At 41.3% G+C, this 220,234-nt stretch overlaps 2 protein-coding genes, 1 non-coding gene and 1 pseudogene across 23 annotated transcripts; 2 read left to right on the top strand and 2 right to left on the bottom strand.

Moving 5' to 3' along the window:
* Positions 1-47,327: 47,327 nt before the first annotated feature.
* Map7d3 (MAP7 domain containing 3) lies at positions 47,328-113,953 on the top strand. 4 transcript variants are annotated; one of them, XM_087600225.1, is made up of 17 exons: positions 47,328-47,424; positions 64,904-65,019; positions 93,251-93,343; positions 93,428-93,511; positions 94,351-94,514; positions 96,144-96,252; positions 97,434-97,526; positions 101,393-102,060; positions 102,815-102,948; positions 103,187-103,359; positions 105,278-105,407; positions 106,903-107,047; positions 107,770-107,877; positions 110,484-110,571; positions 111,089-111,275; positions 112,486-112,865; positions 113,728-113,953. In XM_087600225.1, the coding sequence occupies exons 2-17, from the start codon at positions 65,010-65,012 to the stop codon at positions 113,733-113,735; spliced, it is 2,574 nt and encodes an 857-aa protein (XP_087456351.1). In that variant the 5' UTR covers positions 47,328-47,424; positions 64,904-65,009; the 3' UTR covers positions 113,736-113,953. The 4 variants fall into 4 exon arrangements, with proteins under 4 accessions (XP_087456351.1, XP_087456350.1, XP_087456349.1 ...); XM_087600223.1 differs by lacking the exons at positions 47,328-47,424; positions 64,904-65,019 and adding exons at positions 85,689-86,038; positions 108,763-108,816; XM_087600224.1 differs by lacking the exons at positions 47,328-47,424; positions 64,904-65,019 and adding an exon at positions 85,658-86,038.
* A 4,297-nt stretch (positions 113,954-118,250) lies between these two features.
* On the bottom strand, positions 118,251-177,695 carry Fhl1 (four and a half LIM domains 1). 18 transcript variants are annotated; one of them, XM_087599151.1, is made up of 8 exons: positions 177,312-177,695; positions 157,710-157,766; positions 123,431-123,612; positions 122,270-122,444; positions 121,542-121,711; positions 120,938-121,124; positions 120,154-120,353; positions 118,253-119,750 (listed from the first exon to the last, which is right to left on the bottom strand). In XM_087599151.1, the coding sequence occupies exons 3-8, from the start codon at positions 123,584-123,586 to the stop codon at positions 119,667-119,669; spliced, it is 972 nt and encodes a 323-aa protein (XP_087455277.1). In that variant the 5' UTR covers positions 123,587-123,612; positions 157,710-157,766; positions 177,312-177,695; the 3' UTR covers positions 118,253-119,666. The 18 variants fall into 18 exon arrangements, with proteins under 18 accessions (NP_001258128.1, NP_001029098.1, NP_001258129.1 ...); XM_087599152.1 differs by having other exon boundaries at positions 177,597-177,695; XM_087599150.1 differs by having other exon boundaries at positions 177,614-177,695.
* Positions 161,799-161,904, bottom strand: LOC120099414 (U6 spliceosomal RNA). The gene has a single exon (XR_015647272.1). It is a non-coding gene; the product is annotated as a U6 spliceosomal RNA (small nuclear RNA).
* Positions 177,696-194,652: 16,957 nt separating the features above from the next.
* Positions 194,653-195,127, top strand: Btf3-ps4 (basic transcription factor 3, pseudogene 4; annotated as a pseudogene).
* The last annotated feature ends 25,107 nt before the right edge of the window (positions 195,128-220,234 follow it).

Here is a 220,234-nt window from a genome sequence, read left to right as displayed (position 1 = left end):
AAGTCAGTCTTCTGCTAGCAGCCTTCAGATGAAGATGTAGAACTCTCAGCTCCTCCTGCCTCTCCTCCATGCCTGCCTGGATGCCACCATGTTCCCACCTTGATGATAATGGACTGAACCTCTGAACCTGTAAGCCAACCCCAGTTAATTGCTATCCTTTATAAGACTTACATTGGTCATGGTGTCTGTTCACAGCAGTAAAACCCTAACTAAGACAGAAGTTGATACCAGGGACTGGGGTATTTCTGTAATAGTCCTGACCATGCTTTTGTTTAGAAGAAGGTGAATTTGGGGATTTTGGATTTGGAAAGTCATGAGATGCTTTAAATGGGGTTTAATAGGCTATCGTAGTAGGAATATGGAAGACTTTGTTGCTGAAAGTAATTTGAACTGTGCAGACCAGGTCCAAGAGGTGACCGAAAAGAATTTCAGTGTGTGGTGTAGAGACTGTTCTTGTGGTATTTTGTGGAAGAACGTTGTCACGTTTTACCCTTGTCTGAAGACTTTACCTGAGGCTAAGGTAAAGAGATTTATATTAATTGCATTGACAAAGCAAGTCTCAAAAATGCCCAGCAGAGATTTTGTTCTCTGGTTAAGTCTCATAAAGAGCACTTTGAAGAAGCATAGCAAGCTTAGCAAGGAAAAAGATAAACTATACAGTTCGAGTATTAAACGGGCACCAGGAAGTGAAGTGAAGCAGAGTCCTGTGTTCTAGGAGAGAGGAGATTAAGAAAATGAGACTTTACTTCCGCTGTTTACCGGGAGTCCCAAACCCGTGGATCCCAGCCCACAGCAGCTCTCTGCTCCCAAACCCCGTGGGAGAGAGACCTCACTGCCTGGTCAGGTGGGCACTCCTGAGGCTGCAGAGCGGAAGAGACCACCAACACTGCCCACCCCTGCCCACATCCCCGGCCCAAGAGGAAACAGTATACGGCCTCTGGGTTCCCGTAGAAGAGGGCCCAAGAGCAGCAGGACCGCTGCGCCTGAGACACCGCCATAACCTGAAGAGAGCTACCAGATAAACAGTTCTCAGCACCCAAATCCCGTGGGAGGGAGAGCTAAACCTTCAGAGAGGCAGACACACATGGGAAACCAGAAGAGACTGCACTCTGCACACATCTCTGACGCCAGAGGAAAACACCCCACGAGCAAACTTGAGCCTCGGGACCACAGGTAAGACCAACTATTCTGCTGCAAGTGAGCTGCCTGGTGAACTCCAGACACAGGCCCACAGGAACAGCTGAAGACCTGTAGATAGGAAAAACTACACGCCTGAAAGCAGAACACTCTGTCCCCATAACTGGCTGAAAGAAAACAGGAAAACAGGTCTACAGCACTCCTGACACACAGGCTTCTAGGACAGTCTAGCCACTGTCAGAAATAGCAGAACAAAGTAACACTAGAGATAATCTGATGGCGAGAGGCAAGCGCAGGAACCCAAGCAACAGAAACCAAGACTACATGGCATCATCGGAGCCCAATTCTCCCACCAAAGCAAACACGGAATATCCAAACACACCAGAAAAGCAAGATCTAGTTTCAAAATCATATTTGATCATGATGCTGGAGTACTTCAAGAAAGACATGAAGAACTCCCTTAGAGAACAAGTAGAAGCCTACAGAGAGGAATCGCAAAAATCCCTGAAAGAATTCCAGGAAAACACAATCAAACAGTTGAAGGATTTAAAAATGGAAATAGAGACCGGATAAACAGTTCTCTACACCCAAATCCCGTGGGAGAGAGAGCTAAACCTTCAGAGAGGCAGACAAGCCTGGGAAACCAGAAGTGACTGCTCCCTGCACACACATCTCGGACGCCAGAGGAAAAAGCCAAAGACCATCTGGAACCCTGGTGCACTGAAGCTCCCGGAAGGGGCAGCACAGGTCTTCCTGGTTGCTGCCGCTGCAGAGAGCCCGTGGGGAGCACCCCACGAGCGAACCTGAGCCTCGGGACCACAGGTAAGACCAAATTTTCTGCTGCAAGAAAGCTGCCTGGTGGGCTTGGGACACAGGAAAGCAGAATTTCTCTAGGACCGGGCACGTTCTGTGTTTACCGGAAGTCCCACACCCGCGGATCCCGGCCCGCAGCAGCTCTCTGCTCCCAGACCCGGTGAGAGAGAGACCCAACCGCCTGGTCAGGTGGGCACTCCTGAGGCTGCAGAGCGGAAGAGACCACCAACTCTGCTCACCCCTGCCCACATCCCTGGCCCAAGAGGAAACTGTATAAGGCCTCTGGGCTCCCGTGGGGGAGGGCCCAGGAGCGGCAGGACCCCTGTGCCTGAGACACCACCGGAACCTGAAAGAAACAGACCGGATAAACAGTTCTCTGCACCCAAATCCCGTGGGAGGGAGAGCTAAACCTTCAGAGAGGCAGACAAGCCTGGGAAACCAGAAGTGACTGCTCCCTGCACACACATCTCGGACGCCAGAGGAAAAAGCCAAAGACCATCTGGAACCCTGGTGCACTGAAGTTCCTGGAAGGGGCGGCACAGGTCTTCCTGGTTGCTGCCGCTGCAGAGAGCCCGTGGGCAGCACCCCACAAGCGAACCTGAGCCTCGGGACCACAGGTAAGACCAAATTTTCTGCTGCAAGAAAGCTGCCTGGTGAACTCAAGACACAGGCCCACAGGAACAGCTGAAGACCTGTAGAGAGGAAAAACTACACGCCAGAAAGCAGAACACTCTGTCCCCATAACTGACTGAAAGAGAGGAAAACAGGTCTACAGCACTCCTGACACACAGGCTTATAGGACAGTCTAGCCACTGTCAGAAATAGCAGAACAAAGTAACACTAGAGATAATCTGATGGCGAGAGGCAAGCGCAGGAACCCAAGCAACAGAAACCAAGACTACATGGCACCATTGGAGCACAATTCTCCCATCAAAACAAACATGGAATATCCAAACACACCAGAAAAGCAAGATCTATTTTCAAAATCATATTTGATCATGATGCTGGAGGACTTCAAGAAAGACATGAAGAACTCCCTTAGGGAAACACAGGAAAACATTAATAAACAAGTAGAAGCCTACAGAGAGGAATCGCAAAAATCCCTGAAAGAATTCCAGGAAAACACAATCAAACAGTTGAAGGAATTAAAAATGGAAATAGAAGCAATCAAGAAAGAACACATGGAAACAACCCTGGATATAGAAAACCAAAAGAAGAGACAAGGAGCTGTAGATACAAGCCTCACCAACAGAATTCAAGAGATGGAAGAGAGAATCTCAGGAGCAGAAGATTCCATAGAAATCATTGACTCAACTGTCAAAGATAATGTAAAGCGGAAAAAGCTACTGGTCCAAAACATACAGGAAATCCAGGACTCAATGAAAAGATCAAACCTAAGGATAATAGGTATAGAAGAGAGTGAAGATTCCCAGCTCAAAGGACCAGTAAATATCTTCAACAAAATCATAGAAGAAAACTTCCTTAACCTAAAAAAAGAGATACCCATAGACATACAAGAAGCCTACAGAACTCCAAATAGATTGGACCAGAAAAGAAACACCTCCCGTCACATAATTGTCAAAACACCAAACGCACAAAATAAAGAAAGAATATTAAAAGCAGTAAGGGAAAAAGGTCAAGTAACATATAAAGGGAGACCTATCAGAATCACACCAGACTTCTCGCCAGAAACTATGAAGGCCAGAAGATCCTGGACTGATGTCATACAGACCCTAAGAGAACACAAATGCCAGCCCAGGTTACTGTATCCAGCAAAACTCTCAATTAACATTGATGGAGAAACCAAGATATTCCATGACAAAACCAAATTTATACAATATCTTTCTACAAATCCAGCACTACAAAGGATAATAAATGGTAAAGCCAACATAAGGAGGCAAGCTATACCCTAGAAGAAGCAAGAAACTAATCGTCTTGGCAACAAAACAAAGAGAATGAAAGCACACAAACATAACCTCACATCCAAATATGAATATAAAGGGAAGCAATAATCACTATTCCTTAATATCTCTCAATATCAATGGCCTCAACTCCCCAATAAAAAGACATAGATTAACAAACTGGATACGCAATGAGGACCCTGCATTCTGCTGCCTACAGGAAACACACCTCAGAGACAAAGACAGACACTACCTCAGAGTGAAAGGCTGGAAAACAACTTTCCAAGCAAATGGTCAGAAGAAGCAAGCTGGAGTAGCCATTCTAATATCAAATAAAATCAATTTCCAACTAAAAGTCATCAAAAAATATAAGGAAGGACACTTCATATTCATCAAAGGAAAAATCCACCAAGATGAACTCTCAATCCTAAATATCTATGCCCCAAATACAAGGGCACCTACATACGTAAAAGAAACCTTACTAAAGCTCAAAACACACATTGCACCTCACACAATAATAGTGGGAGACTTCAACACCCCACTCTCATCAATGGACAGATCATGGAAACAGAAATTAAACAGTGATGTCGACAGACTAAGAGAAGTCATGAGCCAAATGGACTTAACGGATATTTATAGAACATTCTATCCTAAAGCAAAAGGATATACCTTCTTCTCAGCTCCTCATGGTACTTTCTCCAAAATTGACCATATAATTGGTCAAAAAACGGGCCTCAACAGGTACAGAAAGATAGAGATAATCCCATGCGTGCTATCGGACCACCACGGCCTAAAACTGGTCTTCAATAACAATAAGGGAAGAATGCCCACATATACGTGGAAATTGAACAATGCTCTACTCAATGATAACCTGGTCAAGGAAGAAATAAAGAAAGAAATTAAAAACTTTTTAGAATTTAATGAAAATGAAGATACAACATACCCAAACTTATGGGACACAATGAAAGCTGTGCTAAGAGGAAAACTCATAGCGCTGAGTGCCTGCAGAAAGAAACAGGAAAGAGCATATGTCAGCAGCTTGACAGCACACCTAAAAGCTCTAGAACAAAAAGAAGCAAATACACCCAGGAGGAGTAGAAGGCAGGAAATAATCAAACTCAGAGCTGAAATCAACCAAGTAGAAACAAAAAGGACGATAGAAAGAATCAACAGAACCAAAAGTTGGTTCTTTGAGAAAATCAACAAGATAGATAAACCCTTAGCCAGACTAACGAGAGGACACAGAGAGTGCGTCCAAATTAACAAAATTAGAAATGAAAAGGGAGACATAACTACAGATTCAGAGGAAATTCAAAAAATCATCAGATCTTACTATAAAAACCTATATTCAACAAAATTTGAAAATCTTCAGGAAATGGACAAATTCCTAGACAGATACCAGGTATCGAAGTTAAATCAGGAACAGATAAACCAGTTAAACAACCCCATAACTCCTAAGGAAATAGAAGCAGTCATTAAAGGTCTCCCAACCAAAAAGAGCCCAGGTCCAGACGGGTTTAGTGCAGAATTCTATCAAACCTTCATAGAAGACCTCATACCAATATTATCCAAACTATTCCACAAAATTGAAACAGATGGAGCACTACCAAATTCCTTCTACGAAGCCACAATTACTCTTATACCTAAACCACACAAAGACACAACAAAGAAAGAGAACTTCAGACCAATTTCCCTTATGAATATCGATGCAAAAATACTCAATAAAATTCTGGCAAACCGAATTCAAGAGCACATCAAAACAATCATCCACCATGATCAAGTAGGCTTCATCCCAGGCATGCAGGGATGGTTTAATATACGGAAAACCATCAACGTGATCCATCATATAAACAAACTGAAAGAACAAAACCACACGATCATTTCATTAGATGCTGAGAAAGCATTTGACAAAATTCAACACCCCTTCATGATAAAAGTCCTGGAAAGAATAGGAATTCAAGGCCCATACCTAAACATAGTAAAAGCCATATACAGCAAACCAGTTGCTAACATTAAACTAAATGGAGAGAAACTTGAAGCAATCCCACTAAAATCAGGGACTAGACAAGGCTGCCCACTCTCTCCCTACTTATTCAATATAGTTCTTGAAGTTCTAGCCAGAGCAATCAGACAACAAAAGGAGGCCAGGGGGATACATATCGGAAAAGAAGAAGTCAAAATATCACTCTTTGCAGATGATATGATAGTATATTTAAGTGATCCCAAAAGTTCCACCAGAGAACTACTAAAGCTGATAAACAACTTCAGCAAAGTGGCTGGGTATAAAATTAACTCAAATAAATCAGTAGCCTTCCTCTACACAAAAGAGAAACAAGCCGAGAAAGAAATTAGGGAAACGACACCCTTCATAATAGACCCAAATAATATAAAGTACCTCGGTGTGACTTTAACCAAGCAAGTAAAAGATCTGTACAATAAGAACTTCAAGACACTGAGGAAAGAAATTGAAGAAGACCTCAGAAGATGGAAAGATCTCCCATGCTCATGGATTGGCAGGATTAATATAGTAAAAATGGCCATTTTACCAAAAGCAATCTACAGATTCAATGCAATCCCCATCAAAATACCAATCCAATTCTACAAAGAGTTAGACAGAACAATTTGCAAATTCATCTGGAATAACAAAAAACCCAGGATAGCTAAAGCTATCCTCAACAATAAAAGGACTTCAGGGGGAATCACTATCCCTGAACTCAAGCAGTATTACAGAGCAATAGTGATAAAAACTGCATGGTATTGGTACAGAGACAGACAGATAGACCAATGGAATAGAATTGAAGACCCAGAAATGAACCCACACACCTATGGTCACTTGATTTTTGACAAAGGAGCCAAAACCATCCAATGGAAAAAAGATAGCATTTTCAGCAAATGGTGCTGGTTCAACTGGAGGTCAACATGTAGAAGAATGCAGATCGATCCATGCTTATCACCCTGTACAAATCTTAAGTCCAAGTGGATCAAGGACCTCCACATCAAACCAGACACACTCAAACTAATAGAAGAAAAACTAGGGAAGCATCTGGAACACATGGGCACTGGAAAAAATTTCCTGAACAAAACACCAATGGCTTATGCTCTAAGATCAAGAATCGACAAATGGGATCTCATAAAGCTGCAAGGCTTCTGTAAGGCAAAGGACACGGTGGTTAGGACAAAACGGCAACCAACAGATTGGGAAAAGATCTTTACCTATCCTACAACAGATAGAGGCCTTATATCCAAAATATACAAAGAACTCAAGAAGTTAGACCGCAGGGAAACAAATAACCCTATTAAAAAATGGGGTTCAGAGCTAAACAAAGAATTCACAGCTGAGGAATGCCGAATGGCTGAGAAACACCTAAAGAAATGTTCAACATCTTTAGTCATAAGGGAAATGCAAAGCAAAACAACCCTGAGATTTCACCTCACACCAGTGAGAATGGCTAAGATCAAAAACTCAGGTGACAGCAGATGCTGGCGAGGATGTGGAGAAAGAGGAACACTCCTCCATTGTTGGTGGGATTGCAGACTGGTAAAACCATTCTGGAAATCAGTCTGGAGGTTCCTCAGAAAATTGGACATTGAACTGCCTGAGGATCCAGCTATACCTCTCTTGGGCATATACCCAAAAGATGCCTCAACATATAAAAGAGACACGTGCTCCACTATGTTCATCGCAGCCTTATTTATAATAGCCAGAAAATGGAAAGAACCCAGATGCCCTTCAACAGAGGAATGGATACAGAAACTGTGGTACATCTACACAATGGAATATTACTCAGCTATCAAAAACAACGAGTTTATGAAATTCGTAGGCAAATGGTTGGAACTGGAAAATATCATCCTGAGTGAGCTAACCCAATCACAGAAAGACATACATGGTATGCACTCATTGATAAGTGGCTATTAGCCCAAATGCTTGAATTACCCTAGATCCCTAGAACAAACGAAACTCAAGACGGATGATCAAAATGTGAATGGTTCACTCCTTCTTTAAAAGGGGAACAAGAATACCCTTGGCAGGGAAGAGAGAGGCAAAGAGTAAAACAGACACAGAAGGAACACCCATTCAGAGCCTGCCCCACATGTGGCCCATACATATACAGCCACCCAATTAGACAAGGTGGATGAAGCAAAAGAAGTGCAGGCCGACAGGAGCCGGATGTAGATCGCTCCCGAGAGACACAGCCAGAATACAGCAAACACAGAGGCGAATGCCAGCAGCAAACCACTGAACTGAGAATAGGTCCCCCATTGAAGGAATCAGAGAAAGAACTGGAAGAGCTTGAAGGGGCTCGAGACCCCAAAAGTACAACAATGCCAAGCAACCAGAGCTTCCAGGGACTAAGCCACTACCTAAAGGCTATACATGGACTGACCCTGGACTCTGACCCCATAGGTACCAATGAATATCCTAGTAAGAGCACCAGTGGAAGGGGAAGCCCTGGGTCCTGCTAAGACTGAACCCCCAGTGAACTAGACTGGTGGGGGGAGGGCGGCAATGGGGGGAGGATGGGGAGGGGGACACCCATTAGGAAGGGGAGGGGGGAGGGGGATGTTTGCCCGGAAACCGGGAAAGGGAATAACACTCGAAATGTATACAAGAAATACTCATGTTAATAAAAAAAAAGAAAGAAAGAAAATGAGACTTTGGAGAAAGATCCTACCCAGCTAAATTTAGATCCAGGCATGGTACACACATTTAATCCCAAGAGATAAAACCATACAGATCTCTGAGTACAAGGCCAGCCTGGGACAGAGCAAGTTCTTGGTGAAGAAAAGCTTAAATTCAGGCATGGAGGTACAGGAAACTGGCATGCAGATTTCTGAGTTCAAGGATTATCTACAAAACAAGATCTAGGACAGTCAAACTTAGGCAGTGAAGGAGTTGAAAACAGAAAGCTAGTGAAAATGTAATAGAATAAGGTGGCCATGTTACAGGTCCTGCAAACAACAGGACTCAGCAGCTTAGGCCATGTGACTCTCGCTTTGGAGTGAAATATAGAAAGGACTTCTGGGACCATTGAATCAGATTAGCTGGAGCTAAGAAATTATTGGTGATTAAGAAGAGACCAGCATCACTGAGGGGACTTCTGGGAAGTGTTTTCTGAAAGCACAAAGAAGTTGTGTTCCAGAGATAGCCAAGGTTGTACCTGGTGATGCAGCCATACTTGGTAATGTGTAAGGGTCACCTAGGTGGTACTAGATATGAAGGCATGAAAAGGTCATGAAGAGAAGCTAAGACTGGGCACTGTGAAAGACTATGGAAGGCCAATGGTGAAGGTGCAGCTTCAATTGTAGTTGATGGCCCAGGACTGAAGGGGTCTTGCAAAGGAGTTAAAGCTTGGCACCATGAAGAGAGCCTATGAGAGGGTATTGATGAAGCCTACTTGCAGCAGAAGACCTCAGTGTATTGGAGATGCCAGTACCATGGGATGATCACCAGTAGCAGCATCAGCAGTGGAGTGGATCAACCTTAGTTAGCTTAGAGTGCTACAGAGGGCACAGCCGGAGAAGTGATGCAAGCCCTTTGGTGGACCCCAGAAGATCATGTGTCAAACCCAGACACATGTCAATCACAGAAACAAGAAGCTATAACAGTGAAGTTGCATTGGAGACCCCAAGATGTTTGAGATGCCATAGCCATGGGTTATCTGCTGAGGAAAGCTGCTAACGGAGTGAAAACATCCCAGGAGAAAGATGTTTGCTGCAGTCAACAAAGATGAAAAAGGAGCTGGAGATCTGAAGACAGCTTTGCCATCAGTCATGGAGATGCAGAGTTTGGAGTTGGTCAGGTGGTTTCTCATCTTCTTTTGGAGATTACAGTTAAGTGATTGGATGAATCACAGAAAAGACTTTGAACATTGAACTTTTAGCATTGTTGATACTGCTACAGACTATGGGGACTTTTGAAGTTGGACTAAATGTATTATGCATTATGCTCTGTTTAGGTATGGCTCCCATTGACTCATGTTTGAACAAGCCTATGGGGCCAGGGAGTGGAATGTGAGAGTTTTATATGCTTGGCCCAGGGAGTGGCACTATTAGGAGTTATGGCCTTTTTGGAGTAGGTGTGTCACTATAGGCATGGGCTTAAGACCCTCCAAGTTACCTGGAAGTCAGTCTTCTGCTAGCAGCCTTTAGATGAAAATGTAGAACTCTCAGCTCCACCTGCACCATGTCTGCCTGGATGCCACCATGTTCCCACTTTGATGATAATGGACTGAACCTCTGAACCTGTAAGCCAGCCCCAGTTAAATGTTGTCCTTTATAAGACTTGCATTGGTCATGGTGTCTGTTCACAGCAGTAAAAGCCTAGGACACCAGTCTTCTGTAGGTCGACAGTGCCTCTCTGAGTTCATATGTGTGACATCCATGTCATGTCCAGAAGACAGTATTTCACAACATTCCTTTCCATCATTCTGTCTTTGCATTCTACCTCCTTTTCTACAATGTTCCCTGAGTCTGTTTCAAGCTGTGGCACATACTTCCACACATCCTCAAATTGCATGTATACACATATACACATTTTCATTTGCATGTGCACACACACAAACACACACACACACACACATACACACACTGTACACACATGCAGGATCTCCTATTGTTCCCAGCTATTCTGATCATATTATCCTATTATCACATGGCTAATAAATTATTAAAGCCACAAGATGAAAATTGCCATGAAGTCCAGGTATCAGTTATTATTAGTTAACATTGTTTTGTTGGTGACAGTGGTGGTTTTGCACAGCTCAATAAGATGATATCAAATCATTTAAGAATGCCATTTATGGTGGGCATAAATCTTTAGAGTTTACTTAGCCCTTTAAAAAGAATGTATCAGGGGTTAGGGGTTTAGCTCAGTGGTAAAATGTTTGCAGGCTCTGGGTTTGGTCTTCAACTCTGAGAAAATGAAAAGAGGTAAAAAGAATGTATAATAATCTTATAGGCTCTCTGGGCCTCTTCTCTCTTTAATTCACTAACGCATTCAGATATCAAGAGAAATGAACGATCAGCTTACAAAATCAGAAATATAAAGACCAACAGTATAAAAAAGGTATACATTTCATTATTTTCAAACATATTAAAAGAATGATGCATCATTTTTTAATAGACAAAAATTTTTATAACTAATTTTTTTAGTTAAGGTCTTAGTTTATAGCCCAAGCTGCCCAGGCTGGCCTCAAACTCATGGTCCTCTCATCTCTATCCTACCCCTCACTGTTCTGGGTATAGAAGTATATGCTTACCATGCCCTGCTCTAGACAAGTTAAAATTTTAACAAGTTGAGAATACCTAGTATTGACAAGCCTGTGGGGAAATGAGTCATTCTTACATGCTGCTAGTGGGAGGGCCAATTAAGAAGCATTTTGGAAGAGCAATTTGAGAATCCCTATGACAATTCTTATTGTGTATAATTGTACGTATACTTTTGACCTTGCAATTCCCGTTCTACTAGTTTATTCTAGACAAATATACATATACACAGAGAAAGACTCACAGAGATGCAGGTACAAGCATATATCGTTGTGGTCACGGATTTTTTTTTCAGTTTAAACAACTTCATACTCATATACAATACGCTATGATCACGATTCACCTCAGTATCCTGTCTCAATCCCTCCCCAATCCTGTCAACCCTCTTACCCTCTTCTTTCCAACTCATTCCCTTCCTACATTCTCATTCCTTCTTTCTTCCTCCTTTTTTTCATGCAGGCCATGTGCAGGTAGTCAGACCTGCTGTGTGGTCATGATTGTATGGTTCATGTCATATCGAAAAGCTTCACTCCTCTCCATCCTCTAGCTCCCAAAACATTTCCAATCTCTCATCCATGATGTTCCCTGGGATTTGGAAGGGGTGACACAAATACCCTATTTAGGGCTCAGCACCACTCAATGGTCGATTAGTCTCAACAGTTATTCAAATCTGCAAGGATATAGATTGAAGCATTGTTGCTAATGAAGAAAATTACCAATCTCTGGATATATCAATAAATGACTAGTAATGCGGCCTCTGCAACAGAGTATGAAAACACATGAGGTAGGCTTCTGTAGTCACATACTTTTCAATGCTGAACAGTTTGTGAGATGGGACTCAAGTGTGTATTTCATGGTGGCACATGCCTTTAATCCCAGCACTCAAGAGGCAGAACCAAGTGGTTCTCTGTAAATCAAGGCTGCTTTGATCTACATAGCAAGTTTCAAGCCCTCCAGAGTCACAGTGAGTCCCTGTCTCAACAAAAAGTATTAAAAGATCTGAAAGAACACACATTAATTTAAAAGTTTTTTTACCTAAGTTGAGATTCTGGGGGGTTTCATTTTCTATTCTACTTATTACATGAATGTCTTCATATTTTAAACAATATACAATTAATGATCACTTATAATCAGTAAAATAGAGATAAATGGCTGGTTTAATGAATGGATAGATACATACATGCATACATACATACGTACGTACGTCCATATATACATACATACAAAGATACATAGATATAGATAGATAGGTAGAGAGAGAGAGACAGAGACAGAGAGAGACAGAGACAGAGACAGAGACAGATCACTGTAGCTTTTCTTAGGATTCTGTAGACTTTACTTAAATGTAAGAATAGTGTGGTGTGCAGTCAAAAATGCTACACTGCATTGTAGTTCTTTCTTCTCCTAGCCCCTTGGGCAAGGGCAATTAGTGCATATAAAGCTTTCAGAGAAGTTTCTGGCAGATGAATGCTATAAAAATGTTAAACAAACAAATCCCTGTCACTTCTTTATGCTTCCTTTTACCATGGCAAGATGGGAATAGTAATTACCAGAGTCAGAAGGTGGGTGGGCATCATAAAATATGATGCAGTGCTAACATTTAGGTTATTGGTGTGATCATGTTCACAAACTGTGAAGCACTTTGTAAATGTCGACTGCGGTGTTTTCCCGTGTCCCTAGTAGAAGCCTCTTTCTTCTGTGACCTCATCTGCAGCCCTCTAAGCCCTCTTGCTACCTCCAGGCTTCTGGCAGGGCTCTGAGGAGGCAGGACTATGACAAAGTGAGCAAGACTTTGGCCCCTCTGTTTCACTAAGCAGGCGGCATTTTCCAGTGAGCCTCTCAAGGGCCTACTTTAAAGGCCCCTTGCGTCTTTGTATATGATTTTGCTGCCCATTGCCCATGTCTGCTTACATGCTGCCATCTGTTCCCTGGCGATTCTCCAGGCCACAGTGCATGATCACTCCCCAAAGTGTGTTCTCTCTTGATTTGCCTCTGCGTCCATTGACCTATACATATGCTTTCCATCCTCTCTAAACTCCATTTGTAGGTTTTCCTACATAAAGGGGGCGAGGTTGTTTCTATCATAATAGTGATATTTTGCTTTATTTTTACATGTGTGGGTTTTTTGCCTGTACATATATCCATAAACCAGGTGCATGCCTAGTACCTGCAGAGGTCAGAAGAGGGCGTCCAAACCCCTGCTACTGGAGATACAAATGGTTCTGTGTCAGCATGTCATCATGACATGAACCCAAGTCCTCTGGAAGAGCACCAAGTGCTCTTGGAACAACGAACTCTCTAGCCCTCTATTGGATGTTGGTTTAAAGGAATAGTGAAAATCATCTAAAAAGTAAAAGATAAGACCAAAGTCAGCTAGAGAACCCTGATAGCAAGAGACAGGTGCTGTTAATATGTTGGTACATTTTCTCTGACTTGATTTCTCTACGTGAGGGTTTTCCTTGTTTTTGGCTCCTTGCATTTTCACATACTATTATAGCATGAGCATGTTCTACTGTAAGAAAAACTCATCAGAAACTTGATTAGAATACCTATTGCTTTTGGCACAAGGAACACCAGGCATCATTTTATTTGTCCTGGAAGTTTCACCATTTTCAAGTGTAGAACTTCAATGGCATTTATCATGCTCACATTAGTATACAACCATCATCTAGTTATAGAATGTTTGCTTCAACACAAAAGAAAAATTGTACCCACTAAGCACTGGGTCTATGTACGTTTGCTCCTTCCCATACCCCTGGTAACTTCTAAGCCGATCTCTATGGATTTGCCTGTTCTGGGCAGTTCAGTTGGCTAGTTAGTATTAAACATCAACTTGACACAGCCTAAAATCACCTGGGAATACTCTCAATTAAGAAATCAACTAGCTGTTGGTTGACATAGGAAGAGTCAGCCTATTCCGGGCAGCACCACTCCCTGGACAGGGGAAAGCTAGCAGTAAGAAGTAGGCAGGTAGCACAGATGCATTCACTCCTGCTCTCCTACTGTGGGTGTGCTGTGACTGGCTGTTTCAGTTCCTGTCTTACTTCCCCAAAATGATGAACTATTTTGGAATTTGTGAGCCAAACAAACCCTTTCCTCCATTAAGTTGTGTTTTTCAGAGTGTTTTATCACAGTAACAGAAATGAAGTTACAATATGCAATTGTACAGTATGTGACTTCTTATGTCTAGCTTTCTTTATTTAATAGAGTGTAGCAGGTAGTAGTACGCTTCCTCCCCACTCCATATCTGAATGACATTCCATTACATGGATATTATATTTTCTTGACTAATTCATATTAGCTTTTTCATCTTCACCTATTACTAACATTTTAGGATGCTTATCAGTTATTTTGTTTCAATAAAATGTTTTTAATTCTTTCTGTGCCATTTGTTTTGCTGCAATTCATTCAATACTATTCAAAGTGAATGGTTTTGTTTTGAAAATTTTAGCTTTAATTTAGTTTGTTTTGAGACTGAATCTCCATATACAGCCTAGCGTGGCCTTGAACCCATGAACTTTCTGCCTCAGCTTCTCATATGCTGGAATTACAGGTATACACTAACAGCATGATTATTGTATGCCATTCATTTTGTTTCAGCATGTTTTTATTTCTTTTGGAATTACTGGTTAATATAGTAATTTTATGTTTAATTATGTTTAATATAAACAGCCAAATTAATATAAACAGTTAAACAGTAATTATATTTAATATAAACAGAGAAATTGTTATTTAGAATAACAATTTTCAAAAATGCATCATTTTACATTCCAACTAGCAAGGTATAGGGATTTCGATTTCTCCACACCCTCAGTAGCATTTGTTATTATTAATTTCAGAGGTATGAAAAAGTATCTCATTGTGGGTTTGCTTTGCATTTTGCTAATGATTAATGACACAGACTATTCATATTCTCCTGAGATAATTCCATATCTTCTTTGGAAAAATATCTATTAGTCCATTACCCATATTTAATTGAATAATGAATCTAAACTAAGCATTTTTTATGACTTATGAATACTAAGCCATTAACAGACATAAATTGCAGATATAGTCTTTCATTCTGATGGTTTTCCCAATAATGTTTTTGGATACATTTTTTTTCTCTTTGTATCTTTGGATACAGTTTAAAGTGTTGATTAACACTAACTTATCAATTTTGACTTTGTTATTGGTGTTTGTCATCTTGGTGTTCTTTCTAAAAATTCATTACCAAAGCTCACTCAGGCCCTGAAGATTTGCATCTAAAAGTGTTACATAGTTCTGGCATTTAACTCTTGTGTTCATTTTTGTGTCAATTGTACATTCTATGAGGTGTTAGGTTCCCACTTTGTTAGCACATAGAAGGATTTTTGTGTCTGTTTACCCCATATGTGGCTCTGTCCTATTTGAGGAGACAGAGTTACAGGTGGACAGGTAGGCGAGTGGAGAGCTGTTCATTATGCACCAATGTCAGGACGTAGACTTGGAATCCAGAAAATATGATCATAATGAACGTGTGCCTTCCCTGGGTTTTAGAGAACTTTTGGCAAAAGAACAGCAGAAAACTGCTTCTCCCTACCAGAATCTCAAAGGAAAATATATTAATTTTAAAATACATGAATAAAATGTTTAGGACTCTAAAATACAAACGATCTCAATAATGTACTTAATGTACTTAAGCTGAAAACAATAGTAAGTAATCATCAGAAGTAGTCTTGCTAACTTATGTCTTTTCCCTTGCAAACTTTTCTCTTGACATGTTCAAGTGGTAACTGGGGTTCCAGATGTACCAGCTAACATAATTTTAGAAGACAACAAACGGGGTTCTCCTATGATCAAGCATTGTGGGTATGGTCTGCTCATGGAGATCCATCCACGAAAGCATCTGCTTCCTTCTTTTTGACTGAAGACCTCTAAGCTAATCAGTCCAACAGAACATCAGTGCTTGTGTCAATTTGCCTAGGCTACTATAACAATAAACCACACAGTAGACATCTTAGAAAATTTAAATTTACTGTCAAAAATCTACTGTTTTTGTAGTCAAGGTCAAAGTGTTGGCAAATGTGATTCCATCTAGGGAATGTCCAGAAGAAATCTGTTCCATGGCTCTCTCTTAGTTTTTGGGCGTTTGTTGTTGTCTTAGTATTCGTGAACCAGTAGACAAATCCTCGGTGTATGACTTTAGTTGCACATAGCTTTTTCCCTGTGTGCATGTCCAGATCCAAATCTATTCTTTTAATAAAGATATTCACATTGCACTGGGAGCTAACTGTTCCAGTATGATGACGTCTTAACCAGTCACTTTTACAATAACTTTATTTCTAAACAATATCACAGGGTTGGGGATTTAGCTCAGTAGGGTTGGGGATTTAGCTCAGGTTTGGTCCCCAGCTCCAAAAAAAAAAACAAAAACAAAAAGAAAAAAAAACAAAAAACGATATCACATTCTGAGGTTAGGACTTCAACATATAGATTTGGGGAAGGCATGAATCAACTGACAACACTGTGAAGGGCTCAAAGCCCAGTATCTTGAATTCAATGACCATGTCTCACTCAATAAGTGTATGTCCTCACACATAAATCCAGAAGCTCTCTGAAAATGAGCATTGGAGTCAATGCTACAGCAACTGTAGAAATGTAACCCATCAGAGAGAGGAGAGAAGGGAGAGCAGTTCTGGGGAAAAGTCCATCCAAGGCCATGATAACACGTGTACTTTGGAAAGGTGTTAAAAATATAGCTTATTGCAAAAGGGTTCTCCCAGTGCACACAAAGCCTTGCTTTCAATTCCTAACCATGCAAAACAATGACAAAGAAAATGTTTCTATTGCTATAGTTAGAGAACCTGACCATTCGGCAAAGGGCACTCCATGCATGTCAAATGGCAATATCACTCATAAGGTAAGGGAAGAGCTTTTATTATCCTGAACCCTTGCTAATCAATATTGCAAAGCATTGAAAAGCAGTTGTAGACCAGATCTCTGCTTAGGAAGCCCATAACTTCTTGAGAAGCTGTATTATACAGGCGCCTGATAATGCGTGGGGATTTCATTATATGCATCACCATAGCCATAGTGTGAATAGCCACAGAGAACCAGAGTTGCTATCTGCCACCCACTAACAACACTTCCTGCTGGTCATCCCACAAAATAAATCACCTTACTCATAAACCCAGAACCCCTTTGGAAAATTAATTTGCTATGTGTCAGGATTAGAGCACAGTAATATAATGAATATGATACAAAAGGTCTCTGGCCTTGTTAGATTACATTGCAAGGATAGAGGCAGTCAATAAGAAAGTAAATAAAATAATTACCAATTGTGAGAAGTGCTCTGAGGGAAATTAACAGACTGATGAGCTAGATAATGGGAAAAATCAGAAACAAGAGGAATAGGAATGTCTGAGGTTGTCATGCTAGTTAAAAGCTTCTCTGGTGAAGCGCTGGTTTACTCCTCAGCAAACAAGGTTCACAGAGACATGGGATAAGTGGTAACCCAGATATGGGTAAAAGCATGCAGGAGAGTCTCTCAGTGGACTGTAGTTCTCATTTTCTTTTCTTTTCTTTTTTTTTTTCATTAACTTGAGTATTTCTTGTATACATTTCGAGTGTTATTCCCTTTCCCGGTATCCGGGCAAACATCCCCCTCCCCCCTCCCCTTCCTTATGGGTGTTCCCCTCCCAACCCTCCCTCCATTGCCGCCCTCCACCCACCAGTCTAGTTCACTGGGGGTTCAGTCTTAGCAGGACCCAGGGCTTCCCCTTCCACTGGTGCTCTTACTAGGATATTCATTGCTACCTACGAGGTCAGAGTCCAGGGTCAGTCCATGTATAGACTTTAGGTAGTGGCTTAGTCCCTGGAAGCTCTGGTTGCTTGACATTGTTGTACTTTTGGGGTCTCGAGCCCCTTCAAGCTCTTCCAGTTCTTTCTCTGATTCCTTCAACGGGGGTCCTATTCTCAGTTCAGTGGTTTGCTGCTGGCATTCGCCTCTGTATTTGCTGTATTCTGGCTGTGTCTCTCAGGAGAGATCTACATCCGGCTCCTGTCGGTCTGCACTTCTTTACTTCATCCATCTTGTCTAATTGTGTGGCTGTATATGTATGGGCCACATGTGGGGCACGCTCTGAATGGGTGTTCCTTCAGTCTCTGTTTTAATCTTTGCCTCTCTCTTCCCTGCCAAGGGTATTCTTGTTCCCCTTTTAAAGAAGGAGTGAAGCATTCACATTTTGATCATCCGTCTTGAGTTTCTTTTGTTCTAGGCATCTAGGGTAATTCAAGCATTTGGGCTAATAGCCACTTATCAATGAGTGCATACCATGTATGTCTTTCTGTGATTGGGTTAGCTCACTCAGGATGATATTTTCCAGTTCCAACCATTTGCCTACGAATTTCATAAAGTCGTTTTTGATAGCTGAGTAATATTCCATTGTGTAGATATACCACATTTTCTGTATCCATTTCTCTGTTGAAGGGCATCTGGGTTCTTTCCAGCTTCTGGCTATTATAAATAAGGCTGCAATGAACATAGTGGAGCACGTGTCTTTTTTATATGTTGGGGCATCTTTTGGGTATATGCCCAAGAGAGGTATAGCTGGATCCTCAGGCAGTTCAATGTCCAATTTTCTGAGGATTCTCCAGACTGATTTCCAGAATGGTTGTACCAGTATGCAATCCCACCAACAATGGAGGAGTGTTCCTCTTTCTCCACATCCTCGCCAGCATCTGCTGTCCCCTGAGTTTTTGATCTTAGCCATTCTCACTGGTGTGAGGTGAAATCTCAGGGTTGTTTTGATTTGCATTTTCCTTATGACTAAAGATGTTGAACATTTCTTTAGGTGTTTCTCAGCCATTCGGCATTCCTCAGCTGTGAATTCTTTGTTTAGCTCTGAACCCCATTTTTTTTCTTTTTTTTTTTTTTATTAACTTGAGTATTTCTTATATACATTTCGAGTGTTATTCCCTTTCCCGGTTTCCGGGCAAACATCCCCCTCCCCCCTCCCCTTCCTTATGGGTGTTCCCCTCCCAACCCTCCCCCCATTGCCGCCCTCCCCCCATAGACTAGTTCACTGGGGGTTCAGTCTTAGCAGGACCCAGAGCTTCCCCTTCCACTGGTGCTCTTACTAGGATATTCATTGCTACCTATGGGGTCAGAGTCCAGGGTCAGTCCATGTATAGTCTTTAGGTAGTGGCTTAGTCCCTGGAAGCTCTGGTTGCTTGGCATTGTTGTACTTTTGGGGTCTCGAGTCCCTTCAAGCTCTTCCAGTTCTTTCTCTGATTCCTTCAATAGGGGACCTATTCTCAGTTCAGTGGTTTGCTGCTGGCATTCGCCTCTATATTTGCTGTATTCTGGCTGTGTCTCTCAGGAGCGATCTACATCCGGCTCCTGTCGGTCTGCACTTCTTTGCTTCATCCATCTTGTCTAATTGGGTGGCTGTATATGTATGGGCCACATGTGGGGCAGGCTCTGAATGGGTGTTCGTTCAGTCTCTGTTTTAATCTTTGCCTCTCCCTTCCCTGCCAAGGGTATTCTTTTTCCTCATTTAAAGAAGGAGTGAAGCATTCACATTTTGATCATCCGTCTTGAGTTTCGTTTGTTCTAGGGATCTAGGGTAATTCAAGCATTTGGGCTAATAGCCACTTATCAATGAGTGCATACCATGTATGTCTTTCTGTGATTGGGTTAGCTCACTCAGGATGATATTTTCCAGTTCCAACCATTTGCCTACGAATTTCATAAACTCGTTGTTTTTGATAGCTGAGTAATATTCCATTGTGTAGATGTACCACATTTTCTGTATCCATTCCTCTGTTGAAGGGCATCTGGGTTCTTTCCATTTTCTGGCTATTATAAATAAGGCTGCGATGAACATAGTGGAGCACGTGTCTCTTTTATATGTTGAGGCATCTTTTGGGTATATGCCCAAGAGAGGTATAGCTGGATCCTCAGGCAGTTCAATGTCCAATTTTCTGACGAACCTCCAGACTGATTTCCAGAATGGTTTTACCAGTCTGCAATCCCACCAACAATGGAGGAGTGTTCCTCTTTCTCCACATCCTCGCCAGCATCTGCTGTCACCTGAGTTTTTGATCTTAGCCAATCGCACTGGTGTGAGGTGAAATCTCAGGGTTGTTTTGATTTGCATTTCCCTTATGACTAAAGATGTTGAACATTTCTTTAGGTGTTTCTCCGCCATTCGGCATTCCTCAGCTGTGAATTCTTTGTTTAGCTCTGAACCCCATTTTTTAATAGGGTTATTTGTTTCCCTGCGGTCTAACTTCTTGAGTTCTTTGTATATTTTGGATATAAGGCCTCTATCTGTTGTGGGATTGGTAAAGATCTTTTCCCAATCTGTTGTAGTTCTCATTTTCAAGGAACTCCAGGAAGCCACCATATCAGAGTAAGACAATGGAGAAGCATCGTGGAAAATGGGACCCAAGAGGCAGCTGGGCACCAGATCATGCCATGTCTCTTAGAGTTTGAATTGTAGTCTGTGGTAGGAGCTTCATGGACAGTTTTGAGTAAAAGAATTGCATGGTTTTTACTGATATTCTGAAAGGTTCTTCTGGCTGCTACAACGAGAAGTGATTGCAATAGGAATAGGGATTCCACTTGGGAGGCTACTGAAGTGAATTGAAAGGAGATATAGTAGTAGCCAGACCATGCTAGCACGGATGGAATACACACACACACACACACACACACACACACACAGAGAGAGAGAGAGAGAGAGAGAGAGAGAGAGAGAGAGAGAGAGAGAGAGAGAGATTTGGCATATAGAAGTGCATAAACTATAGTCAATGAATTAGATGTGGATGGAGAAAGAAAAGGAAAGAATTCAGCATGGGCAAATAGTATACATAGAACTAAAGGAAAATCATAAAGTTAGCTAACAGTAAAATTACTAGAACCTCATCAAGGTTTCTATGTCGTAAGAAGAACATATATAATAAAATTCTAGGCTGGATATCTTTCTCTATATACAAGGCAAACAAGGGGAAAGCCAGCATTTGAGATCTACTCTTCAAGCTATGCGTTTTCCCCGTTAATATTTTTACTGCTGGTAAATAAAAATTCTATTATCTATTTGCCTGAGGCAATACAAGGTTTTTAAACCACCTTCAATGTAATGCTCAGTCCCTCAAAAAATTGGCCTATGTTGGCCTTTCCTGTGTGTAATATGCTAGCTCCGAAAGCTCTATGACTATGCCAACTCAAGAAAACATATTATTTGAAAATTTTCAAAATAAAAATTATACACAGCAAAGTCTGAAAGGTCTAATTTTGCAGTCTGGGAGCTCTGACTATTGTCAGATGAAATGTCTGGGGCAGGCAAAAAGCTCAATGATAAAGCTCTTACTGGGTATGCACAAGGCCCTGGGTTCAATATCCAGAATCATAAAACAAATAAGCAAGGCAGCAAAAATGTCTGGTTAGTATAGTAGTATGTGATAGGCTCAGCACTCTGGGGGCTGGAGCAGGAAGATCACGATTCCTACATCAGCCTGGGCTGCACAGTGATTTGTAGGCCAGCCTGTAGTATAAAGCGAGACCATTTCCAAATAAATAAATCAAAATCATTTATTATAACACATGAAAGATGTTCTACATTATAGGAAAACACAAAACCACAGTAATATATCAGTTCGTACCACTAAGATGGCTATAATCAAAAGACAGACAGAAACGAGTATTGGAAAGCGTGGAGAGAAATCTGATTCTACCCGTACTGCTAGCAGCGATGTAAAAATGAAGCAGCTCCTTTGAAAAATAACCTGAAAGCTTCTTAAAATGTTGCTCATAAAGTTACCATATGAATCAGCAATTCCACTCCTGGACACACTTCCAAAAGGAATGAAAGCATATGTTCATTTAAGAAAAAAAAATGCTTGTGTACAAATGCTCTCAGCAGTATCATTCGCACTAGCCAAAAAGTGAAAACAAACTTAAATATGTATCAGCTGATGAACGGGAAACTTCAATGGATATCCATAAAAGTAAAGTCATGGCACATGGGTGAACCCTGGGGGAAATAAGTTAAACGATGGAAGCCAAACACAATAGGTCAAATACTCTGTGACTCTTAAATGGAATTCTCTTAAGAGACAAACTCATAGGAATAGAAGGCAGACCAATGCTTGCTAAGGTCTAACTTGGGGGAAAAGGATGAGCTTTCTTTTAAGGGTGATGAAAACTCTCTGAAATTAGATAATAGTGACAGGTACACAACTTTCTAAATACATCAAAAATCATTGAATTATATTTTAATAACCTATTTATTTTATGAACATTGGTGTTTTGACTGCATATATATCTGTGTGAGGGTGTCAGATCCCCTTGAACAGGAGTTGCAGACAGTTGTGAGCTGCCACGTGGGTGCTGGGAATTGAACCCAGGTCCTCTGGAACAGCAGCAGTTCCACTTAATCACTGAACCATCTCTTCAGCCCCCATAAGCTTGTGTTTTTTTGCCATCTGTCAAATGGCCAATTCTCACAACCTCCCAGAACAGCGGAGTTCTTTTTTGTGATGTCAGAAGTGTTCTTTATCATCACTGTCTATATAGTAGTAACTAATCACTTGTAGGAGCTCAGTGCTTAACATGTAGTTTGTGTTACTTTTATTTAAATTGACTGAGTTTAAGAGCTCTGTAGTGTAAGTATTCACCACATTGTACAGTTCAGCTCTGGAGTTTACAGAGGAATTTCCAATAGCTACTCAAACTTCATCCTTTTCGCCTTTCTCAGAAAATAAGCATGACTCAAAACAAACAAAACAAAATGGAGGGGTAACCTTTCCATGACTACACAAATATCTTTCAGATAAGGTTTCCTTACCTAACTCTTAACTACATCCTAATATTCTCTGACCAAGTAGATCTTGGCCAATTTTTTTGACATGGTTCTCGGGCCTTCCTACGCCAAATGAGCCCTGATCAAGTTGTCTCTCAATATGTGAGAACTTATTAAGAAATTTAATTCCAGACCAAATGAACTATTCAGGATCAGAGTAAAAGATTCAAAGGTATCAAATGTTGAGCTTGTTTTCAATGCCCTATGATTATGTAAAAAAAACCAGCAAACACCCCAGCTATCCTTCCACTCATGAAGACTGTTCTGAAACACATTATAAGGAAGGCACAGTGGTACATCCCTATAATCTTAGCACTTGAAAAGCCGAGGCAGGAAGAATATGAGTTTTAGGCCAGTGTGGACTACAATAACAAGACCCTGTCTACAAATAAATCTTAATTTATTCTTGTTTGTTTGTTTGTTTTGGCATTTTAGGTGTTTTATTGTCATTGCTGTTGTTTTGTGGTTGGTTTGTTTGTTTGTTTGTTTGTTTGTTCTTGAGACAGGATCTCTCTATGTAGTACTGAAACTCACTGGACCAGGCTGGCCTTAAACTCACAGAGATGCTCTTGCCTCCAGAGTGCTGGGATTAAAGGTGTGCACTGCCACACAGCACCTAGCCTCCTATAACACATTCTCCACAGCAAAACCTGCCCTGTTGCAGTTGACCTGTTCTCTCTCTCTCTCTCTCTCTCTCTCTCTCTCTCTCTCTCTCTCTCTCTCTCTCTCTCTCTTCCTCTTTCCCTCAATTTTGTGAGAACTTTGGGGAAAGGTTCATCTGAAAACCAGGAGAGCCTTCACCAGTCATGAAATTGGCTGACATTTGACCTTGAATCCCCCATTCTCTGCAACAGTGATAAACAAAGGCTTAAAACATCTCATCAGGGCAAACTTATATTTGGGGTCTTTTCTACCTGTTCTTGTGTGACCCTTTACCTCTTGCTACATCTTGCAAGTACTTGACCCCCAAGTCTACTGTTGGGCCCTTCCTGTCACCCCTGCTCTTCCCCGCTGGACTTTAGAACAGATGTTTTCTTCTTGCTGACCCTTGGGATTCTTCTATATGTGTAGTTTGCTGTACTGTCAACCTGTCCAGTTAAAGCGTCTCTGAATCACTCTCTGCTTGATCTGCCCTTAATCTCTCCCCAACAACTATCCTCACAGTTAGGAGGCTGGTGACTCGTCAAGAACCTGAAGGGAACTGAATCTTAGTTATATTATAATTTCAAGGACAAGAGATTTTTTTCCAGGAAGAAAGTAATGCATTGCTCACCAATGGAAGAACAATTTTACCTAATGATTTGATAACCACAAAGAATTACCACTTGGAGTCATAAACTCAAGATGTAAACATTTTGAAGAAACTTATAATGCTTAAAAGTGAGATCCATCCATTTAAAACCTTGTACATATCTCATAATTTTGACTAAGGACATTGCTCAAAAACATGATGCAGGCCTTTCCGTACCACGTCTCTTCTGTTTTTCATGACAACATTGAACTCATATACCACTGTTCATGCCATTCTGAGTCCTGTGTTCCATTACCCACAACTCAGTAAGGTTTGTGTAGCATTGCCACCAAACAGAGGTCTAAAGTTTTTAACATTAAACTGAGTTGATTTATAAAAATAAGTACATGTGTACTGTATACCAAGTGCCTAATGAGACCTGTGGTATAGATTTTGGATAAGAAAATAAAAGAAAAAAGTTTTTTGCCTTGAGGAAGCAGACCAGGGAAAGATAAATCAACATCTTAGCAGGTAGGTAATGCCAAGTGACAAAGTTGCCACTGTGCCCTGCAGGTCCCATTTCAAGCTTTATTATAAGAAATGCAGTTTCCCATCAGGCCCTGCATGCAGCAAGGAGCTAGTTGGTGTGTGCTATTGATGGTGATGATGATGTATTTTTCCAGAAATTAGCTCTGAACTCTGGGCATTGTTCAGATAAAACCCCAAGTTAGTGTCATGAGAAATTGTCACTCACTGGTACATATGACCTTTCAGCTAAGGGTTGATTGGCTAAATGAGCAATGTTATCTACTGAGTTCACTCTGTACAGATGAGATTGTTATATTTAAAGACAATCTTCTCCTTGATTCTTAAAATTACCGGCTACTTCGGTCAACTAACTGCCTGTCACCTATTTAACGCCAACATAGAAAGAAAGCTTCTATCTCCACTGCTCCTGTCAGAGAATGTAAGCTCAAACCCTTCTAGACATACACCTGTGTGTCACTGTCATTTAATAGATTCCTGAGCATACCTCAGTTTCCACATCTATATGCTACTAATTATCTCCATTAGCATATATAACAGACAAAAATAGTATCAGAATCCTCCAGGAAGTTTAAATAAAGCATTATGCATGGGAGGAAATAGTCCAAAAGAAAACCCAAATGTTTTATTAGGAATAAGATGGCTATCAAATGATATCTTTTTGTATAAGACCAGTTTACCTTCATTCCCATAAAATGCTGAATAAGTGCATTTGTACACTGACATTATAGCATGTCCTACAGCCAGATTGACCAACTAGGAGCAGCCAGAAAATCTTTAGCAGTACTATTTTCCAAATAGTTTATTTCTAGGACCTTCTATGTTCAAAGAAAGAATAAAAATATATTTATTGTCTTACCTGAGAGAAAGATAAAACTTGAAAGAAGAATCAATCCATAAAGCCTCTGATATGGCATGTGTTTTCCCATTGTCTACCCTGTGTTCGAAGAGTCAAAATATGCCTAGGTCAGATTCAAAAGCAACAATTTCTAAGTACGTATGATCACACTTTGACCTCACATTCTGCCGAAGGGATTCCCCTCTATTAGCCATTCTCAGTGGCTAGAACCATACTAACTGATTTTATTATACCCCTACTGTGTGTCACTTTGTTACTCACTGGGAATATAATGATAAAAAAAAAGAAGAAATACATTCCCAGAAGGCAATTAGCTCTGTGGAAAGGTCTATATAATAGTAGTAGTAGTAGTAGTAGTAGTAGTAGTAGTAGTAGTAGTAGTAGTAGTAGTAATAGTAATAGACCATAATCAGTGTGAAACTACTTGCTGTTTTAATGGTCATTAGATTTTAAGTGGGTTGTGTTTTCAGGTGTGTGTGTGTGTGTGTGTGTGTGTGTGTGTGTGTGTGTGTGCTTTTCAGTTAAGGCACAACTTACATATTTTTGTGGACTACACTGTGTTGCTGTGGCGCATGCATACTTTGTGTAATAATCATGGCAGGGTTGAAGGAACACCATGCAAGATGGCCTATTGACAAAAGTAACTCATCAACCAAGCCTTATCCTTGAAGCAGATCTGCATCTAGAAATCTGGCCTCCATCTCATTATTTTCACTCAGCTTCTCTAATTAATTGCAAGCGAAGTTTCTTATTTGGGAAATGTATTGAACGTCCTCATCCCTTTTCCCTAAGCACAATTGCGGCTTAAATATAAACTGTGCTTAAGACCACAAATTCTTACGGGAATTTATTACAGAAAGCTGGAAGAAGGCTGCTAACAGGCATTTTCTGATTCTGAGTGAAATGCACTCCTGAATGATTTGCTACTGATTTAGGCATTTTTTTCCTCCTATAGGGTAATGTAATATATTGTATTTCTTCACACTTCTATGTAGGGCTCGGAGTTAATAGATTCACTTTTACATTTAATATCAGTATAAAAGCCAATTAGGAAATCAGATGAATCTTGAGCTTGCTATGAGCACCAGCCATTAATCAGGCTTTTCATATTTACTGCATTGTACTGCCATTCTCATTAGAATAATGAGAGATTTGTATGACTTGGGTGGGTTTTCTCACATACACGCTTAGAAGTGAGAAGGTATCTAAATCTTTTGTGAATCCTGCGATAAAATGCAGCTTAAGTTTATGGTGTTATATGATGACTCTCCTGAGAATCTAGAAACTATCAGTGGGACCATACTTATTTCCATTCCTTAATTTTCCTGAGCCTCAGTTTCCTTATCTGTAAAAATGTTGATAATAATCTGCCTATTTCTCAGAGCTGCTATGAGAAAGAATCAATTAAGATGGTATTTCAAAGGTAATTTTCAAAATATAAAGTGTTATAAAAATGTGTATGATGGATTGCTATCTACAAAATGGAATTTTGGACAGCAAACCAGCCAATTTATATCTATTTTCCATTTCCTTTAAACTTTTATAAAATTATATTGAATAAATAAATCAGTGGCCATCCATTACAGAATACTATGCAGCTGCTAAAAGGAATAGAAAAGTCTACATGTCTGCTGAGGAAGGGAGGGTGCTCTAGAAGATTCCCCATATATCCAATAAAATTCTATATTACTTGCTTCTTTCATATTGACCATAAAGTGAATATATGATTTTTAAATGAAGGTAAAGATGAAAGAAAAAAGAAAGAGAGAGAGGGGAAGGAAAACAAAAGGATTAATGTTGGAAGAATGAAAAAATAAATGTATTTTTATACTATTTGTGATTCTGTGCTGTTTGGGTTTTTTTTTTCTTGTTGGTTTGTTGGTTTATTTGCTTTTTTCTTTCTTTCTTTCTTTTTTTTTTTTTTTTTGGCAACGTACCTGCAGCATCTTTACAATTTTTAGAACTAACAGGAAGAAAGAAAAGATTAAAAAATGGAAGAGAAGAGAACAAAATGGTGGAGATTGAGGATTTATTCTTTATGAGTAATAATTACTATGAAAGAAGAGAGAAAAATGAAAAAGAAAGAGAACCTGAGGAAAGGAAGAAGAAAAGAACGAGAGAAGGGAGGGAGAAAATCACTTACCTGGGAAGAGGATCTGTTTAACTTCCCACCCTGGTGGCCCTGGAGTTTCCAAAGGAAGAGTTTGCCTCACAAATGGTGAGATCTGGACTCCAAATTTCTACTTTAGGCATGAAGTGCAATGAGCAGAAATGAGAGATTTGTTGTCTGCTTGCCAGGCCTTGGGCCCCTTTTATTCTGGATGAAAACAGCCTTTCTGCTCCTAGCTTTATGAGGCATATTGGCCAGGGCAGATCCTCTTTTGTGGCCTGTAGCACGTCATGCAGCTTCTCTCCCATGCATAAAATCAGCCTGAGCAAAGTCCTCAGGTTATTACACACCTGCAATAACCCATTAATTTCAGGGCTCTTTCCCAATTTTCATTAAGGATTATCATCTGTCCCTGGTTAATTATTGCTTCAATTAAGTTGGATATATTAAACGGGTGCTTGCTCACTTACTTAAGGCTCATTTCACTTTATTGAGAAAATAGACCCTGAAGGGTAGTCAGAACTGAGTGAAAAGCAGAGGCCAAGAAGACATTAACACATTCACATCTTCCTTGGCGGTGAATAGGTTTTACTGAACCAATTCTTGAGACATTTTTTGGGTGCCAGGGGTCCAGTTTTTGTTTCAAAAGGCAGCAAGACAGTTTGGGGGCTATAATGAATATCATTGGCCATGAACATATCGCCAAATCCCATCAGAGATTCAGAAATGATCTGTACTTCACAGATGAGAACTCTAAGGTTCTCAAGAGTAGATTGACCTGCCCAGAGTCAGAGTTTGTGAGAGCAGAGCAGGAATTAGTGCTAAGATCAGACTCTCCAGAACCTGGCATTTTTGTCTCCATCTCATTTTTTAACTATCTATCTATCTATCTATCTATCTATCTATCTATCTATCTATCTATCTATCTATTTATTGTATGTGAGTACTGTAGCTGTCTTCAGACTCACCAGAAGAGGGCATCAGATCCCATTACACATGGTTGTGAGCCACCATGTGGTTGCTGCAAATTGAACTCAGGACCTTTGGAAGAACAGCCAGTGCTCTTAACTGCTGAGCCATCTTTCCAGCCCCTCCATGTCATTCTTTAAGTGGAAATTTTCAGTCTAATAGGATCAGTCTAACTGATCTGAAGGCCAGACATCTCCATGAGGAAAAAGAAACAATGTATAAGGATTATCTGTCACTAACTCCTGAGCACAGAAGTTGTGACTAATATAACAGAGAAGAGCCAAGGCTCAGTAGAAAGACAGTTGTGATTAGGACTCATCTATGTGACTTAAGGCTAGCTTCTTGACATCTAGGAAGCCCCAACACAAATAGTGGACTTCATGTATTATAAACGTTTCCTGAGCTACAATGTATAAAGGGGCTTAAATCATACCTCCAGTGCCACAGACCCTGCCTTGGACTTCAAGGCATCTTCCTTACACTAGGTATTTGGTAAATTTGTCAAAGAACATCATGGTACTTCTCTGATGTTTGCTGCTTCCCATCATGGTTGCTCATTGACCCCTCTACATACTGAGCTGTGGAAGGGCATGAATTTTATGTTATTCACAGGTTCACATATAACTAACATATATAACACATAAAACTGACAGAGGGTCCACAATCAATATTTTATATGTGAATGACAATATCTTTCTCCTTTACTATAGTGTAAATATCTTAGAAATGGAGACACATGTCTCTATTCTCTTTGTATCCTGACACAGGAGCTAACATAGTGCCTGAGATCAAAACTGCTTAATGAATATTTTCGGAACTGAAGGTTACCATGGTTTGAGTATGAATAATATTTCCAAAGTCCATATATAAAGGCGTGGGCCTCAGACTGGTACTATTAGCTCTGTGGAGCTTTAAGAGATAGAGCCTAGCATGCGATCTGTAGGTTACTGGGAGTAAACCCTTGAAGGAGACTGTGGAACCTCGGTTTCTCATTCTTTCACTTTTACCTTCCATAAAATATAAGTACTTGCTCTGATATAAGTTTCTACCTTGAAGCATTGTCCTATCAGAGCCTCAAAGAAATAATCTTGGGCTTAAATCTCCAAAACTGTAAGCTAAAATAAACGTTATTACTTCATAAGTAAGACAATTTATTATAGTAATAGAAAGCTTACTAATAGAAAGATGAAAATAATTTAGGGAGAATGTATTCAAACATATATCAGTCAAAATTGTCTGGAAGAAAATACTGGTGAGAATAGCTGCTGCTGGAGAGAAATACTGGGAGATCTTAGGTGAAAAGGAAGCTCAATTTTCTCTGCTCACAATTTTTAGAATGTTTGAATTTTAATCATTGGCTTGTGTGATTTTCAAAGAAAAACACTGCATTTTTTTCAAAGAAAATCCAACATAGTTCAATGAAATAACTAACTAGAGAGTGAAACTTTGCAAAAAATTCAAGCTAGAACTCTTTTGCCAGAAAAGAAGTGCCACCTGGGATGACTTCAGTGGGTCTCCTCCATTCAGTGGGAGGTTAGAAAGAGAAGGTTGACCTGGGATGGCTTCAGTGGGTCTCCTCCATTCAGTGGGAGGTTAGAAAGAGAAGATTGACCAGGGATGGCTTCAGTGGGTCTCCTCCATTCAGTGGGAGGTTAGAAAGAGAAGATTGACCTGGGATGGCTTCAGTGGGTCTCCTCCATTTAGTGGGAGGTTGGAAGGAGAAGGTTGACCTGGGATGGCTTCAGTGGGTCTCCTCCATTCAGTGGGAGGTTAGAAGGAGAAGGTTGACCATCTGTTCTCCATATCTACAGAGTAATAGGAAATGGGCTGAAATTGCAGTGGGAGATGAGGTTAGACATAAATAAGTCATTATTGACGACAGGGGTTGATAAATACCCGAAAAGGCTATCACAGGATGTTATGCACTCCCCATCCATGGAAACTCAAAGGTCTAGCGAGCCATATGGCTCTTGTTTGCCTTCTCACAGGCAAGGCTGACTCGAGTGACTTGAGAGTCTGTCTCCATTTCTAACACTAGAAAATGCTTTTACTTTGTGGCTATCTAAGCTGTCATCATCCTCCCTTCCTAGGTGGAAGCATTCTATCAAAGCATTTGGGAGAATGAAGATTTCCATACAATATAGTTCCAACTACCAGACAGCTGTTGAGTATGGGCTCAGCTGTTGAAGAAGGAAAAGGATCCATGATGGAGGAAAAATCATGTGATCATGTGTGTTGGTGATTTCCTAAGAGACCTTGAAAAAACAGTTTTGATTATATTTGATTGGTACCTTAAACACCACCATTAAACTAGTTGTCCTTGTCATTCTCGTGTGTTCTGTCATATTTTTGTTCTCTCTGTTAGCATCCTTTAACAACGCGTCCAATTTCTTTATATAATACTGCTGCTTGTTTCTATGATATAAATTTGTGTGCTTTTAATAAGTATGAGTACCATACCCAAAGAAAGGCAGCACAGCATAGAAGCTGGCAGAGTTTGAAACTAGACTGCTTGGGTTTCCTGATACCTTACTGCCTCACTGCAGAATGGAGATAATGATGCTGATAACATAATTGTAATGAGACCCACTTCTGACATTTTCGTATTGTAAATGGCATGCTATACATGGAGCACTTAAAATGTTGCCTATATATCACAAATTCTTTATAAGCATTCACTATCACTGCATATTCTTCCGCAGCTTATTTCTCCAGACCAACTGCGTTTATTTAGTCAATATTTGAGTGCTCACCACATAAGGTGTAAAACAGAGATGCTGGGATTTTGGAAGCAAACAAAGCTGGAACACTTTTGTCTTGCCTTATAAATTCTATGAGATCTTGTGGGACACTATGAGATCTTAGATGGACATGAAACAAAACAAATGAATAAAACATATAGCATATCAGATGATGATAAATACCATCGACTAAAAGCTTTCTAAAATGAAGATGGGGATGCCATTTCAAACAGAGAAACTAAGGGTATCCTCACACATACAGTGACCTTGAACCATAAAGGAAGTAAAGGAGTACTTTGTGGGCGTTTCCAAGGAAAGAGTGTGCTAGTCAAAGAACCATTAGGAATTCAGGTACGCTGACCTCAGTGTGAAGCCTTTCCAGGAGCCACACTGAGGTCAATGTGCCTAAACTGAAAGAAGAGAGGGAAAACAGCGAAGAGAAGAGAAATCATGCATGTCTGGATCACATGGGATCTTCTGGGCCATTCTAGGAACTTTGTTTTTGCTCTGGAGAAATGGAAAGACCATGCTAGATTTTAAAAACACACTTTACTTTGAAATAGCATCAAACTTTTAGAAAAGTTAATAGAAGAGAACAAAGAACTCTCCTCTCACCTTCATCAAGAACCTCCGAGTTTTGACATTTTGCCACTTTGCCCTTATCTCTCCTTATGCATATTTTTAGCAGTTGAGAATAAATTGGACACATCAGGCCCTTCACTCAAAATAATTCAGCAGGCATTTTCCTACCAACAATTCTCTAAGTGAGGAAGGTAGCATTGCTGTACTACTATCTCATACACAGACCCTGCTCGTGTTTAGCCAACTTTCTCACTAATGTTCTTTATTTCATTTCGCCCTTGATCCTGGATCCAGTCTAGGATCAGACATTGCTTTTAGTTGTCACGATTTTTCAGTCTCCTTTAATCTGGAAATGTTCCACAGTTTTCTTTGGCTTTGATGACATTGACATTTTGGAAGCATATAGACCAGCTATTTTATAGAATGTGCCTCAATTTGGGCTTGTCTAATCTTCATGATTCAGGTTGGGAATTTTCAACAGGAACAGCACAGCAATGATGTGGTGTCTTTCTCAGTGGATCACATTATCACACATATGTCAATTTGTCCCAGGACTGAGGATTGTAACCTGGATTACTTGATTGGGGTACTGTCTGCCAAATTCCTCTATTTCACCCATTTTTCTCACTTGTAATTTGTAAGTGAACTGTGCAAAAACACTTTCAGTCCATTCGAGTATTTTGTTCATACAAAAATCTTCAGCTCACTTGTTAATTTTTCTGTCTCCATCATTTTCTTAGCCAGCATTCTACTAAAAGGAAGAAAAGTTTGCCTTTCTCTCATATTTGCTCATCATATTAGTACAAGTTCATCGACTTTCCATTGGAATCAAAGAGTTATAGTCTATCATAAATATTAGGCTGTACCTTGGAGAAGTGGTTAAATGTTTGGGAGCATATAGTGCTCTTGCAGAGAACCTGGATTTGAATCCCAGCACCCAAATGACCACTTATAACCATCTCCAGTTCCACAGGATGCAATGACTACTTCTGACCTCCACAGTCATGATCCACATGATATTCATGCACAGATATACATGCAGACAAAACATGTATACACATACAACAAAATAAAAAATGAATGTATTATACGGATACTCAGATTGCCACACTTAGCCAGTGAATCTCCATTTTAGTTCATTTCATTTCATGTGAATGGGTATTTTGCTTGCACACACCTCATGCCTGCAGAAGCTAAAAGAGGATATTGGACCCCTGGAACTGGAATTATAGACTATTATGAACTTCTCTGTGGGTCCTGAGAATTGAACCCAAGTCCTCTGGAAGAGCAACCAGTAAACCATTTATTTAGCCAGAAAACCTTTTAAACTGGCTTCTGTCTCCTTTTGACATGGCCTCCATGTTCTTGGAGTACTTCTTTACTTTCTTGAACAAGATATTCCCGGTTTATTTTGCATTCTTCCTGGTCTTGAACCTAGAACTCACTGTTTCTCTAAGGATCCCTGCTTTCTTTTAGAGGAGAATGTTATCTAGAAACCAAGACCTTCTCAGCACCTACATGGAGGCTCACAAACATGTTTAAGAGCAATCACTGCTCTTACAGATGACTGAGGTTTAGTTCCCACCATCCATGGTTCACAACTGCCTGTAACACCAGGAGATCGGATGCCATCCTCTGGCCTCTCTGGGCACCTTATACTATGGCATGCACACACAGAAACATGTACACACATACAAATAAACAAAAATACAAATACACATTTTTGGGGAAAAAGCTTTCACTGAGTAGGAGAAGAGAGGACTATATATATGAAGTTATGCTATTAAGGCTGGCAGTGTTCCCCACAAGATCTGTAAGCTATCTAACAAAAACCCCAGTACCATACATGAGAAACTCCCTTTTGTTGGTCAAGGTAGTTCAAGGGACTCTTAAAACAATATAAGCTGTGTTGGTTCCATCAGTTGCTTCCTACAGGTTGAAAATAAGCTTCTATTGCTGAAGACACCACACACTTGGAAGCAGGACTTGTCCTACTTGTGGTCTACGTTCATAGTACCAGAAGATATATACAAACTGCCAAGTGAGTGAAGCAATCAATATTCCTACCCAGCTGTGAAGTTTGTGAACCATAAGGATGGCCAGCATGGCAAGGTGCCCCTAACAGTGCAATAGTGGCACGTATATCTTGCTGATCACCAATAGCTCTCTAATTGAACTCAAGGCCTGATCAACAGGATGTTAAATCATGAATGATTTCCATATATGTATGAATATGTGTATATGTATATGTATGTGTATGTGTAATATATAATCAAAGAAAACGAGATTATGAATTTGAAACTCAGAGATTTGAGAGAGGTTGGAGATGGATACAGGAGAGGTTGGAGAGAAGAAAGTAATGGGTGAGAGATACAACTGTATTTTATTTAAAAAACAAGGATGACACCAATGAATATCCCAAAAGAGATAGGGGGAAAGCCGACAAAGTTTCAAAACTACATAAAGAACTATAGGCAACAGACGAAAGCTGGGATCAAGGGAGGTGGTCTTCTCCAGGGAAGAGCACACAAATTGGTTGTCCAATGCCAAATGGTCAGCCCTGAAAACATAGATACAAATAATGTCACATGGATTGAACAGGTTATATTTAGGAATATACATGTATGTGTATATAATATATGCAATATACGCAATAACAATTAGTGAAAAAAGAAGCTATTCATTAGAAAGAAAATGGGAAGGGTATATGGGAGTATTTGGAGGGAGGAAAGAGAAGGGAGAAATGCTGCAATTAAATTATACTCTCAAAAATTAAATAATAATAAAAAGAAGAAGAGCACATACCCTCCAAATCTTATCAGAGCCTACTTATAGCCTTCTTCCTAATCTTCTGTGATTCCGGGCTAAGGCTATCCACATAAGTCATATTCTTTAAGCCAGTTGGGAAACTGTATAATGCCTTAAGTTTAATGGAAAAAAAATCTTCTTTTCTGAACCATTTCTTTCAGGGTCTTGGAAACAGGTTTCATTACCAGGTCTTATTAGCAACAATCAAAGCTTTAAAGTCTTTCACTCAGTTCTAAGCTATCATAGTGCTGGAAAGTATGATGCAGACTGCTGAGCTAGAAAAGACATCAATGGTCTTATCTAATATTCAACCCTGCAAGCTACAATACTAACCTAGCAGACAAGATGATCCATCTGATACAGTAATAGCGAGGCTGTTTGGGTAACTTTATTAGATTTGAGGCTCACTCCACAAGAGACAATTCATGGCTACTTCTATAAACATGGTCAAAACCCATGACTGGGGAAACCATAGGTCATAGATGAAAACTTATTGACGTTTTTTTTTCTAAATGGCTGTGTTATCCAACATCCTTTCATTTATTCATGTTTATATCCACAGATCTGTGCTGTTGTCCCTTGGTTAGAGAAACTTATCCCCACAGCAGGTAGTGGTTAGTCCAGAAACACAGTTCTGTTCAAAGTGCTGAGAATAAGCAAACTTAGCATCATCCCTCTAGGAAGACTCAGTGAACATTTAGGAAGTAGGGGAGGAAGGAATGCAAGAACTATAAGATGAGGATTTCTGTTTCCATCTGCACCCCAGAGCTAACCCTGTGCCACAGCTCTGCATATCTACCCAAGTCCTGCCCGGAGAGAGCTGGTCTCGCAGGAGTGCTGAGATCACAAGTTCACAGGCTCACAGGCTCACAAGAGGGATAAGCTCCAGGCAAAGACAACAAGGCCAGCTAACACCAGATATAACCAGATGGCGAGAGGCAAGCACAAGAAAATAAGCAACAGAAACCAATGCTACTTGGCATCATCAGAACTCAGTTCTCCCACTACAACAAGCCCTAAATACCCCATCACACCAGAAAAACAAGATTTGGATTTAAAATGACATAATGATGATAGAGGACTTTAAGAAGGACATAAATAACTCCCTTAAAGAAATACAGGACAACACAGATAAACAGATAGAAGTCCTTAAAGAGGAAACACATAAGTCCCCTAAAGAAACACAGGAAAACATAAACAAACAGGTGAAGGAATTGAATAAAACCATCCAGAATCTAAAAATGGAAATAGAAAAAAATAAACAAATCACAAAGGGAACTAACCCTGGACATAGAAAACCTAGGGAAGAGATCGGGAGTCATAAACGCAAGCATCAGCAACAAAATACAAGAGATAGAATAGAGAATCTCAGGGATAGAAGATACCATAGAAAACATTGACACAAGCATCAAAGAAAATGGAAAATGCAAAAAGCTCCTAACCCAAAATATCCAGGAAATCCAGGACACAATGTGAAGATCAAACCTATAGGTACAGAAGAAAGTGAAGACTCCCAATGTAAAGGGCCAGTAAATATCTTCAACGAAATTATAGAAGAAAACTTCCCTAACCTAAAGAAAGAGATGCCCATAAACATACAAGAAGCCTACAGAACACCAAATAGATTGGACCAGAAAAGAAGTTCCTCCTGTCACATAATAGTCAAAACACCAAACGCACAAAACAAAGAAAGAATATTAAAAGCAGTAAGGGAAAAAGGTCAAGTAACATATAAAGGCAGACCTATCAGAATTACACCAGACATACCAACAGAGAATCTAAAAGCCAGAAGATCCTGGGAAGATTTCAGATAGACCCTAAGAGAACACAAATGCCAGCCCAGGCTACTATATCCAGCAAAACTCTCAATCACCATAGATGGAGAAACCAAGATATTCCATGACAAAACCAAATTTACACAATATCTTTCCACAAATCCAGCCCTACAAGGATAATAGATGAAAAACTCCAACATAAGGAGGGAAACTACACCCTAGAAAAAGCAAGAAAGTAATCTTCTTTCAACAAACCCAAAAGAAGAGAGACACACAAACATAGTCCCACCTCTAACAACAAAAATAACAGGAAGCAACAGTCACTGGTCCTTAATACCTCTTAACATCAATGGACTCAATTCCCCAATAAAAAGACATAGATTAACTGACTGAATGCCTAAACAGGACCCAACATTTTGCTACATACAGGAAATGCACCTCAGTGACAAAGACAGAAACTACCTCAGAGTAAAAGGTTGGAAAACAATTTTCCAAGCAAATGGTCACAAGAATCAAGTTGTAGTATCCATTCTAATGACAAATAAAATTGACTTTCAACCAAAAGTTATCAAAAAGATAAGGAAGAAAGAAAAAATCATCATCAAAGAAAAAAATCTACCAAGATAAAATCTCAATTCTAAACATCTATGCCCCAAATGCAAGGGCACCCTCATTCAAAAAAACTTTACTAAAGCTCAAAGCACAAATTGCACTGCACTCAATAATAGTGGGAGACTTCAACACTCCACTCTCATCAATGGACAGATCATGGAAACAGAAACTAAATAGAGACACGGTGAAACTAACAGAAGTTATGAACCAAAGGAATTTAACATATCTACAGAACAATTCATCCTAAAACAAAAGAATGTACCTTCTTCTCAGCACCTCATGGTACCTTCTCAAAAACTGACCACATAATCTAGTCACAAAACAGGCCTCAACAGATATAAGAAGATTGAAATAATTCCATACATCCTATCAGATCACAACAGACTAAGGCTGATCTTTAAGAACAACAAAAATGACAGAAAGCCCACATACACATGGTAGCTGAGCAATGCTCTACTCAATTATAACTTGATCAGGGAAGAAATAAGAAAGAAATTAAAGACACTTTAGACTTTAATGAGAACAAAGGCACTACATACCCAAACTTATGGGACACAACGAAAGCAGTGCTAAGAGGAAAACTCATAGCTCTGAGTGCCTCCAAAAAGAAAGTGGAGAAAGCATACACTAGCAGCTTGAGAGTACATCTGAAAGCTCTAAAACAAAAACAAAAACAAAAAACCAAATACACTCAAGAGGAGTAGAAGGCAGGAAATAATCAGACTCAGGGCTGAAATCAACCAAGTAGAAAGAAAGAGAACTATACAAAGAATCAACAAAATCTGGATCTGGTTCTTTGAGAAGATCAACAAGACAGATAAACTCTTAGCCAGACTAACCGGAAGACACAGATACAGTGTCCAAATCCATCAACTTAATCCACTATGTAAACAAACTCAAAGGAAAAAAAACACATGATCATCTCATTAAATGTAGAGAAAGCATTTGACAAAATTCAATACCCCTTCTTCATGTTAAAGTCTTGGAAAGATCAGGAATTCAAGGCCCATACCTAAACATAATAAAAGCAATATACAGTAAACCAGTAGACAACATCAAACTAAATGAAGAGAAACTTGAAGCAATCCCACTAAAATCAGGGACTAGACAAGGCTGCCCACTCTCTCCCTACTTATTCAATAAAGTACTCGAAGTCCTAGCCAGAGCAATCAGACAACAAAAGGAGGTCAGAGGGATAAAAATTAGAAAGGAAGAAGTCAAAATAGCACTATTTGCAGATGATATGATAGTATACTTAAGTGACCTCAAAAATTCCACCAGAGAACTCCTAAACCTGATAAACGACTTCAGCAAAATGGCTGGATATAAAATTGATTCAAACAAATCAGTAGCCTTCCTCTACTCAAAGGATAAACAGGCTGAGAAAAAAATAGGGAAATAACACCCTTCACAATAGTTCCAAATAATATAAAATATCTTGGTGTAACTTTAACCAAGCAAGTGAAAGATCTGGATGACAAGAACTTCAAGTCTCTGAAGAAAGAAATTGAAGAAGATCTCAGAAGACGGAAAGACCTCCCATGCTCATGGATTGGCAGGATTAATATAGTAAAAATGGCTACCTTGCCAAAAGCAATCTACAGATTCAATGCAATCCCCATCAAAATTCCAACTCAATTCTTCATAGAGTTAGAAAGAACAATTTGCAAATTCATTGGGAATAACAAAAAACCCAGGATAGCAAGAAAACTATTCTCAACCATAAAAGAACTAAAGAACTTCTGGGGGAATCACCCTCCCTGACCTCAAGCTCTACTATAGAGCAATGGTGACAAAAAAAACTGTATGGTATTGGTACAGAGAAAGGCAGGTAGATAAATAGAATAGAATTGAAGACCCAGAAATGAACCCACACACCTATGGTCACTTGATCTTTGACAAAGGAGCTAAAATCATCCAATGGAAAAAAGATAGCACTTTCAACAAATGGTGCTGGTTCAACTGGAGGTCAGCATGTCGAAGAATGCAAATCCATCCATTCTTATTTCCTTGTACAAGGCTCAAGTCCTCCATAAGGATCAAGGACCTCCACATAAAACCAGATACACTGAATCTAATAGAAGAGAAAATGGGGAAGAGTCTCAAACACATGGACACAGGGGAAATTTTTGTGAACAGAACACCAATGGGCCATGCTTTAAGAGCAACAATAGATAAATGGGACCTCAAAAAACTGCAAAGCTTCTGTAAGACAAAGGACACTGTCAATAGGACAAAATGGCAACCAAGAGATTGGGAAAAGATCTTTACCAATCCTACATCTGATAAAGGGCTAAATCTAATATGTATAATACAAATAGCTCAAGACGTTAGACTCAGAGAACCAAATAACCCTATTAAAATGGGGTATAGAGCTAAACAGAGAATTCTCAACTGAGGAATATTGAATGGCTGAGAAGTACCCAACAAAATGTTCAACATCCTTGGTCTTTAGGGAAATAAATGCAAATCAAAACAATTCTGAGATTCTACCTCACACCAGTCAGAATGGCTAAGAACAAAAACTCAGGTGACAACAGATGCTGTCAAGGATGTGGAGAAAAAGGAGCACTCCTCCATTGTTGGTGGGACTGCAAGCTGTTACAGCCACTCTGGAAATCAGTATTGGGGTTCCACTATTTGAGGACTCAGCTATACCACTCCTGAGCATATACCCAAAAGATTCTCAAACATAAAACAAGGATACATGTTCCACTATGTTCATCGCAACCATATTTATAATAGCCAGAAGCTGGAAAGAACACAGATGCCCTTCAACAGAGGGATGGATACAGAAAATGTGGCACATCTGCACAATGGAGTACTACTCAGCTATCAAAAACAACATTTTCATGAAATTCACAGGCAAATGGACAGAACTACAAAATAGTACCCTGAGTGAGGTAACCCAGTAACAAAAGAACACACATGGTATGCTCTCACTGTTAAGTGGATCTTAGCCCTTTAAAAGCTCAAAATACCCATGATACAACTCACAGACCATATTTAGCTCAAGAAGAGGGAAGACCAAAGTGTGGGTGCTTCAGTCCTTCTTTGAAGGGGAACCAAAATGTTCACAGGAGATAGAAGGTAGAAAAGACTTGAGAGAAAGAGAGGAGGGGGAGGTAAAAAGGGAGCAGGATCAGGTATGAGAGTACACGGGAATGGTATACAGAGGGTCAGGAATTTGTGTGTATCAGTAGGGGAGGGAGATCTAGGGGTAGCCACCAGAAAGTCCCAGATGCCAGGAAAGCAAGAGGCTCCCAGGACCCAGTGGGGAGGACATTAGATGAAATTCCCAACAAAAGGGAAAGAGAACCTGTAGAAACTATATGCAGAGGTTAGGCAAGGTCCCAGTTTGGGGAATGGGGCCACCCACTCATCTTCACTTTTTTTTCTTATTTTTTTTATTAACTTGAGTATTTCTTATATACATTTTGAGTGTTATTCCCTTTCCCGGTTTCCGGGCAAACATCTCCCTCCCCTCTCCCCGCTCCCCTTCTTTATGGGTGTTCCCCTCCCCATCCTCCCCCCCTTGTCGCCCTTCCCCCAACAATCTAGTTAACTGGGAGTTCAGTCTTAGCAGGACCCAGGGCTTCCCCTTCCATTGGTGCTCTTACTAGGATATTCATTGCTACCTATGAGGTCAGAGTCCAGGGTCAGTCCATGTATAGTCTTTAGGTAGTGGCTTAGTCCCTGGAAGCTCTGGTTGCTTGGCATTGTTGTACATATGGGGTCTCGAGCCCCTTCAAGCTCTTCCAGTTCTTTCTCTGATTCCTTCAACGGGGGTCCTATTCTCAATTCAGTGGTTTGCTGCTGGCATACGCCTCTGTGTTTGCTGTATTATGGCTGTGTCTCTCGGGAGAGATCTACAAAGATTAAAACAGACACAGAAGGAACACCCATTCAGAGCCTGCCCCACATGTGGCCCAGGCATATACAGCCATCCAATTAGACAAGATGGATGAAGCAAAGAAGTGCAGGCCGACAGGAGCCGGATGTAGATCATCTTCACATTTTTAACCCAGAACTGCTCCTATCTAAAGGAAATGCAGGGACAAAGAGTGGAACAGAGACAGAAGGAAAGGCCATCAAGAGACTGGCCCACCTGGGGATCCAGCCCATATGCATACAGCCACCAAACCTAGACAACATTGATGAAGCCAAGAAATGCATACTGACAGGAGCCTGATATAGCTGTCTCCTGAGAGGTCTACCAGAGCCTGACAAATACATATGTGGGTGCTCACAGCCAACCATTGGACTGAGAGGGGGACCCCAATGGAGGAGTTAGAGAAAGGACTGACGGAGCTGAAAGGGTTTGCAACCCAATAGGAAGAACACCAATATCAATCAACCAGACCCCCCAAGAGCTCCCAGAGACTAAACCACCTACCAATATGTACACATGAGGGACCCATGGCTCCAGCCACATATGTAGCAGAGGGTGGCATTGTCTGGCATCAATAGGAAGAGAAGCCCTTGGTCTTATGAAAGCTGAATACCCCAGCATAAGGGAATGCCAGGGCAGGGAGGTGGGAATGGGGGGGTGGGGGAGTACCTTCATAGAAGCAGACTTATTACTGAATTTTTGGGCTTCATTAAATGAGTTGGAAAGCATTCATGTAAATGAGGCTTTACTTAATATTCTATCATTTGGCATTGTATGTGAGAATAAAGCTCTAGGTGGTATACAAGTAACAGTAAGAGTCACTCACAATAAGCAGGAGGGGGAAGTGGCTGGCATCCAGTAATCTGCACAGTGAGTAGTTCTGATGTTGTACATGGTTAGACAAAATTCTAAAACTCTGTTTTACTGTGTCATAATATTGAAGTGCCTTATCTGACACACTTCTTTGAGATTGTTCATATTTCACAGGCAAATTATACATGGCAGTTAAGACCATGAAGCTGGCTTCTGTCAACATTGAGGCCGGGCTGTAGGCATCAGACTTCTTACAAGATTGAAACATGGCTCCTCTGTGTCTCTTGTCAGAACAGGTAAAGTCAGATGGAAGGATGTTGTTCCCCCTCTCCATAGATGGTCAGAAGATGGCATTAGGTTTAATGTCTATGTTTAGACTGTGATGAATCTCTCCTATTTGTTACAGGAATATCTATGGTATAAAAATGGTCACATGGTAAGAATTCAATATAAAAGGACCCTATGAATATCATATAAACCAGCTATAATGCAAACAGCTATCAGAAAAGTCTATCAACAACAGTCTCAAAGTCACAAGAGTATGTTATGAAATTTAAATCCAATAGAGACTTTTAGATAAGTAGGAAGTCTTTTCTTTTAGCCTAATCACAAGTTACTGTGTTTTCACTGTAGTCTTTTAACAGATGTAACAAGGATTTATTCTCATCCGGCTCCAAGTTTAGCTGGCTGAGAGAAACAAGGACAATGGGACTATAGTGACCACACAACCTAAGGAGTCTATGTTAATTTTCTTGGACTTCAGAAGTAGACATGCTACCATGTATTACTTCTGACAGCATCAGAACCAAGTTTCAGACGGCCTTACTAGTATTATACCCACTATGGGAATTATAGCAAAGCATAAGAATAAAGAGGTAGACCTCCTTGAAGTTCTCCTTAATAACTTCCATTTGTCTCATTCTGGAGGCTTCTAAGTGTCCTTCTTAAAGAGATATGAACCACTAGAGGAAACGGTAGATTTAAAACCCTGAAACCAGGTCCGAGTATGTTGCTGAGATGGCTCTGCAGATAAAGGTGCTTTTCACCAAGCCCGAGAGCCTGAGTTCAATCCCTTTGATGTCTGCACATACACTGTGACTCGTGTGTACCCACAAACAGAACACATACACACAAAGAAAAAAGTAAATGAGTTTTTATTACAACTATCCAAGATACGGTAGTATGTGGCAGGAGACAAAGCCATATTGCAGAAGCAGTACCACAGTATAGATTGCATTAGGAATGCAACCATCACTTAATACATTAAGAATGATCCAATTATTAACCTGTATTTTCTAATTTTTTCAACATATTGTCTAGTGTCAAGAATATTTATTTCAAGTTTTATTATTTTATAAAAAAAGAATATTGATTTGAGGAGGCATCATAAATATTGCCCCTTTTATGAGGATGTGGTAGTTGCTGCAAAGGAGAAGTTACAGATGCTATGTTCAATATAAAATAGAAAATATAATAATATTTGAAATTAAAAATTAAAGAATGATCTGATTAGTGTCTCTTATGATGGACAAATCCCTTTAGGAGGGTTAAACCCTTCCTGCAAAGGTTAAAGAGAGAGAACTGATCTCTGTAATCAAGCTCCCCTTCCAATGAGTGTCCATTCCTAATTGACTGGATCTTTGTGATACGGTCATTATGAAGACCTCAAGTACAAGCATTTTGTTGATGTGAGGTCAAGATCAAAGTTTTACCAGATAAAAGGTTGGTTGGGCTGAATGCTGTGAGGGAAACAAGCGCCAGAAGAGACCTGTAAAAGGGAATCTACCTCCTGAAGTGTTTAGGGAACAGCTATTACATTTTTGTCAGCAGTGTTAGGCAGGGGGTGACATATGTGGCACTCAGCTAACTGCAGAGCTGTGGTTACTGGAAAAACATGTAAGAGTTTTGTTTCTTTTCTTAGGTGGTACATAGCGAGGCAAAAATAATAGGATGGAGATAAGGAGTGTCACATTAGCATTCCAGAAAGCATCTAAGTGGAATAATAAGTGAGATTGGTGGAAGTGTAAAGACAGAAAAGGGTGTTGCAGAATCCAAAAATTAATCTCCTTTCAACTAGGGTGGAAACTGTCCATCTCTGAAGTTTGTGGAGGATTCCTCAGACTCTGAAACTGAAGGTCATCTGATAGACCTGATGTGCATAATGAAAATGAACTTATGTATTTCTTTTGAGTTGGGAAACATGGATCCAAGCATCAGCACTTTGGTATTATAAGACTATATCAGCTGATACTCGTATCTGATAAGGTCCTTTTCAACTAGGCTTGATGGCTGTTTTTCTTTGGTATATTATCCATAAGAATAAACCTGCAAGCTAAAGATCATCCAGAAGCTGTTAAGACGGATGTTTTTGAAATACAGGTTGTGTCTCCTGATGACTGAAGTTGAAGATGCTTATGAGCTTCTTGCATTAATTGATTATATGTTCGCAATAAGGTAGAGTCCAAGGTGAGAGTGAAATGTCCGGGCACTTGGGGTGGCTTACCACTGACTCCAAAGATAATTCAAGACTCCCAGAAAAAAACTGATCTTGTAAATAATAAAGTGACTCATCCTATTTTAGACCATGAGATTTCCTGGCTGCAGCTTCCTCAAGCTCCTGCTGTCACATATCCCCAAACTGTGGGCCCAAATCAATCTTTCATCCTTTAAGTGACTTTTCTCTAGTATTTTGTTAAAGCAGCAAGAAAAGTCCTGAAGGGATGGGCCTGTAGCACATTGGAAGTCCCTGTCTAACATGCCCAGGGCCCTAAATTCAATCCACAGTACTAGGAACAGACTTGAGTTTGTCTTTATAATACTTCATTTTGAAATTAAAATAAAGAAACGTAACAAATATAGTATCTCCAAAAGGCGAGCGAACAACAACAAAGCCCAAGAGATGATAGCCATCTTCAAGCCAAGGAGGGAGGGTCCAGAACAGATCCTTAATTCCATGTCCCTCAAAAAGGGCCAGCTCTGCTGATATCTCCATTTACGAATTGGGGCAACAAATGTTTGTTTGCCACTTGACCACTGTTGGGGAAACTAAATTATAGCATCTCAAGGAAACAAATACAGGGCTATAGCTAACCAGGAAAGTCAAAGAATTAAAAGTTAAAAGTTAAGCCATCTTGGAAATGAACAATCGTAAGATGTATTTTTAGCCTATTGAAGCATGAAGCACATTTCCAAGATTTCAAAGGGTCCTCAAGGATTTGACTCTGGTATGTGAGCCACCTTTCCAGTTACCCACAATTGTGTTCTTAGCAAGTAGAACGTGTTTGGGAAACATGCCTAAAATAACTTTAAAATTGTCCCCATCAATATTCATTTAATATCTTGGCCAATCTATCTCCTTTCTTATGGGTAATATCATGAAGAATATTTTAATTTCATTTTTAAAATTTGGCACTTTTCAGTCAGCCATTCTAGCAGTGGTAAATGTTATTTCTATGCAAGAGAGTCTTGAAATTTTTCCCAGTATATTTTTTCCCAATTAGAGGCTTGTGTTTGATGGTGAACAATAATATCGTTTAATTCCTCTAAGGATTCTCCTTTGTGAATGATTACAGAAGCAATTACCTTGGTTTAAGCTGCTCGTTTAGTCTGGTTGTTAGTTAAAGCGTGTGATTCTGGTTCCTTCTCCTTTGAATGATGCTCATATATAAAAGTTCTTTACTTTTTCCATTTCTACAGGTATTTCAGTTGAGGTGAGAAAATCTCCGTTTCAAAATAATTTGAGGTCAAACTAACCTAACACCATATAACTATTCCTATAACTATTACTGTATTTTGTGCTGCTTGTTAATTCCAAACAATGACAATCAATGAAGCTGTCAGAATAGATTTCATAACTTTATCTTCTGTAAATGTATCTATATGATAGCATACCCTATGTACCAGGATCTAGGTTTTGTGAGTTTGGGATGTTTGTTGTTGTTTGTTTTTGTTTTCTGATGTGAGAGTGTGGTTGTTTTGTTATGTTATGTTTTGTTTTGTTTTGTTTTGTCTGGTTGGTTGGTTGGTTGTGGGGTTTTTGGTTTTGTTTTTTCTCTGTGTAGTCCTGGCTGTGCTGGAACTCACTCTGTAGACCAGGCTGGCCTCACATTCAGAGATCCGCCTGCCTCTGCCTTCCAAGTGCTGGGATTAAAGGTGTACATGTGCCACCAACACCTGACTCTAGTTTTACTTCTTTGTTTGTTTGTTTGTTTGTTTGTTTTGTTTTGTTTCATTTTTTGAGACAGGATCTCACTATGTATCCCTGACTGACCTAGAATAAGCTATATAGACAAGGCTGGCCATGAACTCACAGAAACAGTTAAGAAGGTCTATACAGATCTGTTTGTTGTTTCACCTGTTAGTAAGTAAAGTGTTCTCCTTTTCAGATAAAAAGGAGCAATAATCTTATATCCTATAATTCACAAAAGACAGAGCAACAATGTTTTACAGAAGTCCAGACAGCAAACTAAACAGGACTTAAGTGAGCTTCTGCTTGGTGGTGTGTGGTGGTGTTAGGTGATGAAGTTTGAGCCCAGGGCCTGATTTCTTAATCCCATGCTCTATCATTAAGCTTCACTTCCAGCAAGTGTTTTTTAATACAATGGTTTTTATTTGTTTGTGGAGTACTTTTTTACAGTTCAGAAAAGAATTAAACTCTTCATGTAAGTTACTATTACTATTTTTAATTTTATTTTTATCATCTTTTTTTTTAATTTTTTTTAAGATTTATTTACTTATTAGTACACTGTAGCTGTCTTCAGACACACCAGTAGAAGGCATCTGATTACAGATGGTTGTGAGCCACCATGTGGTTGCTGGGATTTGAACTCAGGACCTCTGGAAGAGCAGCTAGTGCTCTTAACCTCTGAGCCATCTCTCCAGCCCTATTTTTATCATCTTATTATGATCATGTATGAGTGCTTATGTGAGTATGTGCACATGAATTCAGGTACCCACAAAGACAAGAGGCATTGGATCCACTGCAGCTGACATTACGGGTGATTGTGAGCTGCCTAATATAGGTCCTCTGGAAGACCTGTATGTGCTCTGAACCACTAAACCATCTCTCCAGCCTTACTATTACTACTCTACCTCTGAAATAAATGACTAGGCCTTGGCCACTGTCCTAATAAGAGACCCAATAGACAAGCTGCTGCTGATACCCATGGCATATCAATACTACTTTTTGAATGAAAAGGCCAATGGGATTGTGGATACAAAATGTTAGGAAATGTTTGTGATAAACAGTTATTACACCCATTTTTGTGCTTATAGATAAGTATTCTTTACCTTGAAAAGTATTTATGCATTGACATATACTCATATGTAACCTAACCTTGGCCTACTTACATCATACCTCAGGCTATGTCATAATAGCTTGCTTAGGACACAATAAGGCCTAGTGGGTGGGATCAAGATATAAATACAGGGTCACTCCCTGGGGCACCTCAGTCCCTAGAGAAGAGCCAGAAAGAACACATCAAGACACATCTTTGTGAAGAGGCTCATTTAGAGAATTAACAACATTCTTCCACCAACCAGGTAAGCAGTTACATTTGACATTAATTAAGGCGCAAAGAATGAAGCAGACCAAGCTGACAGGACGTAGGAGGGAATGGGAGGTTCAGTGGGTGGAATACATGCAAGCAATAGTAAAGTGGAGTCGCCAAGCCAGGATTTAGGGGGTGAACTCTCCCACAAAAATTTTCTTTATGTATTATTCATGTGTTGGTTGATTGCTTTTCCTCCAAAGGGAATTGGAGACAACTGGAAAGGATCCATTCAATATAAACATGTTTGAGATAAAGTAAGAAATAGAAGGTAAAGGGATAGAAGGTAAAGGGATAGAAGGTAAAGGTACTAAGCAGGCATCATGGCCCATAAGTGAGGCAAAGATTGAGTTCTAGGGTCTTAATCCACTCTAGAAGCAAAAGGAAGAATTTAAACTAAGGGCTGGAAGAAGGCTTCAAAGGGGATTGTAGAGCAGGACTTGGAAAGGTAAGGACCTTTCCTTGGGTGACAATGAAGTAAATATCATTTTAGGTAGAAGGAGGGTAGTAGTTCCTACACTGGGACCTAAGTGTCTGCAACAGAGATGGTGGAGAGGAGCCATGGGAGACGGATACAACTGAGGGTAGGAACAAGTGACAAGTGATGCAGGGTGCTCAGTGGTTGCTAAGGTTCTGGAAGTGAGCTCCTTTCCAATCACTCAGCACCTCCCCAAAGGTGCTAAGGAACACAAAGCTTAATTTGAAAGATTTAGAGAAAATGCTGGATAACAGGGCAAGTGGTATATTTTAATGTGGCCATACAGTAACAGAATTTACTGAATTTTCTTTTTTTTTAAAGATTATTTATTATATATAAGTACACCGTAGCTGTCTTCAGACACACCAGAAGAGGGCATCGGATCTCTTTACAGATGGTTGTGAGCCACCATGTGGTTGCTGGGAATTGAACTCAGGACCTCTGGAAGAGCAGTTGGGTGCTCTTAACCGCTGAGCCATCTCTCCAGCCCCTTACTGAATTTTCAACATGCACAGACACTAAAACACAATGTACAGTCTTCCATAAGTCACCATTTCCAAAATTAATATCACATTTAGTAAAAAAAAACCTACACATTTCTCTAGATGTTGCAGCTCAAGTTTTATCACAGGGACATATGGAATATGAATCTATGATATCACAATGTTAGCAGGGAATCTGGGTGGAGACAGTTGAAGATAAGAGAGAAATACGACCAAGAGATACTTCAAGGACTTCCTAGTAAAATAGTTATCTATGGGAACATTCCTTTCCTAAAGGAAGCAGATCACGAGGTGAGGCTCACATTCTCTAACATTATAACCATGTTACCAGAAAGTACTTTTATCATCACTAAAGGAGCCATGCTGCCTCTGGGACCCTGATGACCCTTGTAGCAAAAGATCATTAGTGGAAGGGAAGGCAGGCCAATGGACACTCCAAGACAATGTGCTTGATTACCATGACAATATCTAATAGTTGGTGATTATGTCATTTAAAATAAAATGTTCCAAGAGAGTAATTTTCCCTCCAAATCACTACAAGCACCATAAATACACCATACTTTAGCAAAGAGAATGAATTGAATCTGATGCTGTTATACATGTTGTTAATAAATTATTCATATTTTAGGAAAAGATAACCATACACTGCCTGAAAAAAGCCATAGGAGGGAGGAGTCCTGGAATCTCCAAAGTGAGGTGTTGAAAGCCTCTCTGTTAGGGTCTCTCACTGGGAGAGTGCAGCCAGTGACAGTATTACTCCCTAATCAACACTTCCTAAGTAGCCAATATTCTTCACAAAATGCCAATTCACAGGACAACAACAGAGAAAGCAAGAGGTTTATTCCCTGAGCATAACACTGCCTCACTGAAATTTCAACATGCACAGACACTAAAAGAAAATTTATAGTCTTCCATCAGTCACCATTTCCAAAATTAATATCATATTTAGTAAAAAAAATACCCTACATATTACTATTGATGTTGCAGCTCAAGTTTTATCACAGGGACATATGGAAGGGAAGGGTCATGATGCTTAAGTATGGGAAATATGTCTTCATTACCCAAATATTCTCATTGGTAGAGGGTAAGCCAATAGCTAAGTTCAAAATGACATCACCTGTTACCACCAGCAGCTGTAAAGTTTCATAATTACATCACTTGTTACCACCAATAGCTGTTTATATTTCTAATGGCATCACCCGATACCACCAATAGCTGTCTAGTTTCATAATGCCATCACCTAGCTTACTACCATAGATCCCCAAAACCATAAGATCTTCATGAAGACTCTGTAGGCATGCTTTGAAAGTGTAATGTTTGCAGTTATTAGGCCTCCATAAAAGCATATGAATCTCCATCTGTGCAATTAAAGGCTTAATGAATTCATGTTTTACATGACTCTTGATATACCTAAGTACAAGATGCCCTGTCAGTAGCTGGACACACTTAAAAAAAAAGAAAAGAAGACACAAAACTTCCATTGTGAGGCATGTATAGCCTATGTACTGAGGCTTCCCATTAGAAGAATGTGGTTGTCCCCTGCTTAATCAAAACCATTGATTCAAAGACTACCCACTGTATTTTCCCATGAAAAAGACCAGACTTACAAGTTTAATCATTAAGATGAGTAGGAGAATGTGAGTAATGTCCTTTTCATGACATCTGTATGTTACATAAGACATACTCTAATCTATGGTACAAAATTCTGAGTGCCACAGATGTCATCAAACCTATACCAAATCCAGTGTGGAAATATTGCCTACATTTTATAATTCAGTTTTTGAAATTAGTTCCTATGCAGTATGCTACACCCTTCTCAATATAAAATATGCAACCATAGAGTTAGTACAGAGAAAATTGGTGGGGACAGACCAGGAGTTAATGTGTCCTTTAGAGCTTCTACACTATACACATGCCACAACACCTAAGGACAGAAGTTGAAGATTACATATTTTATTACTTCCATAACTAATCCAGATTTCTAAAAGTTCTCTCTGTGTTGTTATTCGAATTTCAGTATGAGGAATTTGATGATACTGAGTAAATCCATGGGAGGGCGAGACAAAAGGACTGAGGGAGGGAAGGAGGGAGGAAGGGAGGGAGGGGGCGTGCAGGTGAAAAGCAGAAAGGAAGGCAGAAGGGAGGGAAGAACCATGTTGCCTCATTTCCAAGTTAGGGGGAGGCACTCCTTATTGAAGCTTTCTCATTGGTGAAAAGTGAGCCAATGGCTGCACTTCTTCACAATGATGTCATCTCTTACCATGATAAATACGGTATTAAGACTTGATAGGTACCATCCTAGAACATAGTATTTTCCACATAAAACACAATACCCATACCATGTGCTCTAGCATGGGAAATAAGGATAGACGATTACAAGAATCATCTCTGGAACTGTTTTTCAGGTGTAGTCACAGTGTACATTCAGAGTATTTAAAGAAGCCATGTGAGGCATAGATGGCTTCTTCACTAAGGTTTCCCACTGGGAGCTGCTCTCTGCTCTCCTCAATCAGGGCCACGCTTCAGTTAACCACTGTGTTTACTTCTCAGAACAAAACACAGACTCTAAAACCATGAAAAATAGTCATATTAGTCTTAGTGACTGATTAGTCCCATGACCTTGGTACCTCACTAGCACACTCAGTTAAGGGAGTTACAAACGTCATCACTTCTACAGCCAATGTTTAAAAATTACTTGCATATTAAAATTCACTTTTGAACACAGGACGCTGAAATGCTAAGGTCACAAGAACCATTGCAACCACCTTTGGAAGCATGAACACTTTAAACGTTCCCATTGGTGGAAAATAAACCAATAGCTACCTGCCTTTGTGATGATATCATCTGTTACCATAGTTAGAAGCCAAGTTAATAGGGCAGCAGGTAAGGTTGCAGCCTTTAATCCTAGCACTAAGGAGCCAGAGGCAGAAGGATTTCTGAGTTTGCTTCTAGCCTGGTCAACAAATCAAGTTCCAGAGCAGCCAGGGTTGCTACACAGAGAAACCCTGTCTCAAAACAACAACAACAATAAGAACAACAACAAAGAATTGTGATTCTAATGTAGGAGTGGGCAGTGGTGGCCAACACCTTTAATTCCAGCACTTGGGAGGCAGAGGCAGGCAGATCTCTGATTTCGAGGTCTGCCTAGTCTACAGAATGAGTTCCAAGAAAGCCAGGGCTACACAGAGATACTGTCTCAAAAATATGAAAAGAAAAACCTGAGGGGGTGGTTTGAAATATGGTAAGAGTCAGAGGACCAGGAAGTCTGCTGTGAGATTGTCTCTTCTAGAAATGACAGGAAAACTTCAGCCGTGATACCCTAACAATATGGCTGCCTAAGCAAGGACCTCATCAATAAACATGCTAATATGGAAGGGGTAAATCTCATGTGTTCCTATCTCTAGATAAAATATCTAAAAGCTACTAAGGAAAGATGAGAATGGGCCAATAGTTTTTCCCAGGGATGAGGTCCCTAATTGGTTACCTAATAGCAAGTGGTCAAGCCTGAAATCAAACAAACAAGTAACACTTGTTATTGTTACTATTTAATGGTTGTGTGTGTGTGTGTGTGTGTGTGTGTGTGTGTGCGCGCGCGCGTGTATATGTGTATCTCCAATTTAAATTTCATCATTTCTTCTCTTCCCCCTCCTTCCTCTAATCCCTTTCATGCACTCCTCTGCCATATATATATTTGAAGATGGCATTAGTCATCCTTGACACTACTCTTCTCATGTACGCACAGGATGCTCTCTATCTGGCTGAAGAGACCACCAGCAGCAGGAAGAAAACATGATGCCTCAGTGTGAGGCATTGATGATCTCACCATTAAGGTTACTCATTTGAGGGAAATGGCTTGGAGATGTCCTCCTTACTCAAAGGCTCTCCTGGACTCATATTTTGATCACTTCTCACCACAAAACTCAAATCATGGGTTTGAACTGCAAGTAGTGATCTAAATAGTCCTGACAAATAGTGCTGCCTTCATGACCTCCTCTCCGTCACAGAGTAATTCATCCTGGAAGACCCAACTGAGAGGGTTATCGTCACTTGTAGATTGAATCCTATTTTGAAGCTTCACCTATACATTAGTAGTCACATATCAGCACAGGCATATTTCAGAGACTAAGAGGATCCGTGGAAGGAAGACCCTTTTACCTCCTCTGGGAGACATCATATTCTCTTTCTGGAGATATTATATTGGTGAAACATGAGCCAATGGCTGCCTTTCTTCATAGTGACAGCAAGTGATATAATCTTTTGCCACTCTATCACTTCATATCATATAGTTTACCACTAAGACCTATAACGGTAATCTTATTTTCTTTTTTTTTTATTAACTTGAGTATTTCTTATATACATTTCGAGTGTTATTCCCTTTCCCAGTTTCCGGGCAAACATCCCCCTCCCCCCTCCCCTTTCTTATCGGTGTTCCCCTCCCCACCCTCCCCCCATTGTCCCCCTCCCCCCAACAGTCTAGTTCACTGGGGGTTCAGTCTTAGCAGGACCCAGGGCTTCCCCTTCCACTGGTGCTCTTACTAGGATATTCATTGCTACCTATGAGGTCAGAGTCCAGGGTCAGTCCATGTATAGTCTTTAGGTAGTGGCTTAGTCCCTGAAAGCTCTGGTTGCTTGGCATTGTTGTTCATAAGGGGTCTTGAGCCCCTTCAAGCTCTTCCAGTTCTTTCTCTGATTCCTTCAACGGGGGACCTATTCTCAGTTCAGTGGTTTGCTGCTGGCATTCGCCTCTGTATTTGCTGTATTCTGGCTGTGTCTCTCAGGAGCGATCTACATCCGGCTCCTGTCGGTCTGCACTTCTTTGCTTCATCCATCTTGTCTAATTGGATGGCTGTATATGCATGGGCCACATGTGGGGCAGACTCTGAATGGGTGTTCCTTCAGTCTCTGTTTTAATCTTTGCCTCTCTCTTCCCTGCCAAGGGTATTCTTGTTCCCCTTTTAAAGAAGGAGTGAACCATTCACATTTTGATCATCTGTCTTGAGTTTCATTTGTTCTAGGCATTTAGGGTAATTCAAGCATTTGGGCTAATAGCCACTTATCAGTGAGTGCATACCATGTATGTCTTTCTGTGTTTGGGTTAGCTCACTCAGGATGATATTTTCCAGTTCCAGCCATTTGCCTACGAATTTCATAAAGTCGTTGTTTTTGATAGCTGAGTAATATTCCATTGTGTAGATGTACCACATTTTCTGTATCCATTCCTCTGTTGAAGGGCATCTGGGTTCTTTCCAGCTTCTGGCTATTATAAATAAGGCTGCAATGAACATAGTGGAGCACGTGTCTTTTTTATATGTTGGGGCATCTTTTGGGTATATGCCCAAGAGAGGTATAGCTGGATCCTCAGGCAGTTCAATGTCCAATTTTCTGAGGATCCTCCAGACTGATTTCCAGAATGGTTGTACCAGTTTGCAATCCCACCAACAATGGAGGAGTGTTCCTCTTTCTCCACATCCTCGCCAGCATCTGTTGTCCCCTGAGTTTTTGATCTTAGCCATTCTCACTGGTGTGAGGTGAAATCTCAGGGTTGTTTTGATTTGCAGGTAATCTTATTTTCTAAGACCGCCCATGTCACTCTTTGTGGCAGTGAAGTTCCCAGAAAGTCCTAGCCTCTATGGCATCTGAACTTTCAGGGAATCCAACTAAAACAAATAATTTAGAGTGGTGTAAATGCTATCACTTCCATAAATAATATGAATATTCCTAAGAATGCTTCAGTGTGTTCATCTCAGTGGCTGGGAATCTGTGAGAGATCATGGACTTTTTACAAAAATGCTAGATTTTTTTTCTGTGTGTATATGTGTGCATCACATGCAGGAATGCTTGTGAAGATCCATGGAGGGATTCCAGGGGCTTGTGAATCCTCTGAACTGGATGGAAGAATGGTTATTAGCCACAAAGTGTGTGCCAGGAACTGAACCCAGGTCCTCTGCAAGAGCAGTAAATGCTATAACTACAAAGATATCATTCCAGCCCCACCCCATGCTTTCCCAGTGGTGGAAGGTGGGTCAAAGGCTGTCTTGTTGACCCCACATGTTGCCACACTCAAATGTATCCTTTCCATAAGATTGAGATCGTGTTGGTACTACAAATTTCAATTAATTTCAATACAAGGATGCATGAGATGATAAGGAAGTGGGCAAGGAGCTTCTTTTGGTATCATAAAGTCTCCATTTAATCTTTCTTACTGCAGAAAATTAGGCAAATGGCTGCCCTATTTCATAATTGTTTCATTATTTGTCATTGTAATCAATAGGTCAATTCAATACTACTGAATTCCACATCATAAAATGTGTCATTGCCTGAATAATCAAATGTTATTTGAAAACCTCATCCTTCCTAAAAATAATCTCTATTTAGAACTCCTAGATTTAAGACTAGCAGGTAGGCTGGAGAGATGGCTCAGCGGTTAAGAGCACTGATTGCTCTTTCGGAGGTCCTGAGTTCAATTCCCAGCAACCACATGGTGGCTCACAACCATCTGTAATAGGATCTGATACCCTCTTCTAGTGTGTCTGAAACAGCTACAGTGTACTCATATACATTAAATAAATAAATCTTTAAAAATATTTTAAAAAATAAGTCTACCAGTTGAGTTTGGAAAAATGGATTCTCCCAAATTACAGTTATGCATTCATATCCTACATACCCAAGAATTAATGAAGGATTTAAGAAATTGCATCTGATGTTACTCTTAGCACAGGTCTTTCGCATGCAAGACAACTGTCCTGACATTGAGCTATATCCCACCCCAGATAGCAACCCTGTTGCCTCTTTGATGTTCTAGTGAACTCTCCACTAACTTTTCCCATTAGAAAAGAGAGCAAATGTTTTCTTTGTTGTTACCATTAGGCAAGGCCATTGCACGACTCACTGATGTGTTCACACTCATGCCAGAATGTCTCACGTGTTTGTTCCCTGAATGGTCATGAGAATGATTTTAGTGTGTATTGTCTTCTGAGGAGATTTATACCTGCACCCAGGTTATCTTCTATAAGAATAGAATTCGGAAGGCTCCTTCTTCCATTACTAAGACTATTTAAAAACATTACCTATGTATTGCTATTCACATTTCTGCAGGAATATTTTTCAGAGCATTGAAGACCCAAGGAGGGAGCATCCATGGTGCTTTGATAATGCACTCATTAGTCTTGCTATCCCATAGGTAGAAGCTGGCCCACTGCTTGCACTGGTTCATGATGCCATAATCTGTTGCCAGAAACAGGATGCTAGTTTAACATCACAAAACTTAAAAACCACAGGCTCTAACCACTTGAAAAAAACTAATGTGGCTGGACGTGGTGGCACATGCCTTTAATTCTCACACTCAAAAGGCATAGGTGGGCAGATTTATGAGTTTGAAGCTACCCTGATCTACAGAAAGAGTTATAGGATGCCAGGAGTATTCAGAGAAACCCTGTCTTGAAAGAAAAAGGAAAAAGGAAAACTAATGTTCCCTACATTATTATACCTCCCTACCTTTACCCAGTTTTCTGCTAGGAAAATGTCATTATAGTTTCAGAAGTCAAATTTAACTTTCTATTTTTTCATGTTTTCTTGGATATTTTTTTATTTACATTTCAAATGTTATCCCCTTTCCCGGTTTCCCATCCATAAACCCCCTATGTAATCCCCGCTCCCCCTTCTTCTCCGACCCTGTCCTGCCTCCCTGCCCTAACAATCCCCTACACTATGGGGTCCAGCCTTGGCAGAATCAAGGGCTTCTTCTCCCATTGGTTCCCAAAAAGGCCATCCTCTGCTACATACGCAGCTGCAGCCATGGGTCTGTCCATGTGTACGCTTTGGATGGTGGTTTAGTCCCTGGGAGCTCTGATTGGTGGTATTGTTGTTCTTATGGGGTTGCAAACCCCTTCAACTCCTTCAATCCTTTCTCCAACTCCTGCATTTGGGGACCCCGTTCTCAGTTCAATGGTTGGCTGTGAGCATTCACCTCTGTATTTGTCATGCTCCGGCAGAGCCACTCAGGAGACAGCTATATCAGGCTCCTGTCAGCATGCACTTCTTGGCTTCATCAATACTGTTTGGGTTTGGTGGCTGTATATGGGCTCAATCCTCAGGTGCAGCAGTCTCTGGATGGCCTTTCCTTCAGTCTCTGCTCCAAACTTTGTCTCTTTATCTCCTCCTATGAATATTTCTGTCCCCCCTTCTAAGAAGGACTGAAGCATCCACACATTGGTCATTCTTCTATTTGAGCTTTATGTGGTCTGTGGATTGTATCTTGGGTAGTCCAAGCTTTTGGACTAAAAGCCACTTATCAGTGAGTGCACACTATGTGTGTTCTTTTGTGACTGAGTTACCTCACTCAGGATGATATTTTCTAGTTCCATCCATTTGCCTAAGAATTTTATGAAGTCTTTAGTTTTAATAGCTTAGTAGTACTCCATTGTGTAAATGTACCACATTTTCTGTATCTATTCCTCTTTTGAGGGAGATCTGGGTTCTTTCCAGCTTCTAGCTATTATAAATAAGACTGCTATGAACATAGCAGATCATGTGTCTTTGTTAAATGTTGGAACATCTTTTGAGCATAAGCCCAGGAAAGGTAGAACTGTGTCCTCAGGTAGTAACTACTATGTCCAATTTTCTGAGGAATCTCCAGACTGATTTCTAGAGTGGTTGTACCAGTTTGCAATCCCACCAACAATGGAGGAGTGTCCTCTTTCTCCACATCCAGCATAACCTGTCACCTGATTTTTTTTTATTAACTTGAGCATTTCTTATATACATTTCGAGTGTTATTCCCTTTCCCGGTTTCCGGGCAAACATCCCCCTCCCCCCTCCCCTTCTTTATGGGTGTTCCCCTCCCCATCCTCCCCCCCTTGCCGCCCTACCCCCAACAATCTAGTTCACTGGGGGTTCAGTCTTAGCAGGAACAAGGGCTTCCCCTTCCACTGGTGCTCTTACTAGGATATTCATTGCTACCTATGAGGTCAGAGTCCAGGGTCAGTCCATGTATAGTCTTTAGGTAGTGGCTTAATCCCTGGAAGCTCTGGTTGCTTGGCATTGTTGTACATATGGGGTCTCGAGCCCCTTCAAGCTCTTCCAGTTCTTTCTCTTCTTCCTTCAACGGGAGTCCTGTTCTCAGTTTAGTGGTTTGCTGCTGGCATTCGCCTCTGTATTTGCTGTATTCTGGCTGTGTCTCTCAGGAGAGATCTACATCCGGCTCCTGTCTGCCTGCACTTCTTTGCTTCATCCATCTTGTCTAATTGGGTGGCTGTATATGTATGGGCCACATGTGGGGCAGGCTCTGAATGGGTGTTCCTTCTGTCTCTGTTTTAATCTTTGCCTCTCTATTCCCTGCCAAGGGTATTCTTGTTCCCCTTTTAAAGAAGGAGTGAAGCATTCACATTTTGATCTTCCGTCTTGAGTTTCATGTGTTCTATGCATCTAGGGTAATTCAAGCTCTTGGGCTAATAGCCACTTATCAATGAGTGCATACCATGTGTGTTTTTCTGTGACTGGGTTACCTTACTCAGGATGATATTTTCGAGTTCCAACCATTTGCCTATGAATTTCATAAGGGCATTGTTTTTGATAGCTGAGTAATATTCCATTGTGTAGATGTACCACATTTTCTGTATCCATTCCTCTGTTGAAGGGCATCTGGGTTCTTTCCAGCTTCTGGCTATTATAAATAAGGCTGCTATGAACATAGTGGAGCACGTGTCTTTTTTATATGTTGGGGCATCTTTTGGGTATATGCCCAAGAGAGGTATAGCTGGATCCTCAGGCAGTTGAATGTCCAATTTTCTGAGGAACCTCCAGACTGATTTCCAGAATGGTTGTACCAGTCTGCAACCCCACTAACAATGGAGGAGTGTTCCTCTTTCTCCGCATCCTTGCCAGCATCTGCTGTCACCTGAGTTTTTGATCTTAGCCATTCACACTGGTGTGAGGTGAAATCTCAGGGTTGTTTTGATTTGCATTTCCCTTATGACTAAAGATGTTGAACATTTCTTTAGGTGTTTCTCGGCCATTCGGCATTCCTCAGCTGTGAATTCTTTGTTTAGCTCTGAACCCCATTTTTTAATTCACCTGATGTTTTTAACTTAGCCATTCTGACTGGTATGAGATAGAATCTCAGTGTTGTTTTGATTTGCATTTTCCTAAGGACTGAGGATATTGAACATTTCTTTAGTTGTTTCTCAGCAATTCCATATTTTTCAGTTGAGAATTCTTTGTTTAGCCCTGTACCCCATCTTTAATTAATTTTTTATTTCATTCTCTAGAGTCTAACTTCTTGAGTTCTTTGTATATGTTGGATATTAGCCTTCTATTGGATGTAAGATTTGTAAAGATCATTCCCATCTGTTGTTTGCCATTTTGTTCAAATGAAGTGTCCTTTGCCTTACAGAAGTTTTGCAATTTTATAAAGTCCCATTTGCCGATTATTGTTCTCAGTGCATAAGCCATGGGTGTTTTGTTCAGGAAATTTTCCCAAATGCCCATGTGTTGGACATTTTTCTTCTATTAGTTTGAGTGTATCTGGTTTTATGTGGAGGTCCTTGATCCATGTGGACTTGAGCTTGATCCAGGGCACTAAAAATGGGTCGATTTGCATTCTTCTACATGCTGACCTCCAGTTGAACCAGCACCATTTGTTGAAAATGCTACCTTTTTTCCACTGGATGGTTTTAGCTCCTTTATCAAAGATCAAGTGACCATAGGTGTGTGGGTTCATTTCTGGGTCTTCAATTCTATTCCATTTATCTACCTGTCTGTCTCTGTACCAATACCATACAGTGTTTTTTATCACCATTGCTCTATAATAGAGCTTGAGGTCAGGGAAAGTTATTCTCCCAGAAGTTCTTTTATGGTTGAGAATAGTTTTCATGCTATCCTGGGTGTTTTGTTATTTCCAATGAATTTGCAAATTGCTCTTTCTAACTCTATGAAGAATTGAGTTGGAATTTTGATGGGGATTGCATTGAATCTGTAGATCGCTTTTGGCAATGTGGCCATTTTTACTATATTAATCCTGCCAATCCATGAGCATGAGAGATCTTTCCATCTTCTGAGATCTTCTTCAATTTCTTTCTTCAGAGACTTGAAGTTCTTGTCATACATATTTTTCACTTGCTTGGTTAGAGTCACACCAAGGTATTTTATGTTATTTGGGACTATTGTGAAGGGTATCATTTCCCTATTTTCTTTCTCAGCCTGTTTATCCTTTGAATAGAGTAAGGCTCCTGAATTGTTTGAGTTAATTTTATATCCAGCCACTTTGCTGAAGGTGTTTATCAGGTTTAGTAGTTCTCTAGTGAAACTTTTGGGATCACTTAAGTACACTATCATATCATTTGCAAATAGTGATATTTTGACTTCTTCCTTTCCCATCTGTATCCCTTTGATCTCCTTTTGTTGTCTGATTGCTCTGACTAGGATTAGAGTACTATATTGAATAAGTAGGGAGAGAGTTGGAAGCCTTGTCTGTCCCTGATTTCAGTGATTGCTTCAAGTTTCTTTCCATTTAGTTTGATATTGGCTACTGGTTTGCTGTATATGGCTTTTTACTCTGTTTAGGTATGGGCCTTGAATTCTTGATCTTTCCAAGACTTTTAACATGAAGAAGGGATGTTGAATTTTGTCAAATGCTTTCTCAGCAACTACTGAGATTATCATGTGGTTTTTTTTCTTTGAGTTTGTTTACAAAGTGTATTATGGTGATGGATTTTCATACGTTGAAACATTTTTTGCATTCCTGTGATAAAGCCTACTTGATCATGATGGATGATCATTCTGATATGTTCTTGGATTCAGTTTGCAAGAGTTTATTGAATAATTTTGCATCAATATCCATAAGGGAAATTGGTCTGAAGTTTTCTTTCCTTGTTGGGTCTTTGTGTGGTTTAAGTATAAGCATAATTGTGACTTCATAGAATGAATTGGGTAGTTTTCCTTCTGTTTCTCTTTTGTGGAATAGTTCGGAGAGTATTGGCATTAGGTCTTCTATGAAGGTCTGATAGAATTCTCCACTACACCCATCTGGTTCTGAGCTTTTTTTTTTTTTTTTTTTTTTTTTTTTTTGGTTGAGAGATTTTTTATGACAGCTTCTATTTCTTTAGGAGTTATGGGACTGTTTAGATGGTTCACCTGATTCTGACTTAACTTTGGTACCTGATATCTGTCTAGAAAATTGTCCATTTTATCCAGATTTTCCAGTTTTTTGAGTATAGACTTCTGTAGTAGGCCTGATGATTTTTTGAATTCCTCACATTCTGTTATGTCTCCCTTTTCATTTCTGATTTTATTATTTGGATACTCTCTATTCTCTCTAGTTAATCTGGCTTAGGGTTTATCTATTGTGGTGATTTTCTCAAAGAACCAGCTTTTGGTTCTATTGATTCTTTGTATAGTCCTTTTTGTTTCTACTTGGTTGATTTCAGGCATGAACTTGATTATTTCCTGCCATCTCTTGGGTGTCTTTGCTTCTCTTTGTTCTGGAGATTTTAGGTGTGCTTTCAAGCTTCTAGTATATGCTCTCTTCAGTTTCTTTTTGGAGGCACTCAGAGCTATGAGGTTTTCCTCTTAGCATTACTTTCATTGTGTCCTGTAAGTTTGGGTGTGTTGTGTCTTTATTTTCATTAAATTCTAAAAAGTCTCTAATTTCTTTCTTTCTTTCTCCCTTGACCAAGTTATAATTGAGTAGAGCATTGTTCAGCTTCCATGTGTATGTGGGCTTTCTTTCATTTTTGTTATTGAAGATCAGCCTCCATCCGTAGTGATCTGATAGGATGCATGGGATTATTTCAATCTTCTTGTATCTGTTGAGGCCTGTTTTGTGACTGATTATGTGGTCAGTTCTGAAGAAGGTACCATGAGGCACTGAGAAGAAGGAATATTCTTTTGTTTTGGAATGAAATGTTCTATAGATATCTGTTAAATCCATTTGGTTCATAACTTCTGTTAGTTTCTCTGTGTCTCTGTTTAGTTTCTGTTTTCATGATCTGTCCATTGACGAGAGTGGAGTGTTGAAGTTTCTCACTATTATTGTGTGAGCTACAATGTATGCTTTGAGCTTTAGTAAGGTTTCTTTTATGTATGTAGGTGCCCTAGCATTTGGAGCATAGATATTCGGGATTGAGAGTTCATCTTGGTGGATTTTTCCTTTGATGAATATGAAGTGTCCTTCCTTGTATTTTTTCATAATTATTGGTTGAAATTTGATTTTATTACATATCAGAATGGCTATTCCAGCTTGTTTCATGGGACTATTTGCTTGGAAAATTGTTTTCCAGCCTTTTACTCTGAGGTAGTGTCTGTCTTTGTCACTGAGGTGTGTTTCCTATATGCAGAAAAAGTGCTGGGTCCTCTTTTTGTATACAGTCTGTTAGTCTATGACTCTTTACTGAGTAATTGAGTCCATTAATGTTGAGAGATATTAGAAACCAATGATTGTTGTTTCCTGTTATTTTTGTTATTAGAGGTGATATTATGTATGTGTGACTATCTTCTTTCAGGTTAGTAGAAAGAAGATTACTTTCTTGATTTTTCTAGGGTGTAGTTTCCCTCCTTGTGTTGGAATTTTCCACCTATTTTCCTTTGTAGAGCTGGATTTGTGGAAAGATATTGTGTAAATTTGATTTTGTCATGGAATATCTTGGTCTCTCCATCTATGGTAATTAAGAGTTTTGTTGGATATAGTAACCTGGGCTGGCATTTGTTTTCTCCTAAGGTCTTTATGACATCTGCCCAGGATCTTCTAACTTTCATAGTCTCTGGCGAGAAGTCTGGTGTGATTCTGATAGGTCTGCCTTTATATGTTACTTGACTTTTTCCCTTACCTTGTTTTGTGCATTTGGTGTTTCGACTATTATGTGATGGGAAGAATTTCTTTTCTGGCCCAATCTATTTGGGGTTCTGTAGGCTTCTTGTATGTTTATGGGCATCTCTTTCTTTAGGTTAGGGAAGTTTTCTTCTATCATTTTGTTGGAAATATTTACTGGCCCTTTAAGTTGGGCATTTTCGCTCTCTTCTATACCTGTTATTCTTAGGTTTGATATTTTCATTGTGTCCTGGATTTCCTGGGTGTTTTGGGTTAGGAGTTTTTTGTGTTTTGAATTTTCTTTGATGGTTGTGTCAGTGTTTTCTATGGTATCTTCTGCCCCTGAGATTCTCTCTTCTATCTCTTGTATTCTGTCTGTGTCTATGACTCCTGAACTCTTTCCTAGGTTTTCTTTCTCAAGGATTGTTTCCCTTTGTCATTTCTTTATTGTTTCTATTTCATTTTTTGATCCTGGATGGTTTTGTTCAATTCCTTCACCTGTCTGGTTGATTTTTGTGTTTCCTCTTTAAGGGTTGCTACCTGTTTGCCTGTGTTGTCCTATATTTCTTTAAGGTAGTTATTTATGTCCTTCTTAAAGTCCTCTAACATCTTCATGAGTTGTGATTTTAAATCAAAATATTGGTTTTCCAATGTGTTGAGGTATGCAGGGCTTGCTGTGCTGGGGTAACTGAGTTCTGATGATGCCAAGTAGCATTGGTTTCTGTTGCTTAGGTTCTTGCCTTTGCCTCCTGCCATCTGCTTATCTCTGCTGTTAGCTAGTTTTGCTGTCTTTGACAGTGGCTTGACTCCCCTGTAAGACTATGTGTCAGCACTACTGGAAGACCAGCTCTTTCTCAGGGGGATCTGGGTACAGAGAGCTGTGGAACAGGGTCAACTCAGGGTTCAGGCAGAAACCGGAAGGATCCTGTCCCCTCAGGCTTCTCCTCTGTTCCTGTGTCTTGAGGGCTCCAGATGGGTTCCTCTTGGGCCAGTAATGTGAGCAGGAATAGTGGTCTCACCTGTGCTCTTGGGTGTGTCAGCACTTCTGAGAATCCAGCTCTCTCCCAGTGGGATCTGGGTTCCGAGAGCTGTGGCACAGGGTCAGTTCCGGGCACAGGCGGAAACTGGAAGTATCCTGTCCCAGAATGCTCCTTGATTCCTGTGTCCAGAGGGCTCTGTGAGGGTTCCTCTTGGGCCAAATCTAACTTTCTTCTTCATACTCCTACATAAACTATTCTCTGAGTTTATGGATATTTTGCAGGAAGAAGCTGTGATATCTCCATTGTGAAGTATTGGTGGAAACTGACCATATTTTCCTAAGGTCCCAGTATCATCAAACCATCATTGTATTTGACTCCTAACCCAGTACCTCTTACCATATACTCCGTTAACTCTGGATGCTTTAACCCTCCCCTTACCAGTTTTCCCTTAAGTATAGTGCTTCCAACAAGAGGGAGTTCATTGGGTTGCAAAAGCCACCTCTGGGGAAACTACCAACATATTTGGCCAATACTGTGTCTAAGGTACCCATGGATTAGAAAAGCCATAATGTTTACATGGTGTTGAGAGGCCTGTAAATCTACAGATTCCCATTGATGGAATCTGAGCCAATGGGTAGCCTCTTATCTAAGAATAGTCTTCTCCCTCTGCCAACCACAGGTGGGCTTTGTGTCAGATATAAAGGTAAAAAGGTTTCTCTCCCATTACCACTCTCCTGAGTATAGAAAAAGCATATAAGGGGTTTTTTTTGGAAGAAACCATTTAAAAGCTCATAGTCTTGAGACATTAAGTGCAAAATGTCACTGAGAGTTTGTGGAATAGGATACTTATTGTGAAAAATCATAAAGATGTTAAAAAAATCTCTGGGTATAATTATATATATAAATGTATATATAATATGCTACCTATATAATTTGCATATTTCATGAACATATAATATTAATTAATGGTGGCAGTGTCAATCAGAATATGCACGGGCCTTTTCCTGGCCCCATTGGGATCTTTTGAAACTGACTTTAATTTGCTTTCGGTATATATATGAATTGGGCCACCGTTGCTATGGAGACGTTAAAGCTCATCCAAACTTCTGTGTGGTTATGTCTGAAATTATGTCTTTGGGGAGATTCACATTATGAGAATGAGGACTGTGGGTGTCTGCCTCTCAAGGTTCCACTTGTTACCAGCTGCCATCATCTACTAAACTAGAAAGACTCATAGATTCCCAAGCCTAATAGATGATTATATTTCATAGTAGATCTTTTATCCTGTCAACCATCCTGAATAACATACCAAATTAATTTGGGGGCATAAATGGATGTGCTTTTTAGGAGAATTTGGCTCTATTTTCAGCTGTGAATTATGCATTAGTAGGAATTATTTGGACAGCATTCATCATCATTTCCGAAGTTAATGAAATTCCATTACACTTTGGTACATTTTCATTTCACCCTGTGGTAAATTAATTCTTCCTTATTCTCCCTATCTGTCTCTGTCTCCAATTCTCCTTTTGCATCATTTACAACAGTTACAAACACAGAGGAGCTTCCTAGTTCAGAGAAGTTAAATAAGGATCAGGAAAAACAGATGTTACTGATTCCATCTATGATGATTTATTCTGTGACCCAGTGCCAAGATGACTGCGGAAGACTGCTTGTTTTCTCAAATGCTACCGTTGTTTGTCCTACTCTAGAAGTCAGAGCTGGGCAAGACTGGAGCTGAAGGACTGGGCTGCTACTTAGAAGACTGGAACCCCGACTTGACACCATTCACACCTGCCACCTCAGCAGCAGCAGCACATGTCTCCAGGTGGGATGCAGAATGACTTACTTGACTGGAGGGGGTGGGGAGATCCACTGGCTAATGAAAAGGCCAGCCACAGAAGAAGCAAACCTGTAGCTGTCCTTGGTGATGAGTGTCTCTGGTTATTATCAGTCTAGTCCTTCCTGGCCCCATCCTGTTTCCAAACCTAATATTGATTGCCTGGATCCTGCTCTCACAGGTCCCCTGCCCAATAAGTAAACAAATGTCTTTTGTCTAACTCCTTAGGAACAGACCAAAGTGCATCCAGGAAGTTGGTGCAGTACTGCTCTTATAGATGGCTCTGTACAACTCTAGACTCTTTTTTTCAGATAATAGGTTAGTCACTGAAAAGGAGTTCTGCCTCTGAACACAAAAAGCACCAGTGTTTGAGTGCTTTGGAGTATCTTTGGGAACATTGCCGAGTTCTGTACCAAACTCATCAGTAGTTTCCACAGCATCAATGGAAATAATGTCCCTCACACAGACATAGCATGAGGAAGAAATGAAATAAGGCATAGGGAAGTATCAAGCACTGGGGCTAATACTTGGTAAATGGCAGTCATTATGACCATTACTGGCTCATTCTAATGTTTCCTGACCACCTCCTGAGTCTTTGCTCCTTTTGTCCTCTGTTTGCTATTATGCTTGCTTGCTTCCCATTCGTCCTCCACGGGGCTTAGAGAGGTAATGGTGGCCACCAGAACAGGACACATCCGGCCCCAACCACTATATGAAAAGTTCAAGAAATACAGAACTTCTTTCTGCAGTCTTTAATACCCAACACTGAGTTCTGTGGGAAGGTGGATAGATAGATGGAAAGACAGAGACGGGAGGCAGAGAGAGATGCTGGAAGATGCTGAGAGTCATGGAGTAGTATAGGTGGAGAGGGATAAAGATCTAAAGTCCCGCCCAAGATGAAAAACTGCAGGAAAAGGGGGGAGATAATCTTCAGTGTTTAACGATTCTGTCACACATGTAATAACTGACATAGTATACTTTCTTTGCCTCCAGAAAAATTTGTTTTATTTATGAATGAGGATTTGAATCCTTTTCAGAAATGTCTTCTAAATTCTTCCCTATTAAAACCATATACAAAAGCCATTTGACTTCCATAGATGAAAAAAATGTTCAATCAATTCGGTTGGAACAATTAGAAATTATCACAGTTGCAAATACTTCGGGTTGATGGCATTTGGTCAAACGACCCAGAATGAAATCAGCCAGATGGCAATGGCATTGATTATACACACACTGGGATTTTCCAGTTTAAAAAAATGGCTTCCCAGTGAACAATTCAGACAAGCAATAACATCACAGAATCCTGCTTACATAGAGTGGTCAACACTTTTGATTATTTTTCATCTTACTGTGCAATACATGTGTGTTTGTTCAGACTCTTCAATGATCTCTATTTCAATTAAGTCCAGACACGTCCCCTTCTGAAGTAAAAAAGAGACAGCATAGATTTATTTTCCTGTATCAGCCAGCCTGACAGATACTCAGGTAAACATAGTCATAGCAACATCTGTACAGTAAGCTGCTTGGAGCTCTTAAGCCAGGCAAGTGATTGGAGTCAGGTAAAGATAAGAGGGACCTTGATGGTAATTTATAGTTGTTGGGGAAAGGACAGAGCTAGGGAGGTACCCTATTCTTGATGAATGCAGAGACCATTAATGAGGGGAAGTAATCAATATTGATTGATTGTGGAGGGTACACTAAATCCTGTGATGACATGCCTCTCTTTATCAGTGGTTCTGCGAGAGCCACTGATCCTGGGAAGCTTTATAGAAACATCCCAACTTTAAAAGGCAGTATGGTATACAGACAGTGAAGCCTTTTCTCCAGCAATATTTCATTTAAATAACAATCATAGCAGATATACTCTCCTTTTTGACCAAACTTCATGTTAAGATCATAAACTTGAGTCTTCTCTTCACAGACCAAATTAGTACACATTCCACTGGCAATACATAAGAGGTTCACGTTCTCTGTATCCTGCTCAGCTTTGGATACTAAAGCTTTTTGGTTTTGGTTAAGCCATCCAGATAGGTACACAATGGCATCTTAGTATGGCTTGAATCAGCATTTCTCTGATGACTCACAGGGTTGAGAACCTTTCCATCGGCCTGTTTGCTAGCACTCTACTTGGTATATGGTAAGTGCTCCTACCCAGGATTTCACATCATTCCCTCCTGCTTCTTCCCCTAGTGCATAATTTCAACAGAGGCTACCTGCTTCCAATTTAAAGTAGCAGTTACAAGCTTGGAGACATAGCACTGTGGAGCAAGGGGGGGAAAGGAGATATTTGGGGGGAACTACTCACATACCATATCACAGAAGTGACCACTGACATCTCAGAGGAGGAACTGACCTAATTCTGAAAAAAAAACAATAAAAAATTCATGTGGGGTTGGGGATTTAGCTCAGTGGTAGAGCGCTTGCCTAGCAATTGCAAGGCTCTGGGTTTGGTCCTCAGCTCCAGAAAAAAAAGAAAGAAAGAAAAAATTCAGCACTAGCTCCTTTGTGCTATTCACACAACATATACACAGGTTCTTAACTAGAATGTTTTATAGTAAAATGTATACCATAGATAGATAGATTTACTTGTTATATATATATATATATGTGTGTGTGTGTGTGTGTATACATACATATATATACATATATATATATATATATTGTATATGAGATCTTCAAAGGAAGTGGGGATGAAATATGTAATAATTTGGTTTGTGAAGAGTAGACATAAGTTCCTGGTCAAAACCTGAGTTTGGTGAAAGAGTTTTTCTGTCATATACATATGTGCACAGTATATATTATGCCTTGGGTCTCAAGTGGTCAGAAGAGGACATTGGAGTCACTGGAACTAGGGCTACAGAAGGGTTTGAGTCACTGTGTGTGTACTAAAAATTGAACCTAGGTCCTCTAAAACAAGTGCTCTTAATTACTGAGCCATCTCAACAATCCTAGGTAGATAGATTGAAGGAGGTCTATAAGAAGTCATTGAGGAAGCAGGATGGTGGTAGTACACACTTTAGTCCCAACACTTGGGAGGCAGAGGCAGGTGGATCTCTGTGAGTTCAAGGCCAGTCAGGTCTACACATCATTATTATGTGCAAGCACATCTAATGCATACAAAATGAAATGAGAACTCTTACTATCATTATGATCTTCCCTTGGCACTCAGTAATGAAGTCTCTGATGTTTACTTCTTTTTCACTTTAAACACACGCACACATTCGACTCTTGATGCCTAGGATGTGAATACAAAGTTCCTTTTGCTTTACAAAGTTGCCTGGAACATAGCCAACAACAGACAATATACAACACAAGGGAATCTCATGACATAGGAGGCCTACTCTGGCTCCTGGAAAGGAGCTCATGGTCTTCCTGTCTTCTATCCAAGGCTGACTTTAGAAAACAACCGCAGCTTCTGTTTGTTATCCTTATACTCACCTTGGTGCTCTGAGTCTGGCCTGCATGTGTTATATGCACCCCATGTGTGCCCACAGAGGTCAGAAGAGCACATCACATCCCTTGAAACTGGAACCACAGACAGTTCGTTAACTGCTACGTGGATGTTGGAAATCCAATCCAGGTCCCCTGGAAGAACACCAAATGCTGTTAACTACTGAGCCCTTACTCCAAATTCTTCTCAATTGGCTGTTTCCCTTGATGACCCTCACTGAACGCAAAGATTTTGATTTTGAATTCACTTCCTCTTTCTTCCTATTTCCTGTTCACATATTTTAAATGTCCCTGGTTTATTATTCTCTGCTTTTAAAAAAGCTACAGAGAAATAAAATGATAAATTGATGTTAAACTATACTCCTGTCCAGGCTACCAACAAATGTCAAAGGAGGTGTAGAGCAAGAGAGAGATTATTGTGGTACATATTCTGCTAGGAATATAGAGATATGTGCTAGACAGGTGATGGCTGGCTGGAGGGGGTATAAAAGGGTACTCAATGATCCTCTTCACCTAATCATTAACTCGAGGAGACAGAAGGAATAGTTAACAACAAACATTAGTAGGAGGTGGATTCCTTTCTGAGACTAATTCTGTAAACACTTGTTTATTCCTGATTAGATTTTTGCCTGTGAAAGAGAAAGGTTTGAACATCTTCGCTGCAATTAATTCTTCAGTTGTCCATGTTAATGGACAGAGGCAATTGCTCTGAAAATCTCAAACAATGGTAGCTACTGCAGTGTTCTCCCCATCCGTCATATGTCTTCCTACAACCAGTCTCCTCCACCCACAGCTAGCAAGCAATTGTTTGTGCAGTCGGTGAAATGTTTTCCTGGGGTAATCTCTCCCCCTACAGGCCAATTGATTATTTCTCAAAGTATGCCAGGAAAGGAAGCTCTGCAGAGGACCATCCGCCTTGGGAGCTAAAGTGCATGCTAGCCACCTTTTTCCTGGTATTAGTGAATCGGAGAAGGCTGATTGGGAACTCAAATCATCAGGAGAAGCTATGGGATTTTAAGTAAACTGCTCTCTGAGCCTCAGCTTATTCAACTGTAAAATGGGACCATAAAACACACGGTACAATGGTTATCCTTGTTAATATCAGCAGTCATTACTACTGGTATTGTTATTAAGGTTGCTGGCTACCAAAAGCCTGGACATAAGTGAATTGTTTCAACAAGAGGATTCGAATTTGCCATACTTAAGGAGAATAAAAGCTATTATTTTTGAAAGAAAAGGCATTCTAAGCTGGGCCTGGTGACACAGACCCATAATCGCAATGTCTGTGGAGGCTGACGTAGGAGAAACTCAAAGGCTGGATCTCGAGAGTGAGTTCAGGGACAGGCTGAGTAACTTAGTGAGACACTATCACAACATAAATGGTGGGAAGAGTTGGGAGGGCAAGGGTTGACGATGCAGTTCAGCAGCCCAGCTCTCCTCTAATATGCTCAGCATCCTAGAACCAATCCCTGGCTCCGCAAAACAAACACCTAACAGATTCTTGCAGGGACTTCTGCTCTGTAGCTTCACTTGCTATTGCCTTTCCTAATGGTGGGAACAAAGGTAAGGCTCTGCCTGGCACACTACAAGCCCATGATAGGACTTCTGTCTAATGAGGTTTGTCATCCACTACAGTGGGGACATTTCCTGCAGCCCAGGTTTTGGTGAAAGTCCCACCAAGAGATCCCCGCCATGTCCCCCCATCCCAGCCTAGCAGAGAGTACCTCTTGATGCTTGAAACTTTCTGAGTTTCTGTTTCCTCAGAATCCCTCCCAGCCAGAGTGACTTGGATTCCTTTAAGTATATCCCCAGCATTAATACCTCTAGTAGACCCAGGAGCTCTATTTTCTTCCAAAGGTGCCTTGACAGATATCCACTCTCATTCAATCAGACCTGCTTCTCCTACATCAACTATGTGTGTCCTTGGTCAAATCAGTTTTCCTCTTCGGCTTCTACTACAGGGCTCTAAAAGCGAGGACTGATCTCTCCTTTCAGATGTTCTAAGGTCCTACGAATTTAGGTAGGACACGGGAAGAACACAGTATAAGTGGATGCTTGGGAGTCTAGCTTCCTCTGACAGCCTCTGAGCATAAGATCTATAAGTCAAGCAGGCTAACTACTTAACCAGGGACCAGAGTAGGTCTCCTCCCAACCCATTATGCTCAAATACAAACATGTTGGCTTGAAGATAATGAAGGAGCGCTGGAGGGATGGCTCAATAGTTAAGAGCACTTACCGCTCTTGGCACAGGACCCAGCTTCGTTCCCAGCACCTACATCAGGTAGCTCACAACTGCCTAGAACTTCAGTTCTAGGAGATGAGATACCCTCTTCCAACCTCTGCCAGCACTAGGCACACACACAGACACAGACACAGACACACACACAGACACACACACACACACACACACACACACACACACACTTAAAGCACAAATAAATAAATGGATAAATCCTTTTTTAAAAAAATTAAAAAAGAGCGGTTTGGTGGATCGTGCCTTTAATGTCAGCACTTGGGAGGCAGAGACAGCTGGTTCTCTGGGTTCAAAGCCAGCCTGGTCTACAGAGTGAGTTCCAAGACAGCCAGTGCTCTACAGAGAAACACACAGGCTTCAAGAAACCCTGTTTTGAAAAAAACAAAAATTAATTTAAAGAAGATAAGGTAACAGTTGATGTCTAATATACCAGTGGAATCCCTAAGTTAACTTCTCAACAGACTGATGGTGTTTTTCTGTGGGTCTACCGGGCTTGACTTTGTGTGCATGCCATGTTACATTTTACCCACTAGGTGGCAGCAAAACTCAGCTTTACTGAAGAGCAGAGCCTGATACTTTTTTGGGGGGAGAAGGGGCATTTTTATGATGACCTCTATTACACACATTCAGGTTTTAAGTATCTGTTTTATTTTCTGAACAGCCAAACGTGTTTGGCTCCAATGAACAGTAGTCACAAACAAATTGCAGATCTCAGAACGGGGCATCAAACTTGATAAACTTCCTGGCACCATGTAGACGGATGGTGTGCCAGCTCAAATCCTAAAGGTATCAGTAGTTCAACAAGGAACAGATCCTCTGGATTCAACTGTAATGATTCATTTCCATTGTCAACTTGTCACAATCATAGAGAAGTGTATCAACAAGGAACTATCTAGATGAAGTAGGTATGTAGGTATGCCTATGGAGAGGTGTCTTGATTTCATTAATTGATGTTCAAAGACATGGCCACTATAGGCAACAACATTCCCTAGGTCTGTGTTCTGCGCTGTGTAAGAATAGAGAAAGGTATTTAAGTACTAGTAATAATGTACGTATTCATATCTCTCTGCTCTTGATTGAATATGGTGTGTACTCCTGGTTCAAGTTACAACTGTCTTGACTTTCATGGTACAATGGACTGTGACCTGGAATTGTGAGCTAAAATAAACCTTTTTTCTTCCCTATGAAAAAAAAGAAAGGGGCATCAAGCATAAAGCTAGGAAAGACTGAGAATAATCACTGGGGGTGATCTCATGAATCCGCATAGGTGGAAGAAAGTTGGAGTGGCTCGCCTGATGTAGTTAATGGCTCAGGTCTCCTTACCTTCAATGTCAGTCCCTTACCCTTTCCATCTCTTACCCTTTCCATCAGAATTAAGTGAGATAGCAAGACACATCGTACTCATGAAGAGGTTACACACAAGTAGGCATTTCTTGCACTGGAAGGGACAATCCACACAGTTAAGTATGTCCCATGCCAGGACGTTTGGTTGATTTCCTGTGACAAAGCCTGATACCACATACTCCATATGGTTCCTCTCCACAATATTGGACAGGATATGCATTTTCAAAAAAATAGTGATGATTTAAAGAAATAAAAAATGTCAACCTACGTAAGGCCTTTCCCAGTGTGAAGGGTATCTGATTTGAGTTATGAAGGTTCCATGGGTCTGTCTAATCCTGGCTCTCTCCCTTAGGAGAAGAATGGACAGAGGATAGTGACTTCTTCAAGCCTATCCTATTCCATCAGTTACTCACAAAGACAGGAGGTAAACGAGACTTTTCCCTGAAAGTTTTTGGATTCAACATCTGCAACACCTAATCTCTTTAAAGATATGAATAAGAAATTCTTGTGTAAAAATACTGGTGAGTACCATACAGGCGCACACTCTGGCAAATAACAACCTCTAGCAGGACGGATCGCCAGGGCCATGCCCCTCAAAATATATTTTTCAGGACAGAAACCACTAAGCCCATCCCACCTCATGGCTATTAGGCCAAGTTATGTGGCTAATGGAAACCTATAGAATCACTGTAGCTAAATTAGGGACTGGACAGAGGCCTCGGTAGTTAAGAACACTGGCTAATATTAAAATGAGAAGGGTTTGGATCTCAGCATCCTCTAATGCCCAAGACTCCAGGACTAGGGGACTCAACACCCTCTTCTGGCCTCTACAGACACCAGGTATGTGCATGATACACATCCCTACAAGCACTCACACATGCATGTAAAATCATTTTTTTCTTGAAGTTTGGGACAGGCATCATGGCACATATCTTTAATCCCAGCATTTGGGAAGCAGACACAGGCAGCTGTCTGTGAGTTTGGAACCTAAGTGGCTTAGAACAGCTCCAGACCAGCGAAGGAGATATAGGAAGACCCACTCTGAAAGAAAGAATTGCTAATCAGTGCAGCTAAAGTAAAGCCAAGTGCTAGTAGAACCTTACATTTACAAAGTGACCACCCATTTTTGGGCACGGCTTGTTTACACTTTATGAGGCACCTTGGCGTCTTTATTTCTATTTCATTTGATACTTAAAACACTATGCAGACAGTATGATGAGTAGTCAGGCATATGTGTGCAATCCCATGCCCCAAGAGGCAGAGACAGAAGGATCATGTGAGCCTAAGAGTTTGGAGCCAAACTAAACGACATGTGGAGGATGCTATGACCCAAAAAACAAAAACAAAAACAAAAACAAAAACACCAGAGGGAACAAATGTTCTAGAATCAGGCAAATTTGAATTCGTATCATAGAAGGCATATTTGAGCAATGTGACTCTAGGCATGTCAATTTCCTTCCTTTCTCACTTTTAATTTTTCTTTTATTTGGTAATATCCCAGGAGGGCATGCATGTATGTGTGCACTCACACAGGTGGGGAATGTCATGGCTTCAGCATAGAGGTCAGAGAAGTATGTTCAGGAGTCTATTCTGTTTTTCTACTGTGCATTCCAGACAATGGACTCATTTTAAGGTTGGCAAGGCAGGCACTTTTACCAATTAGCTGGTCTAAGTTAAATATTGTGCTAAGCCTCAGTTTGTTTCCTGTTCCATAAAAATGGGATGAAGCATTCATCCTAAGGTTTGTTATGAGGAGCAAGAAGTCATAGACTACACTCTCAGACACATCACTTATTAAATGATGAATGATTTGTAAGTGATCAAAGATTATACCCCAGGGTACATGGATCCAGATAGAATCTCATAAAAGGGGGCAGGGGGTGTGTAGTCCATGGGTATGAACACATACCATGAATCCCAGCACTGAGGCAGAGCTGAGACAGGATTACCATGAGTTTGAGCGAGTATAAAGTACACAGTGAGTACCAAGCCAACCAGGGTTACATGGGAAGACTCTCTTTCAAAAGAACCAAGCCAAAAAGGCTACAGGAGGGCCAGGGAAGTTTAATTATCAGCTGATATTTGGAACCTAAATCACCAGTTTATGTAATTGAAGATGTAAGCAAGTCTCTAGCATCCGGTTCTATAAAGCACTCTTCCTACTGTGGCTTTCACAAGTGCTTTGGTATCCATTCCCTTCTGCAGAAGCAAGGTTGTTTCTGATTCTACACACAAGAGGAAGTCACAAAAAGGCCAGCAAAGGGCTGGAGAGATGGCTCAGCGGTTAAGAGCACCCGACTGCTCTTCCAGAGGTCATGAGTTCAATTCCCAGCAACCACATGGTGGCTCACAACCATCTGTAAAGAGATCTGATGCCCTCTTCTGGTGTATCTGAAGACAGCTACAGTGTACTTATATATAATAAATAAATAAATCTTTAAAAAAAATCAATTAAAAAAAAAAAGGCCAGCAAAATACTCACTGTGGGAGGGTTAGAGAGAAGAAAGTATAAGCGGAGATCCCTCAAGTTCCTTTCTAGGCCTAAAGATAGCATTCACCCCTTCTCCCCAATGATCTAGTCTCCCCATCCCTGTTGCTACACAGATATGACACACAGATATGACAAACTGATGGAGGGTGATTTGGTTTGAAAGCTCTTCATACACATCCTCCACGCCCTCAGCCTCCTTTTCCCAAGACCATACTCTAAAGAAGCGATCTCAAATAAAACAGACGGTAGGAGAGTGGGAAAATTGCCAGGCCAATTCAAAGTTCACTGTTTTTAATGATGGAAATCCTGGAAGAAGGAATAAAGAACCAGTCCTGAAGTTCATCAAAAGTAATCTAAAGGGGTTGGGGATTTAGCTCAGTGGTAGAGCGCTTGCCTAGCAAGCGCAAGGCCCTGGGTTCGGTCCTCAGCGCAAAAAAAAAAAAAAAAAATCTAAAAGCAGATAACCTATTTAACCAAACGAAATGCTATTTAGGCGTTAGGTAGTAAGTATGTGGACTGGATTAAGTGAGAAATGTTGATAGCAACACTATGTAGATGGCAACATTACATCTAAGTCTGGCTAAAATATATGGCCATTGATACAAAGAAAAACTGTAGTAGATAAATCATCTTCACACTGATTTGGTTTAGCTACTGTGCATGACATTTAAAAACACAATCTCCAGGCTGGAGAGATGGCTCAGTGGTTAAGAGCACTGACTGCTCTTTCAGAGGTCCTGAGTTCAATTCGCAGCAACCACATCTGTAATGGGATCTGATGACCTCTTTTGGTGTGTCTGAAGACAGCTACAGTGTACTTATACACATAAAATAAATGTCAAAAACACACACAATCTCCTTTAAGCCTCAGGATAGCATGCTTTTTTGATAATTTCTATATTCATAGATTCTTCTTGAACTATAATTTGTATTGCATATTATAACTGCTGCAGCATTTAGAAAATGCAAATTTCGAATGAATGGTCTTGCCATTTACTAGCTGTTAGATCTTGAGCAAAACACTACGCCTCAGTTACTTCTTTTGTCAAATAAGGGAGAGGCTAAATCTTAGTGTCTTTGAGTTGTCGGAAAACCAGACTTTTGGTTTTCCTTCCTTATGTGGTCCTGGGAATGCCAGCTCAAAAAGCATCCATTAATGGAATTTGAAATATATGGTGAAAAAATGCTTGGTGGTGTGGGCCTTTAATCCTCACACTTGGGGGTCAGGGTCAAGTGAATCTGTGAGTTCAAGGCTACCCAGACCTACATGGTGAGTCCTAGAGACAGTCAGGGCTATATAATGAGATCCTGTGCAAAGAAAAAGAAGAAAGAAAGAAGAAAGAAACAAAAGAAAAGAAGAAAAGAAAAGAGAAAAAAGGAAAACAAGAACATTGGTAACTACTCTGGAGAACAGTGTCACTGATCTTCCTGTTATGAAGCAATTCTCAACACAAAATCTTCTATTAAAATTATTGCTATTTCTGTGAATTTTGGAGACCATGCTCAAGGTGCTTCCTTTCCACCACATCCTCAGAATTGGCAGTAGTGTAGGTGAAGGGAGAGGAATCCAGGGTCTAGATAGCTGAAGTTGACTGGTTCTACTGTGGTATCTCCAAGGCTGAAGGAAAGCTTGATACCCCATTGTTTTCCATTAGCTTTCAAGTAACCTAGTCTTCTAGGTACCACAGAAGAGCTTTCCTGAAGGAGCATGTGCTGCTACATGCTTGCCCTACCACTGTCTCTGTCCTTCAACAAAGCCTGTATGTCTTCCTCTGCCAGAAACCACCAAGGCCGAGGACCTATGGCTCACATTCTGCACTGCATACACTCTCTTGAGAGATGCTTTCTCCTCTTTCTGTGAGATTGACTTTCCAGTAAGCCTGTCTCAGTGTGTAACAAGTGAAGGGAAGGTTCAAATGCCACGGTGACAGTCATGCTAGCAGAGAGCCATCTGTTTAGAATATGTTTGCTCTCTCTGACTTCTGGCTTCTCCACAAGACCAGCCTGGGGCAGGTCTGACTGGGCCTGAGACTCCCCACAGTGATTTGCAGTCACCCCTTGTCAACAGACTCTACCTTGTCCTCTTACTGAAGGAGGCTTTATCTTCCCCAGTCGCTGAGGGAAGTGCTGGCTCTCAGGGAAGTTCCAGGTTTGTTTGTTTTGTTTTGTTTTTGTTTTTGTTTTTTGTTTTTTTTTTTTTTTGGTTCTTTTTTTCGGAGCTGGGGACCGAACCCAGGGCCTTGCACTTCCTAGGTAAGCGCTCTACCACTGAGCTAAATCCCCAGCCCCCCAGGTTTGTTTTCTTAAAAGAAAGATTCCAGCATGGGAATGACTTATTTACAACCCCTCCCAAAGCAAGCCTGTTTGTTAGAGAGTTACCCACACTTATTATTCTTTGCCTGAAAACTTGATTCCTGTCTCCAACTGCAAAAGCTCTCAGCCACCATTTGCATTATAAATGCTTGCTCTCTAGGCCTTCTCTGTCTGCCTAGCTGATCTCCAGGTGGAACATCTGCCGGACTCAAGCCCCACAGGAAGACTTAAGGCACTGCCGGTGAAGGGCCACAGGGGACTTTTTCTTTTCTTTCTAAAAACTCCTACCGGGGTAGGGTTAAGCGGCAGAATTACCTATTTCAATCTGAGCTCTATAACTCTGTAAATTCAAGACCAAACTCATCTACATAGAGTTCCAGGCTAGTCATGGAAACGTAATGAGACCCTGGCTCAAATAATAGTGATAGGGGATACTTCTCATACTATTACTGTCAAGGACAGGTGAAGTGGTGTAAATGAAGTGTGCAATTCACATACTGCCTTCTAGTAGAAACTGTTATTACAACCAGCCACTTTCATGAATCCTGATATTTTACATCAACTCGTTAGAATCTCAGTGAAACAGTTATAAGCAGCGGTCAATACTCGTCATTTTGCAGATGAGGAAACTGAGGCTGAAGGCCACATTGTCCTTGGATGGCTCCACTGGGTCCTGGACCCAGGCTGTTAGGTTCTAAGCCCACAGGCTTTTCAGCACCCTGCCATGGCGGGGGGGGGGGGGGGTTGCTGCCTGTACCAGTCAGCCAATCAGTTATTGCCCTGCTAGTCCGTTACTCACATTTGAATGCTTATATAATGACAGCATTTCTCCCTGAACCAATTTCCTCCAAATGTCATTTCCTCCTTCTATAAACAGACTGAACACATCCCTGACTCCCAGTTGAACAAAGCCATTTCACATTTCAGATTTTCTTAACCCCCGCAGTAAGCCCTATAGCAATTCCACAGGTCCATGGCTAAATTCCAGCTCACTGTGGAAGATGTGGGAATAATGGAGGCTAAGAAAAGAGCAAGAGAGCAAAGAGAGGTGCCTTAAGTGCTGCCTTACCCAACTATTTCCCAGCAGCCTACGGACTAAGACCCAAATGAAACATATGGAGATGGAAAAAACATATGTTGTGCATACCGGGGTCCATGTTCCTATTAAATATACAAACTGGGTCATTTCAAATCACGAGAACATGAAGTAAGCTACCGAAATATGTCCACAGAGTCCAATTGAAGTCACTGCTTTACTTCTCATACCTTTCTTCTTGAAGAGACACATATCAGCAGGAAACCAGGACACACAAATCTAGAAAAGCCAAAACCGGGTCTGCCCATCCTCACCCCCACACCAAGCAAAGAGGAATTGACTGTTAGTGCCAAAAGACTGATTTACATGGACTTAATTATCCCCAGGCAGAATAGCAAATTTCATCATCATCATCCACAAAACTTTACTGAATGTGAACCATACAGAAAACATGGTACTGGCCACTATGAAAAACTCATACAAGAGCTTGCCATTCCAAGTCTGTTAAACGCAGAAGTGCTATTTCTTCCCCAAAGTCTCTCAGGTATGCTGGGGCCTGGCTGTCTCCCCCTTCCCATCGTGGATTACAGATTTAGTAGTTCATTTAGCCTTTGGTTTAGCCTGCCAGACACTGTTTTCAGTGCCCCTCTTCCTCTTCCTCAACCTACTGAAAAAAGAAAGTCCTGAGTTTTAGGAGTCAAATTATCCTGATTTTGAACCCTGACTGAGAGGTGGGGGGAGGGATAGGATCAGGATGCAAAAGCCTTCAAACCAAGATGAATAATGCCTGGGAGGACGGAGTGAGAAACGAATCTGGAACAGCAAGGGCCAAGCCCAAGGAACCTTTACAAAAAGGCTCGATGGACAGCCAGAAGTGCGTCTTCCAAACTTTACAGCACCTCCTTGCATTTCCCTCTGAACTCTTCTCAGTTTCCTTCGGTGAATATTAGTCAAACTCCAGCTGCGTTGCCTAACCGGTCCTGCCCAGTACCAGAGCAAGCAAACTGTAATGCTCATTTTACATTTCTTTCAAAAGATAATTTGGATAGCCCTTCACATGTGAATAGAAGGCAGCATTAGAAAGAGTGTCGCGAGAGCCAGGTTTCATCTATAGGAGCTGGAGTTAAGTCCTGTCCCTGAGTCCAAAAGAAAATGTAAGGACTAAATTAGTAATGCTAATACTCTTTCCTACCTGTGGCATTCTGGGATCAGTCTTTCCCAGTAGCAGTAACAGCTGGAACTCAAAGCAGAGCATTCCCTGAGAACAAAGACATTGAGCTTGTTTGTCTACTAACTCATACACAACCTTAACTTTTCCCTCTTTTCCTCCTTCTTCTGCCTTTGCAGTCTTGACTGTGAGGCCAACTTGAACCTTAGAAGGATTACTCCATTGTTGTTGTTGTTGTTGTTGTTGTTGTTGTTGTTGTTGTTGTTGTCCTTTACCCCAGCTACACACAAAGACCAAGGGAACCCATTAATGAAACCTGCTTCTGGTCTTAGGTGCTCACATGTACATGTAGGTCTCAAGCTGCCCCCACAAAAATACTGTGCTTTCCAGTGAATCCCTGTGTAAGATGTGAATATTCTTCCATTCCCTAATGTTCATTTAGATAGCTCACTTGAAAATGTAGATAGCATGGACCAGCACATGTGGTGGGCAAAATAGGGAAGTGGGCATGCTGTGTGTGTTACGTCAGACTCTTCCTCTTCCACAGTGATCGAAAATATTAAGGTATCTAGTGCTATGACGCAATGGACCCTAAACATTATTCAGTACCCTTCTTTAGGAATATATGTTATATAAATAACATTTACAACACCAGCAACTATAAGCATAGGACCAAGCAATCTTCTTTTAAAGATTTACTTATTATATATGAGTACACTGTCCTGTCTTCAGACACACCAGAAGAGGGCATCAGATCTCATTACAGATGGTTGTGAGCCACCATGTGGTTGCTGGGAATTGAACTCAGGACCTCTGGAAGAGCAGTCAGTGCTCTTAACCGCTGAGCCATGTCTCCAGCCCCGCAATCTGTATCGTAACAAAGCCTCCTGATTCTTCATTCCCTTCCATCTGTATCTTGCAGAGTTTTAAATCCTGACGTTCCTTTAAAGGGCACGCCTTGCCGTTTTATGCTTCTTGGCATCCTATGAACCTTCCTTTACATTTCAGGACTGTTTTTAGAATAACGGTGTTTATTCTACTTTATTTGAAGTCAAGGGGAAAAAGACATCTTCTTGCCCCTTAATAATTTTAAGTCTAGACCTTTTCAACACCCCAAGAGGCCATTGCAAATATTTTCATGCCTTTCTCGTTTGGTATCCGAGGAGGTTTTTAGTACTTTCTTTCATTTATTTTGCAAATATTCCTTGAAGGATAAACAGTGTGATAAATGTGCTAATTTTCCTTCACACACATATTTTGAAATGAGGCCCAGTGTTAGAGCCAACCCTTTCTAGAAGGGAGTTCTTTAAGAGTCAAATCCATCTCTATTGCAGGCTATGTTAAACCCTTGTTTTTAAGGACTTCCTAGTCAATGAATGTTAGGACTAGGTCAAGACAAAAAGTGAAGCAAGTGTACCTTGGGGCTTATCAACTGAGCAATCAGGAGGTATGCTGAGAGGAGCACTAGCCCTAGAAACAGAGATCTCAATCCCGACCCTGTGGCTGTAGTGCTAATTTGGGCAGGTTAGCTGCCCTTCTGTGTCTGTGTGTGAGGCCTGGAGGGTAATGGAAGCTAGCTCACCAAGTTGTGGTAAAGACTATGAGAAATAATCCATGCGAGACCTGTAGCACTCTGCTTACCCTTGAGTGTTCATCCAATGACAACATTTGCTATCTCCTGGAAAGTACGAAAGCTTTACCTGAAGCTCCAGCCGCTCTTTGCCGAGGCCACGCCCTTCCTCTCTGAGCTCCGTCCAGTTTGTCCTTGATGGTACTGATGACTTCTTTTTCCCCTTCTCCTTATTTCACTTTTCCCACCCTGATGAGCTCAGGTGATGAAAATCAGCCCTTCATTTCAGGTAAGAGCTTCACTCTGTAAATTGCAATGGCACAGAAGCAGAGGCCCCTGAAATGGGAAAGCAAGGCCCGTCAGGTAGTCTAGGAAGAGAAGGCTCTGAAGTGTCATTTGGAGATATGGAGGGAGGGTGAGGACAGAATGAAATAGCATTTCCTGTGCATTGAATTCAGGGCAAGAGTCAGAGAAGAAAGGGAGGAAAGGGCAAAAGTAGAAGCTGGTCCCAACTCTGGATGTGATAGATGAAGCTGACACATAGTTAGGATGACTACAAAGTGCCACCACATGGCTTAACAGTCCTGGAACACGACCGCTATTGTGGCTGCTTCAAGGCAAATGTGTCTGAGTCAGTAAATTCTTCTGGATGTTTATTCAATATGAAGTCAATTTTTTAAGGTATACACACACACACACACACACACACACACACACACACATACACACACACACATACACACACACACACACTGTCACTGCTTCAGACACACCAGAAGAGGGTATCAGACCCCATTACAGATGGCTGTGAGCCACCATGTAGTTACTGAGAATTGAACCCAGGTCCTCTGGAAGAGCAGCCAGTGCTTTTAACCACTCAGCCATCTCTCCAGTCCTGAAGTCAAATTTTTAAAACTTCATCTTTAATTGAGGCAAAATAACAATTCTTAGGCGTATCATGGATATGATTTCTGAATATATTTCCTGCTAATGCAAGATTGGAGGGGAAGGAACAGTCAAATGAGATACCAAAAACTCAGCAGGATTCCAGTTCTCTTCTGCTCACAAGGGAATCTACACTTTCCAAATTCAGGGAGGAGAGAAGAGGCCCTTCCAGGTTTCTTTGCCAGTTCTGAGTCTGTTTTGGCTCCCAAATAAACTTTGCTCTCCGTAAGCTGGCAGCCTTCCACTCCAATCTTTTTCTGAGAAATGTAGAACATAGTTGGGGCTCCATAGGGAACTGTTGCAGCCTCAAGGAAGCAGTGTAAGTGTCCTCTGGAATCAATCAAGCTTAGAGTCAGCTTGAGATTTGCAGACCCTGGAAGGAAGGACTTCATTCCTTGCCTCTAGGAAGGACTTCATTCCTCTGCCTCTGTTAGAGGCACAATAGGTGGTCAGTAAAAGTACAATTGAATGCCTTGCCTCACTGCATGAAAACTAAGTTTCACTGCAGTGTATCAAAGATGTTAGAGCAAAAGGCTAGCTATAGATTAGACAGGTATTTTAAGGCCCCTCAATGCTGGGCACAGGGGCACACAACTGTAGTCCTAGGAATGAATAGGCTGAACCAGGAGGGTCACATGTTTAAGGCCAACTCGAACTTCGGAGTAAAACATTATTTGAAGATATAATAAAGGGGCATCTCAAGTAAGGAAACAAAAGGACCCTGGTTGGATTTCTGTCCAGTCATTAAATAATGGAACAATTGGAAATTCTGAAAACAAGTTATGATATTAGATAACTTTATGTACTCTGTAGTTTTTAAAAAAAAAAAAAAACTTAAGTGTTATCGTTTTAAAAGACATTTGGGGGCTGGCTGGAGAGCACCGTTGCTTTTCCAGAGGACCCGGGTTTAATTCTCAGCATCCGTGTGGTGGATGACTCACCAACTGTCTTTAACTCCAGCCTTAAGGACTCAATATCCTCGTCTGTCCTTTGTAGGTACTGCATATACATAGTGCACAGACAAACTCAGGTAAAACTCTCATGCATATAAAAGTAAACATACTTTAATTAATTAATTCATTAATAATAAACAAGAGGGTTTTTTTAGTTAAAATACAGATTCCTTAGATGAGTTTGGAAAACAGATGAAGCCATGTCTTGTTCAGCTACCATAGTCTGAAATGAACGAAGACACGCTTACCCTGCATCTTAATCTCAAGACAAAAGTGCTGTTTTTTTTTTCCTAAAGCCCTCTTTGGTCACTCCAAGCACAAGTGATTTCTAATTCCTCTGGCCTCTTAGAATAATTTTACTCATCCATCCAGCCCTTCACACATTGTCAGCTTTTGGTTCTTTGCAAATGTCTTAGCTTTTCTTCCTTTCCAATATCCTGGCTAGTTTAAGGCCTTAAAAGTGTATAACAGACTGATGGTGGTAACATAGGCCTTTAATCCTAGCACTAGGGAGGCAGAGACAGGTAGATCTCAAGTTCGACGTTAGCCTGGTCTACAGAGTGAGTTCTAGGACAGCCAGGGCTACAAAAAGAAATCCTATCTCAAAAACAACAAAAGAGGCTATAAATACTATAAGAATATGTATTTTGCTGTCTCGCATGTAATTCACAAATTCAAAGGGTTGATATGTAAAATTAAACTGAAGATAAAATTTCTAGATTAAAAAAAAATGAAAACATGGCCTTGAGAGTTGGCCCAGTAGTTAAGAGCACTTGTTGCTCTTGCAGAGGACCCGGGTTCAATTCTCAACACCTAGCCATCTGTATGACAGTCATCTGTAACCCCAGTGACCACTATGGTCATCAGAGATGCATGTGTTGCACATACATATATGCATGCAAATGACCTGAACATAAAATAATGAAATAAGCAAATCTTTTAAAAAGAAAGAAGCTAAGCAAACCTGTAGAAGAAGTCAAAGAATGGGAAAAGTAAACTGTGTACATCTATCTAGAGGTTTGGGGAGGAGTTGTTTTTATGTTTGTTTGTTATACATTTTAGAGTGTTTGTCATTGTGTTTTTTCCCCTAAATACTTACCAATATGTTTTTGATATTGAACTGTCACTCCTAATTTTTTTAGCATTTATTTATTTATTTATTTAATTTATTTTATGTATGTAAGTATACTGTCACTGTCTTCAGACACAACAGAAGAGGGCATCAGATCTCATTACAAACAGTTGTGAGCCACCATGTGGTTGCTGGGAATTGAACTCAGGACCTCTGGAAGAGAGCAGTCAGTGCTCTTAACCACTGAGCCATCTCTCCAGCCCTTAGCATTTCTTTCTTAAGGGGGCATTTTTCTATGTGCGTACATGATTTTCACAACCAAGGAACTTGTCCTTGGTACAGTGCTATTTACTGTGCTGTTCATACTCAAATGTTTCCAATGTCTCCACCATGAGCACCTTTTTCTAGTCCCAGCTGGGAATTGAGCCTTCATGAATGTTAAGCCAGAACCCTACCACAAAGTTGTATCTCCAGCCTTTGAGTGAAAGATTGTTGTTGTTATTATTATTATTATTATTATTATTATTATTATTATTATTATTATTATTTTGAGACAGGGTTTTTCTGTGTATGCCTGGCTGTCCTGGAACTCACTCTGTAGACCAGACTGGCCTCAGACTCACAGAGATCTGCCTGCCTCTCCCTCCTGAGTGCTGAGCTTGTGCCAGCAAACCTGGACTGAAATCAAGGTGCTCAGCAGTGTTTCTAGACTGTCCTTGGTCTGTTGAGGCTCTTGTGATCTAAAGTAACTCCTCAATTGTACAGTCTTTCATAAAATTGGCATTTTATGTCACCCTAAATTTGTCTGAATGTTCCTTCATTTCTAGATTTGGGCTGGACCTTTTAAAAGTAAGAAACGACAGGGATGTTTATGTGTTTTGCCAGATTGTCTATCTGTGATGTCTGTGTTTTGCATGTGTGGGCTTTACTAATGTCCTAAGCATAACTGTGCCATAGGAGCAATCGTGGCTACCGTCCTGGTTCTACTGCAAGATGCTGTACTGTACTCGCTGAGAAGCAGGGCTTTGATGCTCTAACTGATTTTGTTCCCCTCAATACTTTCTGTCCACTTTAAACTTGTGCCAGAGCTAGAGAGGTGCTTTGTTTTGTGCTAACTTTCATTTGTGTCGAGTGCTGAAGGGTTTGAGCTGTTGTTTTAAAAATTTAGTGACCATTTGTGTTTTCTGTCCTTTGAAGAGGTCTGTTTATGCCTCTTGACCACATTGGAAGATCATCTTATATCCTTTCATATGTTTGCACGTTGTAAGTTACACCATTTATCTTCTATTCTAAAAGGTTTCACCTTTATTTTTAAGTTGGGTGTATGGGGCGGAGTATGTGAGTGCAAGTGCTCCTGTAGGCCAAGGGCATCGGGTTACCCTGGAGTGGAATTGGGAGCCATCTGACTTGGGTCCTCTGAGGGAGCAGTATTTATTCTTATACACTGAACCTTCACTACAGATCCCGTTTCTCTTCACTTTCATGAGATTTCCTTACATGAGATGAAATACATGCGTACTCTTGGTACTTGGGGTCCAAATTCGAACACTGTCACTTACTGTGTGACCCTAGACAAATGATTTTAATTTTGTTTAGTTTCCTTGCCTGTAAGTTGGGGGTAGTAGTGGTACATACTTTCCAGGAAGTAGGGGGCTGATAAGTTTATGTATTACTGCAAGTGCTAAGTGTCATGGTACACAGTAAGGGGTGGGTTGTCAGTCGCTGTCACTGCAGTTAAGAGCTCCCATATCACCTGAAGACTCAGGTGGGGTTGATGAAGACTCAGAGCTTTGTCCTATAAAGAGACGCCTGTACTTTCCTCAACCATAACTGCCTTCCCATAACCTTGTGTTAACATACACACTAATAAGAGAGGTGACACACCATCTATTCCCCTCTCACATCCTCCACCCCCAAACTGAGCTTATCATGTAGTGCTTCAAAGTACAGGAAGATCCTTAGCAAATGGGTGTTACCTGAACTTATGGATGGGGAGCTATGGAATGTTGCAGCATTCCTAAGTAGAGGTGATAAAGGGAAAAGAACTTTCAATGGCTAAGTGGGCAGCAGATTGGCTGGTGCCCAGAACGCATCGCGATAGAGCCTCTAATATAAGAAAAAATTTCCTCAGACAAAGTTAATAGCTTTCCAGCCTGTGTAGCGACCTGGCACGTGAAAGCTAATGCTACCTATATTGAAGGTCTGTGGGAAGAGCGGGGACTACCCGAGCCCGGCCCCGCCCCGCCCCCCGGGGTCCCTGCCCAGGCGGAGGCCAAGGCAGAAGCGGCGGCGCCTGCGCTCTGCCGCCCAAGAACCTCCAGTGGTTCTCAACTTCTCTCTGAAGATGGCGGACCCCACTTTTGCTGGTACCACTAATGGCACATCTTTGCGGGGTCTACGTGAACGATTGGGTGAGTGCGATGGAGCAGGCAGTGGGGTTGATGTAGCCCCAGGAACCAGTAGAGTAGCGTGGCTCCGCAACTTTTCTGTGGGGAATTCCCTTGTCTTGCCTGGTCTAGGATCCCCCTCATCTCTCTGAACACCTTATGGCTGGGGCAAGAGAGATCAGAGAACCGGAGCATGAAGGAGAAAACATTGGCCAGCGCTGTCAACAGTCCAAAGACCACTGCTGGGCGGGCGGGCGGGCGGGCGGGCGCCACCAAACCCCTGCTCCAGCCGGGGCTGCATCGGGGACCAGTGACGCCGGAGCAACTGAGGGAAAGCTCAGAAGTGAGTGGGCGCTGGTCCGTGCTGGGCACATCCACACTTTGGGCTGGCCCTGCCAGGATCCGAAAGTTTGGGTTTTCCCTGCATCCCAAGGTGTTGGCTTTTTCAAGGTCAAGATCAAGGGAGGAATGAGCTGGTGCTTAGGGCTAACAAAGTTGCAAAGAGACTTGACTCTGTAAAGTTGGCCTCGTGATTTCATCGCTAGACTGAACTGAATGAGAATCCTCACCTACCAATACTTTTTCCTCAACAGGTCTTATAATCAAAACTTTTACTGTCTGGGGAGAAAAAAAAAGGTTGGTGGTGTGTGTGAATCTTAACAATTTAGCAGCACCTATTTAATTCAGGAAATTGTGTGAGGAGGTAATATTTCTTGCTGCTTGCTTTCTGCTTGCTGACAAAGCTAGTTTGCTCAGAAACGCCTGTGAATAAAATTATTTTGATTGCTATGAAAATCCTTAGGGAGTTTTACATTGTAATTAGATGTGTGTGTGTGTGTGTGTGTGTGTGTGTGTGTGTGTGCGCGCGCGCGCGTGTATTCACTTAATGGGTTTATGCATTTTAGTATGCTAATACTAAAGAAATATATTTTTAAAATCACATTTTATATTTTCTGCACATTGTTTTAAATTAAAACCGTTCAGCCAGTTGAGCTTTAAAAACCGTGTAACTTGTCGCTTCTCTCTCCTTGTTTGTTTAAATTCGCACATGATTTCTCCGTTTAGAACACCTTACTCAAAGACTGGGACTTAGAAATGCAGTCAAAGCTACTAAGACCGAGACCCAGATTATCAGCGTTTTAGTGCCGGAGAAACCTTAAAGTTGGTCGAGCAGCCAGAATCCCAGACTCAGAAATCTCGAGCAGCTTCCACAGCTTGAAGGTGTGCTGTCTTGGGCAGCCCGCTATTTGTGTTACTGTTTAGAAGAGTGCAGTCCGCTGAGAGGAGTGCTCTGCTCTAACAATGGCTGCTGGACACAAAGGTTTCAGCAGTTTCCCACCAGCCTTCATCTTTCAGTAGCTATTTGTTCTGCTGTCAGTTGTTTCCTGAGCAGAGAAAAAAAATTTAAAAACGATTCTTTTTTAGAGAGCAGATTCAAAAGAATGTGTGCGATTATGCCATTCAGAAGTAATGTGTGCCACAAAAATACCAGTAGTAAAACAGGGACTGAGACAGAAGAATCTACTCTTCAAATTTAACCAACTTGTACTTTATCTGAGCTGTTAGCTCCCTAAGACTTACAGGCAAATCTGTTTTCTTTCCTGAAATGGTAAGACCTCTACGCCAGCAATTGCAGGGGCACGTTCAAGATTACCCCTTAAAAAGAGTCCCAGGTAGCCCTTCCCCCATGCAAACCAACATCCCAAATCCCATTCATTCTGTGAGCACTAGGGCTGTCCCTTTAGTTTCTTAATTATTTGAACTATCTGTCTTGAACTGTTACGCCTTGGTAGTTAATAACCATACTTCTGTGATATGACCTAGGGAAATATTCGCTGCGCTTTGGCACAAAGGTAAGAACAGTGTTCTCCAAGCCCTTGCCCAGGATTGTGGGGAATTTGAGATACAACCGTCCATGGAGTTCAAGGTTCCGGAGTCCTCTATAACCCATCTTAATGCACATAGTCTCATTGTTTCTTTCCCTCAATTTGCATGCCATCGTACTGATGCTTGCTTCTCACCTTCCTACACGTTGACAGAAGACATGTCTTTGGTACAGTTTATATTTATTTGCCTTAATTTAAAAAAAAGTAAACACTGGCTCTCCTAGCATCTTCCTAATGCATCAGAATAGAGCCTTGGGGGTGCTGAGGGCATGGAGGTGTGGTTCCAGGGGGGAAGGGCACATTGCTTAGCATAATAGAGGCCCTGAGTTCAATCCCAATCACCATACAAGAAAGACAATGAGCTACTTTTTAAAACCTTGCCTGAGCCTCACATCCAGAGGAAAGGTTCTTCTGGCTTGTCCTGAAAGTGGCTTAGGCAGTTAGTGTATAACCAGCCTAGAAAGTACCTGATATGGGTAACTTATAAATATCTTGTTATATTGAACTCAATCTCTCAGTATCTGCCTGTTAATACTTTGCTTCTAGATTTGGGTCTATAAATTCTTGATTTTTTAAAGATTTATTTATTTATTTATTTATTTATTTATTTATTTATTTATTTCATGTATGTGAGTACACTGTCACTGCTTCAGACACACCAGAAGAGGGCATCAGATCCCATTACAGATGGTTGTGAGCCACCATGTGGTTGCTGGGAATTGAACTCAGGACCTCTGGATGAGCAGTCAGTGCTCTTAACCACTGAGCCATCTCTCCAGCCCCCAAATTCTTGATTTTTAAACGACTTTTATTTTGTATGTATGAATGTTTCTGCCTGCATGTAAGAACACCATCAACATGCAGTGCCTGTGGAGGCCAAAAGAAGGCAGTAGGACCCCCGGAACTGTTAGTCCACTCCCAGTCTATACAGAAAACTGAGCCTGAGTCCACTTCACCAGGAGTGAGTGCCCATACCCAAGTCACCTCTCCAGCCCAAATACTTAATTTTTTACCTTGACAAAACGTTTTTCCCTCAATTTCATACAAACTCTTTGAAGAAAATACTTGGTTTATAGTATCTTGTCTGTCATTTTATGTTTTCATTTTCTTTACTTTTTTTATTGGATATTTTTTATTTACATTTCAAATGTTATTCCCTTTCCCAGTTTCCCTGGATATAATCCCCCAAGTCCCCTCCCCTTCTATAAGGGTGTTCCCCCTCCCTTCCCGTCCTCCCAAAATTCCCTTACACTGGGGGGTCCAGCCTTGGCAGGACCAAGGGCTTCTCTGCTACATATGCAGCTGGAGCCATGGGTCTGTCCATACGTACTCTTTGGATGGTGGTTTAGTCCCTGGGAGCTCTGGTTGGTTGGTATTGTTGTTCTTATGGTGTTGCAAGCCCCTTCAGCTCTTTCAATCCTTTCTCTAACTCCTCCAACGGGGACCCTGTTCTCAGTTCAATGGTTGGCTGCTGGCATTCAGATTTTTTATTTGTCACACTCAGAAGACAGCTATATCAGGCTCCTGTCAGGATATACTTCTTGACGCCAGCAATATTGTCTGGGTTTGGTGGCTGTATGTATATGGGCTGGATCCCCAGGTGGGGCAGGCTCTGAATGGCCTTTCCTTCTGTCTCTGCTCCAAACTTTGTCTCCATATCTCTTCCTATGAATATTTTTGTCGTCCCCCTACCCCTCCACCTTTATGAAGGACTGAAGCATACGCACTTTGGTCTTCCTTCTTCTTAAGCTTCACATGGTCTGTGGATTGTATCTTGGGTAATCTGAGCTTTTTGGGTGAATATCCACTTATCACTGAATGCATACCATGTTTGACTTTTTTTGTGACTGGGTTACCTCACTCAGGATGATATTTTCTAGTCCATCCATTTGCCTAAGAATTTCATGAAGTCATAGCTAAGTAGTACTCCATTGTGTAAATGTACAACATTTTCTGTATCCATTCCTCTGTTGAAGGGCATCTGGGTTCACTCTAGCTTCTGGCTATTATAAATAAGGCTGCGATGAACATAGTGGAGCACGTGTCTTTGTTATACGTTGGGGCATCTTTTGGGTATAGGCCCAAGAGAGGTATAACTGGGTCCTCAGGTAGCTCAATGTCCAGTTTTCTGAGGAACCTCCAGACTGATTTCCAGAGTGGTTGTACCAGTCTGCAAGACCACCAACAATGAAGGAGTGTTCCTCTTTCTCCACATCCTCGCCAGCATTTGCTGTCACCTGAGTTTTTGATCTTAGCCATTCTCACTGGCATGAGGTAGAATCTCAGGGTTGTTTTGATTTGCATTTCCCTTATGACTAAAGATGTTGAACATTTCTTTAGGTGCTTCTCAGCCATTTGGCATTCCTCAGCTGTGAATTCTTTGTTTAGATCTGAACCCCATTTTTAATAGGGTTATTTGTCTCCCTGCGGTCTAACTTCTTGAGTTCTTTGTATATGCTAGGTATTAGTCCTTTATCAGATGTAGGATTGGTAACATTCTTTTCTCAATCTGTTGGTTGTCCTAATGACAGTGTCCTTTGCTTTACAGAAGCTTTGAAATTTTATGAAGTCCCATTTGTCGATTCTTGTTCTTAGAGCACAAGCCATGGGAATTTTCCCCTATGTCCATGTGTTTGAGGATCTTCCCCACTTTTTCTTCTATTAGAGTGAATCTGGTTTGATGTGGAGGTCCTTGATCCACTTGGACTTAAGCTTTGTACAGGGTGATAAGCATGGATCGATCTGCATTCTTCTACATGTTGACCTCCAGTTGAACCAGCACCATTTGCTGAAAATGCTATCTTTTTTCCATTGGATGGTCTTGGCTCCTTTGTCAAAAATCAAGTGCCCATAGGTGTGTGGGTTCATTTCTGGGTCTTCAATTCTGTTCCATTGGTCTATCTGTCTGTCTCTGTACCAATACCATGCAGTTTTTATCACTATCGCTCTGTAATACTGCTTGAGTTCAGGGATAGTTATTCCCCCTGAAATCTTTTTATTGTTGAGGATAGTTTTTGCTATCCTGGGATTTTTGTTATTCCAAATGAATTTGAAAATTGCTCTTTCTAACTCTATGAAGAATTGGATTGGAATTTTGATGGGGATTGCATTGAATCTGCAGATCACTTTTGGTAAAATGGCCATTTTTACTACATTAATCCTGCCAATCCATGAGCATGGGAGGTCTTTCCATTTTCTGAGGACTTCTTCAATTTCTTTCCTCAGAGTCTTGAAGTTCTTGTCATACAGAACTTTCACTTGCTTGGTTAAAGTCACACCGAGGTATTTTTTGAAGGGTGTCATTTCCCTAATTTCCTCTCAGCCTGTTTATACTTTGAGTAGAGGAAGGCTACTGATTTATTTGAGTTAATTTTATACCCAGCCACTTTGCTGAAGTTGTTTATCAGCTTTAGTAGTTCTCTGGTGGAACTTTAGGGCTCACTTAAATGTACTGTCATATCATCTGCAAATAGTGATATTTTGACCTCTTCTTTTCCAATCTGTATCCCCTTGATCTCCTTTTGTTGTCTGATTGCTCTGGCTAGAACTTCAAGAACTATATTGAATAAGTAGGGAGAGAGTGGGCAGCCTTGTCTAGTCCCTGATTTTAGTGGGGTTGTTTCAAGTTTCTCTCCATTTATGTTTTGGTGTGCAAGACAAGGTTTCTCTGTGTAACAGCCCTGGCCATCCTGGAACTTGCTCTGTAGACCCAGGGTGGCCTTGAACTCAGATATCTGCCAGCCTCTGCCTCCCAAGTGCTGGGATTAAAGGTGTGCACCACCACCGCCTGCATCTGATGTACTTTAAAAAGCCATACATCACTAAGTTAACTTCTTTACGTGTTTTTGTGCTGCCATTGCTAGTCACAACTGGAATTATCTTTTTTTTTTCTTTTTTAAGGGCGATATAACAACAGAATCTGAGGAAATTCAAAAAGTCATCAAATCCTGCTACAAAATCCTACATTCAACAAAACTGGAAAATTTGAATGAAATGGACAATTTTTTTTGTTTCTACTTCTTTTTTTATTAATTTTTTTTTCGGAGCTGGGGACCGAACCCAGGGCCTTGCGCTTGCTAGGCAAGCGCTCTACCACTGAGCTAAATCCCCAACCATTAATTTTTTTATTAACTTGAGTATTTCTTATTTACATTTTGATTGTTATTCCCCCTAACCCCCCCTCCCCTTCTTTATGGGTGTTCCCCATCCTCCCCCCATTGCCACCCTCCCCGCATAGTCTAGTTCACTGGGGGTTCAGTCTTAGCAGGACCCAGGGCTTCCCCTTCCACTGGTGCTCTTACTAGGATATTCATTGCTACCTATGGGGTCAGAGTCCAGGGTCAGTCCATGTATAGTCTTTAGGTAGTGGCTTAGTCCCTGGAAGCTCTGGTTGCTTGACATTGTTGTACATATGGGGTCTCGAGCCCCTTCAAGCTCTTCCAGTTCTTTCTCTGATTCCTTCAACGGGGGTCCCGTTCTCATTTCAGTGGTTTGCTGCTGGCATTCGCCTCTGTATTTGCTGTATTCTGGCTGTGTCTCTCAGGAGCGATCTACATCCGGCTCCTGTCGGTCTGCACTTCTTTGCTTCATCCATCTTGTCTAATTGGGTGGCTGTATATGTATGGGCCACATGTGGGGCAGGCTCTGAATGGGTGTTCCTTCAGTCTCTGTTTTAATCTTTGCCTCTCTATTCCCTGCCAAGGGTATTCTTGTTCCCCTTTTAAAGAAGGAGTGAAGCATTCACATTTTGATCATCCGTCTTGAGTTTCATTTGTTCTAGGCATCTAGGGTAATTCAAGCATTTGGGCTAATAGCCACTTATCAATGAGTGCATACCATGTGTGTTTTTCTGTGATTGGGTTACCTCACTCAGGATGATATTTTCCAGTTCCAACCATTTGCCTATGAATTTCATAAAGTCATTGTTTTTGATAGCTGGGTAATATTCCTTATGTCAACAAACGCCATAAACTTTTTAAAGATGTATTTATTATGTATACAGTGTTCCACCTGCATGTACACGTGCAGGCCAGAAGAGGGCACCAGATCTCATTATAGATGGTTGTGAGCCACTATGTGGTTGCTGGCTCATGACCTCTGGATGAGCAGACAGTGCTCTTAACCTCTGAGCCATCTCTCCAGCCCCATAAACTTTTAAGTCTTTGTTGAATTGTTGTTGAACATAAATAAGTTCTTAGCCCATCTTTTCGTGATTGACGAAGATCAAGCAGTAATGTTTTACTTCATAGAAAAGATCCAATCTTTCCCCATCAATGACAAATGGTTATGGATTTCTGTTCTTCTATAGGCTGCTAATGTCTCAGGCTTTTTCCTTATCCTTGTGTTTTAGTTGCCGTAGCTCAAGAACTAGCTGAAGAAAGGAGACGTAAACGTGGTCTTGAGTCTTCTGCAGTTTCACTTAAGAAATCGTCATGTACACCTGGTATACTCTCAGTGATATTCTGATATATCAGTGCTGTAGCTTTGACATTTGATAACATACTAATGGGTAATTCCTCTTTTGTAGTTTTAGATGGTTCTGTCCTTAAAAATGATGTCAAACAGCAGCTAGCCAAGGAACGCAGAGAAGAACAGAAACGTCAGCAAGAGGGTATGCATAGTGGACAGTGCTATCTATGCACAGCTCATGTTTTCCTCACTAGGCTTTAGTCACTTCGCTTCATCTACTTACATGACAAATTATAATTTTATTACATAAAATATTACATTTAATTAAGTCCATTTACTAACCAACACCACAGAGGCCCCTGAAGAATCTGGGACCGATTTATTTCATTGTTGAAGGAGGGGTTTAAGTTAGCTTCGGTCATTGAAAATTGAAGTCTGGGACTCTCTTTGACATTGTGAAAGTAAGCAGAATGGGATGTCAGTAAAAATGGGACTTGGTATAAATGAAAACTTTCTCCAACTTGGGTGCATGCTATAAAACTGCATGTTCTTCTTTGATCCAAATCAGCTGACAAATGTTCCGATTTATTCAAGTGGAATATTATAAGTGATTTTTTTCATGGTAGTAGGAGAGAGTAGTGTGTTAGGGAGAACATTTTATGACTGGACAGGTATGAATTCTCTGGTTGCAGTCAGAAAATAATGACTAGTAAAACAAGCTCTTACATCATGGGGTAGACTTTGAAGTCTATTCATGTAACACAAGAAAACATGTCTTCCTTCTTTGGAATTTTAGTTTGGCTAGGCCAAGAGTCATCTGGCTTAAGCATGCCAATTCTTGCCAGTTCAGTGAACACCTTGTGAAAAGTGGTTCTTTAATGCCTACATTTATTTATACACTGTGCATGTTATTTACTAGACCAGGTTATGTTGTCTTAAGACTGATAAGGAGACAAGGTAACATTTTTTCCTTCTATGTATGTAATGTGGAAAACTTTTCTTGGCTTTAACACTATGAAAATATTGCTTGGAACATTTCAGCCAACAAGGAAAAACAACTGCTTGAGAAAGAACAGAAGGCGAAGCTGCAGTACGAAAAACAGTTGGAAGAAAAACACCGCAAGCTGAAGGAACAAAAGGAAAAGGACGAACGACGACGAGCATCTGCAGAAGAAAAAAGGAAACAGAAGCAGGCAGAAGACAAAGTATGGCACATTAAAGTCTGTCTGTTTACTGTGGGCATCATGTACACTTGAGATTGCTGACTCTGTAGAAAGGAAGGGAATCTCACCTTTTACTATTTTCTTCCGTTTTCCTTAACCTCAGCCCAAGTCCTTAAACACTAACTTCAGGAGGAAAGAGGAAGCTTGAAGGTGCAGACACTGAACCCCTTTGGCTTTCAGAAGGCAATCTCAGTGTATCTTGGTTTGGGTTTACTCAGAACTATTCTCTACGATCTGTATAAAGACTCCAACCCCAGCACACCACCTCTCTGACAGGTCTCATATGCAGGGTGATTTCTCCAAACTTACCTGGTCTTGTCACTCCCTGAGAAAGTATGAACCATTATAGACAGTTTGAAAAGCAACAATCATAAATTAGAAAACAATACAGAGTGATTAAGAATCCCTGGTGGACAACTTCAGTCCGAGACAGTTCCAGAATAGTAAAAGAGGAAGTTTAGAGAGAAACAAAGAACACAACAGAAGCAAATGTCAGTGTAGACAAAAAAGGAACCAGAGACGTGGCAAGAAAAAGAAAGGCTAAAGGAATTCAACACCAAAGAACTAGTGGGGGAGAGGCACAGGCAAAGCCGAGTATACTGACATTGTTAAAAAAAAAAAAAAGTATTATGTTTCCCTTTAGCCTAAGAGGAGCAGGGCAGGCTCTGTAACGATGTTATGTAACAGTTGCTGTTAGGCTAGAGAGGTGGCTCAGTGGTTAAGAGCACTCACTGCTCTTTCAGGGGTCCCAAGTTCAAATCCCAGCAACCACATGGTGACTCACAACCATCTGTAATGGGATCTGATACCCTCTTCTGGTGTGTCTGAGGACAGCTACAGTGTACTTATATATAATAAAAACAGTTGCTGTTAGGAAGCAGAATACCCCTGGCCCTAAAGATTTTTTCACTGGAACATAGTCCATGGTACGTTATAGTATAGGGATGATACACCCCTGAACAAAGAACTCATTTCTAAGCATGCACTTGTTCTACCACACCATGACATGTGATTTGTGTGACTGTTATCCTCACCAGTTCAGGTTGCAGGAGAGGTCAATAGAAACATATTGCTTGCCTTAAAAACAATTCTTACTTAGCACCAGGATTTAAGTTTTAACAGACAGGAACATAATAGATGAATAACTTTGACTTCTGGACATGTCACCATTTTCTCTTTTCACAAAAGATACAATACTTAGAAAATATCATCCATCCAACATGATAAAATGAATGATTGAGGGAATCAAGCAGAAGTGAGAACTGAGGGAGGCAAACAGCAATGTAAAGCACTGATTACTTGGCAGGACAGGACACTCCAGTCTTTGTCCAGTGGCTTTAGAACTTTGGCTCCATGCTTTCTAATGATAAAAGTGAGAAAAGAAGCATGGTCAATTCCTCAGCATAGCAGTCAGAAAAGAAAAACAAGTTACTCAGTGATAGCATGGAGATTCATTAATGAAATTGAAACATGTCTCCAAGTATTTTAAACTTTTATCCACTTAAAAAAGAAATGTAGCGATGGAGTTAGTTTTGGAAACAACTTAAACCTTGGCTTTAGATTATGGTAATCTAATAACCATATAAAATGGTCTGGATTTTTTTTAAATAGGAAAAATTTAAGGCTGTTGTGTCTCGTACAATGGAGCGATGCAATCTCATTGATAAACGTCAGAAAAGGTGGTCGTGGGAGGGTAGTGTGATGAATACTGACAAATCTGGTAAGTAATCTAGTTGTTAAATTTCAGTTTCTTAGTGTCCATTTTCACTGTCAGTTATTGGTAGAAGGCTGCATGCAGCACGAGCTGTTCTTTATGTCCTAAACGAAAATGTGATACAGAGTAAACTTCTATCACCTGCCAAAGCAGAACCAATAAGATTTTATAATGGATTTTAATTCAGAATATGCTCAACTTTATTTAAATTTACATTAAGCACAAGAATGATGAATATGTAAATATTTTTTTATAAACTAAGTCCAAGGCTGGAGAAATAGCTCAGTCATTTTAAAGCATTTGCCTTGCAAGCTATAGGACCTGAGGTTGCTCTCCAGAATCCACTTAAAAATAAATTATGTGTAGTAATATAAACTCCCAGTTGTAGCACTGCAAAGGTAGTGGCTGATTTGTAATAGCTCTTGACGCTACTTTATGATTTCTTGAAGTATGCTGATGAAAGAATTACAGGACTTAGGCTTACACCTGACGTCATCACATTATCAATCCAAAGAATTTTCATTTGACATAATAGTGTTAATATTTATTTTATAAGACTAAAAGAAAAAGAAATCTTGTTTAAAAGATGACCCTTCAGTATCCTAAGCTAGAATATTTCAGACAAAATGGGAAGTATTCACACAAAGCCAACTGTTTTATAGTTTTGTTACTTTGTGACATCTATAGCAAATATAATTTTTTTTTGGTTTAAAAACAGTCATAATTAAATTACCCATTATTGTTAGACATTACCATGGATGGTTTTATTAAAGGTTATATGTTTCAATTTAGGAAGATTGCTGTTGTCAAAATTAGATATTTTCCATATTAAATTTTATCATTTTGGGTTTTTTTTTTTTGAGACAGGATTTTACTGTGTAGCCTTGACTGTCCTGGAACTCGGTCTATAGACCAAGTTGTCCTCAAACTCACAGAGATCCTCCTGCCTCTTGAGTAACCCCTGACACCACCTGGCATCATTTTCTAAGTAACTCTGTTCTCACTTCAATAAGATAATGAGCAAATAATTTTAAACTTTGTGGCTGTAGACTATATAATATTTGAAATTAAATAAATTCTTTGAAGCAAGATTTGAAAAGATATTTAAACTGCCTAATACACCAAGTGAGTCACTCCTGAGTTCCTAAGTAGTTTCTAGAAAAGTGATCTTTGCACTTGACGTTTAGGAAAACCGGAAAATAAACGAAGCTCCTCTATGAGTAGAAAAGAAAACCAATTGCAGACCAGTGGTGATTTGCAACATGTGAACAACAGACCAAGTGAGTGCTTATTTCTAAGTAGAAATCTTAAATTCTGGTTTAAAGAAGTGTTTAGCTCAGCTTTGTGTTGCTTAGAAAGTTGTTCAAGAGAGGCTGGAAAGCTGGTTCAGTGGTTAAGAGAACTTCCAGAGGTCCTGAGTTCAATTCCCAGCAACCACATGGTGGCTCTCAACCATCTGTAATGAGACTTGATGCCCTCTTCTGGTGTGTTTGAAAACAGCTACAGTGTACTTACATATAGTAAATAAGTCTTTTAAAAAAGGAAAATTGTTCAAGGAAACATGCTTATGTATGTGTGGCCCAAAAAGTAGTCAAAAGTGAGCTCATGGATCTGAAAAAGAACAAGTAAAGGGAGGGGTGTATGGGAAGGTTTGGAGGGAGGAGAGGGGAGGAAGAAATTATATAATTATGTTATGGTCTCAAAAATGAAAAAACACTTTTTGAAAAACATCATTCAAGAAAGTGCCAGGAGTTAGGAAAGTGCAAGAGTAAATAATCTGGCCTTTCTTTCCCATGTGCTGCAAACTTCCTGGCATATGCGCATATGACAGGGAGTCTAGAGTGAAGCTGAAGCAATCAATCAGACGATGTGAGTGTAAAGAGATTTGTATTGCAGGACTACTGTTCTCGATTCACTTTAAACATTCCATGAGTTCTCATTGGGGAATTATAAATTACTGGCTCCATTTTAAACAAAGCTTTACTCTGTCGCCTTCATGGTTTTCCTGCTGATTTTTCTTTTTACAAGAATCACAATTATTACTGAAATATTTCTTTAAGTTCTCTTTAATTTTATGTTTATTTAGTGATTGCATGCATGCATGTATCCATGTGTGTGGAGGCCAGAGGAGAATTTGTGTCAGTCAGTTCTGTCTGCCGTGTGAGTTCCGGGAATGAAAACAAGACCTTAGGCTGCATAGTGGCACAGTCTCCCATTACCCATCTTCGTCTCTCTGTCTCTGTTCTTAGTGTTGTTTTTTTGTTTATGACAGGATCTCACACTGTAGCCCTGACATAGTCCAGGATGGCTTTAACTTCATAGCAATTCTTCTGTCTCAGCCCTCCTCAGAGCTGACACAGCAGGCATCAGCTCCTTGCCTAATTTTCAAGTGATTTCTTTCTGACAGTTTTTCTCCCCTACCATGTCCCTTCTTGTATTGTGTTATCCTATTCAACTTTGCTCCTCTGATACTATGATAAAACACTGGCCAAAGGCATCTTAGGGAAGAAAGGGTTTGTTTGACTTACAGCTTGGACTCCGATTGCTCAAGGAAGCCAGGGCAGGAACTCAAACAGGAGGTTGAAGCAGAAACTGTAAAGAAATACTGCTTCCTGGCTTCTTCCCCTCTGGCTTGCTCACATACATTTCTTTTTTTTTTCACATACATTTCTTATGGGGATCAAAGCCTACATCAGTCTGCCATGAAGAAAATGTCCCACAGTCATGCATGGCCACAGGCTAGTCTGATGGAGGCAATTATTTAATGGAAGGTTCTTCAGTTTCAGTCATGTTGACAATGAAAGGTAACCAGTATACACGGTTCACCCTACTACAGAAGACTTTAGCAAACTGAATCAGGTTAAATCCTTTGGAAAGAAATGCAATTTGTGCTAGGGATCTTTATAAACATAAAGACTGTTAGAGCAAAATACTTATGTAAAAACATCACTTTTGGCAAGAGAGTTTTATTCAGTCCCAGGTTGCATTTGGTAGTGAATTTTTGTCAGTGGTCATAGCCAATATATCTGTCTTATCTGTAGGAATCACTGTGAAGGTTGATTTGCTAGAGATAATCGTTTTCTTCATGTGTAAGTTCTATTATAGAGACATAGGGTGGGAAATAGTTCCGATATATCCTGCCTGCCTGCCTGCCTGCCTGCCTTCCTTCCTTCTTTCCATCCTTCCTTCATTCCTTCCTTGCAAGTTATTGTATTATGTGGTGGCCTGTCCCCCTTCTTCAGCTATCCAACAGGTTAGTGCAGTCATATGACAGTTCTATTATTAGTGATAATTCTTGCATTTGTGTGCGAAACTTCCAAATGAATGTTTGTATTTGGATTCATCATGTCCTGCTTTAATGCAGTTTTTAGTAGGAATGAGAAAATATTCTTTGTTAATTCTATTCTAAAACAGCCAAGTATGCAGTGCTTTACATATTCATCTGAAATATCTAGACCTAGCTTAGCACTTAACATTTTGCAGAGGACACAGGTTAGGTTCCCATCGCCCACATGGCAGTTCACAACTGTCTATAACTCCATTTCCAGGGACTCTAACATCCTCTTCTGGCCTTTGAGGGTACCAGGCATGCATGTACACACACACACACGGGGGGGGGGAGCAGAAGAGGAGAGGAGAGGAGAGGAGAGGAGAGGAGAGGAGAGGAGAGGAGAGGAGAGGGCAAACACTCACGTGTAAAAGTATCTTTTATTTGCCTGAAGTAATTATTGTCTCTGAGGTTTAGTGCCTCATTCTGCTAACAGTCTGCTCACTGCCTACTCCAGGTAGCTTCTAGCCTCCATACAATCTCATCTAGGTCCAGAATGTTTTCACCCTCTGAGACTTGCTGCTCAATAAGCTCACCCCTTCCTAGTTCTTTCTGAGCTCTGGCTGGTTCAACTCAAGTGTTCTTCTGGCTTAAACTGTCTCCAAGCTGACTGATTTAATCTGGCTTCTCTCTCTCAGCCTCTCCTGAATTGCTCTGCTTGGCCTCATACTAACATTAGCAATCTGCTCTTTTTTTTTTTTTTAAGTTTTACTTATTTATTATATGTAAGTACACTGTAGCTGTCTTCAGACACACCACAAGAGGGCATCAGATCTCATTACAGATGGTTGTGAGCCACCATGTGCTTCTGGGATTTGAACTCAGGACCTCTGGAAGGGCGGTCAGTGCTCTTAACCGCTGACCCATCAATCCAGCCCTAGCCATCTGTTCTAATCTTCTGTCTTTTCATTATCTGGCTCACTCTGTCTTCACCTATGTCTAGCTTGCGCTCTCTCTCTCTCTCTCTCTCTCTCTCTCTCTCCATCTAAACCAGTAAAACTGCCTGCTTCCTCTCTCTCTGCATTGCTCTCTAGCTTCCCTTTCCTCTTTCATGAGAGTTGGACACATCATATTTTGTCAAATCTTTCTCTGATTTGTCACTTTGTCTGCCACTCAATTGGATATCACCTTCAAACTTTGGTATTCTTTCTACAAACTAACTTTACCTTCATTGTTTGGGATTAAAGGTAAGTACTAAAGGCATCCCTATATTCTGGTCAGAAGGATTAAAGGTATGGGTTGAGGGCTGGTCAGAATGAGCCAGATAATGAAGAGACAGAAGGTTAGAACAGGTTGCTAATGTTAGTATGAGGTCAAGCAGAGCAATTCCAGAGAGGCTGAGAGAGAGAAGCCAGATTAAATCAGTCAGCTTGGAGAGAGTTTAAGTCAGAAGAACACCACAACTAGAAACAATCTCTGTGTTCACAGTGTGGTCAAATACTCATGCCCATAACAACACTTGTGCACATAAAATAAAAGTAAATCTTTTTAAAATGTGGCAGGGATTTTGAAATGCAGTATGATAAGAATAGAAATGTTTTGCTGCAAGTGTCCACTTTATAGGCCAGCTCATTTTCATGTGTAGTAAACCACTGATATTACAGAATTCTGTTGATGTTGCTTCTGTAATACTAAATTTTTGATGTTCCAGTCTATGTCTATGATACATTTCACTTAACAATTCCTATTTTCTGTGAAATTTCTATAATTTCCTATTAAAAAGCCTCTTTTCTCTGTTCATACTGTGTTCATACTGTGTACACAGTAGTCAAATTACTACCTTTATATGGAATTTACTGTGTTCTCATTCACTTATAGGCATGACCAAATATGTTTTCCGCTATGTTACTGTACCAATGTTTACTAGTGAAGAGCTAAAGTCTTCTGCTATGTTCTGTAAACCATCAGCAAAAGCACCAGTTACAGCAAAATTAGAAGTAACACCCATAAAGAAAGTAGAAACTCCTCTCAAGGGAGATGTGGAAGGACCAGCAAAGGTGGTGAATCTAGAAATCCCACCCAAAATAACAATTGAAGTACCCTCTCCAACGAACTTGGAAGAACCATCTGAAGGTGATGTGGAAGTAAAACTCCAAAACATGGAGGACATCTCTAAAGTTAAAGTGGAAATTTCTCCAGAGGCAGATGTCAAAGTATCTATTGATGAGAACATAGCAAGATACCCTAAACCAAATGTTGAAGAACTCCCCTCAGTGAGTATGGATGCCTCTTCAAGTATTGAACCATCCTCCACGGTGAGTGAGGACTCATTCCCCTCCCCGAGTACAGCATCATCCTCCTTTGTGAGTGTGGAAATATCTCCTGTTGTCAGCTTGGATGCCTCACCTGAAACAAGCATAGATGCCTCACCTGAATCAAGTATGGACTCAGGGAGTATGGAAGTGGCCTTAGGAAACAATCTAGAAGCACCTCTTCAGGCCAGTGAGGAATCATACTTTGATGAGAGTGTGCAAGAACAACCTCAGGTAAATGTTGCAGGATCACCAAAGGTGAGTGTGTAAGCACAGCCTAAGCGAGGGGAGTGTGTAAGCACAGCCTAAGCGAGGGGAGTGTATGAAGCACAGCCTAGGCAAACATTAAGGCATTGCCCACGGTGACTGTGGTAGCACTTTTGAGGGAGTGGTGGAAGTTTCACCATAGGCAAGTGGGAAAATGCCTTCTAAGATGTGCAAACATCTCCCAAAGCTAAAGGGACTCCAGAGGTTTGTTAGTCCGTTAATGTGAGATGCTTCCATACTTTGAGGAAAAAAACATTTTTGAAGAATATTCTGGATTGTTCAGTGAGGTTTTAAAATTGAATTTGAATTATTAAAATAGAAGTTTTTTTAAGATATATTTTTATTTATTTTTCATTATACTGCTGCTGTCTATAGACACACCAGAAGAGGACACCAAGATCCCATTACAGATGGTTGTGAGCCACCATGTGGTTGCTGGGAATTGAACTCAGGACCTCTGGAAGAGCAGTCAGTGCTCTTAACTGCTGAGCCATGTCTCCAGCCCCCGAAGTAGATTTTAAAAATGTATTTCTATGATACACTTGCATTGTGTAATCTCTTAGTTGAGAGAAAAAAAGTATCTAATTTTCATGAATTAAAAGAAAATTAGAGACTTCAAGAACCATGACACTATTTTATTCAGAGTATTTTCTTATGAAAAGATAGATATAGTATAACAATTGCTAGCAATTTTTTTATCTTATTGAATTGGTATGTTCAGAACCCAGAAATGGACAAAAGGAACGTAAACCTAAACCTTACCACCAAGAAACAAGCACCATGCCACATACCATGTTACCGATGGCCATCATCTCCTGCCCTTGGGTGGCGCCCACCTTCTCCCTTAAAGGCTCTGTAAGTAACCTATTTGCAGTTCCTCCTTATGTGAATTTTACTGAAACAAAGGTATGTCCAACATGAAATAATATAGTATGTAAGGTAAATAATTGCATGTGGGAAAAATGAAGTAGCTTTACTTTGCCCATTATGAAAATCTCCAGTTTAAAATGTCCTTGTAGTGTCACTGTATTGCATTGTATAAAATCATATACTGAGAAGTAATCCATACACACTTGTTACTTTTTCATGGCAGGCAGAGTCGAAAGATACGACCTCCGTCTCCCCTACCAGTCTCATCAAGATTATCAACGAAGACTTCTTTGTCATATAGAATAACCCCAGTTCAGAATATCCTATATGTGCCAAATGCATTAGGTATAATAGCAGCAAAGAAAGACAACATCCAAAAGCACATGATCCAAAAAGGTAACTTCTTTCTCTAAGGAATTTATTGTAGCATCACAGAAAAGCTTGAAGTACTTGAATCGTCATAATTGTATTCCTAGTTAACAGGACTTTGGGGAGTGGTCTTTGGTTTAATGAGAATTAACCAAGCACTGGTCTCTGGAATGCTTCTTCTCTGCTGGCTTATCCACTCCTCTGTTTGGAAATTTTATTTTTGGAACAGTTGTTAAAAGCATAATTTAATTGAGAGGGTTGATATATTATTCTTGTGGGCCCTTACAGTTCAGATATTGGTTTGATTTCGGTGGGTTCACTTAGCTACCGGTGGATGAATACATTTCATCAGATGTAGGCCAGTTTCCATGTACATACATGACATGTGCTAACTTGTGCTGTATCCATTTTCTTTAAAGTGCACCCTGTTATTTTCCCTATCACATGAATTTTTATAGATGTCAGTGCTACTCTGTCTCAAACATAATAGAGAATTTGGTTCTTATAAGAAATTCCAGTGAATTCTCTGTATCAAATTATCTTTTATTGTGAATTAGTTATTCTTGATATCTTAAAATTTTCATTTCTATGTAGTAGTTTATCTAATACAACAGAATTGGTTGTATCAACTAAATATTAGAATATACATCTCTGTGTTGAGCCAGGCATGATGGCACATGGCTTTAATTCCAGAACTCAGGAGGCAGAGGCAGGTGGAATCTATGAATCTGTGACTGCCTAATCTACAGAGTTAGTTCTAGTATAGCCAGAACAAAGCATATAGTGAGACTCTGTCTGAAACTATATATACATATATATATATATGTTTGAGATATATATTTTGAGATATATAGATGTATTTAATATATTTAATATATGCCTGATTTTACAGATAGTCTTGGCTTCTTTTGTCACCTGCAGCTATATACATGTGGTTATCAAAGAGTGGCTAACTATAGGAAACAAAAGTTGTCAAAGTTTAGGCAAACAGCAATAAAAATAATGTGCAAATTCCACATATATGCAGATATGATCTGTTTGGTTGGGTATTTAAGGGTTTTTTTTAAACATTTATTTATTTATGTATAGTGTTTTGCCTGCATATATGCTTATACACCAGAAGAGGGAGCCAAGATCTCATCACAGATGGATGTGGTTGGTGGGATTTGAACTCGGGACCTCTGGAAGAACAGTCAGTGCTCTTAAGCGCTGAGTCATTTCTCCAGCCCTGAGTATTTAAGATTTTTACTCCTCATTTGGATCAGGCATAAACTTGACTTCAGCATATTTTACTCTTTCCTCATAAAGTCCTTGATTGACCTGTCTTACATAGTTAAACCAAAGCAGAAACACACCATTGCATTTTTAGTATTTGAATATGTGCTTATTTGAAAGAGACAACTTGCTAATTTTGTTGTTTGAGAATTGGGGTTTGAACAATTTCCCTAATTAGCATTTGATTTATTTTGATCTGTGTGATGGTTTGAATAAGCTTGACCCATAGGAAATGGCACTATTAGGAGGTGTGGCCTCCTTGGAGTAGGTGTGGCCTTGTTGGAGAAGTGTGTCACTGTGTAGGTGGGACTTGAGGTCCTATGTTCAGGCTCCACTCAGTGAGGAAGAGAACCTCCTCCTAGCTGCCCATGAGAAAGCCTCCTGGCTGCAGTGAGATCAAGGTGTAGAACTCTCAGCTCCTCCTGCACCATGCCTAACTACACATCACCATGCTTCCGCCATGAACCTCCTGAGCCTGTAAGCCCCAATTAAATGTTGTCCTGTTAAGAGCTGCCTTGGTCATGGTGTCTGTCACAGCAGTAAAAACCCTAACTAAGACATTCTGTGTTCATATACTTTTTAATGTTGGGGGGGTATCTCATTTACTTCTTTGTGGGGTTGAAAGGAAGTTGGTCCTCTAATCAATGTTTCACATGTTTCTTTAAACTAGAATCTGGTTATAAAAGTATGCCAAGTGGTGAAGTTGCCAAGAAAGCTTTGGTACAGGTGCAGCATGCTGCTTATGAACAAAAAGGCAAAAAGGAGAAAGAAAGAGTCCAGAAAGAAGAGATAAAGCAAAGGTCAGCACACAATAATCCTTTTTAGCCTAGCACCTTGGGTCTCAGTTCAAACTTTGAAATTTTGCCCTCAAATTCTAAGTTTCAAAAATGATAATTTATTTTTTTCTTCAGTGAGGAAAAGTCTGTCATTGGCTTATAATCAAGTAAAGGAGTGTGTGTGTGTGTGTGTGTGTGTGTGTGAGAGAGAGAGAGAGAGAGAGAGACAGAGACAGAGACAGAGACAGAGACAGAGAAACAGAGACGGGGGGAGGTGGGGAGAAAAGAAAGAAGAAAGAGACAAGGTGGTGGTGGTACACGCCTTTAATCCCAGCACTCAGTAGTCAGAGTTTGAGGTCAGCCTGGTCTATATAGTGAATTCCAGGACAGCCAGGGCTACACAGAAAAACAAAAAAACAAAATCGTGGGTTTGGGGGCTGGAGAGAGTAGAAGAGGAGGAGGAGGAGGAGGAGGAGGAGGAGGAGGAGGAGGAGGAGGAGGAGGAGGAGGAGGAGGAAGAGGAGGAGGAGGAGGTGGAGGAGGAGGAGGAGGAGGAGGCAGCGGCGGTGGCGAGGAAAGAGAAAGGACAAATGAAAACCACTTAGCACTTAGAAAGTTCCCAGACTGTAGAGAAACACATCCTTGTCAGTCTCCATACATCCTGCACCACTAAGATGTGGTAGGACAGTGTAAAAAGAAACCAAAATCACGTCCAGGATTCCCTGTCAGCAGCAGCACTAGAGCACCCAGCATTTCCGTTTACCTTTATGGGAAGGACAAAAAGACATGGATGGGGTCGGGTGAGGAGACAGACAGAAAGATACAAACAGATATTGAGAAAGGACTGAGATTGATCTTCGTCTCCAGGGTCTCATTTAACCAGTGAGTTACTCCTAGAAGACTGTAGTTCAGCTGTGTTCACTTGAACGTGAATTTTCTTGCTCTTCCACCTTTTATGTTGTATCTTGTAATGCAAATTCCTGTCCACAGAGTGTACAAAATATCTATAGTACCGACTTTATTTCTGAGTTACAATTTTTAAAGTACCGTCGCTTAGAAAAAAGATACTTTGAACAGCAAGAAATTTATAACCTGAAAGTTATTATTCCTTGTCTTATGCAAACAGAGATAATCTAGCACTCGAAAGCACTGAATACTGACACACAGTTAGACCCTCCTCCAGATTACCTGTCATCCCTAGGTGACATCGGTGTGTTCATAGCTAAAGAAGACGTTAAAGAGTCTGTCTAAAATAATTAAAGACTGACTATTTTTCTCTTGCATTTGTGTCTAAAGTGGTCGTACTTATTGGAACTCCTTCTGCATGCCCAAAGGTCTGCTTCCCTCATTTAAAAAGGGTCAGATTATATACATCTTGGATAGTAAGAACTCAGAAAATATAGCAAATCTGCCATATATGTAAATTGTATTACTATAATACACTATAAATGCTTCAATAGTCCTGCAAGCTACATACACTAGCAGCTAAAAAATACTAAAGTTGTTTTAATATCCTCAGCATTGCTAGGAAATCAGAAGTTATGGAGAAGAAACTGAATGAAGTCCCAGCAGGAGAATCCTCACCACGCAAAGATGAGCAACGAGAAAAAGATCCAACAAAGCCACTTCTTGAGTTACCAGAAGACCAGAAAGAACAGCTACAGGTTTGTGACATTGGCACGGGGAACCAGTTTAGAAAGTGCATTTGCAATAGATAGTAGCAGTCTGGACCACTGAGCAGACACAGCGTTCTCTGGCTGCAGTTTTACATTATGGTCTCCAAAAAAAAGACATTGCCATAGCCTACCTTATCTTTTTAGCTTTAGTGTATCATTCATCAGAATGATTTGCATGTAAGTTCCTTAAAAACTTGTATACCTTGGCAGGAAACTTGGATACATTTTTCCCCATAGCTTTTAAGAAATGGAAGAAAGTTACCTCCTTGCCACATTAATAACTTGAAAACAGGTACTTTTAAAGCAGTGGTTCTTAACCTGTGGGTTCTGACCTCTTGGAAGGACAGAATGACCCTTCCACGGGGGTTATATATCAGATATTCTGCATGTAAGGTATTTACAGTTCACAACAGTAGCAAAATTATAGTTAGGAAGTAGCAATGAAGTAATTTGATGGTTGGGGTTAACATAACCGGAGGAACTGTATTAAAGGTCACAGCATTAGAGAGGTTAAGAACCACTGCTTTATAGTAAGATGGACAGATATTCAGAAGGGTCATTTTCATGCCTGAAACATTTCAGATCACATTAATCTCAATCTGTGCTTTTTAACAAGACTTTGAATATGGATAATAAATGCGCGCCAAACTAAAATTTTCTTGTTATTCAGATATAGTGAAACTAGTAATATTTTTGCACAAATTTCCTAGAAAGGGGACAGCGCCATGATGAACCCTCACGACAGTGCTGAACAGAGAAAGAAGGAACAGGAAAGAATTATGCTACAAAATTGGCAAGAAAGATTAGAAAGGAAAAAGGTAATTTTCTGTTATATGTGTTTTGTGTTAATTAATGTTGAAAATCCTGAATCAGGTATGTGTTAGCCCTCAGCTGTGTCCCCACTGTGGCTGTTTACCCAAAGGAGCTGACTTCTGTACAAAAGGCTGTCCTTTTATTGGTGGTCCTGGACCTCAGGGCTGGCAGTATAGCAATGTCTCAATGTACCAAACCTGTAGGATCAATGTTCTTTTTAACAGGATGATTCTAGGCTGACAGAGGTTAGTGGAAGTTAGAGTTTCTAAATTGGGCTGGCTTTGCAGTACATATGGTGGGAAGAAGTGGAGGCCTCTTTGAAAGCCCATGGTTTGGAAAGTTTGTGAGGTAGGGCCTCATTTTATGCAACTCTATGCAGTGCTTGGGGTGGGGTACTACAAGGTCTCTGTCAGTCCAAGGCAGCGAGCAAACTAAAACTCTCCTCACCTTATGCACTTGAGAGAATTCCTACCCCTCCCTAGAGAGCATCCTTCTCTGGTTTAGGAAGGAGACCTCAGGGAGCCACAGCATCATTAAAGTGCACTGTCTTCATTAATGTTCGATGCAGTCATGGTCTAAGAGTTCTGAGTAGTTTGCAACGATATGTGTTTAGTCTAACATGAATTTCCCTGCGTGTGAAAGGGGGAACGTGGGATTGCCATTGGTGTGTTCATGTTGTGACAGTAAGAGCAACTGCTGCCACTCACAGCGTTTTATAGATGAACCAAGAACCAGAAGAAGAACACAGCTGCCCTGAGACTTTTGTTAAATCTGTGGTTTTGAGACAGTCATGGGCATTGCCTGCTATACAGTGGGGTACTCAACAGCTTCAAGGACACTGTCTTTTTTAAAAATCTTTCACATTTACATTTTTCTTTCCCTTTAAATAGAGGGTTGAGGAAATAATGAAGTGGACAAGGAAGACAGATGAGAATACCTCTAAGGTAGTCTCCGCCCACACCCAAGTGTATATGACTTCCTCTTCCTTCCTGCTCTTGGTATCTCTTCATTTTTATCAGTCTGCTGGTAATGAAATACAATGTCACATATGTATGTCGCTGGTCCTTAAGGACCTAGAGCTTGCTTTTCTAACTCTAGTTTGATTTCATGTTCTCTTGTGTAAAATGCTTGCTTAGGTCTTCTTGCCTAAAACTTTGGATCAGTTTGTCTTTTTCTTATTTTTTAATAGTTCCTTGAATAGTCTAGATCCCACTTTTGTGGTTGCTGCTGTCGCTGTGCTGTTATATGTTTGAGGCTGTCTTCTTGCAATCTGTGCCTTGTCTTACTATCATTTTCTGTTAGGGAGAAGCGCCTAATGTTAATGTTGATTTTATAAATATCGTCTGATAACTTAAATGCTTTTTATATACTTCCTGAACACTCAGACATCCACTTTGATGAGCCTTTGCCCATCATGTGTCTAGCTGCCGATTCTGTCACCCGCATTTCTTACTGATTTGCAGGGCTTTTTACCTACTCTAAGTAGAAGTTCTTCGGAGGTATGTGTTTCTATCTTTTAATATCTTTTTGTGAAATTATTTAGCCCGTTCCCCTGTCTGGGGATGGTTGCTTGCATGTGTTTTCTCCTGACAAGCCTTTTGAATGGAGCACATGCCCTTGAGACTTATTTTTCTCTACATTCTGGCCCATTTACCTTTGGTTACAAGCTGTTCTTTATACCTGGTCCTAGTTATCCCCGCAATAAAAGTACATGACAAATGTCTTATGGAAATGTTGTTTCTAAGAAGTGTAGAGTGTTGTTTTGATACCACAGTTTAAGCTCCAGGTGTAGCTTGCCACTACCAGCCCTCATTCAGATTCCCTTGGACCTACAGATAAAAAGCAACAACAATAACAACAACAACAACAACAACAACAACAACACACACACACACACACACACACACACACACACACACACACTAGTTAATCTTAAAATGCCTTTGCTATCTCAGAGTCTGGGTACTCCTAAACCTCTCCTGTCACCCCAGTCATAAGTGGATAGAGTGGCCATTGGCCACTCCAAACAAAACCTTGCATGGCTAGTTAGCTTTATCTTCTGTTGCTACTGTCTCTTCCCCCCTCTCCCCTTCTCATTCTCCCTGCATCCTCCTGTGCTACTCTGAGTGTTCCACCCCATCCTCAGACATTGGTCAGTGGGATCTTTATTGATCAATCAAGAACCAATTGGGGAACAGAACCACCCCCTACAGAGAAGTGCTTTGAGTCACTACCTCAAAGCTCGTTCAACTCATTGACCCAAGAGCTTTTACAACAGTACTTGCTCCTGTGTTCATCTTGCTTTTGCTTACTGTTCTCACCCTGGCTTCACTAGCATTCTAAGCAGAGGATGAATATGAGGTGAGGGCTTGGAGGCCTTGCCTGCACTCTTGTTCAAGGGAATGGTTCATTTTCAAGTGTTGCCCTAGCTGACAAAATTAAGGTCACCTGCCTGTCATGAGGGCAGTTAAGGAGATCGATTCTTTTTTTTTTTAACCTTTTATTCGAAATGCCAAAAATTGTCCAACCATGTAATCTTTACTTCTTTGAGATTCTAGACCAGGATGGTCAAATACATATAATCATAACTTTCTCTGCTAACCATACATAGGCTTCAGAAATATCTTCTTCATCTGAGGATGACGCTGATGATGAAGACGAAACAGGAAGTGAAGACTCTGTTGAGATGCTTCCATCAGGTTTGCTTGGCCCTCGTGGTGGCATATACGAGCGGTGCTACTACCGGAAATGGATTGGCTTTAAGAAGCCTGCTGAAAATGCAGACAGAGCACAGTGGGTCTGCTTTTGAATGAGAGGAGAGCTGAAAGCAATAAGGAGCATGTGAAGTCAAACCAGATTCAAGGGCAGAATCAGCTAGTTGGGAGATTGAGGGGTCAGGGGTAGGAAACAAAACCAACCTTTGACACATCAGTCCTTACTAGCAAAGAAAAGATGGAGTTCTTTAAAGATGTGTTCCCTATCATCACCAGGGAATTAAGAGCCAGACAAATGAACGCACATGCGGGGCAGTTCTCAGCTGGCCTGCCATGTTGAGGCTGCTCAGGCTAAGGCTGGGTCTCTTTGCCCAGACTAATGCCTGTCTGGCTCTCACTCCCATGGGTAGGGACTCCCATTCTATCACACTAGGATCAGAGGTTTTGATTTCTCTTGTCTATGTTGTTGAAGTTTCAGCTTTCGTGGTCTTCTCTCCTCTAGGAAGAAAAATGTCCATGAAACACAAAAAGTTTCACAAATATGCCAAGATGAAGCCTCAAAAGTTGGTGTTTTTGCAAGCGGGAACTGGTGAGGTTGATACTGAGAAAAATGTATATTTTAATGGGGACGTGAAAGATGCCAAACAAAAAGATCCCAAATACTCTACAATTCAAGCAAAAGTCTCAAAGTAAGTCTCTTAGCACTTTAGTCATCCAAGTAAATATGGATGTGGGGAAGTATGAATGGCATTCTTAGAATCCGGAATAATATTTATTATGATTGAGCACTTAGTTTGCATATACCAAACATGTCAGGCCCCAACTTAATGGAAATAAAACAATGTCTACAGCAGTCTCTGGGCCAAGATCATCATCCCCATCTCTTACAGACAATGAAACTGAGATAGATACACGAAGACTTTAGACATTAAGTGCGAAATTCAAACTCAGATTAATCCGACATCAAGTTGCTTGTGTTTTCATGATAACTGTGGATTCATTTATTGAGTGTATAAAACAGGCACTACCTGTCTTCATTTTCACTGCTACTCGGAGATTGATAAGCATATGCTTCTTTCACATAATGTAAGCAGGCTCAGAGGTTAAGTGGGCAGAGTAGGACTTGGTTGTTAAAAATGAACACTGCCCAGATGATAGCCTGAACAATTATAAAGCTCTTCGGCCCACTAGAGTATATAAATGTCTGCTAAGGGGCTAGGTTCTGGTAACAGCAGCAAAGGGCTACCACACTGAACTCTTAAACCAGTTCTTTAGTTGCCTCTTCCCATCTGTGTCCTTGACTGACGTTAAGAAAGGCAACGGGAAGCTAGAAAGATGACTGGGTGGGTAAAAACACTTACCATATAAGCTTAAAGACCTGAGTTCAAATCCAAGCATCCACACAAAAAGCCAGGTGTGACCACGTGCCCCAACCTGTAGCCCTACTTATGGGATTGGGGAAATAGAGATAGGAGGGTCCCTAAGGCTTTCCAGCTACCAATTTAGCTTCAGGTTCAGTGAGAAGAGAGAGCCTGTTTGAAAGGAATGAGGTAGAAAGTGATAGAGCAGAGCATCAAGTATCCCCTTTGGCATCTTTAGCATATGCGTGTGATAGCGCACGCACATACAACACACACACACACACACACACACACACACACACACACACACACACACACGGTTCCTGGGTTCGGATGTGCCCTGGTGTCTCCAGGATATCTAGGATATAATTTGAATGACACTGTGCTCTGTAATCTACATGGTTCCTTCTGGCCCTTCTCATTCTAATATGTGGAAAGGTGATTTATTATATCCAAGGCACCCCTTAGAATTTAAATGATACATCTCCTTTCATGGTTTTGGAATAACCAGGATTCTAACTACAATATTTCATTCCAGGATATCAACTAAAAGACCACCTACCCGCCCAATAAGAAGCAGAAAAATAAAGGAAGGTGGCACCACCATCCGTCCTACTCAAAGTGTCACTACCAGTCACCAGTGGTTTTGTGATAAGCTTATAGACCTTAGTCACACCACTGAATCACCTGTCGTAAAGACCACTCCTGGTAACAACAAACAAAGTTCAACTGATCCTAAGATATCTCACCAAGGTCCTCAGGCACCTGCGGACCACAAGAAAAGAGTCAAAGCTGTCTCTGCCCCTTTAACCGAGGTTTTCTCCCACCTCCACATAGCTGGAAGAGCAACTAATCTTGAACATCCCTTTGCTTCCAGCTATTCCAGACTGGCATTTGGAGGAGAGGTAGAAGACAGTGGTGAGTTCGTAGGAATGATCTTCACTAAGTTAGATTTGAGAGAATCTATGACTTTATACTGCATCTCCTGCCACATATAAAATAAGTCCTTTTCAGGATCTGGCTTTCTCTGAGCTCTTGCTCCTGACTCCCAGATAAGTACAGTGGAGAGCAGGGAGAAATCTTTACACTTTATCTTTCATCCTGCACTTCCAAACCAAAGGGCTATTGTGTTTCTCTTTAAGAGTTTGTCAGCCAGGTGGTGGTGGTACACATCTTTAATCCCAGCACTCAGGAGGCAGAGGCAGGTGGATCCCTGAATTCAAGTCCAGCCTTGTCTACAGATAAAGTTCTAGGACAGCCAGGGCTATGGGGAGAAACCCTGCCTCAATAAAAAAAAAAAAGTTGTCAGGATTAGGATAGTGATCATCAGGCAAGCTTTAGGGCCGGAGTTTGATCTCCAGCAGTCATGTCAAAAGCCAGGTGTATTCTAGGCACTGGGGAAGCAGAGACAGGAGGATCTAGGGTTTGCCAATGTAAGCTGAGTCAGTCTGGGATTCAGTGAGGACTTTATTTTTTTTAAAAAAAAGAGCCAATAGTAAGTAGAAGGCATTGGACAGCTAACTCTGGCCTCCAAATTCATCAAGACAGCATGCATATCCACCTAACCCCTCCCCAACAAAACCCTTCCTCTTGTCAAAAGCAGTGTGGGCTCTTTGGGCATTGGTGAGGTGGGCATTTAGAAAAGAACACCAGGGTGTCAGAATGTGCTAAGGGCTTGGCCCAATAGTCAGTCACTCCGAGGGGACACCGAGGGTGAGTTCCCATGACAATATAAGCACCTAATCTACTCTTTTTTCTTATACTTTTCTTCCCTGGTTAGATGTGTAAATCCTGTGGGGCCTTGAAGATTGATCGTCTTCAGTCTATTAAAACTCCCAAGGCCAAGACTCAAAATTGTCTCCTTTATACTTGAACCTAGCAAAAGAAATACCTGTCCAAGAAAAAAAGGAAAACAACAAACAAAAACCCATCTGACGGTCACCGTGAGAAAATGTTAATATCACTAGAGTTTTAATTAAAAAAAAAGTTTCTGTTTTCCTTGAAAACATCTCTGTTGTCTCTTTCTTAGGTGTTCTATCCAGGAGTGTGTGCTTCAAGGGGATTCTTCAATGAGTGTCTCTATGACAGGATCTATTTGAAATCCTAAAATAGTTTATTTCATGGGGACACTACTTCAACAACTAGAAACATTGATCATGTAGAGTACATAAGAGATTCCTGAGGAGTATGGAGTGTTCACAAGACTTGTGTCAGACAATTCCTAATACACACCAAAGGTTATGGGACACCACACTGCCTGTGCACATGTGCCTCTTACAATTCCGCTCTGATCCCTGTCCAGTGCTGATGCTTCCAAAAGCCAGGATCTGAAAAATAGAAGCTTAGAACCATCAATGTCTTTCATGCTTTCATCAGTGTTTTGTGTTGAAGCACATAACAGGGCTTAGCCACAGCGTGTATTATAATGTCACATACATATAGCAGTACTTGGCTCTTGTCTCATGGAGTCTGATTAACTCCCTTAAAGATTGTATACTTCTATCTTCATCCTGAGGCCTGTCCTTCAGTATATACCCCTATCTAGGCGCTTGTGACACATGAAGAGAAAAGCCGAGCTATTCTTCAGTTCCAATGCAGGTGCACAGATGTATACCTATGCACGTTCACACATGTGTACACACACACATGCATGCATGCGCACACGCAATGTGACTCCATAAACCTAGGACAAATATTCCTTGTCCTGACACCAATGACCTTCAGTGTTGAATCACAAATGGTTTAAAGCAGGGCAATGTTGCTTTGGCCATTAAGAATTTGCAAAAGAAGACAATTACATTTTCCGATCCTTGGTCCTTGCTTATGTATTATTGCAGGATGCATTGAGTTTAAAGGATATTTTTAGATACTGGTCCTTACATGTAGACAGCAAAAGGTGATTGTCCTGAAAGACAATCTTCTGATATTTCTCTACATGTGCTGAATCACTTTAAGTAAGTGCCGTATGACATTAATGTCTCAGATAACACAAGCTTTGTTTTCATTACGATAATAGAAATGCAGTGATGGTTATATGAAGGGGATACCAAGTGTCAAGCAAGACATGAATACGGGGTCCTGGCAAGTGCAACAAACAATAAAATCTTCATTCTCTGTTCATCTAGATGGTGGTTATGCAGACTTCCAGGTTTAGAACAGGAAATCCGTGTGTCTTCAAACCCTGTTCTTCTTTGTTGTTTTAGTTTACTTTTGTTTTTCTGATAGGGTTTTACTGTATAGCCCTGGCTGTCCTGGAACTTGATCTGTAGACCAGGCTGGCCTTGAACTCAGAGATTCCCCCAGCCTCTGCCTCCCAAGTGTTGGGGTTAAAGGTGTGTGCCACCATTTACTGCCGAGCAGAAAGTTTGGTATTTATTTCCTGATTGACCTATTATAGCTAAGACCCATTTTAAAGTAGGTTTTGATAATGTTTTGTTTTTACTATGGTGAAATTCATGTAATCTCCCCTCCCTCACTCCTTCCCTCATTCCCTTTTCATTATTTGTTAAGTCTGGATCTTGCTGTGTTGCCAAGTCTGGTTGGAAACTTAAAATTTCAAGCTGCCTTCTGACTCATGTGGCTCCCATGTAGTGACAGGTATAAGCCGCTTCACCATTAGAAATGACCATTTTTACCCACATATGTACTTTTTGAGGCTGTGCGATCCCCTTTTAACCCTTCGATTTGTATCTTCCTTTGATAAGGAAAACATTACAGAGTGTGTGTGTGTGTGTGTGTGTGTGTAAATGTATGAAAGGCTTACATCAGTCTTGTGTCATCTTTCAGGAGCCACTTTGGCTTTTGAGACAAGGTCTCTCCCTGAGGCCTACTTACTAGGTTGGTCTGCCTGTTTCTACCTCCCTGGCACTGTGGTTACAAGCATGAGGCCCCCACACCTCAAGGTTTTAGGTGGGTGCTGGGAATCAAACTCAGGTCATAACGCTTAAGAGACAAGCACTTTACCAACTGAGCTACCTCTCCAACATGAAACTTTTTAAAAACTGCTTTATAAGTCTATGCTGACTGTTGGTATGTTCTTACGTTACACATTTCTTCATGGGCTAAGTGAACCATGTCACTGGCCCAAGGTTTGAATCTTAAAATGTGGTTTGTCCAGGCACTGTAGCACTGTGCCTGTAATCCTAGCACTCTGGGAGACGCTAGCATGATTATTGGAAGTTCCACTGACTGCACAAATCAATTCAATCTGTTACTCATGCTTTACCACAGTAAGTTTTGCTTTTTCTACAGTTGGCCCCTTTATCCCTAATCTTTGTGAACTGGTGCTTATAAGGCTGTGGCAGCCATGGTTCACTGTGGCCTGTAGAGTAGGTGGAGACACCAAAGCAGTTTGTCTGGTGCTGACGACAGAAGTCTCGCTAACACTGTTTGCATAGTCCCCGGATACCAGTTACCCACTAAATTCTCCTGTGACTGTGCCATATGCACACAATTTTGAAATGAGCCATTCTTTCTTTAATGAGTACACTGTGGCTGTCTTCAGACACACCAGAAGAGGGCATCAGATCCCATTACAGATGGTTGTGAGCCACCATGTGGTTGCTGGGATTTGAACTCAGGACCTCCGGAAGAGCAGTCAGTGCTCTTAACCACTGAGCCATCTCTTCATTTTTAAAAAGAAGAAACAAGCTTGGTGAATTGTCTCCTGCCCAGGATGTGAACCCAGGCAATCCTGCATCGGTCCTCACCCTGATAGATGCAAGTTATGTTCTTGTCTTGATGAATGCTTCTCTGCTTATGGTGTAGTTACTAGCTATGTAACCCCCATTTCTCCTGAACTCAGTCATGCCATAAATAGGTGTCTTCTATAGTGGATATCCTGATGACTTTCCTTACTGGGATGTCCATTTCTGTGACAGTGCACTGTCATAATTGACATATTAATAATACACTCAATATGACTGCTCTCCTATGAGCTGTGTAACAAGCTCATAGCAAGCTTAATCTCTCTGAACTTGTATTTTTGCTATCTGGAAAATGGGCCTAGCATTTGTTGTGAGATTAGACCCAGTGTGTAGGAAGTGTTTGATCTTACACTGTTGTAAGTTCAGTGTTAGGGGTAAGCAACTGCAGAGACAAATGCCTGGTGGGTCTGTTTCTTGGGTATGGAAGGATGTTTTGTTGCAGACGTGGACCAAGTGGTAGAGGTGGTTTTGGGTATTTTAGGCAGTGTAGCTTAAAAAAAAAAAACATTTTATGTCTGAGTACACACCAGAAGAGGGCATCAAATCTCATTACAGATGGTTGTGAGCCACCGTGTAGTTGCAGGGAATTGAACTCAGGACCTCTGGAAAAACATCCAGTGCTCTCAACAAGTGTAGCTTTTCTTTAGCTGGTGTGGCGCAGAGGCATGGCCTCAGAAACCTGTATCCTAGGTGCTTTTCACTGGTTTAAAGCTGTTTCCACAGTTAATTTCTCTAAAAAGAGACATACCCAGAGGGGATGGTCCACATTCTTAACTGTCAATCTCTAGCACAACAGAAAAAAAAAAGGCTTGAAGTGGATTCTGACAAGTTTCAACCCTCTTCTCAGATGGCAGATGCTTCAGCAGAACAAGAGACCACTCTGACCCCATTGATTCTCAAGATTGTGACATTCACCAAAAAGATCATTTTTAAAATTTTTGCCAGGGCAGGGCTTGTGGAAGCCTAACACGTTGCCACCCCTACACTCCACCTTTAGCTGCAATGTAGCTTATCAAAGTGCCCGAGGCTTCTGGAACCTCCTATAGGAGGAAGCGCTGGGCACAGAAAGTGAGCACAATGGGCACACATTGCTCTTGGCCTCCTGAGCTCTCTTAACCCCTGGGGCAGAGAAAGGGTGGGTGGGTGGGTAAGAATGTGAGCTCCAGGAGTTCCAACTGCATGGGTTGCACAGTATCCCAGGCCAGCCTGCTCTTCCCTATCTCTCAACAGAAGACGTGGGCTCAAAGCACAAGCTGGGTAAAGGTAGGAAGGACAGTGGGTGAGGATACAACAGCACAGGGTCCTGGGCTCTGGAGAGCCAACCAGAAAGGAAAGAGGGAGGTCTCATTTGGGATTCCCTTCCTGCCTGTCCTGCCCAAACAAGAAGTGTCAATTCTTGCCTTTCGTGGGATGTGGAAATCCAGGAAGCACCATGAGGTGGTTTTTGTTTTGAAAACTGGACCAGAGTGGCCCTACAGGTTTGTGCATCGCAATGAACTCTTTCCTTGAAGTCAGGAGCAAGGTCCCCCAAGTCTCTGGGGTAACAGTATATTACATTCTCGTGTTTCCTTTGGGCAGAATAAAAAGGCAGGAGGCGTGTTCTTTCTATGCTGCTTTATTTTTGTAAGGATACATTGAAACATTCGATGGAAACAGCTAATGACAAATATGGAAATGAGGTGTGGGCATCTAGAAGCACTCCTACAGTAATATATGAGTGTATTTTCATTACATCTTTACTTTGATATTGGCTCGTTATACATGTGGTATAATGGAGAGTACGATCAGGGAGGCAATCCTGCATTTCAGAGGAGGAGGAAACCCAGCCCTGCCTGTAAAGGGTGAGGGCTACCCTGACAGCCCCAGAGATCTAACTCAACTCTGCAGGGAAAGTTCTCTAGGAATCACAAGGAAAGGGACTCTGCACTCTTCCTGAACGCAGACAAAGAGCAGACAATGGTTATGCTACAAGGACTTCACCTTGTCACTACTTTGAAACGTATTCTTGTTGATGACAGCCCTGTGCCTGCTCAGCTGCCACTCTAGAGCTTTTGTCACTTCTACAGGATCAATCGCAAAACTGCAGGAACGTTTGAGGAGGCTCATATATTGTCATGCAAGTTTCCAACTCCATAAACTATTTTACTACTCATTAAAACAAAATTTTTAAAAAAAATGAAAAAGGACAGGAGAGTTAGTCTTGTTAAGCTTCCAGAAGTAGTCACCGTGGCGAGTTTGTTCTGAAACAGGCTTGTTTGCTCAGATCTGCTTAGGTGCTCCAAATCACCTGTGTTCCATGGTTTAAAGTAGGAACGCTCAGAGAACACGCCACATAGGGGAGTCAAACATTAGTAGGGGGGGAAAGTCACTTGAGAATTACAGCAAAGTTCAAAATGTTAGTTCTCTGGAAATCTGTGTTAGTCGTGTGAAAGCACAAAAGAACAGAAGGGAGGTCAGAGTTTTGATAAGGAAGTTAAACCATGCATTCTGGCAAGTTCTTAAAAAGGCGAGGAGGGAGTTGGAGCAGCCGCTGCAACTCCTGCACAGCAGTCACGTGACCGCACAGTGCGTCCCGACTGAGCCCCAAAGGCATCTCAGTGGGAACTTTGTCGCCTATGCTTTTTGCTTGCATCATGAAGTGGCTACATGGTTAGCACTTTTCTGCTCTATGGGAAACATGCAGAAGAGTCAGTCTACGTTTTTGTTTTGCCATTGCAGCAACAGAGAAATTATTTTTGCTGCGAGGTTGCTCTTTTCTAAATTCTAATATGATCACTGTGTGTCCTCGGTTGATTAATACTGTAAAATGAGAGCAAAGACAGAAAGAGCAATTTGAAAGAGGTGAAAGCCCACTCTTGCCCTATGGATGGTGCAGAGAGAGTGAGCAAAGGACACAAAGTATGCTTCAAATGCCATTTTACAGGACAGGAGCCCCTGTCAAGTTACAGCTTTTTGGCACAGTCAGGACAATACACCTGCTCATTATGAAAGACAAAGCGCTTGTTGGCCAGATTCACGGAGCATTTTTTGCAGTGGAAGCAGTAGTCGTGCCAGGATTGTCCTTCATAGGCCACCACACTGGAGCCTTTACCAAACCCTGTGGAAAAACACAAGAAAACAGAGAGAGCTGAATGAAGACTGATGAGGAAGCCAGGAGTCAGAGATAAAATGACAACTTGCCCGTTCATAGAGCCGACAGGCACACAGTCAGTGTCTGCCTGGCTCTCTGCTCCCCTCTACTCGACCGCGCATTGTCCCCCGCGCCGCCACTGTCCCCCGCGCCGCCGCAACCCTTCTATGGCTGTCAAGGACCTGAAAAGATGCCAGAGCTCAGCTAATGGCTTCCTTGATTTAAAGAACCCCTGTTCCCATACCACCACCACTATAGCTCTGTGACGAACACCGACCTCCCAGCATAACAAGTCTTTTTAAGTCAGGGCCATGACATCAAAGTGGCCACCAGGAGGCAACCTTGGGCTGTTTGTAGGGTGTACACTTACCGGGCCTCGAGGAGCTGCTAAGCTTCGATTTTTTCTATAAAGAACCACCACCCACGAGGGACAAGTCCTCTCTCCACCCGGATGCCTGCCCCGGAGGTTGGCGCTGGGAAACAGGGTGAGAGGCAAGCGTTTCCCGTGGCACACTGGGGACTTCCTAGCTTTAGAGACTGGGTGGCTCACTCTTGACACAGTCCTTTTCCCTGAGGATGGCAAAAGTCTTCTCAAATGTACATTTCAAGGCTCCCCCGGGAGATGGGAAAATTGGGAAAGGGCCCAGGGCACGTGGATCGCGGCCGCGAGATGAGGAATGAAGTGATTAGCTTTGCTTCTGATCACAAGAAGGTTAAAATTAAATAACAATGACCCTGCTAGCAGACCCTACTGAACTAGCCTTCTACTCTGGGGTGGTATAAAGCCCGGTGAAAGCTTTCCATCCTCCCTAACCCTCCCCTTTCCCTCTCTTTACCCCTGGCCTCCCACTAGCTCCTCCCACCTGTTTCCTCTTGCCCTGTACCCTTCAGGCCGGGGCACTGCCTTGCTTTCAGGCTTGCCTAGCATGGTTAGTTGGTCAACAGTAGTCAGGAAGGGCTGTGCATTCCTTGCAAGGATTAACCTGGCCTGGGAGACAATCCAAAGTATTTGGAGGGGCCTTTAGGGCCACAATGGTAGGGGTAGAAGAATGTTGTCTAAGGGCCTTTTGTGGATGGAACCGACGCCAGGAAAATGAGATGGTTACCATGCCAAAACCTAGCGTGGCAGACTTAGCAAGGACTCTTTAGCCTACCAGTGATGGGGTTCTTGCATCCAGCACACTTCTTGGCCACAAAGTTCTTGTAGCAATCCACGCAGTAATACTGGTCCTCCACAGCGGTGAAACGCTGCCCCGCCAGCTTCTTAGAGCAGGTAACACACACAAAGCACTCGGCATGCCAGGGCTGATCCTGGTAAGTGATTCCTCCAGATGTGATGGCCTAGACCAGGGAGTGTAGCACCGGGATTCAGATTCAACAACCAGGCACTGTGCTGGGTGCTTTGGGATACAGTATCTCATTTCATTACCACTACAGCCATGGGAGGAAGGTGCTATTATTATCCCCAATTTACAGATGAGGAGACCAAGGCCTAGACAAGGTGCGCCTCTTTGGAAGGTAATAAAGTGGAGGAGTCAGGCCTCCAGAGCCAGGGCTGCCGGCTCAGAATAGAGGGGCACAGACAATCAGCTGTGGCACTGCTTTCTAAGCCTTGGCTCCTCGTCTGTAAAATGGGCACAATAATTCCTACGTCACAGGGCTATCATGAAGATGGAATGAGATAATGTGCGTGCAAGTGCTCTGCAAACTGCCAAACTCCAGGGAAACAGCACTTGATGCAAAACTACCACAACATACCTTGTTGCATTTCACGCAATGCTTGGCAAACTTGGTCTCATGGCAAGTCACACAGTAGAAGTCCTCCCCTTTCGGGAAGAAGCTTCCGGTCCCAATGACTTGCTTGCAGTTGCTGCAGGTGAAGCAGTCTTTATGCCAGATGGTGCCCTTGTACTCCACATTCTGGTCTCCTGCAGGGGGAAATGATTGGATAGCCCCACTGACAGGCTCTGCAGGGAGCCGCATCCACTCAGCTCCCCAGCCCACCCCCAGAGGTGAGGGGATGCAGGCCCTGCAGTCAGTGGCCTCCCTCAATCTATCTGAGTGCTACCAGCAGTCATGCCAACCCAGGGTTGTGTCACGGGTGGGGATCCTGGCTGGACCATTTAGGAGGGGTACCTGAATCCCCACTCCCCACCTCCAGCGCTGCAATGACTTAATAGCTCCACTAGGGGTCTGCCTAACCCAAAAATGCCCGAGGAAGCATGCATGGATCACTTACTACACCCAAAAGAGGAAATGCTACATACTTTTCACTTCATTCTCTTGCCACAGACTGTTCTCTCCAGTGTTCGTTAGTCTCCGAGTGTGTGCTTGTGTGTGAGCATATATATGTACGCATATATATACACGTATGTATATGGGTACATATATATGCTAAAATCTCAAAGCAGCTCACAGCAAAGTTAGCCCCAACATGACAAGCAAGCACACAGCATGTCTGCCCTCAGGGTGGGAGGGGCCAGTACCTGCCACAATGGCCTTGAAGCACCCTTTGCACCTGGGGGAGTCCTCCCGAGTGGCGCACTTGTTGCACAGGATCTTGCCATCCTTGGACACAAAGGTCTCACTGGCCAAGGGGTGAAGGCACTTGGCACAGCGGAAGCAGGTGTCGTGCCAGTAGCGATTCTTATAGTGCACCTCCTGGACATCAAGCAGAGCAGGGTGGCCACTGTGAGGGGCACTGGGACCAGTGGCCGCAGCCTTACCATTAGATACGAGGTTCTCCAGGGCCAGGTAACTACTCACGCCAATGTCAGCCCCCTCCATGCGGGGATGCCCTGTGGTGAGTGCTTTTAGGAGTAACAGGAAGAGTAGTACTGTAGTGAAGACGAAAGCCTCCCAGTTCCCAAAGCACATAAGAGTAGTGGGGGGAAAGCCCCCATCACAAATCTGCAATCCAAAAGGCTCCGGAATCTCAAGCGCTTTAAGGGTTAACAGACAGATCTCAGAAGGAGAAAAGGACACATCTGGTCTCACGGGCCAGGGCACAGTCACAGTGTCAAAGCACAACACACAGTTTATTCTGTGTCCCTGGGGAAAGTAAGACCCTCCAGTCTATTCAGCTGCAGTGCATAAATGCCATTCCACAGACAACAAAAGGAGGCCAGAGAGGATGAATTCGAGAGGAAGCATGCAGGAGCTGGGCAATGCTCAAAAGGGGTGGGAGGGAGAAAAGGGAAAGGGGGGAAATGACAGAATTATATTAATTTAAAAAACACTGTATAACATCACCTTCAGGCTATGTACATAGAGTACATATGTACATTTACAAATGTAAATGAATTTTGGGTTTAGACTTGAGTATCATTATCAAGAGCCTTCATTAAATATGGAGAAGTATTATAAAATAAGAAATCCAAAAAAAAAAAAAAAAAGCGCCAAACACTTCTCTTGCTAGCCATTTCAGATAAAGGCTATCAAACCTATACTCGCAGTGCCTTAACAGACCATCGCGTCCAAAGACCATATCATATATATTTTAAGCTAGGGACATGAGAAACACCTGCCTCAAGTAGTCAAGGCTGCTGTGAGGAGAATTCAAAATGGCAGCGCTGCTGGCAAGGCTACAGGAAAACACCTGAAGCCCACCCAGCCTGCCCCGTTGCCCCATCAGCTACAACAGTTACCTTAGCATCAGCGCTTATGGGCTTGCGGCATTCCACGCAGGTGTTGGCGCAGAACTTGTCAAAGCACTTCAGGCAGCAGTGACGGCCATCCTTCTGCACATACTTCTTCCCCTGCAAGGGGTCCCTGCAGTAGTGACAGTCGAACTTCTCAGACATGGTGCCCACCTTATAGCTGGAGGGACCTATAGGGGCAAAGAAGTAGAACAAATGAGTAAGGAGACCACAAAGATGCTCAGCCATACGAGGCCCTGGAGGTCCCAGTGCACTACTGCGCATGTACCTAGGAAAACCGAGTCCTCAGGGTGGAGCTTCCACTTAAGCCTGGCTAATTACCAAGTGTCACAGCAACAGATGCTTCACTATGGCTCCCAGGAAGAAAACGCTTCTGATTCGAACTCTTAAGTGTCACACACAAAGGGCCAGTAACTCCCTGGGGACATGTCAGAAATCACTGTGCTGACTCAGAGGAGAGCAAGTGGGCCAGACCTTATGCTGGCTAAGGTCACCACACAGGAGGATTCTGGGAGATTCACACATTGTTGAAAAGTAACCAAGAATGGAAAGGGGAATGGGAGGGTAAGGTAGAGCAGAAAAAATAAAAGACTATTGGGCAAGGCAGGTGTACTGTGTGCACCACAGCACTGGTCCACAAGATGTCTTACTCGCTTGCACAGACAGTTCAAAAGAATGGGGCAGAGCAGGGCATGGAACCACTGCTCCCACGGCTGCCCACCACACAGCAAGCCAGAAGCCTTCCTGCCAGCTCTGACGCCATATTCTGTCACCTTTTAGGGTGGGGGCAAATATTTTCAGGTGGTCTCACTTCCCTCCTGTCTATACAGTTCTATTAATCCAAACAGAAACTTAACAGCTAAGTCATATTCCCCACCCACCCACCCACCCACCCAGGCACACATGCAGCCCTCATGAACTTGTTTCAAATGTTTTACTCCTTGAAAAGATCCCAGAGAGTTTTGTCCCAGATAGTTTCCTAGTGGCTGAGGTCTGGGCATTCTCGCCTGGCCTGGGCACACTCTGCAATTATGAATGATTTGTCACAGTGAAGTATGGTTTGGGGACACATTAAAGTCAAATCTCTCTCGGGTCCAGACAGTGAGGGCTGGCCTATCCGAGCAAGTATTACTTTTTGGTATAGCCGCTGTTCCCCACAGCAGAAGTTTTAAGTATAATGTGGAAATCCGACTTTTGCAAAGGGCTAATCCAATCATTCCGAGAACGTCGTCCTCCCTCCACTCCCTTCACTGTCCACCAGCACCCCAGCTGTGTTCCTAGGCAACCCTAAGTAACAAGCCTACAGAAGCCCAGAGCCCCGCTAAGGTCCTCTGCTGTCGGTCCCTTTGCCAAGTCATTTTTCTAGAGAATCCTGCCACCAGGAAGGGTTTCTATTAGTCCCACTTTCTTTACACATATGCTAATTTTCTTCTCCCATTAAAAAAGGAATTTGCATAAGTAAATAGACAGTAATTATTTAATTTGTGTTAGAACCACAAGAACTGAGACCATTTGAACTGAAACTATTCATCCTGCGTGTACTTGAGAGAAAGAATGGAGAAAGAAATGAGCAGTTGCCTGCTACTCACCGCAGCTCTTCCACCAACTGAATGGCCCCAAACTCCTGCTCTGGGTTCTATTCCCAGGTTTTTTTTTTTAAAAGCAACCACATGTCCAAGTTGTTTGGATTCTGCTGCCATGGGCAACCAAATAGCAGAGTGAGCTAAGGAAACCACACCCTTTGTCTGGGAACGCGCTTGGGCCGAGGCTGGTGAACTCTCATTTGGACTGTCACTCTCTTATGTCAGGCTCTCTCCACAAGGGAAAGTAGGGCCATGGAACATACACAACGTCCACTGACAGACACATCCACCACCCAGGCCCTCATGTCAGAGAACTGACACAGGAAGTACATGAGTGACATTTCTGTAAAATGACCTTTGCTTGGCACAGTTATATCACTGTCAAGTCAATAGAGAAAATGAGAAACTAGCCCTTGCCCGTGCTTTTCTCTAAGAACCCTATGCAATGTTGTCTTGTGTATCTAGGTAGACACAAACTACACACACACAAGGAAGCCTGCCCGATCTCCTTGAGTCACCCAGTTACTTTGAGGCATCTGTTGCAACTTCTTGTGGCCTACAGGTACAAGTACCTGTCGCCATGACAGCCTGTGGAAAAACCCTTTCCATCTACCTGGTCTCTCCCATTTGTTTGCTCTGCCATGTGGAAATTGTGTAACAATTGGTTGTAGACCTCAACATAGATGGGCTTTCCTGCTAAGAGTTGATTTGAAAACCCAACTGGTTCTTTAGATACCAGGTAGTTGCCAGGTCAGTCTGCTGGTACAGACCTGCACTCCCTGCTCCTCAGGGGAATTAGACAGAAGGATCCCAGGTTCAAGGCCTATCTGCTCTATAGAGGGAATTCAAAGAGCAACTGAATGAAACTGCCACCTCATGATTTTTTTTCTTTTTTTTAAGTTTTAAAAGGCTCAGGATAAAAGGGCACGATCCCTGTCTAACATGCATGAGTCCCTGGTTTTAATCCTTTAATCCTTTAAACCATAAACTAAGTCAAATCAAAGAGTAAGTACAAGGAACTCAAAGGATCAATGGCTCTAAGTGCCAATGGCAAGGGAGCAGATTTTGTACAGCACAGCAATCCTATCGTCCATATTTGAAAAGCAGTCATTCTCCCTTACTGGCTTGTCTATTTCTTGTTTACCCTCACTCTCTCAATGTCTAGAAAGGCACTAATGGATTCTAAATACTTAAGAACTGAACTGATTCCCACCTAAAAGGGGTCCTACCTTTTGGTGTTGCTGAGCCCTTCCTTTATGGTTAAAATAAGTGCTGGCATCACACAAAAGGAAATAAAATGCTAGAAAACACAGCAAATTTCATTTATAGGCACCTAGGAGTTTTGTCTTGGCTTTACTTTTAGACAAAGACTAATGCTGTAGCCAAGACTGGTCGTGATCTTGTAGTAAACCTTATACTTTGACCTCTTAAATGTTGAGATTTTTACAGGCATACTGTGGCACCTCGAGGTTCTCAAGAGAAAGCTAGTTACACCAGGGTTCAGAGTACCAGACAAGATATCTGCCAAGCTTTCCTTCTTTTAAAAGCACATATTTTCAGAGACAATCCCAGGAGCAAGGTTTCAGCCTTTTGACAGTGTGACATGTGCCGATTCACACTTATAGCCGTCCTAGGATGCATGGAGTCTGCAGGCTGAAGGCTGGATATGTCTATAGCAAAGTGTATTAGAAATATTCATCAATGAAAATATACACACCTCCACTTCATTCCTTTAACACAGGCTCCTAAAACACACCAAAGAGACAGTAAATGGGTCAACTCCAAGTTAATGGTACTGGTTTAAAAAAAGTCCTCAAGACTCAATGCTTTAAGTTTTAGCTTTTGGCAGGACGTCTCTTTAGGTTGTCTGTCTGTCTGTCTGTTTGTCTGTTCTTGTTGTTGTTGTTGCTGCTGCGGAGACAGGATTTACAACCTTGGCTGCCTTGGAACTTGCTCTGGAGACCAGGTTGCCTCGAACTTGAGATCCACCTGCGTCTGCCTCCAGAGTGCTGGGATTAAAGGTGTGTGCTATGGCTGCCACCACCCTACTTATATTTTTTCTATTTTAAAAGCAGGAAAAATCAGGATCACCTCAGATTCCTCCCCACAATATACTTAAGGCCAGATTCTGTATGCAGCTGGAGAAGACAGATTTCAAAGGGTCTATTTTAGGACTGATTTTTAACAGTTGACTCAAGTCACTTCTATGTGTGGAAACAACTATTAATCAAGATAAAATAGGCAAGTCTAGGAATGTTGGATTTCTCATCTAATGCAAAAACAATTTGGAAATACTTAAAGTATGTAGTAATGTCAAATACATTAACTTTATTTATTTATTTAGCAAAAGTCTAAGTGAAACTTTGAGCAACCTGAATTATTTAACCTCTCATTTTTTTTCTAACTATATTAGTTAGTATAAAACTATTTCAAGCCCTTATAGCATATGCTTTACTACAAAGCTGGAGTAATATATTCCTACTGGTGAGACAGTCGCTACACCAAAACCTCACATAAAATATGCATAATACTTTAGGGACAAAACCATTCCCAGGAATTAACATCAGGTGCTAAGGACAAACAACAATGCTGGCACAAAGGTCCTTAAGGAGGATACATGTCCTAAGTGGCGGGTGCCAAGGAAGATGGAACCACATTTCAGAATCCGTTGCGGGGAGGTGAAGCTGGCAGTTTACCCCTCGCCTTCATTACAAATCAGCAGACAAGAAAGGAAAAGGGACCGCCTTTGTGGGGCTCTCTCTGCTGAGTCTCACATGCTTCCGCATTTATCTCTTTAGAGATAATTCTATCCCCTTAGCCATTTCTAAGTACATGAAATGTTCAACCTTTTACACCCTACAAACTTCTAGACACATTTGCTTTGACCTACAGTGGTTTTAACTTGGAAAGGTCACCTATCATTAAATGAAAATATTGCTACATGCACTGACAATGCTGCTTCCCTTGTTGCTTCTTCTGGACACTGTGTCCTAGGGTATCCTCTCGGATGAATTTTAATCTCGGAGTGGCCTTCATTTGTACATGGAAGTGATGTTTCTGCCAGTATAATAGCAGCCGAGGGACCTAGTTCAGGACCTTATATATAGAAATTATTCACTGTGCTCTACTGGCAGACAGATGGGAAAAGGTCACCACTGTTGACCTTCTAAAACTTCAGTGTGTGAACAAGCACTCAAAATGGATGCTGATCCAATGATCCGAGCCGCTATTTCTAGGCAATATTGACTTTTCTTTTGGGAGAATTTTTTTCTTTTATGAACCAAATTCTCTTCTACATTTATGGGTAAATGAACCTGATATGGTGCAAAATCCTATGTCCTGATTTTAAAGCTCAACTCCCATTATCCTAAGGTCCTCACATTTAAACAACACCTCTCAGTCATGTAAATTGTCATCTGATTTTTCCAAGATATCTTTGGTATAAATGTGTTTAAGGAAAGCAATTCTGGATGCTTCACTTAAGACAGATAGAAATAGGGCTGGAGAGATGGCTCAGTGGTTAAGAGCACCGACTGCTCTTCCAGAGGTTCTGAGTTCAATTCCCAGCAACCACATGGTGGCTCACAACCATCTGTAATGGGGTTGGGTGTGTCTGAAGACAGCAACAGTGTGCTTATATACATTAAGTAAATAAATAAATCTTAAAAAAGACAGAGAAATATAGCTAAGTGATGAAATGTTACCTCTCCATTCTAAGGTGTCAGCCTGACTTTCTTTCTATGCCTGCTTCAAAAGACACATTATTCTTCATTTAATAAGCATGCTTCCTCTTTCAGGAAAAAAAAATGAAAAACTTGATTTATATCCAACATGCCAGGAGGTGCCTACAGAAACATAAGTATCTTAACCAAAGAATTTAGAGACTAGAGAAGTGCATCTATCAGTTAAATGCTTGTGTGAGCAGGAGGAACTGACTTTGGCTTCCCTGCACCCACATGAAAAGGTAGGTACACTGGTGTGTGCCTGAGGGACTAGGAACAGGACAATCCCTGAAGCTTGTCCTGGCCAGCCATCATAGCTGAACTGATCAGCTCCAGTTTCAGTGACAGACCCTGCCTCCAAAAATAAATAACTAAAAACACCCAACACTGACCACTGGCCTTTCTACAAGCACGCATATGAACGTATGGGGATACAGATGTGTACACACACACACACACACACACACACACACACACACACACTTAAGCAGCCTCACACAGATGTGTACACACACAAGAGAAAAATGACCTAGCTTCACATAGAATCATACACATATCCACCGAACACTTAGAAGCAAAGAACCAATGTGTATCTATTAATTAAAGCAGGGAACCCCACTGTAACACTTCTTAGTGTCTACCTGTTAGAGAAGATTTGTATTGCACAAAATCTTGCTTGGGGTTTCATATACTTTCTAAAGTCTTTCTTATTAATGCTCATTTGTCCCTCAAACCAAGTGGTTCAAATGAATATTTCAGGAGAAAGTGGGTGTTCCGTGGAGGCACCCTTCTTTCTCTGTATGCTTTGCCTGACTGCTCTAACCAAGCAAACAGTGAACACCACCCAGAGGGAAAACAAAAGCCAGCTCATTGCTTAGTGTGGCAAGTCGGTGTCATAGCAATAAATGTTGGCTTCCAGAGAAAAGGACAGAGTGCACTCCTCGGGACATTCAACAAATGGAAGGAAGCCTCGGCTGATGAATAGGACACTTGTGTGACACCTGGAGGTGTTGTCAGACGCTTGGGAATAAACACCTAAATAGTCTCGAGGAGATGGAACTTATGAGTCATAGGTGAAAAGCAGTCTCTCATCAAATTTTGTAGAAAATTCAGCAAAAGTTTATTATTGTTGCTTAAAAATACAACATGAACATAATGATTCAGTGTTATGCGTAACCTCTAGAATGCCACATTTGATTCAAAAAATTAAGAGCTCTTTTGCGTCACTGATGTACAGATACCACCATTTTAGTTCTGTGTGGTCTAAGAAGGGTTGGATATCAATTATTAAATGAAACTGTATCTGTGTTTATTCTTCCATCACACAAACCTGGGACTTACAGACTCTGTCTTGGGTTTTAAGAAAGCACTTCTTCCAATTCCTCTCTTCTTCCCCCAACTCTCAATTTCCAGTTTTAGCATTAAAAGGGGAGGGGCAGTGGGCACTTGGCAGGCAGAGGCAGGTGGATCCCTGAATCCCAGGACAGCCTGGTCCACAAAGTGAGTTCCAGGACAGCCAGGACTACACAGTAAAATGCTGTCTCACAAACAAAAGGCGGTGGGTGCTGGCAGGTGTCTGAAGTAGTTTGTTGACTTGTGAAAAAAACTAGTAACTGCAGGATATAAAAAATAATCTGAATTCTCTCTACACCCTATCCATGGACCTTGACTCAAAAAGCCAAAGAGTAACAGGAATTAAATTGATGGGGTTTTTCTTTTCAGACAAAAATGTCCACTGCTGAAAGTATACAACTTTGTCCTTCAAATGTCCTACTTGTATGGATGGCCATTAAAAATGAGTCCAAAACCAAAGATCTGAGCCTTCCTGTTGCTTTCAAAGCCCAGTCGTCTCCTTCTGTGAGGGCTTCTCTCTCCTCTATGAAAGTAGTTACTCTCTGCTTCTGTGAACCAAAGACCTTCCCACAATGCAGACTGTTAGTCCTTAATTTGTAAAATCATATAATAACAATTTTGGTATTATTTATTATTTTGTAGTTACCACCTAAGAATTTAAGTAATATTTTTTAGGCAGTCCAATTGTAACTAATCTACCAGTTGATGTGGAATCAAGGTCTATTAGGAAAACTAGTCCAGCTAGTGGGTTGGTAGAAAATCACCACTTCAGACATGTGGTACCAATCCATGTTGGTAAAACAATCTCTGAGGGTTATAGAAAAATCATCAAACAGCCTTTAAACACATGATAACAAAGCGGAAAGTATGTATTAATGTGAGGAACTTCAGTGCAGTATATGTGCTTGGAAATACTGAAAAAAGGAATTTCTTCAAAAACTGTTGCCATTGTCAAAAATATCAACAGGCAATCCCAAGTTTCAACCATAAAACTTCCAAACATAAAAATAAAAAAAGTAAAGAGACTACCATCAATAGTCCCTTAACCTGAAAGTTGGGAGACAGGACCAAGTGTTTGGTTTTTGCCCAACGAGCTTCATCAGCTCCAAGCAGGGGAGCTGTTACTTGGGCAGAGGGCAGCAAAGCAACAGCTACATTCTTGGCTTTAGGGAGTGACAGAGGCAGCAGATAATTTCTCAGGACCTGGCTTCCACCCACCAGCCCCTATTTCACAGGCCAAAAGGCTCCCTAATGCCAGGCTCTAAAACTTGAGGAAACCCTCACTCATGGTCCGTAAGGAATAGAAAAGTTTTTCAGCTAAGAATAACAAATACCATGTTTCCCATAACAAAGAGACCTTTAACTGATTCTTTAGAAAAATTAAGAATATTGTTCAAAAAAAGGAAAGATGTCTTAAGTCATTTATGGATACTTTGTTACAGATAAAATCCTCCTTCCATCTCCAGACTCAATTTCCCTTTCCCTAAATACCTAGAGTACTGTAGAGATGAATGACCCAAAATTCCTAAAACCCAGGCCAAACAACAACAAAATCAAAGTTCTTTCCTCATATCATATCTTAGTTTCACACAAGGCATCCTGAAATGTAAAATAAAGTAAAAAACAAATCTAACAAAAAAAATCAATCAAGCATCTAAGCTAATTTGAGGAAGAAGGCTTTCATCTTTAAAACAGAACGAACAGCAGCCAGGATTTACTTACCATTTACACAGCACTAAAATCATTCAATTCAAAATTATCGTTTAGACCAGTGACAGATTCATTGGCCTGAAACAACTATCCTCTGGATCAGAGAAAGAACGGGGAGATTTTTTTTTACCTGAGTGTCTTTGAGAAGCCATGGCTCAGAGGCCAAGTTCAGGAGCGGCACCTACACCCGTCTTCTCTCAAGCCCAGATGATGAGGCTCATTTGTGAACATACATTTAAGGGGAAGCAGCTCACACAAAAATAACCAAGAGCAGATGTCCCACCCTCCCCTGAGATCACAACCTTAATCCCACTAGAAAATTCTTAACCATTTTAGGTGATCCAAGGGAGAAGAATAGGACCCAGTAAAAATACCAAACGCTACATATAAATACCTGCGAGGCTACTCAGCATCCAAATTTGCTTCCGAGCCAGAAAGGCCACATAGAAAGTCATCCCTGGACCGGGATAAAATTGGACTCAGCTCTGACATAGCTTAATGCTGAGCCAACCTTATTAATTTACTTTCTATGCCACAGGAGCTTGCCTTTGGTCCTATAAATAATGCATATTTGTTCCGCTAATGATGAAAGTAACAATAGGAGATGGACTTTTGCTACCAGTGTAATTAAAGGAAGACACCACAATGAGAGGGCTTAAGAGCATTATAGACATTTACTGTCTTCCTGGATATGGACCAGCAAGTAGCAGATCAGTGTGACAGGGAACAATTGTAAGCGCCCTAAGTCCAGCATCAAACAGAACAGTATGGTACGGATCCCACACGCACGCACGCACTCTTTGCTACATCTACCATAGAGACAGTCTACCTGACATTTTTCCTGTTACAGATAATGATAAAAACAAGAATAAAATATCAACCATCATACATATAGTAGTTCCATGAGATAACATTGGCTGGACACTGGTGATTGTGAACAGGTTCTAAGAAAAGCCTCAAAGTCTGTCTAGGAGGACCTTTCCTTTGCCCTGGCTCCCACCTCACTGGCTTCCTTGCTGTCTCCTGTACCTCTCAGCCCAAAGCCTCTCCCAGCTGTTCTTCTCCCCATGTCAAGTCTTCACTCCAAGCCACTCCAAGAATAAAGTCTCCAACCACACAGTTCTAACTGGGCGCTCCCATCCTCGCCCTGCTACTATCCCCAATCCAGTGTTCCTTCAGTTCCACCGCCCTTCTAAAAGCAGACATCAAAGTGACTTCTTGTTTGTGTTTGTGTTTTTCTCATTCTTTCTTCTGCTCCGTGTTAGCGGCTTCATTTAGAATATAACTGAGCTCCCAGGAAGTACTCAAAAGCTATGTGTTCGAGGAATATATTAAGACAAGCCAAATGTGTCAATTAATCCTCCAAAACACAGTCCCATCTAGACTCTAAAAAGTGACTTTGGTTATACACTCCAGGAAAGGGAGCAGACTTTCACTGAGGGACAGGCCCTGGGCTAGATACTTAGCAACCACTATCTTGTCTGATTGGAGTAGGCACATGTGGTGTGGCGAGATGGATAAATGAGTTTCCCAGTTATTTTGGTCTTCAAGCTTTCGAGGAGAAATTTCTCAAAAAGATAGCTGAAATTTCTGCTTACTTACTCTTGCTTATCTGGAAACTGACATAAGAATAAAATTCAGGATATTCAGTTGAAAAAAAAAACAAGCCTAGGAAAATAAAATACATGACATTGTGCTCACTTCCACACCTTCCTCGATTCTTGTTTTTATCATTTAACATTTCCTTGTTCAGGATGATAAACTTATAACAGGCTGACTACTTACAACAATACCACACCCTTAAAATCAATGTACACTGTTCACCTAGGGTAAATGCTCTTACTTTCTTAGATAATTAACCTTACAGATCTTTAGTAAGGCATTCTTTTCAGTAGGCCTGTGTATTTTTAAATGCCTAACAGTGCTGTGGACAATAACCTTTGTATAGCTAATGCTGTCTCAGAGGACATCAGTTCTCGTTTCAAGTTTGACACTGGGGTGGCAGTTCATTTAGGTGTTAGCTCATTTTGAAAAGCAAACACAGATTATGGACATATGGCTTCATGAAGTTGGCAAATACACTTGGGTCTATTTTGCCTCAAATATAAGAGAACATATAATAAAGATAAGAGAACTATTTTGTGATCGCTAGTCAATGACAACAAGCCAGTGTGATCTGAGTCCTCAATCTACTACTGCATTTATTCCACTTGCGACAAACACCAACCATATACCTTGGCTTAACTAAGTAAGAGACTTTATAAGGCATAACTGCCATCTTCTTGGACATTGGCTCTGAATGTTATTATCATCTCTCACAAAATTAGACTTTTCACCAAACTAAAAACATTATGGGATATTTTTGATGATATTGTTGGTTACCTTATGGAACTTGATGGGAAGACCCTCTTGAAGAAGATACTACATATGGAGTCTTAGAACATTGAGAAATCAAGCTAGTATTCATCTTTAAGCTTCCTTCCTACTGGGTAGCTTTCACAGTGCTGGAAGGTACTATATACAGTACCAGAAGAGAAGAGTAATCATTGTCTTACCCAGCTATGAACCATGCAAGTTACAAGAACAACTGGACTGATAAGATCAGCCTGGTGGGGCAAGAGTGGCATGAATGTTATGAGAGTAACCAACCACTTTATGATTATATTTAAGTCCCACCTTACAAGATGAACACCACATCCGGTGCCATTATTAGAGCTAAGAACTGATGGCTGGACAGGTCATAGACTATAAGAGAGGGCATACTACAGTTACTCTGCTATACGGGCATAGTATTACCTGACTTCTAATGAATTACTATTATAGCCACGAATTAGTGCATATCTCAACTCTCATCAGAGTCTTCTTTTTGTAGTAGACGACAATTAACAGAAAAATGCCATAATTGGTCAAAGCATAAAGGCTAATACTGAAGAATGTTCAATCCTAAATAGGACTTCTATTCTACATCCCCTTTCCCAAGGTTTATAGGTGTTTGTGGAAGAGGAAAAAGAAAGAATGTAAGAGCCAGGTGTCATGGGTGACCACAAGGAAATAGTGTTTTCCAGCCACAACAGGGCCTTTGCACATATGAATTCATAGCAATCATGATACTATGTACAAAACCTTCACAGCGCTAGCCAGACAAAATCCCAGTTTAGAGGGTGGATACCAAGTACAACCTCTAGCTGAGTAGCTATTGCCAACTGATAGCTGCTGGGAGAGAAAGAATCCTTTTTCTTTAAGGCTGTGGGCCCTGGAAGGGTGACCAGGCTTCAGTGGAAGGCCACATACCTAAGAGTATAGGAGTCACACAAACTGTACTTGATTGGTTCAAAAAACAGACAACACGGGGCCACGGGAGTTGAATGTGGTAGAATGTTAGAGACAGACGTGAATATGATCAAGATATATTGTATGAAATTTTCAAAGAACTAATTAAATTTGAGGATAAAATGGAAATAAATTAAAACGTTAAAAATATTTTATATGAGTAAAATCATTTCTCAGTAACAACAGATAATGGTTCAAACAGCTTAGTGGCTTCTTAGCAGATACCCAAACAGTCATTAACTTCATTGGCATTTGAGCTAATGTTGTTATACATCAACAGTATGATGTTTAACAATCTCTTTGATAATCATTGTACTGTTTACAAAAATGTACTGTTTACACTACTGTCGGGGAAGTTGGCTGGCAGTCAGTCAACAATTCTCTTTGGCACCTATCCTGTGCTAGCCAGATCAGGATGAATTTTTATTGAGTGCTAGGCACCAAATCTCTTCAGTCCCCTCTAGCATGTGATCCTCTCAAGGTCATTTATATCAGTTTATCTACTCAGTCGTGTCCTCTAACTATTCATGGATACATTCTATCTTCTCAATGGGATCTAGCCATGATTATACTACCCCATACATTCATCTTTCTTATATGAAAACCACTTCTTAAATATTACTACTATGTGCTGCAAAGTGATTTTCTAGACAGGAAAAATAAAGTGTAATCCTTACTGTGAAGTATTATGTGGATAAATATACAAATTATTTTTGTGGAAGGCAGAGCATGATATTACAGGAAAGACATATAATGTTAACACTATTTATCATTGGCAGAAATTATGTCAAGATCAGGACCAGAAAACAATTGATAGAGATCATGGCACCTATGCCATGACTTATTCGTGAATAGTGAAGACTGTACTGGGCAAAGAAGGTGGAAAGGCCATTCAAGAAGAAAATAGAATGTGGGTCAAGTTTTGAGAGGAATACGAAGCCCACTCAAGAAGCAGGATCAAGTGTTGTTGGGAGAAGTCTATTACAAGCAGAGTGGCAAGGAAGTAATGCAACCAAGACTAGAGGCAGGAAAGCCAAAGCACATAGGGCTTAGTTTTCGATTGGTGCACAGGAAGAGTATGACCTTAGCAATATAGGCAGTGATAAGGGTAGCTATCAGAGGAAGAGCCTAAAGGCTGGGAAGCGGCCTTGAAGGGTACTGCATTTGACCAGATATTATAGGACTAAAAGAATGTGAGATGCTGGCAATGGGGACAGAAAGGAAGGACTAGGTAGAGGGGATATTATAGGACAGGAAAATGGGGGTTACTGGTTGCAAAGGAGGGGATACAGACAACAAGCCACCTGCAGTTGAGATTCTAGGTGAGCAGGAAAATACGGAAAGGAGTGGCACTTCATTCAGTCCTCTACAGTAACATTCTTCTGTAACAGCAACAGCAAACACACTTTAATGGGATCTAGACCTTTTAAAGCCAAGAAAGACTGAATGTGAGATAACAATGGACTCTCACCTGTGAGAATTCTCATGCTGCAATTAATCCTAAACTCTATCTCTCGACTGCCACTGTGTGGATCACACTACTGAGTTCAAATGGGTGAAAACAAGAGTCAAACAGCAAATTCAGTGACCCATTTGGTGCACGTATATCTCAGGAGCTCCTCCTCATTCACAGTGACTTCTGGTCAGCCTTTGGTCTCACTCTATTTTCTTTTGACTCAAGACATTTTCCAAATTACTGAAAACTTAAACAATTAACTACCACTAGTCGTGGCCAAAATCAAGAGCCTGATCATAATCCCGAATGGAGTCTTGGTGGTTTCATCATGAACTTTTATATATTATTTTATTCTTGCCTACTACTAATAAATTAATACACTGTATGTTTCCCTCAGTATAATTTTGTCAGACTAAAAGTCCCTCCACCACCATTTCTCCCGAGTGAGTCTAAACACAAGATTAACGCATCTCGTCATGTACTATGATATGATGTGATTCAGTGTTGACCTGTCCAGAGTATTTTTCACCCTGTGTACTCCTGCCAGAAATAAGTCCAGAGCAGCCTCAGCCATCTCGAGTTCCTGGCACTCTCTAAGGCTGGAAGAGCCCTATTGCCAACTGACATGTCCAATTTTGCAATGTCACTTCTTAAATGTCACAATTCCCAGCATACCCATGAAAGAGCAAAATGAAGGAACACTCTGGGACCACACGAGTGCCATATCATAACACAAGAGGCAAATGAAAGCCCAAAAGTCTGCTTGCTCCCAAGGTCTCAGAATCTCAGAGAAAAAACAAGACTGGCTATGGAGAGGGAAATACCCACTACAAATGGCAGAAGACACACAAAACAAAGACTACAAATAGCAAGGCGAATTGAAAATGCCACATAAGTGTAGGGAAGATAATTCACATTGCAATTCACCATGGCCCAGGGTTTCTTTATAATACTCACATGGGGTTACGAAGGAAGTACGTGCCATGCTCCCTTTCCTTTGATTTTAAAAAATGTCATTCCATGATTAGCAATAATTTTAAAGTCTCTTGTCCCTCAAGTCTATCCTTTCCCAAATTTTTAAAGACCCTCATCAAAAATACAGAAACTATCACAACCATATCCAATAGATGTTTCTCATGAGACTCTGACCAGAAGTCACCATTAATGTAATTAACACTGAAGGTATGGCTACTAAAGTAAGGCTTTATAATGGCCTCAGGTATTAAAACAAATGAACAACAACAACAAAAACCAGAGGTGGTACTTAAAAGAGAAAGAGAAAATTGGAACAAGGAAATAAGAAAACTTTTAGAAGAAAACATATAATGTAAATATAGACTCTCAGATAAAGAGAAAATAAATGTCTTATGAATCTGAGATGCTACTGGTAGAGATAAATCTTTGTCATATTTTAGGTGTTAAAATTCTCTCCTAGTCTATTTCTACCAGTCACTTGTGATCTATTTTATTTCTCTGTTGCCATGTGCCATGATTCAAAACACCCTTTCAAGCATCTCCAGTCCTGGCATTCACCAAGTCCACCTGTTATGGGCCTTTCAAGCCTCAGAGAGATGTTAGAGGGCTAAGCATTCCATGGCGCTATTCTATCATTTACCCAGCTATCCTCAAAGGGAAGAACAAGCCAAATAAAGTACCCATGCCTTTAGTCTTTCTTTGGTAGTGGGGCTGGAATCCAGGGCCTTGAACATGCTGGGCAAGCACTCTATTATTGAGCTACAACCCTCCCCCTTGTATCTTTATCCTTAGTGCTGACAACTTTGATTGACTGCCTTGATTAGAAAGAGTCCATAGTTCTTCACAAACCCTCCTCCTTCCTTGTATGAAATACTCAGACTGGTGGCATATAAGCTGTCTTCTTCTTACCAAAGGACTAGGGTGGCTATTTTACACTATTATGCATTCCTCTCCTCAAACTATAACCAGAGCATAGCTCTTGAACTGAAGCTTTGTGGTTGAAGAAACTCAGGAGTGATTGAGTGGGGTTTGCTCAAAACAGAGTCAGAAAATGTGGTGGAATGTAAGGGTGACAGGAAAAAAGAGTCCAAGAAGTGCCTGGATGCCACCAGGAAGCCCCTACTTTGTTAGGTGCTGGAGGTAACCATTGGAGGAGCCAATCTGGATTTGGGGCAAACTGAAAAAAAAATCAAACGACTAAAGCTCACTTGGCTTCTATCTGTCTCTGTTTGCCCCACAAATGTCTCAATCTAGACTCCACCCAAGAGTACTTACAAGCACATCCAAGAGAGTGGCAGCCCACAGTGACTCATGTTGAGGGCAAACAAGAACAACTTTCTGTGGAAAGAGCTATTCTGCTGTGCCATGCCAGGCACTATTTTGTGAAAACTGACCTGGTAATCTTGGTGTGTGGTCTACCAATAGAATATAGCTCCAATGGGTAGCTTGTCTTCCCTGACAGTCAGTCTATAGATGATGAGAACAGAGATTCTAGAAGGAGCAGAATACATTACAGGTCAAGTCTGGGGTATTCTCATTTGCATAGACTATTTCATAGTCATGCTGAAAATAATTTCCAACTCAAAGACACTGTTCCTCATATACAGTCAAACTGATTCCAATAAGGGGTCTTTAGTCATTATAGCACAAAACCTGGGAATGAGGCTTATGATAAATGATGATTGTGGTTCCTCATCTTTCATAATTATCAACAGAGACTAACTTGATTCACTAACTCTGAGATTTGGGACAATTATGAGAGCTGGAAATAAAACATAGTGGATTCTCTCATGTGACACTAAGAATCTAGTCAACAAGACTATAAACTCTGGCTAACTTCAAAGTGACACCGAGCTGTAACACAGAAAGACTAGGTTGAAGGGATCCACCAGAACAGCTGACGCTTCAGAAAAAGAGTGAGCAGTTTCAGATCTCCGCGAGCGGAACAATATGTTCTCTACGGTAGTCGGCAAGCACACTGAACACAATGAGAACACAAGGACAAGCAAACGGGCCTCACGGAAAGGAGTGCGGTAGGGTTGTGGATAGCACACAGTAGGAGAGCACAGGCTTACACACAGGCAAGGCCCTGGATACAGTCCATTAGCATACCTCAAAAAGGATCTTAACTAGGTCTAAGGTGGCAGAAGCTAGTAAAAGACATACTTGGAAAGACTGTCCCATTAACCTTAATTTCAGCCCATCTTGTTCTCTAAAGTTTTAGCATTATGTATATACATGGTTTTCTTGCACATATATTTGTCTACCATGTGCATGGCTGGTACTTGTGGAGGTCAGAACAGGGCATCGAAACCCCTAGAACTAGCATTTTAGACAGTTGAGAATCACATGTGGATGCTAGGAATGAAAAACAAGTCTTCTGCAAGAATACCAAGTGCTTGTAACTCATGAGTCATCTCTCCAGCCTCATTCTCACTTATTTTTGAGCAGTGGAACAATCAAAAAGAACAAATATGGGGAGTGTGCACCTCTTGTACATGAAGCCAGATTACTTCAGGTATGAAAAATGAGACAGAGTAATTAATTATTCTACTGCATTCAGGGACTTTCAAACTGTGAATTGAACAGAACTTTTCAAATTCTCCCGTAGAAGAAATTTAAGCCTTACTTTTACATGAGATTAGTTCAACAATCATCATCTTAAAGTAAAAGAAATTGTGACTTTCCTCCAAATTTAATATGGGTATATGTTTTATAAATATGAAGTTCAGGTAAAATAATGTATTGGCTGATGCAATGCAGTCTGGAGCCATGTCTAGATGGAGAGTCTACCTTTAACACTTCTTTAGCGTATGACATAAGAAAATTTTATTTAACTTCTCTGATATTCAACCTGCTCATCTATAGAATGGAAATAATGATGGGACCTATGTGATACTATTCTTATGAAAAATTAAAGCATATTTGTAATTCAGCACAATGAGTGACACACAGCAATCACTACATATTATTTATATAACAACACTGCAAAAAATGTAGTTGTCCCAAACACCAGCTTCCTGCAAGTAGAATTTATTAAGTTCACCAGTTCACAGGAGGTATGTGGAAAGGAGATAAGAACTTGGGACCTTGGCCAAGAGTCTGGTTTTAAAGACCATGGGCCTGAGAATAACTAGAGAACTTGGAGCAAAGTTCAAAGTCCTCAGGACTCAGAGGAATGAAGGCTGGCACCAGAAAAGCCCATAGGCAAGGGCTGCATATCCAAACACGAATAAGAATGGTTTCTGAACAAACAAGAGAGACCAAGCGACAACAAAGCTCTCTGGATTCTCAAGGGCATGGCTAGGTAGATGGAGGGCACCTGCCTAGTCTTGGGGTGACTACAGGTCTTTCCTATATCCTTCCTACAAAGAAAGAACCCAATTAACAAAGTGATGAGAAGGCCTTTTTTGACCAGAGTTTACAGACATTTCAACATGACTTCTGAGTATGAATAAATAAGGAAGATTAACTTTGGCTCACCTGCATCTCAGAACTTAAGTTGATTCTCAGCATCACCAACAAAAAGAGGCTGCTTATAGCTAGGAACCAGCTCTGGGATGCGGACCACAATTGCATTCTATAAGCCAATTTTCAGTGAATGCCAGGGGAATGTATATCAAAGAGATATTTGATTAAGTCATGTATAGGACAGACTCAGCAGTTCAAGTGAATTTGCCAGTGTTGGATCATAGCTTGAGGAAGTATGGGAAAGGCCTAAGGTCTCAAGTGTTAGATATAAGGCACTGTTTGCTCTGCACACGATCAAACACACACCAAAGTCATCCTCACATGTCTATGCCAAGATGAATTCCAGGTTAAAAATCAAAAAGAATAATTTTCTAACCAACCTGTGGGCAGGACAAATGTAATGGCAGCAACTGGCCCTCTACACATAGCAATTCACAATGAGCCAGTCCCTAGGAAAGAATGTGACTATGGAAAAAAAAGCTCTATTGTCAGGTATACAGAGATCACCAAGACTCCTAAAGTTTATCTCCTCCTTAAACCGTATGACTCAACTCACTCCAAGAGAACAAATGGAAAGAAACAGGAGCAATGTAAAACTCCTGGGAAGTAATAAGACAAGAGCTGCGGAGAGCTGTGGGGTCAGCTTGGAGGAAAGGGCAGACTGCTCTCATGTCTTCCCTAGACTTCTGTGCAAACTCCCCTCTAGTGGCAGAGCCTAGGGAAGGCCCACAGTCATAATGTCTCAACCCCATGCCATTAAAAATTAATTTTACTCACACTTCTAGCAATCAGGGATTCATCTGCCTTAACAGTATTCCTCTACAAAATAAAGATTGTTGGTGAAATGGTAGTAAAAGAAGCCAAAAGGCATCAAGTCTTCTGGAGTTACCAGCAATGGTATGTAAAAATATTTCAGAATGACAGTATTTCTTATGTAGAAAACTCAAGAAAGCTGTGCATGGCTTTACATGTTCACAATGATCATTAAAGCTTCCAAGTTCTAGACTTCACCAAGTTGTAGTAGAGATAAAATACACGACAAAAATAACACAGCATAAGAACCCACCCTTTTAATGCACATACTTCAATATGTCTAGCACATTCATATAGTTAAATAACCATCCATACTATCTAACTCCAGAACACGGTTACCACTCCCAAAGAAGCCTGGCCTTCTTAGCAGTCACTTTCTTCTTCCATACCCAGTCCTTTCAATCTACTTTCTGTCTCTATGGAGTTGCCACTTCAGCGCATGTTATATTATAGAAATGGGATCGTACAACATGTAGTGCCCTGGCTAACTAGGAATTTATATCAACATGACACAAGCTAATCATCTGACAGGAGGGAACCCAAATTGAGAAAACACATCCATAAGATCTGACGCTAAGGTATTTTCTTAATTAGTAATTGATAAGGGAGGGCCCAGCCCATTGTAGATGATGTCATCCCTGGGCTGGTGGTCCTGGGTTCCATATGAAAGCAAGCTGAGCAAGCCATGAGAAGGAAGTCAGTAAGCAGCACCCTTCCATGGCCTCTGCATCAGCTCCTGCTTCCAGATTCCTGCCCTGTTTGAGTTGCTGTGATGACTTCCTTCTATAATGAGCATTGCTTCTGGAAGTATAATCCAAATAGACCCTTTCCTCCCCAAGTTGTTTTTGTTCATGGTGTTTCATCACAGCACTAGTAACCCAACTAAGACAATTGGCATTCCATGTCCAATCTCTTTCACTAATTTTATTTCATTATTCCATAGCTGAATGATATTCTAATATATAGATGCACAATATATTCTTCATTCATGTATTAGCTGACACATTTGGAATGTCTCTACTTTTTTTTTTTAAAGTTGTTACTAATGTGTTTTATTTATGAGACAGGCTTCTGTTAGAGGTAAAATTGGAAAGATAAATTACACAAAATCAGAATTCAGAGAATTCTGGAATCTATTCTCAACATGGACTATTTATATTTAGTTCAAAAGCATGTCTCTACTTTTTGAATAGAATAAGTAATGCTACTAGAAGTATCTTTTTGTGAGAGGATTTTTTAAATATGTGCTTTTACATTTTCTTACATTTATTTATTTAGTGGGTTGTGTGTACACATTCAGAGCTCAAAAGACAACTTGAGGGAGTTGGTTCTCATCATATTGGTTCCAGGAATTGAACTCAGGTATCCTGGCTTGGCAGCAAGCCCCTTTACCTGTTAAGCCATTTCACCAGTCCTTAAACATATATTTGCACACCTTTAATCCCAGCACTTGGGAGTCAGAGGCAGGCAGATTCTATGAGTTGGAGGTCAGCCTGGCTTACAGAGTGAGTCCCAGGACAGCCATACATAGTTAGAGCCTGTCTCAAAAATAACAAAAGTACAAGAGTATATACTGAAACGCTATTCTCCCATTGCCTGTCACCACCTATCCACTTCTTCCTGTGAATTCATGCTCATTGGTATGTTTGAGACAGATTCACATCAGGTACCCCAGGCTAGCCTTAACCTTGTGCTCCTCCTACCTCAGCCTCCATTGTCTTCTGAGGTTTCCAGAGACACTGGGGATCTAGGAAGCTAAGTATTCCTTATCTTTTTCACTCTTTTATAACAACACAAATTAAACAGGAAGAGGCTGTGAATATGAGAGGGAGTCTGGGGGTATCAATATGGGAAGGGCTGCAAGCGAGAGAGGGAGAGATTATATATCTTAATCTCTTTATAAGTCTGGGGATATTTTATTATATATTCAGTTCTTTACCTTGCTTTTTTCTGTTTATTCCGTTGCAATTTCTATTTCTATTTAGATATGCGCCCATGCCAGTACATAATGGGCTTCCATCATTTAACATGTAGACAGTATGCAATTGCATGGATACAGCACAACTGAGTAGGTAACTCCACTGTTTCCAGATCTCAACTTCTACTGTTTTCTCTTGATAAACAGTGCTGTGAAAACATGTTTTTAAAAGATGGGATGCACAAAAAAAAAAATGTAGCAAGTCAAGAAGACTCAGTCACACTGAAGGGATGGGAGTTTTAACTACAGAGAAAAGAAAAGAGAAAAGCAAATGGATATAAGATCTCAAGAGGATCAGGTAGCACTCAAAGCCCAGTGAGATGGCAGGTTATTTCCGTGCACAAAGAGAAGATGCCATCTAGAAATCTCATGCCAACTGTGCTAAGATAACCTTTAGTTAATAAGCCGCCCAGAGAAGAAATAGCTTTTGATTCCAAGTGTACACTCTTTACACCAAATCAAAGGACCTTGCCTTTGATTTTAAGTAACTTTAAAACATCCAACTTAGTAAAAAGCTTATATGTATCTTGTATACACCACACACTCATGCAGAACAATACCAAGAGGTATTAGTGTCAATACAGGACCTACTCCTCAATTAAGGGGGCAGGGCTTGGTGTTCACTAAGACTTTATGCTGAAAAACATTAAAGTACATGGCGATCAAGTGTTCATGTTGTCTTCTTTATCTATCTAAAAAAAGGAAAGGTAGCCTCCCAACTAGGGATTACGATGGGAGCAACTTGAGCTGGGCAAAGCCCTTCTGGATGCTGAGACTGGAGACGTACCACTGATGCATACCACCAAGAAAGTGCACAGCTCTGAGTCACAGGTCTGACCTTAAAACTGCATGCTGGGAAAACAGAGCAACAGCCCTGTTCATTATGTAAGCCTACCATGGAATCTTCAATTATATCTCCATCAGAAAAATGTAGATTCGGCCTGTAGATGTTCCCACTTCAAAGCCAAGAAGGCCCTGCTGCTCAGAGCCTCACAGCTCAGTCGTTTCTGAAATGGGCACTTGCTTTTTAAAGGTCATAAAAGTAACCAAAAGAAGGGACAAAGGGTCCTTGACTATTTCTCACTGATTAAACAATTTCTGCAGTTACACAAATTAAATATCACCAGTACCATTACTCCAATTTCACATTGAGCATTTTTAAAAAAAAATTAGCTGTGGTTTGCAAGAGAAGGGTTGATGTTTATAAATCGTAACGAAATGGAATTTTTTTAAACCAAACACCTTACCCTTAAGGTTCAGGGATCTATGAGGAAGAAGAGATGGAAAGATTGTAAAAACCAGAGGTGGTGGGTATTCTGAGGGAACTGTGTTTAAAAAGTACACAGCTAGATGTTAATGTGAAGTGTTGCAGCAAAACAGAAGTATATAAGGATAAACAAATCTACTCTTATTTCCCTTCAAACTATCTCTCCATTTAATGTCACAAATACATACTTACACTTATATGAATTACCATATTGGATCGGGGATGATACACAGACGACATGAATTCAGGAATATAAAACACGAAATTTAATTATCAATATTTGAACAAATTCAAATACCATTTCAACAAGGACTAGTAGTATATATGTGTAATCCTAGCACTTTCGAGCCAGAGGTGGGAGTATTACCACAATTTCCAGGTCACCCTAATCTATACAGCAAGTAATGGGCAAGCTTAGACAATCTCCCAAGACTGTCTCAAAGAACAAACAAAACCCTCGGTTAAAATGTTAGTACAATCATTGAGATAAAAATATTGAACTTAAATTCATTTTAAGTCTTTTATTTAGCAAGATTGAGAGCAGTGAGTACTTTGTTCTGGGTTTAGTGTTGTACCTAGAGGAGGGCCGCCACGCCTGGAACCCATTTCTCCACCAGTGTGACAGTTGGACTGCTGAGTTGTTTACCAGAAAATTAATTTGTGTGTTCCTCAATGAAACAGGGATATCAATAGCTGTCCTGCTTTCCCTATAGAATTTCCATAAATGTTATGTGGTCAAAATATTATATGTCTCATATTGATCCATAAATAAATCAGGCTTGGTTCTATGTAGATGTCCTCAGTTTTCACCTGACTCCTATGTCTCACGGCATAAAACTTTGAGGCAGACTACTATGAAAAGACCAAGAATCTCTGTGATTAGAAGCCTCTCTCTCGGGTTGGGGATTTAGCTCAGTGGTAGAGTGCTTGCCTAGCAAGCGCAAGGCCCTGGGTTCAGTCCCCAGCTCCAGAAAAAAAGAAAAGAAAAAAAAAAAAGAAGCCTCTCTCTCACCTTGGCACAAACTTTCAAGTACATTGGATTTAGAAAACAGTAATATAGGTTTTTCAATTTCACAGAGTTGAACTATTTCAATCCTCTTATACTTCGATAACATCCAAGCGTTTGCAAAGACACTAGTAGCTGGAACAAATGCATAAAAGGCAAGCTCACATAATTTTGGTTTTTTGCTTTGATGTATAAATCAAAAGCATTCGCTCTCCTCTACGTACTTGCATCGGGTATTTTTAGCCACTTTAAGTAATTGACATGGTTCATCCTTCATTCTTTACAAAGCAAATAACTTGATCAGACTTCAACAAGTGGAGAAGTATAAGGACAGTTAGTTGTAAGGATTTTATTTTGTAAAAGAGGCAATAAAAGAAGGAACACTTCTGTTCTCTTGTTTAAAGGGCTAGAGCTTTAGCAACGACTTGAAGAAGTGATTAATCCCTCTGTAACACAGCCAGGACAGGGTTTATTTTCCTACTGTTATGATGGTAACTTAGAACACACAGAACAACAATATCAAATATCAATTCCCTCCAGAGCCGTAACTTTCTAAATGTAGTCATTAGTAATTTGTCAAGATTGTCATTAGCCACACAAACAGATGCTCACTACTCAGCAATCTGAACTTCTGTGCCACCTTCTATCCTCAAATGCTAGTAAATGTAAACCAGGTCCCTTTTTAGTGGAACAGCATTACAGATGCTATAGATAGACAAACCAAGACATCAGACTAATACCTTACCGTAAGAAGGGAGGGCAAACTAAGACTAGAAGCTCATATAACTGTCACCTGTTATACTCGTAAATGCGGAGAACTTTCCCCCTGCTGACTAGCCAAAATCTCACAGAACAGTCAAATTTTAAATATTTTAAACATATGCCTTATAGTTAATATCATTAATCTCACCTCGTTTATGGAAATATCACTGAATTGGTGGTACTATATAAATGACCTACAGAATATGAAGTATTCCTAAATTTTATTGGTGAAAATAAATCTGATTTGAAAGCTTAATGTGCATACGTAAATTCTAATAAAGTCTTTTATACATCTGACCTGTAACAGAAACTGGATATAGCTTAAAACTCACCTCATATATATATATATATATATATATATATATATATATATATATATATATAAATCAGTTTTATTATGGTGGTTATGAAGCTATCACAGGACAAGTCAGTCACATGCTCAGATCAAAGGGCAAGTCAGTGGTAGATGAATCAAAAACTTTGCAACCTAATAGTCTCTCTCAAGACCATGGTGCACATTATCCCACCATGCCAATGAGTTTTTATAGGCAGTTAATGGGTCATGTGTCTGTACGAAGCAGTTGGTCAAGTTTATATAGGTCTTTAGTATAATTCTTTGCGATTCTCTCTCTCCTAACAACAGAAGTCTATTTCCCAACCCAAGCAAGAGCAGCTGAAAACCTAAATGGACCACAGAGGATTAGTCCCTGCAGGAGTATGGAAAACTTTTAAGGGCCTTCCTGGTGGCTACCTCAAGAGTACTGGTGAGTGCTTCCAAAAGGAAACATGTCCAGTCATCCCCATAGCCAAGGAAGTGTTGGGATCCAATCTGGGGGACAGAATGAAAGGACCGACAGAGCTTTAGAAGACCAGAGGGAGAGCTTTCTGCAGAAGCAGGGACAACAAGCCATGCCCTGGAACCTTTCATGTCCATCCCCACATGCTCTATTTGGTGTATCGAGTGTTGATTTAATAATTCGCACTTAACACTTTGACTTTAAGACCAGGGCTTGGGACTGAATCCAGCACAGACCAATTTAGACTTCAGTTAGCTGCTCTCCTGCCTTCTAAATGCAACAGAGAAGATGGCAAAGACCAACATTAGATGAGAACAACTCTTTTAAGGACGATCCCAATTCTATAGGAAGTTATTTGGCTTCTAAATGGTGAAAATAAAATTTGTAAGTATACCCTCATTTAATGAGAAGTCGGCAGAGCCCAGGTCACAGAAAGAGTTTAAAATTTAAAATAAACCACTGGTTGTTTTTTTTTCCCAACTCTATGCTGGAATTCCAGAAATACTATTACTTTTGAAAGTACAGTTGAAGAATTTATTTTACATCTTTCATTGCATGCATGCTATGCCAAGTTAGCCACAATTGTGCAGTGTTCAAAAAGCTAGACTTTGAGCATATAAAATATATAAAGTTAACTGCTGAAGAAATCTGCTAGCTTTTCACTGAAATACATCTCCAGGTTAAAAATACACTGGCCTGCAGAGAGATACAACATAAACAAGCAGAACAGAATGTAGTTACAGGCAGAGTACAGAAGAGAAGCACACAACTAGGTAGGTGGTCACTGAAAAAAGTCAGCTTTGAAGATCTTCATAATCAAATGTTGGTAGAGGTTTATGGGTATATTGCTCTCAGGATGCAGCTGGTAGAGTACTTGCCTCCCATGCAAATGATCCTGGATTCAAACCCTAGCAAGGCAAAAACTCTAAGTGTTGGCACACATCTACGTGTAAACCAAGCACTAGGCAGGTAAAGGCAGGAAAACCAGAAGTTCAAGGTCACCCTTAGCCTTTAACTGAACAGTTAAGATGAAAGCAAGATTAAGCTATGAGATCTGTCTTGAGAGAGAGAGAGAGAGAGAGAGAGAGAGAGAGAGAGAGAGAGAGAGAGGAAGAAGAAGGAGGAGGAGGAGGAGGAAAAAGAAGGAGGAGGAGGAAGAGGAGAGAGGAGGGGGGGAGAGAGATGGGGAGGGAGAGAGAAAGAATGGGGAAGTAAAATATGGATATGGAAAAATGTGAAAACTTGAACACAAGCCTGCACAAGCTGTGGCCTCCAAAAGGTATTAAAGACCATGGGCAGAGAGAGCAATACCATCTGGCATGGAAGGAGGCAGAGCAAGTGCCACTACCTCCAAATGAAAGGACTGTGCCAAACTCATTTGAAGGCTTTACTGGCATAGAGAGTCCTTAAAACTCTCATACGGAACAGCTATGTTACATACATGCATTTTCAGACTTTTAATAAAGTTTCCTAATCCATTCACAGTCCCTTCTGAGCGATGATGCTGGATCTATCAGCCTCCAACTTCTTAACTGTATATCCCCCTTTATGGCTGTTTTAAATTTAAAGTGTATACTCATCCATTCCCAGATTCCTGAAGGCACTAGAAAAACCTAAATATAACAGATGGGTAAGTGCTCACCGTAACTGGAAACCCAAATGTAACACCAGCTCTCACAGGCCAATACCTTAACACCAATGGCTTTAGTGTAATGGCCTTTCTGAAGACCTTTTGTCTCTAGTCTCCCAACAGAAATGCTACACTGACATTGATGGATGACTGATAAGTGCTAGTCAAATTTTTATTTTAAGTTGACATTAATAACCTTTACTTATTTTAAAGTCAAACAGTAAGAGTTCCTGCAGAATGCTGAAACGTACTAGAAAACACAATTATATGTGTCTGCTGGTTTAAGTTTTTAAAAATAGTATAATAAAAATTTTAATGTAAGTAAAATATTGCTACACCCTCTGAAACACTTTGGAAAATCCCAGAAATCTATGAACCATAATGTAAAAGTCATCAGGCTGAAATTACTTTTTTTGTACTCTTAGTACTTATTATTAAATTATTATTAAATTTCTGGACCTTAGACATCATAGGAAAAGTGAAGCTACATTGGTAAACAACTAGCTACCTGTGACTTCTCACCTGGCTATCTAATGATATTGTAGAACTAACATTTTGTGTTACTGTCCTCCATCCCAGCTATCTGGTGTTATTCATATGCAAAGAGCCCCTAGCTATATTTCCTAGGCCAGTCTTCTAAGACTTATTAGTGCAAATAATATGATCATGAAATGTGGTGAGCAAAGAATATAGTATATGTGTTTGAGTACTTATTGATAGAAATAAAATCCCTAGACTCTGAGCATATTTCACACTCGAGTTAGCATCCCTTCCTAGATACCACCAAAATAAATGTCAATATCTCACCGAGTCTGATAATGCATTAAAAATGTCAAAATTAAAGCCATGGAGTGAAATATATTCCAGATTGTTACAGGTTAAATAATCTATAGTAAAAGATTTAATTACAGGATCCAGATGACATGGTTAGAATTCTCTGAAAAAACAACAACTAATAAATAGATGGAGCAGTGCTGCAAAGGACGCCATTGAAAGGGAAGCTGAAGAGATGGCTCTGCAGTTAAGAGACACAAGACCTGAGTCAAAATTCCTAGCATCCACATGGCTCCTCCCACCTGACTGTAACTCCAGTCTCAGGGAATCTATTGCCCTCTTCTGGCCTCTGTAGGCACAGGTACAAAGACTTACACACAGGCAAAATACCACAACTAAGAATAGCCATCACACTCAATTCACATGAAAAAATTTTTAAGCTAAAATGTGTTATGAATCTCCTAGCCAGCATACACTAACAACTGTCTATGACAGTGCTCACTGTCAAATCTCTACTAGTCCTAGGCAAGAAACACATGGGATACCTTCAGTGAATTATTTTTCAGAATCTTCAACAATGTATAGAAATTATATCACACATACAACTCTCATGGTTTAGAAGACGCTCACAAACTCAATGAAGAACACAAATTAACACAAAACTCCTATGTTCCATAGCTTTTCTTTTCAGATTAAGAACAGTCTAGTAAGAAATCAGCAATCTAAGAGTTTGAGATGATGAGAGATGGTCTATGGGGTGTGAAGGTTACCTATCTGGCTGACAGGACAAGAGAATGTGGCCACTATTCAACAGCCATTCTATAGAGTTCATCCACTTCTCTTCAAATTGGCTTCATTCTTAGTGCTGTCTTAAGTAGAGCAATTGGAACAATTATCAACGCATCACATTGGGCTTTCAACATGTGACATAAAGTGGATAGAACAATAATAAGGACAGCAGCTGTATTGTTCAGCCTTGGTGTTATTGGGGGCTTTCAGCCTTAATCTGTGATTTGCCTAAAAGCTTTGGCCTCAGACATTCTTCTCACGGTGGTCAGAACAAGATTTATAAGATGTACCTATGAACTTGACCTAATACATTTTCTAAGATATGTGAGTCAAGGTTTCCATTCTAGAAACTGAAGAGTAGCCAGCACTCATCTCACAAGTGTGGATGGTTCACAAGTGAGCATCTGTTACTGCTTCTCAAGTCTTGGACCTATTAATAGAAGAGGTGATGAGAGACAAGACTGTGAAACAACCTCCATGTCTATGAAGACTTGGTGCTATCTCACAAAAGGTGTCTGATTTTACCAATTTGTATTGGACCTGAGTTGAACTTGATGCTTGCAGAAGAAGGTCAGAAGGTCCCTTGCCACAGCCTTTGCTGTAAGCCTTATTTAAGGTTAAGGGAAATTTACACGTGAGTTTGTTCTTAGAGAAGGTGACAGAACTTAGAGATACACTTTTCTTGAGTACACTAATGCACTATGCACTAGACTTAAATACAGTAATCCACTCTGGCTTCACTTTGGATAAATTGCCTTTCCTGAAACTGTAATGTCTCTGTAAATGTCCTCCAACCATACAGCAGGGACTGCTAAGTGCTGTATGAGCATTTAAACCAGCTTAGGTCCAGCATGGCTTGACTCTAGCTACCTCAGACAGATACTCTGTCTTTATGCACATGAGGCAGGTATAGATGAAATGCTTCATTTGCAGTATCCAAAGCCGACTTCTAGGGAAATTCTGGTCAAACTAAAACTTTCTCATGCACTTCTATGGTGCTGTTTAACAATTTAAACTCTGCAACAGTCTAAACATTTGTGAGCATGTAAATTTATAACTATAATGGATAATCTTTAAATAAATAATAAATATTAAAATTTGTAACCAATGCTCTTTGATTTAATATTCTACAATAAACTCTTATAATATGTTCACAAAGACACACACAATGACTAAACAGTACTTTAGCTCACCAAAAAGAACATCATTGTTCAGATACCAATAATGCTACATACGTATATGTGTTGTTAAGTATGATGTATACTCTGAACACTGAAGATTACAAAAATCAAAGATTCTGGGAAGTGTGAGAGACAACTCAGCAGCTAAAAGCACTGGCTGATCTTAAGGACCTGAGTTCGGATCCCAGCATCCACACAGCAACCTGAAGTCTGTAACTCTAGTTCCAGAGGATCGGATTCTCTCTTCTGGTTTCTGAGGGCACCAAGAAAACTCACGGTACACACACACACACACACACACACACACACACACACACACACACACACACACTGGGGTGGGGACACTCATCCACCTGAAACTCTTAACACACACACATACACATACATACATAAACACACACACATACACACACACACACACACACACACACACACACACACTGGGGTGGGGACACTCATCCACATGAAACTCTTAACACACATACACATACATACACACACACATACACGCACACATACACATACATACATACACATACACATACACACACACACACACACACACACTGGGGTGGGGATACCTATCCACGTGAAAGTCTTAACACACACATGTACACACACACACACACATACACACACACACACACACACACACACACACACACACACACATACACTGGGGTGGAGATACCCATCCACCTGAAACTCTTTTTAAATACAATTTTAAGTTGAAAAAATCCACAGCCTCTACAGAGACCACCTTTGAGAGCCTGAATAGGACTCTTTCTGTAAGTGACGTGTATTTCTTTCCTCAAGTGAAAATGAATTCCTTTTCAGTAAAAGGCTGGGAAAAGTTAAGAGATGTTACAGAAGGTCAAAGTTAAGTCCATTAAATCCCAGACTCAGATTGAGTTGCCATAGAGATAGGGGAGATAAATAAACCAGTAACCTTAACAAATGTGCTGCACCTCTGCCAGACATATCTGTGACTTACCATTATTTTTCCTTAAGTATCTTTTAGTCCAAACATAGCAGACTGTGAAGACTCCAAACCCAAACAGAACTAGACCCAAAAGAAATATGAGTTGCTCATTCAAGCAAAGGGCAAGCAAGGGAGTGAAGACTTCCCCCTCCTGCAATGTGCTCTCCCTTCCCCTTGAAAAATGACTACAACGTGAAGCTCTAGAGGCAATGACATATGGGGAAAATATGTGCTGCCAAAGCCAGAGCAAACCATGTCAGGAAAGAAAAACAGACATGAAGTACCTGACCTAATTAAAAGAGACACAAGTACATCTGAAAGAAAGATGAAGGGAAGGGGCACTGGGCAAGGACCATTACCCTGAAAGGAACTTTTGTAGGCTTCTGCAAAGGCCTGGAGATGATGGGCGTGATGCTGCCCTCCAGTGAGAACATGATTACAATCCTTCTCCAGGGTACACTAGGCCTTTAGACATGAAGAATCAGCCCACATCAAGAAGCCCCAAAAGAAAATAGATATTCTTTGTCATGGGAGTCACCAAGAACACAGGAAAGAATGAGACACAGGAATCTGAGCTGCTACAAAATACACAAGAAAGAACTGTACCATTGGAATGCCACATTTAAGTTCTGGCCAGGACCAAAGGGTATTATATAGCTCATGGTTATTTACTTCCTGTGTGATAAACAGGGATATTCCGTGATGCGTAAAGTAGTTAAAAGCTCTCAGCCTTTCAGTACGACGCACTTATGTTAAAATGGATATGCATCATGAAATCTCAAATAAAGTGCTACTTACATTCATCCACGTGCCACCCAGTTCCTGTCCATACATCCATATCACCTTGCATGGGTATAACCACGATATATATATATACAATTTTGTAGTCTTCACTGTAGTGTTTGCTAGCTATATTCCTTTGCATTAATAAGCACACATCAGAATTCAGATGTTTAACTAATTCAGGCCATTCCGCCATAGAGCTATCGAAATTGACCTAGGCAGAAGTATGTCTTGAGCCTTATGTCTGAAATCCCAAGTTCTTAGGAGAATACAGCACGGGGATCCTAAGTTCAAGTCCTGCCTAGCTCCAGAGTGAGTTCTGAGACCAACGTGGGCAAACATGTTGAAGTAAACACGTCACAAGTAAAAAGCAAGCTGGGGATGTTGCTCCCTTGTAGGATGCTTGCTTAGCATGCAGGAGGCCCTAGGCTCAATGACTAATACTGAATAAGATAGTACCTGTTGAATAAATAAAGTAGTTTTTTTCTAATGCTGGACACTTCATTCTTACAAGTAGCACTATGATGAATACCTAAAATATAGGTCATTTTTCTCTTCTTGGGACAATGTGTCTTAGGGCACATTTCCCCAAACAGGATTACAAAACTTGAAGGTATACACATGTGACTTCTGCCACAATCTACAAGCTAATTCACATCACTCAAGGAAGGTGGCCATCTTAGCACTGCACTCCATTTTGTTTCTCTTGTTTTAAGGGCGAAGATAGCCTTAATCTATGTTTCAACTGTTCGTCTTTAAACACCACTAAGGCTAATGGCTTCATGCATCTGCTCACTTTGTGACATACTGTGACTATCTTTTATCCATGGACCTCCCAAAGAGTTTGTTCATCCAATGGGTCTGGAACATCTACCTCATGCCAGGCCTATGCGTATATTCTTACAATTTGCATGATATCTGTATATAATGCCAAAATTATCTTTTTATGTGTGTGGCAAATTTTCTGGGCATGGTTTCCTTTTGTTTATAATTACCCTTTTCACGGTAGAGTTAGAGAAAGACTATCTTCTTTTCTGACTTTTCCACCTTATTACAACTTACATGGTTATTTCACACCTATGGATTTGATAATTAGCCTATTTTCTGCAGTCTTACATCAATGTATCCTAATATGTTGTTCTCTGAAAATTAAATGTAAAGTTCTTGTCCATAATTCATAATTCTTGGGCCTCTAACATAAATAATATTTTTCTAGAAGCATATAATTTAGAATAAAATCTCACACAAGTTTTCTTTATCCTCTACATGTGGTATGTTACATTAGAACTGGTTGTGTTTTTTAGCTACCTTGCTGCAATCAGAAGGGAACTGAGGTGTACTGGAGCAAGACTGACCCAAGCAAGCCTTTGTAAGAAGAGACTGCTCAAATATCTTTCTTCTTCATCAGTACCATCAGTAAGTGTCCTTCCCCTATTAGGGTTCACCTGCCACCTTAAAGTGAATCTTAAGCACGCCCTTAAAATGAACGTGGTTCAGCCCAGAAAAATAAACCTAGTGATCCGCAAGACGACAGGGTAATCTGAACTTTGCACCCAATCTTATCTTGAATTGAGACTGAAAAGCCAAGTGCCTATGTGAGCACAGTGTTCTAGTAATGGCAACAGGCTCCCACCCTCTGTGTCAAGAAGACTGCAGGGAGGGCTGGAGCCGGTGGCAAATCTCTCCCAGCCTGTGCTCTCTGCAAAAGAACAGCGGCAATTTGGCGGCAGCCTGTAATAGCCGAATGGGAACACAGGGTTTGTGGTGCCAAATCTTCTGTATCTCAAGACATGGGAAATGTGGATGTTTAAGGGTGTGAAATCTCTCAATTTTCAAGGCTGGCAACTTACTAGCATTTTAAAACAACATCTCTGTTTGCCAGATCCAGCTTACCAGCTTCAGACCATAGCTCTAGACTCAAGAGTTCTAAACTCTTTAAGTCTGCGAAATCCATCTGTGCTGATTTGCATGCTGACTACTTGGGTTCCAAGAAGAGAGATCACATCAATATACATGACACACATCAAATCATTGTGACTACTATCTTTGAGGATTTTGTTTGGTGAATATAAAAAAAAAAAACCTGCCAGTTCAATAATGAAAAAAACCATATGGCAGTTACACAAATATTTCCGAAATGTAAAAGTGTATTCAATCCATTAACAATACTATCATTTCTACAGTACAAATCAGAGTACTCATTTTACCCAGCTCACGTGTCTGCTAACAATTATGTTGTGAGGGCTGGAAAGAGGCCCCAGGTTTGAGGAGCACCCACGTGGCAGCTCACAAGAGACTGTAAATCCAGTTACAGGGAATCTAGTGCCCCCTTCTGGTTTCCTCAGGGACTGGACAGACACATATACAGGCAAACTACCTATACACAGAAAATAGGTCTTTAATGGTTTTTATTAAAGGATCAGGTTGTGCTCAACTGTGCTAATAATTTTATAAACTGAAGGCAGTCAAATGGAATAATATCAATTCCTACAATTATAAACTTTGTGGAAGATAAATTCTCTATAAAGTTTAAAAGGGACACATCATTTTAAATTTTCAACCATCCTCCTGCAGAAATTGCACACTCCATTTTCCTGAATGGTTTAATTAGATCCCAAATAACTTTCAAAATAGGGTGTGAAATGCAGGGCTTCCATTTCTTCTCATTTAGGGGCTTTCGGTCCGAGACAGCTGTTGCTCCAACCATTACCACCTACTTTCTTGTTCATACCTGCTTATTGTAGAGGAAGCGGAAGTTGCAGGCTCAAGGATCAGAGCATAAGTGAGACCTTGATGGCTTTCTTAATATTATTACAAGGTAATATTTTAGAGAGCAATGCTCAGTCTCCTTATCTGGTAAAGAGAAAATTATCTAGGGCTGCCGTATATCTGAGGAGCATCGAATCCAAAGTACCTGAATTTCGTCCTAACACTCCTGCCTTGATACACAATGGGGCTCAGTGGACTAAAGGAAGAAATTACGTAAGATTCAGCAGTATAACTCTGTGTGTTTCTGTAATGATTGATTCAAAAGAATTTAGCAGATTTACCTAGGTAGAGAAGGTACCAACACCGCAAATTTCTCATGTATGAAACTGGAAACCTCAACAGGTACAGTGCTCCTAAATATCATGTCCCTTGAATAAGTACAGAGGCTGGGGGACATTTCTACATTGTACCCAGAGTAGACCTCCCTTAGATGTCTCCAGTTATTTTTATAGATAGATGTCCCTCTCTCAAGGAGAAATAAGGAAGCCTGGATCATCACAGGACATAAGTTAGCCCCAGTTGAAGGAAGCAGAGGATGGCTAGCCAATGTGTATAGTAAATGAATGTCCAGGCAGTAGTGGCTCCATGCACCAATACAGCATGGCTGCTTCTGAACTTGAAGGCAAATCCAAAAAGAAAATTAAATTAAAAGGGAAGCATGTTGGCTCAGACTATTGTGACCCAGAAGAAACACTCTATGGTGTTCCTACCACCAGGTTTGACAGTGGCCTGACACTTTTCACCCAGAACAGGGAGTGTCTTTGGGTTTGCTGCCCTTGGTTGGCACCAATTTCTCCAGTCACCATGAGGAGCCCCCATTCATAGCAGTGGCTGTCCCACGCAGCTTTTCTGCTCCCACTGCAGACTGAGCTGCTCTTTCATCCCGTGCAAATCTTCCCACAGCCCCATGGCACCTGCCACTTTCACTGTCATGCTCCCAAATTCAAAGCAAGTGAGATTTGTGCTCGAAAAGGCATTCCCCAGAGAGCTAATATTTAGGATAAGCAGTGATATTGGTCGGGCCAATTAAAATAAATCTTCTTAAACTTGTCAAAGAAATAAAACTCTTTGTACAATGCGAGAAATTGGAAAGTCAGGGATCAGCATAAGATTCCATAGCAATTAATAATTCTCACCTCACACAGGGTGTGTTCCGGGAGGGCTGGGCACAGCTAAGAACAGCTACCAGTTGCCTAAATTGGAGAAAAAAACAGCAAAATTACCTTTGTAGAAGCAAAGTCATAAATTAAAACATTATTTTCCTTTGAAAAGACTCATAGCAACACATTCCCCTTTGTATTTACAACTAGAAGAGTTAACAGAACAGCCAAGATGTTCTGCATATTTCTCCAAATGTCTGTTTATCATATAACATTAGCCCTGGCAGTGGATCTGGCTCCCTCATTATCAAGCTGTAATAGCTCAGACTCTCAGCATTGTTAGGGAAGTGAGCTCATGGCCTATTTCAGTTTTAAATTAACACTTGGCAATCACTCTGGTAATCAAAACAAATGATTCAGTCATTTAGAATAGATTTATTAGTTGAACCTTTCTTCCTTTCTCTTTTAGCATCTTTAGAATATTCTGCCACAGGAGAGCTCTGATCCATCCAGAGTGTAGACCACAAGTCACCAGAGGAATGGTTAGCTGTTGCCATGGAGATGAGGTTATCTCCCACCCACAACAGGATTAGGAGGCAGGCTAGTTTGCACGCTCTTCCCTGCATGGATGGTGCTGTGGTACTAGGAAACAGGTGTCCCCTGGCTGCTACTATCCATGACACGAATGCACCCCAGTGTCCTCCCCACACACAGGCAGATGCCCCATGAGCCTATACACATCCCCATTTTCTACCTTGTATCACTTGTAAAGGGAACCTGGTAGAATGACAACTCCCCAAGGAGGTCCGTACTTAGGTTTTGTTTATTTGAGAAAGGATCTCACCATGTGACCCATGCTAGCTTCAAATTGCGGATCCCCTGCTTCCACCTCCCCCACTGTTGGCATCACAGGTATGTGTCACCACAATCGGCTGCCAACTGTTTTGTTCCCACACCCAGAACAGGCTGTCGGGGACTTTCAATGGGAATAGGACAAACATAAATCAAGGCTTGCAACCAGGCTCGGAATCCCTCCTGTACCCCCACAACCACTTCCAGACTGGTTCTCAGCAGGCAGTGACTACAGACTGAATTGTGTATGTGCTAGACAGGAGCTGGTGGAGTTCATCTTACACACCAACAGAGTCATCTGTTTATAAAAGCTTAACGATGATGTTCTTAGATCAGGACAACTATTTTGAAGTCCAAATGGACAAATTGTTGACTAAAAGGATAGAATTCTTCAACCTGGGCTCATATGGGGATGAATTAACAACCAAAGACTGAATTAACAACCAGGGAGCCTGTATGGCTCTGACCTAGGTGCTCTGCACTGATGTTACAGTTGTGCATCAAAGTGTTCTTGTGGGATTCCCAACAGTGGGAACAGGGTCTATCTGTGACTCTTTTACAGGGATCCTTTCCTCCTACTGGGTTGCCTTGTCCAGCATTAATAGGACAAAAAGTGCCTAGTCTCATTGCAACTTGATACACCATGTTTGGTTGATATCCATGGGAGGCCTGTTGTTTTCTAAAGAGAAATGGAGGAAGAATGGATAAGAAGGGCAGAGGAGAGGTGGGGAAAGGGAATGAGGAAAGAGGAGGGAAGGGTAACGGAGGTTGGGATGTAAAAAAAATAAATAAATGTATTTATATACAAAAGTTAAAAGTAAGAGATCAAAGTATTTTGGAAATTAAAAAATAAATAGTAACTAAAAAAAGAGGGCTTTCTGTTGTTGGCCACATCAATCTGTGTCAGTGGGAAAGACACTTGTTTAGTTAGAAGCACTCCCAAAGGACTATCTTTTGCTCCCTTTCCCACCTACGCAGGAGGAAATATTCTCCAATACTACAAAATCATTGTTATTGATTTCATGTTACATTTTGTTCGTGCTAGAGAATGTTAAAATGTTTCATGATGGCAAACGCAAAACCCTTCTTTCCTATTTCTAGGTAGGCTGCATGGCATACAGATACAAAAATCCCATCTCCCACCCTCAGCCACTCATATGGAACTTGCTGCCACACCCTTTCATGCAGCTGTGAAAGAACACAGCATGTTACAGCTGGTCTGCACACACGCTGCCAGATTCTCACAGGGTGGGGTGAAACACTGGCTCCACCTCATTACATTAGCTGCCCAACCTCCCCTCCCTGAACTTCCTAACAGTAACCAACCCACAAAGGCAAAGAATCAAAATGCATATAAAATGCATGGCTGTTACTCGAAGAATATTAGATACACAACCACCACTTCTTACAGCAGACAAGCAGTTAAAATGCTATCAACATGATAACTATTTATACTCCCACGGATACTGGATGCCAAATATATTCATTAGACCCAAACCAACTTTAATCTCAAACTTCATTTCCTCACACTCTAGCTTCCATATCCCATTTCATCTTCCCCTTCCAGAACTCATTATTCCTGGAGAGAGATGCAATTTATACTGGGTTCTACTCAAAAGGAATTTGGTTCTCTAGTTGAAACGCCAGGTAGCTTCCCTCCTAAGATCTTGGCCCTACAAATGTCTTCTCTGCCTGCTCACTACCTATACAACTTCTTGCTGGGTAGGGAGAAGTTACCAGTTCAAAGATGCTAGCAGACCAGGATACTGGCTACTCATTTCAGAAGTCCTTGCACATCATATCTAATGTTCTCTGACACCCTCCAGAGGGCAGAAGAGAGAAAGACTCAGACTGAGGAGGCAAAATTCACAGACTGAGGTCCAACTGAGACCGATGGAGCTATTTTGCCTTCCATAATTCAGAGTTTCCTCACCAGTGACCAGGAGAAAATCTACTGTGAGACTTGAACTGCATCTGCGTCTTCATTTCACTTTCTTCTCTGTACTAGTGTGTCCTACTTAACATCATTTGGGGTCTTACCTGTGTGCACTTTTCAATATGTACACTATAACTGTGGCTTTGACCTGATATAATGTACAATATTGGGTCAACAATATTTGCAAAAAAAAACCAACAAAAAACAAAACAAAAAACCCCAAAATACAGGAGGACAGCCAAACACTGAGTAAATGTGATAATGCCAAAGTAATCTAAAACAAGATTGGAATATTTTAGGGTATATGCTTTCAAATAAATCATGCTAATCTGATCCTGTTCTGACAAATTAGTGAGTCAAATTAGAAATGTCATTTTGTTATTCTGGAATGAGCCAGACATGTCATTTAGTAATGTTTAAGACACTGGGGTTTAACAAAAGTATTGTAGCCATAGACACTGATGACTCTGTCATTATTTTCAGCCAAGCTTAAAGGATCCCCAAATTGCTAACCAATTTGGTGAATTACATGAAAAAATAAAATAAAAATGCAGAGACAACGGCTGTTGAAATGAACATAAATGACCAGCTCAATCAATCAAAATGGATGATCTCCATGGATTCACTGTTTCCTTTCCCATGCTTTGGATATGATTGTCATGGCAACCATCCCTTAATCCTGTTCTTCAGGATATTCTCTTCCACCTAAGAAATCGAAGAGGAGGGGACCCAAGTATCCCCTTAATTTGACATTATTTGTGATGGTAACCGGTACGCTCAGACTTCCCATTCACCCTTCTGTTACCTAGTTCCCTACTTGTGTTGATGTGGGAGTCTGAAAGACTGGCATATGTGCCATTCAAAACACACTTTCAATGTTGCCATAAACTGCAATAATAAATGTAGCTGAAATGTCTGCTGGTTCCTTCTAGAAGAACTGAAAAGAATTAAGAATAAATGATTCAGATAAGAGATGCCTTATTTCAATGATTTCAACATAAGACCTCCAGCGGAACCAGTTATTCAGTAAGCATTAATACAGTAAGCAAGGCAACTTTTAAGTATGTTGCAGTCATATAAATGTACCACAGCCCAAGTTGTGTTATTCAAAGATTAGGTATATAGTAGATATGATAATATGCACTTTTACTCTAAAAATAATTACATACAATTTTCTACATTTATTTATGTATTTATCCATGCCTTTAATCCCAGCACTCAGGAGGCAGAGGCAGACGGATCTCTATGAGTTCGAGGCTGACCGGGTCTGCAGAGCTAGTTCTAAGACAGGCAAGGCTTCGCAAAGACTCTGTCTAGAAACCCTGACCTCCACACCAAAAAATATGGAATACTTCATAAATTTGCATATCATCATTGTGTATGGTCATGCTAATCCCCTCTGTATTGTCTCAGTTTTACTATACATGGCATTTCATTGAGCATTTCTTTTAGTTTGGGGTGTGAGGAGATGCGCCTACTTATGAGTATGCACACGGAAGTCACTCTCTGCTTTCATCTTTGAGACAGAGTCTCTCACTGAACTCAGAGCTCACCAATTGGCTAGACTGGCTAGTCAGCAAGTCCAGGGATCCCCCTGTCTCCATTCTCCCTAGTACTGGGATTACAGACTTGTAGCCCTGCCTAGATTTTTAAAATGGGCTCCAGGGATCCAAACTTGGGTCAGCATGCTAGTGTGGCAAGCACTTTATCCACTGAACTATCTCCTCAATCCTTCTACATTATTTAACTACTCTTCACAATTTAGAGATAACTATCACCATTACACAGTTTTGGGAAAAAATCAGCTCTCTTCTTCAAAGGCATCTGCTGTATGTGCTACATATTTAAAGCTGCAATCAGTCCAGATTTTTCCACAGATTTGATTTCATTCAGAACCTAAAAAGTGCACAGATTTCCCAAAGTTGGAGCAGTGAGCATTTTTACGCTTTCCATTGGAATAAGTGGGAACCTGTTTTAATAGGTTTTCAATGCAGTTTAGAGATGTGTCTTTCCTCTAAACCAGCAAACTGTGGAGGAGGGAAAGAAGACCCTTGCCATCCGGATTCCAAGACTAAAGATGGAGACGCTCTTTCCACACCCATGGCTTCACACAAGTTCCAGGGACCTCTGGCCAAAAGAGAGATTAAGAAAATATATGTGTCCCCTTTGATTGCGATGCAAAAATATGAATAATATTCACAAATTCCAAGAGTCATTAAAATAGACAACAGGAAACTAGACCTATTAGACACTGGCAAAAGAATGCATACGGAGGCACGTGTCGTATGGCAAAATCAGCAAGAAAAATGGAGTGACAGATATGTGCTGAAGTCAAAAGGTAAAACCTCGACATTCTTGTCCTCTGCCCTAATGTTCGATGATATTTTTGTTGTGTTTTAAAAATAAGAAGATAGATGTTCTTTCAATGACCACTACAGTGGCTCCCAAATAAAACAAATGATAAAATAAAAATTCACTTAATTGACTGAGAGGCTTGAATTAGTCATTGCCAAGTTTACAACTTTCCCATAACTCCAAGCATTCTTTCATTTAAAAAAAAAGCAGCATTTTTCCACTCTGTCATGATGACTATGGGTAGCTTTTTAGGCACATATAATTTCTATTTTTATATAAGTCTCTGTAGACCCCTCTGCAATTATAGAGCTAAGTGAAACCCCCTGAAGGACAGAGGACTGTCTAGAGTCCATGTGACAATTTTGACAGCTGTACCAGAGCACTGGTCCTCCTGGATGCCTAAGCACAACTAGCCCTAGACCCTGCCCATTCTTCACCAACAAATGTTCACACTCTTTCTTCCTTATCATCTCCACAGTCCAAGCTGTCTGTTAACTGCAGACCGATTACATCATCCGACTTTTAACCTTTTTAAAAACTTTATGTGTCTCTGTTTTGTCTGTGCACGTACCCAATGACCCTCAAAACTGGCTACACTTGGGGAACCAGAGAGATCAGTGACATATGGGTACTGTTACAGTTTGAATGCGCCCCCTCCAAAATTCAGATGTGAAACTTAATGGCCAGTGTGACATTTATCACTTGGTAGACCCTTTAAGGGATCAGAGCACCAAGGCTCCTCCCTCTTGAATGAAATTAAGGACCTCACAAAAGACGTTCCAGAGCGTTGAGCCCTTTAGCCTGTCTGCCTTTCTCCTCATGTGGGGCCTTTGCCAGGCAGCACACCCTTCCAGTGCTATAAACAGGCCATGACCTTCCCTTCCTCTCTTTCCTCTACCACCTCTCCTGGCCTTCCTTGGTGCACAAATGTGATTATTTCCATATTCTCTAAAGTTCATTTTTAAGCATAAACAAGGCAACATTAAGACACAGGTTAAGTCCTTAGGTGGCTTAATCATGGAGTATGAAACCTTGGTGACTCAGATTCAGGTCTCTTACAAAATGGCTGACAGAATTCACCTCTAGGCCTTCCTCTAGGCACTTCATTCCACAGGGTGCAGCATTAGGGCACCAAGTTGTAAGTGGAAAACAGTCCTCACCAGACAATAAATCTGCTGCCACTTTCATTATGGACTGCTCAGGCTCCAGAATGGTGAGAAATAAACTTCTGTCCTTTTAAGTCACTCAGTCTTGGGTATTCTCTTATAGCAATACAGAACGGTACAGCGCATCAGACAACGTTACCCGAGATGAATCTTAGCTGTAGAAAAAGTTGAAAATCACTGTCCCAACTTCAGACAGCACATAGTAGTTCCATAGTAGTGGAGATCAGACTACCTAATGTGGGCCCTCTTCCTAACACAGGGCAGAGCCCCATCCCCAGCACTTCTGACTCAGCCAGCTTGGGGAGAGCTCATGAACTTTCTAACAAGGTTCTAGGACATAGAATCTAGGTGGTGCTCTGTGCTCCGGGTCCAAGGATCTCACACAGAGAGGTGCCAGTGTGTAGTTATAATCAGTACAACTATATGATATAAATAGATATACCATACAACAAATAGTAATTAAAAACAAATAAGTTATATAACTACAGATTCTCTGAAAAAAATTTTTTTCAGCAGGGTCTGTCTGTGTAGCCTTGACTGTCCTGAACTCACTGTGTAGACCAGAGGTAGATCGGCCAACCTCTAGCTCCCTAGTGCTTGGGGAAAAAAGCACAGGCCATCACATCCAGGCCCTTTCCTAAAATCTTAAACTATGGGTATTTCAGATTTAGGGTTTTCCCCTACATTCTGTAATATTTGTTAGACTTTATCACATAAAACTCCCTAATCTGAAATATGAAATGCCCCAATACTGGAACATTTAAGGATATTTATCCTTGTGCATCTCATTTAGACAGAACGAATGGAGCATCCTCTGAAATATCCACACTTGGTTGAGACAATCCAGTAAATTGACTTTCTATAAAGCAAAGTCTCCGTGCAGGAATTATCGTCCCAGAGAATCAAATGATCCTCAGGGTAGGGTTCACAGTTCCTCGCTCTCCCCACTCCCTGTCCAGCCCCGCCCAGTTCAATACTCTTTCTACCACATCCGTGCTGAATTGCTAACAGCATCTCCAATTATAGTAACCACTCCTTGCCTAGAGATTGATTTACTGGTCCATAGCATGTAGCCCACCCGTGTGTATGTGTCTGAGGTTAAGCACTGACTACCATTTGCTGGTTTCCCTTTCTGTACTCAGCCCCTTCAGAGCCTTTGTATCTGCCACTATATGCTATAGAAACAATGGCAAACATATAAAGAAAATGAACATGGGTCTGAAACATGGCAGGGCTGATAACCAAGGTTACAAGGTGACACAATTTCTGCTTTCACATTCCCTGTCAGAAAACCTTGAGTCCTGTTTTATTCTGAAGAAACTACTACAGCAATAAAGTTCTGAGTGTAAGAAAATTATATAAAGAACAGTGCGCTGATAGCTATGGTCTGCTGGCCTATCTTTTTGTCATGCAGGGGTCTTCCTTCTTCTTTAAAAGATAATCCCAAAATGATCACACTAAGGATAAGGAGGAAATTAAAGGAAGGGGAAAGGAGAGATGGCAAGAAGCCAGAAAGTGACCTTCAAGGGGACTAGAAGGTACCATCACACACCTGCCCTGTAACCAGTGCCATTACCTTCTCCAATGGTACCAGGTACAGTCAACGCTCCATATCCACAGGTTGCACATACACCGATTCAACCAACTTTGTATGGAAAATGTTCCGGAGAGAATATTGCATGCATGTGGAATATGTACATTTTCTTCCTATAATTATCCCAAATATTGTAACGATGGGTACAGAGCATTTATACTACCTTAGGGATTGTGAAGAATGTGGTTTAAAATTTCCAGAAGGACATGCATAAGTAATATGCATACATACATTCTAGGAGTAGGGTTCCTGCTTTGTGCCATGCATTTTGTAGGCTTTGACAAATGTTGGCGATAGATACTATCTTTCCAGTGCACTCTGAAGAACACTAAATGCATATACCTTGAGCGTTAACTGCTTAAGCATTGTTAAAGGAAGCATCACAGGAATATCATAAACCCTTTCTTTAGTTTTACTGATTCATTGTTCAAAGACTGTTGTATAAAGTAGCCCAGGAAATACATTGTTTTCGTTCTCTAAATACCAGCCTTTCACGACTCCCCAGCCTCCAGCGTGGCTCCAAACTTGAAAGGAGTCTCAAAGTTTTATTGGATCACGAAATGAAAAGTCGGAAACACTGGCCCAGAGATGCTCAAATTCCTGTTTGCTGACCACTCTATCTGAAGACATTTACCAAATGGCTTTTTTAAGAGACAGCAGAGGCAGTGCAGAAGTAGTAGCATGAGGAGACAGGAAAGACACATAAAGAGAAAACCAGGAAGGAAGACAGAGAGGGCAGCCACAGGGCAAAACAGGAGTGGCAGGGGAACGGGCACAGACCAGGGTCACAACTATCAATGGAGTGGCAGCAAAACACTTCCTGACTTTTGAATTTTTCTGACAGTAAAAGAGAAAGGGATGGATTGCAGCTGGCTACAGTAACCCCCAACTTCCCCAAAGAATTACTCATTTAATTCAGTAATACAAGTGAGAAATGACAATATACCAGAAGCCTGTTCTACACATAAGTGTTAAACATGGTACGTAGTCTATACACAAAAAGCCCCAAATCAGCCCCAAATCTGTTGGAAGGTTCATGGGTTATTCCTATTAACTGACTTTGTGTGTCTATCTGTGTGTACCTGAAGATACAGATGTCTCTACCACGCAGCATGTCACATCTCCACCAATGACATCATGATTCTAACCCTGATTATCACTGAGCTGAAAAGAAACTCCTCAGACTGAATTTCTCTGTACTCTGGGTGTATGTATGAGAGCAGAGAACATGCAGCTCAGTGATTCAGCTAGACTGCATGGCCAGCAAGCCCTAGGGACTGGCCTGTCTTACCTCCTTCCCCTGATCCTAGTGGTGCTGGAATTGTAAGTGTGTGTCCCCACACTTGGCTTTTTTAATAAAAAAAAATTAGCTGTTGGCTATCCAAACTCCGATCTTCATGCTGAACATCATGTTACCAACTAAACTACCTATCTCCCCAGCCCCTTCTGTACCTTTTCTATTCAGACAGACAAGTAGCTATCATTTCCTTTCAATTGCCTCCAATATTCAGTATAAGATTCTCTATGGCTATTAGCTATTAAAGTTATTAGTTATTAACAATATGCTGTTCCATACACTGTAGATGTCTAGTAGGCCACACTATCTAGCTTTGTACAAGTATATTCTCATGTTTGTACAGTAAAAAAAATCTCCTGACAAGTCTCTCATTTAGTAACATAACTGTATATAAATAAGCATCTTTTCCCTTTTTTATTTCACCATTAATTTTTAGGCAAAATTTCAACAGTTTCATTTCCTGGGGTTTTTGTTTGTTTCTGTTTGGCAGTGCTGGGGATTGAACTGGATGCTTTGTTAATCTAAAGTACTCGCTCTCCCACTGAGCTCCAGCCCTAGCCCACTTTTCCTGTTCTTGAGCATTTGACTTTTCAGGAGATTTGTGTAAGAAAATACACTGCTCTAGTTAACACAATTGCTTCTCGCTTGGCTGTAATTTGCCTTCAGTCCAAATAGGTAATGAAACTATGTGCTAAGTAGTTTACTGAGGTGACCAGGAAAATGTTTCAAAAAAGCCACATATTATTCCTCTGTAATATTACTTTGCTTTAAATACAGAAAACAAGACTGCATCTTGGATACAAATCCAGGTTTGGTTTGGTTTGGTTTGGTTTTATAGAGGAGGATCTACAAACTTAAAAAGCTAGTTTGGCAAGGGGTTCTTGTACAAAAGGTTATACAGTATATAACAGTAGTTTCATGGCTATACGCGTTTGTCACAACTCATCAAATTGGAGCTTTTCAATGGCTATCATTGGTCATATATAAATGATGCTCCCTAAAGTAAGCATTTAAGCAGTCCAGCTGCTTTATTTTCACATACAGGTATAAACATGCACCACCTCCTTTTAATGTGCGGACTTGATTTCTTGTTTCCCTTTCTAGATTTGGTTTTGTTGAGACTGTGTATCCCAATTTGGTCTCAAACCTATGTTCCTCACCAACACACCCATTAGAGTTTGTTTCCTTAGTGTGATTTATTTGCTACATTCGAAAATATCTTCTCAGTTCTTCCTCTCAGAGTCTAAATCTCTTGTGGCACAGAAGAAACGTCTCTGAACAGGGTGATGTGTATGTGTGTGTGTGTGTGTGTGTGTGTGTGTTTATGTATATATATGTATGTGTGTATATATATATACACACACATTTTGTTAATTCAAAATCATGAACTTTATAATTTACATTCCTCTCCCCTATTTTTCTCCCTTCTCTTCTTCTCCCCCTTCTCTCCAGGTTTCTGGCAAGCCTGGAGAGAAACTCACTCCGGTAGCCCCTCCCCAGCCACATGAAAGTGGTTGCACTTACAGCCAGATGCCAGCTAACAGGTCCACAAACAGGAATGGTGCAGAGAACCAGTGAAGTTAGTTGGCTTAAAGTCTTCCTAACAAACTGTACCTCTCCCACTGAACAGGAGCCAACCGCCGTAACCATACTCTAAAGCCAGAGTGAATGACAACTCTGAGGCACGCAGTTAGTTTTACACCTCTTCATCAAAGTCATTCTTTCAACAAAACTGCTGTATATCCAGCTACTGTCTCTGGAGTACGAAAAAATACATTGAAAACCATGTGGCTCCAGGTAGCTTACGCTCAACTTCCCAACAACAGGGAAGCTGAGGCAAAAGGACTGCAGTGACTACAGGGCCAGCCTGTCTAAGAAAACCAACATAAAAATACAACCTCGTGGATACTACAAATCCCTTTTATTACAATCCCTTAGGAACATTTGGATCTTAGAATATATATGCCATATTTTACATGGGCAAATAAAACATAACTTTGACAAGCAGTGAAGAGATGGAGATTTATTTTGATTGCTGCCTTTTTATTTAGGCTGCACTGCATTTTTAAAAAGTCCTCATGAGTCTTCCATCTGTACATGTTCTATCTACCCTAGTTCAAACGACAGTATGTCTCCACAGTTTAAATCGGAAGGAAAATCCACTCTCAGATGACAGACTCGTTGTACTTTCAAACCCTACAAGTTGCTGATCACTGGCTGGTGATGGACCGCATTCACTACACGGCACGTGATGAGCCAGAGCAAAGGCTACCTCTAGTCACAGGGACAATTTCCTCCTTTGTTCCACTCAGTCATTAGCAGTAAGGATTCACGTGCATCATTGCACACCCTGGTACCCTAGTTATAAAGAAAAATTACTTTGCATTCCCACGTTGACATATATATGTATCTCTCCTTTTTCCGTTTATTCTATTATGTCACTGGGATTTCTTTATTTGCTGACACCACATCGTCTCACCTTACCACTTCTCTGAAAATCATCCAAAGTGGAGAAACAGACCCAGCCCAGTCTATTTACTATATGTACAACTGTGGCAAATATGGATAAGAAAAAGGCGGAAACAGTGGCTGGCAAATGTGCCACAGGAATGATCCTGAGGAAAAGGAAGTGGGCACAGTGAGATAGGCTGACAAGTCACCCTGAGGGTAAAAAGACGTGCAGTGGGCATACAGACAGGGGGATCCACATAGCTACAGAAAAAAGTCTTCCTCTAGGAGAAATGCAAGGAACCCTAAAGAACTTGTTTTTAAGATTCATTCTGTCTCTGTCTCTGTGTCATTCTCTCTCACTCCCTCTCAGTGTGTGTCTCTGTGTGTGTGGGGGGTGTGCAAATGAATTTGACTGTGGGTGCCCACAGATCCCAGAGTATCTATTTTTGAACGGTTTGAATCCCATGGAGCTGGAATTAGAGGTGGTTATAAGTCAGCTGCTTGCCATAGGTGCTGGGAATTAAACCTAGATCTGCTGGGAAAAAAAAAAACAAACTACAAGTGCTCTTAACTGCTGAACCATCTTTCCAGACCCAAAAACTTATTTTTAATAAGATTAATTTTTTATTTCATGTATGACTGTTTCACCTGAGTGTATACGTACTACATAAGTGCCTTGTGCCTGAGGAGGCCAGAAGAGGGCATCTAATCCCCACCGACTGCAATTAGAGATAATTATCAGTGACCATATCGTTGCCTGGAACCTATCCCAGGTCCTCTGCAAGAGCAGCAAATGTTCTTATCCACTGAGCCCTCTTTCCAGACCCACCCTCAGGAACTTTTTTTGAGTGTCAGATTAAAATAAAAGTGTTTACAACTATCCATTTATGACTATAGTGCCAGAATCTACTATAACTTAATTTCCTACCTGGATCTAAACAGTTATAAAATTTCAAATATCCTAAAATTATAACAGATGTCTCGTTTTATAAAGGAAAAACATTTTCCATGGAGAAGCCTTCATTGTGGTATTCTAGACTACCCCATCCAAAGAGTCTTTAAGTTGCCTTTCATTTTTATACTTACTGTCCCTTGGGTCCTCCTCCTAGAGGTTGGGACTACCAACATATCCTCAGAGCTGGGATAAGCATGCTTACTGAAGACTGAATTTAGCAACTCGAGCTTACATAGCAAGCCCTTTACCATAAAGCCATCTCACCTGCCCCAAAACCTGACATGTGCAGGTATAGGCCACCAAAAAGTTTAATTCAATTTAGAAAAACAAGAATCTAAGCCAGAATTTTGTCATTAACTAAGCCTCCTTTTCCTCATCTGTAAAAGGAAGGGAGGGATGAATTTCTGATATTGAAATCCTTACGAATCAAGCAGATGGGAGAGAAACATGGGTGCGTCATTCTTACCTTCTTATACAGGAGCAGGCCACATGACAGGTCCAATTCCCTCCTCACCTGCAATACGGCTGTGACTGGCTAGCTGGGCAGCTCGAACTCCATCTTTTGAGGGTTTAGAAAACCTGAGAGTAGTTTCAAATTTGCAACTTTGCAATGGACTTGAGTCCACCAAGAAAAATTGGCTGCATTTTTAAAAGACTCATAGTTAGTTGTCACTAACTTCTACATCAGCAACTCTCGGTCTGTGTGTCACAATCCCTGTGAGGATTGCAAATCACATAATTTCCATCGTAATTCATAGCAATAGCAAAATTAGTTATGGTAGTTATGAAATAATGTTATGGTTGGGGATCACAACACGAGAAACTGCTTTAAAGGGTCCCAGCATTGGGCAGGTTGAGAACCACTGGTCTAGGTGGTAGATCATAGGTGCTTTCCATTTGCTTCTCAAGGCCTGTCTGTAGTACAGAGTCCTAATCCTCTCATCGAAAGATCTAAGTTACAGAACATATTCTGCATTCTTACAAGTTTTACCAGATTTCCCATCTATCTGAACTTAGTGGGGTGAGTCTGGGGAATGTAGGTCCATAGCAGTGCACTAGTCTAGCATGCCCAAAGCCCATTTCCATACCCCACACAACAAAGACTAAACCAAATCACAATCAGGGGGGTGGGAGCAAAACCAGGCAGTACCACCCTGCATGCCTGTATGCAGTGGGTGATTAGCACTTGGCTGATTGCTGTGGTCAGAATCAGGACATTATTATCATAATCACAATCTATGGCTGAAAAAAATATATATATATATAAATCTATATAGAAATCACAACACGCATTTTATCTCAATAACTCTTCCCCCCGCCCCAGCACCCTCGCCCTGGAGAATCATGGTTAAAATTCCTTTCCAACTTAAAATAAATGAAGTGAAAGTCGAGGACCCTTTTCTGCACACCCCCCCGTCTCTCTGTCTCTGTCTCTGTTTCTCTGTCTCTGTCTCTGTCTGTCTCTCTCTCTCTCTCTCTCTCTCTCTCTCTCTCTCTCACACACACACACACACACACACACTCACTCACAAAACTGCTTTCCAGACAAAATATGATTGTTACTGGGTTGGTTTTTAAAAAATCTTTCCTCTTTGGGCTCTAAAACAAAATACATCAAAAGTAAAGATAAATATTTGGCTCTCAAAACAGAACACCCCCAAATGGAAAACACAAATATGAATCTAATGTTTATTATAAAAACAACTTCCATAGCAAGTGTGAGTGTTCAAATGTATAAAAAGAGAAGACTACATGCTGTCATTAGTCCTATAAGGCAGTTATAAAGAAGGGAAAGTGCCTGGCTGGATGGCAGAAAGAGCATGCCCAGGTTTGTGATTATCTTCCTTAACATTTCAGGAAGTAAAGAAAATAAAGTTCTCCAAAATTAACACAGCTCCTTTGGAGAAGAAACAAAATCCACATTAAATTCAATTCTCATCAGTTGAAGAAAGAACAGATATTCACCTCCTCATTCTCAACATCAGTACAGCAAACTCCATTGGCAACACACACTTTCTCTAAAATTACTTTTTATCCAGGACCAACTGACTCCCCCCTCTGCCCCCCGTATGTCAGCTCTACACCAGTCTTGACAGGGGAAGTGGCTTAGCCATGGGACCTCCGACTCAAATCCTAACTGTCTTTTATCAGTTGTTCAGTCTAGAAACTCTTTTTTATTGTGCTTTGTTTTTTTTTTGTGTTTATTGTTTTTTGTGTTTTTAGTGTTGTCAAGACAAGTTTTCTCTACGTAGCCCTGATGAGGCTAGCCTGAAACTCTGAGTTCTGCCTGCCTCTGCCGCATAAGTACAACCCCAGGCCTGGCCCCAAACTCAGACTAGGAAACATGCATGACTCTGTAGAACTAAGTAAGAGGATCAATCCAGATTGGGTGTGTCAACCCAACTAGCACACTTCTTGAAACGAGGTAGAAATCATTAAAGTTAGCTCCCTATTCCCGGTTCTCTCTTCCCTTACTACTTACTCCAAGCCTGGCCAAATTTATCATTCCTGGCTTTAATTAATGTCCAGCAAACTCAATGGTACTTAGAACATACAGCAAATTTCATTTTTTCAGTACCATTTTTATTATAAAGAACTTGCTAATAAGAAAGCCTATATATACTAAAGAACTTGAATAGCATTTAAAAATTGTGTCAGTTAATATTTTTAAATGATGCCCTCCACAAAAGAGACCATAAATTTCAGAACATTTTTGTCTTTACTTCCAAGGCTAACAGCAGTGAGACCCAAGGCAGTTCCCTGTCTGAACCCAGTTCCTCATTTACCAAATAAGAGAAATATGTAATGTATGCAAGTACCTGGAACCGAGGGCCATAAACACAAGCTGTTATTCTAATTATTCAGTTTGGTGGGCAGGAACTAGCCACTTTGAAGTCTAATCAAATGAGCTCAGCCAAGTACTCTACAGGGTCACATGAACACACTGCTATTGTCCTTTCCTCTCCTGGAATTATGTGTTCCTGGGTTTGCAGAGGAAATTACATCAGCATCAGCATTACTGAGACTTCAGGCTGGACTCATCTAGGCTGGGGTTGCTGCCCTGCAAGTGCTAGGATATTTAAGCAACATCTAGTGACTAGATTCCAGGAAGTGCATCTGGGGAAAAAAAAAAAAACCTCCTGGGCATTGTCCAGTGACCCCTGTGTGGCAAACTCCCTGGGGATGAAGAGCACATTCCACAAACATAAGAATCCTCCAAGGTCTCAGAGGGAACCCAGAAAAAGATCAAATGTTTATCAAGCTGCTATTAAATACTAGACCTCTTCTGGGCTCCATCACCCATGACCAATTAGAATTCAAAACTGATCAAAGGAAAGTGGTTGGGGGCCCTCAATGTCACCAGAAAATATTTTAAATCTAAATCACAGGAAGGGAGGCTGGTCATTCACTTTTAATACTCTATACAATAATGGAAAGATAAATTTAGCCACGCCTTTAATCCCAGCACTCAAGAGGCAGAGGCAGGTGGATCTCTGTGTGTTTGGGCCAGTCGGACTACACAGCGAGCTCCAAGACAGCCACGGCTACATAGTGAGAACCTGTCTCAAGAAAAGAAAATAAGAAAGGTAAATTTAAACACCTATAAAGCCTACCTTACATTTAACTTATAGAAAATATCTTCACACATTGCATATATATGTATCAATGATCCATGCTGTGCCCCATAAATACATACAATTATAGTGACTAAATAAAAAAGAGAAAAACAGGCCGTTTGGGATGGCACATGCCTGTATTCTCGGCAATAAGGAGGCAGAAGCAAGAGAATTGAGAGTTGGGAGATGGGTTCCATTACCTACCTATAGATAGCGAAAGTCACAGGTGAGCAAGTCTTCTCTATAAAATGACACAGTATTCACATATAACCTACACATACTATACCATATACTTTACATCATCTCAAATTACTTATAATATTCAAAATCATGTGAATGCTATATAGTTTCCATACACCAAAATGAAGTCTATAAATGTTTACTAAAGCTATCAAATTTGCAATTCTCAATAAGATTCATTGAATCCCAATCTATATTACCCAAAATGAAAAGGTATGCCACAAACGAAGTCACCACAAAGAAATGACACTGTGTGCAGGACTGAAAAATGTTTAATGTATTCACAGTTGCTATGTGGATATTTAAAAGACTCCAGACATCTCTCTTAATTATTCACAACAGATTAACTGACTAATCTTTACTTTTCTATGATCATAGCAGAAAGGCAGGAGCCGTTTCTTATATACTCAGTATCTGGGTAGCAGATACAAGAACCTCCAGCACAGTGACTGTAAATGTTCGTTGGAGAAAGGAATGGTCATATATTTTGCTTAATTACGCACTGTCCTGGCAGAGGGGTGGAGGCAGAGAGGGGTGCAGAGGCAGAAAGAGAAGGGGGCAGGGAGAGAGAGGGAGGGAAACCTTTTCTTTTCTTTTTTTTTTTTTTGTTCTGTTCAACAGGAGCTGAAAGAAAAGAAATTCTTAAGGAAAAATAATTACAATATTCTCCCTTTTATCCCAAATCCAAACAACTGGGTAGTTCAGTTAACAAAAAAAAAAAATGTGCAGACAAAAGTTAAGGAAAGCAGCCAACGAGATAAGGACTAAAGTTCAAGCAAGCAGGAACATTTGTTCAACTCCCACAAGGTTATAAAAGCCAATGTTGCTGGCACCAGGGGGTGGGGGTAGAAGGAGGGGTGAGGGGACGAAGAGAACCAGGAGGAAGAGATTAGGAAAACAGGGCAAAGCTTCAGGAGATTAGCTGCTGTGCCTTCAACAAATTATTTGTTTTTAATGGCTAAACTTAGGCTAGGGATATAGCCCCATGCTAAAGACAACTGCTCCACACGTGAGGCCCTGGGTTCCATCTCCAAGACTACAGCAAATGAATAAATAAATCTTCAAACTGAAGGTGCGATGGTGAGTCTCTCACGCAGAAGTTCAATTTACAAGTTACTTTAAAAATAGATAATGAGTGAAATCTCTAAGATTTAGAACAATTACTTCACCACACTGTTAGTTTCTGAAAGTTCATCTCTTTTGCCTCCCATCTTACAACAGGTTCTCCAAAAGCCAAGTAAAAGACTCCCTTTGCTTCGTCTGCTGATGCTCTTTTTCACTACTGCACGGGGACAGAACACACACCATGGAAAGGTAGAATGGGATACACGACAGCATAAGCAAATGCACTTTTGTGAATCCTGTAGACCCATTTAAGTACTGCTAGTTTTAACATTGGCAATAAGCAAGTCAATCTCTCATTCAGGTAACCCATTCATTTACTATATATTAAATTATCTCCAAAAAACTCATAAAAGAGGTATTTTATCAATCTGCATATTACACTTTTTATTTCATCCCCCAATCTCAACTTGCATAAAAAATGTTTTCCTTCTCCAAAAAAAATTAAATAATAGAATGGAAGGCTAGTATTTAGAAAGCCATGTATGGTTACAGACTCTATGGTACTAGTAGAGCGCACACTTACTAACTTACTATATGGTGGTTTGTACAAATCATGGCCTAGCTAACAAATTTCCCGTTGCATGAAGATTCTATTTGCCCTTAAAAAAATGTTAAATACATGTTTTCAAAGACTGAAGGTGGACCAACCAAAACAGGGAAGCAATATTCTCTTAGCACATTTAAGGCCCATAGCTTTTTAATGCATATTCTTCTTAAGCAAATATGGGCATGCATTTCCAAAGACAAAATTACCAACCCCAATCCCTTTTCAAGTGTCTGGAATGAGGAGTAGCCTGTTCCTGGGGATGGGCAAGGGTGAGAACTCCTTACCCAATTCCACGTGGCCCATCATTTAAACTTACACTACTCTGTGAACACTCCCATTCCCAAGGAACATTATATTTATATTTAAACGGCCTTAATCAAGATAACAAAAATAGTCCCAGTATTCTATAAACTCGCAATACATTGGATAACATGGAGAATTACAAGCAATTACAAAATGATAGCTCCAATTAGCAAAACTGGATCTATTCCAAATCCAAATCAAAAGAGGCTCAGATAGTCCCAATGGCATAATTTAAATGAAGAGAACAGAGGATTTCCAGCAAAGACATGTGTTCCTCTCTTGCTGTGTTTCTACCACAGAACTCTTGCCCTTCAGGAAATTCAAAAACCAAATCTGAAATCACATTCATACACTTTGTCTCCTGGTCCCAATGTGCCACCCTAGTTGTGTGTGTTAAGGGGGGGGGGAGGTTATTAGAATGAATCTAAGAATCTCGAACGGTCCAAATGCAGAAAATACACAGTACATTCTGTGTTTCCCTTAGTCTTTCTGATTCAAACCTCTACCTAGTTGTGGAAGACTAAGCAATGGAAACTTCAGAAGCAGAAACCTCTTCCCCAGAGTCCAGGACAGCATCTAGTGGGAATTTTATGCTTTCTGAAATTGAAAGGTCACACCCAGCGGTCTCCCTAACCCACTTAGCCAAGGCTCAACCAAGGCTCAACCTAAGTGCTAGAACCTTCCTCTTGCATCCATGCTGAAGCTGAAATCCAGTCGCCTCTCCCCACCCCCAATCCCCATATCACTGCCATTCCCCTCGGAGAGCAGAACCACGACCAGCCTTCTCCCTCCCTTACGATTCTTCTTGCACTCCCCTCCTTCCACCACCCCCCAGCATCCCCAAAGGGAATACAGCAGCTCCCAGAACGTCTCCACGAACCAAGGCAGGTTCCACCTTCCTCCCCTGCCCAACAGGCGCCATCCTTAATGTAAAAACCAATGAAGCCCCCCCTCCATCGTCGTCATCATCATCCCCTGCTCTTCTCAACTGCTGCTAGCTATCCTTTAAAAAGAAAAAACCCAAAGGTGCCCCCACCTCGCCCAACCCCCACTGCCCGCCGTCCTGGGTGAAAAAAACCAAAAACCCCCTCTTTTTACTCCCACCCTCCATCCTTGCAGAGGAAACACCCAGAGCCGACCCCCCTGCACCCCGGCCCCCCAGGGGAGCGAAAGCCCTGGGGAGGAGGCTTAGGCACGCACCCTAAGGGACCTTGGAGCCCCAGGTTCCGCAGCCCCCAACGTGGGCGAGGCAGCGGAGGCCGGAGGCCGCAGGTACCCAAGCCCTGCAGGTCGGCGCTGCCCCGGAGTGGCGGCCGCGGAGCACGAGCTGCGGCTCCCCAGGGACGCGGGAGGCGCGGGCGCGCGCGCGCGCGCACACACACACACACACACACACACACACACACACACACACACACACACACTCTCACTCACTCACACACTCACTCACACACTCACACGCGTGCGGAGGGAAAGCGGGCTTACTGTCTGGGGATGCTCACCCGCGCAGCTGTCTAGGCGGCACCGGCGGCCGCTGCCAGCTCAGAGAGCAAAGCGCGGCAGGGACAGCGGCGGCAGCGGACTGAGCCCCCTCGGCCGGGCGGTTGATGTAGGGCGCGGGAGGGGCGCACGGGGAGGGGCGCACGAGGGTGGGAGGGAGGGAGAGAGGGAGGGAGCACGCGCGGGGGCGGGAGCGGGGGCGGGAGCGGGGGCGGGCGCAGCCCACTCGGGGCGGGGCGGGGTAGGGCGGAGCGCGCGTCCGCCTGGGCTCTGCCCGTGGCGCGAGGGGCTGTGGTGCGGGGGAATCGCGCTCGCGCGCGGGAGCCCAGTCGGGCAAGCGCGGGAAGGGGGCGCGGCTGCGTGGGCCCCGCCTCAGGAGAGGCCGAGCTGCCGGCTAGGCGTGCACGATGCGCGCCAGAGGTGGCCGCGAGCCCGCGGTGGCGCGGCTTCCCGGAGCACCCTCTGTGAGCGTCCGAAGGGCACGCGGAGGGCGGGCCAGGGGCGCCCACCGCCCCCTCCCTCACGGACTCAGGCCTTCACCGGCTGCTGGGGAGTCACGAGTCACTGCAGGCAGCGGCGGCCAGAGCCCGGGAGGTGGGAGCAACAAAGAGAGGCAGTCAAGGTGGCCTCTAGCCTCTCCAAGGGCCTCGCTGACCTGCATGGCCCAGTACAACCAAAGATTGCAGATCTCTTGGTTCCCACCACGCTGAAAGACCCACCGACGACCTCTCCCCTTAATAACATGCTGGACAGAACGAAAAGCGCCTTTATTCAGAGGGCTTTCCATCATTCCTAAACCCCTCACAGCAGAGCCTCACATAGTGACTCCTTCGTTCTTTCACTAGTTGAGTTCAGTGAGCTTTCAGCATGTGCCCAGTACTGTGCCACATGCTGTAGATACAGCGCAGTTGTGCACACACTGCTTTATTGGTGGAGGAGGACAGATTATGAGCAAATGAGAAAAGAATCACAGTTGGATAAACTGCAGGATAAAGGGGACATAAATAATTCGAGAAAGAAGGTGGTGTTTAATCTAAGCCTTGCATGGTATGAAAGCAATGGGTATAAAGGGCCAAGGGTGACCTTTCCAGACAGAAGGAGCAGAGGCAAGGAAGCCAGAAGCATTCCACCGTGTTAGTGGGGGGAAGTAGAAGGACTTGGTAGAAGAAGGTTGAAGGAATTGCAGGTGAACTAGAGAAATTTTCTTTTTTCCTTTTATAGAGGACCTGAAAAGGAACTGACCAGGAGACATGAGTAGTGTCAAGGAAAACTTTGAAAGGTGGGGATAGTCAGTACTTAGAATGTCTGGTGAGGCAGGAGAGAGGGCCATTAAAGGAACCCAAAGTCTTGATTTTAAAAAGCGAAGGCCAGATAGGAGAGGATCAGTCCTTCATGCAGAAGCAGATGTTGCAAAGAGGTGGAGCAGCTGTGTATTTAAACCAAACAAAAGATCTCAACACTGTTGTTTGCCCCCAAGCTTCGAAATCCAGGTGATGGCCTCTTTTACCAGACCCAATAGTTATTTGCGAAATTCCTTTCTCTACCTTGCTACCCAGAGCCTGGGTCTCTTTTCTCATTCTGAGCCCTTAGGCTCACTGAGGTTTGGTATTTCTGGATTAGTGAAAAAGTCTCACCACACATTTCTTAGGAAAAGAGGCTGAGCTGCCCTGGGCCTGGAACAATTAGCACCACTTCAAGCTGCTCCCTGCATACCATCCCTGGGCTCAACCAGAAAGAAATAGCCAAGATCACTCAATGAAAGCCCTGGGTGGCTCTGGACAGAGAGCCTGTGACTGGAGATTTTCAGATGAAAGCCTGGGTTCTGGCAGTCCTAACAAGGTCAGCTCCACCACCTGTCTCTGCTAGGCCAACTAAAGGCACAAGCGTTAGTAAAAAGTGGAGAGAGATTTACTCTACAGAGCCACATTGAGAAGGGGAACGAAGAAAGGTCTAGTGACTCCCAAGTTCTTCTACCGTGAGGATTAGGATTGACTAGAGCCAGAAGTATGTGGAGCGGAGCAGCGCTGTGTGTGATCTGGAAGTTGACACACCACTAGACTCCAATCCACCCCACCAGGCAGTCTGAGTGTAAGTTGCCAATGCTGTGTAATCTCTTCTTGGAAAGCAGGTTCCCCCTTCAATCTTTCCCTTTACCCAGCAGGAGATTCCTGTGACAATTGGGATTATTTCATTAATCAGCCAGCCAAAGGGAGGAGCACAAGTATCTTTAGAGTCGGTCTTCTAACAGGAAACTACAGACACTTTCTTAAGGGACCTCCTATTTCCCAATTTGTATAAATTGTCCCTTTCTTTCCTTTCACCTCTTTGCCCTTCCTTCTTCCCTTTCCTCCTTCAACCCCCACCAACTCTGTTCCACGTCTTCCTTCCTCCTTTCTTCCCTACTTCCCTCCCAGGAAGTCTAAGGCACCTGAAGTGGGAAGAGCCCCACCTCTCCCACCACCCTAGTTAGAGCTGCAGGCAAGGTCAGTCCTGCTCTCCATTTAACCCTTCACTTTCTTGCATTGGAATTCAACTTCCAGAGGTCACAGAAACACAGGGTTTCATTTAAAACATATATAGAACTGTGGTGGTGTTGCTGAATAAGAAGATAGAAGGAATGGAGTTGTTCAAGTTCTGAGTTCGTTTTAGAATATTTTTGTAATCATCTAACGTGAAGATCGACCCCAACACACACACACACACACACACACACACACACACACACACACACACACACACACACGGTAAATTCAGATAGCATAATCTCAAATCTGAGTATGCTTGGACTTTTTTTTTGAGTGGTGTAATAAACATGAGGAAAGGGATATTGTTATGAGTAACAAAAGGTATATTTTAGTATGCTGAGGTCATTATACAGTGTTCACACTCTAAATTCCTAAGGTCCTAAGCCTATCTCCCCAAGGCTGTTCACCTAAAGGTCAGCCAGTCAGTAAAAGAAGTCTCTAATTTGAGGATCAGGATCCCGAGGGAGACTCTACACCCACAGGACAGATCAAGGTGGTGTCTCTCCAGATGTGCCGAGCAGAGCATTGCTCTTAGTCTCTGCCTATATGCTATCCCGTGGGCGTCATGGGGGGCCTAGGAGTATGTCTGGTTATCTTGAGTTACTGATGTCACTTGAGTTCTGGTTATCAGGAGCAGCCTTGGTTGTAGTGGGGATCCTGACTAAGCTAATTTTACCTCTCTAACAGGAATTTCTTCCTATGCTCATTACAGATACTCAGTTTCAATAGAATGTTAAGTCCTCTTTGAAGGAAATATGGAGCATTTAACACACAAAGCAATCAATCCTTTGCCTTCTCTTTGAAAAGTACTGTTAGAGAGACGGCTAAAAATATAGCTCATTATTAGAGTACCCACCTAACATAAGCCTTGCATTGTGGGTAAGAGGGTGAAGGAGGGGGAGAGAAAGAGAGTTACAAGAATTATCAGTACAGTTTATATTCACCATCTGATGTAGTCTCATATTACATATTATGATTCTCACCTTATAGAGGATCAGAGTGAGGCAAAGAAACTTTGGAGTCAGAATTTAAAAACAAAATATGGGAGCTTTTGAGCCCACAATCCAAACCAATAAACTGTAACTCCAAAACAGCAAAGGAAGGCTGCTCATCACTTTTACCACCAAAATTCTATTTGGTTACTTATTTCAGGTAAGTGATTTGTTTTCTTAAAGTGCCTGAGTACCCAGATCCCCTTCCAAAAGACATCATCAGACCTAAAACACTTTCCACTCAGAGCCTGTGTGGAACTGCATCGACCTGAACACTGTACATTTCCCTCATCTCTGTCACTGAAGTTCATCCCACCTAGATCCCTCTGTGTGAAATCTTCCCCACCTCTACATTTCAAGAGTAGCACAGCCTCTGGAGATCCAGAGTTGAACTCCTCTGTGTCAATCTCATCCTAACCTATTTCTCTTCTTCTATTTCCTGTCTCTGATGTTGCTATGTCACCCCCAGGATTCAAAGTAAAAAGAAAAAAAAATTCCAATTACTTTTGATTTCCCATCCAATAAATTCCAAGGTCTGCCTGAATTCTCCTTCTGAAATAGTAAAGCCCCACTCCCTCTTCCAAGCTGCCCCTTAGAATCCCAGACAGAATCCTATAGTGCATAAATCATGCCGATTAGCAGACCAGGTGATACTGACATACCAAGCAATGTCATGGGTCTGTTTCCACCAGGAAATGGGAAGCACTGAACATGTCCCTCCTGCTTCTATATCTCCAGTTTCTTGGAACCTGGAAGTTATTTTAAAGGTATTTCTTGGAGGAGAGAGAGAGAGAGAGAGAGAGAGAGAGAGAGAGAGAGAGAGAGAGAGAGAGAGAGAATAGTATACTAAACTGTCATACAGCAAACATTTTCTTTAATATAGGATTCATTTCTTTTGATTAGTCTCTCTCTACCCATTCCCTCCAAACTACATATACACACTAGGCTATTTAAAATGTAATGCAAAATATTATTCCATAAAAGATAGTCCAGTACACATTGGTAGAAGATAAAGACCCTTTTTAAACGAAAGCACAATGTCATCATACCTAAGAAGAATTTACTAAAAAAAAAAATCCTTTGCCATCAACAAATAGGTTTCAGAATTCCCTAGATCTCTCACAAATGGTTTTTATCGATTTATTTCTTCCAAAACAGGATATTTTTAAAAGCCCATTTAATTACACTTATCACTCCATTTAAGCTAATGTTTCCTTGATGAATAAATGGCTAGGTGTGTGGACAGATAAATTCTCATTAGCGTCTCTCCTTTCTTCAGCACTCTGAATTTTACCCATTTTACAAAGAACGCACGGAAACTCTTCTGGAACAACACAGTCCAAAGTAAACTCTCCCCTTCCCCACAGATGACAACAGAAGTTGTCATCAAGACCTCTTGCCCTTATTGTGCTAATCTTTTGTCACATTGTAAAGACAGTTTATCTCCCCTATAAAGTTCCCAGCTCCTAAAAAGTAAATGACAGATTTTGCTCATCAGTGCACAGCGCTGGGCACCAAGAAAAAGGCCTTGCTAAAAGTTGTCTCCTGCAACTTTTACAACTTTTACAGGTGTGAGTGTGGCCTCCTGTTGGTTATGTGGTCCAGGGACATACTGTAAACTCATGCATCTTCAAACATTTTTGCTGGTATGCTTCCTACAATAAATTTGGCAGCCTGAATACCCTTCCCTATATAGTATATGAACTAATATATAGAAATCTTTCACACCATTCTCAAATAGCAACAAACAAGAATTTGTTTTTGATCTATTGTAAATATTTACATTCTATATCACTTTATTTTGTCTATCCAGTTGAATCTAAATATTATCACTATTTACTAAGTACTATATGTTAAGTATATATACTAAATACTAAATACTATACCCAGCATCAGGCACTTAAACATAGGCCATCAACTTCTTTTCCAGTTGAATATTTTACACTGTTCTCTGTATTGTCTCCTTAAATTCATATCTCCATCCTCTTCTACAACAGAGGTTTGACCTAATGTAACACATTTTATGCATATGACTCTGGATTTGATCACCTGACACAGACTTTTCTAGTAGGGAGACTGTGTTCATGCTTTTCTCGCCACCATAGATTACTCAGTCAAGTTTCCCATATTAGGAGAAATCACAGCAGTCAGCACACCTTTGCATGCAATGGAGACTTGTCCTGGGAAAAAGCACTTTCAGGTTCAGGGATGCCATCCTCCCTCTCCTGCCAGATAACATCCTTATTCTCTTTTTGAGACAGACTCTTATGTAGCTCAAGGGGGCTCCTAGCTCACTGTGTAACTGAGGGTGACCTCGAACTTCTGATCACTCTGCTTCATTTCCCAAGTGCTGAGAAAATAGGTATATGGCATCATTTGTGATTTATTGCTATATTTCTTTGCAAAAAAGGACATAAATTAAAATTAAGCTTTTATTTTAGCATTAGGCTACACACTAGGTTATATATGTTCTGTGTTACTAGAGATTTTAGGGACAAAGGCAGGAATTTGTCATTCCCAACAAGTTAGGCTCAAACCCATCTTTCCATATGAAGGTACAAGGGTAGTAGTAAAGGCAGAGAAGGGTGATTGAGACAATGTGGCCACTAAGAAAGAGGTCTGCAACCCCATGTTTGTCTCTGGAGTATTAGAATGAGATTGTGGTTTGAACAAAAGGCAAGAAATGTGTATAACTAAGCAGTCCTGGCCAATGGGTAGTTCCTTCCATCACTGACTCCACATTCTCTAGACTCCAGTTTGTCCTTGAAGGTGGTCTGGTAAGTTGTTAGAACTATGTGAGATCTCTTCCTGGGAAGTAAGTTCCTCTCTAGCTGGTACCAGGCTTCAGCATCCTCCTCCTCCCAACAGGAGAGAAAGTTAATAAAATTAGTAAATTCCTAAGGAATCTATTCTAGTATGAATGAAATTATCTTCTTAATTTCAGTTTTGAAATGCTGATATAGTGCAGAATTAGGAAAGATTTTTACATATTGATCTTGTACCCTACAACCTGTTGAGTCCTCTTATTCCTCGGAAATGTATAAATATATTTGGGATGGTTTTATATTATTTTTCTTCTAAATTTATTTAAACTTCATTATAAAAATGTTGCAAAAATTACACACCAAAATTAAGCATGCCCAACTCAATGAACAAAATTCATAGAAAACCATAACAGCTAGGTATAACCTAATACATGGCTAGCTGTACACAATAGTACGTACTTTGTGTTTCAGTGTACAGGAGACTTACTTCAGTGCACAGTTTTACTCTTAGTGTAGTATGGATTTACATACTTAGTGTAGTGTAGACTTGGGTTTACATATGTGGGTTAAATTTTTATATTCAATTTTATTTTTGTATGTAAATAATAATGTAATTATAAAGCAAAGTATGCAAAAGAAACAATTATCCTTGAGTTCCATTATCATCTACTCCCTTTAGGCAAGCAATTTCCGTAATTTCTGGATAATTTTATCTGTAAAACATACTCTGCAGATATTAGCAGATACATAAGTACTTTTCCCTTTTTTTTACCTAAATGGTAACATATTTGCCTGGTTGGGTCTTTATGTCAATTTGACACAAGCTAGAGCCATCTGCTAGGAGGAACCTCAACTGAGAAAAGGCCTCCCTAAGATCTGGCTGTTGGGCATTTTCTTAAGTAGTGCTTGGTATAAGAGGGCCCAGATCATTTATGCCCTGACTTCCTTTGATGAGGAAAAGTGATGTGGAAGTGTAAGTCAAATAAACCTCTTTCTCCCCAACTTACTTCTGGTCATGGTGTTTAATCACAGCAATAGTTAGCCTAAGTAATACAATATTATAGATAATATTTTCCATCTTACAAAGATGTATGTTAAGATTCTATTTGAAGCATACTTTAAAACTTGAAAGTCCTTTTTAGATCATTCTGTTTGCTTCGTTTCCTCAGACACTGGGTTGTACATCACTCTTCATGGTACCCAACATACTTAGAAACTTGGTCATTTTGTTGAGAATCAAGTTTCTTTGGAGATTTTCCTGTACATGACCATGCTCATGAAAGTAGGTTTTCAATGGTCTCAGTTCTGGTCCTTCTGTTTACCAACAGCTCAGGTCATACATAGCTTTTCCTGACAAGATTTAGCAGTTCTAGCATCCATAACCATATGGCACAAACTAGATGGAGGTCTAAGAACAACTAAAGTTTAAGCCTGAAACTCTGGCCCAGTCCTGGTGTGTGTGTGTGTGTGTGTGTGTGTGTGTGTGTGTGTAAGAGTGGGAAGCTGGGCCCTGGCTTCTCACTGGGAGGGAAATTCCCACGGATTTGTGACACTCCCACCAGCTGCTTCTCCTGTTTGATCTGTAAAAATTTTCCTCTATCATTTGACAATCGCAGACTTTTAAGTACATTTCAAAGGACCTCCTGGATCCCTGCAGCAATATTGGGAGAGTCATGCATATGCCTCCTTCACCATGGTTTCACCGGGAAACCATTTGGTTATTTCTTCCACATTGTTCTTCTTTTTTTTTCTTTTTGTTGTGCTAGAGGTGAAACCCAGAGCTGCTGGGTGGCCAACAGCTCTACCATATAATCAAACCATCCAGACTCTTGAGATACTGAAATCCTAAAATACATTATCACACCTGATGAAAGCACAAGTCTCTGTTTGGGCTCTATTTTAAAATGAGAAATTTGCCTCCATAACATAGAGAAACATTTCCAATATATCAGAATGGCTAGATTCAAAGATCTCTGCATGTAGGCTATCTCCTCCTTTCTGCTACCTAGATTCACCTGGCTGTATGCTCTTAAAATAAAAGGAAATCAAAGCTCACCCTGGAAAGAAACCTTTTCCTTTCATTTTTTTCATCTTTCCCTTCAATTACACTGATGATGTCATTAAATGCTGAAATCACTTCTAGGAAAAAATATCCCTGCCACCTTACTCAATATTCAGTATTATTCCCTAGGACCTGAAGCCTTGTGCTTTTTTTTTAATGGTAAGTTATTTTAAAGAATTCAGTCATGATGATGAATTCTCGCTTCTGGGCAGACCTCTTACACTGCCATCCTCTTGGCATTTCTTCTCTGATGAATGTGTACTTAGGCTGTGCGTGACATTTTTCCTGATGATTGCGTTTCACATCTTTTATTCGGCTCTAGAAATGCTAAAATTAGATGCATTTTTCAGTCCCTTGTTCAATGGGGAGACAAAAGGCGTCCTCTGCTCTTTGCTATTTAACAGGCTGATGTGCTGACTAATTCTGCAGCAGCTTTCTCCATTAGTGCAGTGGCTAAATATAGCTGTTGACATGGTGTCTGATAAAAGCTAGTTAATTAAACAACATTTTTCATCCATTAATATTTCTATTGTTGACTGTTTAAACACAAACAGTATCACTACAGTAAAAGCAAATCAAAACAAGGGCATCCACATATTAGAATATGTTAGTATCGTTTTCAGCCATTTTTCTGTTACTACAGAAATGAAAGCTGCTGAGAAATGTCAGCAACATTTTTTTTTTCAAAATAATGTCAGACAGCACAGGCTGATGTTACCTTTATGGAATTATGGGAGCTGATGGAGGCCAGAGGGACCAACTAAGGTAGAGTCAACTAGGGCTTTAGTGGTTTGTACTTTGTGGGGTTAAATCTTGTATTATGTCCACACTGCTGCATGCAGACCTCTGCCCTACATATTTATGTTACAAATATGCCTAGGTCTGCTCAGCCTGGGGTAAAATGCCACGTAGAGGTGGCGGAATGTTAACAGCCTTTGAATTCTCAAGCATTAGAGAACTCATGGCTCAGTCCATCTGAACATAAATGGATGGAAATTAATTCTTGACTTGTTTTCTGGGGTGGAAAGATCTAGGCGTATGAATCACTTTGGGTCAAGATTCTGTCTATATTTGGGAATTGCTCAAGAGGTGCTTCTCTGTTAAGCCGTGGCATGAAATGACTATCAGTGAAAGGAGTCCATTTTTTTTCCTGTTGTTTCCCCAATAAAACTCAGCTCTTAGGGCATGCTGTTAATTGCTATGAATGCAAAAAAAAATATCAACTACCTTATTTCTGTGGCAGGAACGAAGGTACAAACAATAGACATTCTTTGTTGGTGCACCTGACATTGTTGAAAATGCTAGAGGTAAATGGTTTCATTTACTCCTTAGTGACTTCATGAAGGACATAGCCTGTTAGCGTGTTTTATTTGAAGAAGCAGAAGGTTCACTGGAGTAAAGGTTTGGAAGAGACCACAGAGCAATCAAAACAGGTTGCTGATATTTCAGGCCAGTCCTACCCCACTATACCTGAATGGATAGAATAGGAGAGGACATTTTAGTCCTAGACAGACATGATCCCCTATCTCTACCACTTTTGAAAAGTCAGTGATTAGTGATATGACCCATAATGAACACGTTCACCTCTGTTGGGGTGTGTCTGTATCAACTATTGTACTATTTCAAAGAATTGGGCAGTTCTCAAAACTAACACGTACTCATTTATCCATGTGTACACTCACCCTCAACCACCTGTCACCCAACCCTTTGTGAGTCACGCAAAAATCTTCCCCACAACCAAAAATTGGTGTCCTGTCTGATCCCTTCTATTCTTGTCTATTCCCAAGAAGTGATACTTGTGGCACTGATGCCTTCATTGGCACGTGTTAACTTTTGCAGAGTGTCACCTGACCACACAGGTGGATATAGACTGAAGCAGTCCCTCTGTTGTGCAGAAACCATCTCTTACAGATGGAACTTTCCTATACCCTGCTACTCAAGGTCCTTTCAGTGACAGCCTGTCTCCAAAGAATTGTCCCGGGTCTGAAAACTTGAACAGTACAGATTGACACACCATTGTGGAAGACTTGGGAAATGTAAAACATAACCTATATAATAGAATTCCAGGACCCCAATGGTTTCTAAAGCAGAAGAAAGCCACAGGCTATGGCCTGCAGGCCTTGTAAACCTCCCCGGTTGTTCCTATCTCCTATTTCATTTCCTACCCTCTCCCATGCCCTGTACACTTCCCACTTCCAAACTTTTTTCATTTATTTATTCGTTTATTTTTTCACTTCATTTCTGATCATAACCGCCCTTGTTCCCCTCCTCCCAGTCCCATCCTTACAAATTCCTCCCCAATTACTCCCTCAGAGAAGGGGAATCCCATCTTGGGTACCACCTGCCCTAGGACTTCCAGTTCCAGAAGGACTAAGTACCTCTTCTCCCACTGAGGTCCAACTAGACAGTCCAAGTAAGGAAGGGGATCCAATGGCAAGCAACAGAGTCAGAGAGAGCACCCGCTCCAATTGTTAAGGGACCCACATGAAGACCAAGCTTCATATCTGCTACAAATGTGTGGGGACCTAAGTCCAGCCCCTGCATGCTCTTTGGCTGGTGGTCCAGTCTCTGTGAGCCCCCATAGGCCCAGGTTAGTTGACTGTGTATGTTTTGTGGTGTCCTTGACCCCTCTCTGGCTTGCTCAATTCTATCCCTTACTCTTCCACAGGACTCCTTGAGCTCTGCTTGATGTTCGGCTGTGGGTCTCTGCATGTGTCTCCATCTGCTACTGGATGAAGCCTCTTAGGAGACAGTTATGTTACGTTCCTGTCTCCAAGCATAGCAGAGTGTCATTAATGGTCAGGGTTTGGCTGTCTCCCATGGTGTGAGTGTCAAGTTGGGCAGTCACTGATTGGCCATTCCCTCAGTTTCTGCTCCATCTTTCCCCCTGTGCATCTTGTATGCAGGACAAATTTTCGGTTGAACTTTTTATCGGCTGGTTGCTATCCTCCTCCCTCCACTGGAAGTCCTGCCTGGTATGGGTGGCTGCTTCAGGCTCCATATTACCGCATTGGTAGGAGTCTCAGCTAGGGTTCATCTCCATAGACTGTCCACAGTGTCCCAGGTCTCGAGCTAGTCCCAGAGATACCTCCCCCTAAGGATTTGCATTCTCTCTCCCAGCCCTCTCCACACACCTGATCCCCATCCCCACTGTTCCCCTCCTCACCCCCTCTCCCACTCAGTTCCCTCTCTCCATCCACCTCAGAGGACTATTTTATTTCCCCTTCTGAGTGAGATTCACACATCCTCCCTTGGGTCCTTTTTCTTAGTTTCTTTCAGTCTGTGGATTGTAGCCTTCACACTTTTGTCTTTTTTTTCCTAGCTACCTAGATCAATCCCCCCCAACACACACACACACACACACACACACACGCACGCACGCACGCACGCACGCACGCACGCACGTGCACACACACACACACACACACACACACACACACACACACCCTCATATGGCTCCTAAATTGTCATTGCCCTATCAAAATAACACTCCCAAAGCTGGGTCACACTCACCGTAGCCCATGTTTGAATCTTTTTTTTTTTTATTAACTTGAGTATTTCTTATTTACATTTCGAATGTTATTCCCTTTCCCGGTTTCCAGGCAAACATCCCCCTCCCCCCTCCCCTTCCTTATGGGTGTTCCCCTCCCAACCCTCCCCCCATTGCCGCCCTCCCCCCATAATCTAGTTCACTGGGGGTTCAGTCTTAGCAGGACCCAGGGCTTCCCCTTCCACTGGTGATCTTACTAGGATATTCATTGCTACCTATGAGGTCAGAGTCCAGGGTCAGTCCATGTATAGTCTTTAGGTAGTGGCTTAGTCCCTGGAAGCTCTGGTTGCTTGGCATTGTTGTACATATGGGGTCTCGAGCCCCTTCAAGCTCTTCCAGTTCTTTCTCTGATTCCTTCAACGGGGGTCCTATTCTCAGTTCAGTGGTTTGCTGCTGGCATTCGCCTCTGTATTTGCTGTATTCTGGCTGTGTCTCTCAGGAGCGATCTACATCCGGCTCCTGTCGGCCTGCACTTCTTTGCTTCATCCATCTTGTCTAATTGGGTGGCTGTATATGTATGGGCCACATGTGGGGCAGGCTCTGAATGGGTGTTCCTTCTGTGTCTGTTTTAATCTTTGCCTCTCTATTCCCTGCCAAGGGTATTCTTGTTCCCCTTTTAAAGAAGGAGTGAAGCATTCACATTTTGATCATCCGTCTTGAGTTTCATGTGTTCTATGCATCTAGGGTAATTCAAGCATTTGGGCTAATAGCCACTTATCAATGAGTGCATACCATGTGTGTTTTTCTGTGATTGGGTTAGCTCACTCAGGATGATATTTTCCAGTCCCAACCATTTGTCTATGAATTTCATAAAGGCATTGTTTTTGATAGCTGAGTAATATTCCACTGTGTAGATGTACCACATTTTCTGTATCCATTCCTCTGTTGAAGGGCATCTGGGTTCTTTCCAGCTTCTGGCTATTATAAACAAGGCTGCTATGAACATAGTGGAGCACGTGTCTTTTTTTATATGTTGGGGCATCTTGTGGGTATATGCCCAAGAGAGGTATAGCTGGATCCTCAGGCAGTTCAATGTCCAATTTTCTGAGAAACCTCCAGACTGATTTCCAGAATGGTTTTACCAGTCTGCAATCCCACCAACAATGGAAGAGTGTTCCTCTTTCTCCACATCCTCGCCAGCATTTGTTGTCACCTGAGTTTTTGATCTTAGCCATTCTCACTGGTGTGAGGTGAAATCTCAGGGTTGTTTTGATTTGCATTTCCTTTATGACTAAAGTTGTTGAACATTTCTTTAGGTGTTTCTCAGCCATTCGGCATTCCTCAGCTGTGAATTCTTTGTTTAGTTCTGAACCCCATTTTTTAACAGGGTTATTTGTCTCCCTGCAGTCTAACTTCTTGAGTTCTTTGTATATTTTGGATATAAGGCCTCTATCTGTTGTAGGATTGGTAAAGATCTTTTTCCAATCTGTTGGTTGCCGTTTTTGTCCTAACCACAGTGTCCTTTGCCTTACGGAAGTTTGCAGTTTTATGAGATCCCATTTGTCGATTCTTGATCTTAGAGCATAAGCCATTGGTGTTTTGTTCAGAAAATTTTTTCCAGTGCCCATGTGTTCCAGATGCTGCCCTAGTTTTTCTTCTATTAGTTTGAGTGTATCTGGTTTGATGTGGAGGTCCTTGATCCACTCGGACTTAAGCTTTGTACAGGGTGATAACCATGTTTGAATCTTAATTCTAACTTCAACTTTCAGAAACAATCTGTTTCCTCTCTCCTACCAGTATGTTGCCTTGTAAGTGGGCTTGGTCTTTTGGGATTGCTGTACTACCCTAAGTACCTAGAATAGCACTTGCTATTGAGCTTACAGGTGCTCAAGCATGTATTTCTCTTGCTGTAGAGACACAGGGTCTCTCATATGGGACACAGGGTCTCCCACCAGCTAGATACATGCTCTACCACCTAACTGTAGCCATAGCCCCATCGCGGAAATATTTATTGACTAAATAGAGGGTTTCTTACTAGCCTGCTTGTAGGTTGGATAGACAAGTAAATCATAGATGTTTGAAAGAAGAGGAGAGATATGAAAGGAAGAAAAGTTTTACAAAGTCAGATTTAAGCTGGAAATGTAGGTTAAAATAATGTTTCATTGTGTATAGATGTGGCCGATCTTGATTACCTGTGGCTTTTTCAGAACTTCTGTCAATGAGTTACGTTTTAAAAAAAACAAAACCCTAAATGTATCCAGAAGAATGTCATCCAAGCAAGAAAATCCTTTGAAAATGTAAAATAATTAACCAGCCCTTCCTTAACTTTATCTGTTATATAAATAACATTCTTAGTGTCAGAGTTCAAACAAGTATTGAGAAATTGATAAGTAATTAGCTATTGACTAACGCTGAGCAGTAATGATGTCTCCAAACATCAGAGGGGGATTAATGAATCTGGTCTGGAGTCAGAGTCTCAGAGGCCTCCTGGGGCCATCATTTCAACTCCTGAATACAATGAGACAGAAGAGGGACCTCAGCAAACTGCAGCCTGGGACAGGCTGAAATGATTGAGGACTAGAGATAGTAAGAAAAAAATCACAAGTCCCAAGTTTTTATGTGAAACTACTTGATTTTTTAAAAATGTTGGCAACTAATTTCGCTATTTTTAAAACTAGCAGAATGGCCAAATGAAACATGTCTGCAGGCTGAACTTGGCTCCCAGACCCCTGCCCTGGCTTCTCAGATGCCTCCAGTCTGACAAGTTTCTTTTTTTAAGCTGGCACAAAATGTGGGTAAACATTTTAAAACTTCTGAGCAGCATAGAAACTTCTTTAAAACAACAGAAAATATTGTTTCAAGTAAAACTCATATTTATCCCACACTTGAATTTTAACCAGTATACAGATGTTTTAATAAAACTGCTTAGCCTTTATTTAAGCATAACAAAAAGGGAGCTGGAATTTTAAAGACAATCCTAGCTGGGACATTTTAAGGCCAAGATGAAGAAAAATGGAGGAGCAATCTCCCTAGTTGAGAGGTTGGTGTGAGTTCCTGTCTACTCCTGAAACCCAAATTAACTGAGAACAGTAACAGCTGAGTCCTGATCTTGGCTCTTGAGAACAATTTCATCTCATTGGATTCATTTTTTTTCAGCCCATTAAAAAAAGGGAGAGGTTAATACCAGCACCCAGGAATTTTCCAAGTCCTTAAGAAAAGGATTCGAATTCCAGCAAAACCCACTAACCCAGGGAGCACATTAAGTATCTAAAGTACTAGCAGACTCGTTCCAGGGACAGTCAACAGTTTACACTCACTTCTTTCTAATAGGATGGGGCTGGTTTGGCATTTTTATGATAATGTTAAATCCATTAGTGAACTCAATTGTTTCCACATTACCAAAACATACTAATGGGATAATTTCATTTTTGAAGCTTTATTACTGTGTGGGACATTGGAAAACATTGGAATCTCTGAGAACAATAACCTGAAAAGAGTAATGACTTTTGATTTTAAACTCCGAGGTTGACCACAGTGATTTCTTTAAAACAATACTCTTATTCCAAATACTAGAGTAACAATACAACAATCACATAAAATAATGAAATTGTTATTAATTATTATTATTCTTTTGGTGTAACAGAACAGATATAAAGCTTGTACTCTAAAAGTGCACTATATAGTGGGTATGCTCTTAATCCCAACACTTGGGAGGCACAGACAGGCAGATGTCTGTGAGTTCAAGACCAGCCTGGTCTAGAGCATAAGTTTCAGGACTCCAGAGGCACACAGAAAAACTCCATCTTGAAAAACCAAAAAAAAAAAAAGTACACTTTATTATAAAGAGATTAAAGACCCTAAACCAATTCAAAGGCATCTGAGTTCAAAGAGCAAAACTTTCACTAGTGTTAAGATGGGAACAACTTCGGAACTGACCTACAATTCAATATAACCGCTAGGAAATTTTCAATAACTTTCTTCTGTGGGCAGGCAAAGCAAATTCGCAAACATAGACAGAATTGCAAGGGCTATGAGAGGCACCAAGAGCAGCTGTATTCATAATGAGAGTAGAATGATGGCTGTCAGGGGATGGAGGAGAGAGATCTATTTACTAGTACATTGTCTGGCCTGACGAAAGGGGTCCTTTTCCTTTCGCTGCTGTGTCTGCAGCCATGAGCATGCTCAGGCTACAGAAGAAGCTTGCCTCTAGTGTCCTCTGCTGTGGTAAAAAGAAGGTCTGATTGGACCTCAATGAGACCAAAGAAATTGCCAATGCCAACTCCCGTCAGCAGATCAGGAAGCTGATCGAAGATGGCCTGATCATCCGGAAGCCTGTGACTGTCCGTCCATTCCCGGGCTCGATGCCTGAAGAACACCTTGGACCGACGGAAGGGCAGGCAAATGAGCATAGGGAAGAGGAAGGGTACTGCCAACGCTTGGATGCCTGAGAAGGTGACCTGGATGAGAAGGATGAGGATCCTGTGCCGGCTTCTCAGAGATAGCTGGAATCTAAGAAGATTGACCGCCATATATATCACACCCTGTATCTGAAGGTCAAAGGGAATGTATTCAAGAGCAAGAGGATTCTCATGGAGCACATCCACAAACTGAAGGCAGACAAGGCCCGCCAAGAAGCTACTGGCTGACCAGGCTGGGGCTTGCAGGTCTAAGACCAAGGAAGCACGAAAGCGCTGGGAGGAGCGCCTCTAAGCCAAGAAGGAGGGGATCAACAAGACTCTGTCCAAGGAGGAAGAGACCAAGAAATGAAGCTTCCCTCATGTCTGTACATTGTGGCCAGGCTGTGGCCTCACGTGGATCAGTCATTAAAATAAAACAAGCCTTTGTCCTTGAAAAAAAAAAGGCGTCCTAAAGTTGAGTTTTCATTGCTGCCGTTTTATGAATATGCTACTGAACTGCACCCTTGGAATGGTTAGAATGAAACATTTAGTTTCTCTATATTTTTTTCTAGAAATAGTTTTGACTAGCCAAGGAACTAAATAGATAATTCTCCAAAGAAAATAAGAAAGCATAAGCATATGAGAAGGTGTTTAACACCGCTAGTCAATAAGGAAACATGTATTAAAAGCACGAGCTCTAGCTGCCATCTTGTGTCCCCGCGTGTGTGCACCTTATCTCAGCTGCTCTGCCCAAGACTCCCAGATTATGAACCTTAGTTCCCCGCGCGGCCTCATTTCCACTCCGACAAGATGAAAGAAACGATCAGGAACCAGGAAAACTCGCCAAACTGCAGGCACAAGTGCGTATTGGTGGGAAAGGAAGTGCTCGTAGAAAGGTGGTTCCCAGAACAGCCACAGCAGACGATAAAAACACTTCGGTTCTCCTAAAAGAAGTTAGGGCTAAACAATGTCTCTGGTATTGAAGAGGTGGTTTACAAAGCAAGGAACAGTGATCCATTTTAACAACCCTATAGTTCAGGCGTCTCTGGCAGCAAACACCTTCTCCATGACAGGCCACGCCGAGACAAAGCAGCTGACAGAAATGCTTCCCAGCGTCCTCAACCAGCTTGGAGCAGACCGTCTGACCAGTCTGAGGAGACCGGCTGACGCTCTGCCCAATCTGTGGGTGATAAAGGCACCAGTTGCTACTGGAGAGGATGACGACGATAAAGTTCCAGATCTGGTGGAGAATTATGCTGAGGCTTCTAAGAACGAGGCGAACTGAACTGAAGCACCTTCTGAAGAAGTGACCCTTGCAGAAGCTACAACAGGAGCTGCTGTTTTATATCATGAGGGATTTTTAAAAAAATTTTGTTTATTATGGATCTGATAAAATCTAGATCTCTAATATTTTTAAGCCCAAGCCCCCCGGACACTGCAGCTCTTTTCAGTTTTTGCTTATGCCTAATTCATTCTTTACAGCAAAGTAAGATGAAGATGCCCGGGCATAAAGTGTGGAAAGGGTTAATAAAATTCTTTGCCTAATTAAAAAAAAAAAAAAAACCATGAGACTGTTCCGTACCCACTAAGATAGAACAAAAGACAAGCAGTGACTTTTGGGGAGAATGTAGAAATTGGAATTTGTGTGCTCTATTAGTGGAACTACAAGATGCTACAGCTGCTGTAGAAAACTGTATGGAGGGCCCTCAAAGAGGTGACCATGGGCCAGAAGTGGTGGCTTATTTCTGTAACTATTCAGTTATATAGTGAAACCCTGTCTCAAAACAAAATGTTGTCTATGGGGCTACTATATGAAGAATCGATTCTATGTCTAACTTCATAGATGCCATGAAAAGTGAAAAATAAGCCGGGTGAGGTAGCACATACCTTTAACTGCAGAACTTGGGAGGCAAAAGCAAGTAGATCTCTGAATTCAAGGTCAGTCTGGTGTACACAATGAGTTCCAGAACATTCAGAGCTAGACAAGGAGAACTTACCTCAATAAGAGAGAGAGAGAGAGAGAGAGAGAGAGAGAGAGAGAGAGAGAGAGAGAGAGAGAGAGAGAGAAGTGAAAATATAGCTGACAAAGTACTGCTGAAAGGAACATTGTTCATAATAGTTCCCAGGTGAAAATACGGTGCCTTTCAACTGATGAATAATTCGGTGTGGAATATGGATATGATTGGAGCAGTGTTCATTAGCACTGCACATTGTGGCACACACTTATAATCCCCAAACTAGGAAGATAGAAGCGGGAGGACAAAGTGTGCAGCCATTCTCAACTGCACAGCAAGTTCAAGGCCAGCATAGGTCACACGAGACCCTATCTCAAAACAATTAAATTAAAAGCCAATGATAAGCACGCTGGATGTGGATGGTGCCTCCTGAATTGTATCATTGGCTTCACTTCAGAACTGAAGACCTTCCAATGACCCCCAGCAGTCATAAATTCATTCGGGCAATCCTTAATTTCAATGTGAGTGGCACATCTGTACCTTACCCCACCAAGAAAGAAGATTTGAGAACAGGTCCCACCTTCAGCACATTACAAGTAAGCATAGTGATGGTCCTTAACATTAAACAGGGGCTTTGCATGCAATTTTACTGCTGACCATGAACTTGATTAAAATAATTTGACCAATCAAGAAATTAAAAGGGAATGACATACTGATACATATTGCCACATGGATAGAATATCTTTCCCATTGTACTAAGTGAAAGAAATTAATAAAGATCATATACATTTAAAATGGGATACATATACATTTTAAATTGGATAATTATATGGTATAGAAATATATCAAGGAAGCTGTTCAAATGTGGTGGGCTTCTTTCACACGTAAGGAAATTGAAACTCTCTCTATTTTCCAGACATTGAAAAATCACATACCTGTTGTCCACTGAGCACAGTGGTAGTAGAGTTGTCCTCTGACTTCTGTTTGTAAACCATGACATGTGTGTGCATACGCACATGCATACACAACACACACGGTAAATAAAAAGTTTAAATGCGAGTGAGGGCTGGCACACAAGCTTGACAACATAAGCTGAATCACCAAAAACACTGAGAAGAGCAAAAGAGAATTAGCTCCATGGAGTTGTGTCTTTTGACCTCCACACATGGCATGTGTGAATTCTCTCTCCGTCTCTCTCTCCGTCTCTCTCTCTCTCTCTCTCTCTCTCTCTCTCTCTCTCTCTCTACCTCTCTCCCTCTCTCATATGATAAATAAAAATAATTAAATATTTTTAAAACATGAGGAAAAATAATTTTCAAGCTAGCATTTCATTTTAGCTATAAAACTAATCAAGTATGAGGCAAGACATCATTTCAGAAATGCAAGGGGACTACTGATTTTTAAAATCTTTATTACTGGACCCACCTGAGGAGAATGAAGGACAAGGAGGCATGGCCAACATGTGAAGGGTCTGGGAGAGAGAGGCCCAGCTGGGCAGCCCTCTGGATCCAGAGCAGCCAAGATAAGATGTAAGATTATGGGGGCTTGCGGCAGTGGATAGATTAACTGCATGGAGGTTAGGAAGTGGCCCAGCCATTGAGTTGATTAAAGCACATCAAAATAGAAAAAAAATTACCAAACAAACCTACTTATATGGAATATAGGAACAAAGAGAAAAATCATTTTCCCAATAAGACAAATCTGACTATCCAAACAATAGTGACATCCTCTGCTTAGTAAGCTAAACGCTAGTGGCCTTGCTATAGCAGAAATCTGTGGAGCATCCTACAAGCAATTTCTAATAGTCTATTTGTTCTTCTTAGAGTTGTATCAGACATCATAAATTTTCATCAAAATCTGCTGGAAGATGGGACAGTTTTGGCTTTGTGATTTGGGTAGGAATTTCTTAATTCTTGGGAGGAGAGGAATGTAAGGCACGCAAACAAAGATGATGACCAAGGGGAAGGATGGCTCAGGTACCCCTCTTACAGGCCATGGGAGGATATGTGCAACAACAAGGATTAACACAAGAAGAAGGAAGAAATATGACTTAAGAAACTGGATCCCATCAGAGTAGCATAAAGAAGGCTCAGCGTGGCCATTGCACAGCAGGCTTTGAGAACAGGCAGGCAAGATGGTTACAAAAAGCTGGCAGACTCTAGAAAGGTGGTGTTTGAGAAAGAAAGGGGGGTCGGTAGAATATCTAATAGTGCAGAGAAGTTATGAAGGATTTCAGATGTGTGGGTGAGAGATAAGGGAAAAGAAAATAAAATGAAAAGATGATTAGTGAATGTGGGACAATACATTATAAGCCAAGAAAAATAATCATTGTATGGCTTCGTTCTATGATGAATGGTATTCACATAGTTGTAACAGTACACATGTTTGTAGTCTTTCAAAACACGGGGAAAGGGCAGTGCACCTAATCAGAATAAGATTCTCAGATTTTCATCTGGCTAATGCTTTTCTACCATAACAAGAAACTGATAGGTGATATCTGAAATGGATCAGTGTAGAAATACCAAGAAAACACTACTGTAAAGGAATGTGGGCTTAACTAGAAGAAACAGATAATAGTGTTTCAGTGGCTGCTTCTATAGGGCAGAACTTGGGTGTGGTAAGGGTGGGCAGTAGGATCGAAGATTTTCATTATATGAATTTTAATTCTGAATCATCTGTTTTAATAGTTATATCCTATTGATACACAGTTTTATTTGTGAAAAATTAACCCTAGATATATTGAAACTCTACTAACCTGTGAAACTCTCTGTGAACCTGCTAAACCACAGAGAGTCAAGATTTAATTAGAAGGATGCTAGCATAATCTTAACCAGAAATAATAGTAATAATAATAATAATAATAATAATAATAATAATAATAATGAGGGGCTGCCTCACTCCAACTTGCCAAATGAATACTCAATGAAACATATTCAACTGAGAATCATTTTAAACATTTTATACTTATCAAGACCTTTTGTCCATAAGGAGTCTCATTAGACTGCAATCTCAGGGTAGGGGATTTGTCTGTGTTGTGCACTGCTGTATCCCCAGCATCTGTCTGGATATCTCCCGAGTAAATACATGAATATAAACACATGCCTACAAAGCCAAATTGCGTTCTTTCTGGTTCGTAAGGTGATACATATTTAGAAAATGGCTGCTTCCTCAGATGACAAAAGAATAATAGTCCGACCACTGGTCTCTCATGAAACAACAACGACAGAAAGAAGGAACGGGAGACCTAGTGATTCTTATGGAAAGCAGGCTTTCTGTGCCTCCAAAGCCGAGATACGCTCTGTAGCACAGATGAGCATAATCATTACAAGGATAGTAGCTGGAGCTCAATTTGCTTGACCTAAGAGTCCAGGGTTGCTAAGACTCCATTTTATCTTCGGCAAAGAAACCAAACCAAATGCATAATTGCAAAACCAGAATCTAAATACTTTCATACAAGGTGTTTTGACAGAATTCGGTGTAGAATCCCAAGTCTTACTTGGAACTTGAGAAAGCAACAATTCAAGAGGCAAAGTGCCCAAGAAGTAAACTATTAAGTTATACAACTGTCCCTCAGAGTGCCAGAGGAATTCTGACCCAATATATTAGGAAAAACAACAAAACCTTGATTTCTCTCTAACTGAAAACCATTGACCATTAGCATTTAGATGGTACACTCACTACTTCATTCTTCTAGAGAACTCTGAAGGCTGAATTGTCTACACATTTTCAAATGGTAACAGGCATGAGCTAGGGTAGGTTTACTGTTTTGGTTTGGTTTGGTTTGGTTTTTGCAATGCTGAGAATGGAACCCAGGGCCTTGCCCATGTAGGCAAATGCTGTACCGTTGAGCTCTATCTTCATCCCATGGCAATGCTTTCAAATAAACCCAACTATTGAAATTGTTGATAGAATGCTCACCCAGCAGGCACAAAGCTCTGGGTTTGTTTCTCAGCATTGCACAGACAAGGTGGAGTGCTACATGCTTGTTATCACAGCACACGGTGTGGAAACAAAAGGCATAGAAGTTCAAGGTCATGTTCAGCTATAAAAGAATTTTAAGGCAAGCCAGGGCTACATAAGATATTCTCCCCTCACCAAATCAAGCATTGTTCACCAGGAGAACATGCAAGTGGCATGCATTTAGTCTTCAATGTAAAAGCTAAGGAAGACTTTGTCATTCAGCCAATATCAGGACTTTTGCTGAGTACTGGTGATTTGCAAGCAATCTAGATGGGCCCACTCCCTGCCATCATAGAGCTTGCAGTCTCATAGGGAGAGCTAGACCATAACCAAGAATACAGAGAGCACTTGGAGTAGTGAGTAAAGCTATGGGAATACATAAAATGGCGTAAAAGAGTCGCCTGTGTGTTGGGGGATGGGTTCTTACTATAGTATAGTATAGTCACTACAGTGACTGCACTCTTTTTAAAAATAGCAATGGATCTCTGAGATATTTGCTGTCTACTGAAGGATAATGCAAAAAGGGCAAAGAAAAAACTTCTATCATAGGATAAGATTTTAAAGAAAGGAAAGAAACAATGGGGCAAGAAAGAAGTCTCAGCAGTTAATACTGGCTGCTGTTCTAGAGAACATGGACTTAATTCCCAGTACCCACACGAAAGCTGACAACTGTCTATAACTGTAATTCCAAAAGAGGTAATGTGGTGTGCATACATACATCAGACAAAACATTCATACATATAAAATACACTTTAAAAAGAAACAAATGGCAGGACAGGACATAGTGTGACCAGAATAGGTCTTTCCTAAGAGGTGCTAATTCAGGTGAGGCTTCATGAGTGACAAGGGACTCTGCATGGGCCGTGCTAAGCAAAGAATCTTCCAATCAATGGGAAGATAAAGTTCTGAAGTGTCTGAGATGGGAAAAGATCAGACATTTCCAAAAAGGAGACTAATGTAGCTTAGAGAGCAAGAGGGTAAGTGCAAAGAAATGGGCTTAGAGAAACAAAGACCAGCTTTTTTTCAGCTTTTCCACCCACAGTGAGGAATTCTAGTCCTTTTCCAAGGGCATGAATCTTTTGTCCTCTGGCCTCTGTTCCTCAACAGTCATCATTATCAACTTTCACTGGGAATGGGGGGGGGTGAGGGAAGAATGAAAACTGGCTAAAAGAATAAGAATACATTAGCTTTGGCTTTAAACTTTTCAAAGATCCTCAGCTAGTTATATGAATCTGGTAGTTAAATGCAGCCCTCTTGTAGGTCCTTCTGGCCAAGTTACCTAATTCCTTTCTGTTGCTGTGATAATACACTCTGACCAAAAGCATCTTGAAGGAGGAAAGGACTTATTTTTATCTTATATTGAGGGACATTAAGGTAGGAGCTCAAGTAGGATCTTGGAACAGGAACCATGGAGGAATACTGACTCACTCATAGGCTCATGGTTAGCCAGCTTTCTTAGACATCTCAGGACCACTTGCACAGGGAATGGTGCTGCCAACAGTGGGCTGGGCCCTCCTACACCAATTAAGTCAAGATAATCCCCAACAGAGATGCCCATTGGCCAGTTTGATTCAGATTCAGATTCAGTCAAGACACCTGTCTCAGATTACTCTAAGTTGTGTCAAGTTGACAGTTAAAACTAAGTAATGCACCAACCTCGTAGACCAAAAAGAACATAAGTCCACTTCCCTTTGATTCTCTAAAATGGCTAGAGAAAGACTACTTCCATCTCTTGGCTTTCTACTGCCTTCGTTTTAATTAATGAGTAACTGAGGTGGTAGCTCAATTGGTTATATCCTGCCTTTGTCCAAAGAGGGGTAAATCACATTGAACTAGGAGGTATGACAGAATAAAGAGTGATGAAGAGATCGAATTCATGACCAAGAGAAAATGTGGATATGAAGATAAAGTGAAACTGGAAATAAAGTGAAGACACTATACTGAAATGCTGCCATAGACGGATCACAAACCTGTCTAGAGGCTTCCTGGAGAACCTGGGAGAGAAGGAAGGAAGACTGCTTATCTTGTTGATAAGATAAACCAGTTTTTCCAGACTTAGTAACCTCAGAGAAATTCCTTTAGTGACTTCTACTAGATTTTTTTTTTAGAAAGCATCTTGATTAAGAAAGGTCATATCCATATGCTGTGAGATTCACATGTTCTAAATGTTCGATTTCATTTATCATGTTAAAGCATTTTACATAAAAACACCTGAGGAGGTTTTGTAATCAGAAGATAAAATTCTTTTTAGATTCTTCAAATCTAATGATTTATGAGCTGGAGACGATGCAGCCCAGTGGAAACATGTAAGGTATAGACTTCAGGCTCCAGTGTCAAAGTGGGGAGGGAATAAACAGAGCGATTCATGTGAACAATGGGATAGTGTCTTATTGAAATACTCGGTTTGTTGGCATATTTCATCTAATTGGTAATTTTAAAGATCATATTAAGTCCATTTTATAAGATGGAGTCAGGGAAGTTGAGTAATTTAGTTGGAGTCAGAAATTTAGTGAGAGCTCAAAAGTAGAAAGTTACCCAACCCCATACTCTGCAATTGCTTAATATGGGTGGGTTCATTTTGCCTGTTTACAGATTACTAATTTGGTAATGTTTTCATCTCACGTAGTTAAAGTCCAGAAATGCAAAAGAAGTCCAGGAATCCAAACACTCCTATGGCCCTATTTCAGATTGCTAAACACAGATTAAGTGTAAGTAATACACACCAGTGGTATAAATGAAGAAATAAGATGTTTGCTTTTTTTTGTTTTTAGAATAACATATGAACAATTTTCTTCTCAAACCTTAAAAATGCCATCACATTGGCCCAGAGATCAGTTTCTCAGAACTTGGCTTATTATCAGTTAGTGACATATGGCCAAACAGGAGTATATAGATAATATCTCACTGGAAAAATGTGAACTATGAAGATATTATTGTAAAACATTGCTATTTCCTCTAAAACATATTAACAGAAGGATAAGGAGTCCAAAAGATTTGTAAACGCATCCTCTTTGTTTATCCAAGAATTTCCAGCTCCTTGTAAAGTATCCTGCAGAGCCAAGCAAGGAGCCGAACATTCTGGAGCCTGGAGTCCTAGAGCAGGACATTTTATGATCTCTCCAGACTATATATAGCATAGTATGAGAATTGGAAGGGCTTTGGAGGCCAAAAGGTAACTATGTGAATGAACAGTCTATAGACCTAGCAAAATGCTGGAAACATAGTCGGTGTTCAGTAATTGTATTCTTAGCCTCAATGCAAGGGAGAGAGGAAACAAGTTAGCATCTTAGTTTTCAAAACTCATTTTGAAAAAACTAAATAAAATAAATAACTTTAAAAAATAAAGCTGGGCTGTGGTGGCACAAGCCTTTAATCCTGGCACTTAGGGAGGCAGAGGCAAGCAGATCTCGGAGTTCAAAGCCAACCTGGTCTACAAAGTGTGTTCCAGGATAGCTAGGGTTACATAGAGAAACCTATTTCAAAACAAAACAAAACAAAAAATATGTAGACAACTATTTTTATAACCTAAGGATCAGTAAATTAGCAATTTTCTTAGTCAAGATACAAGAAATACTGGCCATAACATGAAAAATTAATAAAGGGAACAATCAAAATTAAAAACTGGCCAGGCATAGTGGCATATACCTTCTTTAATCAGCATCAGGAGGCAGAGTGGTCAGACCTGTGTGAATTCAATGCCAGCTGGAGCTACACAGTGAGACCCTGTCGCAATTTATTTAAAAATACTCCTCATCAAATTACACCACCATTACGAAAATGAGCACTGAAGGCAAAGCGTGATAAAAATTATTCACAGTATGTAAGTAACAAAGGACCAAAGACAGAACCTCAGTAAGAATGGACAAAAGAACTGAATGGACACTACAAAAGAGAATGACACAAAGGGCCGGGAAACATACAAAAGGATGCTCCACATTATTAATCACCAGGGAAACACAAGCTGAAACTAAAATGAGAACGCCATTTCACACCCTGCAGAATGGCTAGATTCAAAAAGACTGTCAGCAGAAAATAATAGCGAAATAAAGACCAGGCAAACTGAAGCAATGGGAACCCTCATGCAGTGTTGGTGGGAAGATAAAATGCTTAAAGCCCTTGGGAAACTCTTCAATGTACCCTATAAAGTTTAGCATTTATTCACCTAAGAATTCCACCCCTGGATATTTATCTAACAGAACTCTTTATTGCATTTGCGTTTGCAGAGAAACTCATAGAAGAATGCTAATTAGTCTTAGTCATATACCCAAAAGTTAGGGGTGGAGGACTGAAATGTGCACATATCAACAATAGAAAGGGAAAATTGTGGTAATTTGTATTAACTTAATATGATTTGTTACTACTCATCAGACAGAGGGACCAACTGCTTATATACACAGCAACATGGATAGATCTCTGTATCCCCGAGAGGTCTCTGAGTTGTGGTCCTCTGCTTCAGCTTCCCATGTACCTAGTTTAATGGGCATGTGTCACCAGGTAAGAGGTCATTGATGATTATCAAAAGCAATGTTGAACGGAGAAAAACAGCTAGGGTAATACATGATTCCAATTATATGATGCTCGAGAATAGAGAAAACTACTCTGTAGGGCTGGAGAGATGGCGCAGAGGTTAAGAGCAATGACTGCTCTTCCAGGGGTCCTGAGTTCAATTCCCAGCAACCACATAGTGGCTCACAACCATCTGTAATGGGATCTGATCTTCTTTTCTGGTGTTTCTGAAGACAAAGAAAAATCAAATGGCTAATTAGAAAGAACGTGTGTGTGTGTGTGTGTGTGTGTGTGTGTGTGTGTGTGTGTAAACTCATTGAGCTGAACAAAATACTAATTTTATTATGCATAAAATTAAGTTTAATTATATGTAATTCTTTTTTTTTTTGTTCTTTTTTTCCTTTTTTTTTTTTTTTGGTTCTTTTTTTCGGAGCTGGGGACCGAACCCAGGGCCTTGCGCTTCCTAGGTAAGCACTCTACCACTGAGCTAAATCCCCAGCCCATGTAATTCCTTTTTGCAGTGCTGGAGCTCGAACCTTGCACATGCTAAGTAATTGCTCCATGTCCCTGATTTGTAAACTCCCAATAGAAGAATGGCCTCAAAGCCTCAAACAATGACAGAAAGATCTCTGGCTCTTATTCAGGAAATCTCTAAAAACCTCCAAACAACAAAGGCTCTTATCACTGCTCTTGGTTGCACCATACTAGACATTATTGCTAAAGACACCACATACTTTTGGTGGTAGAACACAGAGAAATCAGTCTAGAAGCGGGTTGGAACTGTCTCCCTGCTGGCTGACTTTCATAGTGATGGAAGATGCTATACAGACGACTAGGTGGGTGGGGGAAGACTCACCGCTGGTCTCACTCAGCTCTGGGTCCTGCACACTACAGTACTGACTAGCTAGGTAGGATGTACCTAGCTACACAGTGTCGTACTAGTGCACCACTGGCATTAACTGTTATGGGAACCATCAATAACTACCCCATTGAATTTGAGGCTTGCTCCACTAGAGGCAGTTCATGCAGGGTACCATAAACTTGATCAACACCCCGAGCTTGGGAGATTATAGGTTGCTAGCTGGTCAAGGTTTCATACATATATCTCCATCCCCAAATATTTGTGCTGAGAAGCTTCATTTTGCAGTGGGCAAGGGTTAATGCTAATTCTTTGTTGGTCAAAATGAGAATTAGTGATGGTGTAGTTGGGAGGGGAATGTTCGAGGGATAAGCAAGGACATCTGGAGGGGTGAGTGTGGGGTGCAGATGATTGAAACATTGTATACATGTATGAGGCAAAGGAAAATCTAGATTGGCATGGGGTTTGTCTCACACACAACAATTTAGCAAGGGAAAAGTGGTTGAGGTGGTGTGAAAGCCACTGTAAGGACCTGGGAATTTGAGGGTAAAAAGAAGCCACTGGAGGCAAGCCCTTGGAACACACAGGATGATTTTATTTACATTACAAAGGGATACTCTGATTGCTCTGTGGAGAATAAACTGGAGGGATTGGAGGTGGGAAAGATAAGAAACAAAGTGGCCTGTGAGAAAGCCTTGGCTTAATCCCTTTATCTGCTTTACCTCTTCTCCTGTAGCGGTCTCAGTCCTTCTCTGACCCTGAAGAATGACTGCAGACTGCATCTTCAAAGCTCCTTTGCTGGCTGGATTCCGGTCAAACCTACACAACACCGGAATCAACAGGAGATTACAAGGCTGGGGAAGAATGGAGCGAGACCTCATTACCAGCACTCCTGAATCTTAGGCCTTCCCTTATCAACAAAGTCCTGGCTATGCTTGTGTTTTTTGCAATTCCAGCTTCTGATGTTTCCTGGTCTTCTGCTTGTTTAGTTAGCTTTGTCTATGCCTTGGTTAATACTTGAACCATCAAGCACTCTTGCTATTCTCTTTCCAGTGTGCTGCTTCCTGCAAATACCCTGAATGACGCAGGTGGTTGTTTCAGGCTAAAAAGTGCTGATGGCTTGGACTACAGTGGGGCCATCAGAGGTAGTGAGAAGAAGGGACAGTTGGCATATATTATACTTTAGCTGTAGAAATACAGGAAACCCTTCTAGTTTGGAGGTAGGAGATGAAAGAAAAAAGCATGGAGAGCGTTCTCTGGGATTCAGCTTAAAGGGATTGGTGGTAAGAGTCATCTAGACAAGAAAGCAAGGGAGATGTAGGTTCATAGGGGCGAGATGGGGGAAGTCAGGAACTTTTTGTTAAGGCAAATTTGTGTTGTTGATCAGGCAGATAAGTGGAGATGGCATATTAAGAACTGTCTGGAAACCAGTAAAGAACTGTAACTAGAGACGGAAATTTGGAAGCCACTGGCAGAGTCTGCAGCTTAAAGCCATGGAGCAGGATGAGATGACATAGGCAGAAAGTACAACTGTCCTGGAGTGGAGCTATTCTACAGAGAAGCATGTGTGTACCTCAACAGGTCATGAAAAAAGAATGAAGCATGAATTGAAAAGGGCAAGGAGAGGAGGAGAAGGAAGGGAGAAATGATGTAAATTATAACCTCAAAAATAAAATATGTTGGGGAATCCCCACTGAGTGAGAGACAGGGTCCACTCCCAAAATGAGGAACCCAAAATGATCAGATATTCACTCTCTGTCATCTGCAGAGGACAGACAAGGGCATGTGCCCTAAGCTCAGGCAGCCTGGGACACTGTTCAGGATTTGGAATCAAGATCAGTTGTTGGAAAGAAGTAAAGAACGGTTCTGAATTCATCCTAAAGGAAGGTATAACACTTAGAAGTCACAGGCAGTGGCAACTGCCATGGTATTCAAAACCAATGTCCAAGCTAACATCCTACAATGGCAACAGAAAGACCCAAGCAATCTCTTCCTGGGGCGGGAATTTGCCTAGGACTCTGGCCCCTGAATTTATCCCTAGTAGCAGGACAGTTTCCAAACCTAGTTCACTGGTATTCTTGGAAACTCTATTTGCAACCTAGCTTCCTGCCTATGAGTTTCTTTTTCCATAGATTCATCATAATTAGTTTCTGTTGATTGAGAAGAACAGCCTGTTAATATAATCCCTTCACCTTGGTACACATGCACCAAACACCTGCTGAATCAGTGCTCTGTACGGTTTCCAGCTTGAAATTGCTCAGTATGAAATCACACACATTTCTACCATGGCTGCTGTGGCCTCATAGCAAGAGCTCTCTTTCCTTAATTGGCAGGTTTTCTTAGAATGTTAAAAGGGCGAGAAAGAAGAGGTCAGCAGCTGAAGTAACTGTCATTTCAAATACAGCAGGAATGAACACATTGACTCAAGGGTGAAGTCAGTTCCCTCCTAAAAAGGCATGTGGGAATGATTACTCAAGGGGAGCGGCTCTCTTTAGCGCCTCTGGTATTTCATAGGACTCTCTATATCAGCTCACCCAGCATTTCTCATATTTTGAAGACACGTTATGGAAACCCATGATCTGGTTTTAAGATATGTCTCCACAATAAAGCAAAGACACCTATGCTTCCCAAGGAGGATAAAAGAGCTCGTGTTTCACTCTTCAGAACTTTTTTGAGATAATTCAATTTCTTCACTCTTCACCCCTGCTTCAAATGAAAGTTAACTGCTGTCTTTGAAGAAACTTAAAAAATTATTGAACAGCTGGAGTCTCAATTGACTTTGGCAAATGAGACAGAGAGAGGAGAAGGAGGGAGGGAGGGAGGGAGGGAGGGAGGGAGGGAGAGAGAGAGAGAGAGAGAGAGAGAGAGAGAGAGAATGATCTTTCACTGTTTTATTTTACATTTTATTGACTTTCGAGCTGCTTAAGGGGCCATCTGTTGCTGGGGATCCTGAAAATGAATCAATTTTCTGTCTATATAAGGACCCAGATGTAAAGAGAAGGCCAGCTCCTCAGCTGTGGTATAAACCCAGCTCAGGAGGGTGTGGAGTCAGTTGGAGCCCTAGTTGTGTGTGTGTGTGTGTGTGTGTGTGTGTGTGTGTGTGTGTGTGAGAGAGAGAGAGAGAGAGAGAGAGAGAGAGAGAGAGAGAGAGAAACAAAAAAGAAGTAAAGTAATTTCAAAGGGGCCAATATGGTAGTTTGAATAAGAATGACGCCATATGCTCATGTATTTGAATGCTTGGTTCCAACTTGGTGGACTGTTGGGAAGGATTAGGAGGTGTGGCCTTGTTGGAGGATGTGTGTCACTGGTGTGAATTTGAGGTCTCAAAAGCCCACAGTGAAAAGCCTAGTCTCTTCTCTTCTCTCCCTCTCCCTCTCCCTCTCCCTCTCCCTCTCCCTCTCCCTCTCCCTGCCTCTCCCTCTCCCTCTCCCTCTCCCTCTCCCTCTCTCCCCACCCCTCTCTCTCCTATTGATCAGGATATTGCTCTTATCGTCTGTGCCAGCACCATACCTGCCAACATGTGCCCTGCCAGGTTGAGAATGTGCTACCAGCCCTCCAAATCTCTAAGCACTCCCAGCTAGGTGTTGTCCTTTATAAGGGTTGCCTGGGTCGTGGTGTCTCTTCACAGCAATAGAACAGTGACTAATGCAATCAGTATAGGGTTGGGAATGTCTAGTGATTATCTAGCATGCAGGAAGCCCTGGGTCCAATCCTGAATACTCCATCAACTGGGTATGCTGGAACAATCCTACAGTCCCAGTGCTTGGAATATGGAGAGGGGATGGGAAGGTGAGAAGCCCAAGGTCATCCTTGTCTGTACTGAGTGAATTCAACACCACCCTGGGATACATGAGACCCAAAAGACAGGGGTCAATAGTTGTAAAAATCTGATCACCTCTCCATACCTATATTCCACCTCCATTACCACTTAGTCTTGTCCAGGCCTTTTGCAGCTCTCATATGGCTATTCTAATCCAGGGTCTTGTTAAAAATGCAGGTTCTGGCTGAGCAAGTGCATGTCAGTGTCTGGCATCCTGTGTGCTACACAGGCTTCCGAGTCCTCAGTGCGCTTCTGGCATCAGCTTGAACGTTGGATAAGCAGGATGTAGGCTGCCACAACATCTCTTGCTTCAGTATTTCCAGCAGGTTTCTGGCTGGTCTTCCTGCCTTTCGGCTTCATCACATTTTCAGTTGGTTCTTCCCACAGCACATAGAATGGTTGAGTTATAAGCTAATCTTGAATCTGTAACATTCGCCTGAATAGCCTCTCTACTTCATGTTGTTCATGACTTCTGACATCCTTTGCCTGTAGCTTTAAAGTCCTGGATGGCCAGGAGCCTGGTGGCTACTGTGTCCTCTCTGCCTTCCACTCACTAGCTTCATGCACCGCTGCTTCCTCAGAATCCATCTCAGTCCCGTTTCCTACATTGCTGTTTCTCCCCTCCCCCCTCTATCTACCTGGCGAACAAATCAGGCCCTCAGTGTTCTCTAGTTAGTGTTTTCTCTCCCACCCCCATCTTCTGCCATCAGCACAGAGGGAGTGGCTCTTCCTGGAGCATTCCCACTGTGGCCTGAAAACAGCCCCGCCATCAACGTTATCTAGCAGTTTTGTTTTCACAATCACTCCTGGTGCTCCGTGAGCTAGCTTTTAGCCCTTTCTCTGGCAAGTTGCTCTTTTCTTTCTCTCTCCTGTCTTCTATATCCTTCCTTCCTTCTCATTTCTTTTTACTTTTTCCCATCCTTCCCCTCTCTTCTCTCCCTTCTCTTACCTTTGTCTCTCCATCTTTCCTTCCATTTTGCCATAATAAACTGTTTAAAATGTATGAATTCTCTTGTCTGAGTACTTTGCTCTTTCACCTCGCTGAAATACCCTAATGTACTTTGTTTCCTTTCCTGCCTCTCTCCCCCTTCCTTCTCTCATCTTTTCTTTCTTGTTTGTTTGTCTTTCCTTCCTCCCTTTCTTCAAGTTAAAGTTTTATTCTGCTTTCAATTACTTATATCAGTCTGCGGTTATGTATATGTGAATGTCGGGGCCAGATGCCCCCTTGAAGTGATTGTGAGATACCTGTCATAGGTCCTGAGAACCAAACTGTGGTCATCTGCAACAGCGGTGTGTTTTCTTAATCAGCAAGCCATCTCTCTAGCCACTTGGCTTTTTTTTCTTTTTTACACAGTTTTATTATAGAATTGCAGTAGGGTCATCAGGGAAGGCTTCCTTTTATAACCTTCTGAGCCTTCCTACTCATTTTCAAGAATTCAATTTAGCTGTTACTTGCTCCAAGAAGTTTTCATTAATAATTCTTACCTCCATCTCATCCCTCCACCGCCCCTACACAGATTAAGGTTCCCCAGTACACGCTGTACAAACTCATCACAGTACTATGACACTATATTGTGACTACCCAGCTAGGCTGTTCACACATCCCTTCAATCATTCACTTAGGAAACAGTTAGTGAGCACTTTCTGTTCTGGGCAGCAGAGATGCCAGTTCACGAAAGAGACAAAAATCCCATCACGATCTCTTGAGACTTGAATTCTAATGGAGGAGACATAGACTACACAGACATGTGCCTGACGGTGACAAGATCTGTATATAAAAATCAAGCAGAACAAGGCAGCACAGGACTTGGAGAGGCTGTGCTGCTCAGTGTGGTGAGGAAACTCCTCTTGAATAGTATAGTACTTTTAGCAAAGATCTGAGTGAAGTGCGGAAACAAGTCCCGCAGGTACCTACAAGTGTTTGACCCAGAGTGAGCAAGGATGCAGGCCATGGAGATGTTGCATGGTGAGCACCTGTAAGAAGCTACAAAGGCTGCACTGGGCTGTGAGGAGCAGAGCAGGGGGAAGTATTGTTGAGCTTTTCTGAGGGACTACAATCACCCTGAATGAGGAAAGACAGGAGTTTTGTGTGTCCTTGTTCAACACACCTCATATAATAAAGTTGAGTACATATCAAAAGCTGGCATTTACTGCACCCTGCCATTATCTGTAATGTTCACACTACCCACCACGGGGAAGTATTGTGAACCTGAGAGCACACATAAAGGCCGTTGAGGCTGAACGGCTCCCCTAAGGTCAGTTAGCTAGTGAGCCCTGCAGAGAGCGAGACCTCGGTTCTGATGGAGAAACTGAAGCCCCATAACAGAAACAGCAGTTCAAAGTCAGTCTTGAGAAATGCCAAAGCTTTGGGAGCATGGAGTAAGATAGTCGCTTATTTCAGTGGTGAAATAAAAGGGCATGACACACAGTTTAAAAGCTAGAAGTGTGAAAACTACAAAGAACCTACGCTCAGAGATGCTCATCTGGACACGGACTGCCAGAGACACATGGCAGGAACGAGAAGTGGCAATCCTCGCTATGACAAACTGGGTGGCCTGAAACAGCAAACATGTAGCCTTCTGTTTCTGAGGGACAGTGGTTTAACAGAGTGAAACCTTTTAGGGGACAGTCCTTCCTTCCCTCCTCTAGCTTCTGCTCCTTCTAGAAGTTCCTCAGCTTGTGAGTATGGAACTTCCAGTTTCCATCTCCATCTTCAGTGGCTTTCTTTTCTCTCTGTGTCTGCAGCTTCTCCTCTCTCCCATACAGGGATCTTTTTTGTTACTTGTGGAGACCATCCAAGACGATGCAGAATCATTTCATCCTGAGACCCCTACCTTCATTCCTTTCCGGTTGCTCGCTCGGAGTACATTTCCCCTCTCCCTAGTCTCACCTCTTCCTCCTTTGTCACTCTCCTTTATGCCCTAAGCAGCTTTTCATCTATTTTTATGCCGTATATACATACATAATTTTATGCACCCATACAAAATATAGGATCTACAAATGAGAGAAAGCATGCAATATTTGCTTTTCTGAGCTGGGCCTGATTCACTTCCTAAGTGATGTCCAGTTATTATGGCTGAAAGAAGTCCATTTTCTCTTCTTTTTTGGTTTTTATTTACATTTCAAATGTTGTCCCCTTTCCCAGTTTCCCATCCACAAACCCCCTATTCCATTCCCCCTCTCCCTGCCTCTATGAGGGTGCTCGCCTCTCCCCCATTCACTCCTTCCTCTCTGCCCTGGCATTCCCCTACACTGGGGCCTAGTGCTTCACAGAAAACAACCATTTTCAACACATACACTACATGCTCATTATCTGTTCCCCTGTTATTGGACACTGAGGTTGGTTCCATTCAATCTTTCACTTCATTCTAACTGCAGAACTCTTGCTGTAGTTTGTATTAAATGTATCTCTTGGTTTGATTGGGACACAGGATGTCCATATTAAACTTTGCTTCTAGCTATGACCATGATGGTTTTCCAGATGAGATTAGCCTTTCTGTTAGTGGAGTGAGTAGGAGCCGATTGTCCTATCTCTGAGGACAACCTGTGCGAAGACCAGCCTGGAAGTGAGTCTTCTATATGCAGGCAGAGTTTCATTTCTTCAGCCTGTGACCTGAGTCCTTTCCCAGGTTAAAACAAGCCAACCCCAGATTCTCTAGTGCAGTGGTTTTCAACCTTCATAATTCTGTGAAAGGGTTGGGGGGGGGGGGTTGTTGCCCACAGGTCTAGAATAATTCCCCTTGCTTAAAGGAAATTGACTGTGGACTTTTACCACAGCTTCAAAATACTTTCATAGAAATGACAAGGTCAGTGATTAATTGAATAACTAGGGACCATATCTTAACCAAGATGCATAAAAGTAACTACCAAAGAATTTAAGTAGCCATAACTTTTTTGTTTTGTTTTTCAGATTAGCCCAGGCTGACTTAGAACTCATTACGTAGCAGAGGATAACCTTAAACTTCTGACTTTCTAACTTCTACCTCCTGACTGGATGGAAGTACAGGGCTTTTTTGGGTTCCAGACACACTCTCCTCTCCAGCCAATCAGCCATGTCCCCAATTCCTTGGCAAAAACTCTTGAAAATGCTTGACAACATGTGTTGAAGTAAGACACACTATATTCTCTATGAACCATATTCTGTTAGCTTTATAACTAATAAATATCTCTACAAGTTCTCTAAAAATGTTCATTATAATGCTGTCCATATTAATCTCAAAGTGGAAACAACCAAAATTTCCATCAGAAGAACAGATAAATAAATATTAGGGCTATTCACTATTTAGTAAGATGATTACTTAACAGAGAAAGTTATTGTATGCAGCAGTATAGATGTATCACACTGATATAATGCACTTTACAATGCATTTGCAAATAAATACTCTCTATTTAAATATATTAAATTTGAATAACATGCCTGAAACAGGAAAAAATCTATAATGTTAGAAATTAGGATAGTGGTTACCTTGGGGTGGTAGTTATTGACTATAGAGAACCATGAGGCAGACTTTTGGATTTGGTGTTGTGACATATCTTCATTTGAGTGAAGTATACAGGCTTCTGTGCATGTGTGTGTGTGTGTGTGTGTGTGTGTGTGTGTGTGTGTGTGTGTTTGAAACTGAATACTCAAGACTTTTGAACTTTATATTGTTATAACTTAAAACTTTATAAAATACGAATTTTGAAAGATTCAGAAAGGCACAAAGAATGAGTTGAAACCAACAAGATGGTTTTCCTGTCTAATAGCCTTAGAGCAGAGCCTGAGAAAGACTTGATTTGGCAGCATGGAGACTGATTTGGGGGCTCTAGTCAACCACAAGTTCTGTGTGAGTCAGCCACAGCCATGGCAAAGGCAGCCGCTCGTGTAATGCAAGCTGTTTTTGTAGAGGCAAAGTCTCTGTTATATTTCATCTTGTTGGCTCGAGACCACCCTTCTCAAATCTCTTCCAATCTTGATTGTGTCATATGGGACAGAACAGGGTTGTAGAAAGGACTAGGAAGATAAAATAAAGTCTTGGAACTGTCTTTCTCGTGAAGACAATGTTTTTTAATCCTGAGCAAGAGTTCAACAAGTTGTTTGTTTTCAAACTAGATTTAGATTTACAGACTAGACACAACACTTTCTGAAAGTTGTTGACAAATTTAAGAGGATCTTGGGGCCAAGAGTTAAGATGGTAATAAGAAAATTAACCCGGCCATATATGGAGAAGCTTGAGACCAAAGAGAGGGGGTGGGAGGATGTGGAATGTGTTTTATTTGGAATATTAGAAAGGCTAGTTTATGGAAGGGGACATATTTATTCACTCCTGAGAGCAGAACTACACCCATAGGTCAGTGTAATGCTAAGGCCAACTGGGGTTGTATATTAAGAAACAAATTAGGCTTGTTGGTGCAGACTTGTAATCTCACCACAAAGGAGACTAAGACAAAAAGATCACAAATTTAAAGAGCTGGATAGGCTACAGAGTGGATGTAAAGACAGCCTGGGCAACTCAGTGAGACCCTGTCTAAAATGAAAATAATACTGGGCTGGAGACACAGCTGAGCGATGGAGCAGCTGGCTAGCATGTGCAGGCTCTAGAAGCAATCCCCAGCATCAAAAAATGGGAAGGAAGGAAGAAACACAGGGAATGAGGAACAGAGGGAGACAGAGTCTAAATGGCCAAAGTCCTGTGAGAGATAGAGACAGAGAAACAGACAGAGACAGACAGACACGGACGAGAGACAGAGACAGAGAGTCAGGTCCCCATAGGAAGAGTTTAAGCAGCTGTTTGATAGCCTCAGAGTAGGAAATACTCAAAGGTTCTTTGCTCAGAAGAGAAATGGTCAAGCATGGCACCAAGGAGGAGGCAATTGGGATCTAAACGACAAGAGATAGAGACAGGGCTACACAGTGAGACCCCATCTCAAAAACAAAATGCTAAGACTTCTGTTTTGTCTTTGTTACTCACTTGCTCTTAAATGTGGTCAGTGGGCATGTTTGTAAAACATTTTATACTAGGAGTGCACATGCATGTCTGTGTACCAGTTGTATACTTGGTACTCAAAAAGGTCAGAAAAGGGTCTCTGAGAACTGGAGTTACAGATGGTTGTGAGCCACCATGTGGCTGCTGGGAATTAAAAATCCAAGTCCTCTAGAAGAACACTTAGTTCTCTCTCTCTCTCTCTCTCTCTCTCTCTCTCTCTCTCTCTCTCTCTCTCTTCTTTCTTTTTTGATGGGGTGTTAATTTTTTAGACAATGTCTTTTTACGTAGCCCTGGCTGGCCTAAAACTCACTATATAGACCATTAAAGATATGTGCCACCATGTCTGGTCACAAAAGTCTTTCTTTCTTTCTTTCTTTCTTTCTTTCTTTTTAAATCTTTATTAACTTGAGTATTTCTTATATACATTTCGAGTGTTATTCCCCTTCCCGGTTTCCAGGCCAACAAACCCCTAACCCCTCCCCCTTCCCTTCTATATGGGCTTCCCCTCCCCATCCTCCCCCCATTACCACCCTCCCCCCAAAAATCACAGTCACTGGGGGTTCAGTCTTGGCAGGACCCAGGGCTTCCCCTTCCACTGGTGCTCTTACTAGGCTATTCATTGCTACCTATGAGGTCAGAGTCCAGGGTCAGTCCATGTATACTCTTTAGGTAGTGGCTTAGTCCCTGGAAGCTCTGGTTGCTTGGCATTGTTGTACATATGGGGTCTCGAGCCCCTTCAAGCTCTTCCAGTTCTTTCTCTGATTCCTTCAACGGGGGTCCTATTCTCAGTTCAGTGGTTTGCTGCTGGCATTCGCCTCTGTATTTGCTGTATTCTGGCTGTGTCTCTCAGGAGAGATCTACATCCGGCTCCTGTCTGCCTGCACTTCTTTGCTTCATCCATCTGGTCTAATTGGGTGACTGTATATGTATTGGCCACATGTGGGGCAGGCTCTGAATGGGTGTTCCTTCTGTGTCTGTTCTAAACTTTGCCTCCCTATTCCCTGCCAAGGGTATTCTTGTTTCCCTTTTAAAGAAGGAGTGAAGCATTCACATTTTGGTCATCCTTCTTGAGTTTCATGTGTTCTGTGCATCTAGGGTAATTCAAGCATTTGGGCTAATAGCCACTCACAAAAGTCTTTCTTAAAAGCATTCATTTAGGGGTTGGGGATTTAGCTCAGTGGTAGAGCACTTGCCTAGCAAGCGCAAGGCCCTGGGTTCGGTCCCCAGCTCCAAAAAAAAAGAAAAGGAAAAAAAAAAGCATTCATTTAATCATGGTCTCCTAGACACCTGAACACTGAAATCTCACTATGTGTGTTGGGGTGGGGGGAACATGGCAAATCATGACACTCAGTGTGACATTAATCATGTCTAATTTAGTAGGAATGACATCAAATCAAAATGGCAATGCAAGCATGTTCTGGTCAATCTGACCCTGTCCCAAATATTAACTAGATAAGGTCATTCAAATATGCTGCCTTAATAAAGGAGAACAAAATCCTGCACAAACAATACTAAAAGCAGACATATTTCCTTATCTGAAAGAACAGCAATGAACTGCTGAAGCCCAGCCTCTCAAGGTTGCCAGGCAGCAGAGAAGTAATTTCAGTAATGATATGACATGACACATTGTCTTTGCAGTACACAGTTTCCACTCCAGAAAAGAATTTATCTCCTACTCCCAACACATGGTTCTTCTTTCCCACGGATCCGTGCGTTAACTCCTTTATAACTGGAGCCTGAAGGTCCTGTTTGTTCTCTGGGGCTCTGGCACAGATTTGGTAAAACTAGGAAGGGAAAGAAGCATTGCTGGCTCTTAGGTAGCTTAGAAATGTCATTTTTTACAGCCCATATGAATGCCTACATTAAGAATCCAGAGATAATGGGCTGGAGAGATGGCTGAGCAGTTGAGAGCACTGACTGCTCTTCCAGAGGTCCTGAGTTCAATTCCCAGCAACCACCTGGTGGCTCACAACCATCTGTAATGGGATCTGATGCCCTCTTCTGGTGTGTCTGAAGACAGCTACAGAGTACATAAAGTACATAAAATGAGTAAATACATCTTATTAAAAAGGGATCCAGAGATAGGAGTAAAATAGTCACATCACAGTGAAGGCCACTGTGAAGGGAGATGAGAGAAGCTATGGTGTGACCTCAGTGGAAGTTCAATTTGGAGTCCTAGCATTTACCAGATGTATGGGCATAGAACTCATGAGACAAAGCAGTGACTAAAGCCCTGGCCACAAGCCTGATGACACTCTGAACCCCAGGACTCACACATTTTGAGGAAAGCATTGCTTCCCACTGGCTGTCTCCAGGCCTCCATTCATGCTCTCCCACCACATGCATGAATGAATTAATAAGTAAATGTAACAGATATGTGAACTTGGGTACAGGTCTCTCATCTGTGTGTTTGGAAAATAACATGACTTCCTAGGGTTGTCTTAAAAATCAATTTATTTGTTCATGTTAAGTGTTCAGTTGCACAGTTTGTGCTTGTCAATTAGTACCTAGTATTGTGGTTCAATCACTTAACTAAAATTTCTCGAGTGCCCCTTTTGTTAGAGGTGGAATAGAGCCAACAAAATCCCTTTACTGATATAGTCCAAATCTACTGATGAGAACAAAATGGATAAGAAAAATATGTAATTCATTGCAAGACAGCTATGAAAATCTCATCATGCAGGAGACTGGAAAGTGTTGGGATGGGAGGGTGGCAGTTGATGGGAATGTCACCTAAGATGGTGCCATGTCAGCAAAATCTTAAAGGAAGTGAAAGCAAGTGGGGCCAGGAGCTAGGAGGGTATCTAGGGGAAATGTGTTTCGCTACTGAGAACAGCAATTCAAGAAACTCAAAAGAAGCCAGGGATGCTCAGAACAGCAAGAAGGCAGGTCTGGAATGTTACTGGTCTAGAATGTTATAGACCTGGAATAAACAGGACATTCTGTGTGAGAAGCATCAGAGAGCTTCAGGTAAGGCATGAATAAGTGCTCAATACATCATAGGTATTAGGATGACTTCATCACAAACTGCCTCAAACATCGACAGCATCACTCACTGCCAGGAAGAAAATGAACTACAGAAGAACCAAAGTTGAGAGCAGGAAGATTACTGGAGCAACGTACCAGAGCGGGATAGCAGAGGTTCTGAGGCACACTCAACTATGTATTTTGAACTCAGCATCAGTAGGACTTCTTGATTTGGTAAATGGTTGGATGTGAGGGGTTAAAGAGGACTAAAGTTTTGCTGGTGGAGCAACTGTCATAATCTGAGATGAAGATTACAAGAAAAATCACTAGGAGATCAATCACTCATTTTGAACCATTACATTTAAGACATCCTTGGGGATAGTGGGGGCTGTAACTCAGAGGAGAGGTCCATGCTTGTGTTATTTCTGCATGAATTATATATAAAGCATGGAAGTCAAAAAGATCACGAAAGGTTAAGGATAAAGAGGAAAGGAGGCTAAGTCCTGGTTCATTCTGGTGTCAATAAGTCTAAGAGACTTGTTTGATTAAAAAGCCGAGGAGAGGCAGGTGTGGGGATTCATGCTTATCACAGAACGGAGGAGGCTCTAGCAGGAGGATCACAATGAGCTCAAGGAACACCTAGGCTAGCGACTTCCAGGCTAGTCATGTCTCAAACCAACAAAGAAACAAAATAAAGGAAAGGGAGAGCTGGGATATAGTTCAGTTCCTAGAATGATTGCCTAGGATGCACAGAGCCCTGAGTCCAATCCTCAGCACTGCATAACTCAGGACTCCCAGCACGTGGAAGGTGAAGGTAGAAAGATGAGAAGTGTGGGGTTACCTTTGACTACACAATGAGAGCAAGGGCAGAACGGTATGCATAATACCCTGTCTGAAAAAGGAAAACATAGGGAGGGGTTGGGGGACAGGAAGAAGATCAGGCAATGTCTGATATGAGGTGAGTTTGTGGTTGTCAGGACTGGGAGTGGGATGGAGAGTGACTGCTAATGAGTGAAGGAAAGTTTACATATGAGGGATGCTGACAACATTCTGAAACTACTGAATATGGTTACACAAGTCTGAATATATGAAGAAGAGCATCATTGTGTGTTATAAAGGATGACATTTATGGTATATGAATTTTATCTCTGTTTTTGAAAAGTCAAGAAGAATCAAGAAAGGAGACTGAAGAAAAGTGGTTGGGAACGCAGCAAGAAGGCCTGTGGTGGACTGGCCTTGAAAAAGAGTGCCAAAATGGGATGGCTCCTGCTGCCAACCTGATCATCTGTATCATCTGGGTTCTAGCCTCAGGTTCCACATGGTGGGAAGAGAGATGCTTACAAGTTTCTCTGTGCTTATACACACACACACACACACACACACACACACACACACACACACACACACACGTTGAAAAAATGGAAAAGCAAATTTTTCAATAAGAGAATTCCAGGGGGTTGGGGATTTAGCTCAGTGGTAGAGCGCTTGCCTAGCAAGCGCATGCCCTGGGTTCGGTCCCCAGCTCCGGAAAATAAAAAGAGAGAGAATTCCAAACATTTCACCCAGGTTGAGGAGAGAGGCTGTATTATTACATCTGGCATCCTGAAGGTCAGTGACAGCCCTCAGAAGACATGTTAAAATACAACAGTGAGTGTGAAAACCTGACCAAAGTGAAATTAAAAACAAAAATGTATTAGTTCCTGTTAGAGGAGATTAGGGAAGCAACTCCTTACTTTGCCAACTAGCCCTGAAGAGTTGGGTCTCTCTGTCGTCTTTCTCTAGAAGCCCCACTGCTAAAAAGCCACATCACAGGTTAGGTCATCACACGAGTATCACAGCTGATCGATGAAGAAGGATGGTCTTGCATAATACCACCACTTTGCCACTCCCAACAGCTGCTAATGTCACACCAGGAATTCACCACACTGTCATGCTGTCTAATGTGACCACATACCATTACAATGATGTGCTCTTTAGTAGCACACATGTATGCAACGTACTTGGATCATATTCATCCATTGTCCTCGTTTGTGCCCCTCCACCTCTCCTGATGGTCCTCTTCATTTCATAAAGTGGTTAAGTAAAAGAAAAATCAAATCAAATTTCACTAGGCATCTAGTGTATCAATATACAGGTACTACTGGAGACAAAAAAAATACATTTAAATGGCTCCATGGTGGTGAGACACTTTGCAATAGCCTTTTGGAAATTGTATACGATGGGGAAAAAAAACCTTTGGCACACGTGTTACTGAAGGCAAATACAAAAGCATTTCTATAAGTCCTATACAAGCCAGGGACACATAGTGAGATCCAGTCTCAAACAAACAAATATACAAATAAACAAACAAACAAAAAAA

Source organism: Rattus norvegicus, chromosome X (genome assembly GCF_021556685.1).
Source record: "Rattus norvegicus strain SHRSP/BbbUtx chromosome X, alternate assembly SHRSP_T2T, whole genome shotgun sequence".
In the NCBI taxonomy this organism is placed as follows: domain Eukaryota; kingdom Metazoa; phylum Chordata; class Mammalia; order Rodentia; family Muridae; genus Rattus; species Rattus norvegicus.
The sequence above is the reverse complement of the archived record's forward strand: the minus strand, read 5'-3'. Positions and strand labels throughout refer to the sequence as shown.

Bases quoted from the DNA above. Each gene is read 5' to 3' on its own strand.
- Map7d3 (XM_087600223.1), top strand. From the start codon at position 85,810: ATGCTACCTATATTGAAGGTCTGTGGGAAGAGCGGGGACTACCCGAGC. The intron at 102,061-102,814 runs GTAAATGTTGCA...TGGTATGTTCAG, and splicing joins GTGTGCAAGAACAACCTCAG to AACCCAGAAATGGACAAAAG. The intron at 111,276-112,485 runs GTAAGTCTCTTA...ATTTCATTCCAG, and splicing joins ATTCAAGCAAAAGTCTCAAA to GATATCAACTAAAAGACCAC.
- Fhl1 (XM_087599149.1), bottom strand. From the start codon at position 131,962: ATGGCTTCTCAAAGACACTCAG. The intron at 123,613-131,940 runs GTAAAAAAAAAT...TTGCCCCTATAG, and splicing joins GGCTTCTCAAAGACACTCAG to GTCCCTCCAGCTATAAGGTG. The intron at 121,125-121,541 runs GTATGTTGTGGT...TCCCTGGTCTAG, and splicing joins ATTGCGTGAAATGCAACAAG to GCCATCACATCTGGAGGAAT.